The 280,756-nt window shown below is 42.8% G+C and overlaps 28 protein-coding genes, 2 long non-coding RNA genes and 2 other non-coding genes across 73 annotated transcripts in view; 15 read left to right on the top strand and 17 right to left on the bottom strand.

The window, feature by feature from the left end:
• LOC111068258 (afadin) overlaps positions 1 to 51,250 on the bottom strand; it is a 59,186-nt gene extending 7,936 nt beyond the window's left edge. For 2 of the 6 annotated variants that reach the window (XM_022357616.2, XM_022357617.2), the window contains exons 1-15: positions 50,640 to 51,239; positions 31,377 to 31,670; positions 31,206 to 31,314; positions 30,942 to 31,135; positions 30,361 to 30,879; positions 29,552 to 29,633; positions 9,173 to 9,525; positions 6,231 to 6,352; positions 4,915 to 4,969; positions 4,555 to 4,841; positions 3,984 to 4,193; positions 2,216 to 2,681; positions 1,606 to 2,130; positions 1,290 to 1,537; positions 1,106 to 1,224 (exon numbers count right to left, since the gene is read on the bottom strand). In XM_022357616.2, the coding sequence (XP_022213308.2) occupies positions 1,106 to 1,224; positions 1,290 to 1,537; positions 1,606 to 2,130; positions 2,216 to 2,681; positions 3,984 to 4,193; positions 4,555 to 4,841; positions 4,915 to 4,969; positions 6,231 to 6,352; positions 9,173 to 9,525; positions 29,552 to 29,633; positions 30,361 to 30,879; positions 30,942 to 31,135; positions 31,206 to 31,314; positions 31,377 to 31,481 (3,394 nt within the window). In that variant the 5' untranslated portion in view covers positions 31,482 to 31,670; positions 50,640 to 51,239. Of the gene's footprint in view, positions 793 to 1,105; positions 1,225 to 1,289; positions 1,538 to 1,605; positions 2,131 to 2,215; positions 2,682 to 3,983; positions 4,194 to 4,554; positions 4,842 to 4,914; positions 4,970 to 6,230; positions 6,353 to 6,555; positions 6,645 to 9,172; positions 9,526 to 24,272; positions 24,310 to 29,551; positions 29,634 to 30,360; positions 30,880 to 30,941; positions 31,136 to 31,205; positions 31,315 to 31,376; positions 31,671 to 50,639 lie in introns of those variants that run through there. The other 4 variants (XM_022357619.2, XM_022357618.2, XM_022357620.2 and 1 more) reach the window with 4 other exon arrangements.
• On the bottom strand, positions 20,658 to 20,787 carry LOC121404796. The gene has a single exon (XR_005968224.1). It is a non-coding gene; the product is annotated as a U4atac minor spliceosomal RNA (small nuclear RNA).
• A 3,013-nt stretch (positions 51,251 to 54,263) lies between the features above and the next one.
• On the top strand, positions 54,264 to 56,069 carry LOC111068316 (RAB6A-GEF complex partner protein 2). Its single transcript, XM_022357708.2, has 4 exons — positions 54,264 to 54,459; positions 54,525 to 54,739; positions 54,800 to 55,071; positions 55,131 to 56,069. The coding sequence occupies exons 1-4, from the start codon at positions 54,317 to 54,319 to the stop codon at positions 55,800 to 55,802; spliced, it is 1,302 nt and encodes a 433-aa protein (XP_022213400.2). The 5' UTR covers positions 54,264 to 54,316; the 3' UTR covers positions 55,803 to 56,069.
• Positions 56,070 to 56,835: 766 nt separating this feature from the next.
• Positions 56,836 to 58,122, top strand: LOC111068262 (vacuolar protein sorting-associated protein 37B). Its single transcript, XM_022357625.2, has one exon. It carries the CDS (start codon positions 56,911 to 56,913, stop codon positions 57,604 to 57,606), a length of 696 nt encoding a protein of 231 aa, XP_022213317.1. The 5' UTR covers positions 56,836 to 56,910; the 3' UTR covers positions 57,607 to 58,122.
• Positions 57,792 to 62,523, bottom strand: LOC111068261 (katanin p60 ATPase-containing subunit A-like 1). The gene is made up of 6 exons (XM_022357624.2): positions 62,380 to 62,523; positions 61,065 to 61,286; positions 60,362 to 60,992; positions 60,170 to 60,291; positions 59,040 to 59,599; positions 57,792 to 58,956 (listed from the first exon to the last, which is right to left on the bottom strand). The coding sequence occupies exons 1-6, from the start codon at positions 62,389 to 62,391 to the stop codon at positions 58,758 to 58,760; spliced, it is 1,746 nt and encodes a 581-aa protein (XP_022213316.2). The 5' UTR covers positions 62,392 to 62,523; the 3' UTR covers positions 57,792 to 58,757.
• Positions 62,524 to 62,736: 213 nt separating this feature from the next.
• On the top strand, positions 62,737 to 66,159 carry LOC111068260 (MMS19 nucleotide excision repair protein homolog). The gene is made up of 6 exons (XM_022357623.2): positions 62,737 to 62,942; positions 63,008 to 63,391; positions 63,458 to 63,807; positions 63,876 to 65,330; positions 65,386 to 65,808; positions 65,889 to 66,159. Exons 1-6 carry the CDS (start codon positions 62,858 to 62,860, stop codon positions 66,078 to 66,080), a joined length of 2,889 nt encoding a protein of 962 aa, XP_022213315.2. The 5' UTR covers positions 62,737 to 62,857; the 3' UTR covers positions 66,081 to 66,159.
• On the bottom strand, positions 66,153 to 67,025 carry LOC111068263 (MORN repeat-containing protein 4 homolog). The gene is made up of 3 exons (XM_022357626.2): positions 66,914 to 67,025; positions 66,531 to 66,843; positions 66,153 to 66,461 (listed from the first exon to the last, which is right to left on the bottom strand). The coding sequence occupies exons 1-3, from the start codon at positions 66,939 to 66,941 to the stop codon at positions 66,194 to 66,196; spliced, it is 609 nt and encodes a 202-aa protein (XP_022213318.1). The 5' UTR covers positions 66,942 to 67,025; the 3' UTR covers positions 66,153 to 66,193.
• Positions 67,026 to 67,972: 947 nt separating this feature from the next.
• LOC111068265 (putative cysteine proteinase CG12163) lies at positions 67,973 to 83,445 on the bottom strand. 2 transcript variants are annotated; one of them, XM_022357628.2, is made up of 6 exons: positions 83,289 to 83,445; positions 74,844 to 75,296; positions 69,760 to 69,890; positions 68,942 to 69,694; positions 68,678 to 68,859; positions 67,973 to 68,610 (listed from the first exon to the last, which is right to left on the bottom strand). In XM_022357628.2, the coding sequence occupies exons 1-6, from the start codon at positions 83,382 to 83,384 to the stop codon at positions 68,345 to 68,347; spliced, it is 1,881 nt and encodes a 626-aa protein (XP_022213320.1). In that variant the 5' UTR covers positions 83,385 to 83,445; the 3' UTR covers positions 67,973 to 68,344. The 2 variants fall into 2 exon arrangements, with proteins under 2 accessions (XP_022213320.1, XP_022213321.1); XM_022357629.2 differs by lacking the exon at positions 74,844 to 75,296.
• LOC111068266 lies at positions 70,039 to 70,641 on the bottom strand. Of its 2 annotated transcripts, none has more exons than XM_022357632.2 (2): positions 70,489 to 70,641; positions 70,039 to 70,430 (listed from the first exon to the last, which is right to left on the bottom strand). In XM_022357632.2, exon 2 carries the CDS (start codon positions 70,409 to 70,411, stop codon positions 70,157 to 70,159), a length of 255 nt encoding a protein of 84 aa, XP_022213324.1. In that variant the 5' UTR covers positions 70,412 to 70,430; positions 70,489 to 70,641; the 3' UTR covers positions 70,039 to 70,156. The 2 variants fall into 2 exon arrangements, with proteins under 2 accessions (XP_022213324.1, XP_022213323.1); XM_022357631.2 differs by having other exon boundaries at positions 70,039 to 70,427; positions 70,489 to 70,634.
• Positions 83,446 to 85,716: 2,271 nt separating the features above from the next.
• Positions 85,717 to 88,533, top strand: LOC111068274. 2 transcript variants are annotated; one of them, XM_022357648.2, is made up of 4 exons: positions 85,717 to 86,186; positions 86,277 to 86,509; positions 86,576 to 87,623; positions 87,689 to 88,533. In XM_022357648.2, exons 2-4 carry the CDS (start codon positions 86,278 to 86,280, stop codon positions 88,113 to 88,115), a joined length of 1,707 nt encoding a protein of 568 aa, XP_022213340.2. In that variant the 5' UTR covers positions 85,717 to 86,186; position 86,277; the 3' UTR covers positions 88,116 to 88,533. The 2 variants fall into 2 exon arrangements, with proteins under 2 accessions (XP_022213340.2, XP_022213339.2); XM_022357647.2 differs by having other exon boundaries at positions 85,717 to 86,509.
• On the bottom strand, positions 88,145 to 89,688 carry LOC111068276 (enolase-phosphatase E1). Its single transcript, XM_022357651.2, has 3 exons — positions 88,702 to 89,688; positions 88,389 to 88,645; positions 88,145 to 88,331 (listed from the first exon to the last, which is right to left on the bottom strand). The coding sequence occupies exons 1-3, from the start codon at positions 89,052 to 89,054 to the stop codon at positions 88,189 to 88,191; spliced, it is 753 nt and encodes a 250-aa protein (XP_022213343.2). The 5' UTR covers positions 89,055 to 89,688; the 3' UTR covers positions 88,145 to 88,188.
• Positions 89,227 to 99,371, top strand: LOC111068275 (egl nine homolog 1). Of its 2 annotated transcripts, none has more exons than XM_022357649.2 (5): positions 89,227 to 90,394; positions 97,515 to 97,800; positions 97,868 to 97,948; positions 98,018 to 98,157; positions 98,225 to 99,371. In XM_022357649.2, the coding sequence occupies exons 1-5, from the start codon at positions 89,865 to 89,867 to the stop codon at positions 98,676 to 98,678; spliced, it is 1,491 nt and encodes a 496-aa protein (XP_022213341.1). In that variant the 5' UTR covers positions 89,227 to 89,864; the 3' UTR covers positions 98,679 to 99,371. The 2 variants fall into 2 exon arrangements, with proteins under 2 accessions (XP_022213341.1, XP_022213342.1); XM_022357650.2 differs by lacking the exon at positions 89,227 to 90,394 and adding an exon at positions 96,134 to 96,332.
• LOC111068278 (probable mitochondrial import inner membrane translocase subunit Tim17 4) lies at positions 90,408 to 91,226 on the bottom strand. Its single transcript, XM_022357653.2, has one exon. It carries the CDS (start codon positions 91,166 to 91,168, stop codon positions 90,557 to 90,559), a length of 612 nt encoding a protein of 203 aa, XP_022213345.2. The 5' UTR covers positions 91,169 to 91,226; the 3' UTR covers positions 90,408 to 90,556.
• A 4,676-nt stretch (positions 99,372 to 104,047) lies between the features above and the next one.
• On the bottom strand, positions 104,048 to 190,886 carry LOC111068343 (TLD domain-containing protein 2). Of its 25 annotated transcripts, none has more exons than XM_022357756.2 (21): positions 162,042 to 162,330; positions 161,175 to 161,441; positions 149,521 to 149,872; positions 148,948 to 149,447; positions 137,161 to 137,232; positions 131,481 to 131,584; positions 129,567 to 129,863; positions 128,201 to 128,689; positions 128,020 to 128,126; positions 127,791 to 127,942; positions 126,343 to 126,949; positions 126,104 to 126,276; positions 125,712 to 125,843; positions 125,282 to 125,433; positions 125,056 to 125,218; positions 124,783 to 124,984; positions 124,175 to 124,264; positions 105,290 to 105,411; positions 104,969 to 105,128; positions 104,733 to 104,902; positions 104,048 to 104,665 (listed from the first exon to the last, which is right to left on the bottom strand). In XM_022357756.2, the coding sequence occupies exons 3-21, from the start codon at positions 149,779 to 149,781 to the stop codon at positions 104,530 to 104,532; spliced, it is 4,089 nt and encodes a 1,362-aa protein (XP_022213448.2). In that variant the 5' UTR covers positions 149,782 to 149,872; positions 161,175 to 161,441; positions 162,042 to 162,330; the 3' UTR covers positions 104,048 to 104,529. The 25 variants fall into 25 exon arrangements, with proteins under 25 accessions (XP_022213448.2, XP_022213450.2, XP_022213449.2 ...); XM_022357758.2 differs by having other exon boundaries at positions 126,343 to 126,925; XM_022357757.2 differs by having other exon boundaries at positions 162,166 to 162,330.
• On the bottom strand, positions 106,133 to 108,659 carry LOC111068345. Its single transcript, XM_022357783.2, has one exon. It carries the CDS (start codon positions 108,427 to 108,429, stop codon positions 106,549 to 106,551), a length of 1,881 nt encoding a protein of 626 aa, XP_022213475.2. The 5' UTR covers positions 108,430 to 108,659; the 3' UTR covers positions 106,133 to 106,548.
• On the bottom strand, positions 114,879 to 116,252 carry LOC121404780. The gene is made up of 2 exons (XR_005968209.1): positions 115,521 to 116,252; positions 114,879 to 115,455 (listed from the first exon to the last, which is right to left on the bottom strand). It is a non-coding gene; the product is annotated as an uncharacterized LOC121404780 (long non-coding RNA).
• On the top strand, positions 132,343 to 133,247 carry LOC111068349 (probable mitochondrial import inner membrane translocase subunit Tim17 1). Its single transcript, XM_022357787.2, has 3 exons — positions 132,343 to 132,751; positions 132,806 to 132,990; positions 133,054 to 133,247. The coding sequence occupies exons 1-3, from the start codon at positions 132,439 to 132,441 to the stop codon at positions 133,072 to 133,074; spliced, it is 519 nt and encodes a 172-aa protein (XP_022213479.1). The 5' UTR covers positions 132,343 to 132,438; the 3' UTR covers positions 133,075 to 133,247.
• Positions 190,887 to 195,776: 4,890 nt separating the features above from the next.
• LOC111068348 (stromal cell-derived factor 2) lies at positions 195,777 to 197,003 on the bottom strand. Its single transcript, XM_022357786.2, has 2 exons — positions 196,829 to 197,003; positions 195,777 to 196,705 (listed from the first exon to the last, which is right to left on the bottom strand). The coding sequence occupies exons 1-2, from the start codon at positions 196,887 to 196,889 to the stop codon at positions 196,116 to 196,118; spliced, it is 651 nt and encodes a 216-aa protein (XP_022213478.1). The 5' UTR covers positions 196,890 to 197,003; the 3' UTR covers positions 195,777 to 196,115.
• Positions 197,004 to 197,418: 415 nt separating this feature from the next.
• On the top strand, positions 197,419 to 198,884 carry LOC111068347 (uncharacterized protein CG1161). The gene is made up of 5 exons (XM_022357785.2): positions 197,419 to 197,574; positions 197,645 to 197,889; positions 197,956 to 198,064; positions 198,134 to 198,259; positions 198,548 to 198,884. The coding sequence occupies exons 1-5, from the start codon at positions 197,506 to 197,508 to the stop codon at positions 198,701 to 198,703; spliced, it is 705 nt and encodes a 234-aa protein (XP_022213477.1). The 5' UTR covers positions 197,419 to 197,505; the 3' UTR covers positions 198,704 to 198,884.
• Positions 198,885 to 198,886: 2 nt separating this feature from the next.
• Positions 198,887 to 200,006, bottom strand: LOC111068346 (proteasome subunit beta type-4). Its single transcript, XM_022357784.2, has 3 exons — positions 199,765 to 200,006; positions 199,185 to 199,686; positions 198,887 to 199,123 (listed from the first exon to the last, which is right to left on the bottom strand). The coding sequence occupies exons 1-3, from the start codon at positions 199,914 to 199,916 to the stop codon at positions 198,971 to 198,973; spliced, it is 807 nt and encodes a 268-aa protein (XP_022213476.1). The 5' UTR covers positions 199,917 to 200,006; the 3' UTR covers positions 198,887 to 198,970.
• A 510-nt stretch (positions 200,007 to 200,516) lies between these two features.
• LOC111068364 lies at positions 200,517 to 202,709 on the top strand. Of its 2 annotated transcripts, XM_022357807.2 has the most exons (6): positions 200,517 to 200,798; positions 200,858 to 201,072; positions 201,123 to 201,323; positions 201,504 to 201,776; positions 201,866 to 202,428; positions 202,497 to 202,709. In XM_022357807.2, exons 4-6 carry the CDS (start codon positions 201,611 to 201,613, stop codon positions 202,668 to 202,670), a joined length of 903 nt encoding a protein of 300 aa, XP_022213499.2. In that variant the 5' UTR covers positions 200,517 to 200,798; positions 200,858 to 201,072; positions 201,123 to 201,323; positions 201,504 to 201,610; the 3' UTR covers positions 202,671 to 202,709. The 2 variants fall into 2 exon arrangements, with proteins under 2 accessions (XP_022213499.2, XP_022213498.2); XM_022357806.2 differs by having other exon boundaries at positions 200,858 to 201,348.
• A 17-nt stretch (positions 202,710 to 202,726) lies between these two features.
• Positions 202,727 to 211,590, bottom strand: LOC111068363 (ceramide kinase). Of its 2 annotated transcripts, none has more exons than XM_022357804.2 (4): positions 211,124 to 211,590; positions 203,439 to 205,229; positions 203,178 to 203,383; positions 202,727 to 203,119 (listed from the first exon to the last, which is right to left on the bottom strand). In XM_022357804.2, the coding sequence occupies exons 2-4, from the start codon at positions 205,191 to 205,193 to the stop codon at positions 202,990 to 202,992; spliced, it is 2,091 nt and encodes a 696-aa protein (XP_022213496.2). In that variant the 5' UTR covers positions 205,194 to 205,229; positions 211,124 to 211,590; the 3' UTR covers positions 202,727 to 202,989. The 2 variants fall into 2 exon arrangements, with proteins under 2 accessions (XP_022213496.2, XP_022213497.2); XM_022357805.2 differs by lacking the exon at positions 211,124 to 211,590 and adding an exon at positions 207,436 to 207,656.
• Positions 211,591 to 214,797: 3,207 nt separating this feature from the next.
• Positions 214,798 to 216,260, top strand: LOC111068465 (altered inheritance of mitochondria protein 3). Of its 2 annotated transcripts, none has more exons than XM_022357951.2 (2): positions 214,798 to 214,908; positions 214,969 to 216,260. In XM_022357951.2, exons 1-2 carry the CDS (start codon positions 214,905 to 214,907, stop codon positions 216,030 to 216,032), a joined length of 1,068 nt encoding a protein of 355 aa, XP_022213643.1. In that variant the 5' UTR covers positions 214,798 to 214,904; the 3' UTR covers positions 216,033 to 216,260. The 2 variants fall into 2 exon arrangements, with proteins under 2 accessions (XP_022213643.1, XP_022213644.1); XM_022357952.2 differs by having other exon boundaries at positions 214,802 to 214,890.
• A 306-nt stretch (positions 216,261 to 216,566) lies between these two features.
• On the top strand, positions 216,567 to 218,624 carry LOC111068464. The gene is made up of 3 exons (XM_022357950.2): positions 216,567 to 216,721; positions 216,787 to 217,277; positions 217,339 to 218,624. Exons 2-3 carry the CDS (start codon positions 217,262 to 217,264, stop codon positions 218,622 to 218,624), a joined length of 1,302 nt encoding a protein of 433 aa, XP_022213642.2. The 5' UTR covers positions 216,567 to 216,721; positions 216,787 to 217,261.
• LOC111068470 (DNA-directed RNA polymerases I, II, and III subunit RPABC2) lies at positions 218,621 to 219,492 on the top strand. Its single transcript, XM_022357956.2, has 2 exons — positions 218,621 to 218,983; positions 219,059 to 219,492. The coding sequence occupies exons 1-2, from the start codon at positions 218,955 to 218,957 to the stop codon at positions 219,423 to 219,425; spliced, it is 396 nt and encodes a 131-aa protein (XP_022213648.1). The 5' UTR covers positions 218,621 to 218,954; the 3' UTR covers positions 219,426 to 219,492.
• LOC111068463 (protein downstream neighbor of son homolog) lies at positions 219,444 to 221,466 on the bottom strand. Its single transcript, XM_022357948.2, has 3 exons — positions 221,302 to 221,466; positions 221,073 to 221,233; positions 219,444 to 221,019 (listed from the first exon to the last, which is right to left on the bottom strand). Exons 1-3 carry the CDS (start codon positions 221,347 to 221,349, stop codon positions 219,519 to 219,521), a joined length of 1,710 nt encoding a protein of 569 aa, XP_022213640.2. The 5' UTR covers positions 221,350 to 221,466; the 3' UTR covers positions 219,444 to 219,518.
• A 243-nt stretch (positions 221,467 to 221,709) lies between these two features.
• On the top strand, positions 221,710 to 222,936 carry LOC111068466 (oocyte zinc finger protein XlCOF19). Its single transcript, XM_022357953.2, has 3 exons — positions 221,710 to 221,922; positions 221,995 to 222,611; positions 222,677 to 222,936. Exons 1-3 carry the CDS (start codon positions 221,797 to 221,799, stop codon positions 222,921 to 222,923), a joined length of 990 nt encoding a protein of 329 aa, XP_022213645.2. The 5' UTR covers positions 221,710 to 221,796; the 3' UTR covers positions 222,924 to 222,936.
• A 472-nt stretch (positions 222,937 to 223,408) lies between these two features.
• Positions 223,409 to 224,728, top strand: LOC111068469 (neuroendocrine protein 7B2). The gene is made up of 2 exons (XM_022357955.2): positions 223,409 to 223,605; positions 223,682 to 224,728. The coding sequence occupies exons 1-2, from the start codon at positions 223,578 to 223,580 to the stop codon at positions 224,473 to 224,475; spliced, it is 822 nt and encodes a 273-aa protein (XP_022213647.2). The 5' UTR covers positions 223,409 to 223,577; the 3' UTR covers positions 224,476 to 224,728.
• LOC111068462 (chitin synthase chs-2) lies at positions 224,719 to 240,480 on the bottom strand. 4 transcript variants are annotated; one of them, XM_022357946.2, is made up of 10 exons: positions 240,420 to 240,480; positions 232,224 to 232,490; positions 231,512 to 231,755; positions 229,933 to 231,433; positions 227,921 to 229,851; positions 227,582 to 227,758; positions 226,265 to 226,465; positions 225,839 to 226,204; positions 225,663 to 225,764; positions 224,719 to 225,602 (listed from the first exon to the last, which is right to left on the bottom strand). In XM_022357946.2, exons 2-10 carry the CDS (start codon positions 232,370 to 232,372, stop codon positions 225,411 to 225,413), a joined length of 4,863 nt encoding a protein of 1,620 aa, XP_022213638.2. In that variant the 5' UTR covers positions 232,373 to 232,490; positions 240,420 to 240,480; the 3' UTR covers positions 224,719 to 225,410. The 4 variants fall into 4 exon arrangements, with proteins under 4 accessions (XP_022213638.2, XP_022213635.2, XP_022213637.2 ...); XM_022357943.2 differs by having other exon boundaries at positions 240,378 to 240,472; XM_022357945.2 differs by lacking the exon at positions 227,582 to 227,758 and adding an exon at positions 227,301 to 227,477 and having other exon boundaries at positions 240,378 to 240,472.
• On the bottom strand, positions 233,356 to 234,573 carry LOC111068468. The gene has a single exon (XM_022357954.2). It carries the CDS (start codon positions 234,450 to 234,452, stop codon positions 233,511 to 233,513), a length of 942 nt encoding a protein of 313 aa, XP_022213646.1. The 5' UTR covers positions 234,453 to 234,573; the 3' UTR covers positions 233,356 to 233,510.
• Trnar-ucg lies at positions 235,198 to 235,270 on the top strand. The gene has a single exon. It is a non-coding gene; the product is annotated as a tRNA-Arg (tRNA).
• LOC111068471 lies at positions 239,127 to 240,046 on the top strand. Of its 3 annotated transcripts, none has more exons than XR_005968214.1 (3): positions 239,127 to 239,331; positions 239,394 to 239,727; positions 239,790 to 240,046. It is a non-coding gene; the product is annotated as an uncharacterized LOC111068471 (long non-coding RNA). The 3 variants fall into 3 exon arrangements; XR_005968213.1 differs by having other exon boundaries at positions 239,394 to 239,927; positions 239,990 to 240,046; XR_005968212.1 differs by having other exon boundaries at positions 239,394 to 240,046.
• Positions 240,481 to 280,756: the final 40,276 nt, after the last annotated feature.

Raw genomic sequence — 280,756 nt, 5'->3', positions numbered from 1 at the left:
GGGCTGCAGCTGCCCCTGCTCCTGCTCCCCCTTCTCCTCCACCTCCACCACCCCCGCCTGCTACTGGCTGCTCCAGATCGAAGCTGACTGTCTTTCGATAGCCGGCCACAGGAGTGCGCTTCACCATGAAGGAGGGGGATGGGGCGACGACAACGGCTGGGGTGCAAATGGGCGGGTGCATCTGCTGCTGCTGCTGCTGCTGCTGCTGCTCCTCTTCATCGTCAATGAAGGGTATATCATCCGAGTGGGCCATGGAGGCGATCCCGTCCTCGTTCAGCGGCTGATGGGCATCGCTGTAGGCGGCAAAGTGCCCAAACGACTCCTGGGAGGTGCATGACGCCTGGCACGGCTCCACCGGTGGTGGCGCCTCCTGCGGTGGCTCGTCCAGGTACTCCTCTATGAAGATCGAGGGCGGCGGTGTCCTGCGCAGCGGACGCATGGGACTAAAGTGTGCAGCAGCCGCCGCCGCCGAAGGGATCGGATGGTAGTAGCCCTGGTCGTTGGCCAGATACAAGCTGCTGGCGGATCGGGCAATCGGTCGGGTGTCCCTGTATCGCGGATCGATGTGCAGCTGGTGCCCCTGGGCGCACAGCTCCTCCTGCAGGCAGGAGGCGCTCAGTCGACGCACCGGCGGCGAGGAGGCGCGCATGCAGGCAAACGACTCGCGCCGACTCCGATTGAGGCTGTCGTCCGAGATGGAGTTGCTGTAGTAGCGGGCCTGCTGCTGGTACGAGGAGTGGCGCCGCTGCTGGTTCGGCTGCAGCTGCTGCAGGAAGTTGCTCGAGGAAGCTTCTATTCAGATTCAGATTCACATCAGAGTGAAGCAGCAGCATGGATTGGAGATTCGAGATTGGAGAGTCGAGATTGGGGGTTGGGTGGAAGGACCTTTGGTTACTTTTGTTAGCTTACACAACGGGGAGACTGGTGGACTGGAGAGTGTGGAATGTATCTTTGAGTGTGAGTATCTTTGAGTGAGTGTTCTTCTTAGCGTTCTACCCAACACCTGGAGTAGCTCTCTAATGTGTGTGTGTGAGTGTGTGAGTGTGAGTGTTTGTATCTATGTATGTAGGTGTAGGCTTCTCCTGGTGTGGAGTCTGCTACTCACCACGCTGGATGACGGGGCTGGGCTGCTGGAGCAGCGTCGCCAGTCCATGGTAGATGGCCCCCTGCTTGGCCACCTCCAGGCTGACCACCGGACCGGTCCTCACCAGATAATCGGCAGCCCTGCAACATTCAATACGCCATAAGCAAAGAAACTCAATCTCAGATGCATGCTCGGAGATCCCTACCTCTCTTGGGTGATTCCGATCAGACTCTGGCCGTCCACGCGCAGCAGCTGATCGCCCGCCTGCAGGCGGCCATCGGCATCCGCCGCTCCGCCGGGCACCACGCTCTTGATGTAGATCCCCAGACGCTCCTGGCCGGCGCCCTTGGCCGCCACAATGGACAGGCCCATGCCGTTGCTGTTCTTGTGGAGCTTGATGAGCTGCAGCTCGGGCTGCGGCAGCTTGTTGGACATGGCACTGGAGCTGCGAGCCTGCAAAATGGTTTCTCTCGTTAGAAAAGTATTCCAAAGGCTGCTGGGGCGCTGCCGTCCAGACTTACATTGAACTGATGCATGTAGACCGTCCAGAGGCCAATGGATGTGGGCTGGGCGGCCAGTCGGCACATGCCCTGCTGCTGGAGGGGATTGAGAAAGTCGACCAGGCCCGTGGGTATGCCCCGGACCACATCGCAGCTGAAGCCATCGTCGGGCAGGAGGAGGGCCAAGTGCAGCTCGGGCGACTCCTCGAGGCGCACCTCCCGTCCGTCGGCGCGGGTCAGCTCATCGGCCACGGACTCGGCCATGCGTATGGCCGTGTCCACCAGATTGCGCGGAATCTTCTCCAGCTGCAGCAGGGCGCCCATCTGCAGCGAGTTCAGCCGGAAGCAGGAGCAGGCCAACTGCTGGATCTCCTCCACCGAGGACTTGGGCGCCTGCAGGAACTGCGCGCACTGGTTGATCTTCGCCAGGTGGCAGTCGGCGGCCAGCTCCAGGCCCTGACGCTCCGCCCACAGCTCCAGCAGCTGCAGTCGCTCCGTCATCACCTTGCCCCAGTCGGCGGTGCACATGTGAGAGTTGGCCACGATCTGCCGGAGAAGAGAGGGAACAATGAGTACATCTGGAAGGGGCTCAGGTCTGGCACCACCCTGTTGGGGTGGTTACCACGCTCACCGTATTGAAACATATGACATTGATGTAGTGGAAGAGCTGCGAGAACAGCTGGATGGTCAGGGCCGCATTGACGCGACAGCGACGCAGCAGCGCCATGGCGGATCCCAGGACCGTGAGCACCAGGCCCGCCGCCGAATCGTGATCGATGTTCTCCGAGAGGAACTGATTCAGTGTCTGCGAGAGCTCCAGCCGGAAGCAGTTGACCAGATTGCGGAACGCCGTCTGCACTGCCTCCGCGAGCACCTCCTGGGCCTGGACACTGAACGCACTGATGTGCCGATCCGACTTGAGGAAGTGCAGGAACTCCGAGCTGTTGGCCATCCAAAAGGCCAGGATCCGCGGATCAGTGTACTGCTCCTGGACGACGCTGTACACCAGATTGGCCACATGGTGCAGGAACATCGTCAGCTTGTGGGCCCGCTCCGTGGGCTGCAGCTCTGGACGGTAGTGGGTGGAGGCGCGGTATCTGCAGCGGGAGAGAGAGAAATGTCATCGTCAATTAGCATTCATTAAAAACAAAAAAAAAGGAGAGAGACAGATCCACTAATTGGATGAGTAATTTTCAGGGCAGAGCCTTTGGGGCTATTGATTTTTACGCCTGTCAAATGTCGAAATTCCCTGTCAACCCTGCAGGTCCTGTAGGTCCTGCATGGCGAGCGACCTCCTCCTGCTGTCAGGACACATTAATATTAATAGCTCACAAATTGGGTCAGCACAATAGCCAAGATAAATCATCATAATTGATAATGAATTGTTGATACTGCTGCTGCCTCTGCCTCTGCTGCTGCTGCTGATAGTCCTGCTTCCACTGCTTCAGGGGGACTCCCATCCCATCCCACTCGCATGTGTGCGGCATGGCAAGTCTATCCACTTTATGCCCATACATTTATCAGATGGTGTTGCTTGTCTTTCCATCTATCTTTCCTTCCATCCGTCTTTCTGTCTGTCTGTCTGTGTGTCCGCCTGTGGGGGCTTGTTAAATGAAGCTTTGATTTTGAAATTGAAATATAAATGGATTCATTGAACGACCGATTGCTGTGTGACCCCCAAAAGAGGAGGTTGAAGGTTGCATGGAGAAGTGCAGCCAACCATCTATCTATCTATATATCTATCTATCTGTATAGTGCACATCCATGTGGGAGTATGGCAGGACAAATTGTTGTAAATTAATGATGAAATATTATTATTTGGGACACTCTGGTGCTGCATGCTGCCCTCTTTTCTATATAATTAATGAAAATGTTTTTGGCTGTATTTATAGATGAATAATTCTAATTTCTATTGATCCCCTTTCTTTGATCCCAAATGTGGATTAAATTAAATTAAACTTTGTTTTTTCTTTAAGCAATCCTTTCTCCTTTCAGTGACTAAGACATTCTTCTATAGTTCAGCGTTGCGCAGTCTTCTTGCATTTGGGAGCAGTCGAAACTCGTGAGAGCCCACAAATTATCCGCATCATGCACACGACTTGTATGTTGGTTTTTTTTCAATTCGCCAGCATTCTCTTTGCAGCAGTCGCTTGTGGGTGTCGAGCATAAATGTACCGCGTCATATGGGAGCAAATGAGAGCAAGGACGTGATATATTTGATGGAAATATATCTGCTCCCCCCTTCAAAAACTCTTTGAAATCATATTAATATCTCTTAAAAATATTTCTCCCATTTTTTAGTACATTAATACAACATTTAAAGCCAGGCAAAGCGCTGTTTCATCTTTCTTTGGAACCAATTCCCTCCCGGAATGATTCAGCACTGTCTCGTTACACACCTGGCACACAGGTACAGCGAATAGACAGGTGCCAGCTTAAAGTGCGGCACATTCACATCCAATTCGCTGATGATGTGACGCAAAAACAGCTCCTGATGCGTTTCGGGAAACTCCAAAACGGCTGGCAGAATGGGCTCCTGTCCTTGGGCATCGCCGGAGCCACTGCCACCGCCGCCGGCCAACAAACCAGAGCCTGGCATTTTGGGGGATCTGTTCAAGGGAAAGCAATTGTTAAGCAATTAGTAGAGAGCACAACGATACAGATACAGATACAAGATACAGACAGCTACAGCTAGAGAAATCAGTTAAAACATTGAGTGTAAAATGATTGCAGAGTGCAATAAAATATAAATAAATAAATTGCCATTTAAAGCGCACACAAAAAAACAACTTAAAATTCAATCAGACAGTGAATGAATAATATATAATGGTTTGTTATATATATATATATATATGTATGTGTGTTTGTGTGTGGGTGTGTGTGTGTAGGACTAATCCTGTAGGGAATTTTCTTATATAGAGAAAGATTCATTTATCATTCGTACAAATCGAAAAGTGAATGAGTTCTCACCTATCCTGACTGTTGGAACCACCGGATTTCATGCTTGAAATGGATTTGGTTTCATTCTCCAGATTACCTTCGAGACTCTGGCCATCGTAGTTGTTGCCACCCCCCAAAAGACCCGTGGCATTTACCGCCTGATCCTGTCCTGTGGCCTTGCTGTCTACTACATCGCCTCTCAGGGTACTGCTCAGAGGATGTTCACTGGCGTTGTTATTGTTGTTATTGGTATTGCTGTGATGGTATCCACTCGATTGATTCGATTGCTGATGCTGATCGTATTCGCTTTTGTGAGTCTATTAACGGCAGGTATTAAGAGAGGATTATTATAGGGGTTATCCCTTCGGGGATACGAGTGGAATTACTCACCGAACTCAAGGCACCGTCCTCATCATTCCAAGATCCTGGCGAAGTGGGTGACCGACTGTTGTTGTTGTTGTTTGAATCGTTTTGAGGATATGGGGTTTTTGTTTTCATTGTTTTTTGTTTTGTGGGTGTTTGTGCAAATTAATTTTGCATATTTGTTGTTTATTTGTTTGTTTTGTTTTTGTATGTGGTATGTGCATGAGATTAATGTTTTACACAAAAAACGAGTCACGTAACGAAACAGAAACAGAGAACAGAGCACAAAAAGCGTGTAAATAAACATAAAAAAAAAATACATGAATAAGAAATAAATAAATAAGCAAAATGAAAACAGCAATTGCATACGGATACGGAAATATATACATACATTATCCCTAAAGCTAAATTAAATTCTACACCAAAATATGTAAACGCGAATGCTACGCGTACGAATAGATCGGTTTGCTTTGGCTTCCTCTCTTTGGTCTGTTCATAAAGGGAATACGTAGTGAATACGACTCGTTGTACATATACAAGAGTGCTTCTGCCCCCCAGCCAGCTTCTGGTGCAGCTGCTGCACCAGCACGGCTGGGAGAGGAGTGGCTCTTGAGAATAGCCAATGTGGAAAATGGACTTTAAAATTCCTTTACACAGCAAACGAGAGTGTGAGAGAGACACATATGAGAGGCCCTTTTGCACGTTTCAAGTGTGTTGTTGGTGGGAATATATGGCATGGCATGGAATGATTATTTTTGTTGAGTTTTCAAGTAAATGAGTGGAAATTTCAGTTTTACAAACAATTATTATTGAATGAATTATTTCATTAAAAGTTGAATGAAGACAATAACTGTGCTAAAACTTGTGTAAGTTCTGAGTAATTTGGGTAGAAAACTATTCCCTAAGAATGGAACTTTTCAAAGAAAAATATCTTCCGGATAAGTGGAACCTTAGAGGCTCTGAAACTTTTTTCTACATACAATTTTTAGTTGAATCTTTAACAGTATATATTCTATAGCATTTTCATAGATCTCATGGGTTACCTAAAGGTATTCTCTTTAATTTGTAGTTTCCTCAAATTTCTTTATACAATCCTTAATTTAAAAACAAATAAATTAATCTTTAAATTTCGCTACTTGAAATATTCTCTACGCATTCTCTGATATCTTTAGCATGGAAATTCTTCTATCTGCAATCTTTTATCTATCTTCAACAAACACACGAAAAAACACAGAAGCACAGTAGCTCATCTGTTGACACAAGTTTATGGGGCAGATAAAGCGTAGTGTGGCGGATTCTTTTCTTAAAATATTAAACAGAATTAGCAGTCCGGTGGAACTCACCTTTCGTAGAGACAGGCCGAATCCAACTGGGATTGGGAGAGGGCCAGATTGTAGCGTCCATCCGTGGGGGAGTCGAGGAAGCGGTACGAGGCCACGCGTCCAAACATCACAACCGAACCGTTCTGTGGATGATATGCGACACAAACACACGTATGAATTAATTAATTATAGCACAGTATCAAATGAAGAAAGAGGAGGAGGAGGAGCAGCAGTTTAGTGCAGTGCCGTCCATCAGTGTGATGATGATGATGAGGGTTAACGTGTTGATAAACCATCAAGTGACTTAATAATTGTAATTAATTTAACCAATTATTTAAATATTTACACAGCCGAGGGAGCAGGGGGAAACGCGACACGAGAGACAGGCCAGGAGACAGGAGAGGACAGCAGATCAGATCAGAGTGGAGCACTGAAGCGGCTGACGGACTCTGGGGCACTGTGGCAGGGCAGCGGATTCGATTGGAACAATTTTGGGGCGTTGCAGAAATGTCATTGATGACGACGAGTCACACTCACATACACAGAGACAGAGACGCCCCTCTTTACGGGGGTCTCGGATTTATTTGTCTGCAACACATTTTCGTAGCAGACTTATTTATTCCACGTTGCTTTACTCCCATGCAAATCAAGAAAATACTCTGGTATCACTGTAGAATCATAAATATATTTAAATTGAAGTCAAAAGAGTTTTAAATTTGTAAAACTACAATTTAATGGGATAATTATGACACTCTTATTAGAGCAAAGAAGTTTGCAGCAGTCCGATAAAAAAAACTCTGTTCCTTTCTTCATATATTCAGAGAGTGTTGGAAGTGTTTCAGGGGTATCCACTAGTCGGAACTCATTCAATTTTTGTTTGTATGTGCGTCACTTTAATGCTGATTAGATGTTTTGTTAAATCTCTGCCACACGCACTCTCTCGATCTGTTGCATGGGCCAAGAGGGAGAGCTTTCCAATTTGCATTGTACTCGCATGTATTTATTTTTGGTTCAGGCTCATCGAACCGCAGCATAAACCCCAATTTCGCCAATTGACAAAAAAAATCAGAAAAATATAATCAGAGCAGAGAAAAAGATAGGGGCGGGGAGGGGAAGAGAAGAAAGGGGAGCAAACAAAGCCCGAATGACAGAATAAAAGTTAAACAAAAATAAAAGATTGCTCAGTGAATTACGCAAAATACTTATCTCGTTTTTCTCTCTGTCTCTCTCTCTCTCTCTCTCTCTCTTTCTCCTTGATAAGTCTCTAGAGACAGTTTGTGGGTAATGTCGAGAGCTTGAAGCTTATCCTCTGCTGCTCGTATTCTGAATTCTGGAGTCTCCCTGAGCTCTTTCTCTCTTTGTTTATTTGGTTTCAAATTTATCAAGCGGAAACTCAACTCGTAATAAAACCAACAAAAACAAAAGGAACAACAAAACTTGACATAACGCTGGCAAATGTTTGTTGCTTCTCGTTTGACTTTTCTCTGCCCTTTTTTTTTGCTAATGCGTGAGAACATCGAAAGCCGAGAGCCATTCATTTCATTCAGTTTTCCCCTCGAATTTTTGTTGTTTTTGCTTGTCGATTCGATTGGTTGTTTTCTTTGTGTTTGTGTTTCGTTTCGGTTGTGTGTGTGTGTTTATTTATTTGTCGAAAAAGTTGTCAAAACAAAAGATAAATCAGCGGCGGCAACTCAAAGCCTATTCGGTGGGACGTCGGTGGGGGATGTCTATGGCCCGCATACTCGTACGCTTCTATATACTCGATGTAGATGTGAATGGATGTTCATATAAAGTAGGAAGTAGGTGGGGAATTTTATGGCCTTTTCTGGTCAAAACTTAAAGCTGATAATGAACTTGAAATGGAAACGAATGCGGGCTGAGAATTGAATTGGTTTGGGGAATGTTTTACAAGGGATTAAGTAAGAGCTGATTGAATTTTCCAGACGTTGAATTTGGGTTTACTTTTAGTTTCACAGCAGTTTTGGTTTCCTTTATTATTTATTTCTATACTGTAAGTTGTTCTTAGGGTTCCGGTATGTAACCTGTGGAAGCGTTGGAATCGCGGCACACTTGTCTCGATACTAGCATACGCAATGCTCAATTTCTATGCACCGAAACTTGATCTGCGAAATGCGCATCCTAAAAGTACGCACTTGAAAGAGAATTTATCTAGCATTAAAGCCATTCGAAAGCCAGGTGTTCAAAGAGCCAAACGACAGGTTGTTAATTCTGGATATAATAATGATCATCCGTTCGCAATGTATTTCTTCTCCTTTATGATTATGAGTATTACGGCTTTGCTCGTATTTCTTAATGCGTGACTGACAGACATTGCAGAATCGAAGGAAGTAAATTCAGTGGGATGTAATCGTCTCAAGATATTTAATTCTTGTGCCACTCATTTTATAAGCAATCCTTTTCTATTTTTTTATAAAAATAATTCAATTCCCACTTTGCGTAGAATTTAAGCCCAAAAAAAGTAGCAGCGCTTCTGTCATCGCATCTAAGTGCCAGTTTTTCCAGTTCATTCCACAGTCAAAAGTTCTTAAGCCTCAGCGATTATTGCGCCCTTTCCCTGCCCCCAAGAGTCCCCGAAAATCGCCACAAACTCTAAGGGAAATGCCACGGCCAGGCAGAGAGGACAGAGTGTATACAGATTTTTCGAAATTTCAAGCAGTTTAAACTTTAAGCGGGTCAAGGTCATGTTGGTGGGTGGGGGGTGTATGGGAGCGTCGCCTGCTGAGTGGCAATAAATTTCATCAGTCAAATTAAGCATACGCCACGGTGTCCCCTTACGTTCCCCGTGCCACGAGCAGCAACGTGCCAGAATTTTAACTAATTAAAGCGAATTATTCGCAATTAGTTAATGGAAGACACATAATGGAGGAGGTGGGTGGGTGGGTGTGCGGTAGGGTAGGACATGGCATGGGAGGTATGGCAGGGGGCAAAAGGTCGCAACTTACATGCAAAATGGTCGGCTGACTGATGTGGTGGCCATTCACGAAGGTCAGAGCGTCCGTGTGCAGCGGTGTGACCGTGCAGACGCCCTCATGCAGCGAGATGAGGCAGTGCCTCGGCTGTATGGAGGGTCCGAAGAGCTGCAGGCAATTGGTGTTCGCGGAGCCCACCTCCACGGGATCGCTGCCCAGCTTGATGCGCCGCCCGCCATCGCCGCTGTGCGTCACCTCCACCAGGACGGGTCCCTCCCGATCTCCGGACATATGCGAGGCTCCATTGGCGGCACCGAGCGGCTTTTTCTTGCGCCTTCGCGGCTGGGAGTCTGCCGGTCGCCGACGCACATGGAACATGATGGAACCTGCAACAAATAAAGGTGAATATAAGATTAGAAATGCTATATAAGTTTATATTTGGTGGATTATTATAATACTCGTTGTTAGGTTCATGTTTTAGGCCTTAAAATATTCAAAATAAAAAAAAAAAAAAAAAACGCTGTCACACGCTTTTTCGAGCGGACTTTTGTCTTTTGTGTCTCGCTGTGATGTGCAGTTTAGGCGAAAATGAAAATCTCAGACCCACAAATGGATGGATGGATGGATGGCTGGCTGATTGGCATAACAGTGGCGGTACGAGACATTGAGTAAAGCTAAACAAAAGCGAGGCTCACGTATGCATATCCAACAGCACATGAGGGAACCATTCAGGCCACTTGGTAAAGGCAAAGGTAAATCATTAACAACTAAATTTAAATCTCTCTCCCAAGACTTTTCCTTGATTTATAACTAATATTTTCTCAGCTTTTCCTGAACATTTTCTGCATTTAAAGCTTCAGTTATCGTTAGCTCGGATTCAATGGAACACTTTTTTTTCCCCAAACAGCTTTCCAAAATACATATATAGAATTTCTCAAAGGTTTTTACGATACACGATATTTTCTAGAATATTTTCTAGAATATTTTCTGTACATTTGCATGCACAATAAATACATATACATGTGTACATGTTTTAAATTCCCTGTGTAAGCCCACACCCACACACCCTGCACACTATCGGCATCCGCCAGTGTAGCCGTGTCTGTCGCTCTCTCCTTTGCACCCCTCACATCTCTTATCTCTCTCTGGCAATCTCATCGCATCGCTTGGCATCGCTTCCCATCTCATCTCGTCCCAACGTATTCGATTCCATTTCATTCACCTCCCGCTTAAATAGGAGACAAAGAGCAAAATGGAAATTCCGAAAATGAAATCAAATTCTGGCTGCATCATCAATTTCAAATTCGATATTAGATGTTCATTTTTCCAGCAAAGCAAAGCAAAATAAAAACAATCGACTGGGTGAAGGAGAGAGCTCTGAAGAGCGAGGCGGATGCAGAGACTGGCACACTGAATGATAGAATTATTTGCCGAACACAGAGGCTGACTGACTGACTGACTGACTGACTGACTGACAGACAGTTCAGTGGCACAACATTCGGTGTCCGCTGCTCGATAGTTCTCTGATATCAAAATGTATATACAACATTTGCAGTTTTTGGTCGAATCGACAGCTGCAACAACAAACAAATAAATTTGTTGCACCCCACCACACCCCCTGTTTCTGTGCTCACAACACCCTCCATCCTACAGATTTGGTGGATTGTTACAGTCCGCGCAATAGCTATAGGGTTGTGGCAGTACCGTAGCAACAGGGGGGATTCTGACAAGCATTCCCCACATTTCTTGAATTACTACATTATAACATTAAAATTATTCATATTTCACAGAGTTTTTAGCTGTAAATGGGAGTAAGAATGAATGTTATATCTGTGTATTCCATAATGGATTTCAATTTATCATTCACCTTCAGAGCTTCAAACTTTGGAAACATCTTCTATGAACCGAACTGTACTGAATCCTCCCTCTAAGCCGAGCTGCCACTTTGCCACCTCTGTGGGTGTTGCTGCTGCTGCCGCTGCTGTGCACTGTACAGAATGCTTAACGAAGCATACAAAATGTGATGGCAGTTACAGCGGCACCACTACCCCCTACTCCCTCTAACAACTCCCTCTTTGCCTCCAGACTCTTCCATAGTTATGGGGCGGCAGTTGCAACAGCAGCGACAGCATCAGCATATCCGTAGACTCCAAGACCTCCAAAGTTGGCGTCTGCCGAATGCTTTTGGGCATTTCCTTGTACAAGCTAAATAAGCCATGACAGGGCCGTGCCAGTGGGGGGGTGTGTGTGTTTGGCTGTGGGGCGTGGTGGCATGTGCAACTTATTTAACAAGATGGCTGGAGATTTCTGGCGCACACCTCTGGGGGAATCTGGCAGCGCTTTCAATTTCCAAAAGCTTCCAAAAACTTAACAACAAATCGTATTTCCATTGTATATAGTACCTTTTTTGCGAAGCCTAAGGAACCACATTTGTAGAGGGCACAAGTATTTCTCTGTGTGTTTTGTGTGTGTGTGTGTGTGTGTGTGTGTGTGTGCTATTATTAATACATGTGGGCAAGCATTGCACACATGGCCGGCGGGGTACCGAGAGAACTTTCTCTAAGCGCACCAGAGAATAATCAAACTCAAAGCCAGGCAGGCAGAAAGCAAACCGAAAACTGAAAACAGAATAAAAAGGAGCCAAAACTTATGGGGGGAAAAAATCAACAAAAGATGTAGGAAAAAGTAACCAAAAGTTGGAAAAACGCAACATCAAAATCGGCAAGCAGCCAACAGAGCAAACAAAAAGCTAGAAAACTAACAAAAAGCCAACCAAAAAAGCTTATCAAACGAAGCCAGAAAAGTGGCGACTGAAAACACGGCGCGGTGCGTATACTTGATGGATGGTTGGATGGCTGTTGGGGGGGGGGGTACGAGTATGCTGTTCAAATGAATAATCCCCTTGTTTGTTGGACTGCAACTTGTTCGCAGGAACCAATCGAAACTTGTGGCAGGAAGCAGATGAAGTGGCAAAGTGGATTAGGGATTAAATGCGGGGATTAATTCCAAGGTAGGGCCAAAAGGGATTTCGTTTCTGTTTTAATTATAATATGGAAATTATTTAAAGGGTTTTACCAATCGGATGAAGCAGATTCTTTGCTTAGACCTAATCTAATTGAAACAGAGATTTACGGTCATGCTAAAGATATGCTCCTCTTTGTATAATTCCGAGAAGTTCTTTTAATTTTCTTACAGTTTTGCCCCACAAATTTCCCCTTTCTTACAATTAGATTGCCATTCATAGTTCCTTTATAACCTTTTGGTTTGGTTTTTACTCCCCTGACCTTTGCTCCAAGTAAAATGGGTTCCGTTTCCATCTTCGGTTTGGAGTTTCGACCTTTCCCCCCGCCCCACCCAACAATTTTCACTCCTTTCTCCTCCTGCTGTTTAATCAAGGAGTCTAACTGAATGGCAATTTATGGCCATAACATGACCGGCATTCAATTGTAAATCAATCAAGGAATGGACAACTTTGACAGAGTGCTCGACGGAGCAATTGGAGTGCCCCTCATTTGGCATGCAGAAGCACAGGAGACACTCGCACAAACCACACACACAGCACACAGCACACCACACGGCGTGGCAACGTGGCTCTCGAATTTAAGTAAACATTTTGTGTCCTTGGCAGCTGACATTTGGCGAACGGCAAACGGCGAGTGGAGGATGGTGGATGGAGGATGGCGGGGACATGGGGACATGGGGACATTGATAGAGTGCACTGCCGAACGGAAGGCAAGAAGAAAAATCGTTTTAATTGTTCCAACTTGGTCAAGAGCTTGGTCAGAAGCAGAGAACCAAAGACAGAACCACTGCCCGAGACAGAGAAGAGGTGTCACCATTCCAAGGTATATTAAATGGAAGGTAAGGTTAATCCTCCCTCTTCCTCTGTTTTGCCTTGTCCTTGTTTTGTCCTTTCCACTCTCCCTCGGTTAAGATTATGTTCTGTAAGGCATCTGCCTTACCTTCCATCAAATATACCTTGGCATCACCCATCAGCAGCACTCGTCAGCACAGCACAGCACAACACTGTTGTTGCTGTTGACACAAGAAAACGAACAAATTGCAAAAGGCATCAGACGTGGCAGACAGACAGAGATAGAGAGACGGCCAAAAGGACACAAGAAAGAAAACGAAAAAGGAAAGCTACCGAAAAGAAAATACGGGAAAGGGGAACATTGCATGGGTGGGTCTGAGGAGGGGACCGAGCCATGAAATTGATTCAACCAACAACAACAACAACGTGCCAGGAGGATCATGTGTATGATTGAGGGAGGCCTCCCTCCCACCTCTTTTCACTGGCCTTTTGTCTATGTTTCTGGGGGCTTTCTGCCCGTCTGCCCATCTGTCTGCCTGTGGGGCCCATGGTATGGACACGTGCATAAGTGCGAATAAATTGGCAACAGAGAGAGAGAAGCCAGACAGAGAGAGAGAGAGAAAGAGGTAGCCAGAGAGAAAGAAAAGAGAGAGCAAAACATAACCACAAACAAGCAGAGGATAATCGGATATTAGTACTATGGGATAGAGGATACCCCCTGATATTATGAGGCTCGAATGAATTCACATGGAAATATGTATCAAAAATAGATTCTTCATTCATGTCTTTAGCCGAGGAAAGCCTGTACTTTTCTTTGATGATCTTGGCTATAAAATCCATACCATACAAATTGTGAAGCCTACATATCCATACATATGTACATATATTTGTAAGGAGGCTTAGCTTCGTTTCAAAACAATTAAAATCATGGAAACCTACATAGAAAGTGGGTTTCTCCAGCTACAGTCATCGCTACAACGTGATCTGACAGACTGACAGATCTATAAATCCCGAACTCGTTATGGGTTCGGATCTGCCTCCCTCTGCCTGTTACAGGCATACATGAGCCCCGCCCCTTCGGCGCTACAATTACTGAGTACTGAGTACGAAACAACAATGCAACCACGAGCGACAAAATTGCATAACGAGTTGAGTGACTGAGAGGGAGAATCCAGGTGCAGGAAATGCAACCCGTCAGGGGTATGCCACACAGTCATGTGGCCTGGGATCCTGCGGACATTCCCACCGTTGTGTTCAATGTGTGTGTGTGGGTTTTTGCCATGGAAATGGCGACCAAGCGTTGGGCACATTAATTTTTATTAGCACTGCTTGTGCTCTAATGGCCAGAGCCATTCCAAAGGAGGGCCAAAGGAGCAGGCGAGTGGCAGAGTGGGAGAGTTTGGTCAGTGGACGGATGTTGGCTAGAATCGCATTTGCAAAGGCATAAATCAGAAAAAGGCACCGGTTCTCATACACTAACGAAAGGTCAAGCACAAGGACATTCTGTTGACAGGGCGGGGGTTAAGGAACAATCAAAAGATGTGGGATATTGTAAGAGAGCAAAGGTCAGGAAAGGTTAAGAACGGTTAAGATCTCATCTTTGTCTCTGTAGACAGTTATCCTCAGTTATCCTCCAGAGCCCGTACCAAATACTATTTGTATTCCAGACGACGTTCATCTGCGTCTGAATCTTCCAATCTATATGCTAATGTCAGTCGAGTATCTCAACAGAGAGAGAGTATTCAACGGACTCTCCAGCCCATCATCCATCCGTCCATCCAGAGAGTGTAATTTCATTATCCTGCTTTTAATTACCGGATGGACTGGCAGCGGAGGAAACTTTGGGGGCGCACCAGCAGCACATGCCAAAGGAGAGCTGCTCTCCACTTCACGAATTTAATTAAAAGTAATTTTAATTTGTTGGCAACACAAAACAAAAAATAGAAAGCGAATAACAAACTTTAGAAAACTCCGCTGTAAGCAAAAAAAAATATTGTTCGAGGGGCGCCTAATTGCCTGAGATTGATTTTAGCAGCTTGCTGCATCAGAGGGAAAATCAGAGGCAGGAAATGGAGAGGGAACAGAAGCAGGAGCAGGAGCAGGAGCAGTAGTCGAAGGAATAGCACCCTGTGCTCTCAAATTAGCCAAATTAGTCGTAAAAACGTGGCTTGGCTTCACTATGACTTGGGTGGGAAACCAAAGGAGCCCGCCCTCTCTATGCAGCCCAAGCACCCCACCCATCTAGCCACCGAGCAGAGAACTCCTCCAGCCACAGAAGCCACACCTCTTGCCAGCACACAGACTCCTTTTTCTGCTTTCGCTGGCAAGTGAGCTTTTCACGTGGCGCAAATTAAAACAATGAAAATTTAATGAGCCAAGTTTTCCCTTTTTGCACACACAACCACACACACATACTCACACACACATAAAGTTTTGCTTCCTTTCTCCGTTTGACCCAAAGGACTGGACGTGGAAGGTGGACAGGCAAAAGTTTAATCCTCGTGTAAGCCTCGGCAAACATTACATTAAATTATAGCATATATATACGAGTAAATTTCACTCAAGCGCCTGCCTGCCTTCACTTTGATTGCTCCATTAAGGATTCCGGTTAACTTTTAACTGGAATTTTCACTGGAAGGAAATTCGATTTAGTTTTCGTCGTCGTTGTTCGATTGGGCAGATTGAAAATTCAATCAATGTGTAACTTGACCACAAAATAAATTAAGTGCAATTGGAATTCGTGTGGATGGATATCTGGGATATATTATAAATCCACTCTTAAGTGGTTTCTTCTTTATGATACTATTTCATGGATACATAAATGGAAAGCAACAAAAGCAGTAAGTTTTCATGTCTCAGGGGCCGATAGAAGAGGCCCGCTACCGCTGTTGCATCTATTGTTCTTCCAAAACAATCCAAACACAATTCCGATTAGAATTCTTTCATGCAAAAACTTCTTTTATCGTTATATAGATATAGAGCTGCTCCATCTTCATAAATCTTCCTCTTTTTTAAAGGTTTAAACTCTCATCGTTTCATTTCTCACTTCCCATTCCATTATGCGAAACCCACAAGCGTATAAATCGCAATCGAAGCACAAAATCGAATTAACCAGCGACTGCTGCCCTATCCTTTGCAATCTCTCTCTCTCTCTCCCACCTCTCCACCAAAGGATCCTTTTCCACAGCTGGATAGCAGCAGGTTAGACTGGATAGCCACCATTCAAGTCAAGTGCTGCTGCCCCCAGGCGGCCATCAACATTTTTGCTAGACAATTTGGCAACAGGAACAATAAAAATATAATTGCCACACTCAACTCGAGATGGGAGGCTGGCTGCTGGCTGCTGGGTCCTAGAACCAAAAGCCGAATCAAAATAAAATTCCACCAAGAACAAAACAAAAAAGGAGCAAGCATGAAATCACATCTCTAAAGTGAAAGAAAGGAAACTGGATGTTGAGGTGGAGGTGGAGGTGGATGTGGAGGTGGAGGTGGATGTGGAGGTGGAGGAAAGGTATGAGCGGCAAAGCATGATTGGATTTTCTTTTGTGAGTGAGCGAGTGAGCGGCCTCCTGTGTTTTCTCTTGTCTCCGTTGATGGAATGACATTATTGTAGAAAAGGCGTATTCCAGGAAACACTTAAATAAGTCAAGTATGTTCAAATATTTTACGAATGGAGTGCCTTTTATTAAAGAAAACTGAAACTAAACTCTCCCTATTTCTCTTACAGAGTAGCTTAGCAGTATCGTGCGAGTTCTTTTGTCTGGTAGAAGCAAAAAAAAGCCACGAATATATCTGTAGGCTCGTAAGCTTATTCGCATTGGATTCTCTTCTACTGGCTGTCCTGTCTCCTTTATTTGGGTGTCCGTTATTCGTTTCCCTAGCCTATTCTATTGCTGTTGTTGTTGTTAGACAGCGTGTATTGAGAGACCCGCTCAGAGAGGATCGTAGCAGCGAGATGATAAGAGCCGACGTCGAACGAACACCTTTCGAACACTGAACTGTTTCGTAGATAAAATTCGACATAGATACTCGTATAAGGCTTCCTAAGTCTTAAATTTATTTATTCTTAGAGCTGAATCTGAATAGCTTCAGAAAAAGTTAAATGTATGCCAAAGGAAGCAGTGAAACTTCAATAATTATTAAAATGTCCATATTTCAATAGTCATTTCTAATATATTAGGCACTCAGTACAATACTCTCCCACTCTGCAACATAAAACGCTCATTGGAATGGATTTTTCGGGTTTGATTTAGAACTTAAATTAGTCAAACTTGGCCCCATAAAAAGAAGAGTATTTATCGCAACGAGAAATCAATGAAAATGTTAATCCTTTTCGGATATGAATCCCAAAATGCATTTTATCTGAAAACTCATCTCCTATCAATCTCGTGCCACGTGCTACATTCAAAAGTTGAATGGAGAGAATCTCCCTCATGCGTTTGACTAATTTTTGCTGATTTTTCGGGGCTTATGCGCTTTGCTTTGCCTCGCTTCGCTTCGATTTGTTGCCGTGCCTGTCATGTGCACCCATTGATGACGCCCAGACAAAAGCAGGACCCTGTGTCCGATTCAGGCATGTCCTTGTCCATGTCCTAACCACTCACAACCATGCCACAACAGACACACAGACACAGACATGAACATACACTCTCTACGCAAACAACAAAAAAAATACCATTTAGCTTTTGTAAATAACTCCTGAAATTTATCGATTTTTTTGCTGTTGTTTGTTTTGGAGGAGCTCTGTGGCAGTGGGGTCTCTTTCGAAGCAGGAATTGAGCAGTCCTCAAACTGTGGCTATGACGTGGGGAGAGATTACAAAAAAAATTACATTTTTATATGAGTTTTTCTTGGTGAATTAATGGCCCATCATCGCTCCTGGCGTGAGAGCTCTACTCCACTCTACTCTGCTCTGCAACCGCAATCTACCGCATTATGGGGCAAAAGGTGAAAGCCGGTAACGTGTGAAAATTCAATTTACGCTCCGGGAATGCGGCAACAAAGTTCGCGGATAAATTGAAATCCCAGCACATGCCAGAGACAACGTAAAAACTGAAATTAAATGGGAAAATGAACTCCAATCAATGGCGGTGGTGGTGGGGGGACAAAAGAAAAAGCTGACAATCCATGGCAGGCAAAAACGGAAAAAACGATAACTCGCTTTCCATGGAAAAAGGGAAAATTCACTTCAGGGAGCGGTAAAAACTTTTCGACACTTTCTGCCACCACAAACGCGACGCAAAAGCCACAAGAACCGGGGGGGCGAAATCGAGGGGGGAAAGTTAAGGATATTTTTTTTGATAATAATTTGTTAACCAACTAACAAACAAACCGTATGTACGGGACACGCGGAGAGGGTGCTTTTGGCGGGTGCGGGGGGCTGGCAGTTGCTTTGCCTGGGCGCCGGGCGCCGGGTGCCCACAACAATGCGTTGACAGCGCGCGAGGATAACTGAGGAGCGCACTGCGGAGCGTATGAGCAATAAGCAGCAAAGGCAATACCAAAGGCAGCGGCAGCGCCAGCGCCTGGGTCCTTCGCCGACTAGCTGGCTCTTCGACTGAGACTGAGTGCGTGAATGAATGAATGAATAGCACAAAAAAAAAACGAAATGAATATCACGAGAGTAATATAATTCGACTAGAGGATACCACGGATAATTAGATGTATTTGCGGGGCACTTAAATATAAAGGGAAAAGTGATTCAATTGGAATTCTGAAGGATTCAGAATCGAAGGAACTTCTTGTCAATATTCTCGCTTTAAAACTTAATGATTTTAATTTATAATTGTCGGCTCCACAGCGGTTTTAGCTTGCTTTTGTTCAAAGGCAGAGGACAACTGATCTGCCAGGGGATCAAATAAAACTCTTCAGCAGATTTGGTTACCCTTTCTCTTAAGTAATATAAATATAGATCTGGGCCTACTCTTCCATTGAATCTTCACGAACTGAGCATACCCTTCCAACCTGCAAGCACAGGGTTCGGGACAAACCAACAGAATACCATACAGAGCGCTCTGCACATAAAGCAAGCAGAGTAAATTATGACTGTGTGTGGGTGAGTGGTGTATGAAACAACATTTAGTTTACAATGTTTTCAATGGGTGTGCGCCATACACTCTGCCCTACACTACCCTACGCTGGTATTGCTGTATCCGTGAGCGTGTGTGTGTGTGTGTGTGTGTGTATAGGGTGCTATTATTGGTATGTGTGAGTGTGTGCTTAAGTGCGTTTGCTTTTGGCCCTTTTGCATGACACAGAGCAGCAGCAGCAGCAGCAGTAACTTTTGCTGCGAGAGAGAGGATACGGACACACAAACATCCGTCGGAATCGGGACACACACATTCAAATATTCCCCCAAACAAAAAAAAAATAGAGAGACGGCCATGGTGACCCATTGAATACGCTGTTGAGAAGCGGACAGGGGGCAACGCAAGAAGGGTTACATTCGGGTTTTGGTTTTGGTTTTGGCTTCGGTTTTTGCGTGCGATAAGCTTCGCTTCGAATGGCTGGAGCTTAAAAGCTTGTGGGCTGGGGAAAGGGGCGATGCGATGCGATTCGAGCGCACTGAGTCGTGGAAAATGTAAATTGCAAGTGTAATTGTAATTTATTTTATTTCAAAAGGCGACTGCACGCTACACAGGACTGAAAGGATATAGCTGCTATGAGTTCTACGAGTGCAGCCAAGAGGGATTTAATTTCTGTGCTTAGGACGGGGGATCGCTGAAAAGCGAAGTCTAATCGATAAATGCAGGGCCTAGATGTACCAAAAACTGTCGAAAACTACATAAAACTTAATAATAACCTGCTTATTGATCAAAATAATATGTTTATCGATAACAAATCGATAAAAAAAAATCGTTAATATATCGATAGCCAGTCTATAACTTTATATTGATTGCAATATCATTATATCATCATTTTGTCAACCCCAAAACAAAAACCAAATAATCGAAATTCCTGAAATTTATTGCTATAGAAATCAAAATCAAAATGTCACTTAAAACCCGAAAACAAACTTCTAAAATAAAAATCTACTTATCGATTACCTATAGATGATCGATACATATTAAATTTCTAATGCAAAATGCTCATAATGAGCCCTTAGCCGGTAAACCACAAATGCCTGTCAATCATTCCCGTGCCACAAATCCACTCCATCATCGAATCCCATCTTATCCCATTCCACCTCTCACTTCTGTTTGGAGTTCGCTCTCTGCTCATTGAGGCAATCAATATGCCCGACCTACCCATACCAGAGGAAAAACAAAAGTGAAAGACAAAGGATATGTCTGACTGTGTGTATCTGCATCTGTTGTGTGTGTGTGGGTGTGCGTGGGGGGATACACATAAAAACATGAGATATACTTGAAGCTACTTTTCGGCTAACGAGCATCGCACAGTCAACGTCTTTATTGTTGGCCAACTTGCATTTTCTTTCCCCCCACCCACTCACACCCGACTTTTTTGGGGGTTTGTTTCGGTTTGGCTTCCTTTTAAGATGGATGGAAGGAAGGATGCCAGGATGTGTGTGTGTGTGTGTTTGCTTGGGGGAAAAACCGTCAAACTAAATGCGCACTATCCCCAAGGATATTTAAGATGAACTTCAATCAGCTCTTAAGACTTGAAGATCCCCACCACACGAGTGGCTCGTACTTCCACTCTCGAATGTATTCAATATGCGGCTCCCTATAAAGTAAGGGAACCTTGGCCAAAAATTCCGAATATCAAACTCGAGTGAGTGGTGCGACAGACGGGAATAAATGTAATTGGTGTCAGCAGCAATGCCCTCACTATACGTTCATTGGACATTTCTGCTCCCCAAGACAAGGAAGTGCCGACTGCTGGGAATCTCGCGGAACCTCATGAGTTTGCAGCGCGAACCAGTTGGGAATTACAAGAGCTCGAAGCTTGCAAAAATAATTGCCGATCCGCGGAACAGGGATTGGGCGTGAGCTTTCCGATCCCAAACCTGTTGGGAGTTCTGCAGCACAGCAACCCCTATCATATCATATCTCTGAGGAGATTTATATGCAACAATTAATTTTGTTCGTGCAACCCTCCTCCCTTTGGCTGACCTCTGGCTACCCACTGGCCTGCCTTTCTCTGGATTGTGATGGATGGAAACGCAAAGACCGGCCCGGGAGCCACATTCAAATTAATATCCCAGTAATTTCCGTTCAGGCATCGTTTTAGGGATCCTAATCCGCTTCGACTCATAAATAAATAGGCAATTTCCTTGAGAGATTCCTTGCAATCAAGAGGAAAAAGAGAAAGCGAGAAACTAATATAATTCAATTTCGGATAGAAATGCGGAATATGGAATAGGGAAATGTATTCATCAAATGCTTCTGGAGGGACATCAGTTCTCTCTCAAGTTCTCTCACTTTCATTCGTCCCTTTTCTCTGCTGTGCATGCTGTGTGTAATGTGACATGTGTCTCTGTCGGTTGCTTGCTGACTGCCTTTTGTCTCTGGCATCTCTCTGGGAAATGGCTTACATTTCGGCCAGCAATTTCGGTTAGTCATCTTTTGGGACCATCTTCCTGACTAACTGCCGACTTGCGTGTGTCGTCGTCGTCGTCGTCGTCATCGTCGACGTCGACGTCTGGAGGGGCAAGTGTCGTCAATGTCTAAGGGGGCTCGGAGCAGGGCCACATCATGTAAATGATGATGATTACTGGAGGGGGCACTCGGCTCGTTGCCTGTTGATGATTGATTCTGTTGATCCGTATCCGGATTCGGATTTGGTTTTGCTTTTCGATTTTGATTTGTAAATGAAAAAAAATTACCCATCAGCGGGAGAGAAATCACGATAAATCTAGACAAGATATTTCGATAGATCAACGTAAGTATAACGATATGGAAAATAATCATTGTCTTCCACACTGCCAAGCAATACGACCTCTTAACAACTATAACTTAAATATCCACAGTTACCAGATAAATGCAATACCTTTTAAGTAATATTCTTTCAAAATTCTTAAAATTTTTAGATTTTTGATTTATTTTAACCAGCAAGAAAAAATCATTTGGGAAACATCAGCAGCCAGTAAATTGTTTCCATTGTACAAAGCTAGTCTTAAGCTTTTGAATATAAACAATTTCCACATAAATTCAGTAACTTTTCAGCAAGATTCTTTCGCTTTTCAAATGACATTTTCAACTTAAATTCCGCCGAAAAATACTGTGCAACAATAGCTGCCTTGTAAAACAAAACAAGAACAAAAAACGAATAAGCGAAGAAATTGTTAACCTAATTTCGTGTGACGTTTTTGGCCGAGTCTGAGCGCATTTTCAGCTGCCATCAGGAGGCCAACGGCCAGTGCCAAGGATGGCCTTCAGGCGTTCAAAATAAACTGCACTTCTCAACCTTCCCATCGAGATAAAGAGTGGGATAGAGGGCGAGGAGCGACACGAGTGTGTGACATGGACAAGTCTCGAGAGTTACAAGTTTTGCGAGAGTTTTCCCAGGAAAAATTCAGTCAGAAAATTATGCGCTGCATTTTACAAAAGTTTATGAGGCAGCAGCAGCAGCCGTCTCTGGTAGGAACGTGGCATGACAGGGAGGCGTGGCGTGGCAACATTATTTATGAGCTGCCACGTTCCGGTTGAATCGGGATGGGTTGGAGGGGCCCCGGGGACAAAGTCTACGCTGAAGCCTTTTGAGCTTCATTAGGCTTGACCTTTTTCACAGAGCAAGAGAGAGAGAAGAGAGCCAGCGGAGTGAAAGTCCTTCCCTGGTATTTCTTTTTCCCTTTTATTTCTTTATTTTCTTTATTCTTTTTATTGGTAAAACAAATGTAGCGTTAATTTTCACTTGTTCCGCACAGAAAAGAGAAGGACATGCTATCAGCCCGTGGGGGATATCCGATGCCCCTCTCTGAACATTACATTCATTCTCTGGATCCATTCGATAGTCTCCGAATGAATAAAAAGCGGATAACCCACGCTAATGACAGGTTACACATGATTATTCTTTTTATTATTTGTATTCTTTTGCCTTTGTCATTTGGGAACTGGTTCAGATGTCAAACAGATGTTCGATAATTGTTGACTTTTTTGGTTTCGGGGTTCAAATGTGTGTGTGTGTGTTGCTCTTGTCGAAATTTGATTAGTAATGTAATTACAGGCCATTTATAATTGTAGTGGGGCTGAACGCTATAGAGGACGATTAAAGAACGGAGAAAATAAGGGATTAAAGACGGTTTAGGGAGACCTTTGAATTGGATAACTCTTACATAAGGAAATGTATAAGGAAATACCTGAAGAGATCATAATTGTCTCGATTTTTATATTTATGCCTAAAATTATTCAATTAATTCGTACCGTCTTTAACAAGTTGTGAATGCCCAAATACTTAGATCACTTGTATAGTTTCGGACTGTATTTGGAAGAAATATGTATATAAAAGTGGGTACATGAGAGGATTCCATTGTAAACCTTCTTTATCCATAATTCTTTTAATATCCCTTCAATAAAGTATGAATGTCTACTTTAAATAACAGAAATACCATTGCTACCCCCTCCTCTCCAGCACTCCATAAAGAAAACAATCAACACATAAATATTTGTTTCCTTTAACACGCCATCTTTAAGTATAGATAAGATAGTAGCTATCAAGTAAATAATTACGACACTTAAGTCGCACAACAATGGAGCCACTTACCCTACAAATAGCCACCACTTTCCCTACAAAGACTTTCTGCAACCCTATATTAACTCCACATCATCCTTGACTTAGTCTTTCCACCTACTACCTTAATGTCCCAACACACACACCAATCCATCCGAAAAATCAACTTTCATTATCCCTAAGCACAAAAACCAATTTCCACTTCAATTTAGACAAAATATCACATCCACTGACCTCTGACCTCAGCCGCTTAATAACTTTCAATGACAATCAATAAAAGTTACAACACAAACATTTCAAAAATTTAACACCACACACCAAAAAAGTTCAAGGAGCAAACTTTTTTTCCATAGCATACTTTTTTGGATGCGATGGAAGTTTCGTGGTCTATGGAGAACGATGGGTGGGGGTACAGAGTATATCTCGGGGAAATACATAGGAAAACATCGGAAGCCATAGGAAGTTTTTGCTGGGAATATCTTTTGGTAAAAACTTTGAATGTTTGAGCTCTTTCAACGCACAGATTAAGAGCCTTTGTTGAAGCATTTCAGGGCGAACCCCAAAGGGATATCGAATGTCTCGAATTTAAGTGGATAGCAGTTCTTGGTCCATTGCTCATTAACACCAGGGAATGTTGCCTGGGCAAGGCATCCTCCCAATCCCATCCCCCCCTTTATGGGCACTTACGTCGTATGCCCCAATCCATCATTTTGCAGCCCTTCCTCCTGGATGTTGTGGCTGGTGGGGGATATTAGAGACCAATTTGTGACCAGCCCTCGGCCGAGTCGGCTAGAGAGCTCCCTGATGTTAGGAGCTCCGCGTCCGCCTCTCTTCAGGCGAAATGGAGATGTCGAGACGTAGCACCCTACATGACGGCCCGCGGACGAGAATCACTTTGCGATAAACGCCTGGCGCGACACGGCACAATACGGCACGTCACAAATTGAATTGAATTGGAACGACTTCTAATTTTGTCAATTTTGTGTATGCATCAAGCGCCGGGTGTCCCCTCAGAGGAGCGCCTAGCGGTAGATGAGTAGAAGCAACGGAGCTGGATCCCTCGCCAGACATCCATTCGTAACGTAAGGGTGCCAGCCAGGCAAAGGTTCCTCCAAAAAATAAAATAAAACTGTTGCCGTCGCAGCCGCCGCTGTCGTCGTCGTCGTCGTCGTCGTCGTTGCTGCCGGTAAACGTAGTGTTTCGGTTTGCTCACGTTGCCCGATGTTCGTGCTTTACCGTGACTCTACGGCCACGACGACATGCGCGCTGTCGGTGCTTTCCCGAGCAGCATTACTTCATGACTGAACATGTGTCCGGACTTGTCTGCTGGCGCTGCTGCTGCTGGCGCCGCTTCGGGAGCTTTGTGTCACGGCTTCGTGTGCGTGTGCTTGTGGGTGTGACTGTGACGGCAACGAAGTGCACGGCGTAGATAACAACGGGACAGACACTGGGATAGAGCGTGTGTGGGGCCCTGCTGCTGCTCCTCCTCTGAAACACTCGAGCCGGGCGGCACATCAACATCTAAGGATGCAGCAAACATTTTTGTGATATTGCTCAAACGTTCAAGTGACCAAATAAACGTGTGGGAGCTGCCACTCAGGTGAGGCATTTGAAAGAATGCCCATTAGCCCATGACAAGACGCACATGTACGAACGGGCCACGTTAGAGAAATTGGCGAAAGGCACAGAGCAACAGCGACAGCAGCGGCGAATGACACAAGGAAGACAGTGACAGGTGGTGGGCAGGGGAAGGGAGGGACACTCAGCGAGGCAGTCTCTTCTTAGAGAAGGACACGCCAGCACTAAACATTTGAGAAGCTTTTAAGCGAAATGTCTTATTGATGACCAACCGCTTGAAAGTAGGCAATAAATGTCGGCTTACGAGTATCTTTAACATCCTTTTCTAGAGATGATCTAAAAGAGTTCTGAAAGTCCTGACAAGACCAGACCACAACCAAAAAATGATCATTAAAGTGTATTTAGTTTTTTCTTACCTAATTTAAAAAATGAAAATTATAACAAATATATTTTAAATAATTTAAGATATAAAAAAATAAAATAATAAACAATTTCTCAATATTTGTAGCCCATATGTAATTCGATAATAACATCCGATGCCACATAAATGTCCTCCAAATATATCGAAATCTATCCCACTGTTCCCGCATAGAAACTCGACCAAAAATCCAACAGAAAATGAAATAAACCCGAAACCGAAACCCCAAAACCCCAACACCACCCAAAACACAAAAGAAAGAGCGAGCGGGATGGTGACAGCGCAGCCTGTCTCTCTGCGTTTTCAGTCTCTCTTAGTGAAGGCAATAAATATTGAAAATATATTAAGAGAATCAACTTAATGCCTGACTTTGCCGCCGAAAGAGAGCGACAGCAACAGCAACAACATAATCAAACGGGAACAAAGAAGAGCGAAAATAAACAAACATTGTGGGGTCTTCCGTCCCCCTAACCATCTCATAGATAATGCGGTGGGACAAACACGAAGAGTATTTCGTGTTTGGCAATCAGTCGCAGGTGTTTCGTAGAATTTAAGTGTGCCACGAGAGTTAAGCGGGTGGCGGGATTTACCTCCCACAGAGGGGGAGGCAGAGAGCCAAACGAGTACGTGGTATAGAATGTAGCTGAAGATATGTGCATATGTTTTTCCCTTTTCCACCTTTCTTAATTATTGGATAGGGATGGTTTTGGTATTTATGTAGATAATTGCCGTGTTTATTGCTGCGTGAAATATGAACCCCCTATATCATACAAATTATGGACAATACAATCCGACAAATCCATAGAGTCCAGAGCAAAGCTTTTACTATAATTAAATTAAGAATTCAATGGAGAAATTTCATGTGTGGAAATACTCAGAGTCCGCAGCAAGAAGCTCCCAATAGATATTCACCTTGGGCAATGTTTCTTTACAAGATTTCCCTGAGATTACGCGCGACTTCCTTCCGATAAGACAACTACTGAGATATGACCCACATTCTGACGGAACCCTCAAGAAATGTTGACCCACATTGATTGTCTGTGTTTGTGCCTCCCCTCAAAAATATGTCTAAATAAAACGCGTGGAAAACCAACAACGTTATTTTTTAAGTAAACATTTTGTTTGCCCAGAAAGAGAGTGCGAACGAAAGACACACAAAAGTAGGCAACACAAAAGCGTCAAGCAATTAGCAGCAGCAGAGCAGCAGCAGAACGCCAGCGGCTACGTAAACGTCAACAGACAACAACAAGCGAAGGCCATCGTTGGGATAACGAAGCTTTTGATACCCTTTAAGATTATTTGTTGATAAATAGATATATGATGGAGATATGCATATCATTTCTTCGATAATAATCTGCAGTGTTTCCCCACAAATATTTGTTTTTCAATTGATTTTTCCTGTGGGAACTATATGAGAAAGTGATCAGACGGTTGCGTCTTATACACTACTTCCAGTAAAAATAAGGCTATACGATAAGTTTGTGTTAAAAAAGGATTTGCAGAGATATAGAAGAACAAAAGGGGCCAATCGACAGTTGACTAGGTAGATAGGTTTATGCAAAAAATCATAATACCCTTTGCAAGCATATATATGGCAGCAACAATCGAAAACGACTATTTTACACCTTTGGAATGCCCTTTGGGCGCCACAGGGAGATGCCACAGAGAGAGGAGCGCGATGAGAAGGGATTGGTAAAGGCAGGAAGGGTGTATGCGATTGTAAAGAGGAGCCCCCAAAAGAGAGAGAGAGCCACACAGAGAGGCAACATGTGGCTGCTAAGTGGTCGTGAATGGGGAGACCCCCACCATCACATCATCCTCGTTCCCAAACAAACGGGAAAAAAGGACCTTTCCCCTATGTCATTATTGTGAGCGGCTCGAGGGCGGTGCGTCACTGCGGGGCGGCTTCCTGTGTGTCAGATGGCACCCTAACATTTCCGCCCAAAGTTGTATTTACATATAAAATATACGTGGTATATTTTTTGTGTGTGTTTTCCTTTATTCAAATGTCCTTCATGATCATCGTTTTAGTTTATTACTGTAAAGGTGCAAAGCGGGCCATAAAAAAAAGGGTATCTTGATGATTCTGAGGAGATTGCCAAAGAAGGAAGAGTGAGAACAGTAAGGAAAGAATGGAAATTAAAAGATAATTTTTTTTTCATGGGAACGAGTCCAGAATCCCGTCGGTGTAATGAAGATATTACATCCTAACATTTAATATTAAAATTGTAGCATCAGATGATAAATATACATATGTACATATATATAAACATATAATATATATATATATATTCCACAATTGCGATCGATCTGAAAAGCTATTTATCTGCAAATAAGAGCATCCACATTTCGTTCGTTCTTTGCATTTCCGTTTTTGTTTCTTTGAGTTTTGTGGGTGTGTGTGGCCCCTTTTTTCTCTCTTTCTCTTTTCTCTCCAATTCCCAATGGGACTTTTATATGTAAAGTATGTCATTTTGGCAAATTCATTTCATGTCTGTGCGCCAGGTGCTTGTTGGTGTGCTTGTGACTGTGTCTGTGTCTGCCTCTATGTGTGTTTTCCCGGGAATTTTCGGCCCGGAAACTTTTGTGTCTGCCATTTTTGTGGTATTGCTGCTGCCTTTTCCTGTTGATGTATCACCCACCACATCTACATATACCTATATTTCTAAATGCTGTTTCCTAAACATTAATTTTTATTGCTGCGCTTGCGCTTTAAAGTATTTAAATTTAGTTAAATTTTCTTTTTAAATTATAAATTATTTAAGTCTTAACGATATATATTATATAAAAGAGCCCACCAGCTCAACAAAATAATTAAATCAACTTATTTTGCAACTTTTAACCTATCATACACATAAATTTTCCTCAGGATGCAGTTTTAATATTCTTTTGACTATTTTTAGATTCGATTTAAAAAATCATAGGAAAAATGTATATTTATTATTAATATTTAATAATTCGATGACAGGTAAGAAATAAATTCACAAATTCCAAACGAATTTTTCTTTTGTTTATAAGAGTTTAGCTAAGCGCAGAGCAGCACTAAAAGCTCATTGATACGAAATTTAGTCCTTACAAAAAAAAGATTCATGTCCTGGCTAACAAGATTGTTGTATGTGCTAAGATGTGTGTTCTAAAATCAATTGGTTGCTGTCTATGAGGCTGCATACAATAGCTAAATTGAAACAAAAATTCGGAAAAATTCGAATGATTTCATTTTAGAAAAATTACGGAATTGTGGATATATGTTTAAGGCACTAGTGCATTAAATTATTATAGCACAGGGGCAGTAAAATAGCTCAATAAGGGAAGTTCATTGAAAATTCTGAAATATTTTGAACTCTTTACTGTCGAAAAAGCTTGAAGAACTGCATATTTTATTTAGATATTTATTTATTCAAACCAGAGTCAAGTGAATAGAGTGGAAGAAAAATATAATATAATATATAAAAATATAAATAAAAGCATTTTAGGCATCATTCAATAGACTGCTTTTAAATTAGTTGCAAACTCACGTAATTTCTCACAAAAATTATCTTTCATGTTGTCTTCAATATGTACAATTATTTTTTCAATAAATATTATTATTTGTATTCTGATGATTATTGTAATCAGAATAATACTATTATTCACTTGAATTGATTTAATATTCCCTGCAACAATATTCAATCTTCCTTTTAACAAGAAAAAAATCACGATACACCGCTTTGAAATGCCAGCAAGCAACTAAAGGACTTTCGCCCCAGTCAGGACCTCCCCTCAGAGAAGTTTTCTACTCGGAAAAATATGAAATAACAAAATAGCAACAGTCCGTTCGGCTGCTCCTGTTGATAGGCAGGTGGTGGCCGCCTTTAGTGGAGCATAATTATTGATAAAACAAGCCTAAGGATATTCGAAGGATATTTATGAATGAAGTGGAGCGAAATTGATTTTAAATGGCTTCGAATCAGGCAAAAATGAGAGCACTTACCTCGCGACGTTGGATGATTCATTAGTATCGATAGGGGGCACTCATCGTCGTCGAGTATGTACTCAGTTCCATCGCTGTTGACCTGTGGGAATGGCAAAAGGAAAGATTAAGATTATAGAACGAACATTTTCAGAGCCTTTTAGGTATACAGAACATTTTTTCCCTACAGAATACTTATATTCTATGAGTTTATTCTCGGAAAAAAAAGTATTCTATGCCAGAAACAATGCCATCTCTCATGTATAGCTTTAAGATTTCCAGTTCGTATGCCACTTATAGTAGGAAATACTTTTCTAAACATCGATTTCTGGTTTAACTTCCGATATCCTTTTTTATTCCATAATATAATACAACAAGTGTCGCTTGGACGACACCCAGCCGTAACTTGTTACGGATCCCAATGGGAAACTCAGAACACATCTCGTCCAAGCAGGGGGGAGGAGCTGCCGCATCAGGACGTATCACACGTGAAGTATGAATGCCAATAATCAAATTGATTGAAATAATGTTCAAATTTAACTTTAACAAGAGTTGTGGATACAACTTTCAGCTGATTTTCTGCGCATAAAACTTTGGCAAAATAGGAAATAAAAAATCTTTGAATAAACTTTACTATGCAGACAAACATAATGTCTGAAAGTGTAGGCATATCTTTACAAACAATCTTCGATTGCGGTGTCCTTTTTAAAGATTATGGTACTATTTGCAATTTCCTTTTTCGCTACATTTAAGCAGTATCAGACCCCCCCAAAACGTTTCCATCTATAACCCCGATTCACTCTCTACTCCTCTAAATCTTAAATCCGCACCTGAACCAAACAATAATGCAGTGGATCCGCCTTTTCCAGTCCGTATTTGGTGAGCATTTCCCTGACAACCGCCTGGGCGCAGTCGCGAATGGACAGCAGCAGCGTCTTGTAGGGCACATCCTGGCACAGGCTCTCGCCGTAGATTTTCAGTGTGCCTCCCGTGTCGGGTCCTCCGTCTCTGGATCGGAATTGCTGGAGTTTTTTCTCCAGTTTCTGCTGTCGCCTTCGCCGCATTACGGCCTCCGGATTTGAGATCGATCGCGTGAACGACGTTTCCGGCAGTTCCGTGTAGAGTTTCCCGGCCACAGCATCGCTGCCATCGGGCCCACTGCCACCCGCATTGCCATTCATGTGGGAGGAGTTGGAGCCCGATCCAATGCCGTTGCCCAGCCCCAGCTGGCTGCCATTTGCAGTGGGTGGATCGGAGCTGAGTTTGGCCATCTTTTCCTTCTTTTTCTGCTCCTTCTTTTCCCGTTTAGAGAGCTTCCTCTTGAAGTTCAGATCTGTTTGTTCGATGGGCTGTTGGGATGAGGACGATTAAAATGGGTTCTGCGTGGGGTTCCTGGCCATACAATACTCACTGTGGTCTTCTGGTCAATGTTCTTGAGCAGGAAGCGACCCTCCCGGTCGTCTATGTGCCAATTGAGTTGCACCAGAAGGGGCTTCTCATCGGCATTGAGGCGCCTCTCCTCTCCATTGGCATGCACCTCGTACAGGGCGTAATTGGGCACGGATAGCATTCGCATATCGGGACGGAACTTCTCAATCAGGGTGTCTATGGATCACAAAGATAACATGAACATTAGATAGAGTGACATCTTGGGGAGCTCTAAGCCATTGCCCACCTATGACATCTGTGACGGTGGCATCGGAGGCCACGCGTATGCATTTGGTGGCCACTTTCTGGCCGGCATCTTGAAAGTAAAACCGCATAACGCCATGGAAGAGCAGGTTCTATAAGGAAGGAAACACTCTTTAATATCAGTAATTATGGGGGGCATTGGCATATCCTATACCTCATCTGGCTCGGAGAGCGCAAACAGATCCAAGCGATTCGCATTCCACTGCTGTATGACTGAACGAACTGCCTCGCGATCCAACATCTTCTTGTCATGTGACATGCTGTACAGCAACTGTGTCGTGAGGTGTTTTCCAGGGATTCCGGGGAAGGGGGAGGATTATTTCTGGAGGAGGCCTCTCCTCCTAGTCTCAGTGCTTTGGGAGAGTTTACTGTACTGTTGTGACTCCAGTGTGACTCCGTTGTGGTGTTTCTTGGTTTTGTGTGTGTGTGGTGCAGCTCCGACGTCTATCTGTAAACAATAAAGCATACGTTCGGATAAATTTAGATCTTTTTGTAGGTTTACAACTCTTCCAAGGAAAGAGCATCGTAAACAGGAATGGAAATGCAAATGGCAAAAGGTGGCGCAGATGTTGCAAACATTTGAATTTCCATTGGGAAAAAAGTAAACAGAGAGAGGCAGAAACTGATGGAGGGGAGAGTGGGGAGTTCTTGTGAGTGTGGATGTAGGAAAGTATGAATGAACTTTAGGGGTTTCGTTTTCAATGAATGAGGAAGAGTTCAAATATTTATTAGAAATAACTCTACTTTTTGGCACTTTTAGATCTATTTTTGGTAGTCTATATATTCCTATTAGATCTCTGTTCCTGCCTTCAACTGCCAAGAATTCAGATATAATTTATGATTGCTTGATGAATGTCTGTAAACCAATTAAAAGTTCCATTACATGATCGTATCTGTGTGGAAACCCCTTTAGAACCCAGCGACCCTCAACAAATAACTTCATCAAAGCAGAAAATTTCATTCCATTTGTACAAATAACATCACAAGATGTTTTTTGGGGCGTGTATCCCCCTATCTCTGTAACAGAGTTCACAGCACAGCAACAAAAGTGTTGTCAAGAAGCGGAACTATGCCTGAACTGAATACTGTTCCAACCCTCTCTGTCTTTCAGTCTCTCGAGGCCTCTCTCCCTGACTCTTTTGAGTTCTATAAACTTTTGGTCTTCTATCTGTTGGTATTCTTTCGTCTTCTTCTTCTTCTCTTCTCAGTTCTCTTCTTCTTGTTTCTTCTTGTTATGTTTTTGTTTCGTTTCTTATGTAGTTTAATAACCGTCAACGGTTCCGCTTGGGGGAACACGTCGCTGTCTCTACATGCAATATAGGGAGGGGTTCGTTCGTTCTCGAGGGTTCAGCAGAGCAGAGTCGCGTCGCTGCCCTGAGGTTGGGGGAGTACAATAGTTGATGAGGAGAACACCATTTAAGTAAAGCTATTTTCACAATTTCCTCTTTATTGAGTTCGAGAAGACGACGGCGATGGCGATGGCATTTCTGCTGTCAGTGAATTGCATTTCAAACTTTTGATATTCGCTCTCTCTTTCTCTCTCTTTCATGGTTCAAGAGGTTACGTTTTTTTTGCGCGGGGGTTCGTGGACAATTCCTTGCTGCATTCAGGCGTAACCATAGAAAAGGGGTTTTATTCTGATGTTTTGGTATTTTTTTGGTTTTCAAAATTCCGTTTTTAATGGGTTTCTACGCGGGAACAGGTACATATTTTGATTAGGGGTTGATATATATATATGTAGCCCCTGGAATGTAATGATGGATGAAGGGTATCGAAATGTACAAACTGAACTTTTGTTTTTGTGGTGTGGAAATACTTATAGCAGTAGCTCTTCCACAGAATTTATTTCCGTCACAGATCTAATCCCTTAGCTATCTTCCCTCGAAATATACCATTTATCATCTCATTCCAAATCGCATTTTCCCATAGTCATTAAGAGCAATCAGATCCTCAAAAAATGTGACAAATTATACAAAATGATGGACAAATAATCCCTGGTTCCGTTCCGTGTGTTCCATGAGTAAACAGAAATATGTAAATTATACCTCCCGAAAAACAGGGACAGCAACAGGGATGGGGGGAACAACAGGCACAACCTCTGTAATTGCGGACAACATTATTAAAAAGACATAAAGGTGACATTTACACCAACAAAAGTGTTGCTCTGCTGCTGCGACTGCGACTGCGACTGCGCGCAGACAGCAGTCAGCCAGTCAGCAGTCAGCAGTCAGCCAGTGCTCCCAAAAGATCGCAAGCAGAGATAATGGAAACGAAATAAAACGAGCCGGAAAACCGCAACAAAAGAAAAATGTCGCTTGCTTCAGAGGGTTGGGGAGAGACGGGGAGATCACGAGAGCGACTGTAACAGAAGTACCGCAAGCCAGCGTGCATAAGCAGCAGCAGCAGCAGCAACAACAATGCCCTGTCCATTGAGGAGGAAGAGAGGTGAATGTACGAAGACGACAACAGAGTGGAGCGGAGAGGGATAAGGAGAGGAGAGAGAGAGAGCAAACATTTCGCATCAATTGGGCGTCGCAGCAGCGCAGTCAGAGCAAAGCTAATAAGAAAGGTGTATTTATTTAAGGTGCGGCATTTCCATTCCGTGCCTCTTCTGCTGCTGTCAGTAGAAGAAACCAAATCTGAGACTATCGTGTGAGCTATCATCTCTAATAATGCCTCACCCTGCCCAAATACCCCACTGGCATTTTGCATCAATTGGGCGTCATCGCTGCAGAAGCTCTCACCTCTCTCAATGGGGTCTGGGACATGTAAAATTGTTGCTGGCCTAGGCATAACTCACACTACTCACTCACTCCCCACTACCCACTTCGTCTCTTCCACTCTCTGCGTGTGTGTGTGCAGCTGTCGGCTTGGCACCTGCAGCGCGGCAATAGACTTCACCTCACATCGCTTAAGCGCCTCCCTCCCTCCCCTCTACACATCTCTCTGCAGCAAAACTTGTTGCTGCTTGCAGTTTGTGTTTTTGTTTTTGTTTGCTGTGTTGCTGCTGTGTTTAAGTGTTTTTTTTTCCTCTTATTTGAATTTTGTTTCGGGGTCAGTGGGTTTGTAAAACAAACGGAAACGGCCAGAGGCTGGCAAGTAGTGTTCAAATGGGGGGAAATGACTAATCTGCAGTTCCTCTTTGCGAGTAGCATCCAGTCTAGAGAGGAAGCGACTACCTGAATGGGAGCTGCTATCTGGGGGCCACGCCTAATTGAAAGTCAATGGAAAATACAGAAGATGGCCAGCGAGTAAGACAGTAAGTCAAGTGCCCCAAGAGAAGCAACGGTAAATTGGCGGATCAGAAAAGCTAAGACCTAAATAAATGACGAGACAGAAAAAAAAATTACTTATTGGAAAAGAGTGGGGAGTGGGGGGGAGACTAGCTTTAGCCATGACACGAACCTTCGGCTTTGCTTTGTTTAATTGAATTGTTCTCTCCCTCCGAACCATCACTCTCTTCCATTTCCACCCTTCGCCCTTTTGTCGCTCTTCTGTTTTGCTTTATGCACTGCTTCTCCTCTGCTTTTCTGCTGTTCTGCTTTGATCTTCTCTTCTGTGGCTTCTTCTTTAAGCTTTAAAGCCAGTGAGACTTTTTTTGCACAGGCAGCAAAATGCAGAAACTAATGCAACAAAACACGAAATTTAAATACACTACACAGAAACTAAAAAAGTTCATAGTAGATGGCCTTATAAATATTCTCTAAGTGGAACATAGATTTATGGTTTATTCTCCATTAGTTATGGTTAAAAAATGCTACCTTTGTGTGATTCATTATGTGATTCTCCATCCGCATGCCTGAAGTTAGATGCTTTACATACTCGTATATGTATGTACATGGGTAGTACCCTTTCCCTCTCTCTTTATCCCTGGACTCTACTCTCCTCACTCTGGTAGTTTTGCCTCATTTCTTTTCTGCCATAATCCAATTTTACAGTATTTTATTTCTGGCGACATTTCTCAGCGCTTCGGATGAAAAGTGCTTTGATATTTCTCGCATTTTTTCTCTTGTTTAGTCATGTAACTGTTGTTGGCGTTTTATTGTTAACACTTTTGCTGTGACTATGCGTTGTTGCTGCTCGCAAAATAAATATGAAAACAATTTTCCCTTTTGCGCCAAACGAAAACCGAAAACCAAAAACAATAAACCGGCATAAAGGCGGCGGCGGCATACCACTGTGGTTGTTGACTCTTTTTTGCTTTTGCTGTTTCTGTTATTGTTGTTGTTAAGGGTATTATTTGTTTAACACTTTTTTTGCGTTCGCCTTTGGGCTTGTTGACCGCCAACGGCTGTTGGTAAGGGATGGCGAGGGGAGATGAACGGACGGGGAAGAGCTCAAAGAAGTTTCAGTTCCACAGACAACAACGGAGTGGAAATACATACATACATATGAATCTACATACGCATGTGCACAGTGGGATCTCTGTGAGGATAACTCTTTGATTAAAATTTTGCGGAAATCCAAAATGTTGTATCACCATATTTCTGATTAATGAGAATATCTTTCTTTAAAAACGCCATAAAAAATATGTCTATGTGAAAAAATAAACTAACTTTTAAATATATTTGGCACACAAGGTTAGAATTGCAGTTTCATGGGGTTTTACTTAAGAAATCGTGCCACTATATCATGCAAGTGACATGGGAACAACTGATCTTAAACAGTTTCCAAACCATCAACTTCTCAAATTTGCATTTTTTACTGGTTGCTATACAAATTTAAATATTTAAGACTGTATTTTAATGTATTTGTAATAAAATTATTTCATTACTGGAAAAGTATTATTGTGGAAGAGTCATACAAATATTGGAAAAATCAATTGAAGATAATCAAGTCCGCAAATATATTTAAATATCTAGAAATCCATTTACTTTTTTGATAATTTGATGGAAATCGGTTGTATATTCAACCTTTACTGCTACTTTCTGATGTACGAAAAATCTCAGAAAAAGAAAGCTCTCACTAGGAAGTATTTGCTCAGGAATCTCTGAGACGGTTCTCATTGCATAGAGGACACTGTACCTTTACTCAGAGTACAGTGAGTCAAGTTTGTTGTCATTGTTGCTGTTTTTATTATTATTTTCTGTTGTGGCGCTGCTTTTTCGAACTGCCGGACGGGCACGCTTAATTGGTTACTGGAATTGGGTTGAGAGAGTAATTTTTAATGAGCCCTGAATAGGAGGTTCATAGATGACAGGTAGGTGGGTGGCTGGAAGAGTGAAAAGCGAAGAGTAAAGAGTAAAAAGTGAGGGGGGAGCCGGAGTCGAGTCAGTTGAGTCAGCGCGATGTACATATGTGAAATAAAAGAGCAGAAGACACAAATTCAAAGCAGAGGAAGTTCCGGCTGGAATTAGAAGTTCGCTGATGAGGGAACTGTGACTAATTTTTGGGATGTTGTGAAATTAATTTATGGAATTATTTCTAGTAAAATTTTGAAGTGAAATTACAGCCAAGCCATACTTTAATGGTGTAATATCCGGTTAAAACACAATTTGGAAAACATTTTCAAAGGTCAAGCAAAGATCAATAAGATACACATAGATGTACTCCACTTTCCAGTATTTCCCTAGCCCCTGAGACTCGTACGCAATTGATAATTTCATTTTAATTGAAAAACTCAGGTTAGGAGAGATTTTAAGGGGGTTTAGAACAAGATTTGGCAGTTAGTTTGGAGAGCCTTCACTGTACACTAAAGAGTATTTAATAATAAAAGTCATTCCATCAGCAGATTACCCGAAATTTCAGGGTTCCACGTTCTACACTTCTCCAAAGAGTTCCCATGATCAGTCCCCAAACAATATTCGAACACGCACACACACATCCACATCCACACAGAACCGCACAAAGATGTCAAGATAAAACGCAATCCAAAAGATTAGATCAAGTATTCCCATTGATCGTCTAAGAAAATCATGCAGAACAAAGACTCGAAGCAAAACTGTGAGCATACAAATGACAAATTAAGAATGAAAATAAATATAAATAAGAAATCGCGATAAAGGCAATGATACAGATACAGATACGGATACAGATAAGGCAATGGCCAGATAGAGCCATAAATATGTATAATCAGTCAATAACCTGTTGCCTGATAAAAGAAGAAGCCAGTCAGTGGGCCAGCCGAAGAAAAGCGTGGGACAAACGCACAGACATACGAGTATGTCCCACATCTCGTTAATTAACAAAATACACACCACAATTCCAGAGCTAATAGATACAACAAATACAATATCATCAATAGATACGAGAGGGGAGGGACAAAAAACTCCAACAAGTGAAAGTTGATTAATAGTTTCCGTTTATGGTGAAGAGCGTTTTTCTCTCGATCGTTTTTTTCTGCTTCTGTTTCTTTTAAATTTCTGTTTTCTGTCTCTCTAGGTACAAACATCATTGGCAAATATTTATACGTCTCGTAATTAGCACGCAACACAAAACCTCTCCCAACCATATAAAAATAAAAAAAAAACAATGAAAAGAAAAGAAAAGAGAAAAAATGCTATGGATCGTATGAGTAATGCATGCAAATGGCAATTCTTTTGGGGAAGAAGGGGGGTGCCTCTCCGCCCCTCGACCATATTTGTGCATTTTTGCATGCGCGCATAATTAAGTTATTCATTGTTTAATATTCATGAATATAATCGTATTTGTATGAGTAGTTATTTTATCCGTATACCCCGTACTCATAAGCAACGGAGCGTACTTTGATTTTCGTTAAATGTAGGTCATGGTTTGGGGTAATATTTAAAAATATATTTAAGTACTGTATACAATTTTGGTTTGGTTTTGTCATACCCGGTACTCGAAGAGTTTTGGGATACATTAGTTTTGTCGTCGAAATGGAAGTGAGTAACGCATATAGAAGATATATATATATTCCTTATCAGCATCCGAGTCGATACAGCCAATTTTTGTCTGGCCGTGACTGACTGAGTAATATTAAAAATTTTTTCGTATTTTTTTCAATCTGTATTTCATTCTATACAAATGCAAATGGTATCTTCAAGTCGAAACCCTGAAGCGTGTAAGTCGTTTGCTGCTGCTGTCTATTGCATAGCATATTCTCACAGTCTGCGACTGAGGCACACCCAGAGAGTAGCAGGGAGCAGCAGCAGACATCAGGGGTTCGGTGGTTCGGGGGTTCTTCTGCTACCCAAGATTTATGGGGAAATTAGCTAATCAAGTATGCATGGATCATCGTCGTGTGTGGGGTGCGCCATTGGGGCATGTGGCATGGGGCATAGGATGCTCAGGCATGCATAATTATGATTCAATATATTCTGATTGAAGCAACGAAAAAACACCAAGGCTAAGGCTCAGATTTAAGTGATATGTCTTTATATGGGGACTCTCTGTATTTCTCTCACTTTTTTTCTAACTCTGCCTCTCCCTTTCTGGGTTTATTTTTAAGACTTTTTCGTGATCGTCTCATAAAATTCGTATTAAATGAAGTGTTTACTTCCCCAACAGTCTATGAAAGTTTTTACGATTTTTTAACTTCTTCTTCTGCTGTTGTATTTGTTAATATAAACCATCGTGATGATAACATTTAACTCAACGCGATAGACACATGTATCGTTTAACCGTAAACGACTAATAGTAAATTATATTGATTGGCTTTAAAAAAAAAAACCTAAAAAAATGTTTAGACGATCAAAAATATTTCAATTCAATAATATTCAGTCAAGAATGTGAGTTTTTCAATTACTCATAAGCCCTTCAAATTCTCCTTCTAATCTGCGTGAAAAGTTTTTGAATTATGCATTGAAATCCAACAAATTTCCCTCGACTTTTCATGACATAATTAAGCCCCCCCATTCCAAAAAAGCCTCACTTCCAAGCCACCATTTTGGCCATAAATTTGGCTTTCTCTTGGCATAAATCGCTTACGCAACATTTGGCCACAAAACAAAACAAACAAAATAACACAAAAAACCGAAAAAATGTGTGCAGTAATATAGATTTTATGATTATTCCAAAAAATTGTGTACGTAAAAAAAAAAGAGATAAGCCGAAAAACAAAAGAGAAATCTCTGAGTTTTCTGTTTAATAAAAAAAAGTGTGAAATTTTTGGGAGAGGAAAGAGAAGCGCTTTTCACGTACATGCAAAAGCGATCGGTGTGAGAGACAAAGAGAGACTTCGAGACACAGCAGCCAGACCCGCAGAAGGGGACAAAATATAATTGCAACAAGAGGCACAAAACAGGCAGCAGAAACAGTTACTTAATGTTAACGTGGCTTAAACAAAGTGTTGTTGTTTGTTGTTGTGTGAAGTGTATTTTGCATATGTTGTTGAGCTTTTTCCAAGAGATTGTTGCGGCCAAGACGATGCTGGCGCTGCTGCTTCTGCGCCCTAATTAGGCCAGGAAGCAATTAACCGGTTAATAGACCTAACTGCCTGTCTGCCTGCCTGCGTTTTGTTTAATGCATTTGATACACACATACATACATACAGTGCGTTACAAAACTATAAGTACAGTCTTAGTTGAACAACTAAAATGGGCAATGGCATGAATAACCCAATAAAATCACATATTATTCATTGATTACTTGAATATCTCCATGAACATTCATATTTTTTTCTGATTTATGGTCGATTTTTATTAAAAATAAAACCATAAGAGTACTCTTTAGAATTTAACCTTTGAAGATCTGCAGACTTTAATAACTAGAAGAACGGTTTGAATGCTAGAAATTAGCTTGAAAAACAATCACAAATGAAGATAAATTTAATACGAAACGATAAAATGGAGTTAGCAACTAATTATGATACACATTACATTACAGATACTTCATACCTAAAATAACATATACATAAAATACTTCTACAAACTCCCAAAAATACGTTCATGTCTTAAAGTATTTCTATTCCTAAAAAATAATCCTTCCTCTAAAATAAACTACTAAAAAATATTCCTACATTCAAAATTACACTAAAAATGAATCCTGAACTTCTAAAAATTTAAATCCGTGCGCCCCAAAATACCACATTTCCCCGCATAAAGTTAAACTAATAGAAGATCACAGAATCATACTAACATTGTTCAAAAGATTTGATAAGTGATTTTCTCTACCTTTGAATCTCTAAATTTCTTCCACATTTTCCAAATTTCATAGCATACCGAAACGCACTGTATTTGTGAAGACAAGCCCAACCCCTTCTCAGGAAAAGAATTCCAGCATTGGGTGCATATTTAATGTGGGAAAAATTATGGCCAGGGCGGAACTTGTTGCTGCCTTTTGATGTTGCCACCAGAAGAGGCAGGCAGTGTAACAGTGGGCAACAGCAGTGGGCAGTGTGACAGTGCCATCAGCAATTGCTAAATGGTTATGTGCTTGCTTCTAATGTATCTGACAGATACAACAACAAAAGCAGAGAAAATGATCTCAGGGCGTGCTTCTTGGAAATGCGAAAAACTTTCACTCGCGCCCCGAAAACAACGCCCATAAAAGATATACAAACAGAGAGAGAGAGCCAAAGAAATAGAGAAAGAGAGTTGAAGATGGTGGGGGAGGGGGAGGGAAGACAGTGGACAGACACATTAAAAGAGTACAAAACGAAAAGGCAGCATGCGACACGACGACACAAGCGACACAATTGACAATTGGCAATAAAGTTTCAATTAACGTGAAAAAAAACGACGCGAAATCATAAAAGTGGATGTGGAAATTGAAATGGTAATGGAAAGCCAAGTGAAACTGCATTATGGAATGTCTCTTCAGTGGCATTCGACTTTTAATAGTGGGTCCGTGTCCGGACCTATAAAGTCTATGAAAAAGTCTATGAAAGATTCCTTGAAAAATTGTTCGTATCTTCATATGAATAGCGCTCTTTAATGATACGAATTTCGTTAGATTTCCATTTCGTTGTTTGGATATGAATGGATTTACAATTTCATTTCAATCGGATGGATGGAAGTCAAGTTACTTGAGTTGGGATCGTATTATGATAGGTTCAAACATTATTTTCAATGCAAGTGCGTTCCTTAGACGTTCGTCTCAAATGACTTGATTGGCGATCTACATACAAGCCGTTTCTTATTTCATATGTTTCCCGATTCCGGCTCGAATTTCATTTCATTCCTCTCTGAATAGTTGACTTATGAATTGCATTTGAAGAGAAAGAAGTGGAGTTTTTAAAGTAAGGATTTTAATTTGATTGATTTCTGAATAGTTTCCTGGGTTGGGATGATTAAATTATTGATTTCTGAATAGTTTTCGATACGAGAAGCATCATAAGTCAGCGCATTTTATGTTAATATGTTACCATTCAACAAGAAACATTTCAAATGAATAAGAAAGGGGGCTCTCTTAGTAAAAATTCACCCGAATATATCTTTATCATTTTAGATATCAGATTCCCCGCCATCGATTTCCGTGCACAAATATTTCATTCCTTCGCAAACATTATGACTGTTGCGGTGTAGCTGTGGCAGGTTACAGTCGTTGCAGTTGCAGCTGCAATTATGAATACTCGATCCACTGATATATTGAAATTTCCCAACAGTCTGGAGTTAATGAATTGCCGCATGCCGCATGCTGCATGCCACATGCAATTTGTTTGTTGGCAAATCAAAAAAAAAAAAAAAATTGGAGACAGACCACGGCGGCTTGTCATGTCACTCGCATCATAAGGCGGAAGATGGAAGATTGAAGGAGAAGCAATAGATTGGATTCCAAAACGGAACCGGTTGGATATCGCTGTGTGTCTCTTGTGGAATGTTGCATGGACTCAGAGATGACTGCCTCCTCTCCATTTTGTGTGTGTGTCTCCCTCCAATGTTCCAATGTTTAATTGAAATTCAATTATCAAAAAGTTTCTTTGGGGCGGACATCTAAACGGTTGAGAGGCAATTATTGAAAGTTTCTTTGACCTCTGACATTCGATTTGTTGCATGACTTCTTTGGGTTTCCCCAAAAAAAAATTGTTGCACAGCAATTAACATTTCAATTTGATTTAATGCCTGCCCCTGCCTATGTCTCTGCCTATGGTTCAAGGTTTTCTTCAATTACAATTCAGTTTTGATAGGGTCTCCGTCTCGCCTTCACTTTTGCAGACCAGACCCCCTCGCTGACCTTCTCTTGCCACAAAACTTTTAGATACTTTCGCTATGTGGCAATGGTTGAGTTTTCCCAAAACTAAACATAAACTAAAGCTTAAACCATCTGAGATATGTTTGTTTTTGATGGGGAATCGAATGGATTTTATGATTATTTAACCGAATCATTGGGAATAATGATTCTATGGGAAGATGCACGAATCATAGGATCATATTAAAAGGCAAATGTTTTAATAGCCAGAAAGCCAATTGCCAATGTGGGTGATTCCCCTCGCCCAGCGAATTCTCTCTCTTTCTCTCCTAGTGTAGCAATAAAGCAATAAATATAAATAATAATGCCTTGCCTTTCCCTTACAAGTTAAGGACTTATAGTTGCTAAAAAAGAATACAACTAATATCAGATTTCAACTTACTTACTCTAAAAGTAAGTCCAGAAATTGACTCCAACATATTTAAGATAAATTGTACTTTTTTTTATTTTTACTTTTACTTTACTAAAATATCAAATCTCTTCGTAATGAACTTTCAACATTTGTAGATACAATCTAGTGCATCATGTAGTGATCTATTATCGAATTGGACACGAATACACACAATTGTAATGTTCCAGTGGAATGCCCTCGAAAAACATTGAAATTCATGTCAACTTTTGAACATTATCCCCGAAATGATGCAATTTTCTATCTCTCATGGGAGAGGGGGGATAGAGGAGAGAAGCTGTTCGCATAAATTGAACAGCTGCTGGATAGGATCTAACATCTTCTGTAATTATGTATCTGAAGATTACTCTTAGGAGCAGCAGCAGCAGTCAGAGCCGCAGCAAAGCGTTAAATTTGCAGCTGTTAAAACAGGGCCCAAACGAGACTCGAGACCCAGAAACAAGGCCAAAAGATTGCGCCCCGAGCGTTAGGTGCAAAAATAACACACCACGAAAAACAAACAGCCAAAAGGTAATCATCCGACAGACAGACTAACAGACAGATAGAAGACTGACAGAAAGAGACACACATCTACACAGACATATGGTATGTACAGATGTATGTACTCGTACATAATAATTAGTTTCAATGAGACGGCAAGCACTTGAAGAAACCACCGAAAGAAAAAAAAGATAAAATTGCAGGCGGCAGGCAGTCCAGACAGATCCCGACAGTCAGAGAGGAGGACTCCAGAGGACATTAAGTATCTATTATGCATTCATTTGTGTGCCGCAATGAGACATCATTCACCGAGTCGTTGGCTCCGAAGTGAAATTGAAATTATGTCTCCTCGGAAGGAATTCTTGGGTAAATCCATGAAAACAAAAGGCGAACATCAACGAAACTTCAGCAAACAAAAGAACAATAACCAAAAATATGCACTGGTAGTGTCTAGACAAGGGTAATACCTATTGCTAATGGGAATATTTTTCACAGTCCGAATAAAAGGAGAAGTCAACTGAATATTAAGAAATTATATTATATATATTATAGAATAATGTTATACCAGTGCTTCCAAACCCCATTCTAGCCACCAAAATGTCAGTTTTTACTTCAATTATTTTTGGGAATGTATTTTAATGTATTCCTAGATTCAAAAACAAAGTTTTATAATTTAATCTTTGGGAAAAACTTCGCAGAATCCATTCTAAATATTAAAAAAATCTAAATAAAAGCAAATTATCGTTTAAATATTCTATAACATACCTTACCAATACAATCCTACATTAAAAAATCATATTTTTCATAAGGAATATGTTGCTAAGGAACCGCATTAGGTGCAATTAAGGAAATACCTCTGCTCTGAAATAATGTCTGCTACCTTAGGCTTATGCTTCTAACATTTCTACTAAAATATCTCCATTAATATATATATTCCTAGAGATTTTCTGCAATCCGTAGTCCATGTTTTTCCACTAATTATCTCGCATTTTCAATCCCCTTTTGGTTTACTTGCTTTCAAAAACCATAAAACACCACAAGTATCCTCCAGAAAAAAAAATGAAGTATCTATGCAATTCACAATCCCAACTTGTTGTCAAGCGCGCTTTTATGATTCAGTTGGGCATTCCAGTGTTTATGTTAGGGGTGGAAAAAAAAGTACAACCAGAGAAAACAGAAAACACAAACGCAACATGAACCGACACATTCCCATAGAAGACCCAGACAAAAGTCCGGGGCTTAGGACCACAGATCCACAGATCTGAGGGTTCTCCTGTGATCTCAGGTACAGGCGGCGGCCAAAATAAAACCTAAAATCAAGAGCATGCAAAGCAGGTATCAGAGGGCACACACGATTCGAAGAGAGTAAGGATCCGTAAAGGTATGCAACGACAGAGAGGGACATGAGAGAGAGAGAGAGGGATAGCACTGATGTGCACTGGCGCATAACGTGGTTGGAAAAACACACACACGAGAGTTTTCCCTTTCCCCCCTTATAAATGATACCAGCAATTGACAATTCCAGGGCACAATCACTCTATAGGCGGAGAGCGAGAGAGAGAGAGAGGGGTTCTCGATGATCAGTAAAAAGGTACAGTCATCATCCTAGACCCTGCGCCTGTGCTTGTGCCTCTCCTTCATTTCAAGCAGAAGAGAGACAGACTCGCTCCTTTTGTAGCACCTTTTACCTTTATTCTTGTCACACTTTTCTCCGTCCTGATTGTCCATCAATTGTGCATCAAAGGCCGCTACTCTGCATGTCAATCAGGAAAACCCTCCTCAGACAGGGTTCCGCCCCATTTCCATTTCCAAATCCCTATTTCCATGGCCCATGGCCCATCTTTTTAAAGGCCAGAGATGAAAAAGTCAACAAAGTTTTTGTATCTTTTTGTTCGAGTCAAGAGCGTCTGTCGCTGTAGAAAGATCTACTGTATTGTAGAACCCCTTTCGGATTTTTGTGTGGCAGGCATATCCATTAGATCGAACTGTCGATGGATGTGTAATGGGTGGCAAAAGGCGGGGAGAGGAGGGGAATGTTTTACAGCATTTTATTGATCATCGCTGAAGGATGGCACTATTTCTATGACGATGATCATGAGATTAGCTTCAAGCGAAGTGTCGTACAGGGTGTACGTGTACCATTCCCCTCTTGTTAATAGAGAATTTTGTTAAGAAAAAGATATCTCTGTCTCGCTGACAGATTTCCATTTGAAACGAAGGAAAAACTCATTTCGGTTGGGGTTTGTTCCATGATTCATTCGTCAGGCATTCTTCGAATGCAATTTGTGTACCCAAAACTTGAACAGAGTTATACATAGCTATACAATTTGTAGTGGGAACTAGTGAGAAATTTTATTTAAACACAAATAAATTCAATTTAAAGTGCTGAACATAAAATAAGCTCAAAGTTCTGTATGATTTTTTTTCTTTACCTTGCCAATACCATTTAAAATCACTCATTCAATCAATCGATCAATTAATTTAAAGGGAATTCCTGGCCCTTTCCTGTGCCACATTCCAACACACCATTCTACACACTTTTTTTAACTGCCTTTCAATGAAAGAAATCGCGACTCGCGAGAGTGTCTTCTGCAGCGGAGTTCCCCTGATTCCTGCTCTCATTCTGTCGGTTAACCAATTGTTAAATTCTCTTGTGTAATACGATCCGCGTGTGGAATGTGCGGTAAGGAATCTCGGGAATCTAGGGCTCTGGGAAATCTCTTGTAGGAAGGCCAGGGCGTGGCATTTGGCCAATAGGAGTGGAAACTCTCTCAGCAGATCCACAACTTTCTCACACACTCCCTCCACGCAGAGTACGAGGAGTATTTATTGAAAAATGCAAATAATGTGGAACAAAAACCAAGACACACCAAGACACAAGCACAAGGGATATATCTACATATGTGTATACACTGTATATGCTTAGATATATCCTCCACTCCACAGTCAAGTCTGATCATCGGTTTACGACAATAACTCACTCACTCACTCACTCGCAAAAAAACAAACAAAACAAAAAACAACAACAGCAGCAGCAGAAAAATCACGGTCAGGCCTCGTTGGAGAGATGTTTGGAAACGGGTTTGATTTCTTCAAGCGAATGGATTTGCGAAACGGGTTTCCTACACACACACACACACACACACACACTGTCCAAAGGGGCAACCTCCCCTTTACCCCATTGCCAGATGGGCGTGGCACTGACCGCACACACTCGATCGATCAGCACTGAATGTGCAATGAATTTTCAACAGTTTTTGAGACTTTACTTTTTGAGACTTTTGAGACTTTTACTTTACTTGGGATTTCTTATTCAGTTGCCATTTGGGAGAAAAGGTAAAGGTAAAACCAGACGAATCTTAAACCATTATTTTTTGAGATATATTAGATAAAATATATTGTGAGAAATAAGTTTAAACAAAAAAAACACCCCAGAGTTGTAAATTTCTGAAGATTGGCTTCAAGGAAAGAGATCAAATTGATTGATATTGATAATTATCTAACACTTTCAGTAATAATTTAGTTCAAATATAATTTTAAAAATATTACCTAATCTTTAATGAATTACAAAATCACAAAATAAAACATGAAACAAATTGAAAACAATAAAAACGGATATCCATAACTCACATGCGACTATGTATTTACACATTTTTTTATTTGTTTCAATCTAATTTTTATAGAGGATTTTACGAGTTCCCATGAATTGTGATATGCGCGCGGCATCCATACGATCTTTTGTTTGTGAGAGCACCCACCTTATAGACAGACAGACAGAGACAGCGACAAACAGCTGCACGAACAAAAGCTCCGATTTCCAGATAAAACTCTCCTCCCCAACTCGCCCCCCTGCCTTACCCAACCCATCCAAAAAATCTGTGGAATAATAAACTATATTTTGTGCAAAAAAAAAAACAAAAAAAAAAGCCAGATCGGAAACCAAAGCAAAAGCAAAGCCAAAGGCGAAACACACACAGATATTGGATTATTGCGGAATCGGTCGAAAGCAAAAGTAATGTAAACAAAAGGCGGTGCAGGGGGAGAGCGAGGGGCGTGCAGATGGGGGCAGGGCAGTCAGACGGAGGAGTGGCAGAACAAACAACAAAACCCAAAAATAAACATATATTTTTTTTTGCATTTAAGAACACAAGAACAGAACAGACCCAAAGAAGAGAGTTCTGGAGCTCTGTGAGTCTGAAATCTGAAAATCTGAAGGCGACTCCAATTACGCGCCAAACTGGGCAAAAAAGGAATTGCAAAATAGGCGAAAAAGTCCATAAGAGAGAGGCGCAATCACCAAAGCGGGTGCCAAGAGTGGAAGGGGATCGGTGCCCCATTCTGCAGTGGCGTTCAATTGCAGCTGTGCCCCACAAGAGCCGCAGCAGCACCAGGAACTGGGCATGCCAGCGGAACCTCTTACGAGGGGGGAAACGAGTCTCAAAATATGAACATTCCAAAGAGCTTCTGAAATATAAGAGGTGTTCCAGGGATCTACAGAAATGTAAGTCTATAGAAATAGAAGAGTTTCAAAATTCTACAGAAAATAGTGGGCTGGGACTGGGGATCCACAGAAAGTGTCAGGAAGGGGTTTGAAAAATGATCAGTGAAGGCAAAACCTCTGAAAAGAGTGAGTGCAAAACTACTATTATTATCACCAAAAAACAAAATTCTTCTTCTCCAATCAAGGAATCGTAAATTTGCTCAATAAGGTCGTCTGTCTTCACTTTCATATTTAGTTTATAGCAAACCTGATACTCGTATATTATCAGCTATTTATCAGTAATTATTACACTACTACCCCAACAGAACCAAACAGAAATCAAATTGAACGTAATCAAATGCTACGTAATATTCCTTAAGTTAAAAGTCTGAACAGTTCGGAACTGTTGATAAGCTGGAAAGGCGGCGATAAGTTGGCCAACCAGTTGGATAGATGTCACCATCCCCCCTTCCCCAATACAGCACTATTCAACAGTCATACGAATACTCGTACCACTCGTCTGATGTTGCAGCAATTCTACCGCTGCTGGGGATTGCGATTGCTCAACAAGTTATCTGAGGAGGAAGTGGACAATCATTCCGTTTGTAGTGTCTGAGTAAAAAGGTGTTTCCAAAGCAACCTGACAACCATTGTCTGGGGTCTGAAAATCTCCTACAATCGTTTTAAGCACAAATATTTACATTGAAAATTAAAGAAATCGTACAAAAATGTTGAATTTATTTGGAAACTAATTGAAGAAGAGCGCCTCTTTCCAGAGCCCCTTCTTCTGAGACGGAGCGTAATCTATTTATATTTACCCTCTTTGCAGATCCTTAAATTGTTCAAAATTTGTCTTTTATCAATGAGCAAATATTTTTTCATAGTCATAGAACCCCCCTGCCATTGTTTGAATGGAATCTAATATGAGCTCTATCGTGTCGTAATTGGATTATCTGGCACCTGCCTGTGTGGTAGGCCCACTCGCACACCTGCACACACGTGTATGTGGTCTCTCCCTCTCTCTCTATCTCTGTGTTTGTCTCTGTCGCTGAGTGTGTGTCCCAGTTTCTCTCTTTCTCTTCCCACTTGGGCGTCTGATCCGATCCGATCCGATTCGGCCTACATTCGCCTCTGCACTTGTCCGTCCGTCACTTGCTTTGGCTCTCGTCTTCTGTTTGGCTCTTTTTTCCACTTTATTTGTTGAACTTTTGATATTTGTTGTTCGGTTTATTTGTATCCCCTTCCCTTCCCTTCCCCAATTTTCTTATCACCTGCGGCTGTCAATGCAATTGCATTGTGTTTATTGTCATAGTTTTTTGGTTTATCTTGGACTTGTATTTTTTTGGGACACACATTGATAAGCTAAATGGAACGGAATGTGGAACGTGCTCATTGATAACGGGGCAAAAGGTAACATGTACTCACTCCCTCTCCTAGTACATACTTCCCCCACTCGCCCACTCCTCATTGTTCCTACGCATTCACTTCTCCGAGTACATACTATAAGAGAGAAGTCTCCATGAATTTGGTTTTTAACAGAAATACTCTAATACGTAGACTTTTCTATCCCACTTTACATGATCAAAATTGCTTCCTTCTCCAATTCATGGCCAAACTTCTGCTACGAATTACAATAATGCCCTGTAACAATCTCATGAGTCATGCAACAAAAGTACAAAGTTCAGCTATGAAAAATGCATAGCCATGCAGTAGCAAACAGCATACAAAAAAAAATGAGAGACGGAGAACGGGTCTGGGGGCAGGGAGCGCCAAAATAGAGCTGCAAACAAAAAGAGAATTGAGAATTGGCAAGAACCGCAAAACAGGCTTGTAATTGTAGTTGTTGCTGTTGCTGTTTTTGTTGTTGCTTTGTGGTAGGCAAGACAACAGTACAATGACCGAAACTTTTGCCATGCAAAATAAGTAAAAGAAGAAGGAGGCGAAATAGAAGTAGAAGAGGGAGGTAGCAAAGCCAGAACTCCGGCAAAAAAAAAAGCGTAGTAGAAAAACAATCGTGTAAAGAGCGCTTCTGCTGCTGCGCTGCAGCTACTTAAAAACCTGTTGGTCAAAGAGGAACAGCAACAGCCAAGCACAGCACTAAAAATTCCAATCTTCCAGTCTGCTCTCCACTGATGTTGCTGCTTTTTATCCACAGGTTTCCAGTGCTCTCGCAAGCAGAGGCTCTGTTCTCCTCCCTCCTTCACGCTCTCTCTCTCTCTCTCTCTCTCTCTCTCTCTCTCAACACCATCTCTGTGAAGCAGAGCTGTTCTCCTCCACTAAAACAGGTATAACTGTATGGCGCTGTTTCTGCGTGAGTTGGAGCGAGAGGGAGAGAGAACGCGCTTGAGTGAGTGTGGAGTAGAGTGGAGACTTTTTCGTATGATGCGAGGCAACATCTTCACGAAACAAACGATCAAAAAACAAAGGTAAAACTCTGATAACAAATGAAGGTGAGCAGCAAAATAAAAAATAACCGAAAGACAAGAAGAAGACGACGAGGAAGGAGGAGGGGAGTCCAGTAACAATGTTGGTCGCACCCTTTTCGGGGGCTTATGGAGAAGATCTGCTCTCTAAGCCACCATCCGCGTAGAGAAGCCACTGTGTCGTATTGGAGCGGGGGAGATTAAGCGTAGAGAATTACGTATCCTGTTACGTATTTAAAGGGGAGAGGGAAGGAGCTTCTGTTAGGAGGAGAGAGAAAGAGCTTCAAAAGCGGAAAGTACAAAAAAGAAAGAAGAGCGGGTGGAGCACGCGTGTATGTGTTTGTGTGTAGAACTGCAGACGCCGTTGGAATGTCGCTGCCGCTGCGCTGCTGGCTGTCTTTGTTGTTTTTGTTGCTAAGCCGGACATGGCAATTGTTTGTAGTCGGAGAGGGGGAGGAATGAGTCGAGTGGGGGAGGGCACTTATTTTGCAAACAATTAAGAGCAAAAGCTCATAATTAACTCAATTGCAATACCTTTTTCTGGCGTCTAGCCGCGTGAGTGTATTATATTCCAATTTTCCAGTGAAGTACGGGTGTAAAACAGCACTTTTTCACTACACTTTTCTCGCCTAATTAAATTAAGGCCTCAATTGTAGATTTGTTGCATTTGTATTTGTATTTTTGTTGTTGCACATTTCGCGACGCAACGGCATCGACGGCTGCGCAGTCCGCAGTTCGCGTCTACGTCGACAGCGGGCCAGCAAGACGACCGACGGCGTCGAACAAGCGCAACGCGCAAAGGAATGCGAAAAAAGTAAAATTGAAATTGCGCAAAAAATTCAAACGATAAATGGCAGGCGCGCACTGCCTTTTAATTTATGTTAACAAATGCAAAACAAAACAAAACTTGTGCATTTATATAGAATCACTTTTGCACTTGTTGCCGACGTTGATGCAATTTCCTGCCTTCTGGGGAAACTCGAACGAAATCTTCACAGCGAACAGTGAGCGACGAAAATATCAGTGGATATTTTGGTTTTTTGCGGAAAACATTAACAACGGACTTTTCTGAATTCAGAAAACAAACTCGACACAATCGTGTTGTTTCATGGTTCGCGGCGAAAAACTTGTGAGACCATTTATCCCGGATCGCGGGCACACTAATTCCAAAGTTTAACTAAATTTGCCCAAGCGCGTTTTCACATTTGCTCATTTTAGCGTTTGTTCACGAGTTACCCTTAACCCACTGAGCCTCACTTTATTTAATTCTCTATTTTCTCCAAAAACGAAATATACTCGTTTATCACCTAAACTGAGACAAAAGTCTTCAATTTTAATCATGTTCTTGGTAATTAAATTGACTCGTTTTTTATTTTATAAACATAAAATAAAGTCAACTAAAATGACAATTTTTACATCGTAACTTCACGGTAACTACACAGTTGCTACATATAAGCTAAATATTTGTGTAAATATTGACAGAGACATCTGGCGAGAAAATCTGTACTTTGTCCACAAGTTTCAGTTTCTTTTCAAAATGTTTTTGTTGTCGTTTGTTTGCGATTGATTCTGGATATTCATTAATTAAACTTGACTTTCCGTTTACCTAAAACAAGTTTAATCCATTCAAAATTAATTAAATTTCCATACATTGATCATCATACATTTTCCGGTGCGAAAATCCATTACTTGCGGAAATATTTTAATTCCAAATTATTGCATGTCATGTGGATATTGAAATCATGTTAAACCCTAAACAACAAACTATCTTCTTTAATTGTTTAACATTACATGCAGTGTGGAAAAGACTTTGGCTTCAATCAAAATATAAACGAGAAGGAACGTGTGAGTCTCTTCTCGGGACGCGACTCTACTTATACCCGTACTCAGTCAGTAAAAACATTTTTGAGCTTATGATTTTTTAGAATTTTAAAATTTAAAAAAAATGTACATTTTTTTGCTACATCTCTTATCTACATCTACATCTTATTTACATCTAGCATGTAGATTATAGATGTACCATTTATATTCTACATCTCCTCCGCTAGGGGTTGCTCGCGCACTGAACGCGGCAGAGTGTGGAAGCAACTGAAAATTAATTTCTTCATTCTGGCTACAATTATGATTCGATCTGATAGATATTTCGTCACTCTCTGTTGAAATTTTTATTCGCTGAATTCGCTTCAACCAATGAAAATTGGTTTAAAAAAACCTTCCGCTTGGTTGTGCACTATTTTTTTTCCAGCGTATAAATGTTTACTGGAAGGAAGGAAGAGGGGATATAATCAATTCTATGAGCTCTTTTTGTATTATGAGTATCTCTCATAACTCATCTATGCGAAAATTGTCACTAAATTTTAAATCCATCTCATTTCATTTTGCAGCTTATTCTTGCAGATACCAATCGGGATCGATACATATATAGAGGAATCTAATCTAGGTCAAAAGCATGTCAATACGAGTAAATTCATTGTTACTTAGAAACTAAACCAAAGCAGCTTAAGCTGCTGCACTCCAATTGGAGGAAAGGAGGAAAGGAAATTTCCCGCTGTGCAACGATGTGATGATGCCTGGTTCTTGTATGTGCGCTAAAGTTTAATGTGTTTCCACTTGGCGTCACAACTTTTTTTTTTTGTTGATATTTACTAACCTGATTAAATAGAGCGGGGCTAAGCTATTTTTTTCTCGGTTTCTGAGGTTCCAGTCCCACTCGACATAACAAATCAAGTGAAATATTTATTTTTCCATATATGTACATTTGAAAATGACCGCCAATCTCATTTAGCCGTAAAAATATCGATATTATTCGTACCCAAATCGTGGTGGTTTTTCAAAATTCGCTCTCAATTCGTGGTGGGTTTTTAAAATTTGCTTTCTTTTCAGTGGTGAAGAGAGCGTTTTTGCGGTGACTTTCCCCTCATTTTCGTGGTGTGAGAAACATGTTCTTAACGGGAACGCGTATGGAATGAAGATTCATTGTTGCGTCATTCCATACGCGTTCCCGTATGATACATTTGATTTGTATGGGAAAAATTTCAGCAACATGGGGAAATGAAGTAGCAGCATTGTTGTGCAACTTTGGCACGGAATGAGCAACAAGTCTGAATACCTTGGGAAAATAGATATTATGGACTTGAGATACTGTTTGTAATTTCAGGCTCCAATTAATGCCGAAACTAGCCAGTCTCTTTTGTAAAGACATAAAACGAAATTTTTTAGCTCACGGGTACCAATAATAGGTATCAGAACCGGGATAAATGTAAGTATATAAAACAAAACATATGCATTAATAGGTAAAAAACATGTCAATCTAGTATAAAATCATAAATAATGTTTCAATGGAGCTTGGAACAAAACATTTAACATCAATTAAAAGAAATAAGGTATACAAAAGTACATACGCATAAAAGAAACTTGGTTGACCAGCAACACTGACGTCACATTTTGTCAACATTTACGTTTTATGCTTTGGCCGCTTTTGTTTGAACCCTATTATCTAAACAATACAATGAAAAAGAGTTCTGAAAACTAGCCGATCCTGAACAAAATTGATGTATCTATCGGATAAAATGATTTGTTTAGGGCTGAGACGGCCAACTACCTGGTAATATTAAACTGAATATCAAAATTGACGAATTTCATATCACAAAATATCACGGCTTGGCAGCCCGCAGCAACTACGAATTGCAGGAGTCTGGTAGCGCCACAAAACGACGACACATTCGTTTTATGTTGTTTTTGTTTGAACCTTAATATGTAAATAATGCAATAAAAAGGACTTCTAAAAACTAGCCAATCCTAAACAAAATTCATTGAGGAATTGGATAAAATTATTTGTTTAGGGCTGAGAGTCCCAGCTAGCTAGTAATATTAAACGGAATATCAAAATCGAGAAATATCTACGTTGAATGTTTTGAAAAAACAATCGATACTATCGTGATAGCTCAAATAATTATTAAAAAACCATTGAAACCTTTTAGGAACTTGTCCATTGTAAAAATTAGATGCCACCTGTCGATGATTTGTTTACAAATGTGTCTTCGTATCTTATAGCAGACAATCCAAACATATTAAGAGCGCAACGACTGTAGCTCGATACTATCATGATAGTCTCAAAACCATCGATAGTAGAGGCTAGCAGAAAAATATCGATACTATCGATAGTGCCCTCGATGGTTTGACACCTCTACTAATCAAAACACAAATTGAAAATGATTGAAATTAAAGCCAAATTGGTGCGAGCCGACTCGGCCATTTATGCCACAGGTGAACGCGTCGAGTGTTTGATTGAATTCTCCCACAAAGTCTTTTCCGAGGAGCAGCCGCCGTCAAATAGGAATGCCAACGAAGCAGGGTACGAGTTTCAGCCAAAACAACGAGCTAGCTAAGTAAATAAAAGCTAATTTCCATATTGGACAGCCTGGAGAACCTCGCCTGGGCCTCGGCACAGCTCCACTGCTACCGCAAGACCAGCTATTCCACGCCCACAGCGGACAAGACGCAAGAGTTGACGGAGCTCATAGGAAGAACCGCGTTGGATGCGGTGACCCAGGCGCCCGGAGAGGTAATTGTGGCCACCAAACCGAAGATACTGTTCTGCGACCAAAAGCTGCAGCCCGGCGAGACCAAGATATGTGAGTAGGAGACTACCAGATCAAATAGAGTTCATCAATCCAATCATTTCCAATCTACAGATTTCTTCAATGAATTTGTGCCACGCGATGGTCCGCCCACATATCGTGGACACGACATCAGATACTTCTACAAGATCACCATAGCCACGCAGCGGGTCAAGTCCAAGGTTCAGACACTTACAGTGCCCATCCGCGTGCTTCCCATTCCCATTATAGCCCGGCCGGATGAGCTCCCGGTGACGGTCGAAACCAACGAGGAGCTGGCGCCGACCAATCCGTTCGTGGAGAAGCGTGAGATCAGCGAACTGGAGATATCCTGGCACCATCTAAAGGTGAGTAAAGCCCCACCCCTGTGACGATTTGTGGTGCCATTCATTGCACTCCCTTTTAGAATGTGACTGCACGTCGTGCTCCAAAGTTCTATCGCATTTCGAACAAACGTGGATTTGTTGGCCGCTTCTGCCTGTTCAAGCCCGCCTACAAGCTGGGCGAGGATATAGTGGGTAGCCTGGACTTTGATGGCTGCCAGGTGCGTTGCGTCCAGTTCTCGGTGAAGCTGCAGCAGCAGGAGCTTCCGATCCGCCCACAGACGCCACAAGTCCTGCAGTCGCAGTCGTCTGTCGGGGACGATGCCTCATCCATTCAATCCTTCGACCTGGCCAGCATAGCCAGCGGCGTGGCGGTAGACAGTATGCACAGATCGGTCACTTCGGGCAGTGCCCGGGAGGAGGCACCCGCGCCCACAGGCAAACTCTCGACCATCTCCACCACGCATCAGGTGTGCTATGCGACGCTACAGACGCAGGTGGTGGTGCCCATTCCCCTGCACGTGACGCCCACATTCCACACGGATCTCGTCGATGTCAAGTGGCGGCTGCATTTCGAATTTGTGACCAGCACGATGATGGATTTCGGTGGACCAAATCCGGAGTCTGGGGAGCTGAAGGCGCCCGCCGAGATGCCCGTGGAGACGATGGTGTGGAATCTACCGGTCACCATCTATGCGGCCAATCCGCTGCAGATCTATAACCCGAACCAGACATTCAATCTTTTAATTAAGTGATTGCCAAGCAAACTGTGGTATAAAACCGAAATATTTGAGTAATTTTTTAACTTTAATTAAAGGAAATAGGGTATACAAATTTGCATGCTACTGGTTGACAAGCAACAAGTCAAATAATGTTTCATTTCATTCCCACTTAGGTTCTTTTTTGTTAACCTTTTCTGTTTGAAAAAAATCAAATAAAAGGAGTCCTTTACATTAGGCAATCTTTCAGGAAATTATGTTTTTATAGCTGAGAGTCTGAGCTAGCTATTAAAATTGAAGCGAATTTCATGATCGGGGTTCAATGATTTTCGATCATGGACAGAGAGCGATCAGTAGGTATTTAAACTTACGCAAATTTATTTAAAAACACACAAAATATGTATATGAATTAACAGGTAAAAAACTTGTCAATCTAGGATAGAACTTTAATTTAATTAACTTTAACTTTATGTTTCAATGGAGCTTGGAACAACAAATTTAACATCAATGAAAGGAAATAAGGTACAAAAAAGTCCATACGCATAGAAGAAACTTGGTTGACCAGCAACAATGACGTTAAATGTAGTCAACATTTACGTTTTATGCTTTGGCCGTTTTTGTTTGAACCTTATTATGTAAACAATGCAATAAAAAGGATTTCTGAAAACTAGCCAATCTTGTAGAAAATTGAAGTATCAACCGGATAAAATTATTTGTTCAGAGCTGAGAGGGCTAACTTATCCCATTGTCGACCAGGGGGGTATTTAATATTTCCACGAAATTTATGTAACCTTAACATATTTTACGCATTACAGGTGAAAGATGTCGGTGGTTATTTTTGTTTTTTAAGAAGAGGAGGATGGAGCTACAAGAAGCCTTTAAAAACAGCATTATTATTCGCGGTTTAACAAGGGGTGCTACACTTTTTAAATAGAGGGGTGTTAAGTGGGTAAAGTCTCGTTTGATCGCCGGATTGCCCTGGATTTTTGTGGTATGGTATTTAAATGGTATTTCTCGAAACTGAAATGGTATTTAATGGTATTTATTTGTTGGTCGGATGGTATTTTTAATGTTATCGGCGCGGTCACACTAAAATAGAGTCGCAAATAAAAATTTTAACTTAATTTCCACTTAAATTGAAGTCATGTACCAGGAATATCTAAACCAACTGCAAACGTCCATCGCGCCGCTCACCTCGGACCAGCTGAAGGAACTGCTGAACAATGACGACAAACTGGACGAGAAGGTGGACGAGGTACTGCTGGCTTTGAAGGAACAAAAGAACAAAATTTTCGAAGACAATCGCAGCCGAGCGGAGGGAAACATCGAGAAGGAGCCACAGATCATCGAGCTGCGCGGCAAGCTGTCAGAATTGTCCGAGGAGGGACGCAACTGCTGCAGTGCCGTGCAGGAGAAGCTTACAGAGCTCAACAAAAAGACGGGTGGCGTGGGGCAGGAGACGGCTCTGGCGCTGCTGCAGACGGCCGCTTCCGAGAGCGAGGAGCAGACCGAGGGGATGGTCAAAAAGTTCAACGAAAACGAGCTGAATGTGGAGGCCTTCCTGGAGGAGTTTCTTGCCAGCCGCCGCACCATGCACTTGCGGCGCCTCAAAGCCGAGAAGATGCAGGATCTGATACGCAAGCAGCGACGCAGCACAGCCGCCGCCCATTTGCCAGCGTACGGAAATGTGCCGGCCAGCGGCTTCTATCCCTCGCCCGGTGGATCATCTATGCCCTATCCCCCGTCTGGTGGTATACCCTATCCCTCTGCTGGTAACTCGGCGCCGTATCCCATGATGGGCCCCCTAATGCCCATGCCGCCGCCGTCGAGGCCGTACTAGATGGGGTCGACGGGTCATACCCATAGACGAGTTACTGCCATAGTAGTAGTAGGTGTAGTAGTAGTAGCAGCAGAGGAGAGGATAGGTGGGCGGAGGGGCGACGCATGACGCATCGCATCCAGTAGTAGTGGAATTTTTACAACAGACAGTATGAAAGTATGAAATATTTAATAAACGACATCTCATCGAGTTAAAAACTGGTGTTTATTGTTTAAAATTTCAGAATAGAATCTTCACTTTAAGTACATATTGCTTCAGGTTCTTCCGCTGACGAATCGACAAATGGACAATGGGAACGTTTGTTTTGTTTTGTTTGTGTTTAATTAAATTAAATTACATTTTTTGAGTTGCTCTATAGATCTGATCTGACATCTGCCATGATCTGCCTGCACTGCACTAAACTATGATATATGTATAGTATGTAATGTAATGTAATGTATAAATTAAGCGAAAGTTAATATTAAATGTTAGACAGTGAACGATACGTTACGTTTGCTTTTCTTTGCTTGTTAAAAATACAACTTTTTGGATAAAAACAATTTATGGAGCATGATGGATGGGGGTGGGGGGGCCCAAGGCTAGGCGGCGTTTAAAGCGATTCCTTATCGTGTGTATATATATAGAGCATAGAGTGCTGATTGGGTAAACTATAAGTATAGGAAGGAAGGAGGATTGTGTGGTGCTTGTTGTGTGTGATTGTTGCGTGGGTTGTTATCTCTATCTATCTATAGAGTGGGTGTATGTGTGTGTGTGTATATATAGTATAAACATATTGCCTATCTTTCGATTTCAATTCGTTTCAATTTCAGATTTGCATTTCGTTTCATTGGGTTTTTCCTCTTAGAGAACGATTAGTCTTTTGTTTTGTAATTCCAACGGCTGCCGTTTCCATCGTATGTGTATATATATATGTAAATATTTAGTTCATATCGTATGTGTGTATATGCAAAATGTTATATATAAAATATGTTCAACTATTCCTCCGGGCGGATCGGATCGGTACGGTTCGGTTCGGTTAGGATCTCTTTTTAAAAGCTTAATAACTTAAGCGCCTATTGTTAGGGTATTCAAAAATATATTCGTACAATTGCCACAAATTGTAACGAGGCAGGGGGAGGGTGAGGGTAATGGTAATGGTAACGGTAACGCCATCATGATGAGCCAAACTCCTTCATCCACTTCTCGTACTTATCTAGATCCGCTCTGGACACGCTCTTGTTGCAGCGACTCATGGCCTCGTTGAAGTCCTTGTTGGACACGGGCAGGTCCACCTCTTCGGTGGCCAGCTGCCTGATCTGCTCGGGCGTCAGGCCAGCAATCTTCCGCCGCATGGACATCATGCTGGCCTCCCTACGAGAACAAACAAACGAGAGTTTAGAATCACACCACAGAGGCAGCAGTTTTCCCAGCCGTCAACGCGACAGTCAACCCACCTGCAAACATTGGTAATGTCCGCTCCGGAGTAGCCCTTTAGCTCGTTGGCCACGTAGGTGAGATCCACCGTATCGTCCACTTTCACCTCGCGCAGATTGATCTTGAGCAGCGCCTCGCGCCCCTCATCCGACGGCAGTGGTATGTAAATGCGCTTCTCAAGCCGCCTGCGCAGCGCCTCATCAATGTCCCAGGGAAAATTGGTGGCTGCCAGCACCATAACAACTTTGGCCTGCTCCTCGCCACCGCCCACGCCGTCCATCTGCACCAGCAGCTCCGATTTGACGCGTCGCGAGGCCTCGTGCTCCGTTTCCGACCCCCTGCGCGAGCACAGCGAGTCAATCTCATCGATGAAGATCGTGCTGGGCGCATAGAAGCGCGCCATTTCGAACAGTAGTCGCACCATCTTCTCCGATTCGCCGCGATACTTGGAGGTGAGCGTGGCAGAGCTGACATTGAAAAAGGTTGTTCCGCATTCGGTGGCCACTGCCTTGGCCAGCATCGTTTTTCCCGTGCCCGGTGGTCCGACCATCAGCACACCCTTCCATGGCCGTCGAATGCCCTGCAAGAGAAGAAGAATATGTTGGTAAGGGATCAATGATGGTATATCGGTAAAAATATAATTATATATATAGATAAATGATTTTATGCCTGTCAACGACATGAAAACGACATGAATAAAACCACTTGTTTGTGCCACTGAAATATGTAGATACATGTGTATATAGATATCAGACAACGAATCACTTCCTACACACCCACACACACACACTTGTAGATAAGATTGTGCCAACAAGCAAATGAATTCATAATAAATACAACTTTCTCAGCAAGTGCCATAGTATAACAATGATGGATCCTTCTTGAGGATTGAGAGTAACGCTGCCATAGATAGCCGCTACAAGGGCTAAACTCTTTCAGAATATCAATCTGCGGAACGCCTCACCTCACCTCACTTAATTACCATTTCATTACAACTAAGATCAGATGATCTTTGGGATCGTAAACATCTACTCTACAAACATTGTGGAACACGGATAGCGTTTATTGACCCAACACCGACCGCAGATAAGAACGACTTTGTGTAAAGTGATTCAGAGTTCCAGGGTAAACAAGAGAAGCGATGACGCACCTTGAAATAGTCTGGCATCAGCATGGGCAATACCACAGCCTCCTCCAGCAGCCGCTTGGCATCTTGCAGATCTGCAATGTCGCTCCATCGCACCTTGGGATCCCTTTGCAGTATATCACGCTCTGGAACAGACAATGGGCAATGGTTAGGAATAGACGGGCCATAATGGGGGGGGATGGAGATTAAACTAACCAAGAATGTCGACCAGCTCGGCTTCGATGTGATTGTTTGGCTGGAACTTGCGCTCCTCTTCGCCCGCCTGCGAGTCACCGCCTTCACCGTCGCCCGGTCCGCCGCCATTGCTGGCTGCCACGGAGTCCTCATCCTTGCTGTCGTTGTTGTTGGCATTGCGATCGTTGTTTGAGGTGGAAAGTTTGCGCCCCCCCGCCCGGCCATTGGAGGCACGTGCACTGTTCGATGTGGAGGCGGCGGCGGACGAGTTGCGGGCATTGCGCGCCGTGCTCGGGCCGTTTCGGTTCGTGCTCTGTGGGATTGTGCTGGGACGGTTGCTCTGCGGAGCGGTGCTGGTGGTGCGTCGACTGTTGGCAGCGGCTCGCCGGCCCACAACCTGTGTGGTGCTGGTCGAGGACGAGGGTGGGGGCTTGGGCGGACCCCAGACATCTGGATCCTTGGGTGGTGGTGTCCAAATATCTGGATCGGGCTTGAACCAGGCGGCGGGATCTTTGCTCACATTGCCCTCATCGCTTAGCTGGTGTCGCAGCTTGTGGGCAAATTTGGTGCTCTGCAAATCCAGTGATATGTCCTGCAGTGTGCGTTGTATGGCCTTGACTTTGGCATGCTCCTGGCTGATCTGCTGGTTGATCTGCAAGCAAAAGAAAGCTGTGAGTGGTGAAGGGTGGTGTGACAGAGGGCGGGTTGTAGTGTCCCCGTTTACCATGCTCCACTTGCCCTTCCGCATGGGATCCGCTGTGGCCTTGAGCTGGCGTGCCAGCAATCCCTGCAATCCCTCGTAGTAGATGCAGGCCGAGTCATAGTTACCCGTCAGCGCCATGTCCCTGGCTAATTTGGCATTCTCGCATATTTCTTCAAACGTAGTTTTGGCCATTACGGTCATTCCTACACAGTTGCTTGTCTTTTGCTTGCCACCTCGCAGTAGCTGCTCCGATTCGAACCGAACGGTACGGTGCGGTACGCAACAGAACAGGTTGTTGTCGTTGTAACCAAAAACGAAACAAAGATTAGTTCCAATTAAAGCATTCGAGTGCGTAGCATGAGTTTCTCTGCTTCTAATGCCCGTTGTTGCTCTTGTTGCTACGGAGTGTGCGGGAAGAGGTGATTGGGGGTGGGGGTGTTGGGTTTTCGACTGGTGTCAGTGAGTGCGAACAATAGAACGGAAGCGACTTTGGTGGCACTGCGTCACTCACACTCGCAGTCGTACTCGTACACACACACACACACACCAATGCCAGACAATCACACAGTCAAACACGGAGAGAGCCCGCCCCACCGTCGCCGCTGCCTTTGCCTTGCAAGTAAAAATGGAAAGTGAGCCGCGCAGCCAGAGAATACAATCTCAAATAAAAACTAAATAAAAGGAAGATACTCGGTACGAGTAGCAATGCCAACGACCGAAGTGCGTTGCTAATTATAAAGCACACAAACACACAAAATCGCCAATTGTCAACGGGCGTATGTGTATATATTTAAACACGCTCTCAATTCACATTCCCATTCTTCCACTTCCACTTCTACTACTTCCAAGGCGGGACGTGGGCCCCCGGCCGAAATGCCGATTGGAAAAATGTAATAAAATTATTATAAACCCGCATTGGAAGCAGCCATGGCCGCAGCAGCAGCGCCCGAATAAGGCGCTCGACCTTGTTGGCTCGCTTTTGAATGATTCTTTCAACTCAACGACATTCAAAACGTCGTAGCGTATGCAAAAAATAAAGAAAAAATGTTCAACGTTCACACACACATGCAAACGGCAGCGAAAAAGAAGGAAAAAAAACCCAGAGCAGAGCTCAAGTTTCAGCGGCGCGCACTCACACACACATGCAAATGAATGCGATTTAAATAGATTTCAAGTCAATTGCAGGGCTTTAAAGATTGCATTTTAGCGCTTTTGAATACAATTTTCAATTTATGCTCTCAGCTACGTGGGGGCGGGCGTTTGACGTTGACATTTCTCAGCAGCCGCTGGCTTTAACTTCAACACCGACATTTTGGCGGCGACTCGATGAACTTACGGTTATGGACATTAGTAAACTGGATTTGTTACACGGCGTTGAAAGCTTAAAGTTAAAAAGAAACTTATTTAGCTAATAATTAAAGGCGATGCGCTATCTAAAAAAAACTGCTGCTTGTGTTTGTTAATACTAGTGATGGGCAAGGGGCAAGATTGGTGATGTAAAATGACATCGACATATCGATGTATCGCGTACCAATTTACCCGCTTAACGCGCTCTTTAAGTGCAATATCACCATATTGCTCATGTATTTGCCCCTCCACTCAACAACTAATTGTTTAAATTAATATTTGTACAACATAATTTTATAAATAAATAGATTATATCGATATATGTATTAACGAAAACAAAAGAACAGCAGCCTGGCAACCCTGCGTCCATAGATAAGGTCGTCATCGGTTATCGCTTCTTAACAATTTGGCTTAACGTGCTTAGACATTTATTAAATTTAGCCCATCACGCAAGCGACGGCGCCAACATGACAACGCCCACGCGCGCCACCCTCGAGAAGGCTCTTAAAAGCGATGCGAAGCTCCAGAAGGAGGCCACACAAATCGCCAAGGGCAAGTGGGCAATTGTCATCTCCGGACGCATCTGTTCTCATCGGAGAGTTTCTTTGTTTTTCCAGATTTGGCCGCTGGCGTATATGACATATCGCAGCTGGCGGAGGAATTGGGCTTTGCCCTGTCCTCGCCAGACATGGAGCAGCGCGTGGCCGGCACCAATTTGTTGTCCGCGGTCCTGTGCGCCCTGCCAACGGACTTGCTCAATGCGGAGCAGCTGGAGTTCCTCACCACCTTCTACACGGACCGACTGCGGGATCACCACAACGTGATGCCAGCGATCATCGATGGTATTGATGCAATGGTTCACATGAAGGCTCTGCCAGCCGGTAATGTTCCACTGATCCTACAGGCCTTCTTCCAGTACACAACCTGCCAGTCGCAGACGCGCGGAGACCGCACCAAGTTGTTCAACATCTTCAAGTACCTGACGCTCACCTTCAAGGAGGGTATGGCACCACCTGATCTACCATCGATTTTCCCCCCGTTTTACACGCCTTTCTCTTGTTTGGCAGAACTCACGACGATGGCCGGGGACTTTGTGTACGGCCTGATCAACTCCATCGATGGGGAGCGCGATCCCCGCAATCTGGAGATCATCTTCAGCTTCATGCCCGAGTTCATGGCCAACTATCCGCTGCTGCACTTGGCCGAGGAAATGTTCGAGATCTTCGCCTGCTACTTCCCCATCGACTTCAATCCCAGCAAGCAGGACCCCACGGCCATCACACGCGACCAGTTGGCCGCCAAACTGACCAACTGTCTGGTCGCCAACGATGAGTTTGCCGAGTGGACGGTCGTGCTGGCCGTGGAGAAGCTAGAGAGCGAGCTGCTGGTGGCCAAACTGGACTCCATTGAGCTGCTGGCAAGCAAACGAAACGACCTCCATGCAACCTTCACAGCTGCTAATTTCTGCCCCCATTTGTATTCCAGCATCAAGCTGCCGTAAAGTTCCCTCCCTCTGTGCTGGAGGCGCACTTCGATCAGATCTGGCAGGCGCTCAAGACCGAAACCTTTCCCGGCGCCGACAACGAAGACATTCTGAAAGCCTCGCTGCAGGCCTTGGGTGCCCTGCTGGAGCGAGCCGCCCATGTGCCCAGCATTAGCCACAGCTATCAGACCTCTGTGCTGGGCGTGGTGTTGCCCCAGCTGAGCGACGTGAACCAGCGGCTCTTCCATCCGGCGACGGCCATTGCGCTGGTGTGCGTGGCCGGAGACGCCCCGTTCGCGGCCGACAAGATCCTGAACAGCTTCCTCCTCAAGCTGCAGGCGACGGATCTGAGTACGTCGCCCCCCGACCAGCGCATCAAGATATACCAGATTGTCGCCCAGGTGTACAAGTTGGCCGCCCTGCGCGAGTCCCTCCAGAAGCTGGACAGCACGATTTGCGTTCCCCTGCAGGACGATGTCATAGCAGCGCTGCGGCTCTGTGAGCGCGAGGACTTCGACGCCAAGCAAGAGGACCTGGAGCTGCAGAAGGCGGCCCTGTCTGTACTTAACGAGTGCGCCCCGGTGCTGAGTGAGGCACAGCGGGCGCTGGTGTACAAGGCGCTGGTGCAGCTAATCAGCCATCCGACCATCGACCTGGACTTCACCGTGCTCACGGTCGGCCTGGGCGCCCTTCAGCCGGTGGAGCTGCAGGCGAACTTCATCGACATTGGCATTCGGAACTTCGAGATCTTCTCGAACTTTATCAAGCGGAAGATATACAGCAACCTGCTGCCGCTGCTCCCCCAAATGGCATTTACCCAACGCATTTTGGATCTGGTCATGACGCAGATGTTCAAAGCCGGCAACCCGGAGCCCGTGCGGCTGTTGGCTCTGCAGGCGCTCAACACGCTGCTCACGCAGGAGGATCAGCGCTTCATTGTGGACCTGCAGCAGCAGTCGAATCTGCTGCACAAGCTCATCGAGCTGGCCCAGCAGACGAAGGACCTGACGCTGCAGTCCCTGGAGCAGATTGCTGGCGCCATGAGCCGCATCATTCAGCAGCTGCCGCTCTCCGAGCAGAGTGCCATCATCAACGAGTATCTGCCGGGGCTCCAGCTGCAGAAGTCGGCGGATCTGTACATCGCCAAGGGACTGCTGGGCTACCTGCACAAGGACATCAGTCTGGACGATCACTTCGAGCGGCTGCTGAGCGATCTCACCGAGCTCTCCCTGAACACCGACAACGAGCAGCTGCGCGTGATTGCCCACCACTTGCTCTGCAGTTTGGTGAACAAAATGGAAAACTCCCCGGCCAACCGGGGGAAGGTGAAGCAGATCACCGAGCAACTGAAGAAGGCCATCAAGTCGGGTGATGTGCGAGCTGTGGAGATCCTTGCCTGGGTGGCCAAGGGTCTGGTGGTGGCCGGTTTCGATGAGGCCGCCGATATTGTGGGAGATGTAAGTGCAAAGAGGAACCTTTAATCAACCAACAACTAATCCCCCCTCTTGTTAGCTGTCGGATCTGCTCAAGCATCCCACTCTGAGCACTGCCGCTGCCTTGGGCTTCGACATCATAGCAGCCGAATATCCCGAGCTGGATCTGCCGGTCGTCAAGTTCCTGTACAAGCAAAAGTTCTTCCACACCATCATGGGCAAAATGGGCAACAAGCTGGCCGACTACTGTGTGCACCATCTGAAGGCGTTTGTCTATGTGCTGAAGGCCACGCCGCAGCCGGTGATCAAGCTGAATATCGAGAAGCTGGGACCGCTGCTCTTCCGGAGCCTCGAGGAGCACAACGAGGCGCAGTCTTTGTGCATTGCGCTGGGCATCTGCGAGAGCTTTGTGCAGCAGCAGGATGCATATTTCCAGGCGCACTTGGGCCATCTCATACCCAGCTGCCTGGAGCTGTCCAAGTACAAGGCCCAGCATACGATGGTGAGTGATCCAACTGCCTGTCGACTTCAGTCTGGACTCAATCTGTCTGTGTGTGCTTTTGTTTACCCCAACCCCAACAGCAAGTGCGGATTGCGGCCCTCCAGCTGCTCTACGACATAACGAAGTATCCGACGTTCGCTCTGCTGCCCCACAAGGTGGACGTGACGCTGGCCCTGGCCGCCGCCCTAGACGATCCGAAGCGTCTGGTGAGGAACACGGCGGTGCAGGCCAGGAACGCCTGGTACCTGGTGGGAGCCGCCAGCGAAGATTAGCCAAGGAACGAACAAATTATTGTTAAATGTTTTAAATCAGAAAAAATTAGAAACCAGAGCACGCACAATCCATAGGATCTACACGAGTTTATTTCCCCATCTCGCAGGCTCTCTCAATATGGATGCTCGCACTGGGAGCGGGCCAGGAGGGCGCATTTCTGGGCCCGTTGCACCACCTCGGGGCAGCGTCGTCGCCGCATGAAGCGGCAGTCCTGGAAGAAGCCCTCGTTACGCGGAAATCCGTGCGTAAAGTCCTGAAAGGTCAGCAGTCCCAGTCCCCAGATCTTGCCGCCTCGGAACTCACCCTCGTACTTCATGCCATCGGCGCGCCAGAAGATGCCACTGCCATGGAACCAGCCCTGATGGAACTCGCCCTCATATCTGGGATGGGCGATGGGATTGCAGGTGTATCGTCGGGATTGGATTATTGATTCGATTCGAGGCACTCACTTGGCTCCATCGGGAAACCAGAGGCAGCCCACGCCCTGGCTGAGGCCCTCCTGGAACTGTCCATCGTAGCGCGTGCCGTCGGCAAACTGCAGATGGCCAACGCCATGCTTCTGGCCAAGCTGATTCCACTCCCCGATGTAGCGACTGGCATCCTCGTACCGCCAGCCGCCCACCTTCACGGCGCCCGCACTGTATTGACTCTGGCCCTGTCCCTGTCCCTGGCCATGTCCGTGTCCGTGTCCGTGCTGGCCCTGATGCTGGTGCTGCTGATGCTGGTTCTCGATGCGTGCCGTGGTCACGCCCACGCTGCTCACTAGAAGGGCAGTTGGGATGGGTTCTGGTACTCTACTGCCTAGTGGACGTCGCGTCCTTCGCTCACTTACTGTCATCGTCGTAGTCGTCCATGGCCATTGCTTCTACCACTGTCCACTCTCCACTTTCCACTGTTCGCGATGCTCGCCGAGCTGCTACTGAGCTTTGCCTGTTCCGCACCAAAAACCAGAGTCTTGTGTGGCTTCCATTGGGGCGCTGGCCCTGGTGGTCTAAATCTAATTAGCATATTGCACGGCTGCACAGTGGGTTGGCACTCTGCGAAATTTATTAGTTATTCAAATGCTCCTGCATCATCTCAAGAAAGAGAATTCTTTGCCACAAAAGTGTAACTGATGGTCTCTCCCAAACGTTGAGATCTTCTTCTATAGAGTGGAGGGCATTCACACAGGCTGAGATTCGATGTTTCATGCTCCATTTCATAGAATCCACAGGTGTCTATTTCTATCAGCTGTAATTTCTGTAGGTGATATCTCAAAGTCTCAAATAGCAGCGAGCGATTCTTCTCCGGAATGAGAATTTTCTTGGCCCACACTGTCCCTTTGTGTAAGAGTCTGCACAGATCGATCTGAGCCGCACGACGACTATCAAATTAAGAATGAGTAGCAAAGAACTCATGAGAAATCTCCATTCGGTGGCTACTTTTATCTTCTGGCTTGCAAAAAGTGCGGGCTAACGCATTACAATCTCATAGATCTCATCTCACATCTCCCGGAGGCTCTGTCCCCCGTGCAAGGGATGCAGTTGGATAGGTTCCATGAGTCTGTGTCGCATCCTGAGTCTATGTGGTGAAGGAACACGGTGGCCAGCTCCTCCCAGAGTGCCCATTGTGGATGATCAGCAGCGAAGTTTGAGCAGCAAAACAAATGGAAGTCCCCCCAAAGCTTACTTTACTCCCTTAAAGTTACCAAAGAAAGTTCTACATTTAATATTAAACAGAATCCCAGTATCTGTTCTCTGGTGATCTTTGACTTCCCATTAGTGCTTGCACCACTGTCCCACACAGCCAACTGTTGCGTGCACCAAGGCTGGACTGGCATCGATTAGGGGGCTATGCCCACCACTACCATTTATCCACCTGAGAGTGAGACATCTGATACTCCGATTGCTCGTACAATTTGTAGTTTAAATTTATTTCAATTATAAGCTGCGTTATGTGAGGCAGGGGATGCTGAATTTCTCGTGAGATTACAGATGCTCGAAATGGTTATACTGTTTACATGCATATTAAATGCGAGATGAAGCTCGTAAGCTAAACTATCTAGACGATTTCCTCGTCGCGTCCGGCGTGGCCTGGTCTGGTCTGGTCTGGTCTGTCGCTGAGCATTGATTGAAACGGAAAGTACACAAAGTAGAAGCTCCAATCCAAGATACACATCTGTCCTGCTTGAAATGGCTCGAATATTAACCTAGATATACATATAGTCACACATGACGGGGGAGGGGTGGTCGTGCTCGCCGTCGGTCGGGGCTTTAGCTTTGGCTTAGGCCAACACGGCGGAGGTGGCCATTTCGCTGACGCCGCAGGTGTTGTCGCCGCGATAGATGCGGTAGTAGCCCTGCTCGCCCCAACGCGGACCCCACGAGTTCTTCACGATCCAATAGGGCAGGGTCTTGTGGAAGTTGGGATAGTCGGAGACGCCATAGCCCACAATGAGCACGCCATGGTCGAGGTTCTTCTTGGAGCACAAGGCCTTCCAGGGATGGGAGACGCCGCCGCGATAGAACTGCATGGCATTGGCATTGAGGCCTGAAAACGGAAAGGGTACGTTCGGTTGATACGTTGGGTTGACGAACACCTCCATTCGATCACTCACCAATCGAGATGGGTCCGTGGGTGAGGAGCCATTCCTGCATGGCCGTTTCGTTGCCCTTGGGCAGATCCACAAATCCAGAGACCTGGACGTGGGAGAGCGTCCTGTTGAAGTGGCACTGCTTCTTCTTGGCCTCATAGGGATACTCGGCCTCGTACTCCAAGCCGCCAATGTCCTCAATCGCCCTAAAGAACACAGAATGAAGGCCAAGTGAGCATCATATACTCTTGTGTAAATCTGTTCCCCGATCCACCAGCCAGCACTTACTTGTAGGCATTGTCCATGAGTCCGCCATTGCAGGCACTGTCTGTGGTGTCACAGTCGAGGAGCTCCTGCTCGGAGAACTCCTTCAGCTCGCCCGTCTTCACGGCATACAGGCCCTCGATGTTGCCAGTCACACTGAAGGCCCAGCAGGAGCCGCAGGAGCCCTGATTCTTCACCTGGGTGACGGCGTTCTTCAGCCTCCAGTCGAACTCCTTGGGGAACTCCCCCTCGTAGGCCGGCACCACGGCTGGGGCCCCGCCAGAGGGCTTCTGCTCGTCGCGCTGCCACAGACCGGTGCGCTCCTTGTACTCCGTGCTGGTCATGTCCGCGAACTCCGTGATGCCGTACTTGGCGCTGCCCATCTCGTTGGCGTTCAGCTCCTCGATGGTCTTCAAATTCTGACGGAAGATGCGCAGCCTCATCTGGCGCTCAGCAGTGTTGTCGTAGCGACGCCCAAAGCGGATCTGGAACTTGTGGAACAGATGGTCCACCTTGTCCAGCGCATGGTGGCTGTGGCTGTGCTTCTTGTGCGTCTTCTTCTCGGCCCACTCCACGGAGCGGCTGTGACGGGCCTGCACCACCTTCTGGTTGCGGCACTTGAAGGTGATGTCGTGTCCGTGCTCCAGCCACGGCTGCGCCCAGATCTCGACGATGCAGCGGTGCTGCCCACCCGTGTTGCCGTCAATGAGGTCCGCATCGATGCGCGTCACAGTGCCCGACAAAACCTGACGCGAGGCCGTGTAGACTTTCACGATTCTGCAACAGATTCGACGGTGGATTTAGTTGCTTGCCCCCCAACCTACGACCTCAATGATTCTCACTTGTAGTGCGGTCCCTCGCCGGCCGTCAGCTTGTCCAGGGTGCGCTGCAGCTGAGCCTCCGCCTGCTTCGCGTCGAAGGGCTTGCTGCCACCCAGGGGCACATCATTCTGGCCGCGTTTGCTTCGCACGAGCTGAAAAGGGCGAAGCAAGAATATGGATTAATATTTGTGAGCTCTAACACCAGCATATACCTGATTCCCCCCTGGAAAAGGTCCCACCCAAGGGTCCAAGGGGACATACTCAACAGAAATGGAAGACAGGAACCCTTAAATGTCGCAATTTTTTCATTTTAAACCTGCCTTTTAATAACAATTAATTTCCGAAACATTTTCATTCAATTATAACACTTATATTTGATCTCAGTTACCGGGTGCTACTGATCGCGGGAGATATCAGATCAGAAGCCGCACTCAAAGGGCACTATGTAATCGTCCAGAATGCGCACTGTGCGCAGCTTTCCCTCGGTATCGACGCCCACTTGGCCCACCATCGCCTGGGAGGCAGCCTCTGCCTCGGGTTCATTGTCCTCCGTCGATGGTCCCTCCCGGCGACGCACCACCATCATGCCAGCGGCGGCCGCTGCCTCGTGGCGCAACCATCCGGCCATTATCCAAATCTGACGAATGCGTGCCATCAAGGGGGAAGGCTTCATCTTGCGTTATATTTTTCTGCTTTTAATGGATAAAGTATCTACAGCTAGGGGCTGGAGGAACTGCTTCCTATACGCACCGTTGATATATTTTGGTGTAAAGTATTTGCTAGTTTCTAGAACTCTTCCCGTGTCTAACGTTTCTATGTGACTGAATTTTGAATAGAGCCTCGTATGAAACTACACACAAGAGTGACTGATTTCTCATTCACTTCTGATGTTGTCTACGTTTCCAGGACTGGGGTTTACTGGGCATTTTTGTATGGGTTTGTGAAGAGTATGCTGTCAGAATGTGATCTAGTAGGTTACAGAAGATATACATCGATCCAATGACGTGCAGCTAAGACATTCCCTTGACAATTCCTCTATCGATTGCCCATGCCCATTCCTTATCCGAGGAAATTCATGCAGTGAGAGCGAGAGCTAGTTTGATTTGTTTGGTTACTCGATCTGGAGGCTGAAACTGTCGATTGCTTTGCAGTTATAAGTTGGCTAATCTGTAAGCTGATGGGCATCGCTTTGCCACGGTTCTTTGACTGATAGCCCGAAGACGTGTCTTGAGACGGGCTATTGCGTTATTTAGTCTTTTGCCTCAAGGCTAGAGCAGCTCCATGACGGAGGCTCATCGCTGCTCAGCCTGCCCAATTAAAGCACAAGAAACCAGTACGGATAACATTCATAGTTCTGCGGGGAATAGATTTATGCTGTCCATTGGGGCATGGCATCCATCATGCTGAATGAGCTAGAAAAACATCTAAAAGGCATCCAACAGATGCAAGTATAAGCAGCTAAAGAGCACGCCACCGTACTCGCTTGTATTAGACATATTGTTCCTTAGAGCTCGTTAATCCTCTTGCTAATTAACCGAAATAGACATTTGTACTTATCCGCTGCAAGGAGACTGACAGAGAGACAGAGAGACACACACAGCTGTCGCCACATCAATCCTGTGACTGATGAAGAATCCTTGATGGAGATGGAAGATGGAATGTGAATGGGAATGCGAACCAGAATGCGGAACCTGGCACATAAATTACATATAAATGCAAATGAAACAAAGACAAGTCGGAATTTACATTACCAAAATTGACAGAAAGACACACACGGAGGCACATACGACACACACGCATGCCGGAAAACTTGCACCAAAGAAAACCCTACCACCACCAGCCAAAAAGCCAGATCCCTCCCAGATCCCAACAACAACAACAGAGTGGAAGACACATGCGGCACGGCACATAAACCATTCAATGCCGAACACAAAACCAATTAAACCAAACATTTTGGCTGGAAATTCGTTTGCCTCTTGGCATCGATGATGGCGATGCTGATGCTGATGCTGTTCTGCTCCTGCTGCTGCTCCTTCCCTTGATGCCCCTGACGATGGGTTCGGGGTGCGGGATTTTGGGGTTCGGTTCTGCTGATGATTCTCGCTGTGCCGAAGAGGAGCCCCAAAATGTCTGATGATACTGCCGCTGCTCTGGCTCTGCTGCCTCTGCTGCCGTTGGCAGGTAACTGACAGGGCAGGAGGAGTAGAGTGGAAGTTGGACCGATGGCAGGGCATGAGAAGAGGAGTCGTTGGACCAGGACAGGTCACCTCCCAGCGGCAGATGGGCAGATGGGCAGATGGGACAAGCGACAACAATGCCGGCGAATGAAATGTAATGGCTCCGACGTGTGTATAATTAAAAATACAGCAGGGAGGAAGGAAAAAACAAGCGAAAGAGCAACGACGGAACAATGTTTCGATGGGATTGCCAGTACAGACAGACAGGCAGGCCTGTACAGGGCTCTACAGCCTGTCCGAACATGAATTCATTAAGCATCCCTCCCCTCACCACCCCCACCCATCCATAGATCCTACCACAACTGTCCCCATGTCCCCATTCCCCCAGTCGCTGTCGCTGTCGCAGTCCCTGGCTCAACCCCAACGCCACCGCTGAGCTGTTAATTCAAATGAGTATTTCAATAAGAATTATAACGTAAATGATGTTTCAACGAGCCCCGAGGGCGGCGCAACAGTGGGGCCAGATGGGTGCACCACCGTATCGTGCAGATGGGCGATGTGTGCAATGGCCCGTAAAATCCATTCGGTTGAAAGTACTCTCCGGTACGGAACGGTATGATACGTTGCATGTACATATGTACATATCGTACATACATATATCGTACATATATCGACACATATCGACAGTCAAGTGTGGAAACGATTCTACAGTTTCTGACAGTTGCCGCAAATCAGCGAAATCAATGGGAATGGGAATTGTTTTCGTTTTCCATTCATTTGTTCCATTTTATTGTATTTTGGAATCGCATTTAGATCTCTCTTGGGGCACTTAATTGAACAACAGATTTCGTGGAAATGATTAGGGAACTCATTCATTAAATCAGCACACATTATGGATACATATTTATATCTGCCTGCTCCATAGATACATATCTATTACTTACTACATATTATGTTGAATATTTTAGATGATTTAAAATAGGTTTTTTTGTGTACCATATTTAATCTTAAGTCTTCTGCTTTATTGTAAAGAAATCGGTTAGTTAGGCTGAGCATTTGAAGGCTGATTTCAGCTGTAATCACATAATTTAAATATTCATGCCCCATACTTTTCAATGGTATTAGTATTCTTGTTTCTAACGATCCCATAGGATTAAGATATCTTTTATTATATTCTAAAGAAAAACAATAGCTAAAAAGTGCTTTGGTTTTGTACTCAAAGAGAAATATCACCGTATATTGAACTCTGTAATAGAGGAGCTCTATAATTTCCTACGATCTCTGAGTAATTAAGAAGAAACTATAGCTTCGAAGTTTGATATCTCAGCTTTAATACCATCGTTAGCTCTACCAATCGTATTCTCTGCCATTTCATCAATATCTTAGTATCTCCCGATCTCTTGGGAGTATTTATTCCTCAAGTAAATGTTCCCTCTCCACTTTCCACTCTCCATCGATCTTTCTACCACTGTGCACTGTCTTCTGCGGCGGAGAGTCAACCGCTGTAAAAAGTAGAGCACAAGGATAATGAGAACACTTGCTTCGCACTCACGTGTTCAGTGTGTGTGTGTGTGGGTGTAGGTTTCTTCTCTCTCTCTCTCTCTCTCTCTCACGACACCACAGGCGCCGACACTTGCACACACACACACATACAGATACAGCAAACCACTTAACCTCTCATATATAACGGTACTTGCCAAGGGCCCCACCCCCCCAACTGCTAAGCTTCTCTCTCCCACTGCCACTGCCACTCCCCCTCCCACTCCCCCACGAGAAATATAGACAGGTGGATGGAAGATGCTCTCTCTTTCGCTCTCGCTCCCCTCCTGAGAGGCTGCCACCCACCTCCCTTCCCTCCAGGGTTTAAACAGATTGCGGCCGTAATTTGAAAGCGGAAACTCATTTGATTATTAAGGTGAAATAAGTGTTGTGGGGGGCAGAGGGGGATGCTCAACCCTACCCTACATCCTCCCAGCACCCTCCCTTCTACACCCCCTGGACATGAACATGGACAGCTGGTGGGGCAGGTGTGGCAGGCGTGTGTGCAAAAGGCAAAGCTTAAATAAATTCAATTAAATAACATTTTCTCTTTTTATTGTTCGTATTTGGGTTGAGTGTTTTGTATAAAGACTATTTATGTATGTATGTATGTGTGTGTGGGGGGAGAAAACAGAGAACGACAGAAGGATGCCTAGGGGAGGTGGTGGATGGTAGGGTGTTGTGTGGGCTGCATGTGTGTCAGTGTCTGTGTCTGTTTTGATGATAATATAATATTCATGATGCTGAAGATGGTATAATAGTGGTAGCCTCCTCCTCAATGGTCTCCTCCGCCTCCTCCTCCTGCCTGTGCTGCTCCTCTTGTTCCTGCTGTTCCTGCTGTTCCTGCTGCTGGCTGTCCTCCTTCTGCTGCTTCTGAATGGTCTTTTCAAAATTATACGCACCCACCGATAGGATATCGTCGAGCCAACGTTTCTCATTATCGTTGAGCTCACTGGTGGCAGGTGGCGTCGTTGTGCCATCCACCAGCACCTCCTCCTCCTCCTGCTGCTGCTGCTGCGCCGCCACTCCATCATTTGCCGCACTCCCGGGGGGAGTCTGTTCGGTGTTCGGTGTGGCTGCTGTTGTTGCTGCTGCCTCATCAATGCTAATTGCCGTTGTGGCCTCATTAGTGGGCCCCAGTAGGCCTGGTGGCGTTGGCTTCCAATCGGAGACTGTTATGGTGACCAAGAGAGCAGGAGCAGCAGGAGCAGGATCACCAGCCAGAGGCGAGGCAGAAGTGGGAGCAGCTGCAGGGCCGGCCCCAGATTTATTCAGGCTGACTTTTCGCTTCATTGGGCCCACGCCCGTGAGTATTTGGGCCTCCAGATTGGCCATTTCGGAGTCACTCAGCTCGTTCCGCTGCCCGCCATTGAAGATGCTGTTACTCACATATTTCTCATTCAGCAGCCGGGCCCGCTCCGCCGGATCCTCCGAGGAGAGGGAGTTCTCCGCCGAATCCGTGCAATTGGAGTTGACCAGCTCCCGGTGCTTGTCCCCCCACTGGGTGCGCAGCCAGGGCTTCTCGAGGATAACCAGGCGGCAGATGGTGTCCGCGTTCTCCGCCTTCGTGTCCACGGCATTCAGCAGGATCTCGTAGCGCACGCCGCTGGTGATCTCCCGAAAGGCGTCGACAATGTTGATGAAGTTCATTGAGAGCGGCAGGAAGCTCATGGCAATATTCTGCACGCCAATCAGATTGGGCGACAGATACTCCCGCTCCCCGGGATTCAGAACATGCACCAACTTGATCGGTGGCTCGCTCACGCCCTCCGCCTCTGTGGTTGTCTCTGTCGGTGGGGGGGATTCGGCGCCAGCTTCGGCTGCTGTGGCGGTTCCCTGGCTCTGATTTTGTATTTTTTGTGGAATGTTTGGTTGTTGGGTGTTGGGGGAGGGAAAGACAAAACAGAAAGCAAAACACATATAAGGATACACACAGAAAACAGAGAGAGAGAGAGAGATCTTTTTGGCCAGAAGCATGGATCATTCGGGGGGGTTAAAGTGTGTGGTGTGTATGTGTGTGTGGGATGGGATGGGGGTGAGGCAAGCCGTGTGGATGGTATGTGGTATGTGCTGTGCAGATAAGCTCTAAAATAAGATCTACAATAACGAAGAACCATTCAAATACCATTCTCTGGTCTATACAAGTATCCATTCACTTATGGGAAACTTGTGCAGCGTATTATGTAAATTTTCATTTAATTTCGTTCATTTGCAAGCTGCCGAACCATCACTTAATTCGATATCCGTTAAACACAAATTTAATCCAATAAAACCGCCTTTAAATAATCCCATTTGACCTGCTTTAGCATCCTGTCTAACACCCTGTGCCATCACCATTCCATTCCTTCACTGATTTAAAATTCAGAAAAGCCCACACAGAGGTGAGCCTCCCCATTTGTAGGCAGATTTAAGGTTAATTATAAATGACTGCACTGCAGAAACATTGTTAATCGCCTCTCCCCCCACACACCTGCTCTCTCTGCGCTCTCTGTGCTCTGTTTGTGTGGCCCAAGGGGCATAAGAGCCAGAGGCCTAACGCCTAATGAACTCGGCATAATTGCAGCTGCAATTGCGGTCAAATGCTGTGGCAACGGAATGGGGGGGACATCATCTGGCGTTGGCGATGGCGATGGTGACCAATCAACTCAATCACTGGCCCAACGCTTCACTGGGTCTTCGGTTAAGCCACAAAAACTAATTAACCGCCGCTCCCAAGTCCGAAACTGAATCGAATCGAATCCAATCGATGCGAACCGGTTCTCTGGGCTCTCACTGGGATGATGTCAAGCCAGAAATTCATCGATAAATGATGAGGCGGCGCACATGATGCAAAAAGCCGATGACAGCCAGAAATCGTACTCGCAGATGGATTGACTGACAGGGGGCGAACTCAACTGCAGACAGATTTTGCTGAATAATTTAAATATCGAAATCACAAAAAGGCTGCCAACTAAAGCTATAGCTGACGATGTGGATGCCACTACTGCAAGTTGCGAGTTGCAACTGCAGCTGCTGTTTCTGCTTGTGTTTCTCTCACAAAGCTGATGCATTGCCTTTGACAGTTCGGCGGATATAATTGATATTTCGACTGAAGGATACCCGCTAATCGGATATATATTCCATGAGAAAGAAGTAGGAGATCATATGGGTACAATTCAAGTGTCAGGATTTATCCAATCTGTAATCCATAATCTATAATCTAGAACCCAATTATATTATGCATTTATTTCCCTTCTCTGGCTGTAATTCTTACCCGATAAAGATGATTCTTTGTGTATTTATACCAGAGCTGTTGTACATTTTGCAAGAATGGAACCCCTGTAGTTTCCTAGATCAGAATATAAAAGAAAGAAGCCTTCTATTCCGTCACATATGAATATGTAGCTACAGCTCATCAATATAACCCATTTAATAGGTATTTAAACTGAAAAACTGAAGTAGAGAAGCAGAGAAGCACCACCAAACAGCAGACAGTAGACAGTAGACAGTAGAGAAACGGGCATCCTCTGCAGAGTGGAGGGGGGCCTGGCCATGAGTCTCACTGTCTTAACGTCTTGTTGACGTTTCGGTCGTTCATCCTCATTGCCGTTGACGCGGTGACAAAAAGCCGAAAAATGCATAAAAACTTTTGACAGCGGTTGTTGCGTCACTGCCTGCAGTCGACGTTGATGGCTGATGGCTGGTTGCTGGTTGCTGGTTGCTGCCACTGGATGATGTTGAATGCTTCTGCTTGATGCTCTGAAGCTGATTATGTTGAGTGGGTGGGTGGTGGTGGTGGTGGTGGTATTCGGAGATTCGTTCATGGTTTCGGTATTTCGGTCGTTCTGGGGGCCGTTGCCTTATTTTTCAATTAAACTTTATGGCATTTTAAGCAACAACAGCAACAGAAACAGCCAGAACTCATGCCATGCCCATGATGGGATTTTAAGTTCTTCAGGACTCGATTGCTTCGCTGCTGTTCGCTTCTGTTCGCTTCACTTCGCTTCGGTTTGGGTTAAGGCTTCACTCTGCCATCCAGTTATGCTCATGTTGATGTTCAGTTTAACCCCCCCACCCCCCACGTTTTGTTGTCCTGGCAACTTTAATGCAAAAGTGCAACCAATTTGATGCAATACCCATCCCACGCCATCCCCCATTTCCCATCGTTGCATCGTTTTAATACACTTCTCTCCTCGCCAGAGGAGGGGCCAGGGCCAGGGCATGCCATTAGAAATTGATACTATACTCCTTCTTCTGGGAATCTTCGGGTTATTAAGTCAGTAACTTGAGTTGCGGTGAGGTGAGGCGGCTGAAACGTGTTGATTATATTCAAACTTCTTAATGGAATACATTCTCCATGCCATGCCCTGTCTGTGGTAATTGCATAAGCAGCTTAAGCTTATTCCGAAGATTCTTTGCAGTTCAAGGCAAGTTATGAATTGCTTAGCTCACAGCTCTTGTGTCTGAAGGAGGCACATTTGAGGCACAATTCCAAATGAAATTCCCTTTCCATTTCGGTTACATTCATCATACATATAGCAATAACCAACGCAACGTTAATATTTTCATTTAATTCTGTTTGTTTTTAATCAAAATATTTCATATTCATTTGGTTGATTCGAGCTCTTAGTCAAACATTTCTGCCATTTTCTGCCCCAGAGAATGTTTCGGGGTTCAACAAAAATTTGCCAAAATATTTATTACATTTTGTGGTTAATACTCGTGTGGGAGTTACGAGCTTGTTTGCATTTGATGGGAGTTTAAATTAAAGAAAACCAACACCGATTTTGGTAATGGTAAAACCCCAAGAAGTCAATGATGATGGAGGTTGAGTTGATTTAATTTAGGGCATGCAAATATTTACTGAGAACTATCTGTAAATAATGGAAGGTTGGTCAAGTAAGACAGTTCCATTGGTGGGTCCCACTCCCTTGCTTGTTGTTTGACAGTTCTTTCAGACGGATTGGATCTCCACTTCTGGATTGACATGTGCTTTACAAGAGTGCTTTTCCCTTCATCTCTTTTTCCACTTTATGAATCCCCTTGTTTATGTTACTTTTCAACACTTATTCCCCCGCGGCCAATCGACAGCGTAATCCGCCAGATATCCATAATCCCCGCTTACATACATACATGCATAAATACATATGTAGTATGTGGATCCACTCTCCCCATTCATATGGTCAGTGTAAACACCGCCGGCTGTTGTTTGCCAGTGTAAACGCTCGCACACACACTCGCACGCTGCACCACAGCCGAAAAAATACACAAGTGGGAGAGAGTGAGCGCATTAAGCCGTACAGTACAGATTGCAGTGTTGGAAAACTTTAATTGAATCAACACAAACATCAACGAGCAGGCGTCGCGTCGCCGTTGCACCTCTGCCACTGCGCTGGCCCCAAACTGTGAAATTGGCAATTTGGCTTCTGTTGTTTTTAATTAAAGTTTAATTAAAGCGATTGGCAGGCAGGCAGTCAGCAACCAGGCAGACAGGCAGGGCAGACATCCTCATAGTGCAAATAAATGCAGCACCATTCAGCAGCCCGGCCAGGCCAGGCCAGCATCATCAAGAGACTGCGGTAATATTCTCTCTTTGGTGACTTAATGTTTTTTATGTTTTATTCTGTTTTCACGCAGCTCTTAATTAACATTTTGAAATCCACTTACGCATGACCTGCCCCCAGCCCCAACCCCAGGCACTCGGTCGCATCTCCCAGACTCAGCCACAGCCACAGGCCTCAGATATAAATTTATTCATTAGTGGAAAACCGGTATCATATCTGTCAGAGATAGTTTTAGTGTCTGTCTCCCCACATCAGAGTCTCTTGGCTGAGTCTCAATCTCAATCTGAATCTGAATCTGAGCTACGTTGTTGTGCAACACACACACACAAACACACAACACACTCGAGGCTCGGCTCCAAGGTCAAGATGCTTCCCTCCTTGGGCGTTTGATGAGGTGCGCACGTTTCAGGCGTGTTTTTTGTGTTAATAAAGACATTAACCTTGGGTTCTGGAGGGGCGGGGGGGGAGCGCGCTTTCTTTGGACACCTGCTGTGCAGGTGGGTTCTCATTTTAAAGTGAATTTTTTGTCTGACAAGGGTTTTTGCTTTGTGTCTTATGGTAGGGCATGGTTTATGGTTTATCATGTTGATTTCTTCATAAAAAACAGCTTAGGACCCGCTTGTCAGGTGGCTTTTTTCTAGTTTAACTTCATTTCCACTCTAGTTTCGTCTGCTTTGGGCCAAGTTTTAGCGGAGCTTTCAGACTTGTTCCCAATTTAATTTGCATAGAAATTTGATAACTTTTGGGCCTTCGTTTTTCATGTGGGAAGCACCTCACGCATCGTTGCCCACCCACTTTCAGATTCATTTACAACCTGCAGTTTATTTGCAGATTTGTGGCACTTCGTATTCATATTTCTGCAATTGAAATTCAGAAATTCCTCGCACGCTCATCGCCAACATCTTTGGAATGATATTGGCTTTGTTCCCCTCTCGCTCGATGTTATCGTAATATGTACCTGAAGTTGTGGGACACAGCAGGGGCTGCTGTTGCCATGACAATCTCCCCACAAAACCACTTGTACTCTATATACATACATACAATATCCTCCTCCACAACCTCTGGCTCATAGTTTTAACCTTATGCATTAGCCAAAGACCCCCATCCCCATCAGCCCCCATCTACCCATCTGCCTGCTTAAATTTCCAATCAGAGTATGGAGACACACGCACTCACAGCCAGATGAGGTCCCATATCTCGGCTGTCGGTTCTCCTCTCTCGATTGTCGGGGCCAAGCTCATTATAAACTTTACCTCCACTGCTCCCCTGGGTGCTAATTTGTGCTCTGTGGGGGGGCTCGCACTGTGGGGGGCTGGGGGTTGATTGGATCCGGGTGTCTTGGGTTGACTGGACCGTTTAGTGGGAGACGAGACGCAATGCCGTAATTTCCTTTAGCATTTCTATTAGGCGGCAAATCATGCACAAAATTATACAAAGGATATGGCCGGCAGTCAAATGGGATGAGGAGATATCTGTACCGATATCTATAGATGGATACGGCTGGACGATGGACTCCCACATAGACTGTTCAAGTCAGCAAAATCGTGGCACTAAATTTGCATAAATCCAAAATCCAAAAGAGACCGAAAGAAGCTTTCGCATTTAAAAATTGCCGACAATTTGCTGGCAAAGACATCGATGGATTCCGGCTCCTCCTTCGATTCCTCCTTTTGTTTTCTTTTCGTTGGTTTTCTGAATCATCCCATTTGATTTCCTAAATGACAGTCATAAACCGCCCCAAGACTCCATCTCCACACTCCACACTCCACTCCCATGACCATTTCCATTCCTTTGAGATATTTGTGAGACAATAGTGGCTCGTAATTTGGCAGCCAGTTTGGTGCGAATCTTCGCCGCTGACTTGACTGAATGAATATTTATACGAGTGTGTGCTATGCACATATATTATACTGTATTATATGTGCATATAACTAAGTATGTATCCCGTACACATACATATGTACATATGTATCCATCGTTGTTCGTAGTAGTTCCGCAATAATATTCATTTATGCAAATTTTTTTTTTGCCATGCATTCTTCCTAGTCTCTGGGGGGCTTTTAGTGTGCGTTCCAAACGTTTCTTTTTGTACCCTTTAATCCGAAAAGCAATAGGTGTATCTGTTGGATATCCAACAGGCGCTAAATCATCATGAGAAGTGCTCTTTGGCAACACATCAACGAACCAAGCTTGGCAGTCTACAGAACAAGTTCTGAACAGAAATATATATTTTTCCCTTTCAAGCTTAAGTATTACAAATGAAATATAGTTAGAGAACCTACAAGAGAATCTCTGGATATATGTATATATATATATATAAATATGCTTTTGGCCCTTCAACGGCAAAATATATCATGCCATTACTTTAACTGATTTATCATTAGTGGGCGCAAAATAAATACTTTTACACTAAGATTAGAACTATGATATTATTTCAAGGAATACCTTAAGTGACATATCGTTAACGTAAAAGAGTGTTCAATTCAGCCCATATATGGGTTTCATTCTTTAAAGCGATCCAAGTAATGGATACCTTGCAGGTCGCAACCATCCATTACTGCATTTTAACTAGATTTATTTAAACTTATTTTTATTTCCATTGAGGCATGCGTCAAATTAAAATTCTACATTTGGAATGCGCGTGGTAAATAATTCGAAATGCTCTCCATCCGCCCCTTGTCCTACGTCCCACACCCTCACTTTCCCACTTCCCCAGTGAGGGTGTCGGGGGTCCTCGGGCCACCCCTTCGTGGCCTCAACCACACGTTGAACCCTTTTTACGCTATATTTAATTATTTGCATATACAAATATTTTCGTATGATGAATGCTGTGTGATTTTTTTCTCAGTCGGTTTTTGCCCTGCTGCCGCCAGCCGGAAATTTAATTGATATTGATGACGTTGCTCGCAGCCTGTGCCTGGTGTCCAGCCGGCACCGCCAGAGTGCGGCAGGAGTCGGAGTAAGAGTGGAGGCCCATCAAGCCGTATTCCCCCAGTCATTAATCTAGCACATTACTTTGTGGAATTGGGGGTATCGGATCAGAAACAGAAATTTAATTTATTTAAATTGAAATCTGTTCCCTTCTCTGACTCATTGAAGAGTTCAATCATCGTTTGAAAATCTGTTCACGTTCAGTCGATGGTGTTTGTGTGTGTGTGCATACACATATAGACTCGTCGCATTGTATCTAAAGATTTCTGAGAATTATATTCGGATATATTTGTTTTAGTTGATATCATCAATTATGGAATCCATTTTGAGTTATTGTGTCACATCGGAGGATGCTCTTTCAAAGGTAATACAACGTACATATATGTACATGTATGTAGAATTATTAAACTCAATTTTAAGTTTAATATCAAACATCTATCTCACGTTATAGTGAATTCACGTGGAAAACAAGCCATTTGTTTAACTTAAAATATCCCCAACTCAGCAAAAAAGTTCTCAAGATGTATCCAGATATGAGATATAATGAAAACAACAAAATTTCCCTTGGGACAACACATTTTAGAGGCAAAAATTAAGTCGCAGTTTTGCCCCATGGAATCGCAAGTCGCCTGGAATCGAAAAATTCAGCGCACACAAAGGAATTCTAATCAGTCTCAAAAGTGTAAAAAAGAGCCCCGCCGATCAGGAATAAAATTATACGAAAATAGCGTCAGATCAAATGGGTTCTATCGGTCAAACTGATAAGCAAACAGCTGTCTGCCATGGATCTACCATAGAACAAACAGAGTCCAAAGCAGACGCTCGAAAGAAAGCCCCTTCCCGACTTGATAAGCGAACAAGAAAGAGACGAAAAGTGCCCGCTAATCAACGGTAATAACAAAGAGAGCAAATAATAGGCATGTGAATATGGCGCATATATGTGCAAGGTATAGTTGCTACAAGGTGAGCAATCTCGTCTAGTTATCTATTTCCGCAATCACTCTTTGTGTGCTATTGGCATGCACTTAAACAAAACAGTCACATTTGTGGGAACGGGCTCCTAGAAAGCATTACCTTATAATGGTACACCTTGCAAATGTATGTATGTATGTTTCTTTGTGTGGGGTATGTATTGCATATGTGTGTGTGTGGTAACAAAGCAAGCAGAGTGAACAATAACTGTAAATAGCTAATTTGTCTTAATATTAAACCGTTATGCCCGTCAATGTATCCCCCGTTAGAAGCTTTAGGCACTCGGGAAGAAGTTATTGACTTATATCGTTATTGGTCTTCACGAAAAGCGTTAAATGTCGCAATTTTCGCGCTGCTGAATCATAACAAAACACGCACACACACTCACCTCAGCAATCCCCTCCTCCTCGTCCATCAGCTCCACACCAGCTGCTTGGCTAAAGAGCAAAAAGAGCGCAACTGTTGCTGCGGCGTACAGCCTCATCTTGCTGCTGCTGTTGCTTTTAATTGTTTGGAAAAATGTTGATGATTTCGTCTTGGCACCTATGACGTTTGTGCAAAAGTTTCACACGTAATGCAGGTAAAATCGTATGTTGGCGGAAATACGCCGCTTCAAAATTGTTTTCTTTTTCCGCGAGCAACGAAACGAAAGTCGACGCGACCAAGCAAACGAACGGGAAAAATGTTTTTGAATTTGTTTTGTTTGCAAGGTATGAGGTGTGACGTATGACGTCACAAAATTCAGAGCTTTCAAGAAAAATACCCACCTCACCACATAACTCAGCGTGCGGGATTTTGTGCTTTCGCGCACACACGTCATGTTTAGTCCTCCCGGGCCAGGATGAGGTCCTTACGAGGCCCTTAAAAAAAGTTCGGCCGTTTTAATACTGGGGCCATACCTTGCCATGACCCAGTTGAAAGAGAGCACTCACCCCGCTCTCCCGACTCATTTTTGCGCTAGAGGTGTCAAACCATCGAGGGCACTATCGATAGTATCGATATTTTACTGCTAGCCTCTACTATCGACGGTTTTGCGACTATCATGATAGTATCGAGCTACAGTCGTTGCGCTTTTGATATGTTTGGATTGGCTGCTCTAAAATACGAAGACACATTTGTAAACAAATCGACAGGTGGCATCTAATACATTTGAATTCCATTTTCTTGTTTTACATGACATAGGCCGAATACCCATGCTGTTCAATGAAATAGCAGTGTTTTTTTAGAATATTGAAAAAAAAAAACAAGAAACTCAAATAAAAACATATATTTCATGTTCTTCATGTTTCTTGAGCTTTAATATTTAGTTTTTAATCAATTTGGTTTTCATTGCGAACTTACACCGGCCGAACATGGGTCATTAATCTCTTGCCAACGCCTCAATAGGATTTGAACCAACACTCCTTGAACCACTTGCTAAAACTTGGCTCTGGGTTCACGGATTTACAGTTGCAACAACGTATTTGGTATTCCAGCATAAGATTTCGATGAGGTTAATATCCAGTTGGACAGTTGGCCATGGCAAAATGTCGATCTTTCCGATAAAAATCAATTCCTAGCGAGCTTTTCTGGGTGTTTAAAGTCATTATCCGGTTAAAAGATCTTTTTAACAGAAATTTCCAACTGTGATATAAATTTTATATATTCTAAAATATACATACCAACATGTATGTTTCACTCAATACCATACTATACTCAAACGCCAGGCTAGAAAGTACTAGCTCATATGAGCTGGACCCCATAAGGCTCAGCCTAGCATGCCCAATGCTAATTTTTTCATGATTTTAAGAGGTAATCGGATTTCTATGTATGCCAAACCTAGAAGAATTCTTATAGTTAATTGGGTTGAATTCAATAGTGAGAGTGCATACAACTTAGTTTTCAATCCAATTCTACTTCCGGCCTTAAGTTTTTAGCCTAACTCTTAGGTATCCTCTTCTGGACCTGGATTATTATTATTCTGGATTATTCGATATCTGAATTGAGCTTACGGATGGTGGCTTATTTAAATTAATTTGCTTTGTTTTTTCATTTTAAAAAATTAATTTAATCCAGCACTGCTATTTCAATGAACAGCAGATAAAATGGGTTGTTGTCCAAAATCATGAAAAACAAGAAGATGGAACGAAAATGTAACGGGGTTTCTTCGAGTTTCTAATGCTAACATTCCAAGCTTTTCGTAATGATATCACTTGTTCAATTTGAAGGACAAGAAATATCTCAAAAAGAGTTTTGAAAGTAGTGGGGTGCGGCACTCCTATTTCATTGAACACAGCTGTACATAAATTTTGTTCAGGATCGGCTTGTTTTCAGAACTCTTTGTCATTGGATTGTTTACATAATAAGGCTCAAACAAAAACGGCCAAAGCATAAAACGTAAATGTTGACTAAATGTGTCGTCAGTGTTGCTGGTCAACCAAGTTTGTTCTATACGTATGGACTTTTGTATATAATAATTTCCTTTAATTGATGTTAAATTTGTTGTTCCAAGCTCCATTGAAACATTAATTATGTTTTTCTGTTCCTATCGTGGTCTTACCCGGCCATATTGGTACCCGCGAGCTGCAAAATCGTTAATACTTGGGGCGCAGCGACCCCGGCAGATTGTTGCTCATTCCGTGCCAAAGTTGCACCCCCATGTTGCTGAAATTAGTAACCAGTAAAAATCAACAACAAAAAAATTAATAATTAATAATTATTTGAGCCCGATACTATCACGATAGTATCGATTGTTTTTTTTTTCAAAACATTCAAAACTATCGATGGCTCAACTATCAATCGTTTTACAAACTGCTCCAAAACAGTGCTGAAACTTGAACCGAAACTCGAACCGAAACTTGGGGCTATTTGGATCCCAGCCAGCCATCGTGACCATCTCACCCTCAGAAATATACCGTCTCATGTTTGAAATATACCGTAAATACCGTAACCAGGACCAAACGCAGTTATGAGCTCAGACAAAAATTAAGTTGTTTCTCAAATACTTATATTGCTGATAAAAATTTTATAGAGGAATTGATTATGATCACGTTAAACTACTACAAAAAGGGCACAATTTTTACTTGATGATATCGATAGACTCGCTGGGCGGGAATTTCAAAGTTGAATAATAATTTGAAAATAACTCAAAACTTATGTGAAGTAAATGGATATAAAATATAGCTTTAACATTAAGTGGAACAACTAAGGCCACTCTGGCGACTGCGTAGACTGTGCGTCCCGACTGTGCGTGACCTGGCGAATGGATCGCCCAAAACGGAAATGCACAAAAACAAACGCCACGGAGGTAACCGCTGGCAACAATGCCACCAAACGGTCGTTCCACAATATTGATAAAGCGCCTTTGCCACTATTTTTCACACATTCCGTCCTCCAGCATGAGCACGCACTCGGGTCGAGCGTATCTTAATTCCTGTCTCAAAGTGCCCATAGATCCGTGCAACAACTGCCCGGCTCCGGTCTACAATCGTCCGAAGCTCTGTCTGGGCAAGAAGCAGGCGGGCAGGACGGGACGTGCCAAAAGCACTGCCTCTATGGAGGCGGAGACACCTGGATGGACCACCCAGACGGGGATCCGATCTCTGGCCAAGTTCTACGACAGTATACCTGGTGAGTGGTGGTTCTGAGAGGGTCGGGTCCCATTTGTGGTGACTTAACTCGCGAGTCCTCTTCCAGACTACTGTGATGTGAAGCACATGCACCAGGAGGAGTTCTACTCGACGCTGGAGAGCCTGCGCAGCACCAGCCGTGAGCTAAGAGCCCAGCCAGGGGCCGTGCAGGCGCCTGCGGAGCGTTGTGCCAGTGCCAGCAGCAGCTCCTTGGGAAAGTCAAAGAAACGCGCGGGCAAGGGGAAAAAGAAGAGACCTCCGCTGGTGCTGGATCCAGCTCCCGCCTCAGTGCCAGCCACGTCCACACCACTGAGAGCTACACCACATAGCGGCCATGCCATTCGCTGCTCCACGGCCGCAGTAGTCATCACTCCCGGCTCCAGTGGCCTGAGCGAGGAGTACGACAAGTGCCTGAGGGATCTGAGTCGCTTGAGAAGCTTCAAGGAGGACTACGCCGTGGAGGTGGCCGACTTCAAGCGTTCCCTGAAGAGCTTTGAAGAGGAATTCAAGCGGCCGAAGACCACCAGCAGCAGTGGCACACAGACGGCACACAAGCCGCATCCAACGGGTCCGCCTGGTGGCCACACGGCTGAGCGAGCCAAGTGTCGCCGGGAGATGCTGCGCCGATGCTTCAGCGTCAACGATCTGGGTGGGATTCCGCCGCACGCGAGTCTCACAGCACCCAAGGCTGGCCAGCCAAAGCTGAGCAAGTACTTCCTACAGAAGGCTGAGGACGAGGAGCTGCCCAAGATTCAGGTAGAGTCGCCATCCGTGTCTTCCAAGCGCAGCAGCAGTGCGTCCGTCTCTGGGCGAGGACGCGGTCGTCGTGGCAGGGGACGGAAGCCAAAGACTACAGCGATGCAACCAAAATCGGAGGACACCTCCGCCCGGCCGCCTTTAAGAATCTTCGAGCTGGAGGAGGATGTGCCAAAGCGGACGCCCAGCGTGTCCCCCCTGCATCCGGTGGCGCGTCCCAATCTGGCAGCCACTCTGCGTGCCGAAGTGTCCCGGAAGAAGGTCAAGGAGCTGAAGAACAACTGCACCTACCACGATCCCAGGCCCCAGTTCGATTGGGAGGTTCGCAAGACGCCCGCCTGGAAGTCCCTGTCGCTCAAGTGAGTATATAGGGTCCCACGAGGATCTCAAGGCTCGTTTAACCCTTTTCTTGTATGTCCCTCAGTGAATCACACAAAGCATTGCTGTCCATCCGACTGGCCACGCGAAAGGCGGAGCAGGCCCTGCAGGAGCGGCAGTACGATCTGCACATGACCATGATGCGGCAGCGGGTCAAGTCGGCCCCCCTGCTGCTGGAGGGACCCACGTTCTGGGGGCCGGAGGTGGGCAAGCTGAGCCACACGTGCCAGAGCGAGGGCAGGCGACACACGTGCGAGAGCAGCAAGCAGCGCAGAAAGAAGTCCAGCTGCCCGGCCGGCGAGGCGGACGCCAAGTTGCAGCAGCTGCGGAAGATCTACGGATCGGAGAAGTCCTGTTCGCGCCAGTCGCAGCGCAGCAAGCGCTCCGCCCGGCGGCATAGGGACCAGGAGACGGAGACACCCAGCCACGACAGCGGCGATGATTTGTGCAGCGTGGACCGCGCCTTCCTCTAGAGAATCACTTAATTCCGAAGCACCTAGTCACAATACATGAATGCATTTTTTGGATGATCCCATCGCCAGCTCTTTATTCGGGCAGTTGCAAGGTGTGGAGGGAGGAGAAGTCTGCAATAAGCTCGTGTCTGCTCTTCTGGTCATCGGTGAGGGGAGCGTTGCCTGGACGCTGGAGCACTATGGTCTGTAGCCCAGCGGATCGAGCAGCGGCAGCTTCTGCATGGGACAAAGCATTATTGGATGCAAATATTGCAGCAGCTATCCACCACCTACCTCCAGGAGTATCCGTGAGGAAGAGAATGTGACGCGGATCTTCCCCCAAAGTCTTGGCGATGTTTGCATACGATTGCGTCTCCTGTTTGTGGCCCACGTGGGTGTCAAAGTGTGCACTGAGATGGGTCAGCAGGTCCCCCACAACGCTGTGCTTGAAGATTAGCTTCTGGGCGGCCACACTGCCGCTGGAGTAGACGGCAATCCGCAGGCCCGCCTCACGCCAAGCCGCAAAGGCACCAGGCACGTCCGTGAAGACGCTGCGAAAGGGTGCACTCATAATTGGTTTATCGGGCAGTGGTTATCTAAGATTTACTGTCCCATGAGTTCGCCGCTTTCATAGCCCTGCTGCCAGATTAGGCCCTGGAGCGCTTTCAGCGCCGTCACCTTCAGATCTTTGTCAATCAGATAACGCACAAAGCCTGTGATTACCTGCACATCCACATCCGTTGGAGGAACACGCAAGGTGTATTCCGCAAATTGTGGAACCTGTTGCAGCTGTCGGACAATCTCTTTGATCTCGACACTGCTGTCCCAGGAGTCTTCGAGGAACTTTTCTACATTATTCTTGGCGTAGGGAAAGAGAATGTCGTGCACAAAGCCGATGGATGTGGTGGTTCCTTCTATGTCCACCAGTACCACCTTGGCAACACGCTCTGTCGACGGCATTACTATCCCAATTAATTAAAAATTTCAAAGAAATTAAAATGTCACAGCATCTGTTTATTGTTGATTAGTGATGACAATTCATGCAAATTTATTGCTATCGATTAGTTGCCGGCAAGTAGTGTTGCACAGTGCCAGCGTATCGTACGATCGCTGAAGCTGCTGCCTATCGTTGGCTATCGGTCCATGTCCATCGCTAGCTCGTAAAAAATAAATTTGTGGGCTAAAAAATTGTTAAATTTCGCTATTTTTCGCATAATCTGCGCTAAAAACCGATAAAGCAAGTCAAGGTTACACCTTCCAGAGCGCGGAGAGTGAAAGTGAGCTGGCGAAAAGCGCAAATAAAGAGAGAAAAGCCGATAAGAAGCAGAATCACAACCATCAGCTGCATTGTGTGTGCTGTGCGCTATTTTGTTGTAGTTTATTTGGCATATATTCGGGTGGGGTGGCCTACGTGATTAAAATACCCATAAAAAGGGGGCCAAGAGTGAAATGGTGCAGGGCACAGTTGGCTAACACGAGCCGCGGCCGTATTTTTGCAAAATAATTGATAGCGTTCGTCGGAAACGAAACAGCTGAAATCGCCAATAATCTGAGACGCAGCCCCGTTTCCGTGTGTGGGTGTTTTCCCCCATCTGTGTGTGTGATTTTGCTTCTCCGCGCTTGTGCTTGTGTGTGTGTGTGTGTGTGTGGAGGGGGCGAAGGTACAAATACACCCACCAACAAAACGCAGTCGCAATCGCAGCGGGCAGCGCGCTCTCAAGGTTAAAATCGGTCGACGGCGCCCATTGCCGCCGCCGCCGCAATGCTCTGATGATGAGCAGGGGACGCGCCAAGGACACAGGGAACAGGAACCGCAACCGCGACCGCGACATGGATACGCCGCGCTGCTCCATTTGCGGCACCACCCAGCAGCTGTTGCGCTGCGCCAAGTGCAAGGCCATCTACTACTGCTCGGCGGCGCACCAGCACATGGACTGGCCCAGTCATCGGCAGGACTGTCGCCTGTTGGCCCGCCAGAAGAACAACAACAAGATGCAGCAGATGCAACAGCTGCAGCAGGCCGTGGCAGCCACCACACTGGAGGGCAGTGGCGCTGGCGCCAATTGCTCCACGGCCCAAATGATGACGCCGGCCCACCAGGCCCAGAGCTGGCCGGCAGAGGTGGATAATCTGTTGAATCTCCTCGGGCAACCGGGACAGGGTGGCACACAACCATCGGGAGATGGCAGCCAGCGGCAGAGCCATCAGCACCATCATCATCATCATCACAACCACAGTGGGGAGAAGAGCTCCAGCTATCAGATCGGACTGGCAGACGCCAGCTTCATGGGATCGGGCAGGTGAGTCACAGAGTAAATGGCACCTCCGTTTAATGCACACCAAAAACATTCAACAGAGAGTGAGGATCCAGAACAGGGCTAACGCCGATACATGAACATAATTTGGATGCAACTGGACCAGAAATAGAAGACGACTCTAGGAATAGATGATTCACTTGATAGCTAGACAACGTTGGCCATCTTGACCAGATCCGACAACGAGTGGGGGGCAGTACCTATGTGGCCAGCCTGGTACGACCGACACTTGTCCAGCACTCGCTCAAACTCCAAGTCCATTTTGAGGTCGTTCTGGTCCCGGGCCTCGTCCCACTGGGGTCGCTGCTTGGCTGGGGCCTCTGCTGGAGCGATGGACTGATCTTCGGATGCATAGATTGTGGCCACTGCTGAGCTGGCTCCCTCGATCAGCGCCAGCACGAGACACCCGATTAATGCACTGTTTGCCATTTGCCGGACTCCCTGGCGGGCGGCGAGAATGCCACCCGTGGCAGCGCCGCTCACAATCGAGTTCCACGAGTCCTCACGCTGCCTGTAGTGGACCAGCGCACAGTCCACCGCGCTGAAGGTGGCACCCCAAACGGCAAAGCTGCCGGAAATCGCGGGGGTCTTCATCTTCACGGAATCCAATCCGCCGTAGATCCCGCGAAGCAATCCCGCGGGGGCATCCCTGAATCCCTTCATACTCTGGAACAGGGCCCCGCCAATGGTGCCCATCATGAAGGCACAGCCAGCGTCCTCCACAATCCGTATGGGACAGGGCTGACGAGTGTACTCCATCCTCTGGGCTGCTCCTAAATCGAAATTTCTCACTATCGGGACTTCTTTTTACTGTGGATCTGTTTGTATTTTTTGCTTCCTAACCGTATAACGTGTATTTTTTGAATGGCTTTTGGGGTTTACATTATTTTGAAGCTTGTGCTACTTTGCTTAAAATCGGTTTGGATCGAATCGGTTTGGATCAGCCCTATACACAGGGGTGTTTTCGTATAACTAGGGAGAGTCCTTTGGAGCATATCATTCATGATATAGATATAGCTTTAAAGAACAATATTCTGTATTCCGGAGTACTTTGACTTTTCCAAACTTTCATTTGCACTACTTATCTGACATATGCTCGTTGGATCTGGCACGGCTGATAGTCGAGTTATTGTTCCCTTTGATTAGATCCATTTCTCGAGTTGAAGCACACTCGAAATACTTTTTCGCAATTGACCAAAATCATCTTGCCACGAAGCTCAAGTGTGTGTGTGTGTTCGAAGGCAGATTAGTAGCCGCCGCGACTCGCGCCTCGCACCGTAACATGTGCATTCCTTCCCCACTTGCATATCGAGGCAATTACCGATAAGCGTTACGTGCGATGACTGATGAATGTTCCCCTGCGACTCCATCCGATCCCCCATATTCGCATTCCCCCCACCCACTTAACATTCTTTATTTGAACTCGAAATTTATGAATCTCCTGCCCCGTGTACATGTGTGCTGTTGCCCCTTCGAGGGAGATTAGATTGTCTCCGGGTTGCAGTGGTGAACGAGAAGAGCCCCCCTTCGGGAAGAGTGTTTACCTTTCGCATTACGTGCCCGGGAATCGAATGCATATGGCGGTTCAGTCGTCGCGATTCGATAACAACTGCAGGCAGGCTGCGGCTGCGGCTGCTGACTGCAGTCCCATTTCCCCTGACAGCGCTGACATTGTAATTATTCTGTTGCGCAGTTTGTCGGTACCAAAAATTGTTTATAATCACCTAGAAATACCCTCACTGAATTGGTCCTTACATTTTTGGATAGAGTTTGAGTTGCGATGGCACAGCCATATCCCATCTGGTTTTTTCTTTGAATACCAGCCTCCTCCTGACAATGAACAGTCAGAAATGTAATAAAACAATAACTATAATATTCCTGTTCTATTCGCATTCATTGAATATTGAATGATGCGAATGAGGCTGATTTGCTGCACAAATTTCCCACATTTGGTTATTAGATGAATATAGGATACAATTACCGATATTTGGGAGGAATATTGTACAGCTTGAAGATTAACAATCAGCTGTTTTTTTTATCAACATTATCTGTAACTACCTTGGAATGATGATGGTTGTTCTTCGTAAGGGTATCTACAGCGTAGGTCTCCGTAGCCCACCACTTTCTCTGTTGCTTTGTTCAGATTTGTTTTCATTTTACACACCAGAATAGAACCGGCATTAACAGACACAATAAATATGGTTTTTGCACACACTGTCTATGCGAGTATTGTGAGATTCTTTTGCAAACGTTGCTTGTTGCTGAATCATCGATACTTTTGCGCGTTCGTTCCTTTTGTTGTTATCGTTCGGGGCTTACCGAGTGGGTGCCTAAGTGGGTGGTCCGTTCCGTTTCGTACCGTCCGCCCATTCACTTGGGTGGTCGCCTCCGACTCTGCGTACGTGCCGCGCGTACGCAAGTCTTTCGTTCAAATGTTGTTATCATTTATCGTAGTACAATTTGCGTCTCGTTTGCTTTTATTTTTGTTTGTTTACTTGCTGCTGCTGCTGCTGCTCCCCACAGCTGATGGCGGTATCAGGATCGGGATCGGGACGAGCAACTGATGTTTTTCTTTATCAAACAATTAGCAGTGGCAGTGACATGATCTCATTGGGGGTTTGCACAAAATTCTACATTGTTTATTAATGTGTTAACAAAATGCTGAGACTGGGGGCCTTTTGCTCACGTCTGTGCGCCTGTCAAGCGACCGGGGTCTGGCACATTCCGGTCCGGGATTGGGAACGGGTTCGGGGTTCTTTCGGGTGGGGTGGGGCCAAGATAAACAAAGCATTGCGCAAAACATGCTAACCAGCGATCCACTTAAACCGCATCAAAGTCTCTGTCGGAATAGTCGGTTTGATCTAATTAAAAGGGATTAAAGATTGTGGAGTGCTGACTTTCCTCAGTGGGGAAACTAATTATAATCTTTATAGGCTTTAATAAAGGTTCTCTTAGCCGGTTGTATCCATCACTTTCCATTGGCGTTTGCAATCTCTTTCCATGAGTTCTGCGAGTTACCATCACCATCTGCCAGTAAATTAGACTTTGACATAATGAAAAGTCTGAGTAACCGATCGTTAACACATTATTTTCTTTAATTAAGTTTAGTTTAGCAACGCTTTTGACAGATACATACATACACATGTACATACATATGTAAATACATATGTATGTGTGTACATTAAATGCTTAGCTATTTTTGCATTTACTTAGTGAACAGCTTTCGGAACACGCTGTACAGATGGCACTACTCAAACCACTAATCGTAATATGCGAAATTTATAGAAATTGTTTATAGATTATAAATAATATACGATATAAAAGATTTTTCAGTTGAAATTATGACTTGGGGGAATGCATGGACTTATATTTGGGATCCGAGATCCGAGGAACAAGTTATTTAAACTAAGCATATTTCCAGGAAATTCTGGCAAAGTATCGGGCTATAGTATTATCGGAATTTTGCAAGAAACTTAAGAAAGAAACGGATACGTTGTGGATTCATGCGGAAATCTGCTTTGCACATTTTTCCTCTTCGAATTACAGAGGTTTTGAATTCGGAAATTAGCGTATTCCGTATAGCAATGGGCAGATGGTTTTCTGTTTTACTTACCTGTAAAATAAGTTGCTACTCCCATACGAGTTGCTCTTTTATACCTGTACATTGTAGATCCCTGGACTTAGGATGGGTTCACTAATTTCCATATGGGTCCTGTCATGTGAACCCACTTTACATCTAAAACGCTTACATCCCATCTAAAACGCTGCGGGCAATAATATACACAGTAGATACATGGATTGATAAGTTTCCATAGATCTCGAACCATCAACCCCATTCCCACAACAAATCAAACACCAGACGGAACAAAAACAGTTAGTGGTGTACTACGTAGACAGACGCACGTCATCAAGGTCGCCTCAGTGCGTATGGTATGCGTGTGCGCCGCCCGCCCGCACCCGACCCCTGGCGGCTGTTCTTCCTTCCGCCACCCGCCGAAACCGGTTTTGGGGAGGGTGGGAGGTAGACATGCGTGTGGTACACGTGCCAGCGCGCCAGTTGTCGCACGTAATACATCCCAAAACCGAAAAGGGCTTCAAGGGCTCACAAATCGATCATCACACTATGTACGCAGAGAGCGAGATAGAGAGGGCGTACCGTACACTCATTCCGCTGTGTGCTCTCCTCTCTGACTTTGAACTGGGCCGTTGACCTAATTTTGCAGAGAGCATTCATTCTCATGTTTTATGATGTTTCCCCATCCTCTTCCTATTCTTCATTTATTTGTTGTATTATTCTCGAAGCTTTATGTTTTGGCATATTCGCTTTGCTTGGCCAAACATATTTAAATATCTACCTCCCGCTCGTTCCTTCCCTCTGCTCAGCTGTGTCTCTTGCACTCCCTTTTGCTCCTTGGCGTCTCTCTCTCTAACGGTCGGGTATCTAACGCGTGTGCGTGTGAGTTTTCGTGACCGCTTGCGTGCCTCTGTGTATGTGTTGGTGTGCGCTGGGCTACGTGACGATTGTTGCGCTTGTCTTTTTCTGGCTTTGCCTTTTGCGTTTGCTTTGCTTTGTGGGTTGGTTTGCATTTGCTTCCAGTTTCGAGTGTGTTTGCTGTCTCTGCTGTGGGCGTTGCAAGCGCTTGAAGGGCAAACGGAAGGAAGCCCCAGACGTAACAGTCACTTATTTGATACTCTGATTTGATAACGAAACAAAACTGAGGTGCCGTGACCGGCAACTGTCATATTTCGCATCAGCAATTTTCCCCGTTTCATTCCCCTGTATGCCAAAGTTTGTTATCTGCTGCTGCTGCTGCCGCTGCCGCTGCTGCGGTCGCCGTTTTCATTTGTCAATTATTTACTCACACTCGACGAGCTTATCGCTTTACTCTAGTGGCGTTTCCCAGGCCCCCAAAGCTCTCCTTCTCTCACTATCATTCTGCTCCGCAGCTCATACTCTCCCCAAGCCCAAGGTATATGAATGTGGGGTGAGGCATTCCCTCTCTTCGCTTTTTGTTTGCTCACCAAAAAAATATAGAAATTCTGCTAGAGTTTTGGTTTTCTGAATATCTAGTAAAGGGCCAATCACAACTGATAGAAATTGAGAAGAAGGCGAAACTTATTTCAAACACCAATGATACCCAATACTTGGGCAACAATCTCAAGAGGCCCTTCTGGCATGGCTCACCCTCTATTAATATACTTTGGCAACCTGCACTATAAACTCGTGTCTCACTCTCGCCTACGCCTGAGCCAACGGGGGGCAACAGTAAATGCTGCTGCCACACCGCATTCGTCCAAAATCGTCGTCGAGAGCGGTTCGTGCTAGCGTTAATTAATGGAATTCTGAAGCTAGAACGATAAACAAACGTGACTAAGGAAGAAAGACAGAAACAAATGTTAATAAAAACAAACAGCTGCAAATACAGAAACACAAAAACAATAACAGCAACAGCAACAGCTGGCTGCAACAAATGCAATCTGCAATTATTCATACCTGTGCACTCACACCAAACCAAGGCCAACAAAAAGTATTAGCCTTAGTTGCCCTATACCAATACGATAAAACCGGCTCTCCCTCTCTCTCTCTCACACACGCGCGCCGCTCTCCGCCACCACTCTCTCAGGGCACATAAAACCCGCGAACAGTTGGAAACTTTCTTCATTTGTGCGTGAAAATTGTTGCTATAGAAGTCGCTCAGAGAGAACTCCACTCCTGCTAAGATAAACGATCTACCGTTAAAGAACATTCATCGGGCTAGTGTTAACAGAAGTTATTCAGAACAGTATCAAAATAAAGCTACGCTACGCTGAGTGATCCACGCAAAATGATAACCTCCACCACAACGGACTATCAGAACTTTTTCAAGCACTCGGCACATCCTGCCAATGCGGAACAATTCTTTCGGGAACTCCTGGATAAGCGGTAATTAAAATGGATACCATATGACACCAGTGATGGGAATTCTTTGGGGATTCCAAGTGAAAAGATATGGAGATGATGTTCAGGATCCTATATTAGGAAGATTAAGCGATCCCAAAAGAAAGCAGATTTGGGTAGAATAGCAATTAAAATTAAAAATAGCAAATTAATTACTTGTAGATCCTTCATGGGAATCTTAAATCATTCTTAGTGCTTATAAATGAATGCAACGGTTATGGGGCAATATTTATACGGAAGTATTTTCTTTTCTTGTACATTTCCCTTAAAATGTTTAGCAATTGTTTGGCAAATAATTTCAAGAGTGCAGTACATATTAATGCATACTCCAACTGATTTCTTCCCTCAAGTTTTGCACTGATTAACAGATTTCATCGGTTATGAATGCCAAAAATGAAACCGGTTAACGGCTTCTGTTTGTGATCTTCAATGCCGTTTCTCTCTCTCTCTGTCTTGTTGCTTAATCTAGGAATTTGTATCAAAAAACTTGATATTTATTTACAAACTTGTAGCATATGTGGTCTCGATCATCCGTGCAACACGTTTTAATAATTTTAATTTATTTCGGGTTTCAGACAGTTTTTACTTGTGTGAAATGTTTCATCTTTATTTTATTTATTTTCGTGTTGTTTTACGATATATGTAGGTTTGTATGTAGGTTTTGCGATTCCAGAAATTCGCAATCGTTCTGGCGGCGATCTGAATGGTGGATAGATGGCCTACGTGACTGCCAGAGAGATTTGTGAGGAAAATATTGGTTTTATGGAGGCATCGTAAAAAGTCGTAAAATACTGTGTATATTGTACATATATCATTATTATAGTTGTTCCCAAAGCAAATAAATAACGCTTAAATGCAATCAAACTTTTGCATATCGAAGCGTGAACCGTTCCCAGTATTTGGTCTATAAATAGATTGGAAATGCAATCGAGGCAGGTCTAGACAGTAGACCCGTAGAATGCCGCAAGGTGGGGTTTCCCCCAAGGTGACCTCACCCAGATAGGAATCTATAGATATATCTATCGATAGATAGAAAGAAAGAGGGCCTTGTAAGAGATCTTCCATATACACATACATATGTACATATCTTTGAAATTAAATGCAATTGCCTCGGATACTCATCAATGTTCTTTGTTCTTTATTCTTTGTCTTCCCTCCCTCCCACAGCGAACGACGCTATGAGGATCTGTGCCGGAACATCATCAACGACATGAACCAGTACGGCCTGTCCGTGGTGGATGACTTCCTGGGAATGGATACAGGCCTGAAGATCCTCAACGAAGTGCGGAGCATGTACAATGCGGGCGCCTTCCACGACGGACAGCTGGTGCACAACCAGAAGCCCGATGCCCCATCCTCGGCAGTGCGCGGCGACAAGATTCGAGGGGATAAGATCAAGTGGGTCGGCGGTAATGAGCCCGGTTGCAGCAACGTCTGGTATCTGACCAATCAGGTGAGTGTGTGATCTGCTCTGAAATCAAAGGATCTCTTACTAATTTATATCTTTCTATATTCACCAGATTGATTCTGTGGTATATCGCGTCAATACAATGAAGGACAATGGCATCCTGGGCAACTATCACATCAGGGAGCGCACGAGGGTAAGCATTTACTGCGGGAGTGGAATCCTCAAAAGAGATTAACTAATCGCATTGGTTGTCCCTCTTCAGGCAATGGTTGCGTGCTATCCCGGATCGGGCACACACTACGTCATGCATGTAGATAATCCCAACAAGGACGGTCGCGTCATTACAGCCATCTACTACCTGAATATCAACTGGGATGCGAGAGAAAGTGGTGGAATATTGCGGTAAGCTGATAGAGCTCTCTATCTCATTTGAATTTGGACAATTGAGTAATCCGTTGACTGGTTGTAGGATTCGACCCACGCCTGGAACCACTGTGGCAGACATTGAGCCCAAGTTCGACCGCCTGATCTTTTTCTGGTCGGACATACGGAACCCCCACGAAGTGCAGCCCGCCCATCGCACCCGCTATGCCATCACCGTCTGGTACTTTGATGCTAAGGAGCGCGAGGAGGCGCTCAATCGGGCCAAGCTGGAGAACAGCAGGACAAACAATGCCATCATCAGCAGTACGTCCCAGGGACATGCACTGTCCCAAGCACAGCAGGCCGAGCCCGATTCCACAACTACACCACCACCACCCGCCACAGTAGCCGCAGCAGTTACATCCGCGACAGCAGCATCCTCATCCTCATCGTCCGCACCTGCAGCCGTACTGCCCGCCAGTATGTCTACGGGCCCGGGGGCATTGAATGCGAATGTCTCGAGCAATTCCTGCGCCGCCAGCAGCGAGATATGCACGTAACACAGCTCCAGAAGCGTGGCGGAATCGGCGGGAAGGGAGGGCAACCAAAAAGTGTAAATTATTTCCAAAACACTCTGTAAAAAGCTAGTTAAAAACTATTTATGTACACAAGTCTGGAAGAGGGTCCGGCTCAGGACCACTCGAGTCAAGACCAGTTTGTAAAAGTGAATCAAAGCTCCTTTAGTCGTTAAGCCTTCTAGTTGTAGCCTCTAAGTCGTACGTTTAGTAAGCCTCACACATTAATCCCTAGCTAACTGCCTTGTCAGCGATCGAGTCGATCGATTTAGCATCTTTTTAATTCGTTACAAAATTTCGCAATAGCAAAATTGGGACTCATTTCATAGTTTTCTGGCTGCCAAAGTATTATATCTAAAGAGCAGTGCATCAACAATAACAATCGCAGTGAAACGCTACGCGACGCGACGCTCATCTTATCCTATCTCAAAATTGTGCCAGTAGTTTGTATGAACTGTGATTTCTGCTGGCATCCCACACCCCACACACTCACACACTCAATCTCTCGACTCTCATGCATCTAGTACTCGTAGTTAGAAATCTTTTTCATATCGTTAGGCGACAACAAAATCTGTTCTCTTGTTATATTCTAGAAGATAAATTATCCATATTTATGGCATATCTACATATGTACATATATGTATGTATATTTTTCTATTAAATGAAAGCCTGAGCAAATGCAAACGTGTCTCTAATTAATTTTATCCTATATTTTTGCCGTGGGTAGTTAATGTTTTGGAAAATGTGATATTTTATGATCACCTAAAATAAGTTGACCGTCTGTGAACTTAATTAACCCATTAATGGGTTTATGTTCAATACTAAGGTCGCGAGGCGTCTATTCAAGTGATAAACCTATTCAGGACAAAGTCAGTTGAAAACTAATTTAAGCCTGTGTCAAGTCGTTCGAGAATTAGATTAAGAATAATTGAAAGGGCAGACGGCTCAAGCCCAAATGCAAGTGAAGCTTAGAACGAAAGCAAAATATCGGGAGAGCGATCTTTGTAGGAGCCGTTTAGATTCTGGCGTAAGAAAACGAACAAAAGAAAGCGAGGGACTTTCTCACTATCGCGCCGTATCATTTATATTAGCATCTTTTCGATTTACTCTGCTGTTTCTTATCGATTTGTCTGCTAATGATATAAACCAACAGCAATGTGTTATGTATCAAGGAAAGATATCGTACTATTTATACGCTCCGCTCCTTTTCTGCTGATCATGATGGATGAATTTGTGCATCATGATCACCAATCATGTCCGTTCCACAAAACTATCGTAAGAAATCCATCACTGATCACCGATCAAGTTGTCCTGGAGTACAGAAGATTATTAAATGCTATAAATTCTAGATGTAGTAGGTATTATCGGCCTGCGTTGCCCGACAGTCTGTATCCTCATGATCCTGCGAAAGTAGGTCCTTCGCTGAGTTGGACCGAATCCTGCCAATTAGCCACGCAAACGAGCTCTTGCGTGATATAAAGTTTCCCAAATTGTGTAAAAAGATAATACGGTTCTTTTTGATATTTGAATATACACTTTATTTTTCAGAAAAAGTTGTTCATTTTCGTAATGACTTTACATTTACATATATGTATAGTATATATATTTATATATATTCTCCTGCCACTCTGCACATCATGTGTTCGTGTGTTTCATTTTTGGTTTTTTGCTGGAATGCCCAATAGTATTATAATACGATACAAGTTGCACACATGATTTAATCTGTTTTTGTTGTCTATATAATATTTAGAATAACCGAAGAACAACGACGAATGGACCATTTGCCATTCGAAAAACAAACAACCAAAGCACATTTTTTGTTTTCAACATTTACATCCATTAATATGTATCTGCGTTTCGTTACTGCGAATATGCTTAGTACTTGGACGTGGCCAAAATTCATCTAGATACTTGATTTGCTTTCCAAAAATATATATATGTATATTGTTGTAGGTAGATATAATATATATGTATCTCGTATATACACACACGGCTGACGACTGACTGATCTACTAATTGCTGATGCTTCTCTTCTCCTTGCTTCTCTTCTCTGCTCTGTAAGTACTCCATCTATGTATTTTCATTGCTTGCAAATCTGTTGGTAGAAAAATAAACACCACTACCATCTCAACTCTTTGTATCTCCATCTTAACTCTTGTATAGCCCCTTCTATGCTTGTCAAATTCTTCTATAGCTATATTTTATGTACCGTTCGTCATGGCATTGACAAAGTTGTGCTCTGTTCTAAGTGGATTTTTATACAATTTCGGTTTGGTTCGGTTCGTTTCGGTACGGTTCTATATTCTGCACTCGATAAAGCTGAAAATGAATACTGAAACTGTGGGGTTAGATCGATATGGGAGGTCCTTTCCTTCAGCTCCTTTTCAAGCAAGCCAACTAACAATTGCAAATGGAACAAATGCTCCCAAAATATTGGTATATATATATTTGTATCTGTTTATATGTAGTATGTATATCTGGCATCTCTATATATGTGTCCTGAATAATCTGCCTCATCGAATTGTGCGAGTTACATTTTTCATTAATTTTGTATTCGGTGCGTAACAACTAGAAACTCTTTTATTTTGCAAACTACTCAACTCTGGTTGGGGGCGGGCAAAGCACTGGACACTGAGCGGGAAAAGTACTCGCACACTAGGCTGGGATAATGCCGCACTAATTAGCTATGATATATTGTATATATTACACAAATACTAAGCACTTAATTGGAACGCACAACAAAAAACTGCAATGGGACAGAACAGAACCCATCCTCCCTATACATACACATGTACATATGTATCTATCATCCTGCACACATCCATCGATGATGTTAATAATTTGTTTTTTGGTTTTACAGATTTCATTTTCATTTTCATTTGGTATATGCACCAGTCTACAATTTAATTGACAGAAGTTACAATTTAAAAATATTTTCCTCTTACGCTTTGCTTTTGGTTTTACATTTTGTTTAATTTTCAACGCACAACAAAAATATCTACGAATTCAACAACATAGTTTCTCCACAGGCTACCGAAATGAATAATCCTATATGTATATACATATGTATATGCATATTTCTCAGTTATGTAATCCCCTACTATTTTTCCTTCTGTGTGTGGTGTGTTTGTGTGTGTGTGAGAGACATCAATACATATATGTAATTGACTTTCGGTCAACGAAACTAATCTTCGGTATACATTTAAGAGTAATATTTAATGACAGGCGGCCTCTCACTTCCTTTGTTCGGGGATCGATCTGTAGTTTATACGAGTATATTCTGTTAGTAAACGCATTTTGGTCTCAAGATTTTTGTTGTGTATTTCTGAAATGAAGTTCGCGCATAGTCAGAGTGAGGTTTAAGCTAATTCGAACGATTCTGAATCTCTCAGTTATGCTTATGGGATTATCATTATTATTTGTGTCACGCTCTGTAAACAAGCATTTCCAATTTCATGTAGATGTAGTCCTAAAAAGAAAGTCTTCCGTTTACACAATACAACAGGAATATCATTACATATATTCATTGGGGTTTCCGGATTCTCATGCGTGTTGAGGAGGATATAGTACATAAGAGCATACGTTTATCGTATCTGCGGTTAGGTTACATAAAAATTGTCCATCTGTCAAGATCGTTTAAATAGTATATAACATCTAAAAACATCTCCTTTGGCGTGAGTCTCCATAGTTCGTTTCACCATGTATCATATCGTACTAGCATATATATTATACATACATATCTTATTTTTGGGGGGTTGTAGGGAGGGCGGTGCGTGCAAAAAGTTTCAGCTAAATTTCTCTAAATTGTTTGCATGCTAAAGAGGATTAGTTCTCTGCTGGGATTATCGTTACAGTTGCTAGTTTCTAAATGTATCTCCATCTCTTGTCTTTGTTGTGTGCGTTGTTTCGAGAGTAAAAACTTCAACTCTAATGAAATGAAATATTCTTTCTACATATGTATGTATTTTTATCGCATACATTCTTTTTTTTTTCGAACTCTGTTCAGTGTAAAATATCAGCAATTTTGTTTCGTTTTTTTTGTTTCTCTCAAATATGTGTGTTTGCAGCGTTTCGTGTGTTCGAATATTTAGAATATGTTTTCTTTCTTCTTTCAGATTTTTCTTGTTCAGGGTAAGAAGGGAGTTTTCTTACAACATTTACAATACACATCGATTGGGGGTGTAGGGGTATAAGGGGACACTGTGGGGGCGCAAATACACTACAAAAATTACACTTACATTTATTCTAGATACGCTTCTACCATTGTACATTTACATATATGTATGTACATACATATGTATGTATGTATATTTTATCAGATGTGTATACATATATATTAATTCTTTTTTCCTTTTTGGTTTTGGTTTTGTTTAATTATAGTGAAATTGTATCTCAAAAGGGATATAAAGCCATTTAGGTTTGTTTTGTTGTTTCATCAGAAAAACCATTTCCATTCCATTTCCACACGGCAGCAACAATTCCTCCGGCTCATCCCACGATCCGGAGGATCCTGCGATATCCTGTGGGGGGCGGGGGAAGAAAAACTTACAACTACAAATCCTGCTTAAAATCAACGCGTGGTACGCCGCTCTTTACAAAAGATATAGCACATCTTTGAAGATATGGGGTGGCGAGGCGGGGGCACTGACAATTAAAAATTTCTCGGTTTTGGCCATGTTTTTGTTTGGTTTTTTTTGTTGTATAATATTGTGTATTTCATTCTGGTGTTGTTTCTGTTTGTTTGTTTTTTAGTATATAATTGCATAAAGTCAACATCATTAGCATTAAAACATAAACATAATTAAATATATATGTATAGTAGGTATGGTATATCGGATAAAACTAAAAAATAAAACTCTTTCGCTCTGCATTCAGTTTGCTGCTCAATTGCTCTTCCTTCCTCCTCTACATTTATTATAAAAGTCAAATTATTTAAAAGTTATCTTCTTCTCTTCTCCTCTCTTATTTTTTTCACTTGCAATCAGCATTTTGCACTAAAAATTATATCGACATTCTTTATTATTTCTCTCGTTCTCGCGTACTCTCTTTTCTTCATTCTTCTCTTTTTGCACAAAATGTTCTCGAAACGAATTAAAAAATTAAATTCAAAATGAAATCAATCCGAAGAAACATGACACGGCCTTGTGGTATGGTATGGTCTGTGCTTTTTGTTTCCTCTTACAATTTTTTAATGTTAATCATTTTTTCATAATTTGAACTTATATTAAATGTATCTGTGTGTGTGTATCAGTGTGCAGGGTGTGTGTCTGTGTATGTATGAATGTGGGGGCCTTGATGTGATTTTCAATTGTTTTTCATTTTCATTTCATTTCACTTTGCTTTAATTTTTCTAATTTTTCCAGCCGCGTGTCGCTTGTTTTTTTTTTTGCCTTCAAGGGAATTGGGTTTTGGGTTTTCTCATGCCTTGTTTAAATCTAACACATAATTTAGTTGCTTCTCGTTTAATAGTATATAATATAAAAACTAAATAATTAATACGTTCAAACGCATAGACCTAACTCCTCAACGAAAAACGCTTTCCGCTCAAGCTCCCCTGAAATTATCACAGGCTGTTTTTCCTGTAATCCTTTCCAGGGAGTTTGTGGATTGGGTTGGTTTTTTTTTTTTGGGGGAGGCTGTGTGGACTTTTCTTAGGGTTTTCTTAGACGCACACTAGCTTTTGACATCATTCTCAGGTTGTTGGATTATCTTTATCGTTTTTGTTTAGTACATATAATTAATTAAATAGGTAGGTAGGCGGATGGCGCCATAAATATGTGTGTGTGTGTTGTATGTGTTATGTGTTTGTTGGTTGCTGCTTTCAACAGAAATTCACTTAAACAAATGCCCAGCATTCGAGTGTTTTGATAACAAAGTCTTCTTGTGGCGCCAGTGGCTCATTGCCGTATGTGCTGCAATGCTGTGATCGTCCCTGATTGAGATCTCCATCAAGCCACAGACCAAAGCGACCACTGGAAAAGGAAGGACAGGATCATTATCACATCAAATGGACGGTGGCATGCACGGGGGTGTACTTACTCTCCGGCGCCAATCGACAGGCTCTCCATGTTGCCCTTGATAAAGTACATGTTCTCGCCAGTCCAATGGAATACCTTGAAGCTGGGATTGAACTTGTAGAGCAGGGACTCGCCGGTGCCATAGAAATGATCCGACACATGCAGCGAGCAGGAGGTCAGGGCACCAAATACCTATACAAAAAATACACAGGTTAAAATCACTCTCCATATAAAATCCAGTTAACATTATTGGCTTACATTATTATCTGTGTCCTCGATGACAATTAAAACTGGACTCTCCAGGCGCGCCATCTTGCGGTACAGGGAGTTGAGGGCGAAACCATGTTGCGATGTGCTGAAGATCAGGGACCAGGAGTAGCCCTCCGCACGAGCTGGCAGATGAGAGCAGAGCTTCTCGCTGTAAGGAAAGGTTCAACACATGAGTATAGGGTTCACTCAAAACAGATCGAGGAGTGTTCCATTCAAAAGGGGACTGCAGCAGTTGAAGACTTTTTACATTAATACGACTATAAATTTGGTACTTTGTACTTGTGTTCCCTCCATTAATCGACCACTTACCGATGCTCCTCGGTGAGGATCTCTGTCTTGCCAATCAGATCGGGAATGGGGAAGTCCAGGTCGAAGGAACCAGTCGCAAACAGTGAGGTCTTGCGATATTCATCTGTGCTCATGGACAGCACCTGGAGGAACGATGGATGATGGAGAAGAGTTCGGGATTAATAAGGATGCTTCAAGACTGCAACGTTAACCATAAAACAAAAGCTAATTGATAGGTATATCAATCACAAATCTAAATCAAAATACATATCCAACAAAATATATTGTTTCTCTTGTTGTTGTTTCGGGGAGGGATTTCTTTGCGTTTCGTTTGTTTGTTTGTTTGTGCTCAAAAGTGTTCACTGTATGCAGTGCGTACTGTAGTGTGTGTGTGTGTGTAGTGTGTTTGGGTTTGGAAATCAACTACAAATGAAAATCGCTCGCTTGGCATCGGCATCGGCACTAGCGGAGTGAACAAAAATTACACGAAAAATGTACACTTAGAGAGGCTGAAAGATGTCTATAATACAATGCTGAATGCAGAGGGATGCAGTAGTGACAAACGGCAACGGTGCAACGGAGTAGTGAAGCTTGGCCACAAGGCCCAGCCATTGATGGATCTTAAATAAAAACACAAACTCTGCGGAGAAAATAGCACATCCCATAGAGATATTATCCCCTTCAAATAGAATATTTATAAAGTACTGCAGACGTGTAGAATGTAGAATCCCTCACAGAAATATTGTCAAATATGGCAACTCTAAAAGTACAGCTTCGCTTGGTGAAATATGGCAACTCTACCATAGGAAACCCTGGAAACTCTGCCACAGTGAAAGTATTAGAACGGATCTTGATCCTCACAAATCGTTGCAAAACAGAAAGTATATGTATTTGGCTCTACTGTTGGCAACAAGTTGAACAGATACTAAAAGAGATGTGTCAACTGGGGGTTTAATGTTACGTGCTTCTTCGAAAGGGTGTTTTTAACAATAAATTTGGATGATGTACCCTCTCCCTAGTGACGAGAATACGCGGAAACTCTTGCATAATTTTGTGGACTAGTGTTGTAATTATTAACTGCTACGACTGTGTGCGGGGTGTGTTGTGTCTAGTGTTTTTTGTTTGCGGAGAGCGATGCTGTGGCATCTTCTTCCTGCTTCCTCTTTCGTGCCGGAGGACTTTGGTGGCTCTTGTACAACACTCTCTTGGAAATGCGACTGGCACGAGTACAGTTACTGCTTCTGGGACTGCTACTGGCTCTGGTATCGTCTCTCTCGTCCCTACCACTTATTGGCACGGCTGTGGCGGAACTCTACAACGGGCCCACCGAGGCGCTGGAATGCCGACTCCTTTACGTATTTCTCAGGCATTGGGATTTCCGACTCGGCGTCTTGGTTCTTGTCGTCGTTGTATTCCTTATTCGGGACGGGCTTCGCCTCATTGTGAGGGGACTTTGGCGATGGCTTTGCGGTGGAGTCCTGGCTGAATAGACTCCTGGACATGAGCGACACCTCGGGGACCCTCGGACGGGGAACGCTGGAATGCGCATTCACCGGGTGGCTCTCCTCCTGCGCCTGGTGGCGCCACATTTTGCCATGGCCGTAATTCACGGTCTGCTTGGCCGACGAGTATTTGGTCCTGCTAGTCGCACGGGGCGTGGGGCTCACATCTTTGGAGGGCCCTGCCGAAGCGGAGTCCTCCTGCTCGGCCTGGGGACGGCGCCAGAATAGCTGGGCGGGATAGTGGATGTCATCGAGGCGTCTCGGGACGGCGTTGAGACTCGTCGTCGAGGTGCCCTTCATCATGTTCCGGTCAGCGGACTCACGATCTGCCTCCGCTTGGACATAGCGCTTCTCCATGTCCGTCCAGTCGAAAGAATCTTCACACTCCTTCGCCCACGGATTTTCGTCGTCGCTTTCCGCCTCGCTAGGCGTCTGAATTTTCCGCGAGTCGGCCGTCCCGGACTTCTGCTGCTGCCACAGACGCGGCTCCATGCCCCCAAAGATCTTCTTCTGCAGGAAGTCGCGCTCCGTCTTGGGCTGGTCGTATCGCTGATACGTCACTAGTTTGGGTTCCTCGCGCTTCTTGGCCATAGGCTTGCGAGCGGCATCAGCAGCAGGCAGTGACACTGTAGGGGGGCGTTTGGGCGCTCCTCTGGCCAGGGACACGTCCATCAGTTCGAAGTCGTCCAACGAGTAGGAGGCGCGCGGCTGTGACTCGGTCATCCGCAAGCGCTGGTCGTGCTGCGAGGCCCTCGAGTTGCGACGCCTCGATGTGTACACGTAGCGCTGCATTGCAAGGGCCTTGCGGTCGCTGCTGCTGGAAGACGGCTTGGACTCGGCAGATTTCGGGGACTGCGACCTGTATTTCGGGGATCGGACGCGCTCCATCGGCTTCGGGATCCTGATCTGGCGACGTGGCGGCTTCACCTGCCTCGCTAGCGGTTCTTCCTCGACATCCTCTGCGCGGGCCACCTGCGGGGACTGCTGGACCATGACGCTTCCCGGGTGCTTCCAGCCCTGCAGCAGGTCCCTCTTCTGGTTCGGCTGACGGACGACGCAGATCCGCGATCGTACCGTCTCGGTGATGGGCATCAGTTCGTCCGAAATGGACTTGCTGATCTCCAGGGCCATCCGCACGCTCCGTCCCTCGCTCTGGGACAACGTTTGGACGTGGTTCTGCCGCTGGGCGGCCGATAGACGGGGCGTCCTCAGCTTGGCCTGGGACGAAACGTGCACAGGCACAGGCGGTTGTATGCGCTTCAGCGGGGCGGCCACCGTGCCCATGTTGCGCGTGGCGACGACACCGCAGTTCATGCTGCTCGGCTGTCGGGGCATGTTCACGATGAGCACATTGGTGGACGAGAATATCTTGTTGCCGCCGCAGAACACCGTCCCGGTCATTGTTCCTGTGGTCTGGACCTCGTACTTCAGCTGCCTGATCCGCCTGGGCTTCTCGCGGTTGCGATCGAGGACATCGATGCGCATCAGTTTGGGTGCCCCAAGACCGAGGGAACTGTGGACGCTGGCGCTGCCATGACCGCTGCCCTTGCCGTTGCCGTTGCACATGCCCTGCATTGTGGCGACAATGCCGCCGCTGGCCTTCGAGGCATTCGCCGTTCGGATGGCCAGCCGCGAGAGATTGATCTGGTGGCTCTTCATGCCGCACAGTGAGTCAGAGTCAGAGTCCGAGTGAGTCGTAAAGTGGGTCCAAGAGAGCGCGACACAGCGAGTGGGATTTTACACGAAGAATTTTGCACTTTTGGAATAGATTTAGATGGTTCGTGAAGTAATTCGGAGAGAAAGTAAAAAGCTAAACTGAAACGAAATTTCTAATGTGTTGGGAGGGATCTGTTCTCAACAAAAGGGAATAAAATACTGACTGGCAAAATATGGGAGCCCGAACTAGTCATATTTCTGATGTTCACTGAAGTTCCGAATCGTGGCTTACTGTTCAATCAACAAAAACAGAAACCAATCCCAATTCTCCCGCTCACCCTGAAAACTCTATGGAGACAATGCGATCGCAGTTTTCCGTGTAACCGCATGGTGGAGGAGGAGAGAACGTATCGATTGGCTGTCCAAAACTATACTGAGCCCCGAATCACATTATCTTCATTCTTCATTGGCTATTTGTGTCATTCAAAACTTTCAATTTCATTCGAATCTTATCCCGCAATCACAGCTATCAGCCATGAGGCATGGAAAGGTTTCCCTGCGTTTGTGAAATTCAGTTCTGGGACTACTCTGACTAATTCGATTGGGTTGTTAGGTGGGTGTTGGGTGCTCACCCACTTTATATAATTTTATTTAATTTCTTGTTGTTGTCATGTTTTATTCTGGCATTGACAGCGTGCGAATATTTCGCCATGTGACGTCAATGATTTTCATAGGAAATGTCATTCTCCATTCCTTCCTTGTGCTCGATCAGGGCAGGGCAGTAATTGCCAAAATAAACTGTGATTCGGATAAGTTTTGCATACATTTTAGGTATGGATATGGCTATGGGGATATGGGGATATGAATTTGCGATTATCCAAGTGCTAATCAAAGAAAAGGCAGAGAAACAGGTTTCTTGACTAAATAAAAACTAATCCAATGAGCAGACAACACCTACAAAACACCTGTACGTATGTACATATGTATCTGCAGGGTGCCCCCAGCTGTGGCGATAAGCAATCATTTATTTGGGAATTATTTGTCATTTATTGTAGGAATTACGATGCTCCAAACGTGATCAATCCATTAGCAAGTCTTCGAAGCACATCAAAAACAAAGCATATCCCCCTAATATAGCCCACAAATACTATATACAAATGTGTCAGGGAATGGGGAATGCGCAACGCAGTTAGGGGGGTCGGGTCGGATGGTTTGATTAGAGTTAAGATCCCAGAAAATGACTGATTGGCCAGGCGGCGCACTCGAGTTGAAGAACCCTTGAGCGGCAGTGTTTTGACTTTGACTTTCCATTTTGGTAGCATTAAGTGGCATTGTACGAGGATTGTTTGGCACTGGGCATCATAAATCAATTAGGAACGAGCCACAGAGTTGCATAAATGAGAGTCATGCAACGTGTGGCCTCGGTTGCAATTAGCCAGATATAAAAACTATGATAAAGAGTCACATATCGTATGATTCGTTTCGTGCTTCGGCAAAGCTCAATAGAAGGTCGAAAGTTCTCTAGACAGACAGACAGACAGACAGGCAGAGAGAGAGAGAGAGAGGGAGAGAGAGGGTGAAAAACCTTCTAAAATAGGTCACTCTAAAAATCATTCAGACATTCCAAATTATAAAAATATAAGTACTATATATACATATATCTCTATACATATATTGTAGAATAAATATTACGCAGATTTTAAACTGAATTGAGCCGTGACCGAACCACTCGAGGGAGTAGTAGCCACTGTTGGAGCGAAGGAGGAGGAGGGAGTGTGTGTCGGGGGGAGTACAATTAAAAAACAAAACGCAATTTCATCAGTGGACAAAAGTAAACAACAAACAATCAGCGAGAAATTCCAACGCACTCCACAAAACCCGAGATCAGATCTGAAACAGAATTCCAGAATCAGATTGGGAACAGATCCGCGAACAGAAGCCAAAGTCAATGACAGTTGTTTGTCTGGTCTGGTTGGGGTTTGTGTGCCCAGAGATCTGGTTGGTCTGGTGTGTCTGGCTGGGATGTCGTACGAGTATCACACCACACAGATATGATATGCATGTTTAAAGCACGATTTAGAGTTCGAGTCTGTGTTAATAGTTGCGCTTCCACTTTATGAGCATCAGATATATTATATTTATTCAGAAAAAAAAGAAACAGCTGGGAAATCACATGAGTCATGTGTTAAACCATAGTTTACCTCACGGCTGAGGCCATGATTGACGGGGACCATCAATTCGCACATTTTCATGTAGTTTTTAGCTACCGAGAGGGATTGTTCGAGATTGTTGTCACTTTCAATCAAAACGGAATATTTCACAGAAACGAGTACACGAGTGTATCTGCCACACGGGGCACGTGCTCGACACAGTGCTAGATCCTCTGCTTATCGTCTATTGAACTTTTCTTCTCTGCAAATCTGGGATATCTTGACTGGGAGGCTGAGATCTCAACCGTTTTCTCGATCCGATTCTAAACGCGCTCTGGAGTAACTTGTTTCGCGGTTAAAAGCCAAATGAATGTTGAATCACTTCAGTCGCTTTTATTGGCCCGTTCCACGCTCGAAAATATACTCAAAAGTGACTCTTGAGTCGCTTCCACTCACTTCTCTCTCGGTTGAGAGTTTGCACAGAGCAAAATAGAGAGAGAGAGACAATGGCAAGCAATGGAGAGAACAGCAAAGGCCAAGAGGAGGAGTGGCTCTGGGCTCTGTCTCTGTATGGAATAAAATATGGTAATAATAAAGCTGAAAAAGTGACAAATTGCTCACGTAGAATTCCCATACAATTCGCTCTCTGAAATGCACTCCCATTGTACATTTCTATATATCATTACCTACTTGTTTTGTACATACATATATATAGATCGAACAAATATCTAGCTGGTAAATTAACTAGAAAGTATGTCAAAATGCTTACAAAATTTATTGGGGGAGATAAATAATGGCTCAAAGTAGGAGAAACCTCTCAAATTTGAATTTAGTTGTATGAAATATTGGTAACACAGCTGTTTCTATAACAAAATAGATAGAAATATAGGAACACTTATTAACGATAAATGTATCGTCCTAACAGTTTATTAATTGATTTGACCAAAATCCGAGAGAAATAATAATTGGAGAATTTACTACAGATTTTTAGTGCAAAATTTACATTAAGAGTCCATCAAAATTCTTTAAAATTAGTATTCAAATAAATCTTTCCAGGAAATGGCTTGCAAGGGCAGAAACACGTTTCTTCCGCGTTTCAGTTAAAGATATTTACTCGATATTAGCCAGAAGATAGATTTCCCAGAGATACTTAATAATATATGAGTATTTGTTTACCTCTTCGAATTATACGTACATACATGTGTATATTCAAATGGAAGTTACTCAATTTTTGCCCGATAAGGTAGCTAAAATCGGTTAAGTTCTATATGGCGGCTATATTTTACCTGCAACCAATAAATATTTTACGACATCTTGCAGTCGTAGAACAATAAACTGTTTTCGTTCGGGTTTTGATTTGTACGATTATAAGATAAGAGGAAAATGCATAAATCTCAGAGGTGATTCCCCCTTCCAATAAATTCCTTCACGATTGAAGCAAATTCCATTTTAGGAATTTAAGAATAGAAATGGCAATATTTTTGCAAACAAAATTCGGCATTTGTTTTTCCTCTCACCGAACTTCTGATAAGATACTGAAGACAACGAGGCACGTATCTTTATTTATTAATAATTAATTTAGAGCACTTAATAATCGACTGGCAGGCCAAAGATTTCCGATTTTGATGCGAGAGATTTTAAATAAATTTGAAATGGGGCCATCGAAACTTGCGAAGGTGAGAGAACTGTCCTTGATTGAAAGATGATAAATGTATTTTAATAGATAGACACACTATTTCGGAGCTGCAATCGAGTGGGAGCCGCGTACTTTGTTTGTGGTTGGTGGCACGGCGGCGGCAAACATGTTCCGCAACGTTTCTGCATCAACTGGTTCCCGATGGCGGCTCAAACGAAGTCGTGTCGCAGGTCTGCTCCGGGCCAAAAAAGTTTTAAAGTAAAAAGCAGAAAGTTGAACAGAAAGAACCGGCCCCACAACGTTGCAAAGAGCAACGAAAACACACACAAAAAAGACAAAAAAGAGGGTGAAGAAACATAGAAAATCTGTAAAAGATATTCCGACAGTGGGATACCCCGCTGGATAACTAATTCTGGTTGTAAAACTTATTCGAATTGGTTGCTGTTTGTGTAAATAGTTAGTTTATATCTCGGTACCGAATATGAGTCCCCTATCTTGCCAACAATGGATACCAGGGCATCCAAAAAGTCTGTTCCGTAAAATTGTGTAGTTCTTCACGAATATGGGGTACAAAGCGGCAAAGAAGAATCGGAGAAGTGGCGAAAAAAGAGCCAAAGAAGAAACGAAAGAGAGTAAAAGAACCGCCGGCAAGCGATAAAACCGCTTACCCCGCAAAAACAAGTCTGAAAACCGGCAACTTTTTGCTGTAACTCGATAGCTCGCCCCTTTGGGGTTTTGGGGTTGGAGGCAAAAGAATGCGAAACCATTATTGCTCCATTGTATGCGGGTTAAGCGTTACTTTGGCGACTTTTCCATGAGAAAAGATAACAGAAAGAGGGCTTGGCTTGGCTTGGTACTCGTAATTAAGTTATGCATGGAGACGGAGATGGGAGGCATGGGGAAAGGTGTGAAGCCAAAGCAAAGTTGTGAGACAGAGCATACGAGTATTCGCATTCTAAACAGTCGTTCTTTGAAGACTCTTCTTTTCTAGGGTTCTAACCATTCTTCTCATAGAAATATTATATCTTTTGAGAGCCAGTTACGCCTGACTCGCACTCGTTCCTTCTAAGGGGTTGTCGTAGGGCTTAGATTTGTTGAGAAAGGTCTTTCCCATTATAATCTTATCGTTTTATAAGCTTTAAAGTGCTTAAGACTACCCCTTAAAGCTCTTTTTGTGAATCTTAAGTGGTTGAACCTATTTGTGTGCCGAGCAAAGCTTCTGTTCTTTAGATATTTCCTGTTTTGCCCACCATTTCTTATCACTTCTTACTTGCAATCATACTCTGGCATATACTATGTGCACATGCACATTTTCTGTATGTTTATCAGTTATTGTTTTCTATTGTTGTTCAAATGCATTAGGAGAACGGAGAACGTGAAGTACTTTTGTTGAGGTGCGCAGTTTCGTTATGTTTGTTGTGTACCCCGTCGTATGTACTACGGGTACGAGTATGTAGATATTTCTTGCATCACACTTTGTATTTACTATTGTTGTTCATCTGTCTATGCCTATGCAAATATTTAATTAGTTGCAAGTCTGACGTATCCAGGTTAACTTGGGTTAGTTGGGAGGTCAGGCCACATTGTTTGCCAGAGCTAAATGTGTGTTTCTTTCTAGAGAATTATCTAATGGGGTTTACTAAACATACATACATACATATGTAAGTACGAGTACTGGAGTGTAAACCCACTAACCCAAGGCAGAGCATTGACCCATGGCACTCCATGAATTTCCAAATCGAGACAGTTGACACGTTGAGACGAATGGGGTTCGTCTCAGGCCTTAGGTGTCAGGTGTCAGGTCTCAGATCTGAGGTATTCTCCTTCTGGTACGAGTGTAATGATGATTTCGCAATACCTACGACTGAGTGCTGCGAGTAGTGGCAAATCAGTTCAAGCAATTAACTTGTGTATGAAGAGGCAAAATCAAGTCATTTGTAATAGTTGAAACGTGTGCGATAATAATTCTCTACAATAGACGTAGAAGTAGCCACGTGTTCTCCGACAGCAATAACAGACGAGTGTTTGCACACTTTTCCACACAACAGCAAGGAGAACAGAATTTGGATATCCCGCTACCATACGGGAGATCGTACGAGTGTACACTAAGTACTTATGTTAAGGGAAGATCTCAAGATTCCTGCACTCTCCGAGACTCACCGTTTCATGCATTTCCCCGCTCTCATCGAGCAGTGCCTCCAGACTCTGATCATCTTTGGTGGGCGACAGGGGCGGTGTGGGCGAACGGTTCTTGTTCGCCAGCATTGAGCGAGGCAACAGATGCCGCCCATAGTGCAGGTACAGGTAGCGGCCCCACTTTCGACCGGCCAGCCCGCAAACGGCGGCCACAGCAAAGAGTACGACCACAAACCACATGTTGCTGAGAGGCAGCAAAAATACAACAACAAAACACACAACAAAAAGCGGTAAACAGCACAGCAAACAAAAACGGCAGTTAAGCAAAAGCTTAACACTGTCCAACTTTTACGGCTAGCAGTGTAGTGTGAGAGCTTTCCCGCTCAGCAGCATTGCTTTGGCTGTGTGCTTTGGCTCTCGCACCAGCACTGTTCTCTGCTCCGCTCCGCTCCACAGCTGGTTGGGGGGGGGGGGTCTGTCTTGTGACCCACGAGATTTGTGCTTTGCTTTTTTCTCTGTTCTTCTTCTTCTGTGTGTGTGTGTGTGTGTGTGTGTGGGTTTGCCGTTTTGTGCTTCTGTTGTTGCCACACGTTTTATCACGCTCTCTGCTTTGGTGCGCTTTTTGAATACGAATACTATATAGATTTTTCTATTGGTTTTCCTTTCGTTTCGTTGCACGTAAACAGCAAACAGTGCTCCGATTGTTTACACTGCTGCCGTCACACTCTCTATATTGCTTTCAAATCTTTTCAAATATTTGCTGTAAGAGCTTTGACGTTTATCGAACTTTTTGCCACTGCTGCTGCTGCTATTTTCAAACAAGTCGCTCGAGCGACTGGCATGACGAAACAGACCATAGAACCGAGCAGCGCGCACGAAAAGAAGTTGCCGAGAGAGTGATAGAGAGAGAGAGAAGTGCGTTCGCCGCCCACTCTCTCTTTGGCGCTCAGTCTCTTAGCTAAGCTTTTCTGGTAGGGGGCCGGACGCTCTCTTCGAATCGAGTTTGGAGCTCGAGCGAGCAACTTCTTTCGCCTGTCGGCAGACAACAGGTTTGTTGGCAGCATGTTGCACAGCAACAATGTTGCCGCAAATGAAGAGTTCTGTATTCTGCGGCGTATACGTAATTTTTATTTTTATGCGATAATTGATTTTCAATTGAAGCCACCACTCACTTGCGAGTATTTCCAGCCCAAACGACAAACCACTCACGTGCCAAAAAAAAAAAAAAGAAGAGTGCGGGGTCTGTTTTTGGTTGCATCTGCGTTCGGCCAAGGTTTAAGCCGACATTTTTGGGTTAATTTCGCGCAAACTGGTTTCTTCTCTGCTTCTCTGATTTTCTGCACCCAAAATAAACCCCAAGTATTTATCATAACGGCGCCACCACCACCTGACGATGACCATAGCTGATTCGCATTTGTGGGCGTGTTAAATTCCAGCGACAAAGCCACTCCACTTTTAATTTGTATTCCGATTAGATACGCAATGAAACTGGTTAAAATATGTTTTTCCTATCGAGTAAACAAGCCTCTAAATCGAAGTATTCGGAGTAGTGCACATGACGGCTGAGAAATGGCTCTTGTTTGTGGCAATTGGAACCGGAATCAGATCAGATCAGCTCAGCTCTCAAAACTCTGCTCCACTTTGAAATGCATGCATTTACGAGTTTGTTTCAGAAATCAATCAAATGCGAACCGGTTATGAAACGGCTAACACTGTCAGTCGACCAGTCGACTTGTTTCTTTGCTTACCGATACGAGATCATCTCAATCAGATCCCCAGTACCCCCATCTATCAGTGAGGGTTACATCACCTGAGCGAGAATTATTTATGATGGGGTTTGAAGGAAATCAATCTCCATCTACAATCTCAAATTCGTTGTATTCCAGAATCTAACATTACTGGAAATCTTCCATACCAGAGATTATCGTCTGGTATTTTGACCTCTTTACACATAATTCCAGGTCTTTGGGACAACCCCTCCACAAACGAACGGAAGGCAGGGCAGCCACATAATTCAATGAAATTGCCTCTGCACGCAATTATATTTTTTTGTTTTTTATTTTTTTGGCGACCCCAATGATGAAATGATCACGTGTACTGCTAACTTTTGATTTGTTTTTGTTTATGTGTGCACGATGTGTGGCCGGTCAGTCGTCCATATGTACATACGGTTGTATCTGTTTATTTCTGGACAGTCGCCAGGTACTCGAACGAGTATGTAGTGCTTAACGGGCATATTGTATTACCGAAAACATGTTCGCAATGCGACAACAATGGCTGGTGGATGCTGCTGGTAATGCAACAGCCAGCAGCAGGGTGATGTGTGATGGAGAGGATACGACGCAAAAGTCTCTGCCTAGGTGGAACAATTGGATTATTATTTAGCCAGGGCTAGAAAACGTCAACTGGATATTCATATTCTATCCTAAAGGTATAGGTGCCCCTCTATTGATTTCACGTGTATTCATCTGAAAGAACACCTTTTTAATTGATTCCACCTGATCTCTCCCACCACACTCTTTAAGCCACACCTCGATCAAATTAAATACGATATAGTGCCCATATAGTACATATTATACATATAGTGTGTAGTGTGCATAATGGCAGTCAACCATTTGAAATACGAAACGAAGCCGGATCCACAAAGCGCATACACAACACAACACAACAAAACAATCTCTTCACATTTGGCTGACTTCTTGCCTGAAACCGAGTCCCCCCCAGTCATTATTCCATTTAATTTAGCTTATTTTTTTTAGAGGTTTGTGTCCCGGCCAATGCATTTTCAATTTAATTACAATTAAATTTCAGTCAAAACAAAAACAATTAAAGAGAAGTGGCGCTCCGCCCCGCGAAAGGTGAATGAAATGTCAAATGTGTGGCATTCAATATCTCCAAAAATATTCACAGTGGAAGAGTTTTTAATGCAAATTGAAATGAGTCGGAAAACTGTCAAAAAACTAGAGGATAGAAAATTGAAAATTGGGAAAATATATATGTATATATTTATGGCCTTTATGGAAAATATATATTTATGGAAATCGGAAGACTTGTATTTCTGTGTCTTGTACGCCCTTGATTTCTCTTCTTTTCAATCAGATTTCTCCCAAAAGATGCCATACACTTGACTTGATTGAGAGTGAAAGATAAGAGGAGACGTGAAATAAGTGATTGAATTGATGGGAAAGATCTGTGAGAGGGGTTGACTGATAACTGGGTTATGTGGGCCACAAGTGCAGAAGTTTGAAGAACTCTCTTTCAGAGACAAACACTCAGGAGATCTATGGAAATATTCAGAGAGTGAAGTGCCATACGCGATAAGAGACAAACAAGCGGAAACGTTTTACTTTAATTTAAATTTAGATTTATTTTCCATACACGATCCATGGAAAAGTTTTCCCTTGAGCTAAATTTAATTTCACTTCAGGAAAATGATTCAGAGCCCAAGAAATCTTCGCCAAGAAGAGTCAGAGAACGTTTAAAGGTTTTGTACTTAAAATGATTGCTTGGCGACTAGCAATTTGGTGCAATTTTAAGCAATTTAACTAAGCATTTAAATGGACTATATATTATATTATATTATTCATAAGGGAAATTACGAGCACGCAGAGAAAGGAAAGGATCACAACGCGTTCATCATAGTTCCATTTTGATCTTAAGTAACAATCATAATGGATAATAGTATTGTTTATTATTTTCATGTTCGATCAATGATCGATGTTCGATGGCATCTCTATATACAGTATCTATATCTCAGCCATTAGAGTTCCATCTTCATCTTTAAGACCCACTCCAAAAGGGATCACAATGCAATCTAAATATATCTTTATGGAATCTATTTGATTCGATTCCCATCCTTATTGGAAAAACATTTACACGATCATTATTCGTGGTGGACATTTCGGGGCAGTAGACGAAATTCCAATGGGTCGTCTGTGGTGGGGTGGGGACTCCTTTATAAGGTGAGCGCTGTCCCAATGTTTATGGCCAAGGCATTGAACACTTTTGGCTTTCGGCTTGAGACGCGATCGGCTTACAAAATGCGATGCATTTTGAAATTCAAATTTTATTTAATCTTGATATCTTTTGGGCACTTTCATAAGACTTTCACCCCGAACAGAAATGGCGAGGAGACTAATATATTTTTGTGGTGTGGGATTTTGTGGTTTGTGTTTTCCTCATTTTCATATTTACCCTTTTCTTGATGTATTTAGCTATTTTTGAGATTTTCATGGCTTTGGCGCTCATTTTGGCAACGTTCTCTGCCAGCGGCAGCAGCGACTGCGGACGCAAAGATTTGCTTTTTCTCTTTGTCTTCGTTTATTTCCTTTCTTTTCTTTTGCCGCTTCGCTCAGGCGTTGCTAATTTTGGACACGCTTTTCGCTCTCTAGCAGTGCTGATGCGGAGGACCGAAGAACGAGGACCGAAGGTGTGGCGGAAAACCCAAATATATAATGTTTGCACAACTGCAAGATCTGCCAGATCTAATAATTTCTATAATTGGCGCAAAAGTCACATTTTTGGGAAACACTTTCTGAATCGGAGATCGCGGATCTAACGCGGAGAGAGTGACACAGAGGGAGAGAGGGAGAGACGTGACTGTGCGGCTTGAATGTTTTGCGAAAACTAAAACACAAAACATACATTCGAGCCGTCGTCGTCGTCGTCCCCACCAGCAGCGACAGCAGCCACAATAACAACACTAAAAACCATATCAGCAGCAACAAAACGTGGCTCAGCTGCTGCTGCGGCCAACGACGTTGCTGTTGCTGCTTCTCTGCTGCGGCTGCTGCTTTTGATAGCTCGTCTATGACGACACGACTGTGGGAGAGGCTGCGTGACTTGATTGAATATTGTAGGCCGTCAGTGTGGTGCAATGGCAATGGGGTTGCTGGCACAGTGCATGTCGAATTGGATTGACAGTGTCCGATCAATTCATTATCTTGTGCCATTCATTATCTTGTGCTATTAGACAGATGGGCTAATATTTTGGACCGATAGTGTTGATGCAACTACATTTTGGTACAAAATTGTTAGCTGCCAGTGAAGCAGGATAATTCTTTGCTATCACACTGCGCCGCTATCCACCTACTAATATTTACTAAAACTTCTGTTTAATGGACATGAAATTGGATCAATACTGCCGGATGCACCTAATATTTACCCCCACCAGTGTGTTTTATCGCTGTCTTTTGTTCTCTCTTCAGAGCTCCAACTCCGCCCTGACTATTTTCCAGACCACCAGTGTGTCTTTAATGCATTTAATAGGCTCTTTGGGCCTTACCAAACATTTCGATCACCAACCAGTGCGGTCTCCCCTCTCCTTTACTCTCTTTCCCTGGCCTTCCAATGTGACTGCATTCGATGAGGGGGCCTTCCATGCGACTCTCTCTTCAGTAAGTGCTTGCGGATTGTTTGTCTTTGCGGTTTTGATTTACAGCTATGCAAACATATTAAATGCCATGCTAATCAATTGACCAAACACAGTCTATATTTATTGCCCTTCTGTGCATGAGCGCCACTGTTCAACTTGGCCATTTTTAAATGAAGCATTTTTTTGTACATATGTACATATGTATATTTATATACATATTTACGTTCCAGGAAACGGAAAACCGCAATCTCTAGTAAGATTTTAATCAGTTTTTAGAAGTGGAATACTTTAATGGAAAATTCTTCATATCAATGAGATTTTAGCCCTATAAAAAAGTAAATTATTGCAGAAAATGATCAAACAATAGAACAATAGAGGAAAAATAGATCCATTTGAAGGATTATTCTCTAATCTGTGTAATACATATGTAAGTAAATAAACTTAGTATATAATATGAATAACTCGTTATGTATTCACATAAAATTACAATCCCTTGCCCCGAAAATACCTTGACTAATAACTTATGAAAAACACCTCAACATCTGTTAATTATGCATACTCGTACAAGGCCGCACCCCACACAACCCCGAACAGGCGTCACCACCTCTCATGAGTAAGGAATATGAGAGGGTCTTCAAGTATGTAATGCCATCGTATGAAAAACAAGCTCTTACCGCTCCCATTTCTTAAAGCCTCCACCAGCCTCCCTCCCTCCACATACCTACCTACCACATTAAGGCGCCGTTAAACAATTGTTTATGGGGTGATCCATTAACGAAATGCGCAATTAAATATGTATAAGAAATGCATTTAAAATTGAGCAGCGAAAACTCTTTCAAGTGAGAGAGTGATATTCGCATGCAAATTGACAAGACTGTTCTCTCAGCATCGATGTCTCTGCTTGTTTGCAAAAATTCATTGAAACCAATTGATCGGACAAGTACAATATCCAATACAATACAGATATACCCCTCTATATATGTATATACTAAACATATACATACATACATATATGAACAATTGGAAGCCAAAGTTGAGTATTGCTGGCGTCAGCGAATCATCAGTGTGGGGGGGTGGGGTTGTGAATTCGGGGACTACCGTTTCTCGTATGTGGCAGGGGCACTGTGTGCGGTGGGGCTTTCGATCCTGCGCAGCTAATTGATCATTTAGGCAACAACAACCGAAAAAAATGAATAGAAGCAAAGCTCTAAAATAAAGCGCATCATTTGGCTTTTACTCAGTTTATTCTGCTATTTTTGTACACCTACTCGCACTAGAACCGGATTTGGCTTACAAAATAAGAAAAATATGCGATGATAATGATGATGCTACCCCCAATCAACGGAGAAGCAACAAAAAACAGAGACACAAACTGGCTAAATGACAATCGCTATAAGCTGGATTTAAATTTGTATTTAATTTAAATTTAATTATAATATAGTTACGTTCGCAAGAGGGGGCTGGGCGGTTTCATTAGAGCCCAATTCGATTTCAATTAGAACAGGATTCGAATAGAAAGTGTACTTAAATTTAGTAGTTAACTGTATGCAAATAATTACTGCATAAATAAATACCCGCCTCGCACGAGTCGGATAAACAATTTATGTTCACGGCACGCGCGCTCTCTCTCTCTCTCTCTCTGGCATAAGTAGACCACAGTAAAAATAACGATCCGAAACAGGTTTGTGTATTATAATAATGATGCTCCTGATGTTGAAGTTGATGATGAGAGCACATCTCTGAACATCTTTTGCTTTAGTTATTCATTCATATGTCATTTTTTTCAAACAATGGTCCGCTTGGGTGACTGCTAAATAATAATTTCGTGTTCTGATTGGTGAAGAACTAGTTTGGGATGTTTCAAATTTCAACAGCTTTTGTGCAAACGGCATTCCTCTAGGCATCAGGGAATGCGCCCAAATACTCAGTGAAGAAATAATTCTGAAATATCTAGATCTCAAGATCTGACTGTATATATCAGGCATCATCTCTATCAAAAATCTATATTAATTAACCAATCATCTAGCAGCTGCTCGTTTAATCAACCGCCAACTGTTTGCTTGACAAATGAATAAGCGATATGCAAATATCGAATAACATTTAATGATGAAATAAAGGCCAGCATATCAATATCAGATCAATATCTGGCCCACTTGTGGGGCTATAATGCAGCTGAGAATTGTAATCCACATGCCGGCAATCTGTGTTCAAGCTACATATTACTTAATGTTTCACTCCCTAGATAATCCCAAAAATTTATTATTTATTTTCGGCACTCTTCAAAGATAAGCCCAGAAATTACGCAATTGCTGGGCAGTAATAGAGCTTTTGGTCGTTAACGGATCATCTAGTCGAACATCAATTAAACACAGATTGTTGGCTCCGTTCAGCGCATTGTTTGGGGCCTCTTTGAGGTCTCCATTTTGAAGATCTTTGCATTGCTTGGGGCTACGGAAGCAATCACCATACAAATATTGATGGCTGCTTCGTTGGATTCCGTTATGGAGAGAGATAACCTCTTTCGAGATTCTATTGATAGCTTTGTGCTCCCATAATATTATATACTGCTCACTCTTTTTTTTAATAGTTATAATTATAGATGTTTTGATGCGGCAGGCGGCTAATGAGGAAACAATTTGCTGATGCGCCGCTACATTGCCTGGGAGGCTGATAATGGGGCGAGGAGTGGGAGAATAATGCCTGAGCTTCAACCCGAACCGAACCGATAAGAACGAACCAGAAAACAGTAGCAGTAAATCAGTAACAGGAAAGTAATGGCATTGCTCAAGGTTCCCGCCCCCCTCAAGAGAATATCGACTCTATCTATAAGTTTTACCATCTCTATTGATCTTCTGATGGCTTTGCCAGACACAAATTACTCATCCATTGGTCGTGATGTTTCGTTTTGGATATGGCACGCTTATGGGAACGCGATGGGATGACATGAGAAAACGTGTCCACAAAGATTGCGCAAATAAATGCCATGCCGGACTCCTACCACTGAGTGATAACGCACAAAAGGCGCTAATTGTTGTAAAAATGTTTATAAATATAATGCTTGAGATCAAGAGCTGGCCTCCTAAAGTGCGAAAGCATTACGAAATGGAACTCGAATCCAAATCTACTCGTAATTAGCATATCAATTTGGGGCCTTTGTATTGCTAAACGAAGAATGTGGTTAAGAGAATATCAACTGGGGAGGCAACTGGAACTGGAGCTCCAGGGGAGGGGGTTGCTTGCTTGGAGGCAATGTTGGACTGTTGCCTGTGGTGGTATAGACTTAATAGTTCTGTATATATTACGCATGTAAATGGGTTACGTTGGCTGTTAGGCTAGGGGCTAGGTAATGCGGCGTGTGTGTCTGTTTCTGTTTCTGTTTTGTAATGATCGAGCCCAAAAGTGACACCTCACTGGGGTTTGAAGCCATCAAAGTGTCGGGGAGGTTCATGAACTCAATTTCAGTATCAAGTGATACGAGGTACGAGAATTTCATGATGAAGTGAACAAGATGGCAATTAAGCACTTTTATTATCTGGTTAGGGTTTAAAGCTTGAACTAATTGTTTAGTTTAGTTTAATTGTTTAAACTAAAACTAGTTCTCCAATTGATCTGGGAGTAGAACCGGTTCAACAATTAGTAACATTTCTCTTGGTATTATTGGTGTCCTTTTATTTCGCCCACATTTCATTTCAGGTTTCCTCAAACCCACATATTGTTGTCCTTAAATCGTTTTCATCAATTGATTTGTATACTATTTTTGAATGCAATGAAAATGTTTGAAATTTCGAGAACAGAGAGAATAAAATACGAGGCCAATCTTTCAAAGAAAACAAAAAACAAATGCGAAATTCGATACAGAATGATTTTGAAATGCTCGCTTGAGAGAGAGATAGGGATAGATGAGCCAATGTCTTATAAGATAAACAGTTATACAAAATACATAATACGTGGAATGGGATGATGGAACCAATGCTTGGGGAGTGTGGAAATTTGAAACTCTTGTGCCACAGTGCCACAAAACAAGTGCTGAAAAAAGAGTGGTGCCAAAGAAATGTTTGATCTACCGTTTTCTTTTCTAGATTTCGGTTGTTTTCCGGTGGGTTGGGTGGTAGGTGGGTGGTACAAAAACAGAACCAGATATACGAGTGCATAAAGTGCTTTGAAAACTACGAAAAATAAAAAACATAAACTAAAAAAACCAGCGAGCATATTGGAAAATCAACAATCAACAATAATATCCAACAGAAAAACAAAAACCATAAACTAAATCGAAAAATATGCAAAAATTCAAAATTTTCACAAAAGTTCCAAAAACGATTTTTCTTTTTGTTATTTTTTGTAGTATTTGTTTTGGTTTTGGTTTTAAGTTTAAGTTTTTGGTGCGGACAACACAGTAAGGTTTGGTTTTTTTTTAGGTGAAGAATTCGTATTAAAGGATTGATTTTTCCTAACCTCGCCGCCCAACATTTCCAAGTCATGCGATGCGGCATGGGAAGCCGTTTTAATGATCTTGTAGGTCTTGGCGAACGGTGCCTTTATAAGCTGTTTGTAGTTCAACAGAGGTTAAATAATATCATGTCATATATATTGTATGTAAAGTAATTGCACAGTAGTTTTCATTTCATAATAATAGAATGCAGTTTATAGTTTTGGGAGCCCATGGTGGTAGATGGTTTCGATTTCATTTAGATCAAATCAAAGGCAAGGCAAATCAATAAAGGAAAAAGAGACACGAAAAAGGAAGAAGAAAAACAAGAGAGAAAAGTAGAAGAAAACGCATGTACATACAATGCACGTGGGGGGAAAAAAATGTAAACAAGATTTGCAAGATTTATATTGTATGATTTATATACTATTATTATGTAGAAGAAGAAATTTGGCATAAAATTCATTGATTAATTCCTAACCTAAAGGGGCAGATATTTTATAGTTCTTTGAAAAATTAGAACGATTCGAGGGGAAGAACTCAGCGCATAGAGTGAAAGATACAAGAGGGAAGAGAGGTTCGTTCCTGGCCAGAGGCTTGGGCGGGGGAGTCTATAGATAAAAGGTGGACTTACCTCCCAGGACTCGCGGGTGAGGTCGCTGATCTCTTCGCCATCCTGGCTGCCGCCGCCGAGGCCAGCCTTGGTGGTGCCGCTCTTTGTCCACTCAGTGTCCTCCTGGATCAGCTCAAAGCCACGCGCCTTGATTTGCTCTTCGTCCAGCTCACCGTACAGGTGTTTCACCCAGGTGTTTATGAACCGATAGAGCTCATCAACGCTGAAAATGGAATGATATATCATCAGTAACACATTCTGAAGGGTGCATTCTCATAGTAGCTGCTAACATACCGATTTTTGGGCACACTGAACCAATACTCGGCGCGCAACTTGTTCTTGCCGTAGGACATGACAGAGGTTGGCAGCGGTATGGCCTTGCCAATGGGCTTGCCCATGCGCAGGCGCAAATACAAAGGTGGGTCAAGACAGGCTCTTGCCGGACGTGGGATGAGTTCTAAATGGAAATATACCAAGTGTGAGTGATCAAGTTTCATTGGAATAAAAGCCTTTCTCTTACTGTCCACACTGATAAATAGTTCGGGTTTGTCATCCATGGAGACCATGGAACGATAGTCCAGCTTGGGCGCCTGCTTGGCTTCCTTCAGTTTGGTGCTGGACGAGGTTCCCTCCGACGAATGCGGACGTATAAAGGTACCAATTGAGGAACGTCTATGGGAGGCAGCGATAGAACATAGAAATTAGTATAAATATAAGCCACAGACAATCGGAGAGTGATGGTACGATGATTCAAATTTACACTGGGAACTGATAAAATGCATTGATGATGAATCGAAACCAACAAAAAATCAAAAAAGGAGGCTGTGCTCATTGGAACAAAGAAGAATTTCTTTAGTTTCTCTTTTCTTAGGTGGAAACACTACAACATCAAAATTCAATAGCAACAACAACGACAACAACGACATCGGGGATCCAAAATCCTTCCTTACCCATAGGTCATATGACCCTCGGAATGTGTCGAATGCGGAGTCAATGGCGGCACTGGCGAGCCACCAGAGTCTTCGGACGGTGTTTTCGAAAACAGATTCCCGCCCAGCTCTGACACCAGAGTAATGGGCGAGCTGTACGTTGTGTGTGTGCGTGTGTATACAATTGTTGTGTGTTGAGTGTTGCATGAGTATGTCGGTATCGGTATGATATGTTGTGTGTGTTTCATTTTATATAGCAAAGCAGCCGATCCGCATAAAACGAAGGTAAGCATTTTGGTTTTTGTGAATTGTTCAGTTTTCAGTTTTCGAAACGAAATAAACAAAATTTGTTGGCACCAATTATAGTCAAGAGATCGATAGATGGTTGCAAATGTTAGCTGGGGAATGCGCACCTTGAGAATACTTTCGAAAAGACACTCTGATTGGAGTCGCCCGTGTTGGGCGCCGAATCAGTGTCCGCCGACTTGTTGAGGCTGCCGGTGCCGCTGCCAGGGGCTGGCACAGCTCCGCCTTCGCCGGTGAGGCCCTCGACCCACGTGAGGGGGTACGAGAGGCGCTTCAGCATCTATAAAGTTACAAATTCGAATTAGTATCAGTTGATCAGGTGATCGGTTAGCTGTCGAATCTCTACCTTGTTCTTCTTCTCCGACTGCTTGTCACTGGCCAAAGTGGCCGCCACCTGTGCCTGCACCTGGGCCTGCTGTGCGGCCTCATCGTCCACACTGAAGCTCACGCTGGAGGTCTTCTTGCGTGCCCCGCCAGCACCGGCACCAGCGTCTAGGCTCTGTCCCAGAATGGTGCTGCGTGGCGGCGACTCGCTGAAGTGCGTCGGCACAATGTTTTTCGGTGGTACCCAGTCCGAGCTGAGGACAATGTCAGCGTCGCTGTAAACGGTTTTCTTTGGTATCGGCTGTACGTTGGGCACGGGCTCCCTGATGTCGATGCCCGAGTCGTAGCACGACTGCTTCGACAGCTGCTCCAGGTGCTCCAGGTCAATGCCCGATGGTGGTGGCAGCATGCCGGCGCCTGGAAACTGTCCCCCAGACATAGCTGCTGCTGCTGCTCCAGAAGTAGTGCCGGCGGCAGATCCCCCTAGGGTTATGCTGCTGTGTGGTACACCGCTCACCGAGCTGGTAGCAGAGAGGGGATCCTGGCTGCGGGCACCGCTATCCACAGTGATGTTGGACTCGTTGTCGGCCTCGTCTTCCGATGATCTTCGGGAATTAGACAAACAATAGCTGAGTAATTTGTTCGTGCAGCGTGGATACACATACACACACAGAGATGTGGTTGGTGTTGTCGTGTGTGTGTGTGTAGATGTGAGTGTGTGGGTGTGTGCGGTGTGATGTTTCGTTTGTTGTGCAAAGCATTTGGATTGATAACGAAAATTGCGTATATGATTAGGTTTGAGGCGTGGCGTGGGTCGAAATATGAAAATAAAAACGCAAAAATACAAACAGAAAGTTATTAACAAGCATAAAAAAGCAACAAAAAAGGAGGCTTCTTTGGCAGGCCAAAGATTAGGCGGTGTCACTAAATGGTTTCTTATCTGAATAGAGTCTAGAATAAGGCGCACATCTAATTAAAAACCCAAATACGGTCAGTATTTAATCTAATTTCGGTATAAAATAATAGCAAGCACATTCTATTCTGAGGAAAGACATCTGATCGAATATTCCTATTAATTAGTGGACATTTTCTTATAAATATACCGGTCTATACCAGCCATTGAATATTGGTAATTGCTAAAAATAAAACATATCTCAGGTGTATTTACCATTATGGTAAAAGATTCTATGGCAATTCCCAAATAATTTGATTTGATTTAGACATAAACTATATTGAATATAGAGCACGGAACAGTATTTAAACGGACAAATGGATGTACAAAAACTCGACATCGGCTTCAACAGCGAATCTTCATTTGGCATGTGATATAGGAGACGTCACAGAAAGCATAACAAATATTATTTAAATAACAAAAAGGCTGTGTGCACAGTGCGGTGCAGTTGTTCACACAGTGAGAGTGGAACCGTGGAAGATGTGCAGGTGCAGAGGCACAGCTGAGCAAACACTAACCGGTCTTTGCTCGGAATAGCCCAGTGATGGTCCAACAGACTCTTGCGTCTCTCCTCCAGGGTGGTGCGAGTGTCTATCAGGGCCAGGCCAGTTTTCTTATCCTCATCCTCAGCGTCAGTCTTAGCGCTATCTTTGGCTTCCAACGAAGAGTCCTAAAGATTTGAATAGTTTAGAGGAATGTGTCATGGAAGTGGGAAGGACTGGGACTGGGAGAGGGAGAGGGACTCACCTCAATACGTTCACGCTCAAAGGCCTTGGGGAAGGCATCACCATCGCGTCCAGTGCTGGAGCAGAGTGACTCCTGGTCATCGGTAATCTCCAACGAACCAATTTCAGCTGAATATGGAAGATGCATGAAATTAGTTAGCTAAAACAAACAAACAAAATAATATTATATGGCCAGGACTCACCCTCCAAACGCTCTTTGCTGGCATCGGCATCGTCGCCCATCAGCGGCTGCTGCTCGGACAACTCCTTGGAGTCCTCCTCGACTAATACTGGTTTCGGATAATAGATCTCTGGCTTCTCCGCCTCGCAGCTGCCGGCAGCAACACTGGGACCGGCTCCACCCACCACACGCATGTGCGCAATGTCATGGAAAATGGCCGCATTCACCACCAGATCCATGGGAGCAATCACGCCGTAGCTCTCCGCCTGGTGTTCGATCACCAGCGGATCGCTGACATTCGGATCGAACATGACGGCATTGGGGGTGACCAGCAGGACGCCGCCCACAACGCCCTGGCCGTCGGTGATGTGACGGACGTTGATCTTGAGGAAGCGTTGCGTAATGACCGGATCATCGCTCTTGTTGGCCTCGTCCTCGGCCTGGCTGTTGCCGCCCACGCGCTCGATGTGGCCCGGCTTGGGGGATCCGGGGCGCAGACCCTCCAGTATGTCTGTAAGGAAGAACATTCAAGACTTGTGGTTAGACGGGGGGCTGCTTGCTTGGATGGGATTCGGTGCACAGGTGATTTTCGGTGGCCGCAGAACTACTGTGATTTTTATCAGCCGTCCGATAAGATAGTGCGATGGGCGTTGGGCGATGGCCTGTGGTTGTGCCTGTGCCTTGGGGCTCTGGGGCGAACAGTTGATATATGGGCTAGTTTAAAGTAAATCTCCCCAGCGCCTTGTGACGCCCACGCTCACTGCTGCGACACCCACGAACGTTCGATAAATTGCGCCACAAAATGAGCATTCGACGCGGGACCAGATTCCGGCGGTCGGTCGCCAGATTACGTGACCTCCGGGCAAGAGCCTGCTCACATGCACTTCCGCAACAGTCATTGTCAACCCAATAATTAGCACATTTTCCACCAATTTGATGTGACAACAATGGAAAATTCAAAACTGAAAGCAACAAGAACCTCCATTCCGCCAGAAGACCGCCGTGTGCATGCTGATGTCGCCGCTTGGGTAAGTACTCCGTCCTGCTGCACTTTACAACGTGGCTCTAATGGTCAGATTGTCGATTGTAATCTTTCAAGGGTGCGAAAAACCGAAAAATACTCGATCGTGTTCTTTCGTCAATAAAAAAAAAGACAACATTGAAAATGGGCAGTGTGACCAGCTGCAGCTAGTGGAGAAATGTGCCGAACATATGACTCGGAACAGTGCTACCCAGCAGGCGCCTTTTGGTGTCTTTTTTCAAATGTTGTTACACTTTTTGTTGTTGTTTTTTTGCATGCAAAGCAAAACAAAAAAATGCAGGCGGCAAAATGCTGACTTCACTATTCATCGCACCAATTGCACCATTTCCAGCGCGACCTCGCTTACCTCTTTCCCGGCTCTCGTCGCCAGACAGCTTGCGCTCAATGGGACTGGACTTGCCCGAGATGCTGCCCCCGCCGTCGGCCCCCTCGTTGGTGGAGCTGCTGGCTCCATCCTCATCTTTGGCACTCTTGTCGGGCACCAGCAGCTGCTGTCCCGGATAGATGAAGGAGCTGTTCAATCGGTTCAGGTGCGTCAGCTCCGATGGGGTCGTATCGAAGCGGGCCGCCACCGAGGTCAATGTGTCGCGATTGCCCACGGTATAGGAAATGGTGGGTATGGTGGGCAATGAAGACTTTTGCCCTGCGAAAAAGAAAAACAATGCAAATCATTAATAAAACGTGTATAAAAATGTGTAAATTCGGATTCGCGTTTGTTGTTTTGTGGCAGTTGGTTTACTTGGTGGAATGCTGATGATGGAGGGCTTCGGCTGCTGCTCAAACAGCTTAAATGCCGCGCTATCGGGCCGCAGGTGGGAATATACGACAGCGGAGGCTACGGTGGGCGGCGTTTGATGCCGGCACAGGTAGATAACGGCAAACTCATTGCTCGGCAGGTGCCAATATATTTCAACCATTTCCAGCATCGCCAATTGTAATTATTTGTCAACTTTTTGTACATCAATTCACACTTCCGTCCGTTTTTCCCGGCTTTCATATTTATTTGCTAGTGATGGGATTTCTGGCATTCCTGAGAGTCCTGTTGGCTGGCCACACTTAAAATTAAGCCCAGTGTGGGTGCATTTGGCGGCATTTTCAAACAGTATTGTTCTGTTTGTTTGTTAACTTTATATAAAAATGACTTTGGGGACGATCCAAGGTGGCAGGAATACGGACACACGGACACGGACTCTGGGGCTCTATGCGTACGCGTCCATTAACAAACCTAGACCAAAGAAAATATAAGTATTCTTATATTGTCTTTGCCTAGACCCTCCTCGAACCAAACGAAAAAGAAACTAACAAATGTTTAGGGACTACAAAGTTTCAGAAATATTTTCCCTGTGATACCATAAAGCTGATAAGGTGCTTGATTTATGTGCAGGTACTCCCCCATGTCCCCATGCCTAATGCGTATGAAATTTCCCTGCAAATGACTCACGTACAAGCGAAACAATTGATTTTGTTGGCCGGAAAATATTTGCCAAACAATAAGTTTGATAACAATTCCATATCTCAAGCGGCGTTTCTATATCAACTTTTACTTCGATTGCTGATAAGTTAAGGCGGCAGCAGATAAGGAATGTTGCAAAACGAATTATCTTGTTCGCCAATATTTCCTATGCTAAGTAGTTGAAGTCTCATTCGTATTAACACAATTGTTAGAGTACCCCTAATAGCACTTGAGCACCCCAAACAACTATCGGTAACACTGTCGCTGACCAGACGAAAATCAGCAAAAAGAAAAAATAAATATGCAAATGGAAGAAGCGGAAAATGTACACTTAACATTAACATTAACATTTAATTAACATTGGACTTTAACAGTATATCTGACAAAAGCTCGCCGCCATGAAAGTGGAAATTTGTCACTCTGACTAAAGCTGGCCGCCACGAAACTGGGTGTTTTGTCACCCGCTTGGTGCCATAAATAATATTATTGAATTTCAATCTATAAATTTGACACTTTTTCTGAATGAGAATGAAGTCTGAAATAAATATATAAGCCAATGTGCAATAAAGGTTCGCTATCCTGTCCGCTTCGTTCCTGCTGCTACAGCATCTAAGCTGTTCCCTCGCGCTATATATATATACATATATATATATACATTTATATATATATATATGTTAGTAGCAGACTCTTGAAATTTTTCTTGAGCGTTTGAACATTAAATTGGAAGAGCTCGACTTATTAATTAAAACAAAATCCAATTCCACAAAAAATCCTTTTAGTGTGAAATCCTTTTGTGGAAATACTCACTTGATAGCTTGTCCACACTCTCGAAACGCTGCTCCACCTTTGAGCGCAGCGAATCCAAGTCAAACGGAGCCGCCAGGCCATGATCCACGCTACGCGATTTGCTCCTGTAAATCGTCACGATGTTCAAGGAGTGAAAGATAGAGGAGAGAGAGGGGAGAGAGATAACGGTTATAGAATCGATTGGGGAACATTCATATCATAGTATTGTACGATCGCAACCGATTGGCGGCAATCTGTTGCGATCTTTATCACTTACAAATTTTTCAGCTCGCAATTGTGGCCATAACCGGCTAATAACAATTTATTTATTGGGTTCTCGTTTGGTTTTTAGCTGTAGTTTTTTTCCCCCCGCTTGTATTTGTTTTTTTGCGCTTTGCGCTTTTCGTATTACGTATTTTGTTATCGTTTTGTAAAGTTTATCTTGACAATCAGCCAGGTGCCCGAATAAGGCAAACGACGCATTTTTAAATGTTTTTTCCACAAACGATTTCTACTCGAATTCAGCCTTTAAATGCCTGGGGACGGGGACTGTCACGACTCTCGAGTAGATGCGGTTTGTCCTTAAAGTGTTTCTCTAAATGTGTGCTAGTTGATGGGAATCTCTCATGGAAAGGTACATACGAGTTGGTGGGGGATACGGGCTGCAGTGATTTAACTATTCGACCAAAGGCTATGTTTTGAGCTAAAGTCAAAAGTGAAGGGTAGTTAAATTCTATCGGGAAACCTCTCTGAAATTGATTGATTTGTTTCTAAGAGTACCTTTCGGAGTTAGTCCATTCCCGTTTCCATAGACCAAATATAGAAATCTCTACTGGGTGAGGGCCTTTCGCTTCTCTAGCGTTGCCCCACATAAAGTAGGTGATGCTCAAACAATCGTTACTTATCAGTCGAGTGACTCTCTCTATTTTAAATCGAAAAACGAAGTAGTAAACCGAATTAACGATAAAGATCCCTTAAAATGGAGCGTGAACCGTGCCCCTTTCGCCTGCTGGAGGACTGCGGCGGTGCCTTCGTCATGGGCGCCTTGGGCGGTGGGGCCTTCCAGGCCATCAAGGGGTTTCGCAATGCCCCCTCGGGCCTGAGTAATCGGCTGGCGGGTGGTATGGCCGCAGTACGCGCTCGTTCCGGCCTGGTGGGTGGCAACTTTGCTCTGTATGGCGCCATCTTTAGTAGCATTGATTGCGCTCTGGTCTACTGTCGCAAGCGGGAGGATGCCTGGAACTCGGTCACCAGTGGAGCGGCCACTGGCGGGATACTTGCGGCTAGACAAGGTATGGTTTTCCCTTAATATTCATAGGGGATTTTCTGATACCCTTTTTGGCAAGGTCTCAAGGGTATGATGAGCAGCGCTTTGATTTGTGGCGTTCTTATGGGCCTAATCGAGGGGACCAGCATTCTTATGGCCCACCAATCGGCGGACCAACTCCGCCAGTTCACGTCTCCGGATCGCACAAATGAAATTCCCCAGCAGAAGAAAAACTTTTCCAATTTGTACACTAATTTTACGGAGGTAGGTTCCTCCACTTCAGAGCAACATTTTATCTGCATATAATATCGTCCCACTTTATTTCAGGCCAATCCTTCGTCAATTTAGAATATATACATACATATATACGTATACACTTCTGCGTCATGAGTCGATCCCTCAGATCCTCGATCAATAGTTCGATGATTCTTGCATACAAATTTGTATTTTAGATTCTTTTGATTGCTCGTTTCCATTTCAATTAAAATTCATTTGTCGTGCATCGCAAGTCTTAGAATCTTTAATATATTTTTCGCTTCGTTTTTCGTTTTGTTTTCGTTTCTGTATTTGCTTCGCGCATGCCTCCGAGACATTTTTCTTTATATGTATATGGTCACAGACGATGGCTAGTGACGATATCGGAGGCGCGTGTGTGCTTCCTAGCTTCCATACTTGTAATTCCATAACGAACCGTACACTCCCCCAATCCCCTGCCTAGATCGTTCCCCCTTCCTCGCCGGCAGCAGTTATCTACAAACTTGGCAAAGTGAGAATTATTTGACTACCGTCCGCCTTTGATTTACGGGCCTCAGCCAAAGCTAAAGCCAATTTGCTTAGCTATTTCTGTACAATTCCTGGATAGATATAGATACGAGCAAGTACAGTGGAGTCAACGGCAGGGGAACATGTTATAGAAGGATCCATAGATATTTCCTCTGCCATCTTCAACGAAATGTCTGCCAAAGGAAGCGTATCGATTCCATTGCTGGAATATATTCTGAATCACTTTATAGTTCGTTTGTGTCATTTGATGATTGACAAAACTAATTTCCGTTGCCACATTCAAAGGAAATGCTCTCCCATGTGCAAGTTTTCCGTCTGCCAAAGTTGGTTGCGAGAAATTGAATCAATTGATTGACAGATGCTCCTCCGATGCAACATTGAATGGCAGACAACCAAGAGGAATATTTAAAAGGAATTCCTGTCGGTTTCTTTAAATGCTTGAGCGGCTTTCTTCCTCCAGAAATATTTAAAAATAATACAAAAATGCCATTTGCGCGTGTCCGCTCAGTGCGTTGCCAATTAGCGGGCAAACGGCGATAACCATTATTGAATATCAATGAAAATCAGATTAAAAATACCAGTGTATTCGTGGATCATATATGCCACGGCAACTGGCATCAGGCGGCGCATGCTTTTGCTTTTTGCTTTGCTTTTTTTTCAAAGATAAACAACAAATAATTGGGGAAATAATAAATAGTTATTAAACGAAAATTTGTCGCATTTCGTATTTGTTTTATTTAAGTTTAAAGAACATAAATAAAAATCCGTGGGGCCATCGAGGGGTGTGGACCTACAAAACAAAATAACTTTCTTCACAATCTTTCACGATCTTTCTCCTCAGTATTTCACTACAGTCCCCCTAGCCACCATCCTTTCCCGAATCATCCCATCTCTGAGGCCATCCCTAGGCCATCGGACCTTGCCGTGAAATTTCAAGTGAAAAACCTTTGGCAAAAACAAAGTCTAGCAGAAACAACTGTGTTTGATTTTGAAGTTGGCAACATTTGACGACGCAATGCGAGGCGATGCCTGGCGGGGCTCAAGTAATATTTATTCTGCTTTTCATGGAATTTAATTTATAATTTATTGAGTTCAGGCAGCAGTGGAGCGGAATCTCGTTTGCACAGTTGGTTTTGGCTCAAATGGAATGGAATTTCGCCTGTTGTTCCTCAAGTAAACATGAATAATTCCACGATATATGACATAAATATTATTTCTGTGGCAGGTTGTATTTATTTTTCGCATATTTCTGTCTTTGGTTGTCATGGGATCAGTAGGAGGAGGTCAACAGCAAGGCGCGGCAATATTATATTTAATTCAGAGAATCTTTGATAGAATTAGTTTCTCCTAAATGGTTCCTATCCTCCCATACATTTGCCATCAATTATTTGTGATTATTTTACACCCCATTTTACACAAAGTCAATGCCATTTCCTAGATCCCATGTAATACTCGTGCACCCAACAATTATCAGCAATAATAACCACAGCTAATCGGTAGATAGCCCAAACAACTTATTTACCTAACGACTAAAAGTTAGACACGCTTCCGCATAAACCCGTTGGTCACACTAAATATTTACTACAAAATATATACTCGAATAAAAGATGTAAAACTCGCTTGTGGGAATCTCTATCTCAGCCATAAAAAACACTCCGAGTGCAGCAGTACGAGTATTTTACAACCCAACGGGTTCCGCCTCGTAAATGGCAGTAGCTACAGTTTTGGGCATGTTGCAGAAGCACAAGTCATTGAGGGCACGATCCATCCATTGTTCCACTCATAGTTTTAGTTGCACATATACTCGTACATATCTTATCACTCCCATAGTGTTTGCTGTCGATAAGTTGGCCCTGGGCTGCGATCAGTGGCAGTGGCAGCCACAGTAGGAGCCATGCCGCCAAAGTTGTTGCCTTACTGACACCATTCCGCCCCTAGCCAAATGTCAACAACCCGTGAGGGCTTTGCCTCAAGTACTCGGTACTGTTTCGGTTACGGTTGAATACCCTTGAAGAAGGGTATTACGATTAAGCGAAGAAGGTTGCAACAGTGTGAGGGAGCCCTGAATATTCCATATAAGTATGTGTCCGCTCGTATGTTTCGATGGTAGCTCTTTTTAATGTCATATGTATCTGTATGGGAAGAACTTTAGCATCTTTCATGAAAATCAAAAATCGCTCTTCAAGTGTATCTATATCTTCTCCTAGCCGATCCCGAATTTTATTTATTGTTTTCATTGATTCATAGACAGTCCGAGTTCGAACTTAAGCCCATGACTCAGTGGGACTCGTACTTGTACGTAATCTGCGACGCACAAAAACATCAATTATTGTATTGAGTCTGAATGCAATTGTGAAATTGATAATGGAAGTACTTCTTTTACAGCTGATTCGGTTAATGATTTGTAATAAATACGCAAATGACTCATGTGAAATCGAGACTCGAGACTCTGCCCGCCTCCGCCTTGAGGTAGGTTTCTGATCTGTTTATTTGGCATTGACTTTGGTTCAAAGTCAGCGACAGCGTCAGTGTGGGGTACGAGTATGTCTATTGGAATGGAATGTACGTCGAAGCCAAGTTAGTCGTCAAATGGTCGCCTAATCATATCTTAACTTTTGTGAAATCTATATAGATTATGGAATTTGGTGGGGTTAAAGGTATAAGCTGTTGCTTTCTGGTTTTGAAATTGAATGTGGTATTTGAAATCTCTCCATTGGGGGGCATAACCGTAGTGTATATCCATTTAACTGCACTTTTTACCATCTTCATGATCGTAAATATCTCTATCCTTTTCTTTATGCGTTCTGCAGCATCACCCCTCGGTTTGCTTTACGTTTGTTATCTGTTATCCGCGTGTAATACGCTTTGGCTTGCAGTCACTTGGCTACGCTCTCATGTTCTACCTATTGAAATCGTCTACTCTACAAAATCATTGAATACCTTATCGGGGCACCGTTTTCACCCGTAAACACTAGCACCATCTACCTGGTCCCTTCTATCTTTCAACATCAATTAAATATCAGCAATTTATTTATACTTATACTCGCGTACGTCGTGGACGGGTCTTATAAATTATCAAAATTCGTTAATAAGACGACAGCAAACATTAAGATTATCTATAAATAATCTGACTCTGAGTGCAAGTGTAATTTGAACACTTGCCTCACTCTCTCACTCTATAAATTATCCATATCTGTCGTTCTTTCCGACTCGTTTATTTATTAAGGTAATATTTGGAGCATACTATATAATGTGTAGTATTTTATTCGATGGTAAATTGTTTAAATGCTCAACGGTTATGGCTCACAATTGGCTGAAAAGTTTGCTTCAAAAATATATGGTATACTTATTGATCAAATATATGTACATGTATAGAATATAGTGTGTGTGAGAGCATGCTATAAGTAAGAGTGCTATTAGGTCAGGCCATGCAACATTCAACAGAGATACAAAGATACATATTAAATATATATGTATTTATATAGGATAAATATTGTACATATGTCAGGCAGAGTTGCATTCAAGATTCAAGGGGTTTCCTCTATGGCGCTGCCTCATTTGCATTGGTTTATGTGTGTGCATATGTTTGGCTGTAGGGGGGCTGTGGGGGTGAATGTGTGTGTCTATGTGGAATTGTTAGTTGCAACTTACCTGCGAACGGGTATCGCCAAATTGTCAACACTGCGTGACAAACTGGAAACATCTTGACTAGCCCTACGTGACCTGGCACATCAGGAGCCAATTAAATGTGAAAATTGTGCCAAAAAGTAATACGGGAAATAATGGAAAAGAGAAGAAAAGAAAGGGGGGTGGAGAAAATCATAAAGTAAATTAAAAGATAATTACGAAATGGAAAAATCGAAATACAATCGTATGTATCTCTGGGTTTAACAAACGCCAGTTTATGGAATGCACACGTAGTAGAGGGACGGGACCCGCCACTAACCCACTCAAAACCGATTATCGGGGATCTCTTTCTACATAAGATGTATGTATGTAAGTCTGTGCCCCTTGTAGTACATATATTTAGTATTCGCGCACGTGGTCAAGTTGACTTTGAGAGCTAATAGAAATGTCACGTTCCTTTAGAAACGGAAGGTAAACAGCAGATTAGGGCAACGGAAATACAAATTAAAAATATATATAATTGGACATATGGATATATGCATATTATCTTAACTAATCGTCACCAATTATCTGTTAAGATAAGAGAGACCCAAACATCTTACTTTCAAATCAATTAAATTTAAAAAGAATTCTTTGGTAAAAATTTATTTTGCGTTATTACAATTGGAAATCACTTAGCCAATTTTGATTCTATCTATTAAATACCAATATATTTTATAGTCCTCCATCGATATAATATAAGAGGCACACAAAATCCCCTCAAGTATACACAAAATGCAGAATAGATTGCCCGAACATTAGATTGCATTTCTGATCAGAACCTTCCATTGGAACCGAAAACCATATGTTTGGCAGACACTTTATCTAAATTTGGGGCAATTTCAGGGGAGAGTCATATACGATATATCGCACGCACGAGACTATCATATAATCGTACTAGCACAAAAGTGTGTGTGTACCTGTGTGTAGAAGGTGTCGAAGAAATTTATAGAATGATATATGAGAGAGGTTTTGACGTTGTATATGGGTCAAGGGAATGGCGTGACTGATATTGTAAATTATTGCAGAGGATTTTTGGTTTGAGACATTTAATATGTGTGGGAAGAGGCGCTAAAGTTTGACTATATAGTCCAAACATATTTAGTTTTATGAATTTTATCGGAGTTAAAAGTGATGCAATATATTTTCTATTGCTTAATTATATTAATTTCTTTCACTTAATTGATGAAAATTCATTTTTGTTTTATAGCCATTTAATGAAAAATTAGCTTGTCAGCATCAAAAGTCTGTTTAATTAAAATAGATTTCTGAAATAGTCAGAAAGGCAATTAATTATAATGATGGATGTGTTATAAATATTAGTTATCCGTACTTTTTGATTCTAATTAATTGTTAATTGTTATGGAAGTATATCACTTGATTATATATAAAATTAATGATTCTAATTGATATATGTATTCCATTATTTTAAGTGGTTTTCCAATAATTTATTTGATTTTAAGTAGCTTGCTTGCAATGAAAGTTATTTGTCTGTTGTTTTGATTTTCACTGTGACTTTTTGTTGGATTCAGGTTTGACATTGACCCAAAAATGCCCGGAACGGCAAGTCAAAGCTCAATGAACAATCCAAAGAAGAAAGAAACGGAGAGACATAAAGAGATGGAGAGGGAGCAAGAGGTCGCGCTTGCCTACGTGCGTGGGATCATGCGTGTGGGATCATAATTCATGGATTGTAGTGTTCATAGCTTGTGCTTTATAGATGTGGAAGCTAAGCTTCTATTCTGAGATCATTTCTATTCCATAAATGTGGAATGAAAGTAAAGAATTTTTCATTTTAATCAATCTAAATTGTTATGGGAAAGTTTATTCTGAAAACAAATGTGTCCAAGATTGAATTAAACCTCAAATTGAGTCCGAATTGAGTCAGCTTCAGAGTGATTATTATTCGTCTTTCGTTCAGAAATAAAACAACCTTAAATGTAAATATACCCCATTTAACCCCATTCCAAAGCTAAACAGCCAAGTTCCTTTATCGCCGCCATGGGTCTGCGATATACATTTTGCATAGACATTTCCCAAAAGTCGGCTGACAAAAACGTTCAGCATCTAATCGTTGTTCGAGCTTATTTTTAGAGCTCCCCTCCCATAAAGATAAGAGTAAACGAATGCAGTGGGCAAATGACCAAATATTTGCTTCCCCGAGACCATAAAAAACCGAACGATATGTGTGGCAATCCGAAAAAAGTGTAGAGAATTTAGAACTTAAGTTGATTCTTCAGTAGTGGGCTTACCAATAATATTGCGAGGTAATTACAACGTTTTGCATGTTGTTTTTGTTGAAAACTTTAATTAATAAATTGTTTTTTCATTACTTTCATTACACAAGACTTCACCTGGAAGCAACACCCTTCATTAGATTTATTTCATACTGAAAGATACACTCAAATTAAATGCAATTTCTTGGATAACAAATCCCTATTATAGATAGCTCGAGGAGAAGGAAATTGATGCGTGTTTAGGCCGATCAATCATACGCCCTGTCAGCCCCCCTCTCCCATTCAGTGAGGATGGGTCGACAGATGAGGAATCGAAGTAAAACAAGCAGAAAGATAAACTCATTCGATTCCGACACTCTGTTGACTTTTAATGATTCAATTTGGCTGTCATTTGGCGGTAGTTTTCGTGTGGGAAATATTGATGACAAAATTAATTGACTTGTCAGAGTAGCCCCCACGGGTGGAGTAGCTTTGCCTCCCCCAGTAGCTGGTAGCGGGGAAATACAAACAAAACGAACCTCAAAGTCATTTCTTATCAAAAGAGGCGGAGAGAGATAGAGGGACAGAAAGACTGCAGCACTTGTCTCCCGTGGCATCACGTGCCTGCTTTTCGTACTCTAAAGATATTAATTCCGTCTTTGATTCCCTGACTTTTTGATAATATTATTATTTAAATTCAGTCTCTTCGCTTCTGTGCTTTTTTCCAACCTCATAATTAGAATTTTAATGCCGCATTGTTATCTTTTGTTTGCGTGGCCTTTCGCTTACTCAAAAAAGAGCAACAAAAAAGAAGCGAAAAAATGTGGGCAAAATGTTGTTTGTATTTGCTCGTCGCTGTGGCTATGGCTGTGGCTCCTGCTACCAACTTAACGACAAAAGAAAAGGGTTAATTGGATTTTTGGACACTTTTGCTAGAGAGCGAAATGTGTGCCATGCCACATAGACATTCGAGGGCAAACGGAGGTGATGTTTGCCTAAGGGGTAGGAGACGGAACATAAAGAACAGAGCCAAATATATGACAATTAGAAGAGCGCATCACACGAGTTGTTTCATCATCATCATCATCATCATCATATGTATCTATAACTATCTATATATACCAACCCATCTATCTTTCTATTCCGATATCTATGTATATTATTGTTATTTTTATTGTTTGTTTCCTATTACTCATCCATTCCCTTCATACCAATTTAACTTCTTTTGAAACCCCTTTAATCTTTCGTTCCATCTTCCTTCACTTTGTGTGCCCATTGATTCAACAAACATTCACCCAAATTATTCATCAAGCCCCCCTGGGGGCAGGGTCATTCATTATTCAACCTGCACTTGAAATTAATCCTACCCCAAAGACAACGCGAGAAAAATCAACAAAATGAAGCACAAATTTGGGTTAAGGTTAGAGAAAGAAAGAGGTAGCCCCCATCCATCCATTCGCACTACTTCTACCAGCTCTGCTGCTGCCTTGTGCTATCATTAGCATTATCTTGATACATATATCTTTGGTAAATATTTAAATTCTCTCTAACAACTCTCTTAGTCATGGAAAATGATGCACATCTATATATTTATTATAAATAAAATACAGCAATCTTTCGGAACAATTAATTGATTTTTCGTGTGACTTTTTGTAATGTCTCTTCAGGCCGTGAGATCCCAAATGAACATATGTCTGTATCAATCCCCTCCTCATCGGCAGGCCACAACTCGTTTGATCAAATTATAATTCATTTGTATCCGATATTTACATAAAATCTAGTTTGAGTTTGGAGATCTCTGTTTGCTATGGCATTTAGCAGATGGACTCTAATATGGTGTTTGGGGGATCGATCTGTGGAATCTCTGAGAGATTAGCAGCTTGTTGCTGGCTAAAGAAAATCTTTAGAATATCTTCTCGACAGACGAGCCCCTTTGATGGTTCCCTCGATAGAACAAAAGATTTTCAGCATTTCAAAGTGTTTTGTATTGTTTTGTTTTTTTCTGGCCTTCACGTTTGTAAATTCCATCAAGAAAGGAATAAAAACAACATTTGCGTATTTTGGAAACCAGTTTTTTTGTTGCCTAAAATTCAAAATATTTACACAAACTGAAACGGACAGGAGGGCGGCAGAGGAAAGGCGGCAACGAGTGTTATCTTTCATTTAAATTGAAACTTGCTTTACGTAAAATTAAGATAAGAACCCGCCCGTCTTATCAGGCAGTGGAAAACACCCGAACAAAAAGCAACAACACCGCAGAAACTAATTGAAATGAATGCAAATTTCATTAGGAAATCGAATTATTTGGAAGATATGGCAGATATGGCAGATACGTCAGGCTTATAGTGAGAGAAAAGTTCTTTGCAAATGAATATACAGGGAAATTAAGAGAGAAATTCTTTAAAAGATACTGAATTGTTACAGAACTTCAGTCGAAGAGAAACTAAGAAACTGTTCTATTTAAATCAATATCTTTCATTTCCAAATAATAATAATGGTAATTGGAACATAGTTTATTCCAGAGAGATTTATAGAAACAGCTCCAATTGCTTAGACAATCTTTTGTCTACATTTTCACCGTTATATTTAATTTCCGAACCACGAATATCACATTTTCTTTGTCTCTTTTATCTCCCATCCAAGAAATTGTCATTTAATTTGTTTAAAGACTTCATTTAACATTTAAACATTATAAATATATAATTCAATAAGCTGTAAGTGGCTCCTGCCACATTTTGTAATAAATATATGAGCAATTTGTATTTGTATTTGGAAATAAATTATGAATTATAATTAACACAGACACACACAAATGGGCACACACAGGAGGAACGTTTTTGTGGAATGGAATCCAGTTTTCAAAACACTTTCGATTTGCATAAAATTGTAATTTTTCGATCGACGGACAGTCTGAGAACGGGAGTGAACGGAACGGAACGGATCACAGAACGGAGAACAGATCAAATGTCTCGCTACGCGACAGTTCCATTTCCAACTGACAAAAATGATCCCATGGGTTCTGTAGAGCAGAAGTTCTCTGTGGTCCGGGGTTCTGTCATTTGTTAATGGCATATGGGGGATGTTATCATATTGGATATGGTTGTGTTTGTGTGTGCTCTGGCCCCTTGTGCTTATAAAGAGAGTATTCTGTTCGTGTGACATTAATTTATATACATATAAACAGATATATGTACATGTATATATATGTATATATTTATATATTTATTTATCAAATCAGCCAAGCGCAATAAAATGCCATTGTGGACTTTGTGCACACACGCACGTAATCATTCGGACTCGGAGACTGAAACTCAAGCGATCCCACACACATCTTCACTCCATTTACATTTCCATTTCAATTTCCATTTGGAACCCAAGCTCTTGGGATTTTGTGGAACCTGATGTTCTCTCATTCTCTTTCGAAAGACTGCAAAAATATCTGTTTTCGGGTTAACTCTTCCCCGATTTCTTATCTGCTGCGACATATTAATAAAGATTCGTATTTAGATATTCCTTAAAATATTTGCGTGGACATTAGAGTGGAAGAACAGTAGCTAAACAGTCTAAACGGTCTACAAAGACAAATAAAACATACTTTGATATGGGTATGGAAATAGATATGGGTATGCAGGTATAAATAATTGAGAAGGTAAAGAATGGATTACGCTTTGGAAGTTGACATGGAAACAGAACTATTTTTCTTTGCTTATTGTACTTCAAAGGCAGAATTGCATCCGATTAATGGATCTCCTGGAAGTAAGCGTTCACAAATATTTCTATAGTTCTCCAATTGTTTGTTTCCTAAAGAATGCCTTTGTTTAGTTTAAAAATAGATTATTGCTTTTGATAGTATGTACTGCGATACAGAGTCGAAGGGATAGCGAAAAGATCGAGTTAGGTTGATGACGAGAGCGAGAGAGCGACAGATAGAGAGAGAGATATCGAATGAAAGGGAAAGAAAGAAAGGCGTGAGATGAAATGACGAAAGAGCTGCTACATTGGCTGCTGCGGTGCGGGAGCATACAATGTGTATATGTTGATGACAATATGGGATTACAGTGGGCAGTACAAACGACGAACAATGATTAGGATTTACTCTTCTGCTGCACCACTGACTAATCTATATATTACTGTCTACCATTTGGCTGCGTAACCAAACACTTTTCTATACATCAATCTTTAAAATGTCAAAATGCCTGTTATCGATTGTAAACTTTTCATTCTTGTTGAATCTTCTATATAGATGAGATCTATTTGCATACAAATGTGGATTCCTTCCTAGATTTATCATTACATTTCGATTGTAAACTTTCTTTTTTGATCACCATAATAATCTCATCTAAGCTTGTAAATATATTTGCATAAATATATGTAAGTAACGCCATCAACTAATCGATGCACTGACGATCAATCATCCAATCAGGTAACCAGTCAGCTGTCTGTGCGAAAACATTCCATTATAAATATATTAGCTTGTTGCGAATATGCATGGATCTGCTGCCAGGGTGAAGAATTTGTCAAGCCCTGGCGGTAAGGGTAATCAATTTCTCTATAGTATAATACATTTCTCTACAATATATTTATACTAAAAAGGCACACCGCTGAATGATACTCGTATATAGGATTACATCAAGCGATAAACCTGTTCCCCCTTCCCATTTCCATTAGAGAATTGAACCACAGAAAAACAAACACATTGTATTTTGTAAATTGTAAACAAATAATATAGGAAAACCAGTCGAAACGTTAATACCCAGTAATCAAAACTGCGTTGTTTCTATTATTAATGGTGTTGGGAAGCCAGGTGTTCAAAGAGCCAAACAACAGGTACGATTCAAATGGTTTTGTTCATGGACCATGGAAAAGTGTTCTAGCAATCTACTTGATATGCTCAACATTTTAATATACCCTTATACTCTTTGAGTACTGGGTATAAATACTCCCAAAATATGGCCTATGGTTTGTGGCTCTAAAAAGTGAATTACGGCTCAATTGGCTGTTCGATTCGAATGGCCCATAAAGAGAGATAAATGCTGATACGAACACGAACCTCTACTCGTATTCCATGGGCTTCCACGGGCTTCAGCTTTAGTTCTTTGGCCACCCCAACTCATAAATCGTGCGATTATAGACCATTGGCGTCGTACAATAAAGAATACTTTCCAGCCATAATATTTTCCAAGTGCCAGTCACAAATTTTGTGCTCGAAAAAGAGGGAATTACGCTTAAGAGTGAGAGAGAGAGAGGAAAAGGGAGATATTGGCCGGCGACAGGTGAAGTACTGCTGCACATTTTACTGGAAAGTAAACTCAAAAGTCTTGAAGGGTTCCCCATACTACATATGTATGTATATATGTGTATGTATGTAGGTGCGTTTTCTTGTACAAATTATTGATAAGTATAAGTGTTTTAGCATTTTTTTATATTAAGACATTTTCAAGTGTGAAATTGACTTTGGCTGACTTTTTAAAGAGGATTTAATCTGTAAGAAATGAGTCATGTTTAACATGGATTCTCTTTTGATATTAAAACTATCTAAAAGAGGGCTGTGAATCACAGATTTGATATTGGCGTGATATTTGCCGTAAAATGATTCAGAAATAATCATAGATGTTGCAAGTACGTGTAGTCCTTACCATCTTCAATAAATCTGTTGTTCTTTCTATCATTATGGTAAATTTGTTCATTGTTCTGAATCTCTTTATTCTCTCTAGATAATCTTTCCTCTGATTGCTTCATTGATTGCTTAATATTCTCAAGTATAATGTCTCTGTCCTGACACTTGATTTGCCTTGAACCTATCAATATTATCTCCTCAATGTTTTTTTTGTTATCAAATATAATAAGTGTGAAAGTGTGGAAACTTAAGATTGATTCTTTCAAAATGTTTTTTTTTTTACTGAAGAGACTCTTTGAGCTTTAAACAAAGGAATAAACAATAAAAAAAACTCTTATCGGAAAAACGTCCCGCACACGCCATGTATATTGTTTTTGTACTGTTCTAGGGCATTCTCTTCGCTTGTGCGTTTCGAGTCGAGCATCTGTGTCGTGTGGGAGCAATGGGAGTCGTTGGATACAGATTAAAAGCCAGATTCTAGTTGTAAGAAATGTTTTATTAGAAATCAAGGACCAAACAAAATGTGCACACCTCAAAGATCCATTGATCTTCTATATCGTCTTGTATCTGTGACCTTTAGTCTCTCCTAAGTACTTACTAATGCACTCACTTTTCATTCCATTGCCTGAAAGAGTTTTACCCAAGTACTCTCCATATTTGTAACCTTATACTCGTGGACACACAGTATCTATTAGAGTCAAAAGCTCTCTGACTTCTCTGACGATTTATGATACACACATTGCATATAAGCTGCTTAAATATTTACTCAAATTGTTTTAGTATTTAAGCAACTACCGAGCACTGCAGTCAGCCAGACCCGCCCCCCTCCCTGCCACTGAGCATCTTTCATTAGGAAAACTAACAGACGGGCAGATAGAACACCTAGAGAAAGACAGAGTGCCGGCGATTGGGAGAAACAGAAGCTACAGCAACTCGTAAATTGGTATCCCCAAAAGCCATGTGCGGTGGAGACGACATGTCGCCAAACTGAGCAAACACTCACGTGAGATCCACAGACGAATGTGGAGATGCCGATGCTTTGGGGCTGTTGTCGCGGAGGGGCTATCTATTTGCTTGGGGGCCACAAAAGCTTAATTAACAATTTCAAGTGTGTCTGTTCGAGCTTTTGGGTTTTTTTATTTGTGCTGGAGATATATCCCCGAGCCGAGCATTCAAGCCATAAATGAACCAAAAAGAACCACAAGTCCATTGTTTGGTGTGTATTTTATTATTTATCCAATCGAATCGAATGATTTGAATATTATTTTGTAAGGCTTCAAAGTTTAAATCAATGGAGATTGAGAGGAGCTTCCAAGTTTAAGTCAATAGATCTTTAGAGGACCTTGAGATGTGACTTTGTAAAAGCAAAATCTTTATATATTTTATGGTAGATAAAAACCCAACCTGTTACTCCTAAGCCACACAGGGAAAGGGAGAAGACATTTTTAACACTTGACACTAAACTCTTTAATGTTGGGTTTTATTTCGGCTATTCTATATCCAGATGCGACAATATTGCTTCCAATGCATAACGATGCTTTATCATAAATGTTTTCCACTGGTCACTTCCACATCGCGTGCCAAGAAAACGTGATGATTTTCCCAGTTAAAGAAACATCAAACTACGAGTACCCGAATCAATATTGTACGTACTATTCGTAGACTTGCGTTTGGGGGCACACTTGGGGGCACCAACAAATAGTATCGTCAATTAGTGTTATTGTCGTTGTCGCTGTCGCTGTCGTTGGACAATTCCCAGATAGTTGTGTGTACAACGATCCATTAATTCGTTGCCACAACTTTAATTGACATTGAAAATTGTAAAGTGCGGCATGCGACAATACGAGTGGTCCAAAGATCTCTTACATAAAGAGGGGAATGAAACCTGATCAAGATATGTATGTATGTTTTCCAGATGATAATCTTTATCAATGAACTATCATCAATAACTAATTTGCATGGGCCTGTCGGAATGCAAAAGGTTTCATTGTATTTCTGTTTGTTTTAATTAAAAAATGGAACAAAGTTCATGCAACAATTTTCCATTTGCCTTTGGGGAAGGCGGGTTTTCAATTATAACTGTTCTCTTGATTATTAGCTCATGGAATATTTTTCCCTCTTTTCATGAAAACTCACTATTTGATGTTAAGCCACACTGGGAGAGTGACAGAGAGGGGGAGAGAGATGTGGGGGCAAGGAGGAGCAGAGAATTTCCCCATTGTTTCTCGTTTTTAATTAAGCGAGAAAACAGAAACACGCAGAAAACAAAACAATCAACAAATAAACAAGAAAATAATTATAAATGCAAAACAATATACGATATACATACTTAATCGAGAAATTGAAATCAAAAATCGAGACATGAGCAAACTGTGACATGAAAATACGATACGTACGAGATTTCCGAAAAAAGGAGAAATTATGGTAATTAAAAGTAAGATAAAAGGTTGTATTTGTTTTTTAAGGAAGCGCAAATTACGAGCGCACACACACAAAAGACAAATAAAACAAACAAACAAATAACTCAAAAGTAAAACAAAGAAAACATCATGCAGGATGCTGGAATGATCAGATATTGTTAGGAGAGAGAGAGAATCATATTATTTTTGTTGGATTGGATTGTTAATTGACTTTTGGGGCCCTGGGGGCTAGGATTTCGCGTATAGTTATTATAATAATAATATCTACTCGTCTAATGAGGCTTATTTCGTATGATACTCGTATGATAGACAATCTGCTAATGGCCTGCGTGGTATACCCCCGAAGGCTAAAAAGAGATCGAGCCACAGAGTCGGGGGCGTCGTCTGAGCCAATGACTTGGCAACGGGAGGTCGAGGTCGGGGTCACGTACGATACACGGTCAGTGAAGGTCAATCTATGGCAGAAGAGAGGAATAAACACTGGGAATACCATGAATCTTATTTTTGTTTAGCTACTGAAAGAATGCTAAATTCTATAGATATCTGTTGTATTTGTTTCCTTACTGCAAGTCTCCCACCTTTATTGTTTCCCCATCTCTCTCTCTTCCAGTGTGGCTTTGCAGTGAAAATCTTTGTAGGAAACACGTTTTCATTTGTATTATAAGTGACAAGTTTTACTTTAAAAGCTTTTTATGATAAAAGTCTTTAAAGCTGTTTACATTTTTCTTTCAGTCGATAAAAATCTTAAAATGTTTTCCTGGTTTCAGAATTTTCTTATCACAGATGAAATTTATGTATTACTCATTCAGAATGGAAGCAAAGTTTAGGGAAAATTGAAGGAAAGTGTGTGTTAGATAAGGTCTGAACCTAAAAAAAACTAATTTCGAAAACAGACATTTTTAAACCCCAAATAAATGTTTCCCATAATTGGCATTCCTCATAGAATGTCTCTTCCATGTAAAAAGGCTTTTCTAAAGAGTTTCAACTTTTTTAAAAGCAAAACATTATCTTTTTCTTTATTGTTAAACTTCCAAAATAAAAATTTCAGACCCACAGTCAATCAGTAATGGCCTAAAACTCGGGCATATTATACAGGTCGCGCGTAATGCGGCAGCGCCCCTCAGTCGTAACAAGTTTGGGCTACGGCTTAGGCCACTCAACCTTAACGGTCCTAATATGATGAATGGACCATTGCCAAGCTTTTGTAAAGAAATAAACCAGAAAAAAACCTCAACGATTCTCCTCACAGCAGGAACGATTCGATTGGGAATCGGATCCATTTGTAAGTTTCATTTGTAAGTATCTTTCGAATGAGTGTTTTGGGTGTGTTTCATGCCATCAAATTAATCACAAGTTTCGACATTTGTTAGTTAAACATTTGCATTCCCAAGGGACATTTGCTGGGGAAGGGGTTCTCTTTAATCGGATGCAGATTTTAATTGTTTAGTCACGTGGCAAGGCAAGGCATGGCGTTTGTTAAACACGAAGGAGAGATTCTCGCAGAGAGTCTCGGACGAACCTGTTTTTGAAATTATCTGGCACAAATATATTCCACCAGGAGTGTCGCTTCTCGCGCGGAAAGTACTCCCCATGCTCGCGGGGATCAATGATATCATCGTCCTCGTTCTCCTCCTCGTCATCGGCATGCCGGGCAACGCTACTATCGTTCGTGAGGTCGCTCTGGGACTCGCTGTAGGTCATGCCCGCCGTGGAGTCGAGACTCCGCTGATTTATGTACTCCATTTTCTTGCGCCGATGGCGATCAAGTTTCGTCTGCAGGGAGCTGCGACGACGACGCTGGGGCGCCGCCTCATAGGAGGAGTTAAGGCCCTGGAGCACAGGACGCGGCGTCTGGCTGCCATCCTCAAAATATGTCTGTTTGCCGGGGTCATTCGGGGAACTGGCGCGTATATTCTCCTCCGAGCTGTATACAGGGATCTCGGGACTGTTGGTGGGAGTGCCACTGCCGTCGCTCTTCTCGCTGCGCACAGCCGATTCATACGAGTCTTTGGTAGAGTTCTGCCAAGAAGAGAAGAAAATATTTGCGCTATAGATACTACAGATCTTAGGTCTTTGGGTAACAGATCCTTACCTTACTGCTATCGCGACGTAGAAAAGAGACTGCAATGGAGCTGCGTCTCTTTTGGCTTTTGTCCGATTTGAGGCCCGAGAAGAGGCCCAGCGCCAGGGAACTGCGTCGCGGCGGCTTTTGGGGCGGCAGTGGGGCTGTGATGTTCAGGCTGCTCTCATCGGCGGCATCGCCTTCGTGCTCGTCGATGTTCACCAGCGATGGTATCGAGGCGCTGGCCCAGTCTTTGCGCAGGCGATACTTTCCGTTATCGATGATGCTCATGTTGTGGCTATCAGATATCGGAAATCGGATATCGTCTATCGGTTCTGGTTTCACTCGCTTAATCGGGGGAGTGAGAGTTTACCGCTATGCGCTGCAAATATTGTTTATTATTCGATTAATTATCGATATATCTTTCTCTGCTAATTTCTGCGCTCCAATTGTTGTCTCTCTCTTTCTCTCTCTCTCTGTCTCTGTTGCTGCGGTTGCAAAACTTTTACTTTCAATGAACCCCATTGAACCGAACATTAGCGTGGTAATTAGCAGGCCGTTGTCGGTCGACTGGAACGACTGTAACGACTGTCGTTGTTGTTGTCATTGTCGGGGCGTTGACAACAAAAGGCAACCCACAGCGATATCTGCCTGGAAATATCTGGTCATAAGTGCAACGGTGGCGCACGAGAGTCTATCCATCAAATGGGGCTTACCACAGGGATCAGACAAGAAGGATCACAGAAGAGGGAAATCAGAGAAAAAGGGGATCAGACCTTGGGTTGCTTATGGGATCAGAAAGCGATCCATAAATACCTTACTGATCGAGAAGGGGGGACCACAAGAATTGATCTTTTATTGAACTTTGGAGGGGAATCTGCAGAGGAGAGCAAAAACATCCGAAACTTAGGTGTCAAAAACGAAGCAAACATTAAAACGAAACAGTTAAAACTGACTCGAAACGGAGGTAGGTAAGATCATGAGTGGAATTCTAAGCTCTCTAAAGAACTCATCACAAAAAACATATACAGAATAATTTGTTCGAATTCATCAAGGTTCATTGGTTCCTTGGTCTGTAGAGCTGCGAAAAACTACACTCGTTGTAGCGAGAATCCTCTCACTTTTATCCCCCCACTAAATATTACACCATATTACGCTTCAAATAATGATATATTAGCCACTCCATTAGCAGGGGAGCAGAGGAATGTACATAAGTGGGAGCCACTGCCACAGCCACAGCCAGAGCAAAAAAGTTAAAAAGTTAATTATGCAAATTAAATGAAAAACTTCATGACATCATAGTCGTACGCATACTCGTATGAGTCGTCGCTTTTTGCGGGGCCCATAACAATGGGAGATACAGAGATACAAAACACAACCTACGACAACAATCGACGCGACATACAGGGCCTGTAGGTAGAGAGGCAGGCAGGGCAGGGAAGGGTGTTGAGCCATGGCTTATTACAGAAACCAGCACGAAAGATTCAATGAACAACAAATGATGATTATACGATGACGATGACTGACTGAGAATCGCGGACTTTGCTGCGAAACTGAAAGTGCTTCCCGCCCTAGAACTTGGCTTACAAGTGTATCTCGTGGATATACTCTCGCACGAAATGTAGAGAACAATAGATACGACAGCGTCAAGTGATTTAAGGGGCGTCTCTACAGATGTTTGTACCCCTACACATACGTACGTACAGGAAGATACAGATACATCTCTAAACAGTTGTCAGATGCCACAATTTAACGCCAAATCAAACGCCACGCCACGCCACAGTCGTGTGTATAAATTTTCAATTCCCACGTTTTGTTCGGGAGATCTTTGAGATTAAAGCCAATTATACCCTTGAAGAGGCAGGGTATTAGAGGCTTTGCAGAGAGGTTTGCCAAGAGGTTTCGTTTTGAAATATTGTGCTGATATGAGTACTCTCTTAATGCTGGAGGTTCCAGCTCATAGATATTTCAAAGATATTCCAACAAAACTTCACAAACTATAGGTCTGTATCTCTATCTATGATTCTATGATACAAAAGGGGGAGATCCGTAAAGAAAGATTGAATTTTTGGGATATTCATAACTTTTCATTGAATGTATCATATAAATTGTATTTTCTGGAAGAATCTATCTTTTAGGGTAACCGACACTTCAATTCCAGAGTCTACTACTTTCCGTTTATGTAAATTGGTTGCCAAGTCCCACGTTTACCAGAGATCTTAGTGAGCGCATCTAAATTAATAGTTAATGCTGCTAAGGGATCGGGGAATCGAGGCAATCGAGTGAGCAGAAAGGTGGCTAATTGTCGGCTCAGGTCATTAGACCCCACACGACAACCGACAGCCGAGAACCGCGAGTCTCGTCGGGGCTCGTTGTGAATCGAGTGTCAAGATTTGTGGGACTTGTTTGTGGGGCTTGTCCATGCCTCAAGTATTGCCCCTAACTCAAATGATTAGATCCCCACTTAAGAGCCCATAAGTGGGGGGGTTTTACATGTGCATGTCCCTGGTATTATCTTTGGAGAAGCGTCAAAACACTTGAAAAAACTCACACCGAAGGCACTTCCAGGGAGGGGCCCTGGACATGGATCTAAATCTGATTCCACCATTCATGCATATAGGAAACAAGCAATTTGAATATGGTAGTAGCTAAGATGTCCCATAAAAAAGGTAACCTTGAAACTCAAAATTCATACAAAAAAAAAAATAACGACCGGTTGTGGTCGTGCTCCGGTCGTGCTCCGGTCGCTCCAAGCTGTTTACACTGTAAGCCGGAACGGAACGGAACGATGGACGGACGCTCTCATGAAGTGCAGTAAAAATGATAAAAGTTCACGCTTCACGTAATATAGAGGCGGCTCTGTCTCTGGGTCCAGCTCTTGGCCATCTCCATAATTCAAAGAGTCCGCATATTGATGGGGTCGTCAATCTACGATTGTGCAATTGTGCAATATCCCGCCGCATAAATGAATAAAACTCTCAATTTTGGGGGTGCCTCACTCCGCACTGTGTCAATGTCATGGCAATTCAAGCGGACAAAGCCAAACATTCGACTCTTTGGCCCACTATTCGTATTTCTGTTCACCCAGGAGGTTATTCATCTTTCTCTCTTTCGATCCGATCCCATTCGATTCGATTCCATTCCCATGGAAAATGTGTGGAAAATGGAAAATTTTCCAATGCAAAACTCACAAGAATGGAAAAATACAGCACGTGATAAGCAATTGTCGGCCTGATAAGGTCGCAATCGCAGTGCCAGTCCGCACGAGAGCTGTCGTTCGATGTTTTTTCTATGGGGATGGAGTAGGCGGAGTATTGAGAGGAGCAGATTTGTGTGTGGCCTATAAATACATCTTTGAAGGGGGTACGGTAGGCAGAGCAAGTCGTAGTAGTTCGACGTGAAGATACCCCTTTACTTGGAATTGATAGACAGAAATATATCTGGGGGTGAAGAAACATCCACCTACTCTGAAATTTTTAAGATAGTCTAACAATAGATCTATAAATATAACTTCCATATGTAAAGATCTATTTATTCTAGTATATAATTTTAAAATAGAAAAATACACCCCTTAAATTCGACAAGTAATGGGTGTCAAAACATCATTATGATGATCCACTGGAGGCACTGGAGCCACAGAATCTCTGCCTTGTGTTTCAGTTGCAGCTACAATTTGCAATGTATTGCAAGGTCCAATGAAAAAATCTACTGATAAACTGTGTGGATGGGGGAACGATGGTCATCGTTCATTAAATGTGAAAACTTTTCCACATTCCGATTAAAAACAAGCAAAAGGAGAGGCCGAAAAGGCGTATTTTAATATAGAGTCAAAGGACGGAAACAGAACATTCAATGGAGGGAACAATCAATGATGATTGCAGCGGAATTCTACACTTTGTGTGGCCTTCAAGCCAGCGGCAGTTAAAGTGTCGATTGGTTTTTGATTTATAGCCCACGTGAAGTGGTTAATCTTTCAGCTTTAAGTTTATGATCCCGGGGAAATCCTATAAACAGAATATACATAGCTGATAAGTAGAGAGGATCAGATACAAGAGTCGATTCAATCAGTGGATGTTAACCGATTATTTTTGGTTTAATCGAGTTTAATACAAACTAATTGATTCTGGTAAACAATACTCGATTATAGAATATAAATATCGTGCCCATAAGGGTAATATTTCTGTTTAGGATCGATTTAGAACATAATATTCGACTGCATAGCACAAAAATCGATCGTAAACTCATCGGGAATGTTCCACCACTCGAATATCAGCCACTTTAAGTGGGCTATAAACCCAAATTGTTAACGAAATTTAAGCCTACTTTCGTCCCGAGTGGGGGCAGCAGATCAGCCATTAAATCGCACTTTCGTTTTCCGAAAGAAGCTAACAAAAGCATACGCATGTATCTCACAGATACACACACACACACACACAACGCAGAGGCATGCAGTAGGTGCACACGTTATGGGGCCAAATGAAATGAAATGCGAACAGGCAGGGGAGAAGGAGAAGCAGAAGCAGAAGCAGAGACTAACATGCAACAGAAAACATGGATATAAATAAACGGGGAGCCACTCAGACAGACTGCCAGCCTCAACAATGGATACAGCAAAAAGATACAAATGTATCTACACACACAAGAGACACGATACCCGACAATTGGCGGATCGGATAAGTCGCGTGTGTGCAGTGCATGTGTAAACGATCTGCTGCTGACGTTGTGCTGAAGTTATTTGCAACATTATGTGGCATAAAGCGGCAAGCAAGAACTAGATGGAATAGTCACCCAGAAGTATCTCTAAATGTATGTATGTATGCATATTTTCATACGAATATATACTTTTGCCGCGCTTGATTCGGTTGAACTAACAATTAGCTAATAAATAGCCATTATAGCCATTCATTTTCGATGTCCCAAAAAAATCCTCCAAAGCGCCGAAGGGAGAGTTGACAACTCTCTATAAATAGATACTGTCTTGGGTTGTCAACTGTCACCCGAAATTAAGCCAAGAATTAATTGGATTTATGATCTGTTTTGTCCGGCAAAAGCAGCAAAGGCAAACCGCAATGAAAACCGATATGAAAACCGAAAAAACTGGTCGCTTTTGGAGTCGTTGAACTGTAAAGATACAAATGTATCTACATGTGTGCCGTACAGTGCTACCGTTTTTGCAGCGGGCGTTGTCATTAGCCAAAGTGTCAAGTGGTCGACAGCCAGAAAGACAGACAGCAGCAGAAAACACACCAACAACAACCAATTGACATTTACTACTGTTGGTGCTGGTGCTGTAGGTGCCGCAGCCAGTATTCAGTATCTGCAAGATACCAGATACTTCTGTTTTGTTTGGGCTAGCTGCTCGCATTTCCCTTTTCGGTATCCGCATCAACAATTGCATCAGCTTTCAGACTGCCACCGCCTGGTCGGTCGCCTGTTTAGGCCAAGTTCCACATGAGAGCTTTGGCTTTATTAATAGCCCCGACAGATACTTTGTGTCTAGAGTGCTCGCATTGCTCAGGTCGTGTTTGCTCATTCGATCATTAACTAACCTGTTTACACCTCAACGCACAGCGCCTGCTGCACACGAGGCTTGGGTGGGGCTCTGGGTCTCAGCTCGTGGGAGTGTTCAGAGGTGAGAAAAATAGAAGGTGGGACTATGAGGGGTTTCCTGGAAATACCCCATAAAAAGAGGCGTGTTATTCCTGCCACATATATCAATAGATATCCCACAAATGTATCCCCAACTTTCCCATTCGAAAGAATCTCCCATACACGAGTATCTGTGTCTATAAGATACGAAAGAAAGGCCACCTCTCGAGATAGGAGTTCCCAGAAATACAGGTAAGAGATATACTTCACTCCGCACCCAAAAAAATACAGAAACATTTGTAGAACCCCACAAAAAAGCAAACCAAACAAGTTCTTGGCCAAGAATTCAAAAAATCCATTCGATTGCCATCAAAAAGTCAGGCTGCTGTTCGACTATGCAAAACGTGTAATCGCGTATAAAAATATCAAAGATTCAAGATACATTTCAGGATATATATTTGCATTACAGTGCGCCAAAATAGAACTATAAATTTTAAAAATTATAGAACTTAACTTTGTTTTGTTATTGATTTGTAATGAATAACACTTTTATAAAAAAAAAAAAAAAAAAAAAAAAAAAGGGGAAAAGGAGAGGGGAAAAAAAAAAAAAAAAAAAAAAAAAAAAAAAAAAAAAAAAAAAAAAAAAAAAGAAGGGGGGGGGGGGGGGTGGGGGGGGGGGGGGGGGGTTGGGGGGTTGGGGGGGTGGGGGGGGGGGGGGGGGGGGGGGGGGGGGGGGGAAAAAAAAAAAAAAAAAAGAAAAAAAAAAAAAAAAAAATGAGGAGGGAGAAAAGAAAAAAAAAAAAGAGGGAAAAAAAAAAAACCCCCCCCCCCCGGCCAAAAAAAAAAAAAAAAAAAAAAGGAAAAGAGGGGGAGAAAAAAAAAAAAAAAAAAAAAAAAAAAAAAAAGGAAAAAAAGAAAAAAAGGAAAGAGGAAGGAGAAAAAAAAAAAAAAAAAAAAAAAAAAAAAAAAAAAAAAAAAAAATATTTTTTCCCCCCCCCCCCCCCCCCCCCAAACAAAAACCCCCCCCTTTCCCCCCCGGGGGGGGGGGGGGGGGGGGGGGGGGGGGGAAAAAAAAAAGGGGGGGGAAAAAAAAAAAAAAAAAAAAAAAAAAAAAAAAAAAAAAAAAAAAAAAAAAAAAAAAAAAAAAAAAAAAAAAAAAAAAAAAAAAAAAAAAAAAAAAAAAAAAAATTTTTTTTTTAAAAAAAAAAAAAAAAAAAAAAAAAAAAAAAAAAAAAAAAAAAGGAGAAGGGGTAAAAATAAAGGAGGAAGGGAAAAAGAAGAGTGGCCCCCCCAAAAGAACCCCCACCTTCCTTCTCGTTAAGTTTCATTTCAGCCATAATTCCGTAACGAAAACCTTTCCCTTTAAGAATTCAGCGAAAAGATCTAACTATGAAGGTCATACACTTTTGTAACGCACTGTTCTGGGTATTAATAAAAGAGCGAACAAATGGCGAGGCGATGGAAATCCCGCCTTAGAATCAAAAACACATGATACTCAAAAGCCGCTGACGACAGATTGAACGACAAACGAGAGGAGGGATTGACAGTGTGACGGATGGGGGAGGGACAAAAGTGTTGGGTTGGTTGAAAGGGGAGTGAGGAACGGGGAGCGTGAACGGTTAACAGAGAGCGGGTGGACGGCGGAATGACATAATCCATAACCGTGACACTTGAGTCGATTTCTGTTTGTCTGTGAACCTCAAAAGAATGCGGACGGGGTTGGGGGACATGGATATCGATATCTGTTTGTTTATGTATCCCCTGTAAAGGGGTATGTTGCCTATATTAAAATATATGCAGATCTGCATTCAGAATGAGGATCAAACAAGCCTGTTTTCCTCTTCCTCTTAAGGACTACGATGAAGAACAAAAGGAACTGATGCCAAAGATATGGAAGGGTTTCATTATCAAAATAAAGGTTACAAAAGGAGCATTCAATAGTCGGTACGTGGAAGACTGTTTTAGTGTTTTTCTTTGTATATTTTTCTCGCGTCCGCTCAATCGAATGAACAACTAAAGTTCTGTGGTTCTGTGGTTTCTTCGGTTCTCACAGATCTCACCGATCTCTGGCCTCTGTGGAGGATACTCATATTTGTAAGTAGAAACAAACATTTCTTACGAGTACGGAATGGCGGAAGTTGGTTGGTTTTTGCCATGCCTTTTGTTTGGAGTCGAAAACCAGTTCGGAATGTACCGCCTCCGATCTGCCGGCTAGGCTACACTCTCTCATATAACTACTCGGACATGTGCCGCCTGTCTCTGCCTCTGTCGTTCAATCAAACCCAATCAATCGTCAACTTTGTGGTTCCGCAATGTGTGAATGTGAATAGCTTTAGAAAAAACAATAAAGATACATAATAAACAAGTGCCTCGAAAAGCAAATACCAAAGACGGAACCAAATCACATGGGTGGGCCACTCCATAGAATTCTCGGGGAGGCTCCTCCGCTGGCGCTTCGAGAGACAAGTGGCAAGTGGCTGGGAGGGCAATCAATATGCAAAACGGAAACAGCAGGCACTTCCAATAAGCAACATTTACGAGTAGTCGATGATTTGAATCGGTTATGAACATTTATTAATGACTACAGCAGCAGGAGGAGGATGAGGAGGAGGAGCTGTGGGAGTCACAGGAGGAAACAATCTACTCGATCTACTTTATAGAATCAGATATGTTCATTTATGATTGATTTTGTGTGCCATAGAGGAAGTTTCAAGCGATCAATACGGATATGTAAATCAGTTTTAGTTCTAGTTTATTGATTAATGATGATAATCGTATTGAAAGCATTTGTGTCCGGCTTAAAAATTTTATTTATAGAGAAAATGTTCTCTTTTCCGTATAGAATATGCACTCAAAGGTGCGTTGCTCGAAAGCCAGGTGTTCAAATAGCCAAACGATAGGTAGGCTTCAACATTTGTTGTTCAATCTGGCAATAATGATTGATAGGTTTAATAATAGATAATATAATTCCTCGTATCATTTAAATTTTGATAAAAAAAAAGATTATTTTACTTTATTCAACAATAAGTTCCATACCCATAATACTCATCTTAAATAATTTTCTGCCTTTTCATATATAGTATAAGTTTTCAGCAATCGAAATTGCGAGTAATATTTCATTTATTAGGTAGATATTTCGAAAATCCAAGGCGTAAATTATTAGTAGGTGGAAAATCGCTCAATCTCAGCCCTAAGACCCAAAAATAAAATATATATAGAAAATTTATTGAGCATTGGCATTTATGGCAGCTGCATTTGGAATTATTTCTCATTTTGGCACACTTTAATAAATACTTTTATGGCTGCTCTTTAAGATTCATCGATTGCTGAGCGATCAACGACAATAAATCAAATAATTTTATAAATAAGTGAAGAATGAACACTCAGACATTCAGACAGACATCTCAAGTGGCTTTTGTGCTGTGATGTTTTTGGCATATAAATATGTATATTGTTTATTGCTGATGTACTTAAGCATATGTACATATGTATAGACTGGTGTATTTATTTGTGTAATTATGACATTTTTTTCACGCCAACTCAAGCAAACAAAACGGGCAGTAAGCCCTCTTTGTTTGGGCCACAAGTAAAAATTCAGTACACTGCGAGATATCACATAAATTAAACGCATAAAAAGACGAAAACACATCATAAAAAATATATATGTACATATATATATAATTTAATTATTGAGCAAGAAATATGTAAATATTCTCCAGTCCTGTGACAAGCCTCCTTTTGGGCAGTAATCAGCTGAATGATTCAGCGACAGAGACGCAGACTTTGCCACGTACTTCCTCATTGCCACAGATCGGGGCAGGGGGATATGGAAATGAGTGAACAATCAATAAGATACAAAACCAGATGCAACAGCTATGCGTAGATACGCTGTCAACATTTTTGCATTTCCGTATTTCCTTTATTTGTATTTTTCCATTGATTTGCATAGTCGATTGATCGCACTTTTGCATGGCCCACGCTTCAGGAATAAAAATATACTAAAGAAAATAAAATCTATAGAATTTTGCTGATAATTTTTATTATCACAAGAGGCTTTAAATTTATTCACATTTATTTATGCCGGGACGTCATGATAAATGGATTTGTCAAATGGAAATTATATCAACAGTAGCGCGATTCGACGCCAAAAAAAACTGAAAAGTTAATCCCGCGTTAATTATACTTATCAAAATGGTTGATTGAGTGTCTCAAACTACAAATATTTATAATTATTTTGAAAGGAGAATTAAAAAAAGAAAGAGAAGCAAATTTGCTGTGGAAATAGTTATTCTTAGCTGAACCCTACATTTTTCAATTGTTATAACATTAGAACGCAATATAACATTGCATTTATCGTTACTGAATATATTTTGTTCTAAATAATCTGTAGCGTAACAAAAAAGGGTCGATTTTTGTAACCATCTTTTTACCAATACATCCAATATTATACATCTTCTTTAAGTATTCTTCCAAGTATTATGTATGTCAAATTTGAACTTTAACAAATCTAATTTTAGTTTGTTTTTCTGCTGATCATTTTACGCATTTTTTATGTAGCTATTTTAAAAAAAACATAAACAGCAAGAGATGCCATTCAAAAGAGCCAAAGAGAGCAGAGAGCAAGAGATTATCTCAAAGAAAGAGATTATCTCACATCTCTTTCTCGGAAAAGCGGCACAACAGCCGCCCCACAGTCTAGAAGATCGTGAATCTCTGAAGATTATACCACACCCCCTCTCACAGTGGAATTCTTTTATTTGTTTTTCTTTATGCGAAATATTATAAATTTTGCAACTCTTGGCCTCCCTTCCGCCTCTACTTCCTACCACATCGAATTGTTTGTTTTCCTTTCCATTTGTGTGGCAACTTTTTGCAGGTCAATCCGTAAAGCCACATGAGATTTCGGAAGGGGGGAAAAACCAACTGTATTTATGGGGGCGCTCATTACTTTTTGTTTTTGGAACACCGTTGCCTTTGCCTTTTAATTCTCCACACAAATGGCATCGTAGGGCCATAGACGAAATCAGAAAATCAGAAATGAAAAAGACAAAAGACGAAGACGTCAGCGACAGACAGTGAAACTTGTGCCGGTTGAACTTTTTTTTTGATCGTTTGTAATTATTAGAGATGGGAGCGTGAAGCATAAAGAGTATACTTTGACCAAAGCACAGAATGTGTCAGATCGGACAGCAAACAAAGCTCCAACAAGCAGTCACGAAAAGTAGTTGAGTTGAAAATCTTCGACCCTGCCCATCTCTAGTAATAGTTACCGCCTTTTGCTACTTCTTCTCTTTCCTCTTTTGCCATTGTTTTTGCTGTTGTTTTATTGTGTTGATGACCTTAAATTAGGCGTAGGTCTTTGGTCGTATTCGTCATTGTTGGCCAAGTTTTTTGTGCTGGTCAGCTGTTTTTTGTTTCTTATTATTTGAGCTTCGTTGTTTGGCCTCACATTGTAATAAATTACCACAGAAAAAAACGTATATTACATGCTCATAAAAGGCGAAATAGCAGTAGAAGAATGGACGAGGATTGGCTTTGAATGTCATGACCTGCAGGCAAAACTGCTTAAGAATATAGTGTTATACAGTTAAACTCCACTAGCGAAGAATTTCTTAAGACAAAGAAGTGTCCATTGCCCGAAACGAATGGAAAAGCTTGAGCCTCACACAACTGATTATCTTTCGGGGTACATTTTAGAGAAGTTTCACTGTAATTCTGCCTAGTTTTTTCTCCTATAAAAGTGAATGTGAGCCAAATGCAGAAACCAAAGAACAAGAGAATCCAGAGGAACAGTGAGCTAGAGGAGAGGACCATTCCAACGGTGCCTTACCGTTCCGAAAAAAGATTCACAAAAGAAGGGAGGTTAGGCAAAGACACCGTAAAGCGCGCCTAATACAATCAAAAGAGAGAGAGAAAGAGCGACTAGACAAACGGAGAGAGGAACATACAGAGAGAGAGAGACAGAGATGGAGACTCGGCTCAGGTTTAATTTAACCCAGGCCTGCTCTCAAAATTGCAAGCGCAGTAATTAGCTTCCTTTTACTTCTTGCATCACACACACACACACACCGACAATTATTTAACCGTTGCTTTACCTTTTAATCGTTGTCTTTGGGTGTTTCAGCTTCGCTCTCTCCTCCTATTTATATGGGATTTATTAACTGATTTTCTTTGATTTTTTTAGTCACATTTCTCATCGAGATGAATTGCACTTTTTTGCACTTTCGTTGATTTTTGCACCGAACACACTCGCAAATAATGATTTAAACTATTTTCTCATGTATGTATTTATTTATGCTTTAGTTTAGCTCCTTCTTTGAACTCTTTGGGCATTTGACGAAGAGCAGATAAGTTGCTGGGTTCTGTGGATTTTTGGTTTTCATTGGGTTAGTATTATGTTTTTCTGATTTTGGGAGTTGCATTCAAACATTCACACCCACCCACTTTCTAAGAATTAAATTCAGGTAAAATATTTCCCTTTTTCCAGGGTTAACTGCAGACAAATTTCCCTTTTTATTGGTGCTAAATATCCCTTTCATTCAGTTTAAATGCACTTTTGAAATAAATTAAATAAGGCAGTTCTGATACGCCCAAAATTTGTTTAGCTTAGCGATTTGATTGAACACAATTTCCCTTTCTAAAAGTCTAGTACATATTTCTCTTTGATGCGCTCAGGGTTAAAGAACTTTGGATATCTTGAAAAGATTTCTCTTCAAATAAAATTTTGGTAATGAAATTGTTATAATTTTCTTTGGCTAAAGGTTCAAAGATGGAATGAAAATCCACAATTGCGAACACCATACAGCCAGTCAACGGTCAACGGACAGCGGGAAACGGACATGAACAACCAAGAAAATGAGCACAGACATCAACAGCAATTGTCATAATTTTCATGAGACCCACACACCGAGGAGACACTCACACAACTGTAATATATTTTTCAACAATAATTTAATTTTTACAATTTTTCTTCGTGACTTCTGCTTGCTGGCTGCACTTTTCATAAATTTTATTTTTATATTATTTAGCACAGATGCGCGCGCGTTTTTTGTCGCCCGCCTTCTTGGCTTTTTCTATTTCTTTTACTTTTTCTCCAATTTAACTGTTTTGTGGAGCGGAAGAGCTGTAAAAGACTCTGTTTCTGTTTCGGTTACTCTTTCGATTTCGTTTGGCGCCGACTCTCAATTGGGGTTTTGTTGCTTTTTATTTTGGGGGGGAGATCGGGAGCTACGGTGTTGCGTTCGTTGCAAATGAAAAACTTAAAATGATCGAACGAAAATTTCTACGGTGAGGAGTGTCTCAGAAAGTCGAGTCAGGCAGAGCGGCGTCGACGGTGACGGCGACTGCGACGACGGCCGAAAAAAGCAACAACGAAACGAATTAACCGATCGCTGCCGACGATGACGGCGACGACGACGCAGAGACTTGTGTAAATTATGCTATTAATTGCTCTCTCTCTCTCTCTCTCTTTCCGTCTTTGTTTTCGGCTTGCCTGCTCAAGTGAGGCATAAGTACAGGTGAGGCATTAGGAGAGAGCGCTCTCACCGTAATTGACAAAAATAATTGACACGCGCATCAAGGAATGGTTCACAAGAGAATCCAAAACCTCTAAAATATTTCAAAATACTACAAACAAAAAATAAAAGGGATCGAGAGGTGGATGTTCCCTAAGAAAATAAACAAGCCAAATAAAATATTGATAAGCCCCTATAATTAATACTAGCCGTCTGAATCGCACAGAAGGGCGCTAAATATGTACATATATAAAATATTTAATAGGCCACCACTCGCCTTACCTTGTTTCAATACACTTTGGACTGGCCTGGCTTTAACGCTCTCCCTCTCTCTCTCTCAACCGATCTCTCTCTCTCTCTCTCTTGTTGTCTCTCTTTGGGGACATGTGCTGCAATAAACATGTTTGTGTTGCTGCAGTTGGGGCCAGTTCACCAAGTTGGGGCTTTGGGTTTATTTCCGTCGCCGCTTTTCCATCGTTGTGTGCGTGTGTGTGTGTGTGCTTGGACACATGTTGCTGGCAACAAAGTTTTGATCAAAGCTCTCTTCTAAGGTGGCGTGACGGACGGGGCGCGCATGTGCAATGAACTTGTTTCGGCTCGCAATTGCGATACAATTGTTGCTGTTTCTTTAATACCCTTCATAGTGGGTAGTATGGTTTGCAGAAGAATCTCCGACCCCAGGAGATCAGGTCACTATATCATATAGCTATCTTAGGAATTAAATTATAGAAATGATCGAACTAATGGGTATCCAAAGCTTCGTTTCCCGAATGTTGCCTTTTTAATTTTGAATTTGTTTCTGTTTTTTGGAGGTTATTCAGTTGCGGCGACTTTGTAATTTCATTTAAATTACTCATACGCCATGTGACGCTGCCGTAACGCGCCGCTCTGTAATTATTTGATATTTGCTTTTGAGATCTGCGGCACTCTCTGCTTAACGGACAGCAGCATCAACAGCAGCAGGAATTCATTTCCTCAACTTTAATGTAGGTCATTGCTAAGGGGGTGAAAGTGCTGCAATTATAGATGCCCCCCTACCTTCCCTTCCCCGGTCCGTGTACCCTCTCCCAATAAGGAAATTATTGCCAAGGTCAGAGAGCTTTTGCCCAGAGAATTTACCGTAAGGTGAACTGCATTTCATCCTAAACGAAAGACAGAGATGGAGACAGAGATAGATAGATAGCTAGGGAGGGAGTGAATTTCCTATGCGACCTTGAGAACTCATGGGAATTCTCTTTCATTTAGCTCGTTGAACGGTTGATTCTGTTATACCTGTTAGTCTCAGGGCATTCGGGTATATTGTTTTTGTGAAGATGGATGTACTAGGCACGGAGGGAGACAATCTCTCGGAATGTCCGTGGAGAATATTCAATAGCCTGTTGCATTTACTATTTAAAGATATGAGGTTGGTTGGTATTTTGGTAGAACTCTTAATTCATGTATTTTCTACATATTTAACTAAAATCATCCTGAAATATTGCAAACAACTTGTTCCCTAAAAGACATTCTCTTTTCCAGTATGTACTACCATCGCTTTTTCTTTCACTTTGAGTATTTTCCGGATAGTTCTCGCTTAAGGGGTACCTCCAAAGTCAAAACATAGACTGGAGCATTCTTGTTGGGGTTCCTTTCCTTCTTTGCCTCCCATTTCAGGTCATTTAAAACGCATGACTTGGCTCGAATTGCAAATTATGCAAATTTCACAAACGAACTTTTGTACAAAAATCAGAAAAACTGCAACATCATTTTGTGGCCGACTGTTTCCCATCTCGCTCTTGCTCTCTATGTCTCTCTCTCTCTTTTGTGTATTTACAGTTTTTCGGACCATTCGGAACATTTTCAATAATTTCAATAGCCTTCAATATTATTACACAATCATAAATTGTCGGAGCGAAAATGTAAATGTTTTACGAATACGATACGCCTTGGGGGCTATAAAAAATGTGTAATCGCATGTGGTGCTATGGCTATGCCATGCCTATGGCTATAGCTATAGCTATGACTATATCTAACAGTTCGACTACGAGTTCGACTATGGGCAATGGTCAGTGAGATATATTTAAGCACTGCTTGTCTCGTACTCGTCTGTCAGGGTCTCATTCAGGTTTCAATGGGGAATACTCAACATAAATATTAGAAATGTACAAATGGAATGCAGTTTGGAAAAACCTATTTATCGAAGGATAATGATATACTTTTATATTCCCAATATATCGTGAATGCTCTATAGGTGGACAGGACTTTTAATGCAGACATTGTCATGGGAATCACCTCGAGTGACCGCCCAAGCTACATTTCGGGATGAAGGTAGATCAGCATTTACTTGAACTACTCACAAAAGGTTTACTACAGTTGAACAAAGGTTAATCAACCCGAATAAGACATCTAACGTACACCTGCCTCATTGCTTCCGTCTTTTATCTGAACTTCAAATGTTAATTAACTTTTTATAAACCATAAATTAATCAATTAAGGTATTGATTTTTGGGTTTGGCCAAAACAAAGGTAAGGTAAGCAAATTGTAGTTGCTTTAAGATTTGATTGAATAAAATTAAGAAGACAATATCAATGCCATTCACTCTATACATTTTTGTACTCTTTTGTTGATAGAAATAAGATGGTAAATGGCAAAAAGACACATCCTTACCGTAGAAATCAAGTCATCTTTTGTTTAAATAATAATACGAATTATTTATTATTTTGTACCTATCTTTTCACTTGTTTAGGACACTGGGATGCCTATTATATGGTATTCCATGACAATCATTACCATAACAAACTTATATTATCCTTTCCCGTCAAACTAAAAGCAAACTGCCCTTTCAAGCAGCTTCATTTAAATAACAAATGCAAGTTTCTTTACTCCCCCGAACCTATTTTCCAGGCAGGGTAACTGTCAAGAGTTTTTGGAGTCCAACGCCAGACCCCCCAACTCCTCTGCCTCTCCTGTGTTGGAGCTGTTGAATATGCAACAAAGATTTACTTTTTAATTTTTTGTTTTTCGTCAGTTTTCCACATTTTTTTTCGTCCGTCCCCCACTTGCTTTTTGTTGTCTTTCCTGCAGCATATGGCGGAAGGTACAACAGTGTTTCGACAGTGCAACTTTTTGTTGCAGCTGCTAAAAATAGCAAAAGGCGCAGCAGCAAGCAGCAGCGGCAGCAGCAGCACCAGAAACAGCATTGATTGCAAGTTGTTTGGTTTGGCAAATGACGACGACAAACACCGTGGTGGTGCCACAGAGTGTGGTCCAATAATGAAAACGGAGATGAAAAAAAAAAGGAAAACCGGCTTGACAGGAAAATACGAATTTTCGTTTAAAATGAGGAAAAAATTCAAACGATTTCGATGTGGAGGCTGGCTGGGAAGTTGGTAAAGGTATTTGTCTATTTTTGTTTGTGCGGGATTTAGTCGGAGTTGATCCGCGTCCTTCCCTTTCTTCCGAAACACTATTTCAGGTAGTATTTAAGTGGCTGTTTTGTAGCACCAAAAATGGGCAGTAAATTATTTTAAAATTGGGGCACAACTGTACAGAAGCGGAAATAAAAATCCTCCCTTTACTCGTTGAGAGACTGGGAGAGTGGCGACTGGTAACATGTCATATAGTATCGATCTCCGAACACCCATTCCATTCGGATGACCCATCTCTATGGATAATTGTTGTTTTTGTTTACTTTTCATTTGCGCCATTTAATTGAATTGCTGCATAAAAATGAATGAATTTCTATGACTGCACTAAATGATGCTCTGTCGCCGCCTTTGAATGTGATTTTTATTTGTTTATTGTCTTTGAACTGTGCTTTATTTTTTGTTTTCTCAATCAAAAGTCTCGCTTTTTGGTGCGCCATTTGAATTTTCATGTAAATAAATTTGCCATCAATTTTGCACAGAAATTGCAAAAACGTGCAACAATTTCGGGCGGGACTCTCGAATGCTCTCTGTATCCGAAATCCGAAATGGAAGTTGCACCCAACCCAAATGCGATTCGGAAAGAGTTTTTTTAATGGGATTTAAATTGCAAAGTGGATGAGGGAATAAATGGGAAGGTTGCTGAGAGTTTCCGCATGGCTTTTAAAGAGTCTTTTTATGGATGTATCTTAAAGATAAGTGTTGTAATTGGTACACAAACATTTTCAGCAATTGCTAGCAAGCATTTCAATTTGAATATAAAATTTCCTAGTTATATTTGAAAGTTTTTCCATGATTTAAGTAGTATTAAATTATCCTTAAATAGGTACTATACATTAAGAAATGAATAGAATAAATCTAATAGAAGAATCAAATGCATCATCAATCCCCTTATAGATCAGAAATTACCCCCGCTCAGATTTTACACATATTCTTCAGCTTTCGTCTCCTACAGAGTATTCCAAATCGATTGCCAGTTAAATCCCATTTTGGAATATATAATTTAATTCGATTCTGCTGTGTGTCAGCAAGATCGTTATTCAAATCAAAATATCTATCTGTCTGTATGGCTCCATTTGTTGTTCAATTTTTCAACACATTAATGGATTTGCTGTATTCGAAAAAGACTGTCAAAGGTTGCAGTCCGATAGATAAATTCAAGTTTTTAGAATTCAAAATGTCAAAAGGTAGGGACAAACGCACTGACAGTTGTCCCCGGGGGTACGGGGAAGTAGCGAGAGAGGTGCGTAAGGTGCGTGCCAAAACATTTGTCATTCGCACATTTAAATATTCATTCAATTTGTGGAGAGTTCTAATTCGAATTCGAATTCAATTCCAATTATGCATTCAATCAATTTGTTTCTCCATATAGAACAAACCCAAACTTCTATTTGATTTATAATTTATTTACATTTATTGTTTTTGTGTTATTTTATCAACATTTTGCTCACCGCATGGGGGCGCCATTAATTGGGGTCAATGTCAGTCAGGCTTTTCCCGCCTCCTCCTCCTTTTTATGGCAAAGGTAAACATTGCATTTGTTTTTATTTATGGTATGGAAAGGGGAACATAACATCAATTATAAATGGGATTCCAGCGAGCACGCAATCGAATTATTATAAATGGCCCATCAATGGAATCACAAGACTTAAAAGATGATGATGCATCACCCACTACCGAAAAGGCTGTCCGAAATACGAGTATATTGAACATTTCTTATAAAACTCAATTATAAAGTTGATATTTTGTCGATACTATTTGTGGATGGGGTGGAGACTCCTCTACGTTTTGGTTAAATTTTATCTTACTTTATTATTCGATAAGGTTGGCTGTTTTTGGAGCATTGATTAAAGACGAAGGCATGGGAATGGTTGCTGGTGAAAAAAATTTCGAGGAATCATTGAAAAGGAATTTGATTAGAAAAAGCAGTTTGAAATTATTATAAATGTACGCCTGCATTTTGAAAGCAAGTTGTGGTCAAAACGAAGTTGTTTCTGACCCTTAACGGTAGGTAAAATCAACCCTCCTCCCTTGACTACAAAACTTTCCATGGACGTATTTATTTCTAAGATTTTCCCCTATCTTCGGACACCTTTTCTGGAACCTTTCCAATTCAAAAGGCTCAACAGATGGCATACGTGATGCAAAGCCAGTGACAAGTGACAAACATACTCTCCCCGAATCGTTATATTTCCATTAGTTAACAAATATTTATGTGTACCGTCTACACATACGAGTACCTACATCAACCCTCGAATAAAGATCAAACACAGCTGAAATCTTGGATGTGCGAGGAAACTTTATGACATTCAAAGATTGAGGTTTTTGGGAAAATTTCCATTAAGCGAAAATGTAAATTTTACTGCGTTCTTTTTGTTCTTATCGGATCGGAGCGGATTTCTTTGCCTTTGAGTCGAGGCGGGGGCCGCAATAATTGCGGACAAATATCAGGTAGCTGATGGCGATAAGCAATGGGTTCTGTATTTATAATTAAATAAACTCTAAGTCGAAGGCAAATACGTATATGGAGAGTGAGAGATTAGCGAAACTGAAATTTGATCAGGTGTGCGCGAGGGAAAAGCCTTCACAAAATTAATGATAAAATGAATACGAATTTTTGACTGCCAAAATATTCATATTCCATGAATTTTAGATGAAATTTCTCTTCCGAAAAGTCTGTCTTTTGCCTGTCAATAAATCATTCCAGAGCCGGCCATAAAGTAATTGAGCTGTTTAGCCATTTATGGTGGCCTCTGATCTGGGGTTCACGTGTCACCACTCCCCTGGGTCGACTCACATCCTTGTCTAGCATCTAGCAACAGATCCCCGGCCAGTCCCAGTTCTCAGTTTGAATTCATCTGTTTAGGCCAATTTCCAAAGCAATAAATTTGTAAAGCAAATCATAATGTTGCAAGGACAACGAGCAAAACAAGATCCGAGACTATCGATAGCGCGTTGAACAATGTTCGCGTAATGTACAATAATAACAGATAATTATATTGATATATGTGCACAATCTCGAGTCGATTGAATGCCAAAATTGATTGGCATGGCGGGTCGCATCAGGTGGCATTGAACTACCCAAATGGAAAGGGTGTGAAAATCGATTAAATGTGGAGAGAATATGCATATTCCTTGGAGATTCCGGGATATGGTAATGGCAGAAATTTACAGAGCTTAAATAGAACTGCAACATAACCACATGCTCTTCGATTGAACTAGTTTTTGGTATTCCTCTTTGAAGCTCACTCTCAATTAGGTATTCCTCTCTGGCAAATCACTTTGTTTCCCATAAATATTTCCATTGAATTTAACAGCGCATTAAAGTCCCCAAAAATTGGCCACTTGCAACCCCAAGCAGAAACGTTTACTGCCACATACTACGAGTACACATATTCATGAAGAAAACACATATGGTGGAATTTACATACATATGTACATATATTTTCTGTATATATCTTTTGCTTAGATAACGAATTATAATTCGTCGCAATTTATGAAAAGAAATACGCGAAAATTGTTTACAAAGTGTCCGTCCATCCAAAACAATGGCATTGAATGTGGGGGAGAGGGAAACCATAACCGTACATCGGGATATATATTATAAAGATATGTCTGTCAGTGTTTTTCAAGTGCCAAAAGTTATACTACTGCACAGGTCATTGATTTATTAAGAAAACTGAAAGCGAAAGATAGGGAATTGTAAAATATTTCACATAGTTTTTGGTACCTGTTATACATATGTACATATGTACACCCATATATCGGGATATATATCTTATGTATATATAAATGGAACAACTATAATTAGCTGCCTTGTGTGTGTTTGTGACAATTGTTAGAAATTGTTCACGGCTCGTAAATAATGATGGAAATGCAGTAAAATAGTAATTAGAAGGTTGTAAATTTAGGTAGGATTCACACTTGGTAGGGGTGATTAGACTGCCACGAGCGTCACGCTACGAATGAGAGATAGAGCCATGGAAGCCAATTGATTTACAATGCAAAGCCTTAGAATGATAGTGGCATGGAGCAACCCCCCAGGGAAATGAATGAATTCTAAAAGATAGAACTACTAGATAGGTTCTGTACCCTTAAAAGATCGTCTGAAAGTAATATCTAATAGATATTATCTATCCATTCATTGTGTTAGAACCAGATTGGAATCTATGTAAATAACTAAGGAAGTGGAAGTCGCTTTAATATTTCATTTACTATTAATATTCTCTCCCAATGCCCCTCACTCGAGCAGTGATTACGCAACGCCATTTGCATGCTGAATTATTTCCAATTAATTGTGGCAATTAATTCATATTAAAAAGTTGAATTGCTCATACGCCGCGTGGGACACCGCCACAGAGCCACAGCCACATCCACAGAGCGGGTCGTGTAACGATTTGGCTTCTGTTTGATTTGGCTTCTGTTTTCGATTAAACGCAGTTTCATAATCGTTATGCAAACGATTGTGGGGGATAGTGAGGTGAGGGGCCAAAAGACAATGCAAAATGGCCACGCCCCAGGACAAACGAGATTCGAAGACAGGAGGTAGGTGGCAGCTGGCAGCTGGCAGCGACAGGCTGGCCACGACATCAATGACAACGACACGACAACGACATCGGCGACATAACACTAATGAAAATTTGTGAAAACAGCAGGACACAGAGCACCAGGAGGAAGAGGAGGCGCAGCAGCAGGAGGACAAGCAGAAGTTGCTGTAGGTGGACGTGGAGATGGAGGCTGAACTGGAGGAGGAGTTGCAGCGGACAACATTGACATTGCATTTAATCCTCGGCTGCAGAGATAACCGCAGCCAAGGCCCCAAAAACATGGAAAAGCAGAGAACGCCTATCGGATGAGCCCTGTGATGGGTGGCACTGTGGTTCAGGATATTCATTCTCTGGTAGGCATTTAAGATGCCACCAGTCGGAACGATCATATTTGTTTGAAAACTATAGCATAGCCAATCATAACACAACAAAATGTGATATCTTCTGCTTTTCAGATTTCAGCACACATCAAATCGAAGGCCCAAGACTTGTCTGGGCCGTCTTGTCTGTCATTGGCCACTACTCGTTAAATCGTGTCTGGCAGTGCTATATATAGAATGCTTTCCACATTCAGTCGGAACCCACTATGCAATCGATGCAAATTATGGCCAAAAACAATGCCAGAGAGCAGCAAAACGAATGGAAGCGGAATGTTAGTGTCATTTGTTGGATGTTGCTATTGTTGTTGCATGTTGTTTCGGTTTGGATTTCTGTTGCTGCTGCTGCTGCTGCGGCGGCTGTTGTCATAGTGCTGGCGTTGACAGCGTCACAGCTGCAAGTGAAAGTCAAACATGAAACGCTTTTAGACAGCCAAACACACATATAGAAACACACCAATACTGTCAAACATGAGCACATAATTTAAGAGACATTTAGAAGAGAGAGAGAGGTTGAGGGAGGAATGTGCCCCATTTCAGGGTCAACTGCTATTTACAGTCACTGTCAGTATAAGTTATACAGGACAGGACCGACGACTAGAGTAGAGCGTCCCCCCCCCCCCCCAAACACATCCATTACCATCAACAGCCCACACATTCCTTCACACATCCATTACCATGTCTTTATTATCGCTAACCCGCAAAAGCCGTCACACTTCCCACCATACAAAAATTTAATCGAGCTTGAGTCGTGCCCGACTTGTGGGAGCATCTCTTAGAGGCCGGGCTCTTCCCACTGTCTGGTCTGTGGGGTTCTTCTTTATGATATCATTTTATTATGATTGATTTTCGGTGCGAAACAAAAGCCACAAAATCCACATCGCTCCTGAAATTTCAATTAGCATTCCGAAGCCGGCTCAAAGATTGATTTTGTGTTTGGGCGTCGCTCCATGCGAATATTTGCCATGTGGCAGACTTGAAGATCTGTCTCATGATAGGGTCAAGGTTGCTCATCCACAGTTTCTACAGATATTCTCATTGAATTTGTTTAATGGTGAGCATGATTATATGTTTTTTGCACGAGATCATTGTGGTTGGGATGATGAGACTTCAGGGGCAAATTACGGGTAAGTATTTTCTGAAAAGATCTTTGCTGCGGCTCAAAGATCCACTTGATTGTATATTTTGAGTCATATTTGTACTCCTGGTATAGAAATTCATTGCACGAATGGATCATATATGTAGAAAAGTAGCCACAGGTGAGAAAATACCTTAAGAACTCTTCCAAAAGCTTTCTTTAAGGCAGTAAAATTAAGTTATTTCATATACAGATATCATCCTTTCTTTACTCCTCTACAATACTCTCCAGCTCGGCCAAGAAAACAAAGACGAAAACTGGTTTTCTGTTTGTGTCTTTTGTTGAAGAGCTCTAGTAGAGCTTCCAGCCTAAGCGAATATTAAGGAGGGCTCTCCCATCAGACAGCAATTCCCATTTATGTAACACGTTTATCCCTCAAAATGCGAAAAGTGCACAACGAATTTCGTAACTCAAGTGTCTGGCATGGGGTCTGGCCTGCGAATGGGGATTGTCGCTGTATGTGTCTGGGAATGGGAATGGGATTGAGACTGACTCTCTCGGTATGAAACAACAACGAAAACTGACCAAACAACAACTTGAACTGGCCTTAAAGAGCAAGAGGGCTAAGGAGACTAAGGAAACAGAAAAAAGCAGAAGAAACAGAGATACTGAGATACAGAGCTCTCCAACAACAGAAGGAGCGGTAGCACTGCCAAGGAGACGGCCTAAAGAGTGGCAAAAAGAGGGGCAGTGCTGTAAGGAAGAAGGCTTAAAACATCAGGTAGACAAAAGGCCGCAACGAAATCTGCGATCAAGGCCAACGGAAAAGGGTTTCAAGGTTATAAATTACCAGCCGCAGGGCGACAGTTGCGGCTTAAAGTGTTTTAAAGGAAGTGTCCCCAGCACACAGATGCAGCCCAATACACTACAAAAAAAGATATGCCTATAAATCTGAAACATGAAATTATTTGAGCAGTTTCAAAGCTGCCACAAGAACACACAAAAAATTGCATCGCAGACGCTTCTACAAGTGCTAGAACATACGCTCTCTCTTCCAGTGTGGCTTGGCAGCAATGGGCGGGCTTTTATAGGGAGTCAAAGAAACACTATGGATTTTTTCGAGTGTAGTTGCAGAACAAGTTTAAAACAGAGACAAAGGGTACAAAGAGAAAAGGAAAGAAAAGAAACAGGGAGAAGGAGGGGCAGTGAAAGAGTGAGAGACAAGTGAGAAGAGGAAAGGAGGGGAGCGACGACTGAGTAGAAGTGCAATCAACTCCCCTCCCGCTCTGTCGTTCTCTGGCCTCTCTGTTCTCTGAGCAAAAAAAACTTTGAAGGTCAGCAACGATAACTACCCCGAGCCCCGAGTAGAGTCTACTATATAAAAATTCTATATAATGAAAGTGACACAACGATGTGATGACGAGCGGGACGGCGACAGGGCTGGGGATGGCGATGGGGGAGGTCAAACCATGAAGTGAAAGTTTTATAGAACAAGAAATATTACGCATACGCCGTGTGGCAAATAACTCAACTCGAGTGAACTTTTACTTTAACTTGAATGATGGGGGAAAAAAAGCTACCTCAATGGGTGCCCCATACACTGAGAGAAAACGCAGTAGCCGTAATGTGAAGTATTTCTCGAATTTCAAAATATGATTCAATTTAAAATGGAGGAGAATCTCGGACTGGAAAATAAGAGCTATAGTTCTGGCATATTTTTGGATAGAAACCGAATCCCCTAGAAGACATCTCTTGGATTGTTGAATTCCAGCTCTCTTCTCCAAACTCCTTCCTTTTCTCTCAGTGTTTCTGCCTGCTAAATGAAATGTCCAAAAAGTTGGCCAAGCATTGGCTAAAAAAATTGCTGTTGTTGCCGCTGGAACCAGAACTTTTCAACTGGCTTTAGAGAAACTTTTTGATGGTGAAAACGTAGGGGGACAAGGTGGTTAACGTTGTATAGAAGTAGAGGATAACGTGAGGAGAGGTTAGTGGGTGGCAAAGGGGCATGTTTGATGACCTCAAGGCTTGTCGCACGTGCTTCAATTGTTTTGCAAATAAATAGCAAGCTTTCTTGTTGTTCACTTTTACTTCATGAAACAAAAGCATTTTTGGTTGGGGGCAGTTGGACGTTGGAAGATTGTGCACGAAAGTGAATTCCCCCTTTAATAGACTTTTGGTTACGACTAAGTTTCTGACCTTTCAATGATTACTAACTTTAACACACTGAAGGTAATACTCGTAAATTCATAGTTTTAGTACTTTAAACTTAATTGCGGACTTGTTTAAAGAAAATAAATAAAGTAATTTTTATAAAAAAGTACTCCAATTGTATTCCCGAATGCAGCTACTTTTGGCAGAATCCAATTAAGCTTTAAGCTAACGCATTTTAAGCCAATTTTCGAGTCAAAAAAACTTTCACAAATTCTATTCCTTTGCTGGAAATAATGTAATATTAATAATAATTAATTAATTAATAATTAATATTAATATAAATAATGCTACTAAAAATGCATGAAAATCACCCTTGGAATATTGCATTTCTTGCAAACAAATTTCAAGTGGAAAGTAATAACTTTCCTTCCGTTCCGCTTTAACTTAATTCAAAGAAAGGTGCATTGACTGCACATTATATCGTTCCCTTTTTGGGACACCTGTTCCCTCAACGCGTTTTTCTTATTATTTGTTTTAATTATGCAATGTTTCCCAACTCTTATTTTTTTTTTGTGTGGGACTAACGATTGGGTGCTCGTATTCCCGTCCCCTTTGGCAGCAGGGTGTTTGGGTTTGGGGAATTAAAATGTCAAATTCAATTGATTTATGGCCTGGTGATTCGTTTCGTCTGTTACCATTTAAATTGCAAAATTGCTTTGTTTGTACGTACGTAGATCTTGTTTTTGTGCGTTTTTCTCTGACGATTTCCCCATTTTCGAATTTATATTTTCCGGAATCTGTTAATGCGCAAACATCCCCAGACGTCAATCACCCTTTAGGGAACTGAGTAATATATTATATGATTGTTTTATTGCACATACATACATATGTCAGGTTTGTGTGAGTAATCAAAGAGATTGCTGTGGAAATGTGTTAGAATTTAAGTTCTCTTTAATTTTAGTCGGGATATGTTATGAATTTCATTGGATAACACAATTCAAGCTATAAATTGTTTCCCTTTAATGTTTTATTACATTTTTACATTTTTAGTAATCGCATGTGTTCATTCTAGAATTCATACAAATATACTTAAAGACTCCTTCCGTGGAGCCATTAAAGAGAAACACAAGGGCGCCCCAGGCGGCAGCAGCAGCGGCAGCTCCAACATTCATGCCGCCACCACCCCCGCTGACACCGATCTTCACTTCACAGATACGTCCGCTTAAACAATATAATAATTTCCCATATATGTACATACATAAGTATTATAAGAGAATTGTGTATACGCTATCACCACTTACCAATATTTGTACCTAAATTTGAGCTGGAAGTTTGTTTCGAGTTTAGTTTTGTACTTTTTATAAAGAGTGCTGTGCTTCAAAGTGCTTTAATTTTTTACCAGACTCTCAGAGGGGTTTTTGGATGTTTTCAAGTGTTAGCTGGCTCTACATGGTGCATTTAAAGGATATTCGTGTGGATTCTAACTAAATTCGAGTTCAAGTCTAAGAAGAAAAAGCTTCAAAATGCACTTCAAGATCTCAACCAAGATCTCATACGGGTACGAGTATATCTTGAACTACTGAAAAATGGAACTCTACAGAAAAAGAATGTTAACAAAATTTGTTGGGGGCTAGTTTGGTGGTAAAAAAGTGATATAAAAATTACAGAACAAAAGGTGTTTCAAGAAGCATTGACAGAACAAAAACAGGGGCTTAAACATCAGGACTTACTGCCAGGAGAAGCTGCCGGTGATGCCGTCTTTGAGGCGATCCCTCAGAGATCGCTGTCGACTGGGTGCCGAGCCGGTCAAGGGCGGCAGAATGGGATTCTCGCCATCCTCCAGGACCGTTGCTATGTTCGTGGCGGAGGTGGAGATGGGCGCGCCGGCATGCTCCATGATCGGTGGCTGTTGGTGGTGGTATTGATGGTTCGATTGCTGATGGTGTGGCGATCCCGGTGACCCGGTGGCCGGCGAGTCTCTGTTGTTCAGATGTCGTCGAAACGAGCCATGACGGGGCGAATTTTCGCGTGACATTTCGTTAGCAATTATTTCGTGATTGTGGTTATATTTTGATGATGTATTTCGTGGTTAATTGATCGATAGATTGATAGAAATTTGGCATAAAACAATTAGAAGCATAAAACGATTAGTTCAATTGGAGCCAATTGTTTGTAGTTTTGTATCTTTTTCTTTTGTTTTGGTTTTGGTTTACTTAGATTTTAAAGATGAATAAAACGAGCGAGCGATTTGAAGTTGCTTTTGATAATTGATTTTCTTTGGTTTCTGTTTAAAGTTTTGTTGCTTATAGGTGGTGGAGTTTATTTAGATATTAAATTGCACATAGAGCCAAAAATATCAAACGGTGTGTAAAAGTTGGCTATTCGGAGGGGTAAGGCATGTCACAAAAAGAAAGGAATATCAAAGAAAATGACAGTTGTAGAGAACGGTTATAGAAAAACGTATACGATCTGCAGTAGAAGAGTTTAAATTTAGAAAGAAACTATGGTAGCATAGCATTCGCGACACTTAGAGGCAAACATTTGTGGTGAAGGAAGGATTCATCCGGTCTATTGGGTGGGTCTTTGTTTTAAGCAATGGAAATGGTGCAGAGTATAAGCAGCGAGAATGTTGTGTATGATGTTATAGAAGAGTATTTGTTTGGATTGTAGAAGAGTTGTTTTGTAGTTGGATGATAAGTGTATATGTAGATGTAAAATTTGAAATTTTGTATTAGAAGTAGAGTTTTTTATATGTTTAGCTCCGAATATAATGATTATTACTTTCTTATATAAGAGCTGTAATGGAGTTGTACTAAAGCTGTTTTCATTTTAGTAGTAGCTTATTGATAACGGATTATGGTTTAATTTCAGGCACGCAAAATAGCATAATATTTGTATAAGACGCAAGAATAGCAAGGATATAAGAGATTGTACGTGTATAAGAGCAAAAATATACACAAGAAATGATTATTTAGATTATATAGAATCAGTGAAGTTATTAATAGAGCTGTATAAGAGTCGTATAAGAGTGGTATAGTTCGTGTATGAAATATGTATAAGAGCAATATTTGAATATTAAGCGTTCACAAGCAGCATGCCTAGTATAAGCCTCGTATAAGATTGTTTATTTTTTTAGGAATTTGGAAAAGTATTTTTGAAAATGTAAGAAATATGTGGAAAAGCAGTAAAATTTAGATGAAAGTTCGTTGTGTGTTTTTAGTCTGAACTTGAGGTTGAGAAAGGAAAAACGCACATTTCAGTTCGTGTCTCGTGGCGGATCTGGATCTGTACACAGAGACGGGTGTGTATAAGAGTTTATCCTTAGCGAATCCAATTGCGAACAGAAAATCGAGTAATTCGAGGCATAGTAGTAGTAGTGGCCTCACGATTGTGGGTTCGAATAGATATAGACAGTATTTACATATGTATATGTTGTTGGGGTGTGGTTTGAGACTGGATATAGACACGATATAGAGTCGAGTTAGGTTAGCTGTAGGTGGCATAGCAGGGCATAGCAGGATCAGCCGCAGTAGCAGTGGCTACAGTTGCAGTTGCACAAACGGAGGCACATACAGAGTACGATTGGGTGTTCATTATCACGAGTATCATTACGGGTTGGACAGCGATTAAACAGCAAATTGTGTGTGTACATTTAGGCAGACATCTATATATACATATATGTATGTACCATATATCGCATGGAGCAGGGGGGAGGGGAGCAAGGCAATCTATTGTATATTTCAGTATTTGTTTAATGTTTTTTTGTTAATTCTGTATTTGTTTGAGTGTTTGTTTTTCTTTTGCTGCTAAACTGTTGCGCAAATATTTGAAATATATCTACATATGTGGCTATAGGCAGACGATTATACGAATAAGTAATATATATAGTATACGGTTCTGGTTATGTGTCTGTTATGCGAGCATTGTTTTGCTTAATTAGCTTTAGGCTATTCATAATTTAATTAGCAATATGCATATTCTCTCTATTTGATATTTGTTCTGTGTATCTGTATCTGTGTCTGTTGAGTGCTGCAATTTGTTGTTAGTTTCGAGTACTTGGGACGCAGGGACCTCCAGGGGTCCCCCAATGTCTGGGGTGTGGAGCTTGGGGTCTGGTGTCTGTTGTGTTCAATTTTTGGGTTTGGTTTGGTTTTTGTTTGTGTGCGCTAGATAGTTATATTATTAGCTTTATCGTTAGTTTTATAAGTGGATTAGATATTGGTTATCTAGTGGGCAACGAACCTGCAATGAAAAAATAATCGAAAGGCTTTATTATTATTAGTGATTGATGATTTATACTGCTGCTATTTTAAGGATAAATTTCAAATTAGTTTCGCCCTTTGAACCCATCCAACCCACCCAACCCTCATTCAAGATTTCATAAGCCCAGATCTCATCCCAAATTAAATCATCCCCGAAATCCCCATACACCCAAAAACGTTCCAAACAAGAAGAACAACAATTGGATTAACAAACTGAAACTCAACTAAAAAACTTTCGGCAGGGATCTTAACTGCCTGCATAAACTGGATGACAAGAAGTTAGCCAACAGAGAACCGAAACAAAAACAAAATAAAAAATAAAAAGGAAAATTCCCTTAACAACTTTTTGGCCAACATTCAAAGCCAATTTGCAGGGCATTTTCCTTGTTTCCCCCGATGTTTGGATGCTATTTATGCCATGTTGTCGCTATTGTTATAAAGTGTGCAAAATGGCATGAAACTTCGGGTTTGGTTTGTCCTTGCTGTGAAGAGTGAAGAGGGGAGCGAGAGAAAAGGGCAGCCGTAGGGCGCGTGCAGCCAGCGAGACATGAATTTATAATAATCAAGAGATGAATGCAGATTTTACCCTAACTATAAAGAGGGTACCAGTACAGGTTATTGTACATACACATATGTAGATGAGAAAATGGGTTCAATAAATGGGAGAATCTTTTACAACTGGATTTGTGTCATTACTTTACTTTGGAAAATATTTAAATTAAATTTTCAATTTATTTGAAAGCCAAAATTTCATTCCTTTTGTTGGGGGGATTTTTTCTATTTTCTGTATGCATTTTATCTATTTCTAGACTATGTCTAGACCACCGAAAGGGTATTTCCTTTGTAAGGCATCCAGCCCCCAAACGATTTTCCATCATCATGCACTCTGCGTTGATTGCAAAATGGACGCACGTGCAGCCAGAGAACGGCAGGAAAATAAATCCAAGTCCCCGCAAGGACATGACAGCCATCAAAAAATAAGGATTACCATAGTCCTACCAACTGTTTGCTTGCTTGTCGATTGGCAGAATGCATTTGAAGTCATCAAATTCTGAAAACTAAACGCACTCAATGCCATTCAAAAATACAGAAAATGCTCATGCAAACCCACCCAAAGCCACGCCACGCCACACCACCCACTCAATGGCCGCCCGTTGATTTCCCCCATTTTCCGCTTACATTCCGAATGAATTGTAACAGGATATGTAATGCCAAAAAAGGAAAGAAAGCAAACGAAACCTTGAAGCACTCTGAAGCCTTGCTCTCTCTTCTTCTCTGGGCCATGGCCCATAGTAGGCTCAATGTCAAGTTGCATTAGAGTGTTTGGGCTCTCAAAATATTCAGAAGCCGCTAAATGAATTATGCATGCCACAGAGTGGCACGGTCCAAAGGGGCATGGCATTCGCATTATGCATTGGAAAATGCTAAACGGATTCATGGTGATGATGTTGATTGTGGGGCGTGAGTGGGCGCGGAAGTGGGCCCCGGGCCAAATAGTTGATATTTCGAAGGGCCAAACGTTGGCTCTACAAGGAGTCAAGAGGAGCTACAGTGATACATATATAGTGATGGTTCTTCTCTTGTTAAAAGTCCCTAAAAATTATATCTTCTTGAGTTCAGCACTCAGTCTATTCGAAAAGGGAATCTCTCCCTGCTTGGCATGCATTTTCCTCAATGAAATCTCAAGTATATCCCCCATACAGCTTAAACCCCTTTAACGGCCCATTCTTGTCTCAAAATCAATCCCTTCCAAGAGCATCCGTTCCATCCATAATGCGACCATTAACCCCACACCATACAGTTAGCCCCGCCCCGTTTTGATTGGCTGTACATATATCCAGTGGCAGCGCAAAAGTATGCTATAAATTTTGGAATCTGTTCAATGAGTTAATGGTCGGGGAACCATTACAGCACTCGTCGTTCTGCTCGCGTATCGTATCGGCAATTAATCTCAGTCACTGCAAATTACATTCGCATACGGCACTCGCATGCTCATTCAATTTTTAATTTACTGCGCGAAGGATCGCTGGATCCCTGGCTTGATGTGTGTCCTCTGCAGTGTAATTACGGCATCCAACGCCAGCGCTTCGGGGCAGGAGCTTGCGCTACCAAGGAGGAAAGGAATAGCACGGTACGGGAGAAAGAATGGAGCTGAGCAGAAAAGCAGCCGCGCATAAAGGATTTCAACTGTCTCAGACACTAACACGCCCTTGATGATTGTTATGCACATTGCGATGGGGTACTATGGTTTAGACGGGATGTTTGGATTAGCACATCCGATCCTGATATCGATCTGCAGTCTGCATTCTATGGCATTGATAGAAACTATCTACTTTATGTTTTTTTAAGATATTCGACCCAAACTCATCTGCCAATAGTTTTGTTTATCAATAGATCTTATATACTTATATCTGTAACAGGGTATCATATGCTTCGACTCTTAATTGTACGAATGTTTTGTCTTCCTTTTTCGTTATGAGTAGTTCTTCTTTTTCTTTCTGCCGGCGGAATGTCTGTTGCTTTACCCTTCGACGTAATGGGCCACCATTCACTCTCCTCTCCTCTTTTCTGCTCTTCTCTTTGCTGCTCTGCTCTTGCTTTTTCTGTTCTTTCTGTTTGCTTTTGTGCCCTACAATGTTGTTGCTGCTGCTGCTCTGCTGCTGGTGCATTCTGTTGGATGCTGTGGCAGAAGGAGGTGGGCCCCAGCAATGCCATAAAATGAGCAACGAGGCACATTTAATACTCGCACTTGAATCGCATTTTGCAAAGGCCGCACTGTGGTTGCGATGCAAGCGAAAAGTGTATGGCAAAGCGATAAAAGAGGGATTTATTTTGGCTATTTATTAACGATTTCATTACGTAAAGAAATTAAGAAGCGCAATTCTCTGGAAAAGCATCTCTTAAAAGGCAGTTTCCTCCTTCCTTCAGCTTGCCCGATCGTTCGCACGCGTCCTGTGGCTACAGAAGTTTTTTCTCTTCCAACTATATAGTAGTCCTTCACTATTAGTGGCCCACTGTGCCTGCCGGGCCGCCGCCTGGCTGCTGCCTTGTATGCCTTGGCTCTCTCTGTGCGGAAGTGAATGTGTAGCCGTGTGCGGCCATGGGCACGCGTGCCCCACTGCATGTGTGGTGGTGCGGGTTGAGTAATGACTGCCTTCAGACTTAGACAGAGAAAGAGAGAGAGAGAGACGGTGACAGAGCCGGAGCATTGGAAACGCGTTCCAATGTCCTTACACAGACAGTCCTTACGCTTGTTCGTTTCAGTTTTTGAAGGCTATGCACTTAGGCGAGGTCGTAAATATGCGACTCAAGTTATGCAAAATGTGTTGGCCAACTTAAAGCCCCTTGCAGGCTTTAATTGTGGCCAACACACACATGCACACATGCCCACATGCACAGATGCACTCTCGTGTGCTCATGGAGCGGACATTTGCATAGAGAACCGCGTACAGCTTCCGCATACGCATCCTTTGGCGCCCCGTTTGGACTTCCTGTTGGCTCTCTGGCTTTTGCATTCATTCATAATTGCAGGATGCATTTTGTTTTAGTTCTTTTCTCTCTTTTGGCCCGACCTTTTTCCCCCTTTTAACCCGCCCCTCCTGTGTCTCTGTGTTTCTCTTGCTGTTTCTCTCTCTTTCAGCTCTCTTTCAGTTTCTCCTGCTCTCTGTTTCTCTGTGGCTATGCAAACATCAAGGATATCCTTGAGTTGGCACCGAACAAATATTTGCCTTTTGCTCAGTTCGCTTTTAAAATATAGGGTACTCGCAGGAGTCTAGGGGTGCATTGTGTTTCGTGCGAGTGCTACGCGTATGTAACAGGTAGAAGGACTGTGAAGCGTCTAAGAGTTAACTCTTAGATCTCTGAAACAATTGGAAGGAGACAGAGATACACCATAAAACAGGTGAGTAAATACTCAAATGATCGAAACTCTAGTTTATAGTTAGTTTTCTCATGTTTCCCCTTGATAGGCCGGTAATTTATTGCCAGAGTACACATTTATTTGTGGTTTTATTCAATAAGTCCAACAAATGGATATCCCACGGTCGTATCCATTAGATTTCATAGTTTTTTTTCTGCGGTTTCCTTTCACCATTTCGCTTTTCGGCTTTAAGGGTGTTCCCAGCGCATACAAAAATATTCAACTCTCATTTGCCTTAATTGAGTTCCCTCCAACGCTGCAGCGCTGAAAGGGGGCGTGGAACTTAAACAAATTTAGTTACTCTTTGTCCTGCGTGTGGATGGAAGATTTGAGTGTATGTGTGTGTCCAGTAAATGCAAATTGCATTCGCATATTTTACACGCCCTTCGGGCGCCGCCAGGGCGCATACGTAATGGAATTGACAGCGCGGAAAATCGGAAATTCTAGCCAGAAACAGAGCCAGGCACAGCGAGCAGAGAAATGAAAAGATGGAGGGGTGTAGAGAGGGGAGGTGAGGTCGAGCAGCTGCATAAACTGAACCGTGTGCAGGACAGGACAGGACAGGACATGACTCTACTCTGCTCTGGTCTGGTTTCAGGCAAATGTAATTTATGCCTATAATAGAGTCGAGTCCCTTTCTCCTGCCATGTGGCTTTTGTTCTCACAGGGCTTTTATAGTCAGAGAGGAGGAGGTGGTAGCTGGAGGGAAATGACACATGGATATGGGCGATCAAGCAGCTAATGCCCTGGGATTGGCTTGAATGGGCCCAGACCAAAGTGGATTCGGAATACGTTTTAGGGCTTACTCGTAGGGAAGTTGGTTTCGCATTTTGAACTTACAGTTTAATTGGGATTCCACTTGGATGGGCACTCTTCTCTTTTTGCTATTCTATGGGAATTTCGTGCTTTTCTATTGGTCTTAAAACTATTACAGATCGAGAAATCGAGAAAATAAGAGAACAACTATGGGAAAAAGTTTCTTTATTAATGGAAGACTAACTATAAAAGCCGAACCTCCATTTAAAACCCGATTTTTTTCGCTACATATATAAAAATACCCCTAAGGACTTCTCTCTTCTCTGCTCCTTTCAGCAAATCATCAACTAAAAATTCCCCGCTGAACAAACCGAATAGACCTGCCATCCGGCACAAACATCCGCATAATTTTCATGTGGAACATGAACAACATTGCAGAAAGCACCAAAATATTTATACGGCTTCCGGCTGTAACTATATGCAAAGGGAATCCACAGAGAAAACGTAGCTCGGAGGTGTAGGTGCGGTGTATGACTGAGATATGACAGCAATTACATTGAAACGAGCGTCGAATGTTTTGGTTTTTTCGGTTTTCATGAAAAAATCAATTGGCTGGCGGCAGACTGAACGACAAAACAAAATCAAACCAATTAAGTTGTTACCACGAGAGAAAGAGCAAAGCAGAACGACTAAGAGAAAGAGCAAGAGAGAGAGAGAGAGAGAGAGAGAGAGAGAGGGAGATCAAAATATTTGGCAGTAAACTGGGTCAATAGCTAACCAGAGGATATACCGTCATGTTAAGGGGATTAGTAGCCAGGCAGCAGGCAATTTCTGTACACCGTTGCGTATGCGTAGCTTGCCCTGAGGCTTTAGCCTTCCAGTGTTCCTTATTCTAAGCGCTTTGGCTCATTATTTAACATTGCAACAAGGACCTCAATGCCTAGGGATCTACCTCGTCTAATGCCAAAGAGACAACCAACAATGAGACTACAGAATAATACGCAAGGCAGGTCCTGCCCCTGCTCGCCCTCTCCGGGAAACCACTTAATGAGAGGCCAGTCCTCAGAGTGTCTTCAGAAACTGAACAATAGAACTAATGCTTTGGCATTGAGCGACTTAGACCCGATGTTGACATGGCTCTCATTCCCCGCCCCACGAGCTTCGCAATTTTCATTTGCATTTCCATTTCTGCCATCTGCATCTTTGGGGGCTCTCTGTGTCAATTATTCCCCTGCATCCGTAATTGCAATTTGTACGCCCCAAAGGGGAAAGCGAGAGGACAGGTATTAGGCAATAACAAAAGCGCATTACAAGTGGCTTTAATGGCAGGCTAACTGCTGAAGCTCTTCCAGCCCCCTGCACATTACGTATACGCAGTGTTTGCCCTGGTATTTGCTTAGACAGCGCATGGGTTCGGTTCCGTACGGTTCGTTCGTATATATTCGTTAGTTAGTTATGCATTGAATGCTGAAGGAATTAGCCAGAGCTAACAGCAACTGCCAAGAGATGGCAAGGCAAAAGACAGGGGCAAAAGACAAGGCACACTGTGTAGAATTCTGGGGATGAAACATCTAACTTATTCATGACCAAATTCTGCTGAAATGTGAGCAGTATTGCGCTACAGCCAATTGACAAGTTTATCTTTGAAGAAGCCGGAGACATAATAAAAGGAATTGTGTCTGAAATAAATCAAGGTTGGAAAATGATTACAAATGATGTACAAATCCGGTTGTACATTTCAAATATTCTCTTTGAAAGTTATTCTTTGGAGCTGAAGTCTCACCGGTTTTTGAGTTCAAGCTGGAAACGTCTTAGATGTTATAGTAGATGAAAACCACTAAGAATATGTGTATATAATCGTTGAATCTGAATCCCAATTAGAGCCTCACAATTCCGCTTTAATTATTCGCTCTACCTAGACTGCGGCTCACACCCTACTATATCATGTTCGTGGCTCTGTCTGCGTGGAGTCACCAATTTATCAACGTTTTAATTAACGTACGCATAAAAATAATTTCCTGCAGGGACCATAAAATATTACGACAAGTGGGTGGCAGAGGGTGGAAGATAGGTAAAAATAGGTGCAAGTCTGTGAAAGTGGGTCTGAGTGGGTGAAAGTCAGGGGAAAGTGAGGAGTGGGTGGAGTGCTCATGGGTGCCAAGGCCAGGGCACGTGCCATGCAATTAAAATGAAAATGATGACAATTAAAAGCGCGATCTGTGAATGGGTTCAGCAATGGGTCAACGCAATTACACTTGAGTCCTTCCAAAAGTCCTCTAAAAGCCATAACAAAATCTAAGGAAGTATCCTATAATAGAGGATTCCTTCTTAAGGATACGATACCCTGTACGGGAGTGTTACATGTTGTTAACTCATTAGAAAAAGAACAGAAAGTCGTTTCAATGAATTCGTTGAGATATCTTAAAAGAAGATATATTTTTTGGCAACATATTGAACGGATTATACATATATGTAGATATATGTACATTCCTATAAATTTATAGAACTCAAACTATATATTAATGTTTCTTTATGGCTATGGATGCTGATCCAGAAACATGTATGTATGTATACATATTTCCTTTAGTTTAATATACTCGTATGTAGTTCAGGTTATTTCGCTGCTAATATACCCAATAAATACGCAATGGGTATGAAAAGTGACCCCAAAATGATAGCCTTAACAGGAGATGCCCCTCATACACTGCGCCCTGAATTAGGGGCCAAGAAGTGAAAGTCCTGCGGGCGCTGCGGTTTCCTCACTGTCTTCTTCGTAACTATTAAGCAATTTTGGAATTTCACAGAATTTATGCGCATTTTGCACGCGAATGAAAGATACAAAAGCACACACACACACGTATGTACACTCTCAAACACTCAGACAGCATAGACAGCACACACAGACCGCGCAGCACGCCCACGCAAAGCGTTTCCGCCTTGGAAAAAGTTTTGTTTTTTTTCTGTTTGGTTTTTCTTCTTTTTTAGTGAATGAACACATGGGCGCAGGCAGCGCTAACGGTAAAGCTGTGTACTCTCCCACGCTCTCAGTCTCTCTCTTTCTCTCTATAGCTGTCCACCCTCTTTCTCTCTCTTTCTCCATCTCTTTTCCACTTTTGTGTAGAATATGAAACATGTTTGAAAAAAACAAAACCTTGTCAAGGACAAAAGCACGCAACGCAGCCAGAAAACAGCTGAGCGGCCGATTTGTTGTTGCCTCGTATTGAGAGCGAGCCGAGCCTCTCTCTGGCATTCTCTGCCTCTCTGTTAGGCATTGCGCATGCTGTTAGCTTAACAGCTGTTATATGGACGTCTGTTAATGGAACTGCTGCTACTGTTAACAGAAGCATTGATTATTGCCTTTCATGGCCAAATAAGTACAGTGGAGCCCCTTCAAATATAATTGAACAGATGCTTTTTTTTAGTTTGCTTTCTACACATAGATTTAAATTTTATTATACTCTTTTCAGGCTATTAACTATGAAACAAGCAACAATACATGTGCATCGATACTGAGATATTGTAGATCCAAAAATATATTGAAAATAATTAGATATCCAAGCTAACTTCTATACCATAGCGTATCTACAATATTGTTGGTTCAGTATTACAGTAGGAATCGGAAGGGAAATATATGAATAATTGTGGGTTTCGGAAATAAAAATAAGTTCCGTTTGATTAAAAGAGGGTTGTTTGGATAGTTGACTTCTGCCCAAAAACCTTTTCTAGCTATTCCGAAAGAAACAAAACTCCCCATCCCTTTTACCCTATTTTTACTGTACCTTCTTTCCCCAAGCAAGCAAAGTTACGCATTATAATTATAATTGAAGTTTTGAGGAGGAAGCCCTGCCATGAAAAAGGAATCCCTGTACCAAGCCGGAACATATTTTCTCTACACATAATGTCAACAAACTTTTTATTAGCTTTGACATTTTGGCCAAGTTTAATGGCCAAAAGCCCGCCCCCTGCCGTACCAGCCATCCCTAGCCATGGCTCTTCCCCCGTTGCACACTCTAAGGCAAATTTTTCTGTGTATACTCGTACTCTTGCTGTTGGGTTTTCCCGTTTTACGAGTGTGTGTTGGCAACTTTTGGGTTCGACGGATTCCACGACGGATCAAACCTCAAGCGAATGGCAGAATGTCAGTGTCAGAGGAGCCCCAGGAAAGCGAATCAAATCAAGTCAAACGGCGCCTTGGGCTGGGGCCTCATTTGGGCCAACTATTGTTTTATTTGCTCACTGGCCATAAAAATGCAAAATTTAGAGGGTCGCAAACTTTAAGCCAAATGCTTCATTAAAAGTTATTTTAATTCAAGATTCTCAGACATCCTTCTTTCCACTAAATATCTTAGATAAATATAAGTATGTTGGCATGGTATACCATGGTTACCATCCAAACCCCAAATACAACTGCAATTTAAATCTTTGACTTTGCTTAGAAACATTATGCATATGTACAGATATATGTACATACGTACATATGTATGTATACTAGGCTGGGCAAAAAAAATTATTTTTTTTAATTCAAACGGGACACCCCCTAGTTTTTTTACCTTGGATTTAATAGTAATTTACATGCTTTTATTTTTTATTTTGAAAAAAACAAAATTAATTTGTTTGTCAAATTTTGGCCCTTCCTAATGTATATGTACATGTGCGCATATATATACTCGTTTATTGTGTGTGTATGTTGCATTGACAGCTAAAGGTAAAAGGGAGTTAAAAAAGACATTCGAGAATATTTAAATTTAAAAGCAAAAGCAATAGTAAAATTTAGAAGAAATAGTAAAAAGGGATGTATTTCAAAGAAATTCTTAAAATAAATAGAATGGAAATCCACCATTAAATAATGAGGAAAACTGATGACAGTTCCTGGTGTGGGAATTCTGGATAGCTAAATATGCATATGCATATTCGTATGCGTGTTGGCCTTAGAATTAATGCCTAGAATGCCTCAGAATAAAATTCATCAAAACCTAAACTTGTATCTGTAATTGATATCTCTGTCGTATGAGTCAATGATCCCTTAAAATATCCTTTTTCTATCCTTGGGAGCATCAACCCAGCATCTTTCCCAACAATAAATCAGTAATGCTATGGCAATGCAATGGCCGCAAGGAAATTCTTTTGACACTCGAAAGGAAAGTGCTACCAGCTTCGCCATTCAAACCCCTCATCATTCCTCAATACCGTCCACTGACTGATGATGGCTGACCAGCAAATGGCTAAAATACCTCAAGTCGAAATCCTGCAGCAGGGAAAGCGGCAACAAGAACAATGGAAAAAGGATGGGAGGGCAGTGGAGGGAAGCCAAAGCAGAGGAGAAGCAAAGAGGAGCAAAAACCAAAGGCAATAAACAAGAAAACAAATGAAATGGCGGGCAAACGCAGGCAGCGAAAATGTGTCCTGGAAATGACGGGGACTTTGTCTTCTCCGTGGGTGGTCAGGCACAGACGCACACATCCAAAGATACAAAGAAGAACACTTAGACACACAGATACACACGCATACAGATACAGAGATGAAGCAGCAGCAAGATACAATGCTCGTGTACGTATATCTAACAACAATGGCAACCGACAAAAAGAAGCGTGCAGCAGGAAAAGCGGGCCAGAAGTACATGCGTTTCCGAACACAAATACAAAAAAGAGCAAGGTGGCAGCAGTGGGAAACGGTATAGAGGGAAAGCAGAGAAAGTAGTGGGGAGAATGGGAGCTGGAGAAAATGAGAAACAATTCAAGTGAAGAAGAAGCAGCGACGGGACATCCAAGAAGAGCTCAAATTTGTAGCATAAATAAAAATAAAACACATCTGCTTTTCTAATCGAAATAAGAGAAATAAAAGCGATTTTGCCCACAGATAAGGCATTGACCAAAATTATAGAAAACAACGTATAGTCAAGATTTGCTCAAGAAGAAGATTAAACATGATTACATATTTGTATGTATCCGGTGTATATCAAATAAAAGTCTCACGCCCAAATGTTCTTCGCTTTCTTCCAGTCTCATTAACTTTTCCCCCTTTTAACCTCCGTATAACTCCGCTTCCACATTTAATTTCTGTCGCAAATCAATCTCTTACAATATTCATCCAACCTGATCCCAAAGTCAATTCGTTACAGTGACAGATGATAATCATTAGAGATGTCTGCGGGCACTGCTGGACCATGCCACAAATAAATTTGTCCCAAGACCAGAGAGAGCCCCTGGACTCCTCCACAAATCAATCAAACTCTTTGGGGATACAATTTCTTGCCTTTCAGACATAAGATATTCAAAGCGGATCCCCTCTAGTCACGATGATATTGCCCATTTCAGGTCAGAGGCCAGGGCACAAAAAGGTGGAAAGTGGAGACAGCAGAAGAGCAAGAAAGGAGAGGCCTAAAAAGTAGGGACAAAAAGTGGAAAAGACAGGAAAAAAATAAAAATAACGAGTCAACTGCGTGGGCGACGGCTCAAAGGAAAGAGCAATAAAGAGACAGGCAAAGAGGGAGTACGACAGAGAGAAGGAGAGATTGGGAGATTGAACATTAGAGATAAAAAGACGGAAAAAGAGAGTCTGTGTAAGAGAAGAAAAGAGAAATTAAGAAAACTTGAGGCAAAAAACAAAACACAAAAGGGCCAAGTGTGCGGTTATTAAATTTTGCAAGCAATTGACTTGACCAGAAGGCTGGGGTGGCAGAGTGCGGACCAGCACTGGAGGGCTGGGTAGACGAAGACGCGGACCCCACCAATAATCAATAAATGTGGTGGAAAATATAGCACGGTGGGAAATTGCTACACATGTTCCAGCTAATGGAGCAAAATAAAGTGAAATTGAAACCGAAACTGAAACTTAAAATGGAACAAGCAAACGTGCTGCCCGGGTTTCAATGTCAGTCACTCGTGAAAATTAATGGGCGAGGTCAGGCATGAACAATTTAGACTATGATACAAAATAATAATAAATAGACGGAAAATTTATAAGAAATCTTTTACTGACAACTGTCTTGTCAAAACCCATGTCTGAATCATGGATCTATCGAAGACAGACATTTAGTTTCTACGCTCAGGGCTCTTATTATTTGATGTGATTATTTTCCCGACTTACATTGCTTCGACTGGTTCTTCTTCGATTGTTTTCTGTGGATGTAAGATCTGTTGCTGGTAATCTTTATTCTTACACTGCTGCTTTTACTGCTTTCTGTCAATCGCTGCGTATGCGTAATATTTGTGAGTGGAAACTATCACTTAATTGACACCAAAAAACAGCTTTTCCTTTTGGAATGGAACCAAAAATTGACTAAGCCGCAATCGAAATTCATATATGTAAGTACATATGTTGGACGCAAAATCGGAAAGTTTCGGAATGTTGCTATTCTAAAAATGTGTTGCTTTTTCTGTTGCTGTTGTTTGTACCGTTAGTCGCGCACACACACACACACACACACACGCACACGCATGGAGGGGTACCACTCACACACTCACGCACACATTCAACGAGATTTATGTAACACACAGCTGAGCCGAAGAAAAAACTTTTACAAATTTTGCGAACAAAAATATTAAAACCGTTTGCTTGTTCACGTTTTTTTTTTTTATTTTGTTTTTGTTACTTTTCTATGCTTTTAAGGCAGCCATTTTGTTTTTTATCGGGTCTGTGTGGTGGGTGGCGGCGGGCGAAGGGGATAAAGGGTTTATGGGTCTTTTGTTTGTTTAGTTACTGTTTCTTCTTCTATTTTTTGTTGTGTATTTTTCTCTGTTTTGCTAGATGTTTGTTGGTCTTTTGTTCGGTTCGAGTTGCACGAATTTGGTTCTGTTTGCACAAACTTGCACGCTCTACGGTCCACGATATACTGTGCTAACGGTATTTACGTCGGAAAACCCAAAAGTCCGCACACGTACACAGACTAGACCGCAGAGAGGAGAGAGAGAGCAAGCCAAGAGAGCAAAGAACCAAAAGAAGGAGAACCAATTTACAGAGTTGACACAAGCATGCTCGCGCTCTCTCTCTCTCTCTCTCTCTCAGTCGTGCTGCCTCTGTCCCGCCTGTGGCTTTGATTTTAACAGTTAAGCATAGCAGGGCCCAGTTCTCGTAGTGTTAACTACTTACAGTTACAAAATTCTTTGGTTAGATCTGATTGCTAATGTCGGCCCATAAAGCCATAAAGACTGTAACATTATAATTAAAAATATCACATAGCACTATTGGCGTCGGTTTTCCCATTCAAATCTAGTCGGGTTTATTTCAAGAAACCAGGTTACCTTTTTCCTTCGAGATCATTTTGAAAATCTGTTTATAATGACCATTATAATGACTTGACCGTTGGGCTGTTAACTTGTATCTTGTTTCTGATCGCTTTTTTTGCGTTGGTAAAAAGCAATACTTTTAATAAATTATATAATAAATATATTTAAATAACTGATGTATTGCCTGTATCTGGTTAGTTTTGTTGGATCCTTTGCTTCCTATTTAACGAAACCGTTGCCTACTGTTCGGCATTGCTGTTATCTAACATCGTACTGTAAACTTCAAAAATTTCACTTTATTGTTGTTGGCTCTTTGTTGCTATTTGGCATCGAACTTTCACTATCACAATTCTATATGTAGGGAACTTTCGCGCTCTCTCTCTCTAGCTGACAGTTGAAATGCCTGCTTCAAGGTGTATTTGTGTAAGGTAAGGCATTTTCCGAAGAGCACTCCCAAGAAATATATTTGACTGCTTGCTTTCTTTGACTTGCAAACATTTTAAAAATAAATTAAAAATAAAATAAACTATTTAAAAATTGTAAATTTGGCTCACCTTATATGGATGTTGGCACCTTGGAATGCCTGCTGTCCCTGGCTCCCTGTCCTTCTGCTCTCTCTCCTACTCTCTGTGAACTTGCTGTTGTTGTTGGAGAGTGCGCAGTCTCCCAGCGAGAGAGAGCTGCTTTTGTAGTAGTTGCTGGATGCATGGTTGTTGCTTTTTTTTCCACTTGGGGGCTTGTTTTCGGTTTTCAATGTTAAGTGCGTAGAAGAAACTGTATGCAAAAGAGAGAGGGAGATACCGATAGAGAGTGAGAAAGCGCACCGATTGCGATAACGACAAGTGGAGACGACAACAGAAGGACAGTAGAGACGGAAAGACACACAGACAGACAGACAGGGACATAGAGGGGAGCGTCATGAACGGCGCGTGGAGTATTCCCTTGGCGTAGGGCGCTGCCAATGCAAAATTCTCCATGGTTCCGCCCACACAACCGAGTACTAGGTTGTGGGAAAAGGCAATGGCCACACATACAGGCACACATAGAAATGTACATGTTTAATACATATTTATACGAAGACAATCAGCGCCACGCAATTATTTATTAATTATACCGTACGATTTTGTGCACCGCGCGTTACAATGCTCACAATACAATTCATTTAGTTTGTGTTTCTTTCTATGATGCCACTCTTAAGGATGGGGAATGTTGACTTGGATGGTTGGTCAAAGGAATGATTGGGCAATGATTGTAGGAATACCCTGGACATTTTATATAAATTTCTGCTAAGATTTTTAAAATGATTTTATCAGTCAAAGAAAAATCAATAATAATTAAATAATTACCCCAAGGAAGCAAGCAAGTCTGAGGCATCAAATATTACCAATATATTTGCTGTTTCAAAAAATAATACACGCTTCCAATTAATTATAGAGCATCTAATGCACGTCTTTCTGTAATTCCATTTCTCCTTTCTTATCATGTTTCAGCTGTGGCTGTTGTTCTTCTCCTTCCCCTTCTTCTTTTTGTTTCCATTTGCCGTTAGGCTTCGTTGAAGTCTTTGTAAATTGCAAACAGCTGTTTGTTGCTGTTTCCCTCCTTCCCTTTTGCACTCATCCTTCGACTACGCAGGCATAGTACCAGTACCAGTACCCAATCCATTCATTCCATCTCGCTTTCACTCTAATGCGTGGGCTGCAGATTGAGTGACTGACTGGCAGACAGGCTGCCTGATACAACACTCACATCCAGGACAGAATACTACGTTCGGGAGGGGAGTGCAAGTGTTTGTGTGTGTTACGTAACTGTAACTGTTTATGATTGAATTTTTCGCTTCGTTTTAGCCATTAATTTTTGTGGCTGCCATGTTTCTTGCGTATTGTAGCGGGGCGCGTGGCATAGAATTGCGGCCACGTTAATTGAAAATGGCTGTTCTTGTTGCTGTTTGACTCTCCAGGACGCATAGCAGGGTCCTGGAAGGGTGTAGATGGGCAGGGGCATGGCCTTGTGGGGATATTGGGGTAAGGGTCGTGCCCTCCGAACATGAAGTGGGCCTCTTGTCGAACTGGGTTCCTGCAAACGGATTTTAATTGGCCTAGCACATATGTATAGGTGTTGGATCAAAGGGGAAACATGTACGCATATGTACATACATATATGTAAAATTTGTAAAATTTTTATACAATAATTGATGGAAAGTATTTCAATCTACAATCAGTTCCATCTCCTAGCCCAATATATTTCATATCTCATTAAAATTAGCGAATAAAAACAATCTTAAAACTAGAAAATAGTCAGCAAATTCTTAAAATTTGTTGTGGATATGAATGACAAATTACATTCTAAATATTTCATAGCTCAGGTTCGTGAAATATATTTTATATTATATTGATTGTGAGTATTTTAAAGTGAATTTTGAAAAGATTTTATATATCTCGTATTTCATTAAACAAGTTTTCAAGCACCTCCTGAAAGTATGCAGCAAATTTCATTCACGCGGCTTCTTCTTCTGCCAGCCACTCGTGCGTATACGCAACGTACACTCCACAGGAAGAGGAATGGTCTGGAAGAAATGGGGAAGGAGCAGGAAGCATTACACACACCATCAAGCAAGCAAGCAAACAAACAAACAAAAAAAAACAGGGAAACATTCAAACATTTTGTGTCAATCTGTCAGTCATTCAGTCACTCAAAGACCCCCTTTCGGTACCCCATTGCCCATTGCCGTGCCCGCTGATAAACAGGAATCGATAAAGAGGGGCTTACATGTACACACCTACCGCCTCGCATCACCCCAAAACCCACATCGCACTCCAAACCACACCCCAGTCCCCTTTCCGCGATGAGTTCTGCTTATCAACGTTCACATAGGAAATACAATACAAAAAGGGATACAATGAGACGGAGCAGGATGTGTCCTGGCTCAACAAAGGATAGTCATGGGTAGGGCAGGAACACAGATATACATACCTATATATATATACATATATGTATTTCTTATACAACACGCGTGTGTGTGAGCATTTAACGCGATAAACGTAAATCAATAAACGCACAGAACGGAAATTATCAACACCTGTAAAAGATAATTGACGCGAAATTAAATTATATGTTGCCACAGCATGTGGCAATAATGATGATTCCATTAAAACACAAACTCTGTACCCCCCACACCACCCCCATAAAAATCCACTCGACGGAGATAGTATCTGTCTTTGACAGTGCGTTACACAGGTGAATGAATGGTTATGGTTATACTTATGAAACTCTTTAAAGCCGCAATGGATTGGTTAATGTATTGGAAAGGGTTCATCTTTGAAGAGTTATTCTGAGAAATACCTGAAACTAGCCGATTCTTTGTACTGATTTAATAGAAATTATTATTAAATCTTTGGGGCGTACTTACATATCCGTAGTATATCCAAAATCATTTTTAAATAGATTACTTTAATTGATGGAGAAATCTGCTCTATATAAGCGTGAAATCGGAGAAACATTCAGGAAAAGATCTTTCGATCTTTCCCATACTTTCCAGAATGAGATATCCTAGGTATCCTTGTTACTGCCTTTTTATTTATGCAAAAATGGTTACAAGGACAACCCGATTATGAGAATCTATAAATGAATGTGTGGGTTGGGTTCTTTTGGGTTGGGTTCTGTTAACATTTGACCTTACTTAGCTCACTTAGCGCGTGGGGTGGTGGGTGGTGGAGCTGTGGCAGGATGAGCAGACAAAGCGTTGACAATGGCCCAAACAAAAGAAACAGAAAACAGACGAGCAGATAATGGACGTGGCGATAGTGGGGCGGAGCGGAGACCAATGGCAAAATGTATTTACATAGCTTATACAATGTATGGTTGGGATAAGCTCCATTGTTTTATGCATGCAAATAGAAACAATGCCGCGACGAAGAGACCAAGGAACGAAACATTCAGAGATGCTTCGCCCTCAGATTGTAGTTTCCATAGGTATTCAGCGACAGAGTTCCGTGGCAAAAGGATGCTCTGTCAGTTTTTGGGCATTCGTTGGACATTCAAACATAACTAGGTGTGCAGTTACAGTCTTTAGCCAGGATATGAATCTATGATGTGAGTCTACTTTGAATCGATTGATATTTGTGCGGAATCAATTAGGTTACGGGATAAATCAGTTATTTATCATGCTATTGAATCTTAGTGAATATGAATCGGGCTGAAATTTGTAGGACTCGAACTATAACTTATAAAATCTCAGAGCAAAGTTTTACATGATTAATCCATAAAACTTTGAGTTAGAATACAAGTCGGATTCCAGAATAAATAGAATCAATCAGTGTTGTGGTTTTTATGAATGAATATGATTAATTTGATTACAAATACTTTAATCCAATTACTTCATTTCATTCATTTAAGATCCAATTAAAACTCCACTTTGTAAAATAAATCATTTTAAGGATGGAAATCCAAAAACATTCAAAATCAAATTAATTTGAAATCACGTTCTTCATTTATTTTAACATATGTAGGTATGTATGAACCCAACAGAACTCATTCACATATAAAGTAAATCATCATCTTCCGTCCATTAATTTGATCCATTAATAAATTTACAAATAATCGTAATTGAAATATGAAATTGCTTCCCTTGATAGCATTTAAGTAAATTTAATTTGTTGGTTTTGTTGCTTGATTTGATGGTCTAATACAAATTGAACTCGTTTCGTTTTCGCGTTCGCTTCACATAAAAATTCCACTAAATTATAAATTAATGAACTAATAGTAGGATGCGGCGGCAATGGGGCAGTCACAGACATGGGATGAGACTACAGCTCTGTGTGAGCGTATTCCCCTTGCTCGTTTTCCTTATCCTTGGGTACAATAAACAGACCCTCCGCCGTGGTCCAGCGTGTGCCATGCTGCGGCCTGTGCAGACCTACGATCTCCATTTGGCCGGAGATGGGTCGCCCGTAGGATCGTCCCGATATGCCCAGGTACATGCCAGTGTCGATGTGCCTCAGCCGGATATGAGCATCGCGCATCCACTTATCATTCGTGCACACCACCTCCCAGTGGTCGCCGGTGTCCCCTACACCATCCGTGCCGTAGGCGGACACCTCCTGTTCGCCGGAAAGTGGCGACGAGAAGTGATGCGAATGCAGGTTCTTTTTTGTGGTCAAATGCTCCAGGCGTATGGTGTACCCACAGGCGATGGGCTCTCCCCGTTCGCACAGCTCATTTGACTGCGCCTTGATCATCCAATGGCTGTTGACATCCTCCTTTTGCTCCACCCCCGTCACCGACTGCTGTCCAGACCCAGAACCGTATTTCACGTCGTGTGAGTGCAGCCGGTAGGAGTAATCCGAGTTGAGGAGCTTTAGTATGGAGCCACACGTCACCACATTGGTTTGAGTGGCTATAGTTGCAGATGATTAAAAGATAATAGATCAATATTAGTTCTGCATTGTAAAAGGGGCGGCGTGGCCAATCACAGAAGACCACATAAACGCCGACTGTGCGGCTTCTTTCTAACACCTACCGGTGCCGCTGCTCAGGAAGCTAATCAGGCTCAGTACGGGTAGTAATAGCGTGTGCAGCATCCTTCTTCCTTGTCTTTGCTCTCTTACTGAGGTTGTATATATCTAAAGTTACAATTATTTGTACGAATTTTTAGTTGAACACGCAAACAAAGTTAGGGATGTTAGAAATATCGATATGTGAATATATCGATAGGCAAATTTCTAGCGATGGAATGTATACATCGGCTAACCTATTCCTATTTTCTTTTCCGATATTTATTAAAATATAATATTTTTAAAACATTATTTATTGTATAATATTTAATCATTTATTTCAGCCTTGGATTGAGCTCATCCAAAGAATACCAAGGTACTCAATACAAATAAATTTAATATGGATGCAGGGTAACTCTACGCTGCTCAATCGTCGGCAGAGAAAGAAGAGGGAAACGGAGGACTGAAGATCTGGATATATAATATTCTAAAAGGCTCAGGCTCCGCCCGACCAATGCTACTTATCATCTACAGATGCAGCGCGGCAAATTCTAATATCGTTTACAAAAATATCGATAGCCTACAAATAGAGTTTGGAAAAATATATATCGCTATATTAATATATCAATATCATCCCTAAACGCAATTTTTGCCATAAAAAACTGAATAAAAGTGAAGAAAAATTGAATTTAAACAAAAATTAATGGCACACAAGCGTTTGTTCATCTACGCTGTGTTACTGGCGATATGTTATTTAGTTGGCGTGACATGGGTGAGTGTCTAAAACCGGTTTATATAGCAAGAATCACATGACTTTCCACTAATTTTTTTCGTCAACAAAGGCTGAGAGTGCATCACAAACCCTGCCCAGCAGCAGTTCCAACGCCAGCCAAGGCGGTGCGTTGCCACCAGCGGGCGCAGCAGCGATAGCAGGAGTCGCAGTAGGAGCAGCAAGTGGTCCAACACCCAAGCAAACTGTTGTGACTCCTGCTCCCACGGCCGCAGCGCCACCGAAAGCAATTATCACGCCTGCTCCTGGGCATAGTTCTTCCAATACCAGCAGCACAACGAGCCCAGCAGCAGAATGGTAATTAGATCCCATTCTACCACACAATTTTCTTTGATTTTTAATCTCTTGTATTTATTTTTTCAGTGTCTGTGCTGGGGCTTTGCTTCCGCGTCTGGATGCCAATGGCAAGGAGCTGCCCATCTGCGCAGAGTGCAAGTGCTCCCATGTAGCGCGAAACACGACACTTATAAAGGTAGCATTTTCAAAACCCCAACCAACCCCCACACCCCTCTAATTTACTCACTCCGTTTCCCATCCACAGGTCGTTGTCATCATTGTGATTTGGATTATATCCATTTTAGTGATATATATGCTCTTCCTGATGTGCCTGGACCCATTGCTGAACAAGCGCGTAAAGGCCAACTACCAGGAGCACACCAATGAAGATGTACATAGCAAACATTCTAAGAAATATGCAGGCATACAGTATAGTCTACTAGTTACAGCCCCTGAGATTGATGATAATGATGATGAGGCTGAACTAGTTGGCAATAAAGAAGCACCACACATTTGAATAGATTTTAATTGCGAACCTTTTTTGTTTCATTTTTACGTTTATTTTTCTCTAACACCTCGCACCGATTCACGCCACAACTAACCCACAGACTGAGTTTTCTTTCAACCACAACCAACCCACAACTAATGCGAAAATCTTTCACCTTTTCTGTCCCAACAGGATGAGCCGACACCGCCCATACCCGCAGCCACTAACCAGGAGCTGAGCGCCAGAGCCAATGTCCTGAATCGCGTGGGCCACCAGCAGGACAAATGGAAGCGACAAGTGCGAGAGCAAAGACGCCATATCTACGACAGGCACACCATGCTAAATTAAACGGAGAACTGCAGATCAGCAGGGGATTGGATTGGTAGAGTAGATGGTGGATTAGCAGCGAAGGCGACTTAAGACATGTATTCCAAGCAGTAAACCTTATTGGCCACGGCAACTCATTAGTTTGATCAAAATTATCATGTTATTAGCCACAATTTATTTAAATATATTACATGTAATCAAAGCTTTGATTGGAAAAGTAATTTTTATTCATCGAAAGACCGCCACTAGCTTAAATTATACATTCTATCGGCTGAAGGAGTTGCACTCCTAGTATCCCTTGATGGTGGCGGCAAAGGACCAGTTCTCGCTGACTTTGCAGGGTCCATCGATGGTGGCGCCGCTGTTATTGCAGACGCCAACAGTGTACTGGGCCATGTTGCGGGTATCACGATAGTAGAGCACCTCCATGCATTTACGGATCTACAAAAACAAGGACAATTACAATCATGAAGTTCTTTAGGATATCCCGTATATGACGTACCAGTTCGGAGGCCTCTTCAGCTGTAAAGTCACGGTCGTTTGGCTTGCGTTCGCGCACTAGAGGCAGAGCCAAGTGGCGAGCGAATCCTGTGGCCACCACATAATCCTCATAGGCACGTCCACGCAAATCGACATTGGCCAAGAATGGGGTACCATCCTGCTCGATGCCACCCACAACCACGTCAATGTACAAGGGATTCATGCGCGAGCGACGGTTGTAGAGGACACGCGTCAGCCAGCTGGACAGTGCCTTGGGCTTCATGGTAATGCCATCCGCATGGCACTGATCCTCTATCATCTTCTGGTCAATGGTGCGCTTGATCGACTGTATATCGGCAAAGTCGCCACCGCCGCCCAAAATGATGTTATTGTTGATGGAAAAGACGCGATCAATGTTCTGGTAGCGTGCCAGAGAGCCGTACGAGACCAGTTTGTCGGCGGCAATCATGACGCCGCCATCGTAGCGTATACCCAGAACAGAGGAGCCTGTGGTAATGGAAGAGCTGAGCATGTGGGGAATCGGTATAAATAAGGTTAATATTAAGTGGACTCAATACATGTCGCTAATGCCGCCGCCTTACGTGCTGCGCTTCGTTCCGAAGGGGCCTGCAGTGGTCAACTCTTTTGGCAACTTCTGGGTCTGCTGCTGGCCGCCGGTAAAGTTGTAGAAGGCTCCGGGTGTCGGTCCATTCTGCCACAATGGCTGGGCCATGCTGTTGTAGTTGTTCAACATTTTAATTTACTCGTTTTTAATAACAATATATGAAAAGCAAATTTTTGTTGAATTGCCAGAATGACGGGCACAATTTTTAGTGTTGGAAAATACTCCAATTTGGAGCTATTTGACCCTAAAAAATATACCCAAATATACCTTCCCATGTTCATAATATACCGTAAATATACCAAAGACAAAAAAAGGCTTAGCCCACTTAACCCCCTTCTATTTAAACAGTAAAAACCCTGCAAATAAGCCGCGGAAAATAATACTGTTTGTATGTTCTTCTTCTAGATGGATCCTTCCTTTGATTAAAACCAAACAATTTTACCTTTAACGACGCATAATTAATGCACCTACGCACAAGAAATACAAAGACACCAGATAATATTGAAAACAATTAGAAAATAATATTCCACCAAAAATTATCATTCTTGCATTTGAAAGCTTTATATTTTCCAGACAGTAATTTAAAGCTACAAAGTATTCTTTTCCACTTTATTTATCAGATTTTCAGAATGACATTAAACCTCTGAAAAAAGCATAAAAAATATATATGTATATATTTTTTAGAGTAAAAATTTAGGAAAAAACCCGCTAGTTAGATAGACATGCACAAAATTCTCCCTGGTGAGGTTGAATTCACTGCCCTCATCAGTCTTATTAGTATTGCTTCCCCGTACCGCCCGACTAGGCATTACTTTCCTCTTCATCTTCAACTCTCTCTTTCTTTCTGCTGTGATCATGAAGCATTCGGAATAATTACAATACATTCTTCCATTTGTTTTCCTTTGACTCTTGTGCTATTAAGGTCAAAACTTTTTTAATGAATAATTTAATAGCCATCGCGGCTATTTGAGCCAATAAATCTGATCCACCCAGATATGGGTGCCAGTAATTGTGAGTAATTGCCATAGTCAGTTTGATTATTTATTTATGTTGAAATGTTTCGCTTACAGTTTATATAAATTAAGATATATCTAAACTATATGAAATGGAGTCTCTAAATTGTATTCAAATGAATGCTTAACTCTAATTGGGTCCTTCGAATGTTATGAGCCGTCGGAATGCCTTAGGTTCTGCATACATATACCCCTTGACTATTCAAGTATAAAAAGTAAAAATTGGTTGATATACCATTGTGCAAATCAACAGAACTATTTTACATAAAATGGTCTGTAGTCCATTGCGTTGTAACACACAATATGAACCATATTTCCGCAGAGAATTTATGACGTATGGTATGTACATACCAGTGCGGAGCTCATGGCCTGCAAATGTTCCATTTCGTGGGCACTGTGATCCTCTTCCAGTTGAAGAATGTCCTCTGTAGCCTCCTCATTTGTCCTCGCTCACTCATTTATACCTGCTTATTCGGACTAGTCGATGCTGACCAATGCTGCAATTCAAACGACCCTTAAACAGGTGAAACTAAAGTGACAGTTTATAGGTAGTTTTTCTCTCCTGTAATTCTTAATTATAATTTATTTGTTCGGTTTGTATTCCTAACACTCCCCCATGGTTTTCTGTAATATTTTAATTGTTACTATTATTCCATCTCTTATTCCCTATTCCTTCTGGCTGTTACATTCCCCGGTATATTAGCCCTTAAGTCTTCGAGTACCTGTTATATAAACGCGTTTCGCATTAAATGCCGCTCAGTTCAACTTTGCACTTCCACGTAGCCAGTCTGAGCGCAGAATATCTTCGAGATGTTGCTGAAATTCAATGAGGCTTTTGAAAAATATATAGCAACACTACCAATGCCAGATGTATTGGATTGCAAGGATAACGAAGAAATAGCCCAGAAAATATATCAAGCATTCCACGAGATAAACTCTATTTTCAAGGGCACGGTGTCCAATTTGGAGGGAAATTGTAAGTTTTGTTTATTTTCAATACGCATTTTCTGTACGTATGTATATTTACTTTATTTCATAATTTACATTTTTACACCTGTGCTATAGATATGGGTCAGTTTGGTGGTAATCCAGGAATTATCCTGAAAATGCCATTCAAGATTACTCCAAAGAGAGTAAACAAAACCAAAGACTTCACGGCCTACAAGCTGATGTCGGTTGTACAGCATCCGGCTGTGCAAAATGGATATGTTATTCCGAAGAGGATAACATCTCTGTTTGAAATGGATTTGCAAAGAGCTCTGGACAGCATTGGTCGGTTAAAACTCCAGAGTGGAGATACCTACACCCGGTTTAGAGTTCATTCGAGAACGGATGGGCACGGCATTTTAAGATTTGAGATTATTGCTTTTGGATCCAACTCTCGCAGCCAGTGCGAGCAACCACATTACTCATTTCCAGTCCGTGTTACATTTTTGAATTACCCAAACACTTACATGGGTCTTGGCTCGCAGTTTGTGATATTCGACGAGGCCGCTTTAGAGGGGCCCAGCCCCAACAGAAATATAGATAACTTGATCAGGTTCATGGCGCATTTAAATGTAGACAATTTCGAAATCGAAACATCTATAGATTCGGATTTAGAGCCCATTGGAGATAGAGCGATTGAGGCAAGTACTTATTATAAATATCCATTCAAGTGCCTTTGATTAACACTTCAATATTGCAATATTTTCAGGCTCTAAGGCGAGTAATGATTTCTCCCAATTACGAAGTCCGGTTCTACGTGTGGCTAAAGCTAACGGAATTCAAGAAGTTGGGCAGTGTGGACTATGACAAAATGGCCAAATGGCTTAATCTTGCCATAGATCCAACAACGCCAAGCTATTTATTATTATTTCTTAGAACATAAGCGAACAATTTAAATTTATTACAACACATTCTTTATTGCCAATATTTATATATATACATATATGTATATGTATATTTCAATGTATAATGCAGGCCTTTCCTTTGGGGAATGTTTCCGTTTGTTTGGTGCACCTTTCAGATGCCATAATACAGTCAAGAATATCAGTTACATGGTTTCCTTTGAGCTATGCTAAAACAACAATAATTGGGGGGATACCCACACGAATATGAATACGAACACCCTACACAAAACTACAAGCTACTTGTCACGGCCAAATGGTTTAGTTTAGGTTTAGATTAATTTATATTTAAAGCTTCTCCTAGTCCTTGCAACAGCAGTACACATTGTCGCTGGAGCTGGCTGGCGTTGAGGGGGCTGTGCCGCTCTTGAGCGGCTTGCTATAGGAATGGGGACCACGCATGAACACCTCTATAAGCTGGCAATGCGATCTGAAACGAAAGAGGATGATCATTAGCATTGGTTGGGGGCAAGCTCAAAAGGCAATACCTCATGGTTATGTCCAAATCGGTGACCACCTCGCCGTCACAGTTCCAGCTGGAATACTCAGAGGTGGAGCTGCTGCTGCTGCCGACCTCCGCCTGTGCTATGGGCTGGCAAGAGCCGGCAATGCTGTAGCTCTCATCACTGGCCGCTGCGAATGTCCTAAACTGGAACTTTCTTGTTCGATAGACCTCCACAAAGGGCAAATTGCGCTGTGAAGTACTTTGGTGTCAATTAAAATAAACCAGAAAGGACTCCAATACTTACAATATCTCCACTCCTGCCGGCTGTATTCAACAGAAATCTCACATTATTGAGCAGTGAGGTCTTCTTGACGAGAATCAGATCCAAGCAGCCATCGCCCAGATGACTATACCGGGAGATTCCGTTGGGACTGCGGGCGCAGGCACAGGTTATGTTGGCGCCGCAGATCATAAAGAAGTTGCCCTTTATGACCTTCCATTGCTCAGAGGCAAGACTCCTCATGGAGTGTACCGAGCCCACGGGCAGCTGGAGCTTGTCGGGCCGCGGCCTGGGTCTGAGCAGCGCCGCCTCGCTGGGCGTCAGATGCGACTCCTCTGGTTCAGCCTCCTCCAGTGCGGCGCTGCTTGCATTATCGACTTCTGAGTCTTCCTCGCGAACAAACAGGGATGAGCGTTGCTGCTCCTGCATGGAGCTGGCAAAGCTGCAGCGCTGGCAATTGGCATAGCAAATGGAGGGCACAGATTCGCCCAGAGAGCAAACACTGTCCGGACTCTGCGGGAGATGCTCCTCCAGCGGTGTGGGCTGCAGATCCGGCTCCTCCAGCAGCCGCAGCTCTGCGTCGTAGCCCCGATTGCTGATGAAGGCTTTGACGCCACTGTACTCGTACCTCTTGGGCCCCATCCAGCGGTAGTTCTCGCTCTGGGCAGCCACATCCCCCAGGTAGCCGTAGCTGAGGACGCTGGCGCAGAACCTAAGCAGCGACTGGCTGTTGCTCACGCTGCATACGTCCAGGCCGCGATGCTGCCCGAGGATCACGTGTATGGCCGCCGTTCGGACATCGGCCGTTCCATGCATGCTGTAGGCAATGGTGTCCGTGCTTCCCGCTGGGATTACACCCACTGGGATCTCCGGTCGCGGTATGTACGAGGGTCGCTGCTCGTCGAGGCCCAGCTCTCGCATGCGCCGGAAGAGCAGTCCGTTGATGACCTCCGCCACAGTGCCATCGCCGCCCACACAGCAGATGGCGTCGTAGCAGCTCAGGTCGTGGCTTAGCAGGATGTCCCTCACTTGATTCGCCCGCTGGGTGGTAATGCACGTGGCATCGATCCCCGCCAACTGGAATATGGGCCGCACATGGCGCTCGTATGTCTGCGAACCAGCCTTCCGGCCGCCATACGGGTTGATGAACACCAGCAGGCGGCGCACTCGCATTCGAGTGGGCGACGACTGGTGCAGACGGGCGTGCAGCTCCTGGTCCCACTGCCGCACAATGTACGGATCCGCATTGAAGAACGTGAGGCGTCGCAGCTCCCAGCGATTGCAGTCCGTTTGGGACTTGGTCAGGCGCTGGGCATAGTTGATGGTCAGGTACTGGGTTGTGGGCCTGGTGTCGGCCTCCCCTGGCGCATTGAATGCCTGCGGATTCGGCGGCTTGATGGAGGCTATCTTTGTGTCTCCCGCCCGCACACTGATCACATCCTCCAAATGGAGTATGTGGCTCTTGGGGCCATAGCCACGGTGTCCCTGTCCCTCTGGCGAAGGCGGATCATCGGGCAGCGGTGCCTTGATCTCCTGGCTGCTCCGCTTCGACTGCTTCACCTTCTGCATGCGCTCCCACACCAGCTGTTGGCCGTGCAGCAGCACTCGATAGGCCTTCTTCTTCAGCTGGAAGTTGTTCAGCAAAATGTCATGCGAAGGGGAAGGGTCTCCAGCCGCTGTTGCGGCGGCGGCGGTGGAGGAGGAGCAGGTCCCATAGTTGTTGGCGGAGCAGGGCGCGTAGGTGGCTGACCCCCCCTGTGACTGTTTGCTTTGCGTCATCTCTGCTCTCCGTCGATGGCTGTGGCTTTGTCGGCACTGCAAATGGCAGAGAGAGGAAAACAGGTTTCCATTAGAAGTAAATGTTACAAAGAGTGGACGGTGCAGAAGAGGGAGGGGCAGAGTGGGAGCTGGTGGGAGGTGAAGAAAAGGTGATTCGTCTCTGCCATCAATTTTTAATTACGGCGCGTAGTCTCCATTCTCTTTTTCGTGTTGTTTCTTCGACTCTTAATTAATGTAATAAGAGATGGGGGAAGAGGTGGTAAAAGCACACATAAAGAGTGGGGAGGGGGCAAAACAACTAAGAAGAGAAGCGATCCAGCAACTCAGTAAATTTTCCTCTTTTCCTTTTTGTTTTGTTTTCTGTGTGTGGCATTTCCCTCGAATCTTTTGCAGTCATTAGCATTTCCATGCTAATCAGTTTTTCAATTAAAACTCTTGTTGAAATCCCAACCCCATTCATTCGTTGAATGAAGGTTCTATTCGGTTCAATGCTCATAAACCCATGCCATATTTTGGCGTACATTTGTATAACAGCAGTCATTATATTTCAGTGTCCATCAAATGTGATTCATAATGATGATATTTATTATCGATAAGAGTGCAGACGGACATAGAAATGTGCGAATCAGAAATATAGAATATACTATATAGAAGAGTTCCATGTGCCTTTTCGCTTTTCGCTAATGAAGGCGTGTGAAATATAATCCTATCTATAAGATAGTAAGAGCTAACATTTCTGTTATATTTCGAATATGTTCCCAAATGTTTCCTTCACCATCTTACAACTTTTAGCTAAGCAAATGAAACCATTTTCCGCCACTTTCTTATTCAGACAAGTTTAAAAATAAATAAAATTCCCCCAAGGAAAATTCCTCCACTATGCCATCCATTATCATTGTAGCTATCAAATAAGTGCACTGTTTATTGGATTACTTGCAAATCGCCTTCATAAATATTTTACTTTTCGTTCCATTAATGCGAGTATATAGTCCGTAGTTGCCTTCGTCGCTTCAATGCTTATCAGAGGCACGAAAAGTTGCACATTCTGAGAACTTGTTCGCCCTCTTACCATATAACCTTACAGGCATGATTGTACAAATGATTGTAGGTACTATATATGCATATACTTATATGAGTATGTAAGTGCTGCTACACTTATATCGTGCTCATAGCGCACTGAACTCGAACGAACGTGTTGACGCGCTGGGAACTGCGCAAATGTGTAAAGAAAAACTGGTTTAAATTGTTGCTTGGCCAAGCAATCGAATGGGGAAGCAGAAAAGAAACAATGCAGGCGCAGAGTTGATTGAACTCTTTGGAAAAGGGAACTCATCAGAGTAAATAAAGAAAATTCACAAAATAAATTCAAGAATTAGGCGAAGAATCAAACAATTAAGCAAAGAATTACCTTTCAAAATTCACGGAAATTCGTAGAATGCTTTAAAATACATCCTATTACTCAAAGAAAAACCTAAATGCAATAAAAGTATTTCATAAAAATAATCTACATTCTATATTGCAGCATGTGCCACAACTAGAAAAGAACTCGATTTGTATTTTAATTTCAATGTTTTAAGCTACTCTACCATTCACTTCACGTTTGCTCCATAAATTTTATGATTTTTTCATTTACCAGCCATAAACGTTCATTGGATGTTTGGCACAAAAAGAGATCCAGAGAGTGACAAGCAGTGCAAATAAACTCTGGGATAAACATCTTTGAGAGTTCTTTTGAGTTACGCCTCCAAAAACAATGAATCTTTTTATTTTTTTTTCTCTCCACTTTTTTGAGATGAACAAACTGAATATTGTCATATGTATGTCTATGCAAATTTATTTTGGAGAGTGGAAAATATAATGCGAAATTGATATTTCGACTATAAAGATATCCAGTAATTAGATATATACTTAGGGGAATTATGTAAGGAATACTATCAGAATTTGGGAATAGATTTGATATTTTGGTAGATAATATCAATATGTACTATCGGTTTAATAGCAATAAATGTCCATAAAAAAGGGGGATATTGGTCTATTCTATATATATTTGTTTTGCTTGACTTTCAAATCAAGTGATATGCATGATCACAATTTTCAATTGGATATACATAGAGCCACAATATACCATATAGTAGTTTATGGTTTCTTCAACCTTCTTCCATTTGTTTACCCTTGTATAAACTCGTGTACGCCCCACATACCGTGTAGAAATATAATATATTCAACGTGTAGTTAGTCATACCTTCAAAAGCCACAAGGCGACTCTCTAGAGCTCCAGCACTTTGTTGCTGCTAATTAGACACCAGACATTTGAATACTTGAAGGCAGAACTACTGACTTTTCCACTTCAGCCCAGAGCACCGTTTCACGCGTCGTATGAGCAACGTTCAAGGTTAACCCCACTGAAAAGTGCGACAACCAGACGACGGACCGCACCGATCCACAGCACCCAAAAGCCGCAAAAAAACTAAGTTTTAGAATCAGTCAGCCACAGCCAATTCCATAGCAGCAGCCGCAGCAGCAGAGTGAGGAAGCTGCGTTCGGTCTCGAAAAGCAGTTTGAAAAACGAGTTCTCTCTCCTCTCCTATCCACTACTCAACTCTCCTCTCCACTCAGCTTCGATTGCGTGCAGCACTCGGCTTGACCTTCGCCTTGAATCGCTTTGTTGTTCAGATGGGAGTACAAAAAAAAAAACCGGGCGTATACGAAAGATCTCAACAGAAACTGCACTGAAACAGCTGCTGCCTACCATACATTTGCATCTGCAGCCAGTTTCGAGTTCTATTCGCAGTGGCATTTCCTGTCACTACTCGTACGATTAAATTTATATTCGATCTTGACATTCAGATGTTCATATTTTTATGGGGTATTTAACTGCAATTCAGCCATGAAGGGCGGACACTCCTAACTGCCACTCACATGGCAGTGCAAATAATTAAGCTCGCTTTTTAATGGCCGTTGTACAAATATAAAAAGTTTATTTTGGCAATGGGAATGTTCCATAATGAATTATAGCTAGATTTAAATGATGTACATAGTCCGCAAAAATAGGGATGGAGCATATAATAATAAACTTGATAAAAAGCTTACCAATCAATTCCGTGAATTGTTTTAAGTTTTATTCATATGGATTTTGTTATATTTGACTAAAATATGCTGGGAAAATATGATCCAGAATCTAGATTACTGCTTTGCAAAGAGTGAGGGAATTAGGAATTAAAAAGTGTCCAAGGAATTAGATGGAAGATAAAAAAGATTCAATACAGCTCTTACGATAGGTTTCTAAAATGCATTAATTGCATTGCATAAGCTGTAGGAGATGTTTATAGTCTCCATATGGGGATTTATCTCTGAAGAAACCTCATTAGAAATCTCATCTCACCATCAAAATCCCCTTCACTTTCTCGCTTTACCCAATTAAATGCAGAAAATGCAAGCATTTTCATCTTTAAGGCACAAAGCAGCGTTTGATGCCAAAAAGTAATTAATTTTTACAAATGAAATCCCTTATGTATAATGGGAATATGAACAAAACTTGATTATAAATAAACATGCGCACAAAATAAATGTTTGCTTTGCTCTCTGTCACTCTCTCTCTCTGTTTTCTACGTAAAAATCAATCATAAATAAGTGGGATGAGGGAACGGAAATATATACCTTCAATTGGGGCTAACAGAAACTGAAAGCAAGGCAAAAACAAGAGGCGTCCCCCTTAGGAAATGTGTAAACAAAATACACGAAAAGTAAATTAAGTAAAATATGTATGTGTGTATACTCGTGATATTACTGGACGGAAAGTGTGGGGGGTTCTGTTTTTGGGTTGAATGGGGGAACCCAAATAATGGAAATTGGGGATATATTCTAGATGTTTCATTTCGAAAATACACCTAATGACTGCTGTTAGTCGTATTTGTTATTTTCTAATGCCGCGAATATCTACAAAATGATGATAATGATGCTGTTAGCCCCTAATTAATGGTCACGCAAGCGATGCAATGATTAAGTGCCATACAAACTGTGCAATAGTTTATCAATTAGTCAAACCAAACGTTTCCATTAAGTACGAGAGGACTTTCCTTTGTACGAGTATAATCTACAAATAACCCGCAATTTATAATCTCTATTGTTCTGCATAGCAGTAGAGGGTTCGGGACTTATCGCTTAAGCAAAACAATAACATTTGAGTGCTATAGTACCCCATATACGACGTACATATACATACATAGTTACATATGTATGTATGTACAGTCGGGGTGATATCTTGGAGAAGTGTGACACGTCGTCGGCAGTACGAGAATACGAGTATGTACTATATATTTTGCGCTATTCGTATACTAAAGATAAGATATGACCGATGACATCTAGTAGTAATGGGGGGTTAGGGTACAACGTGCAGAAAAGGGGCATGATTTCTACAGATATTTGATATTCTCGATCTTTCACACAGAAAATCTTATGAATCGATAAAAATAGATTTATTTCTTTTGTAAATTTTTCCACCAGTAAAACTTCTTTAATTAGATTTCGAACACGTGTGTCCGACAAAGAGAGTTCCCAGTTGTTAATTTCACTAAATATTCACGCCAGTGACTCATGTTTTTGATGATAAGTGAACACATGATATCCATAAATATTTAATAACAATACGCTATAGCTTGTAAGGCCCTTTTGAGCGGAGTATCAGACCTCGTGGAATACGATAAATTACATTTCAATCTGTGTGCGCGTTCGCTGAGATTTCAGATTTTTCAGATTTCAGAGCGGAAATGTTGACTTCTCCCGCAGAGGAGCAGAAGGAGGAGTTTACCGATAAGAAGACACATTTATCAAATATAGAAAAAAAGTACCAATTCTCTGATAAGTAAAAAGAAACCACTTAAGACCAAAATAATTGAATTTAATATTATTTAATTTGTGAAAAAGGAAATTAAACTGCTTGCTAAATGAGAAAAAGTCGGTCTGGCTATCGCTGTGCTTGCTATTTTAATACCCCTCTAACATGTTTTTACTTAACCCTTCAATACTTAGTTATACAAACTTGACCTGCTTTATTGCTGTCGGTCATAGATCCAACCCACGTCTGACCTTTTCAGACACCACACACGCAATCCATAAAACAAATAAATAACAAACAGCACTAAGACCTCCCACTAAAATGTGTGAAGACATTAATCAGTGGGAAGCACTAGCCAGACAGCTAGAGAAACCAGCTGGCCAATGAAAATCGGAATAAAATGTATAAAAGAATCTCTTTACGGCTAAACAAAATGATTTGAAGAAAGGTAAATTGCAGTGAAATTTTACAAGAATTGAATAAGGTACAGTGGTAGCTCGCAAAAAATATCCACTAGGATAGACTTTCTAATGAAACTGAATTTATTATTTCAACTTGATTTTCATTTGGGTGGAATTTCAAGTCTGTGAAAGTTCGCCTCTTTTTGGTTACCACTGTACCAAGTGCAAGGTATGCATTTACAGTTGGACTTGCTCTGGCCACAGGCCAAATGGGTGCCGTTAGTGCACTCGCACTCGCCTAAAACAGCATGTGCGAGGGGGTATTGGAGATTATTAGACAGAGATGGAGATACATCAGATGGAGCTTCATCAGCTTCATCCCTTCTCTCCCCCGCCGGGCCCCGCTGAAATGTTCACATACACCGTTATCAGAATACAAGACAGCTGTGAGAACAACAGCAACAACTCAGCTGTAGCTTTTGCACGTGTGTGTGTGTGTGTGCTTGCGGAATTCCTGCGAGTGTGTGGGGAGAGAACTTGTATGTATGCATATGTGTGCCCGACTTGTTTGTCTGCCCATTATTTCAATAACTAACAATGTTTTATTGTTGTTGCAAGAGTATCCAATATCCAATTGGAATGCCGGTTGCTGATTCTAATTGACTAAATGAGTCAATGGTGAGGGGACAGCTTACCTATTATATAGGTATATCCGTATATCCATACAAGCAATGTACGTATGTAAGTGTTGAATGCAGTTACGTCGCGGTTGGGGAAATCAAGAAAATTCAATACATTGCACTTTCGCACACTCAAAAGACACTCAAACACAGACACATAAATACAAGACGTGAAAACTAACGACAATCATGACTTAAGTATTCGATTAAGTACTTTAGCTCTGTACAATTTGCAATAACAATTAACAAAGTTGCCGTTAGATATGCCCGATGGCAAGGGGAGATTGATTTACGCGTCTGCAGGAGGTAAGGGTTGTTTCCGCTCCACAAGAAATTTATATGGGATCTTCACAGTAAACAAACACTTTGAATACATAGAGCTACGCGTCCACTTTTATTAATAATTTACGCATCCGACATGTTTAAATGTTTTTTTTTTTGTCGCGCGACGCGATGCGACCGAAGCAGCGAACTTTTAAAATTTAATTGTTTTGTTCCAAAAAGGTTTTGAGCCCGATACTATCACGATAGTATCGATTGATTTTTCTTCAAGACATTCATCGTTGATATTCCTCGAATTTGATATTCCGTTTAATATTACTAGCTAGCTGGGACTCTCAGCTCTAAAAAAATAATTTTATCCGATAGATACATACATTTTTTACAAGATTGGTAAATTTTAAGAAGTCGTTTTTATTGGATTGTTTACATATTAAGGTTCAAACAACAACAACATAAGAAGAATGTGACGTCGTTTTGTGGCGTTGCCAGACTCGTGCAATTCGTAGTTGCTGCGGGCTGCCATACCATGATATTTTGTGATATGAAATTCGTCAATTTTGATATTCAGTTTAATATTACTAGATAGTTGGCCCTCTCAGCCCTAAACAAATAATTTTATCCGATAGATACATAAATTTTGTTCAGGATCGGCTAGTTTTCAGAACTCTTTTTCATTGAATTGTTTACATAATAAGGTTCAAACAAAAACGGCCAAAGCATAAAACGTAAATGTTGACTAAATGTGACGTCAGTGTTGCTGGTCAACCAAGTTTCTTCTATGCGTATGGACCTTTGTATACCTTATTTCTTTTAATTGGTGTTAAATGTTTTGTTCCAAGCTCCATTGAAACATTATTTATGATTTTATCCTAGATTGACATGTTTTTTACATATTAATGCACATGTTTGTGTGTTATAAATACATTTATCCCGGTTCTGATACCTATTATTGGTACACGCGAGCTGCAAAATTTCGTTAATATCTTTAAAACAGAGACCGGGTAGTTTCTGCATTAATTGGAGCCTAAGATTACAAACATTATCTCCACTCGATAATTTCCATTTTCCCAAGGTATGCAGATTGTTGTTCATCCCGTGCCAAAGTTGCACAGCAATGCTGCTAATTCATTTCCCATGCTGCTGAAAATTTTTCCCATACAAATCAAATGTATCTTACGGAACGTCATAACAATGGATCTAGTAATCTAGCCTAGTAATATTAATATTGAATATTGAAATTTTGGTACAGTTTCAGTGTTTATTGGTAAAAGGGAATTATTTTCATTTCAAGCCAATTAATTGAGGAGACAACCAACCCGTCGGAAAATGTCGCGTGCGTCGAAACTTGGCCGTAGACAGGATACCTTTTAGCCTGGATAATGTAAATAACTACAAGCTGGAGGGATTCGGAGAATTTCTTCCCTCCGCAGACTATTTTTACTATTATTTTAAGCTACTACTTGATTAAGTTTAACATGTATTTGATATTCAATTGTTTGGTTAAAAAAAAGAGCCAAACCAAGCCCATTAGGTATTAAAGTGGGATCTTGTTAAATTTGAGAGCCGTACGTTTCTATTTCTTGAATGTCAGATTCATTTAGCCATATAAATCCACGCCAGACCGACCCTGGGCCTCCACTTAGCCAGACGGCCTATCATCAATAATAAATATTGTCTTTTTGTACCCAAAAAATACTTTTCGATATAAAATCCGTTACAAAGGGTAACGGTTTTTAGTTTTATCGTATCTTTATGGCCGCAAAGTCGTCCTGGGGGAAGGGGGGCGAAATTTTGATCTCGCGCGGACCATAAAACAAGAAAAATTGGTTCCCAATAGCTTTTTCTTCACAAGTCGGCCGCGGCGGACGCACAAGACTATATCCCATTCCCAGTATATTTTTTGGAAATCACATCACTTTTACCCGCGGATAATAATGATTATTTATTTATTCGCTAATGGGTTGGCGGTCATTTTGAAAGTATAGTAAAAATACAAATATCCTGGGAGTGTGATCGAAACTGGTATTTATTCAGATTTTAGTTTAATGGGATATATATATGTATATAATCTATCTTGTGGTATATATATTAAAGTATATTTCAATAATAGGCTAAAAACCTATAATAATAGTATCTAAATCAGATAAAGCTCAGCTTCCAATTCTCATTTGATCGATTTTAAGAAGTATTTGGTCGATCAAAAGTCCCATATATGTATGTATATTTCTTTAGCAGCAGAGTGTGACCAGATGTGCATGCTCTACGGTTACACTGCTGTGGATTGTTTACTCATAAAACCTTTTAAAAAATTTTCTATGAAATCATCAATCATCATCATTGAGGTAGATGTACCTCAATCATATGCATATCTTCAGTTACAGCCTATGTATGGAGTAATAAATCCTATGAAGGGTCGTACAAATGTCTTTTCAGCCCATCAATTGTCTTGGATAACGAGTGAAATTCCGACTGAAATTTATAAAGTAGCGCAAAGTAGTAAACTCATGGCCTTTGCATTTTTTAAATGTTTTTTTTTACAGGAAATTTACAATACATTTGAGTACATATGAAAATGTTTTTACAACAACCTTATTTTTGTGCAAAGTACAAAAATCACTGTCGCACCGTTTTATCGGAAAAATATATACATATATTCAACATAGTCGAAATGTCACATTGAAATCCTGCCTCAATAACTCTAAACTATTCTTCTCAATAGTTTTCATATATTTTTATATATATTAGACTTATTTTAACACAACCTTTGGTTCGTATTAACAAGCTTTGCAATATTGTTCCTTTCTTTATTTTCTTGGTCTACTAGGAGCGCAGCACCAAGCTCTGCAGGACCAGGACCAATGAAGTTCCTCAATGATCAGCAGCCAGTCGTCATAGAGCTCCAGAAAGTTGGTCTCATTGGACTTCATTCGACCCAGGAAGGGACAGCTTTTGCGTGATTTTTTACGAGTCCCGGTAGCGTTACCTTCCTCGCTAACTCTTTTAGCATTCCATTCCTGATACACGCCGCCGCGACATGCATGTTCTGTTCGATGCACCTGAGACGTAGTTTCTTACAATATAAAATACGAGTAAAAGTGTCTAGCAAATAAATACTATTAAAAAGGAAACAATGTTTATTGGTGTTGGGCGTTGGGTTGCTAGCAGCCCATGGCTAGCAGAATATGAAGAAGCGAAAATGTCCCTGCATCAACCAGCACAACTTTTATCGCACCCATTGGTGACCAATCACGGGAGCAAGGATTCAGAAGAATCTGAATTTAGGAAAGCTAATTGTAAAAAAAAGCAAACAAAACGGGAACGTTTCAATTGTATTTACATACATACATATGTAAGCTATACAATATATTTTGTACGAAGAAATAATTGGAAAAAAGTGCCAAGTATTAAGTGTCTTCTTCATTGTGTTTTTGTTTTGGGCATACTCTCAACATTTGTTGTAGTTGTCAGATGTGTTCCATTTTGTTCCCTGCCTGTGTGAAGTAAGTGAGCCAAAATGAGTGAGTATTCATTTTATTTTCACTGTCCAGCCACATGTAACGTGTGGTTCGTGCTTGCAGCGACCCCTTGTGGCAAGTGCACCAACTGCCCGTGCGGTGTTAGTGGTAGCATAGCGCCAACAGCCACGCCACAGCAGGCTCGCTCCCAGCCACCGCCGTCCCCGCCGCCTCAACAGCAGCCACTGGAGGATCTCTCGTACATGCAGGCAGCTCCAGCACAACAGTACCAGCAACAACAGTACCAGCAGCAACAATACCAGCAGCAACAATACCAGCAACAGCAATACGAGCAGCCACTCTATCAATCAACATTGCTGCCTCAAGAGTCCGTCCAGCAGCAGGAAGTGAGATACCAACAGCCCCCGCCACCACTCCCAGCACCGCAAGGAACCTGTGGGGGCTACTGCGACAGGTACCCAGGCCAAGGACACCCTCCGGAGCAGTGTTCGATACAGCGATACCCCACAGCACAATCGCCGGGCTACCACCCGGATCAGTCATCCCTACACGGATACCCCCAGCCGCAGCCAGCAAGGCAAACATACCCAATGGCGCAGTCACCACAATACGCCGGGGGACAACAAACGCCCCCAGGACAAACGCCGCCGTACTCGCAGCCGCAGATGGCCTACGCGCAGGGGCCGCAGGGACAACAGCCGCCGGCGAATAGCGAAATTGAAGTGGCGAGCTGTGTGGCACCAACTTTGCAAGTTGAAAAGAGGAAGAGACCCAGTATGAGTTGCAGTTGCGTTAAAAACAGGACCCGCAACACGAATCTTGGGCCTGGTGGCAGGAAACGCGGTCTGGCTGAGCAGCCAGACCTGCCCATTGCGGATACCTACACGTGCACGCGTCCGCCACGACCCGCAGAAGTGGTGCCAGTTCAAAAGGAGCAGTTGCGATGCAACTGCCACGAGAAAAAGAGAACGGATTGTTTCTGTAAAGCGCCGGTAAAACCAAACGCGAAGCCGCAGAAGGATGCTCCACCACCTCCTCCGCCACCCACCCACGCTTTCGTGGGATGCGGTCAACCCTACCAGGGTCCAATGAACTACCAGGGCGCCGCAGCTAGTCGGAACAAATGCGGACACTGCTCCACAAAAAAGAAGTGCGCTATTCAGTGATCGATCCGATGGCAGGGGTCGGTCGATTCAACACACCGGGCATAGGAGGCATCGCCCTACCCACGAGAACACTCAGCCATGGGGGGCAATGGAACACGTTTCTAAATTTAAAGCCATCCAAATTATCATCAAAATTTTCAGGATTTCCTAAACCTTCCTCCAACAAAATGCGAACAATAAACCAAATGTTATAGCGATTGGGCAGGTAGCATGCGACGTGCAACAAAATACCCTCCAATTGTTGAATTTCTGTCGCTGGGGAACCTCTCGGCTAGCAAGAATGGAGGGGGTGAGGGGAATTATTTATTTAGTTTTATGCTACTTGCTGTGGAATAAGCAGCTCCTCATTGCTGCAGGTCCTGCAATTCTCCATTAGAAATGCATGAACTTCCGGGTAAAAACAAATGACACATGACCTATAGAAGTGGCGCCAAAATAAGTTTTAACTGGAGTTTAAAGCTCAAAATTATTATCAGAGCTGCATTACATCCTATTGGTTTCCTTATTTAGATAAAAGGAAAGCAAATGAAACGAAAAAAAGTACAAGCAAAGTGCCAAGTATCAGGTGTCATATTTAGGGAATATTTGTAAACAGTTTTAGTAGTTCTCAGAAGTGTTCTGTGGTGTTCTGTTGTGTTCCTTGCCCTTGCCTTGCATCTGACTGCAAGCGAGCTGAGCTGAAATGGGTAGTAAGTATTAATGCATTTGAATTGTCTTACCACATTTAATGTGTGCAGAACCCAAAACCAACAAGTGCAAGAAATGCCCCTGCGGTATGACCGGTAGCGTAACGATAATTACGAAAACTGGACAAACGGAACGAAAACATGCAGTGGTTAACACGACAGACCAACCGATGGCCAGGTGTCGGGTGTACCGCGGCCCCCCACCAGGACACCCGGGATACATGGAGAATGAAAACCTTGTGGATCCACGTGGAAACACTGCCAAAAACCCCTACCACTGCGGCCACTGCAATACAACATCAAAGAGCAAGTGCGTTGTTCAGTGAGTGATGGATGAAAAGTGATCCGCATCCTGCCCTGTCGTAACAGGCATAGCAGGCATAGCAGGCGGTGAAGGCAAACAAAACACACGAAAACACTCGGCCAAGGGGGGGCAATGGAACACTTTTGTAAATTCAAATTGTCATCCAAATTGTCAGTGTTCGCTCCTTCAATATCGCAGCTCTTTTATACCGTTCAATATGCAAAAACAATAAACCAAATATGCTACGGCTAATGGGCAAGTAGCATACAGCACCCAGCAAAATCCAGCCCAATCTCACTCCGATCTATACCGCTAGGGAACCGCGCTATCTGCCGTTTGGTGCGAGCCCATATGTACCGCGGCGGCCTTAGTCGCCAGCACCGCCGCCAGGATGGAGGTGCAGAATGCGGGAGCAGCAACTCCAGCCGTAGTCGCAGCCGTGATGTCTTTCACGGCAAGTGTTATCTTCAACGCACGAATATATGCTTCCTAAAAAATCCTTCCACCAATGACGGTACTTGCGGGTATCGTACGGTCCGACCCAAGCCCCCGCACTCGTGCGCACCACCGGAGGTTACGCCACCGGCAGTTACGACACCGGCAGTTACGACACCGGCAGTTCGGCCACAACCATGTCCATCTATTCCAAGGCCCTGCCCCCAGACTTTCGAGGATGATACTAGCTTCTGTCCCTCGGCGCTCCTGCCTTCAGCATCGGTTGCGTTCGGCGCCATGAATTGTGACATGCAATCGGCTCCGCTTGTTTATGCGCTTCCACAGTTCTTCTGCATTCCAGCGATGCCTTACTGTCCAGCAGCTCCGCAAGTTTGCCCCAGATCTCCAGAGCGATCCATTAACCATGGGCAGAGCTGCAGTTCCGACAACGACAATATCTACCTCATGCAATCGCCAACGCCTGCTCATAAGAACTCACAGATCTGCGGCAAGCAGTCGCCTCCAGGGTGCAGTCGACCGCAGCCGGATTCGAGGTGCCAGACAGCGATGAGGCCGCCAGCTACGAAACTCTGCTCGACCACAGGGGGAAGACCTCAGAGGCGATGCTTCAGCAATGGCCAAGGCGGCCAAGGCGGTGGCAGAAAATGTCACCCCAATGCGTATCCCGTGCCTATGTACCCCAGACAGATGGATTCCGACTTGGATCCGCTGGGTCCGAGGTGCGACTTTGGAGAAGCTCCGGAGGCAGCTCCAGCTCCAGCTTTCGGCTGCGATGCTTACCCTCCCTCTCCACAAAACGAGTCAATGAGATCGTTGCAGCCTGTAGCCCAGGGGATGGATCCAGTCGCCAACTTTGATCTTGATCGATTCGACAGGGATCTGGGCGAAGGCATCGGACGTCGGCGAAATGTCCACGTATGGACGTGCATCAATTATGACTACGAACCCAATCCGGGACATTGTGCGCAACGGTCGCAGCCACCTCCAGGTCAAAATATACCTTGTGCGGTGCAATTCCCACGCGGGTCAGATGAAACGGCCCAACCAAACGGTGTGTACATTCCCAATCATGCAGAACCAACAGCAGCTGCTGGCGTTAGACGTCGCCGAAATATCACTGTGCGCCGTTGTGCCGAAGACGAATGAAGAACAAGCAGAATCAGAAACTATTAAATGTCCGTTCCGTTGATAAAACGCAAATGCAACTCTGGTTTCAAAACAGAACCACAGTGTTACTCAGCACTGGATCGGTAGTGCTGTAAGGACGTCCACATAGAACGACAGCCACAAGATATGATTTTTCTCGGTATATTTACAGTATATTATGAAAATGAGAAGGATATTTGCGTATACTTTTGAGGGTCAGAAGGTATATTTTGTCGATAAATTCGTGGTCACACTGCATACAAGACGCGTGTAAAAACACGCCAAATAATTATTATTTTTATATTCACCGATTAATTAATTAACTAAACTATGGATGAGGAGGATTACGGCAATGATGAGTAAGTATCATTGGAGAGTTTCAAATATTCCACCAGGAATGGACACATGGTCAACATGGTCTCTGACTCTTACAGCGTTGGTGGAGACGATTTCGACGACGTTGACGAGGATGTCGACGAAGACATTAATCCGGAGGAGGAGGCGGATAACATCGAAATTATTGCGCCCGGCGGAACAGGGGGCGGAGGTGTGCCCAAGTCGAAGCGCATTACCACCAAATACATGACGAAATACGAGCGCGCCCGCGTCCTGGGCACACGGGCCTTGCAGATTGCAATGTGCGCACCCATCATGGTGGAGCTGGACGGCGAAACGGATCCCCTGCAGATCGCCATGAAGGAGCTGAAGCAGAAGAAGATACCCATCATCATACGGCGCTATCTGCCCGATCATTCGTACGAGGATTGGAGCATCGACGAGCTCATCATGGTGGACAACTAGAGCGGGGTACATACATACATAGCAATTAAAACTTTATTACATACAACAAATATACAACTTAAGACAAGCTGTGGGCCAACTGCCTCGAATTAATCAACTCCAAGCATAGCCCTCGCCCCGCTGATAGCAGACACGTTCCAGCAGGCCGACAGCATGCTGGCCAGTGCGACATATGGAGCCCACCACGGCTGGCAGGAGGCCGCACTCGGAGAGATTCTGCTCGCCAAACACCTGGTCGGCGGCGGCGGTACCTTCCGTGCCGTCTGGCTGAGGTACTTCTGCCGTTTCCAGCACTTTCTGCGAGGCCTTGCTGAAGGCCAAGGTATTGGTGCTGCTGGCCAGAGTGGAGCTGAACATCTGGCGCGTCTCGGAGAGCAGCTCCGCCACGCTGGGCAGAAATGTGGGCAGGATCAGGCCCTTGATGTCGGTGCTGAAGTAATCCACGCCATCGAGGCGAACCTTTTTGGAGCGCGGCACCAGGTGCTGCATGGTGGCCTTTGGGAAGGCAACTGGCGACAGCAGGGTGGGTGGCACTCCCGCCAGACGGCCCACATTGCTGATGGCGCTCTTGGCGTTCAGCAGATAGCTGAAGAAGCCCTGGCACTCCACTCCATCGATGAGCAGCAGCGAGTTGTCGCTGAAATCCTCTCGCATCTCGGCTGCCTGCTGTTTCCTGGCGTGGGAGGCCTGTATGCGTCGCAGTTCCCGCTCGTCGACGCCCAAGCTCTCCAGCCAGGCCTCATCATCGTCCTCGTCGTCTTCGCCAGTTGGAGGAGGCGGAGGCACAGATGTTTCGTCTGGTGCATCCATCGTAGAGCTGCTGGTGCTCTCCTCTGTGAAGCTGCCATCGCCACCGCCTGCTTCGCTCTTTAGGGGCATCGTAAACTCTATTCCCTCTTGGCGCAGGGCAACCCTCATGCCACGCGTCGAGGGTGTGACCAGGGCATGGCTCTCGGCGCGGCCGCCAATTCCCGCCGCCCGGAACAGCACCGTGAACGAGTTGGCGCACAAGTAAAAGTAGGGGCACTGGCGGGCACGCAGCAGCTGGAAGAGTCCGCGGAAACTGTAGTCCCACTCCTCGGCCAGCGCCTTCCGCTCGCGCTCGCCGACCGTCACGCCGATGTTCTCCTTGGAGTTGCGCGGGAAGAGCGTCAGCCAGGGCAGATGCGGGTGCTGCCAGTAGTAGGTGCACTGATTGAACCGCGTGGCATCCGAGATGTCCAGCGTGCTCTCAGATTGCTGGGTGTCGATGCAGCGCACGAAGCTGGTCAGTCCGCTGGCCAGCTGGGAGGTCTTCAACTGAACGGCCGGCAGTTCCGTCGGGCAGAAGAAGCGAGCGCGCGTCTTCAGGCACCAGTCCACAGGCAGATGCGCTGTGTGCTTCTGTTGGGCAGCCAGAGTGGCATCGTCCTCCTCCTCGGCGTATGGCTGTTGCAGCAGCTTGGCAAAGGCCTGGGCATCGAATTTCTGTAGCACAAGCTTGGCCGCCGGCGGACGGTTGGGCGTCTCACGGACGAAGCAGGACGAGGCCGTGACCACAGGCAGGTCCTGGACCTGGGAATCAACTCGCTGCTTCTTCGCATCTGCTGTGGATCTAAGAGAAGGAGCTCATAAGGCTTATACACTAGGGTACAAATGGACACTAACTTGGCAAAGGGATTCTTTCGTTTCTGCGCTAGTTTTGCCTCTAAAAGTTTGCTCTTATCAGTCTCATCCAATTGAAGTGTTGGCCTTTTGCAATTGTTGTTGTTGCTCACACGTGCTGCCAATTGTTTCTTCTTTTGTTTAAGCCGCTGGAGTTTGATAAACTGAAAAATTACAGGGGTTGTCATAATGTTTTAGTTTATATCAGCTGAATTTCTCACTCAATACTCACATCATCTGGCCGCGTCCATTTGGACGCGAGACTAGCCTCGCCGGACATGGTGAATGGTATGGGAAAGAAGTTAACGAATTGGGAATTAAACCAATAAAATATGAGATACTACAATTGTGTCTTGTCTCAATTCCCGCGCAAAATTCCACTTCCCCCTGAAAGAAACAAAAACAAATCAAGTCGCAAAAAACAGCTGACTGGGTGGTATCGATATATTTAACATCGATTGAGTACAATCGTATTCTTTGAATAAAACAATTAATAACCATATAAAGTCACCGATGCGGTTAAGTACCAGGAATATGTTTTATATATATTGCTTAAACTCATCTTAAATGGTTAAATACTTTATTATCATTATCTTGGTGAAACTATCTGTACGATAACCAGAACACGCCAACAGCGCTAAGGTTGCTCATCTCTAGTTCATCTATGGTCACATTCGTGTGAATTTTGTTTTTATTTTTGATTTAAATAAACAAACATTTAGGAGTCATGGATATCACACTGGTTTGCCGGATTTGCGCTAATAAAATAAAGGACAAGAAGCGCGAAAGACATGTGTTCAAGTACATGCGCGGAAAGCTGCTTTTCCAACTGAAAATGATAACTGGCGTCGAGGTAATCTCAATGGAAATTCTTAATTAAACGTGTGGCATGTACAGATAATGGTTATTCTTTGTTCCATTCCAGCTGTCTACCAATCAAGGCTTGCCGGAGTTTGTCTGCGAACGCTGCTTCTCCGAACTGGACCTGGCGGTGAAGTTTCGGGAGCGTTGCATCTTCTCCCAAAAGTACTTGCTGGATATGGTCAAGAAGTCCACTGAAGAGGACCGCAAAAAGTACGTGCCAACGGAACTGCATGAGCAATTGATTGACCCGGACCAACTGGAGCCAACCATTGACGATGATGAACTCTTCATGGGTTTTGACAGAGGCGATGACGAAGAGTTCACTTCCGAAGAGGACCCCCAGGCGGCGATGCTCGTCGCAGCGGAAGAGGCGCACAAGGCTGCGATAAAGGAGGAGCAGATGAGTCGCGCAGCAAAGCGACGCCGTAACTTCTTCATATGTGAACAATGCGGGCAGTTCTACGATGACGAGTACTCCTACAATGAGCATTTGGATGCGCACCAAGAACGCAAGGAAATGAAGATGTTCTTCCCATGTACCGAATGCCCCGAAACATTCACCAAAAAGACCGATTTGAAACAGCATAGGACGCGATGCCATATTGGCCAGCGCCATTTCAAGTGCTCGACTTGTGGTGAAGTGTTTGTTTCAATGGGCGCCAAGTTGCGACATGAAAAGTGAGACAAAAGACAATTAAAAGGAACAATTTCTGACATTGAGTAATCGTTATATTCTCCCTCAGAGCCCATGAGAATGAACGCCCTTATCCCTGTCTGCAGTGCGGAAAGATATTCACCAGTGTCTCGGACCTAAGTGATCATCATGCCGTCCACACGGCCACCAAGATGAAATTCAAATGTGAGCCATGCAGCAAGGACTTCATGACCAAACCGCTCCTGATGGCACACATCAAAACAAGGACTCACCATCGCGCCGTTAGACAAATTGAGGATGAAATTAATTTTATGCGTGACTTGGACAGTGAATAATCTTTCGAATCATTTGATTATGGATTTGGAAAAGCTGAGATCTTCCAGCATGATTTGTCATGGATGAATTATAGTTTATGTCTCTATTTTAAATTAACAGAACACTGCATATTCCTGAATAACATTCATTACTCCTATATTTTTATTTGAACATTTTTCCCCACTGGGAATCTCAAATTAGATATAGAATCGAAGTCATATATTTAAAATTTGTAATTTATTGAATTAAATTGATTTGCCACATAAATTCATACCTACATATGTATGTATGTATGTATGAATTCGCATAGTATATAATTTTCTAATCATTTGTAATACTTAAAATATTGTTGAACCAATTCTGAAGCATATCAACAAATGCCATTGTGGGATTTTAGGACTTTCCCAACCCGAAAGAGCTTTTATAGACCGCGCCTGCGCACTGTTTTCGCCATCTTATCAGCTTTGAATGATTTATAAAGGGGGCTGGGAATGCATTTTCTGTGTATTCTGAGTATTCAACTGGTAGTCAACACATCGCCAACCTCGGAGAGAACCATATAACATTGTTATACATACAGAAGATACCCGACCCGAGTGTTTCAAGCAGCTGGCGAACGGAAAAATCAATAAACTTACCAAACTTCTACGTGGACAGTGTTAATTTCAGTGCAAATGCGCAATATGTTGTCCCGGTCGCAATGTGAGTTCTTTGAAAATAGTGAAAAATATTTTACTTCAGCATAATCCAATCCATAATGACAATGGACTGTTTTCAGGTCTCAAAATGCTGATTTACATGCTGCTGCTGGTGTCGGGGGGCTCGCAGGTGCAGTCCTATGGCTCGAAGGATAATATTTTCGCTGATGTGCTGCTGACGGATCTGCTCAATCGCATGGACAACGACATGCAGGTGGGCTACTACGATGTGGACAACGATGGCGATATGGCAGCCGTCGCGCCCAAGGACAATGTGGACCTCGTCTCTCGATCGGAGTACTCCAGGCTGTGCGATGGCGGCAGCGACTGTGTGCTGCAGTCGGCAGTCAACTCGAATCCCTCGCTGCGGGATCACGAATTCCTGCAGCACAGCTCGCTGTGGGGTCACCAGTTCATCTCGGGCGGCATGGGCGAGGGGCCCAACCGCTTCAACAATATTGTGAAGAACGATGCTGGCCTGCCAGCCTACTGCAACCCACCCAATCCCTGCCCCGAGGGCTACGACGTGGACACCCAGGGAGGCAGCTGCCTTATGGACTTTGAGAACACGGCCATCTTCAGTCGCGAGTTCCAGGCTGCCCAGGACTGCACCTGCGACAACGAGCATATGTTCGACTGCTCGGAGCAGGACAGTGCCGATTCGGGCTCCGACAAGGGCGACCTCAACTCGGCCGTGGAGCAGTACATCCTCCAGATGGGCCAGGAGAACAGCCTCAACAATGTCAACGGCTTGATAAAGAAGACAGGCTATCCGGCCATGTCCGACCCACGCATGGACGCTGTCATGAATCCGTTCCTACAGGGCGATCGTCTGCCCATAGCCGCCAAGAAGGGCAACATGCTCTTCCACTAAGCGCTTGGTTGGGTGTTGTGCTGGGTCCTCGCGTTAACTCATACTACATCTACGAAGCATATTTAATTCGTTTTCGGTGTTTATAATTGGGTGTCTATGTACTACTACTACATATTAACTATCATAGTCGGTTATCAATGTTGTCCCGCTCCGTGGAGCTTCCAAGCAGAGTCTATAGAAATATTTACGGTCCCCCTACTACACCAGCAAATAAACTTATTCATATTAAACGAGGGCTCAAAGCCAGAAAAAACAGCAAGACTTTATGCAGGTAGATCATCCTGGGGGATCCATTCCATTCGATATTCTCATTTATTTGTCGCACGTACGTATCAAAAGTTGTACTCAATTATTAGACAAGAACTACTATTTGAGCATCAGTATTACATATATGGAATATACGAGTACGGGTACGAGTACGGGTACGGGTACGAGTACGGGTACGAGTGTGTATGTATAAATAGGTAATTTCACTGCTGCACTTTCGAATGAGCTCCGAGCGATGAGTATTTTGTGTCAGCATGCACTGGTAGTGGGATCGGCTCGGCGCATCCACACAGATTCACTTAAACATAACCTAACAAATGGTATATAGTATATAGTACATGGTATGAATGTTGTTGCCATTGTTGCGCAACACCACATCGGGCCACACACATCGTCACTGGCAGTGTGATTAGCTAAGCATTATGTTCGTTGTGTCGACAAGGCTCCAGCAATGTCCTATATCTCTCTCTATCTCTCTCTCTCTCTCTTCTCATGTCTCCTAATTACGAGTAGGTATGTACAACACAATATGTTCTTGACTATAGCTCTAGAGTCTAGATATAGGTATTATGTTTAGGTTTAGGTTTAGGTCTATGTTTAGGCAGTTTATGGAAAGAGGCGGAACAATTCGTTAACAAGATCTCTAGCTTACACATATAGTACGTAGTTTACAAGCGTCCCGTGGTGTTGCCGCCGCCGCCGCCGCCGCCGCTGGTGTTCTGGCCCCAGGACACCTGGGGATGCGGATTCGGATGGGGGTTGCGAGTGGTCAGACGCAGCGAGTTGCCATCGCCATCCTCATCGATGACATGCTCGTAGCCCTGATTGATAGTGCCCCCGCCATTGGAGCCGTAAATTTGCTATTTAATGCAATGGAATTAGATCAGTTTTAAAGGGAAATGGTTAGGATTATCCCCCACCTCTGGCGGTATTCCGTTCACATTGAACACATCTTTGATGCTAATGCCAGCATTTGAGACGCGTCCACTCCTCTGGTTGGGCAGACCTCCGTTGTTGTTAGCCTGGGGAATGTGCAAGAGCCGCTTTAAATATCTCTGTCTGTCTCCCCAAGAACCTTCCCCTCCTCGTTTCTTACCGGTGCCCCCGTGGTAATGCCGTACTCATTCTTCGCACCGAGTGTCTGCATGGCCGACTTGCGTCTTTCGGCCATCACTGAGTTCTTTCGCACCTCCAGGGCCCGAATGGTCTCAGCCCTCATGGTCAGGCGCCGCGTGAGAATGGGCGTGGCGGGATTATTCTCCGCATCGGCGGTGAGCTTGAGGAATCGTTTCTTAAATGCCACATCGAGGGTGCCGATCTGCCGACGCGGCTGTCGCGCCTTCTCCAGGTTCTGGATGGTCTTGCGGCGGGCTATACGATCGGGTCCAGAACCAGAGTCATTATCATAGTCCCCATCGATGCCCTGCAATCGCTGCAGATTCTTGACGATCTCCACGGCGTGCTGCAGGGAAATCCGAAAGAATTAGTGGATTGTGGCTTCAGATAGGAGTGTGGGACCCACCTTATCTATAAGCTGGTCCTGTGTGAGATCCTCCGATTTCTTTTTGCAAAAGTTGAGTTCGGTGGAGGCCAAGATGTGGGAGATGGTGCCAAAGCGATGGAACAACATGGCCGTGAATTGTATGACCAGAATGAGGGCAAAGAAGAACACAAAGACCAGACCTATGGGCTCCAGCTGCAGATACTCCTTGGAGATGTGAACCTGTGGGAAAGCATTTCTTCGAGTTAGTGGACTGCTCAGCAGAGTGCCATTTGGGTTAGTGACATTGAACAATTTGTTTGGTAGATTGGTTGATTGGTAGATTGGGCTCGGATAAATGGCTGAACATTATACCAATTTGTCGGTGATTGTGGCATGTTGAGGTGTGGTGTGATACCAAGTTATACGAGGTTATACGAGTATGTAGGAACAATGAAACATGCTTTAGTGGCTCCGCCAGCCATGGCTCTGGGCATGTGTACAATACAGATAAGATACAGATCTTGGATTATTCAGATATACCTTGAATACGAGTATATCGAGTACGAGTTTATGGCTTTCAGTTTACCGTGTTTCCTTTTTCTTTTCTGGGAGAGGGGGATAACTGTTAGAGACCATTTTGATGTGTGTTCAATGTGTGGTTGGTTGGTTGGTTGGTTGGTTGGTTGTCAGAGTTGTTTTTACATGATGCACGAGTATTTATTTGTAGGTATATTTCGTATGATTGTATGCCTGAACCATTGGGATGGGGTTCGTTCGACCAAGGGGGAGGAGTAACAAGAACAAGAACAAGAACAAGAACATCATTAGCTTTTGGGTTGGTTGGGGGCATGGAAGGTGATGTGGCATGTTGTGGTAAACATAGAGTGAGACAGAGAGTGGGGACAGGCGGGAAGTTAGAGGAGGAGTACAGAGAGAGACCCTTTTGAGACACACGCACCCACACACACACACAGAGTGGTTGAGTGGTTGAGTGGTTGAGTGGTTCAGTGGAACAGTGAGTCAGTGGTTAGATTGAACATCATACATATATGTGTAAGTAGGATTGTTTGTAAACCTCAGATGTCTCTTCGATATAGGTAATGTTCGTTTTGACGCCCAACGGCCAAACGATGTGCAATTTATCCTTGTTCAGTTGCAACAAGAACACAATCAACACGAACAAGGCGTTGGCCATGAAAAACGCAAACACCGACTTGTTCCGCAGCTCAATCAGATCGGAGGCAATGCGGGCCTTCAGACCGTTGATCACAAATTGCCAAAAGAAACAAAAAACAAAAGAACGAGAAGAACGAGAACGAGAGTTGTGTTAGTACGGCATGCAGTGGCTCATTTTACCTCCTGGGTGGACTCGTCGTAGGTGATGTTGGTGCGGACGCCAAAGGGCCACTTCACGTGGATGTTGTCCTTGTTGAGTTGCAGCAGGAACACGATCAGCACAAACAGCGCATTGATCATGAAGAAGGCAAACACCGACGAGTCGCGCAGCTCTTTCAGATCTTTTGCTATGCGGGCCTACAAGAATTGTTATGCGATGCGATTCGATTTGGTTCGGGGATCATTTTTCACTCAAAGAGAGGGGATAGATTCGGGGGACCGAAGCTTCACTTACCCTTGCAGAGTTTCACTCGGAAGAGTCATCTGCAAGGATACAAAGGGAGACTCTTCGTAACATACCTGCTCCACGGGATCATTGTCAATGGGATAGAGGTACTGATCGATGAGATCTTTCCAGAACTGAATTTCGGTGCTGGACAAGAAGTCGACTTCGCCCTTGCGCACATCGGGATCCTCGATCCAGTAGGGGTTCGTGAGGAAGTCGCGCTCCTGCTTGGGCTCCGCCGAAGTGTCCGAATCGGAGACGTCCGACTCGTCGCCAGACTTCTCCGCCACCGAAGTGAGCAGGTGGTGATCCTTGGAGCCGCTGGACGTGGTCCTGCGCCTGTTGTGGCGCGAGGCATGATGTCCATGCGGGTCGACGGCACTCTCGATGGTGTCCATGCGCTGCTTGATCGTGTCCAGGGACTCGGCAATGGTCGTCAGCTGCTGCTTCTCGTCGGAGGTCTTGCCGTGGGTGCAGAAGATGCAGCGGAAGAGTCCGGCGAGGGAGAACTCCACAGAGCCCTCCTCGTCGCCATTGTCGCCGATGCCGCTCTGCAGGAAGCTGAGCATGCTCTTCTGCTTGACCCGCTTCTTGGCCTCCTCGTTGGCCTTCTTCTCGGCCTCCAGCTCCTTCTTGGTCTTCTTGGCCACCACCTCGCGAGTGCCCCACGAGACGACATTCAGATTGATGATCGAGTAGAGGATGAGCAGCAGGTACATGGACGGAATGGACAGCAGGTAGATCAGGCCGCAGGTGATGCACCAGAACTCCTGCGGATGCAAACATGCGGCTATGAAGAACGAGCCCACCATCGATATCAAGAAGATGGCCGAGGGGGAGCCTATCCCGTCCTCGCCCAGCTGCAGGGCCGTGCCCACGATCACCGCCATCATAATGAGCGCATACGCCGTGGACAGCACCTGGGCCACGAACAACTGGATGTTGGACTTGCAGGTGAAGCAGATGAACATGAAGGCCAGAATCGGAACGATGTTGTAGTGGAAGGAGGTCCAGTTGTCGATGCGGAACGCCGCCACGAAGGCCCCCACCAACATGAGGAAGATGGTGCCGGGTCCCAGGATGGTGCCGCCCATCAACATCATCTGGTAGAAGATGTACAGCAGCGAGATGTTGTCGTTGATCTTGATGGTGCGCTTCGCGTCCGCCAGCAGGTCCATGATGTTGGCAATGGTCGAGGGCACCCAGCGACGTCGCTGGTTGTAGAACTCGTTGAAGCCCTCCGGACAGTGGGTGTAGGCGTCACTGGCAGCCGAGTACTCCACCCGATAGCCGCGCTGGAGCAGCAGGGTGCACAGCCAGCGATCCTCGCCCTGATCGTACTGCACGTAGTGCCGGGCCTCGTCCGACCGCGTCGTGTACTTCTTCATCACGTTGTCGTCCATCAGGGCCTTGCCGCGGAAGAGGGAGAAGCAGCCGGGGGAACAGAGCACACAGCCGATCATGTGCTCGGTGGCCTTCTGGAGCCAATGGCCGATCGCGTACTCGAACAGCTGGTACCACACCATGGGCCCAGAGCCCACCGGGTGGATGCGGCCACAGGCGGCGCCCAGATTCTTGTTCTTCTTCATCAGATCCACCAGCAGGGTGACCGCGTTCGGCTTGAAGTCAATGTCTCCGTCCAGGGTCAGCAGGTAGGTGTTCTCCGCAATGGCGTCCTTGCGATCCACCGATATGGGCAGCTCCATGAGGCGGTGTCCCAGCAGGTAGTACATGTACATGACCTGCGACCAGCGCTTGCGGTGCCGAATGCGGTCCTTGTCCTTCAGATGGGTAATGAACTTGGTCTTGCCGGGCAGTGTCCACACGAGGCGACCGCCGTACGGGGTGGGGTACTTCTTGGGCGGACGCAGCCGTATCGTGGTCTGATGTATGTCCGAGGCTGCCTCGTCCATGGTGGCGATCAGCAGCTTCACGAATCGGTTGCACTGGATGTCGTCGTCGCTGTGATCGGAGATCTCGAAGGCGTCGTCGAAGAAGATGTGAGCTGCAAGAAAGGGTTAGTCAAGGGTTAGTCTCCATCGGTGCGGGACTGAGATCTGAGATCTCAGACCGATTTCGGACTCACTCTCAAACTCGTAGTAGTCCGGGTCGAGAACTCGCAGATACTTCTGGGCCACACGGCGCGCGCACTGGTCCTCGTCCATCCGCATGATGCTCTTCAAGAACTCGATCATCTCGTCCCGGGTCTCGTGCCACATGGTGGCGCACGAGTAGATGCGGGTGATGTTGTCCGAGGACTTGATCGAGGGCTTGTTCGGGGCGGAGGAGCGGTCGGTGTGCACGGAGATGGTTTCGTAGTACTCGTCGCCCTTTTCCTTTTCGATCTCCGACAGATCCTCCGTTTTCACGTCCGCCTGGTCGTCGCGCCGCCGGTTGAGGGCCATCGACTGATCGATCAGCAGGGAGGAGTACATGGGTTTCACGAAGAGCTTCTCGGTGGTGGCCAGGCGCTCGCACTTGGGCGTCCAGATGTGCAGGGCTATCCAGGTCTGGCTGAGGAGCCACAGGATCCACGCCCAGGCCATTTGCTCCGTCACAAAGTTGTTGAAGCGGAAGTTCGAGGGACTCGTGAAGAACAAGTAGTCCGGTATGGTGTCGTGGAAGAAGCACGGATCGTCGATGCGGATGCCACAGACGGAAATGAGCAGGGAGACGGCCAGGGGCACGGTTAGGCTCACGGGGAAGGCATAGCTGAAGCCCTGGATGAGGATCTTGCACGCGAACTTGCCAAAGATGTAGCACAGATAGGCGCCAAAGATCTGCAGGAGCAGGACATAGACCACCGTATTGTAGGCGGCGTCCACCTCGACCGTGTCTATGTTGGCCGACTCCAGGGTATCGGGCAGGACTCCGCCCAGACCCGCTGGCAGCTCGTAGACAATGATCTTGTGCGGCCCGAAGGCGTCGCCGTACATGGCGAAGAGATTGCCGGGCTCCTCGCCCTGGGCCCAGTAGATGAGCAGGGTGAGGCAGAAGAAGAGCAGGATCTTCCAGATCGTCAGGAACATGTGACAGAAGTAGCGCGTGTAGCGCATCTCCTCCTTGATGCGCCCCAGGGCCCGCACCAGGCCCAGGGACGACTGCGGCGACACGTAGTTCTCCCACCAGCCGCACGAGATCATCACACAGGCCACCGGAATGACCCACAGCTCGCGGCGATTCTCCAGCAAGGGCCAGATGACGAGACCGGTCACCTGTGCCGCCACGGCCGCCAGATCTATGATGGCCTTGACGAACCGCTTGCCCTCCTTGGAGGTGCGCGAGAGCAGGCCAAAGATGCCCGGGATCACGCACAGGCAGTTGGTAAGCATCGCTCCCTGGATGGCGTCGATCTGGGGCAGCACCACGAACATCAGCAGCGCCGTCCCCATCGCATTGAAGCTCTCCATCAGCCAGACGAACAGAAAGTGCCCCGTCTTGGGCACCTTGAAGGTCTTGAAGAAACAGATGCGCGCGGAACGAATCAAGGCCCCGATCTCGGGCAGAGCATAGGCTATCATTATAGCCCAGATCCAGGCCACGCGCTCCTCCTCCGGCAGACGCACCACAAAGGTTTTGTCGCGTCCCTAGAGGGGGTAGGCGAAAGGGATGCATTAGCTGGGCATCGAAAGGGCCTTGGGATAGATGGGGGTAGACGGACATACCAAATCTTTGTTGCAGTACTCCATCTTCTTGTCCTTCCTCACTTGCGAGGTCATGAAGAGCATGGTGCCCTTGGCTATGACGCCTCCGGTTAAAACTATGATAAACGTAATTATATAGGCAAAGATCTTTAGGATCTTGATGGTTAGCTCCAGACACTCCTGATTCGCCGTCGATCCAGTTTCAATTTTGATCGGCGGATCCCGGAAGACATCCCAACCCTTTGTTTCTTGTATCGTGCGCTGGCTGAAAGGATTGAACATATGAACATATTGACAGATGGGAGATGACATGCTGAACAGCAGTTGGATCAGGGATTAAAGATCCCTGATTCTGCCAGAAGGATGGGAAGTTAACTCGACTCGATCTTCCCCTCCGCTTATTACGATGACCGCACACTGGGCTTTTCCGGGCTATACTCGTACGATCTTCACTTCCGGCATTTCATTGCCTCGACTCGACCCCGCCCAGCTCTGAAAGTGATGGTGAAACAAGAGCCAAGACACAGCCAGAGCCAGAGCCAGAGCTGGAGGGGCTAATTATGCTCCGAGTGCTGCTGGTGGTTGTTGGGGCCTGAGACACTTTAGTTCCGGCTGTCTCTTCGGCTGTGTGTTGCGTTGCTAGTTCCCCCCACCTCCACCTCCACCTAGCCAGCAATTTGCATACATTTTGGGGGAGAAGACCAAGACAAGACCAAGACAAGACAAGACCTACCTGCCGCCGTATATATCGTGTGTCAGTGGCGAGCTCTCGTCGTCGGTGAAGTTGTTGTCATCGCTATCGCCATGATCCCCGGGCGCCCCGGCAGCGGCCCCGACACCCGGACCTGGCGGTGCCATCGGACGATGCCGCATTGCAGACATCTCCCACGGTTGCTGCTAGCCCCGTGCCCCGTGCTGGCCCAATCTTGGAGTGCGAGTGGAGATGGCTCTGCAAATATGTGCGAGTCTGTACGAGAGCTGTGCTGTGCTGTGCTGTTGCCTGCAATGAGTCGGAGAGTGGAAAATAATTGAGCTGAGCCAAGTCGCTGATGTCGATGTCGTGGCTCGATAAGCCGGTTTTAATGGATATGCAATTTATGGCCATACAATGGCCTGTGGACTGTGGACTGTGGTCTCTGGCCACCCCAAGGACAAGCGTCCTTTGACCCAACCAGTCGGCATGCGGTACGGCATACCGGTTTAGGTCCGGCTTGAACCTTGAGAGCCTCTTTCAGCTGGAGTCCAGCTATTACACGACTCCAATTAGTGAGTCATCTGTTCAACAATTCAGACTCTTCTCCAGGCCAGTTCCGTCCAGTCCAGTTCAGAGTTTTCCCATCACAATTTCACTTTCACTTTGGTAATTTTAGCTTAAAGTTAATTTGGAAAAATGGTTTGGGGCTGCTACAGCTACAGCTACACACGTAAGCCTCATGCGCAACTTTACGCCGAGTCTTGGATTCGGCTCGGACACGCCTCAGTTGTTCCACATGTGGCACGGAACTCATGCTGCCTCTGGGGCTCTTTATTCGGTTTCTTGGAGTGTGTGTGTGTGTGTTTTTTTATGGTAATTAAGTACGATTGCTCGTCTGACTGCCAGTTGCAGCTTGCAAGCCCACCCCTGCTCTGCTGCTCGTATTGTTCTGTGCCAGGGAAGGCCTTGTGCCAGATTCTGGTCCGAGTGCAATATTTATGATTATGTGGCAAATTGAAGATGGTATTCCAATTGGTATTGGCATGGTATTGGGGCGATGCGATGCTGGTACGGACCTAACATCGGAAACTATCCAGAAGAAGGAACTTCCATTCAGGAATGAGATGAGATGAGATGAGATGAGATACACGTATCGACAATTTATTAATTCATTGAAGATCAATCACAAACACAGACTTGAACTATTTATTCTCCTCAATCAATTTTGATTACAAAGGTGCAGAACATTGCTTAAACTGGAACGTAAGACTGCCTTTGTAAGCAACACTTAAAGAAGATAACTGTCGGGGGCAGTCCCTACCCTACTCAATATACTGCTGTGGGAAAGTCATAGAATATGTCAGATGAATGTGCGGAGAGTTCCTTAGACTTGGCCCTATCCGTACGGGCCACTGAAGTGCTTGCTGGAGCGTTAGTTGGATCAGTTTTTGGAGCATCTACTGAAGAGGGTGGCAGAACGTTGGCTTCTGGACTTTCAGTTGGGTGGGCAAACCTCTGCCGGAGTTTCCTGGATATTTGCTCGGGAAGTATCGGACTTTTGCAGCCTTTGACCAGCTTTTCCATTAGCTTATTCGATAGCTCTATGGGTGTTACGATATTCTTGCAGATGATTGGTGGATTGGATGTGACTTTTGGTTGCGCTCCTCCTCGTTTTCTTGATTGGATTGGACGCTTGAGAAGCTTGGACATCCTACTAGTAGACGGTCCCGCATCGTCAGAGGAGTCTGAGGGTTTTTCGTCTGGAATTTGGTTCTTGTTGCTGGCTCGAGCTCCGATTTCCGTGGCGGAACTTTGCTGGGATCTGTGTCTGCTGTCCATGCTGAGTGTCACCACCAGATTGGATCGCTCGTGCCTGAATTTGCCTTTGAGTATATCCAGATCCTGCAACAGCAGCCGGTCGGCTGGCTGCAGCGACCTCTTGGAGGTTATTTCGCGCATGTCTCTGGTAATGGATACCTCGGCCATGAAAACCTTCACCAGCCGCTTCATGTGCGCATCGAACTGCCGATCGGTGAGCACTACCGCCTTGGACCTCGCCTCCACCGGGCGGAAGCGAGCACCCACCACGTCCTCTGGCTTTATCCGACTCTTGAGCGTCAGCGGCGGAAGCCGGACTCCGCCATCGCTCTCCAGGTCCCCACTACACACGTGTGCCACGTCGAAGCTCTTGGCAGCTGTTGCGGGAGATATCTTCACAATTTTCGGGTTCTTCAACATGGTATTTTTGTTCTTTGCGGAGATCTTCATAATTTGGCGGGGAGTAAACTTTTGGCAAACTTCAAGAAATTATTTTTTAGAGAGGGAAAAGCGTGAAATTTTGGAACCAGTAAAAACTGTTGGTTTGCTAGATCTAGAGTGTATTCGAGAGACTAACTTGACTCAGAAATAGTTGATTAACTTGGGAATTGTAAGCAGAATTTAGGGAGAATCGGGAGGGATGTGGCAAACATTAGACAAATCTCAAATAAAACAACAATTCCACCTTGGCAATTGGCTCGCGATATTACATTTCAAAGCCTTGCCATTATAAATGGATATGCAAAATTGGGTACAGCCGAAGGGAAAGTATAGAAAAAGAGGTGTAGAAGAAGGACAAAAGAAGGACGTAAAAGTATTCCACATAAATACGTACTGGAAGCCGAAACAGCTGAAATCAGATGGTCTGCAAAGAAGAACAGCTGACTGCTCGAGGGATGCTGTGGGGTCGGTCTGGTCTGCAACAGGCCGCCCAGTCAAGGATTCTGCGCAGAAGGAAGGATGAACCACCCCCAGTGGACGGCACTCGGTGTCATCCACCCTCAAGAAGCAACGCACAATCTGGGTGGGTGGCTCGGGAGTGGGTGCGGTGCGAGTGTGTGGGCTAGGGTGGTTCAGAGGCATGTGTGAGTGGGTGAGTGGGTGGGTGGGTGTTGATGCTTTCGTGGCAAAAGCGTAGAGGTGTGGCGCCCGTTTTGCGCTTTTTAGGGCAGGAACTAACGTGGCGTTACAACAGGACCGTGTGGCCTAAAGGATAAGGCGTCGGACTTCGAATCCGAAGATTGCAGGTTCGAGTCCTGTCACGGTCGTCTGCTCAACCTTTTTGTTGTGCGGCTTCCACTCACTCCACTCTGACTTTTACGCATTGGAATTTATGTCTGATTTGCTGCTTAAATTTTGATTTAATCACTGCCGTGGCATAATTTAGCATCTCGTTTGCTGGCAATTGGTAAATCATCTCCTCAACCTCGCTCCCCCTCCTCCTCCTCCTCCTTCGGCTTCAAATCAAAATCGAAACCCGTTTAGTCTGCGATGTTCGACTCTCGACTCTTTGGCAATACAAAAATGCGAAATCAATTTGATATGGGAAAAAACAGACACATATATACGAGTATATGCAATTGAGCAACCAACAGTCGGCAGACGCAGACGTCAGTCGGCAAAAAAAAAAACCGATTAAGTTGCCCCACTGCCAATGTGAATCCAACAGAAATCTTGACTTCTCCACACAGATGCCTCCCTTAAATGTCAAATGTCCACTAGAATGGTTCTCCTCCACTGGTCGAACTTGCATTTCTACACTGTTTTTCATTCTTCATCGTTGGATTTGTATTAGCCATAGAAGAAGCTGCGATTCGGTAGCTTATCTCGAGCCATACTCGAATGAGCACGGGGGACGGCTAAATACAGTTTCGAGTTATCACTTTTAAAAGACAAATGGCCACATTTAGCCTGAACCATATAATGAGACATTTATCTGAGTAGCTGAGTAGTGGAACACAACCAGAATTAATTGTTTAATTAATACATCAAAAGCGGATTTAGCGGAGATGTTAAATGTTGAACAAAGAACAGCAAAAACTCTGCGACATTCTAAATGACATTTAGAAACATTTCTTGAATGCAATTGAACTGGAAATTCGGTTAGCATTCCCATTCTCACCTAAATATCCATAAGATTCGTTTCATTTCCTTAAAGTTTTTAGTGGAAAACTTTCTTTGAAACAATTAATCCACTGTAAATCCATCAGTGGGAATATTTTGATTTCTGAATCTACACAAAGAACAGCTAGATGCCTCAAGAAAATAATAAACAGACATGAACTCTGATAACCCTTGGACAACCTCAACATGGAAACGACATGGTACTGTACTGGTATTCGTGGTACTTTTACCCACACACCAGGGGTACGTGTCTGCCATACCAAATATGACCTAAGCAGAGGAAAACTCAAGACTCGGACACACAAATAATTAAGTATTCATGTCAGTGCGATTAATGAAACACGAGGGCCAGAAAGATCGAGTCGAAAAAGGATTACACAGCCCACAATTAAAGCCAGAGAAACATACGAGTATATGAATTCTTGTAGATGTCTGATAGTGGGGTACATATTGTATATCGAACCGGTTGGACAGGAAGGCAAACGGGCAAACGCGCAAACTGGAGCGGGGGCCATGGACAGGGCGGGCCATGGATTGCGGCTCCATTGTGGGGCTACCCACAACAGACAATGGGGCACAGCTGCAGGCGTTTTGGCAATTTAATAATTTTCGTCTGTTGTAATCACATTAGCGCCTGTTTTGGGTGGAAGAGAGCGAGAGAGAGACGGGGAGAGAGGATTGTGTTTTGCAAAGTGAATGGCTATTGAAATAATGGACACATACCACAAGCCTAGCAGATACATACATAAGTATTCATAAATGTAGTATACATATGTACATACATATACTCCTATATCCGAATGAATGCTTTTTTTCGGTTTATTTTATGTTTGGGGCCAAGTCTCGTTACCCGCCAAAGAAGGCAAACAATTAAAACCCGCGCTCCACCAACAGACAGCAAGAAATAAAAAGTGAAAGTCCAGATACTTGTACAAATAAATGCTATAGAAAAAACTGTATACAATCTATGAGATACTTGGCCACAGATACAGATGCAGCCACAGCCACAGCTACAGGCCACAGCCACTGCTGTGTTGGGGCTGCAACTGGTGGCGCATAAATTGATTGCTACATTTAAGCCAACTAGTCAAAACGGGAACACGGCAATCGAATCGAATCGCATCGAACCGGCCCTGCCCTGCCCGGCCCGGTCCGGGCCACGCCAGGCAGCAGCTGCCGGACTGCTGTTTGGACAACCAGTTTTCGGTGGCCAACAGGAAAGGCAGTCGCCTCTTGGCCAAGCCAAGAAATATGCGCCAATAAGAGTAAAATTGTAGACTGCAATCGAAGCAAGCCGGAACGAACGACACTGGCGGTGACATGGCCAAGATGGGGAAGGCAGGGGGTGGGCAGGGGTTTGTTCCATGGGTGTGGGTTCAATGTGCAGTGGTCAGATCACTGGAATTGACCATTTAAGTTATTGATTTATGCATGCTACGGCTAGAGTGGCTGCGCTGCTGCCTGAAGGTTGTTCGCGATCTAAAAGCCAGGAATGCCACCTTGAGGGGATTGGCTCGCATGAATCAGAGGTACTTACTCGTATAGATCATTGGCTATACGAGCACTTCTGGAAATTAAGCTCAGTTAAGTTAAAGCAAAGCATGTGTTAAGGGATGATATATGTTTGATATATTCTATTTGTAACTACTTGCAACGCCGAATTGTTCAGTTTAAATGGCATATAAGACATATGAAAAATCGAATTGATACTTGATACGTGCAGACATTATCTATGGTTACCTATATATGTTATATAAATCAGGTTCTCTATAGGGAAGTTTCAATCCCCTTCATTTACTTTTAAATTTCCATTTAATGCTAATTAAACAAATATACAAAAGAATTCCAAACTTATAGACATTTAAACCAGCAAAAGGAAAATTGAGAATTGTTTGTAATATACATTCTGTATAAATAAAAGTAAAGCTGTCGTTAAGACGGAACTGTTATTGAGAAAGCTGCTGGATGGTGTTCCGCAGTAGCCCGCTATCCATGAACTGGTTTCCAATTGGTGTAAATTTTCTATCAAATTGAATACAATATGAACATAGAGTTTCAAAATGAGCTCAATGATGAATCATATAATAAAACGGGTCCAAAAGAACCCCTAAAAAGATATGGGACATTATTGTATCCCTCGCTAGTCATCGCAGAACCTACCTTACTCCTGGCTTCCCTTCTGCGCCATAAAAAAGACACTTTAACTTCTTGCCAACTCATTTTTTTAAAAGTTCCTTAAACTTGTTTTGTTTTTTCTGTTTTTTCTGTTGAGTATTTTACCGTTTTATCCGTGCAAATAATATAAAAAAACAACACAACCTTTCAAGCTGGAAGTGCGGCCAAATGATATGTGACTCACCAAAACATTTTTTGGGTACAACACAAGAGAGTCTTTTAACTTGCAATTTGTTGTTGGTTTTTAACCAATTAAAAGGCATTAAAATGCAAGAATTACAATACTATTTTCCGAGGGATTCATTTGGGAGACACACGCTCGAATGCGCGTATCCGTTGTGTGTGCATCTATAAATTGAATTCAAATTGATTCGATGTGATTTTGATTATGTGCAATGAGTCACAGTAGAGCTTAAGGTTTGGTTTTTACGTGATGCGTAACTCGAATCTCATCTTTCGTGCTTTTGACGGTTCATCTTGGGCTTTCGGGGTCTGAGAAAGATTTGATGACTAAATTGAAGGACTTATTCATGAATCCATCGATGAGTTGTCAAAATTAATTATTTAACATAGTTATCATAGGGAAAAATGATTTTGCCTTGATTTTGGGAAAAGGTGTTCCCCCAAAAACTTTAACATCAATTATGCTTCTTTTTAACGATGTTTGAGCACATTTTCTGAAGCTTGAAGTGAGAGAAAATAAATATTTGCTGTGGCTTTTGTTGGGCTGTGATCGAAGAGAGTAAACAGCAGATGAAGAAGCAAGAGATACAACAAAGAGAGACCGAGCCAGACCTCGAGACTGTGAGATGAAGGTGGAGGTGGAGGTGGAGGTGGAGGCGTGTCAACAAATGTGATTGAAAATGCCAAACAGATGATTTGGCAGCCATACGATTTGTGTATGTGTATGTGTCTGTATGTATGATCTGGAGAATATATTGGGATGAAAATAAGATTATTTCCTGAGAAAGAAGCACAGCGAAAAGCCCCCCAAAGTGTTAACCAGTCTCTGCTAAATGCCAAGAAAATGGTATGGTATGGTATGACTTGAGGTTCCGACTTGCCTTGCTAATTTAATTTTATAATTTATAGAACAAGTTGCTTGGATTTTGGGTGTGTTTTCGGATTCAGGGGAACGGGTTTTTCGCCATTGAGGGACTCTGGTCTCTGCGCAAACAACACAAGTCGTTTCCAAGTCTGAAATGCTAAATAGCCAGAGCCACACAGTCAGATGGGGTGCTCTCCGGCTGGAGGTTGGCTGCAACCTTATAAGAAAGCAAAAGTGTTGCCAAAGTCTTACAGAAAACCCGTTAGTACCCCTCCCTCCATCCGCCCGCTGTTGCCAAAGAAGAAAAAACAGAAGCAGCAGAAAAGAAAAGAAAAACATAAAACTGGCAAACGGAATAGAAATAGAAAGAGATTTGTGGTATGGCGCATAACTTTCACATGCCTTGGGTCTCTATAAGAAAATTGTACCGTTTGTTAAAGCTGCTGCTGACGACGACGACGACGACAACAACGATGGAGACGGCGATGACGATGAAATGGCACAAAAGAAAAGGCCAAGAGATCGTATGATGTTTGCTGCCCCAGTGGCTGTAGCGGCTGCTCTCACAGATAGCGAGAGTGAGTGAAATGTAGAAGTGAATGTTGTTTGATTTCTGTGATCTCTTTGATTTTGATTTCAGTTTAACTTTTGAAGAATAAAGGAAATCGCGCAATGGCTTTAGCCATTAGCTACACACACTTTTTGTATAGATTTTTCACTTGGTATAATTTCTGCTGCTTCACTCGAATGCGCCTGCGTGGCTCACTAATTTTCATAAATTTAGCTTCGTATTTGATTTCTTTTTCATTCATTTGATTTCTTCTCTTTTGCGCTTGGCTTTTTGGCTTACTTATAAGTATTAGCCGTGTGTTGGTTAGCCGTCGTTCGTACTCGTATATGTATATGGCTGCATAAAACGCTTTTAGCCAGATACCCACACGCACACACACACACACACCCACACACACACACAGTCTCAAACACACACACACACACACACAGAGAATACTACGCATGCGCGCACGTACCGTTTTGTAAGACGCAGACGTGATTATTATTTCTCTTTCTACCTTTTTTTTCCGTTTCGTTTCGATCCGCGACCAAGCTCTTTTCGGGTTCGTTGTCTTCGCCAAACTGAATTGAAGTCTTTCGTTTTTGCCCATTGGAAGTGGCCGTCGTCGCTGTCGCTGTCGCTTTGACTGGAAATGAATTTTTATGAGAGCCGTTTTTACTGGGACTGTTGCCTGGCTATTACTTGTTTTTGGCTGGTGCTGTGCAGCGTTTCGGTGAGTGGTAACGGTACGAGTAGGCTGGCTGGAAGTCCTCCAAAAAAACCTGTGCTTATAAGCGACTATCAAGATTTATATCTTAAAATCCTTCTACTATGAAATAAAGTAAAAGTTTTTATCCTCTCATGTATGATATGATATGTATGATAATTGATAAAATGTCTTTCATATAGGGAATACATTTGCCATATTGTATTCCACTACAATCCAAAGCTCCATCACTCTCCCACATTTGCCGTTACTCTCCAAAAAGTACCGCTTTAGGTTCTGTAGCCGTATCTCTCTCTCTCTCTCTCTCCCAATCCTTCATTCTCTCTTTTTCCATTGTGAATGTGTATGGGATTATAATTTGCATGCCTTTATTTCTTTCGTTTTTTGCGACAACTTTGGTCGAGGTCGTCTGGTTTCTTGTTTTATTTCTTACTTTTCTACAGCGCCGCTTTCTGTCGCGCCTTCGCTGCTCCAGTATTCCACTTGGAGAGCGGCGTTGCACTTGGAAGTCGCTGCCTGGAAAAGTTTAGAGAGCATGCGCAGCAGCGCCAAGCAAACAAGAGTAAAATAATTGTGGTAATGCTCTGGTAGAATGTAGTGTGTTAAGTGGAGTTCTACTCGATACTAAGAAACAACAAAAATAGGAATATAAAAGGTGTAATCAGTTAATTGAAATAAAATCGAATTACAGTTGAAAAGCTTCTAAAAGTAGGTACTATTTAAATAAATAAATTTGCGGGTTTATTTGAACTGAAAAATACTGAAAAAATATACGAAAATACTGATGAAGAATGTTTTGACATATAAGGTCGAATGGCAGCCCTCTGCGGCAGTCAAACTGACAGAGAAGAGAGCCGTATTCGATTGCCTGAATATATACCAGAATACATTTATCAGTGTCGAAAGTTCGCAGCGCTGCCAGATGTGGGGATGTCAAAAGTGGTATCGATCATATCGATTATTATTATTTAATTTGAAAAAAATGCGCCCAACATGAAATAAAAGTGACTTGTTGTATGGTAAAGTAAAAGAACAATGATACGAAATCAAATAAAACATCGAATAATTTTAGATGGAATATCTGGAAATGTTTATAAGGAATATTTGCTATATAATGCCATTTTAGCCAGTCGACTTTCGCCTCGAAAAGTTCATTTTCTGTCATAGTCCGGTCAAATATGAGGGATAAGATATATAGTTTAAGTTTATAAGATATAGTTAGCTCCACTAACTTTTTGAATCATTTGATGGCACAGACGCACAGATCGTGGTTCGTTGATCGTCGAACGTTTGTTCTACTTTGCAAGTTCGTGTCGTCACGTCCCACCTCCCGGCACCCAGGGCCCATTCCCCAATGGGAATTTTTTAGTAATACTTACACCCACTCGCATATCTCTGCGCACACCCCCAAAAAATTTCAAAAACAAACTTTAAAGTTTAAACACAAATTGTTCGGCAATTTATGAATACTCATTATTTTTTCAAACTTAACTATAATTTATTGTCTTCAAATACGTATTTTATTCAGAAATATTCAACCATGGGTTATATATTATTATACCCGTACTCAAAAAAGAGGTAAGGGGTATGTTAGACATGTGGTAAAAGTGGATGTGTGCAACGCAGAGAAGGAAACGTTTCCGACCCCATAAAGTATATATATTATTCTTGATCAGCATCAATAGCCGAGTCGATATAGCCATGTCTGTCTGTCTGTCTGTCCGTCTGTCCGTCTGTCTGTCTTGTTGAGCGCCTAGATCTCAGAGACTATAAGAGCTAGGGCAACCAAATTTGGTTTCCAGACTCATGTGATATCCCACTGCTACAAGTGTATTTCAAAATTTCGCCCCGCCCCCTTCCGCCCCCACAAAGATCGAAAATCTGTGGCAGGCACAATTTTAAAGATACGATAAAACTAAAAACGCAGTATCGTAGAGAAAAATACAAAATAATCAAACAAACATTATACTTTTAAGTTTTTATTTCAAATGAAAAAAACAAGGGAGCTGGCGTAAAAAAAAGGAGGGCCCCCAGATTGATCTCAAGACTCATATGGCGTCACTGCCATTTCAAATGACGGAATTTAAAAAAAACCAATTATATTACGTTACCCGTATTGTTGCCCTTATTTTGTTAATAAACACTCTAAAATTCTCAGCAATTACTCGCTAAAGCAAATATTTATGATGAAAATAAATTTAAAATTTTATGCGACAATTTTTAAAGAAATATTTTATTTATGTACAATAATGTGGTCTAGGGACTTTCCTTTTTTTTTTTTCTTAAACAAATCTTTTTTTCCACAGTTTTACAGTAAAAATTACATTTTAAAATTGTTTTGATTTTTTTTTTAATTTAGCTGGCATTAATTAAATATTTAACTGGTAAAAATTTAAGAAGAGCTTTTAATTTTTGTTGTTTTTTTCCCTATTAAATGTTGAAAAAATACCATATGAAAATTACAAAAATTTTACTTGAAAAACAGAAAAAAAAAATACTGCAAAAAAAAACGCCACAAAAAAAAAAAACGTTTAGCATTTTTTTTTGGTTATTTTGGGTTAAAAACTTGGCTAATATCCAATAACCGAACCCGTGCTTTCCCCCAACCGAAAGATACTAGATCAACCCAAAAGTATGCCATATATTTCAAACAAAATTCCATAGATTCTTAATAAATTTCAGCTTTTGTCAGTATGGCAAGCCGAATACTCAATATATACTCGATAGTCTGTAGTGCAAAGATATCGATCGTATCTCATAATTGTAGGCGCGAAGTTCAAATCGTGCTTTCTGTGTTGGCTACCAGAGCACTATGAGAAATTTGACCACTTTTTCTGGCCAAAATTAATATCTCAAGAACGGAGCAAGATATTTCGCTTATGTTTTTTGTCTCGGGTTGTCTCGGCGTGGCACCGCCCCTTTTTTAAAATTCATTTAAATTTTCTCATTTTTTTTAGAGTACTACTTTAACAAGTAACAACCATTTTGTGACAGTATTAGGTTATATATGTACAATTGTAAAAAAAAAAAAAAAAAAAAAAAAAAAAAAAAAAAAAAAAAAAAAGAAAAAAAAAAAAAAAAAAAAGAAAGAAGGGGGGGGAAAAAGAAAGGAAAAAAAAAAAAAAAAAGATAAAAAAATTTTTTTTTTTTTTTTTTTTTTAAAGTTTTTATAATTAAATTTGGAAAAAAAAAAAAGAAAAAGAAAAAAAAAAAAAAAAAAAAAAAAAAAAAAAAAAAAAAAAAAAAAAAAAAAAAAAAAAAAAAAAAAAAAAAAAAAAAAAAAAAAAAAAAAAAAAAAAAAAAAAAAAAAAAAAAAAGGAGGGGGAAAGGTTTAGGAGGGGAAAAAAAAAAAAAAGGAAGGAGGAAAAAAAAAAAGGGAAAAAAAAAAAAAAAAAAAAAAAAAAAAAAAAAAAAAAAAAAAAAAGAAAAAGAAAGGGGGAAAAAAAAAAAAAAAAAAAAAAAAAAAAAAAAAAAAAAAAAAAAAAAAAAAAAAAAAAAAAAAAAAAAAAAAAAAAAAAAAAAATGGGGGGGGGGGGGGGGGGGGGGGGGGGGGGAAAAAAGAAAAAAAAAAAAAAAAAAAAAAAAAAAAAAAATTAAAAAGGGGGGGGGGGGGGGGGGGGGGGGTGGAAAAAAGAAAATAAAAAAAAAAAAAGAAGAAAAAAAGGGGGGGGGGGGGGGGGGGGGGGGGGGGGGGGGGGGGGGGGAAGGAAAGGGGGAAAAAGGGGGGGGGGGGGGGGGGGGAAAAAAAAAAAAAAAAGTTGGGGAAAAAAAATAGAAAAGGGAGGAAAAAAAAAAAAAAAAAAAAAAAAGAGGTGGGAGGGAAAAAAAAAAATTAAAAAAAAAAAAAAAAAAAAAAAAAAAAGGGGGGGGAGGGGGGGGGGCTGGGGGGGGGGGGGCAAAAAAAAAAAGTTTTTTTTTTGGGGGGGGGGGGATTAATATGTGGGTTGGAGAAAAAAGGGGTAGGAAAAAAAATAAAAAAAAATAAAAATAAAAATAAAGTTAAAAAATTCATGTTAAAAGGATCTTTTAACAGGATATTGACTTAAAATACCGAGCTCGCTAGGATTGTTTTTACGGAAAAATCGATTGGCCGTGGCCAACTCCAAAAAAAAAAAAAATTTAAAAAAAATTTTATGGGGAAAAAAAAAAAAATTTGGGAAACCCCCAAATCCGTGAACCAGAGCCAAGTTTTAGCAAGTGGTCAAACAGGTTTAAGGAATGAAAACCATTGTAAAAACTACAAATTAAAGCCAAGAAACATGAGAACATCAGATATATGTTTTTATTTGCCCTTTTTTTTTTTTTTTTTTTTTAAAAAAAAAATACTATTTATGAAAGCATATTTGGGTATCGGCATATTAAAACAAGAAGATGGAATGCAAGTAAGGGGTTTTGATTGTAATTCCGGGCTTGAAGGTATACTGTTCATTTGGCGCCAAAGTTGGTGGGATATTGCACATGTTGTTGGACATGGGGGGGGGCCGCCTTTAAAAAAGAAAAACAGGTTTAAGGAAGAAAGTAATATAAAGCGCATTCATCTTGTAGCCCTGTAATAAAAGACAATTAATAATGTATTGTAAGAAATATATTTTCTCTTCATTTTCCAATTCAATATTGTATTGATGTTCTAAATCTAATTCATTAAAAGGGCTTTCATCCTCACGCTCCAAGGTGTTGCCCTTTGCATTATAAGGCAGTGTTGGCCGACCTACTGGCTTCTTGGTTTCCGGAAAATTGATAACAGTTTTGGAATTAAATTAGCATAAGAACTCTTCCACATTTGTGTCAAGCGGTAGCAAAATTTTGTACTCTCTTGGTCTGCAATATCGCTGTGCTGCACGAAATCCAGGCAACTTTGATAAAATTCAACACAGCATGCTCCTTTGCGGCTTTTCCCCTTGCTTCGTACCACTTGCCAAACAAAACCAAACAAATGAGTTTGCCAAAATAAGGTTATGTCCTAAAAATGAAAATTTCTCGCAAAATCGTAAAAAGTGTTATTTTTATTTGTATTCATTTGAACAAGGATTTAATACTCTACAACATAAAATACATCATGTATCAACACTGCTGGACTCATTTTAAATCCCTTTTGCAAGATGAGATTTCATCAAAAATATGCGATTACAAGGCTACTTACATTTTGGCTCTATTAAGGGGAGAACATTAGTTTTTCGAACATGAGACGTTCACAAACACATAATACAAACCACACTGATTGGAATTAATTTCAAAAATTTGAGTAATATTGTTCAGTCTTTGTTTTTTGACCACTTATAGGCTGTTTACATTGGGGCTGCGTCATGCTTCTTTGCGTCTTGCCGGAGACGCAGTTTTTTGGTTCCAGGGCCCGTGGTGGCAAGGCGGTCGCAGTGCGCTCGAGTTTGCCTTTGGCGCCACGCGCCCACCCCCGTGCCAGGCTAGGGCGGGCTGCTCCGGTCATATGTTTCACCCCCGCCTGCACGCTGGGCGAACCGGGGTTCATGGGCCCCACCACGCTTGCTTTCGCCATTCCTGACGCTGCCGTTTAAGGCCTGCCCCCCAAACCAAGACGCGCTCCGAAACGCCTCCCGCAGCCACGAGCGACGCGCCCAGGGGCTAAGTTAGCAAACAAAACTTAATGTTGCAGAAGCATGTGCTTTGCAAATGAAACAGCTGTGTCTATCAGCTGATTCCTTTGTTGTGGCACCCTCAATCAAGATTTCTGCTATGCAACACTAAAGATTAGAAGTATTGTGAATGCGTTGCACTAAGACTTGTTTTAACTTTCCGACTTTCAGAAAATTGGTTTTGGACAGAAAAAGGGTTTCAAATTTCCCATAGTGCAGAGGCGCATTCGTAATTAAAGCGTGCTTCTAATTCTGCTATTTGTGGGGCATTTCGGGGGCATCTATATTTCATATTGGGGTTAAAATAAAGATGATTTCTGATCGCCTGTTATCCCCAGGCTCAAATTAAAAAATATTTTGTTGAGAGAATATCCAGAGTAAAAGCCTAACAAGCTAAAAATACAGAATACAGATGAATTTGTTAGATATTGTCATTACATACTCTATTGTTCTTAACAAAGTAATCTGCCACAATATTCAATAGCAGGTGTCCTCTGCCTTTCGATTAACTTTGGCTCTTCATTATATGGGGGCCTGGGCATTGGCACTCTAGAGAGTAGCACGCTGTTTTTATTTATTTTTCTTAGGATTTCTGGGTCCTCTCTTGCATATTGAACTTGATCTTAAGATGTGGCTGATGCTACTTACTTAATTTATTTTCATGCCAATCTTTGCTTGTAAATATATCCATGTGCAAAGGTCGTAGTCTCCCTAGTTCCCTTAAGTGTTTTTAACTTTCGATAAAGTTACCTTTTTTTAATTCTTAATGATACATACGGGGAGTCTTTTAAGATTTTTATAATGATCAAATATTTTAGACAATTTTTCTATACCTGCAGTTTTTCCGTTGGAGACCACTTTAAAGAGGCGAAGGGATAATGGATAAGGCCGAGGATCAATGCTGCGTTATGTACAAATAATTCATGTACACTTGGAATATAATAATATAATATATATAGTGGAATATAATTGAGACAACATATTAACTACGACTAATACGTAGTGGCAACGAGCCACTACATCTGAGTAACAGTCGGACTGTGGTACTGCAATATCATCAGATTGATGAGTGTTCATCATCCCAGCGCTGAACTGCATTGATCAGAGTTCTCTACTTCATGTACTGATAGGGCGACAACAATATCGAGGAACACGGGCCGGTGGGGCCCTTTACCATCACTGCTGCCCGGAGAGTTTTCGCCTCAACCTGGATAGCCCACAATGTTTCATCTATGCTTAATGTCTCGGAAACTTTAGGTAGGATGGACGAAATAAATTTCAAATATACGAATAAATATAAAAATTAAACGAGAAGGAACGTGTGAGTCGCTTCTGGGGACGCGACTCTACTTATACCCGTACTCAGTCAGCATTTACATTTTTGAGCATATAATTATTTAGAATTAAAAAAGAAAAAAACATTTGACATTTTACATTTTTTTGCTACATCTGTTATCTACATCTACATATACTATGTATATTCTACATCTAACATGTATATTCTACATGTACCATTCATATTCTACATCTCCTCCGCTAGGGGTTGCTCGCGCACTGAACGCGGCAGAGTGTGCGAGCGAGAAGGAAAATGAGTTGCGTTGTCGTGGGCGGGAGGGGGGGGGGAAGCAACTGAAAATTAATTTCTTCATTCTGGCTATAATTATGATCCGATCTGATTCAGATTCGGCAGTCTGGTAGATATCGTCATTCTCCACGATACTGCGTTATTAGTTTTATCGTATCTTTAAAAATGTGCCTGCTACAGATTTTCGTCCTTTGTGGGGGCGGAAGGGGGCGGGGCGAAATTTTGAAATACACTTGTAGCAGTGGGAAACCAAATTTGGTTGCCCTAGCTCTTATAGTCTCTGAGATCTAGGCGCTCAACAAGACAGACAGACGGACAGACAGACAGACAGACATGGCTATATCGACTCGGCTATTGATGCTGATCAAGAATATATATACTTTATGGGGTCGGAAACGTTTCCTTCTCTGAGTTACACACATCCACTTTTACCACAAATCTTAATATACCCCTTAACTCTTTTTTGAGTACGGGTATAATGAGTAAATTTCGTGAAATTATGCTACTTAAGCTTATTATCTTATGTGCAAGATCTAATGTAAAACGAAACACTTTACGGATGTTTACGAATTATAATATTGATCGTTAGAAGATTTTTAAGTTGCCTAGCGACCATTTTACAATTAATCATTTATAATATTATTTATAAACTATTTAATCTCTATGTACTTACCATGTAAGTAAAAGATATAATTAAAACATTTTGAAAAATGTATGTATCCAATCATGGAAAATTTTTATTAATTTATAGAACAAATTAATTGGTTCACTAAAAGCCGCAATGCAAAAGCTCTTAAAATACATATATGTATGTGTAGACTGTGCATGCCAAAATTGTTATCATTCAATAATATTTACTCGGCCTCTGAGCAAAAATCTGGCTTTGAGCAATGGATCCGTTTAATGAACCGGATGCAGGATTACTCTTCTTGTTTTGCGAAAGTGGGTTCGTTTTTAATAGGATAAAAGATCATTGGTAGAGTCCAGAAAAATGTGTAACTGAAATTCGGACACCTTGAGGACCCCATACCAAAAGAAATCAAATAAATTGACAGTTAACCAATGTAATGTAACCAATATCATTTCCAAGAAAGCCCACCGCATCATTCATTATCCCCTTTTTGTTGGGTCTTTTGAGAACTTCTCAGGCATCTCTGTGGAACTGGGTCACACAAACACCTGTAAGAGCAAAACTCACACACCAATGCAAATATTATGAAATCCCCCACTGCCACGAAAGAAAGCAAGTTTAAAACCACAAACATGACTCCGTTCGTACCACTCCGCCACCACAACCCAAAAGCAAAACCAAAACCAAAACAACGACAACAACCATTTCTCCAGCAGATTCACTCTTGATGATTATACTGGTAAGCTTTTTTGTATGTTTCGGGGCACCCAGCGCCTCCACGAACAACCCATCCTCTGGCCGGCTGTTTTGCTTTCCTTTCATTATCGAGCGGCAAAATATTGGTTAAGCAAGCAAGCCAAAAGCAATGAAAACGAAAGAAACTACAATTCAGGGGCTGCGGCTGGCTCCACAGTAAACGGCGAAGATTGGATGCCCTAAGAAGCAACAGAACAATTCATTTAAGTTGGGAGACCCCGACAGCTCTACCTTAGGATAGAATGGTAAACTACAACTAGTTTATAAAGCGGTAATCAGCGAATAATTTGAATCTTAGGTATGTATGATTGTTTAAGTTCCAAAGCACTCAACAAAAGAAATGGACCTGTCTGCAAGAGAATTTCAACCGAAGTCCCAGCGTGACCAACAAATGACGAAGGCGATGCGCCAGCAGCATCTTCATCTCCTCGCTCACAAAAACAAAACAAAATAAAAAACCTCCATGAGATCATGATCAGAACCTTAACTTAAAGCTCATTACGATGCCTATCAAGTGGGAGACGGAGCAAAGACAAAAGTAGATGTTGGAGAAGAAGCGTGGGTACAGCGGGCGAAATAATGAAGCAGAATCGCCTGCATGACAATGATTATTCCGAGCCAACCGAAAATGAAATGAGCTGGAGGGAGCAGAAAGGGGACAGGCAAAGATCGAGAAAGGGACAGCACGACCAACCCGCAGCATTGGCCATCCCACTCTTGCTCCCACTCCCACTCGAGCTGAAGTTGGGAACCGCTGTCAGCTTTTTAAGAATATTTGGGCCAAAGCGCCAAACGTAAACAAAATAAAACGGGAAAACCCTCCACAGATGATGATGATGGTTACTTAACAATCTCGAACAATAAATGAGCTCCAAAAAATGCGTGTGTTTGCGAGTGTGAGTGATTTGGGTGGGTGTGGGTGCCCAGTGATCCAGTGTAAGTTTTTGTAGGTGTTATAAACTCATACATGTGTACATATGTACATATGTTTGTGCATATGTACAACATGAAGTGCGAGCAAAATGAAGGGGCATGCAGGTGCCTGGGGTACCTAAGGCACCGATTTGACTCATCCAAGGAAGATTCTAATTTTAATTCGGGAATGATTTTAACGTAGAAATCCACTTTAAAGATTTGTTTGCTTAAAAAACTCACTAAAATATGTATTTATATGTATGTATTGATTCTAATTAGGCCAGGAATAGTAGTTGACTATTCCCTTCTGTTCCACTTACGATGTAGGAGTATGCGTTTTGAGAATACCTCTAGAGTCTAGACTCTAGAGACCTTTCTCTATCATTTCTACGATAAGACCTCCCTCCCATATGATGTCATTTCAGAGGTGACCAGCTTCCATATACCCACACATCTGTACAATAGCATTTTTTGTGGGGGTTTCCTAAGCATAATTTATATTCTTGGGTATTGCCTCTGCTGCTTGCTGCGCTCTTTCGCCAGCAACTCGCACTCTCTTTGCCATAAGAAAGTCTCCTCTTTCTTTCATATCCGAACGCCCCAACGTCCCACCTGCCCATCTCCCTCGCTCTCATCTCGAGTTTGCCTTTCAAAGTTTTTGTCTTTGTCCCACTCTCTCAGACACAATTTGCAAATGAGTTTTTGGTTGATTCTTTTGGTTTTGGCTTTGGCTTCGGCTTTGGGTTAATTAGTGAGTATCTTTCCTCAGCACGCACAACAACAACAACAACACCAATAATGTTTAAGTATCTGTGTGTGAGTGTGCAAGAGTGAGTGTGTGTTGGTATGGGTAATGGCGGCGGCGCGGCATTGCTGGCTGTTCTTATTAGCGCTGTACGAAGTAGCTTTTAAGCTTAAGCTCCAAAAATCTGGGTCACTAATGTCGTTAAAGCTTACCTGTGTGTGTCTGTGTGTGTGTGAGAGAGTATCTGAGTGCGCAAATTAAATATTCACAGCGTTGGTTAAGCAAATAAAATCTCCATTCCATCCAAAGTTGCGGCTCTGTTGTCATACCATTCCAACCATGATGTTGGTGTTGTTGCATTTCCTTTTGGCCACTTTTGCTGCTGTTGACGGCTTTTTAGCCGTTTAACCTTAGCTGTAGCCTGAACAATCGCAGATTGTTCGGCGCATGAAAGTGAATCAGAATGTCTTAGTCGTCTGCTGCTGATGATAATGATTCTTTGCAAGGCAAATGAGATCAAAAGTGGGCTTAAGTCGCATCTCTTTAACCTGAATATGTCAACCGTGCTTATTCCGCTTCTTCTTTGCATTTTTTGGCAGAAGAAAAGGTAGCCACGCAGCGCATTCGAGGCTTTATGGCCAATATTTGTATACCCCTTTGTTAAGTTTATTGTAAACATTGTAAAGCGAAAGAATGATTTAAGCGGAAGATAAAGAGGAATGAGGTCTATAGGGTGGACATCGAGAATGATCTCTTAAGATTAGGCAACTGACGTGAAAGTCTTTCCCAAGACATTTCAATCTTCGCAACAAAGGAATATCATCAGATCATCAGATCAAGAATGCAAGAAATTATAGTTTAGTATTTGTATAATGGAACATCCTGATCAGATTGCTTCTTAGATCTATATATTTATTTGGATTTTTGATTTTACAATTTAAAATCTAGTTTTAGTATTATTTTAATTTCATATACATATGTGTGTATGTTTCTGCAAAGGTATTTCAAGTGTCCTGACGCTGCAAAATAATTCTGTAATATTTGTACGAACATACCAAAAATCTGCGTAAATTCTTTGTGTAAATCATTCATCCCGTTGGGCAAGTAAGTGCCGATTTGTGAAAAAATAATGATACAAGAAAACAAACTCATTCTGTTTGCCGTGGGCGTTCCTCGTTATGAGTTATACATATGAGATGGCCACACGGTACGAGTATTTCGGGTATAGATTCCGTCAGCCGTTGGCTATAAAGAGGTGTGCCCTGACCTAATTTTTGTTCTCCTCTCTCTGCCTGCTTTATTTATTCACGCATGAGCTCAGCGGTGGCCAGAAAAGATCCGGCGAAAGAGTTGGCCGTCTTTATAGTTCCAGTTCCAGGGGAATAGTAAAATCAGTTGAATTGAGAACCCTTTCCCTCGCAGGATGTCATTAGGCAAACATACATTTTTGCATCATTCGCAGGCCTGTACCCATGTATTGTATATGAAAGATATTGGTGGCAGACACACAATGTCAAAGGACGGAAAACGGTGAAATTTACAATTTTATGGCGGACTTTAAGTGGAAAACGGCCAACAGTCAGCGACAGCATCGGAGGCAGCGCACCGGAGGCACCGAAGGCACCATGAGGCAGCGGCGGCAGAAATTTTATGGCCATGACAAAAGACGGCCCGACGACAAATGTTGCATCCGCATTGCTATTGCTATTGCTGCCCCTGCCTGCCTCGGCCCAGACCCTGCTGCTGCTGCTGCTGCCTGGCTCTTTCTGTTTCAGTTGCTTACGTTTGGTCTTGCCCCTGAAGTGTCGTAAATCATGCGGCAATGTTTTGCATGTGACACAGACTCAGACACAGACCGGATCACGGAGCACGGAGCAGAGTGACAGAAGAAGATTGACCTAATTTTCTCAACTAATACACAGCGTGACGAATCTCTAGTTCTCCGGTTTGTCAGGGTGGAAACCCCTTTTGGAATACGTCAAAAAATAAATCCTGAGATCAATCTACCATCATCATTCACGAATGACCTTCAAGTGATGTAATATTTCCTTCAATCGGTGTAATATCCCCTCACAAAAGGGAATTTTGCAATTGTTATGTAATAGATGAGTGGGCTAGGGGCGTGACCATTATCCCTTTTGTCCAGTCACACGACTCAAGCACATGTGAGGAGGAGGCAGGACTGTGGCCACGTGGCCGGATAGCCTTCACTTAAATGGATATGAATGTTACATAACCTCCAGTCAGTGAATGAAAAAAGTCTCACTCGCTTGGACATCTGGAATGGGAATATTCTGTTCAGAAACGAAGGTATCGCCAGGGAGTTTTTAAAAATACTTTAGAAATGTAATATGAACGATTAGCAGGAATTATTTGGACCCAAGTACTTTCAGTAGTCAAGGCTCATACTTAAACAATGTTTCGGTTTACTTCCAAGGATATTCTACATGAAACCAAATCAAAAGACTTAGGCAACAAACGGAAGTGGGAAAGTAGCTGTAATTTCGATGTACCATGGAATGCAGAACAATACAGAAACAAAATACATCAATGAATCCTCAATTAAAATTGCATAAATATTTTGAGCCAAAACAGATATCTGTGCGAATCCGTACTTAGCATAATGAGTGCAATTATGATGGCCCCAAACGAGAGAGTTTTCAATGGCACAGACAGCAGAATGGAAAAAAAAACATACAAAATATCAAAGAAGAAAAACTGTTACTTTCACATCAACTAAAAGTCAAGATTACACGCGGTACGGAAGCTTCCACAGTAATAATAGAAGCGTAATAGTTGCTAATTTTGTGCATTGCTGGCCCCAAAAAAAGTCAACAAAAAGGGCTAATTACGAGCACACTTTCAGAGAAAAGCAGACGGAACGGGTGACTCGCAGACAAAGCAAAAGAATCACGTCGTTAGAGTATGTTTTTCCTGTTGTGGGCCCATTGAAATGGGTATCTTTTGGTGTGCACAAAAAGGTAAGCACTTAGATGAAAGTTGCTCAGGGAGCCCCAAAAATATTTTTGGGAAAAGAAAGAGAACTTGCAGTGGAGGTTAGACAGAAGACAGAAGAAAGGATCTCCTTTAAATTCAAGTTTATCTTAAAGTATTCTTTTACATTCCTAATTTTCATATTCTTACACTTTATTTTTGAATATTCTTTTCTTAAAAAATACATTCTTCCAAATCTGGTTTACGGGTATGTTCCCTTAACATCTGGTACATCAGATAGCATAATTAGAGAAGAAAAGCCAAATTATTATGCTTGGGGTTCCTCGCACCCGTGCATGACTGTTCCATAGCGCCGATTGTGGAGGCGTGGCGCTCCGGGAGAGGGAACTAGCAGTAGCAGTAGCAGTAGCGGGGCCAGGCGGGTGTATTACCGTAATTGAACCCGAGCTGAGGTTCGGCTTGAGGCCGGAGGAGGAACTCTGCGAGTACGAGTGTACATATCTTGGCTCAGGCCATGTGTCATGCTTATTAAACTTTTGGTTCTGTTCCAGAAACTATTTTGGACGGCCGCACTTTATGATTGGTAATTAAAAATAAATTTGGTTACTTTGGTTCGTATATTATTTTTACGAGTATTATTTTATTTTATTTTTTTGGTTTGAGCTGTCTGTAGCCTCTTTTTGGCTGTTCCAAGTTACGCTTGGCTCGTCTGGACTTGGCTTGCTCCCATTGAGGAGACACCAAACGGGTTGGTTGCCAAAGTGCGTAAGTTATGGCTAGGTGGGGGAGGGGCTGGGCTGGGCTGGGCTGGGGCTGGGGCCGTGCCACAGGCAGACACCCCAAAAGCCAACAAAACCACAAGCCAAATGTTGCACTACATTTTGTTTTCTAGCTGGCTAAAGTTGCTCCTGCACCCGGATTTCAAACCGGAGTCGGAGCTGGACTTGGAGTCGTCATCATCATCATCATCCAGCTACGACAGTTGCTAAACTTGTTGCACATGTTATTGAGTGGAAACTGAAGCCAAGTCGGAGTAGGAGCTGGAGCTGGAGCTCGATGGTGCTGTAGCTAACGAAGATGGGGTTGACTGGGGGCTGAGACTGAGGCTGTTCCTAGTTTTTTATATCAAAAACACTTAACAACTTGTAAAATTCTCCAACTTGGCTGTGCAGTTGACACACATCTGTCACAGGCTGCCAAGTGGGTCAGGTGGTGGTTCAGTTGGTGGAGAGTGGAGCACCACACCGCAGTGGACGGGGACGGGGACGGGGACGTGGACTGGGGAAGTAAAGTGAAGTGCGGTGGTGAAGTGGCGAAGTGGAGTGGAGTGGTGCGATCTTGTTAATCGTTTTTGATTGCCGCGTTGATGTACCACCACCTGAAGCACTACACTCCACTCCACTCCACTCCGCTCAAATGATGATTGTCGTTTAGCTGACTGCCGCAGCACAGATTCTTTGCTTTTTCCCCCCTGTACTGTTGCCTGATTGTTGGCTATTATTTGTTATAGTTGTAGTCGCTTTTCTTGTTGTATCTGTTGCCCGATTGTTGTTGTGGCGGCTACTTAGCAAACATCGCTTATTATATGCATTATTAGCTCAACTGGACGGAGTCTTGCCTGGACCGGAGTAGACTTTCAATAGTTGGCAGTGAACTACATCCCCAGGGAGGAGGGCAAGAGAGTTTGCTACTAAAGTTACGTTACAGATAGTATGGGGGGATGGGTAAGATACTGTACTTGCTCGACTTTCAAATAAATAATATAAATATAAATCTAAATAAATCTATTTAAAAGTTTATTGCACCAACCGATCTGCTGCCCCATCCCCCCACCCCACCCCTTTACAGAACGTGTACGAGTATTACGTGCCTCGGCAATTAGCATCGCATAAGAGCTGCCTGAATGAGAAGAATCGAAGGAATCCTAAAATTCTGTCACACACAATCTGCCTCTCCGCTTGCCCCTCCCCACGCCGTGCTCAGGTCATGCCCACTTTTAATATTCAATAAAGATTTAACGAGACATGTTTACCGCTTCTGCAGTCACAGAATGCATAAATAATTATAGAATTGAGCAACAATTTCAGCAAAGTCGTAAAAAGCGAACAAAAACGACCAGAAAAACAGCAGTTGAGATACGGCAATTAAATTCAATTTTGTGGCCAATGGAGAGACCAGGGAAATGACCATAAAGATGAGAAAGAGCAAAGACGGAGAGAGAGAGAGAGAGCGAAAGAAAGAGAATCGTGAAAGAGGGAAGGGAGTGCTGTACAAGGAACAGTTACGGACAAACATTGGGATAATAATTTTGTTTAAATTTAATTGTGAGTTATATTTGTACGGTAAATCACGTAGTCGTATGGGTTGGACTCGGAGTTGGATACGACTAAGAAAAGGGGTTGGGGTTGGAATGGAGTGGAGTGGAGTGGAGTGGAGTGCAGGGTCTGTGATGGAGGATAATAACAATGTACTGGTCATGGCCCAGGGGGAAGCCTAATTGGAAGCCAAATTGATATATTACTTTATATACGAGCATGTGCCTCGCTTTGTGGCAATTGAAGCATGAATATGCCAACCGAATGGAGGAGTAGATGGAGAAAAAAAGGGGAGAATAAAGTGTGGATAAAGAAAGAGACGAGACAAAAATCAGAATACCGGAATAACATTCGAACCTGCAAAGGTAACTGTCACTTTCGAATAGTTGAAGATGGAGAATGGGGAATTCGTTTCCCAATATATTGCTAATTTGTTTATTTATTTTGTTGTACCTTTGCAGAGGGTAGTATAAAATTTGCGAACCAATAAAGTCTGTGCCAGATTAATGGAACGAATCTGCCAGAATTTCGGGTGTAATAATATTGAACAGGTTCCTTTTGTCGATTTTCCGCATTCTACATACTGATGTCTTGCTTGTTATTCCTATTTTAGTGATACTCTTCACAAAACTCTGTCGTTAATTAATTTATTTGTTTATTGTTTTTCTATTTTTGTAAGTTGGATATTTTCCTATGCTAAAAGTAAATAAATGTATGACAATAAAACTCCTTAATGGATATAAATGGAAGCACAAAGAAAGCAATTCTTTGACCAAACTTAAATAGCTTAAGAAAATAACAAAAGCTAAAGCCAAAGCAAGAAGGGGGGGAAGAGATGGAACGATAGCAGAGGGGGACAAAAGAAGCAGGGTGGGCAACAGACAATAAGAAAGAAAGAAAGAATAAACGAAAGAGAGAAAGAAATGTGTGCAAAGGCAAAAAGTCGGTCATGAAATCGCAAGTGACCCACTTGGCAAACGAACGACGGCAAAAAAAGGCACACCACCAACACAAAAGAAGAAGCAGAAGAACACAGATGGATGGAGGGGAATAGGGGAAGAGCAGGAGGTACAAAAAAACGAAAGACTGAAGCAACAAACGCGAGGCAGACAAATATGACAAGCGACGCTAGAGCCAGCGATAGAGACGGCAAGACATGGAACGCGATGGATGGAGCTGGAAAGAGATGGTGATGGTCGGTGGCAGCGTAGCGAATCTAAAAGAGGACACCATAATTGGCAATGCACACAGAAAGAAAGAGAGAGCGAGCGATACAGACAGTACGAGAGGGAGAGAGAGAGACAGCAGAGGAGAGGCCAGAGCAAGTGGCAAACCTGCCATGAATGACTCGCCACAGCCACAGTAAGAGCCACAGTCAGAGCCACAGCCAGAGCCAGAGCCAGACCCAGAGCCGGACCTGTATGCGTCACTAAACTTGACCAAATTGTACAAGGAAGTCGGCAGACTCCGTCGCCACTTGCCACATGCCTCTGTCCCCGCCCAGCACACTCTCCACCCCTCCTCCCTCTTGTTATGTTAGCTAATGACATTTTGTGGGTCTCTTCATCGTCTCCGCGTGTATCTTTTTGTGTCTGTGTCTAGGTCTGGCCGAGCCGGACCGGGCCGCACCGGGCAGCAGGTTCAAGTCAAAGTGCGGGCGTCTTTTGATACTTTTTTCTCTTTTCGTTGTGATGGGAACATTTTTTCGGAGAGGAGTTTCCCGGCTTGCGGGAAGCAAGTGAAAGCAAAGGATGTGATTAGGGGGGGTTACTTCCAAGAATTCCTCATCAAGTGGCTGCCAGAGAAAGAGAGAGAGAGAGAGTAAATACTATACTGTGTTGTTTTGTGGGAGGAAATGATCTGAATAATCAATTGATATATAAGATACATACATATGTATATGTTACCATTTATTACATACATAAATATGTACATATATCCATACGCACAACCTGCTCTAAAGCTCAAACGGATATCTTCTGGGATAACTGCTTGTAACATAAATTGAAAATAAACAGAGATTGATATCTGAATATTGGGTGAAGGGAACAGCAGAACAAGTTATGTACAAATGCCTTTCACTCTACGGAGTGGAACAGAGTAGGGACTCACCTACTGGATTTAGTAAACGAGACCCAAGAGGGTAACTAGTACAGGAGATCAATCTATAATTGCGATGAAAACAATCCAGGCAAGATATTGTGGCAGGAATGATTTATTCCATAAATTCAGTTTACTATTTTTTCTTTTTTCAAAGGGAAACTGCATCCACAGATCTTCCGCTTATACATATGTGAATATTTTCATTTAAATTAGGGAACAAATTGTAAGCAAAATAAGTATTGAGTTTCACACTTCCGTTCATAGATCTAGATTCCTTAAATCACGAAAGCCTAACCATAGCTTTCAGGCAATCTCCACAGCAATCTCTCATATGCTTAACGTTGAACTATTTTTCGAACAATTTTCTTGATATTTCCTCCACTTGAAGCCAGGCTTCGTAGTGTGTGGGGCTCTAGACATGGCAGACAATCCACCGATAGCATAGCCCCATAATAGACTTGGCCTACATTCAAAACACTCAGACACTCAAGGCATTCTTTGAACACACTCACTCCGTCAGTCACTTTTACTCTCTGCTCATAAGCATAATCATGCTTACTCACGATAATCAGACTCTGTTTCTGTTTCTTGGCTGCGCAGCTCATTTCCATGCCAGCGGCAACGGCAACAACAACAGCCACAACAGCCACAACAGCCACGATAGTAACAATAACAATTATTATACCGACTTTAACTAGTTTCCACACTTGGCCTGGTCTACTCGCAGTCCAAGTCTGAGCGGCAGGCAACCCTCACAATTTTCCATTTCCATTTTCTTTTGCAAATGCGGTCGTCTTTTCATCGTCTCTCTCCCCCCCTCTCTCTCTCTCTTTCACCTGCCACAGCATAAATATATTTATGATTGAAAAAACATAAAGAAGTAAAAAGAAGGAAAAATAAAACCGATCTCAGATTGGGGGAGCTCTTATGGGGAGTTGCTTTCAGATGTGCCAATAATTTGGCTAATTAAAATTATTGCCCCAATGATCAGGGGTCCTTATGAGAAACAGTGGGGTAATTTGGTAAACATTCATATAAATACATAGACCATATATTTATTTAAGTGTCAATAAATTTGAAATAACTATCGGCATTAATAGTGTTCGAAGCCAGGTGTTGCTAGAGCCAAACGAGAGAGGTTCTTTAACTTGTTCTGTTCAGCTTAGCTATAAAAAGTGATTCCGATTTGTCCAGAAAAATATTAATGAATTTGACATTTTTTTTTGTGCAACTTCCGTAATGTGACAATATAACATGTACATATTCGTTATAATTCATACTACATAGTGGTTTTATTTATTTATTTTTTATTCCCCTATATATAGCTGGGGAGATTTAATTGAATCGCCCTGCACTGACTCATTGTAGAGGCCGAAACTATGGACAACACCTTGAGGAAGCAGGATGTGGATGTGCAACCAAATCGGTTCCACTGTACACTGCACACTGTACGCTGCACGCTGCAGCGGCGCTGCCACATGAAAGAGCCACGCACTTGCACTCACACACACACTCATACTCGAGAAAACACCCATACAAACACTCACCAGAAAGGCGGCTTAAAACGTTTTTCGAATATTTTGAATAACGGTTCATGGTGCATACCAAAATCAAATCAAGTGGAATCGCTGACCGGGTCTGGGCTGTGGGCTCGGTTTTTTTGTTTTGGTTTTAAGCCCATGCGGCGGGTACTATGATTTTGAGAAGATGCTTGCAACGAGTGGAATTAATCATCGCATATTCCTGTTCAACAAAAATGTCTGCTCGAAAGTAGATTTGATATTTAATATTTATATATATTTATTTTCTCATTAAGGTTAGTTCGCAAGTTTTAAAGCTGCGCCTTTTAATTCTTTCTGAATTTAGTCTATGAATCAGAACAGTATATCGGACATATGTATGTATGTAGCTGCCATTGGAATGAACGATCTCCAAGGGTATCAAAAGATTCGGTCCCGCAAGGTAAATAGTCTGTTGTGCTGCTTGGTGGTTTCAGGGATCAGGTGACTGGTCCCGCAGGTAAAGACTTGGGTGGGGCGGGCGAGGGGCGAAAACCCACGAAACGACAAAACGAGACGCATATGAAATTTGTTGTATTTTTTTTTTTTTTTGATTTTGTCGATGGCAACAAGTGCGTCCGACTGACCAAAAAGTTTACCGAAACCTGTTGGCCCATATCACGTACCTTCTGGTCCCGCAACTGCCTTTCCTCCTCCTCCTGGTAGGCCTTCTCCTCATTGGGGATCCACATAAAAAGTTGGGCCGCCGACACCGTCGCCGCCGCTGCTGCTTGGCGGAATTAATTATGTAGCCCAAAGCTGAATTATATGCGAAAGCAACTACGCTGACTGGCCCCCCTCTTGGCCCCCACCGCAATTTCTTCCACTCCCGTCTCCCTCCACCCCTCGTATAGTTGTTGTTGTCCCCCTTTTTTAAGTTTATCTTCCAAATGCGATGCGAAACTTGTTTGTGCATTTAATTTATGGGCGCGACGCGAAGAACAGAAGATACCCGGGTGAAGCGGTGGCTGATGAGAGGAGAGAAGAGAAGATGGAGAACGAGAAGGCGCGGATGAAGAAGGCAAACCCATTGCACTTGTCATGGGAGAGGGGAAGGTATAGGGTAAAGATCTTACGGACCTTACGCACTCCCAGCCTCTGGCAGCGCCTCGTATCACGAATACAAAACAAGAAAGAGTGGCCGCTGCCTTTGGCATCGGATACTTAAGATACCCTTACAAAGCCATCGCTTCTATGGCAGCTACATATACGATTAGTATGTATAATTGTTGCTTACTTGTAAGTTTTGAATTTCGATTTTTCTAGTGTGTTGTTTGAACTAATCGAGAAAGAAAATTGGATCAATAAATTATTTTATCTTTGCCGCAAGGTTTCAAATGAATATTGATATTGATTTTTATTTATTTCAATTAATTAACAATTATCTGCTAACTATGCACTATAATAGGTATATAAATACTCAAAGAAAAATATGATAGAGGAAGAATAGAAAGGTTTTACAAATTTGATAGGTTAAGGTGATGGTAAACGTTACGTACAATCATATCAAGGGATACTTCGGGGGATATGGTATTGTAATTATTGCAAAGAACACGGAAAGGTTCGTGCTGGGCGAAGTTAGATCTGCAGAGGGGTAAACGGATAGGCCGGAAAGTCCGGGTTGGTCTGGAATGAGCTGTAAAATCGATGTGTCCCAACAGATTTTAGGAGTCCAGAAGCCCGAGAATGAGCTTGTGAATGAATAAGACGCCATTGCGAATCCTGCGATGGTGTAAGGAGGGTAGGTCGAGTAGTTTTAGCCTAGATCGGTATGGGGGTAATCGTACTACAGAGTCTCAGTTCAGATACTGCTCGGGAAAATACATATATGTATGTATATTGAAATATGTATACACTTAATACGAGATAATAATCCGTCGTTGAATGCGTTGCAAGCATCTGGTCGAAGATCACATTCCCTCGCCGATAGAGTATAAAATCATTGTCAGACCGAAGCACGTGACCCAATTTGTGGTTTGCCGGTCTTATTGCCGGTTCGTACCGAGTGGCAAGCGGCAAGGGAGGGGGCAGGAGTGGTGCTGGAGTGGCAGGAGGGTTTTTTGGAGTCAGCCTGGGAATGGGGCAGGATAGGATGGCATCCTTTGTCCACATTGATTATGTTGCGCCTCTCATAATTGGGTTAATTTCGTGTGGCACAACCGGGCCGGCCAATTCGCTGCATTCTTCTTTACCATTTTACCATTTCACCATTTTCCTGTTTCGCTTCCCTTCCGCTGCCCCTCATATTTTTTTGGCCTGACAACTGCCTGACAGGCGTTAAATTTTGGCAAAAGATTTCTGCCGTGGCCGTGGTTAAAGGTGAACAGTGAAAAATTTGAGTCGAGTTCATCTTCTGCGGCTTCCTCTGCATCGCTGCCATAGCATTTGAGCTTGACAGCCATGACATATGCAACATAATGCACGAAATTAATGGGAATTCAAAATGATTTGAGGGGAGTAGTCGGGGGGACAGGTTGTTGCATACGGGAGGGAGACTGATGAAAGAAAAGCAATGCGAGGTGAAGCTTCAACATTTATTTCCCTGAGAAATCGCAGACTTGTCTGCGAAATCAAAAGACTTAAGCAACGAACTTGTTAGCAATTACTACAAATATGTTTAGAAACTATTTCCATGGAAGAATCTGTACAGACAGATTTGTGGCAGGATTTAGGAAAACTCAAAAATGTTTGGGCCTTAGGTCATAAGAGCTCTGGAAACACTTTATACATAATTCTTATGGTATTTCTATGATTCTAAAAATAAAGCTTTGGTAGTCAGGAATACGTGTAGGAATACAATCCAGTTGGAAATATCATATACCCGTCAGTACCGCTTAGATAGCTTGCCAAAAAATTACAGTAACAACAAAATAAACAGAAATGGGAAAACAATTAAGAGAATCAGTTAAAAATAAACTTTTGGATCCAGTTAAAGATTTTGTAGCGCTAAATTCTCTGCGAATAGTGGACATGGTCCTCCAGTTGGTAGAAGAGCCTTCTGGCAACATAGAGAGTGTAAGTCCGGCATCAAATTATTATATTTGGGCATCGAAGTTGGCTCTCTGTATGGATACGTGTGTATAATTTTTTGGTAAGGCTGACTCTGCTTTCTGTGGGTCGGTCGTTTGGTCCATTGGGTAGCTGACAAGATGGCTCACAAATGTTGTCAATCTGCAAGCTCCTATTCTTGGCAAAAAACTAATTTTTAATTTTCCGACTGCTCAAAGCTTACTTAAAGCGACAGAACCTCCTAAAACAAACACTTTATATATCTCTAGGGTTTTTGATTTGGAAATGTTTCCGCCTCTGGTCAAAAAATAACACATCTGACTTTTCCAGAGAACTAATTTCACCCGAATCGAGAGAAAGGAAAAGAAATTCCTTAATTTGAAATCAAGTGAGTTATGGATTACTTAGGATCCCAGTGCTGCTGCGCCGAATGCTATCCACCCATCAGGCTACCGCAGGAGCAGCAGCAGCTGCTGCAGAATTTCTTTTTCCATCGGAGTGTATCTGGCAGATACTTGTGCACCAGTAGAGTTTGGCCCGGGCCTCTTTCTGGTTCTTTCTGGTTAATGACAAACTGATTGCAAAGTGACACGGAAAGAGACACGACCGACACCCGCCGATATGCAAAAGAGCGCCAAATGAGAGCAGGCGATACCCGTATGCAATGGGAGCAGGCCGAAAGCAAGAGCCACAGGCAGACCCAGACCCAGAGACGGAGCCGGAGCCGGAGCCGGAGGTGAACCCAATCCCATCTCAAAGCGACTCCCTCCTGGGATCCGCTGCAAATTGATTAATTTGCCACGCTGGGGCTTGCCACAACGGGAATGGGAATGGGCACAGAAACCCCAACACAAAATAAGTAAACCCCACCAATCTGATGACAATTAAGCAGTTGAGCGGCTTAAACGGACCGCCTCGGGCCATCTCTTCCTCTGAGTGCACCCAAAAAATAAATGTTGCCGCCGCCGCTGCACAAAGTAGAGGAAAATTCAATTAAAAAACACAAGTCAACAGATATCAGTGGAGGGGAGTAGAGAAGAGAACGAGACCGAGACCGAGACCGATAGCCCCCCGCCGCACACAATGAGCAGCCCAGTCATTGAGATCGACGACTGGCTGCATCAGTGCCACAGTGCCACATGGTCCCGCTGCAGGTGCATGTGGCACTGCCAGCCCCATTTGTATCTGATAGATGCGAGAAAAGTGAAAAAAGTGCCGTTGTCGTTGTCGTTGTGGAGTGGGATGGGTTTGGGGTAGGGGTAGGGGTTGAGGTGCTCCTTAAGCTTCATGGCCATTAACCGTTAGACAAAATGCCGTGCTGCGCTTCTAACACTTTTTGGGGATTCTGTTTTGGCCGTTATGATTGCTGCATGGAGCTGTTCTTTAAGCTTGGCTGCCCTTTCCCGACCATACCAAGCGGCAAAGTTTATTCGCTGTATCTGGATCTGTGTCTGTGTCTCAGTCTTTACATGTAGCTGTAGCTGTAGCTGTGTGTGCATCTGCCTCTGCCTCCGCCTCCGTCTGGCTTGCAGTCTATCTTCGTGCCTCAGTTCACTGTCGAATGGCAATAAATTCCTGCCCCCAGGCCGCAATCAATGAGGAATCGCACAAACTCGTATGCTTGTCTGTTTGTTTTTCTCACTCACGCATCCAGCGTCTCAGTCTCAGTCTCAGTTTCATTGGCCGTAAACCAGCCAGATCGAGGAAATAAACGAATAAAACTTGTCCAGAAGTGGGTTCGCTGAAAACGATCTGGCCAAAACGTAAAAGTAGCAAGGGAGAAATGTTGGCCAAACATTTAAATTTAATAGAATTTAGCAAATGAATCTTAGCATTCCAGGGAAAAGTCTCAAGCGGATAAAATATATAATTAATAATATTTTAAGTTTATTTTTGCAATTTCAAAGAATTTCCCCAAATTGTTTCCTGGGGCTCGCCCTCAGCCAGAATGTCCCAGCTGTAAAATAGCTAAAAATGCGCAAAGTTCTTTCAACCTTTTGTGTGGTGCCACCATATATCTCTCCGTCTGTTTCTATCTCCATCTCTCTGTCTATCGCTTTCTGCCCACTCTTTCACCTTCTCAATGGAACTTCATTAGATGCAGCGAAAAGTTTGTCAAGAGCGAAGTCTGCCCCAGCCATGCCCATGACACTCCAATCCCAACCATGCCACCACTCGACTCCACTCCACTCCACTCGATCCGACTACACACACACACACACACACAGAGCCATGGAGGCAGACACAGTGTGGCAGGCTTTTGTCTGCCTGTCTATATACCCAGGCCATGCCATGCCTCCTTGCCCCCACATGCCTTGCCCCTTGCATTTTGGGGGCCATTGGCAATGTTAATGGTGTGCATTATTTTCATGTTTATTTATGTTGCTGGCACACACAACAACAACAACAACATCAGCAACTGCAACTGCAACTGCAACATGTGGCAAATGCAATTTGCATTTGCATCTCAATTGCATTTTGCATTGTCTGTTGTTTGTTTTGTGTTGTGTGTGTTGTGTGTGTGTCTGTATGTGTGTGTGTGTTGTTTGTTTGGTTGCTGGTACGAAAATACCCTTATGGCGGGTATTATGAGCTATCAGAGCTACAGCTACAGCTCCCATTAAGTCTTAAATTCTATTTGTAAACTTCCTCTGCTTCAATGACCGATTGGGTACAGTCTTGTTTTGTACTTCTCTCTTTATTGTGTATTAAACGATAAAAAAAACATATTATTTCTGAAGATAATTGTATTAATAATAATTATAATTATTATTACCGAATATAATCCGTCTAAAAATCGTTGTGACGATCCATCGGAAAGGGTATCAAATGATTCGTACCCCTGAAGCTGGAGTTCATTTCTTGTTTGTTGTTGCTGGTTGCCATTTGTTGGCTATCTCTTTCCACACACAGCTGCGTTTGCATTTGACGATGCGGATCCGGTTTTCGTTGACCCACTTCCGGTTGCCAGAGTTGCAGCCAGCGGCAGCAGTAGCAGCAGAGTTGCCACGGCTGCGTCTTGTCCTGACCTTTGCCACCCACTGCCCACCCACAAACGGATGCAGAGCAACGCCCACCCCAAGCGCCTCCCACACTTTGCACTACATTCATATTTCTCTCAGATCTACATACATATGTATTTCCCGCCAGATCCATTTCTTCTGTTTCCCTTCCTCTCTATCCCTTCCATCTATCTCCGTTGCTCTCACATGCGGCCATTTATTTAGCATTTTTATTGCTGCTCGTTTTGTTGTTCTCGTTCTGCCCTCGCGCTCTCCTTTTCTTTTATTGCTGTCTTTTGCGTGTTATTAGCGTTGATAGGCCTTCTATCTCTTTCTCTTTCTCTTCCACCATTTCCATCTCCCTCTGTTGAGGGTACATACACCCATGTGACGCCCGCACCTTGGCTTAAAAAAAAACGTTGCAGAAGAAGTGGCAGAAGAATAGGAAATTATGCATGCAAAATTTACATTATTACTATTGATGTTTGTTCGTGTCGTTTCTGTTGTTGCTGCTAGATATGATGCGAAATTTATGCAACGTTTGACATCAATTCAAAGTTTTAGTTAGTCCAAAACGAGCTGATAATTTTCGAAAATGTTTTTTTTTTTGGGACAAAAGGATGTGAGAGAGATCGAAATACATTCCATGAAAGATATTTTGGGCATGGAAAAAGAGAATGCAAAAATGTTTTATTTACTGACTAGAACCTGCTCCATATGAAGACAATAAATGACTTAAATAGACTTAAATATTTACATCGGATATTCTATTGGGATATTGATAACAAATTGAATTGATTCGCATTACGATGGAGCTTGAGATGCAGTGAAGGAAAGAGGTGTTTTGCTCTGTTCGATTACCCTTTACTGCTAAGATAATCTGTGAGAGAGAAATAGGGAGTACGCGAGGCACTGAGTCAGCTAGAAAAGTCATTCTGGCTATAAAGTAATGGGTACTGAATCTGGGAAAAGTAAATACACAAATGAATACACCAAAATAATATATACAAGAAATCTTTAATATATATGTGCAATGAACATATGTATAGAAAATGTTATGCCAGGTCTTTTATGTATAGCATTTCATTATTTATCCTAGAAGGTTGATCCACTTAATTTTCTGTTTCCGCACCAAATTTGTTTCAGTTTCGCCCAGCAAAACAAATGTCTTGGGACACAAACTTCACTGCGACCGAAAGCAAATATTGTGCTCTGTTTAGCTCAGCCACCCGCTAAGCCACTGCCACTGGGTCTGGGACTGGATGCGGCAGTACAACAGCGAACAGTTCAATTTGCAACACTTAATGGAAGATCGTACCTGTCCTCTGCCTACCTCTACCTCTACCTCTCCCACGCGGACCACCCAACGGGCACTTGTTCGCTCCTGTTCTTGCTCTTGTTCTGTTGAGTTTCTGTCACATTTGCAGCTCGTTTTGGATGGTTTTGGGCAAATAGAAAGGTGCGTCTGTCCGGGTTCCGTTGCAAATTGTTTTGACTTCTGCGCAATCCGTTGTTTGCACCTCAATTGACAGATCTTTCTGCGGTCAGAAGGAGGCAGGAGCGGTGGGCCACCGCCCGTCGAGGCTTACTGAGAAGATCTTCATTTTGTTTCGGCATAGTCTTACTTTTATAGCGAGTATTTCTTCTGTTTGGGGTTTGTCTAACCCAAATGTGTGTGGTGTGGCACGGTGTCGGGCCCTGCCCCTCACAAATGCACAAATCTTGTTCTGAGGGCCTGACCCCCATGTCAATATTTACACAATGTGCGGTTGTCTGGGTGTCTGTCTTTCTTCTTCTTTGACTTTTTCACCGTTGCCCCATTGACCCGACACCGAGGTGCCCCCATTGGAGTCTTGTGGCGTTTGCCTGGATCTGATTGCTTGCCTTTTGCCTTTATTTGCCTGGAACAAAACGGTTTGAGTGATGGCTTGACTTCGGAGGCACTTTCCTATATACTCGTAGAGTATACACTCTAATGCTCGTACCCCTGAATTGTTCGCTTGCCCTCTCTTTCTTTGGATGAAGTGTCACGCTGTCCAAGTTCAATTAGTTTTGTATGCGCTCTTCACAAGTTTTGCCGAACTTCTGCTGGTTTCTTGACTCTTTAATGCCGAGATTGATTCCCCATCTGTGTACTGTGTCCGCCAGATTGACATTTGACGTGCATAGAATTTGTCTAACTGTATTTTTCCCTTTGCCACGGCTCTGACGACCCGAAAAGCAAAGCCAGGCCAAGCCATCCCAAAAGCTTGCCTCTTGTCTCGGCATCTGCCTCTCTGTCTCGGTCTCCGTTTGCGTTTGCGTTGGGTCTCTGTTTGCCCGACCGTAAAAATTATTATTATTGATCTTGGAGTTGGAACCTGGAACCTGAAGCGGGTGGGGGCAATGGGCGAGTTCTTTATGGGAGAAGAAAATGGACAGTGGAGCTGGAATATTTATTGAAATTTATTTGGGTTTGTTGTGTGTCGTTCATTTGATTGATATTACAATTATTGCAAACTGTAAAGATGTCAGATTTCGTTGGTGACTTCTTATTTGTTAGTGTACTCAAGGGTAAAGATGAATGCTCTTTGCAGAAGGTTTTTATTCGTACTTCTACATGAAGTTCCTAACAAGAAAGGTTCATTGGCGTTCACAATCTATTCCATTCCCACAACTGACAAAATTCGTGGATATTTGCATACACGAATAGAATAAATAGAGTAAATGGCTATAATGTACCTGAGTACAAGTACGAACATATGTAACTTTGATAAAGTTTTCATCATATTTTGTACCATTCCCACTCTCGCCTGTCCGAAATCCACCTGAAATCTGAATGTCCAAACAAAAGACTCAGGCCACAAACTTGGCCATGAAACACTCCCTCAAAAGGGAGCCGCAAAGTAGGTGACAAAGTTCACGACAATCACAAGATAACGCCTTTTAATCACCCTCATGAGTCACGCACAGCGGAGAAAAACGAAAATATTTATGTGGAATGAAGCAAAAAAATGCCCCAACATGCAGATAAAATATTTTGCGAAATAAAAAACGCAAGTTAATTCCAGCGAAAAAAACTCAGCCACAAGAAGAGGGAGCAGCAGCAGCAGCCGATGAAAAACAAATCATGAGCCATAAACATGACCAACAAATCAGACGGACACGGCGGAGGCGACGGGGAAAGTGGCCAGTGACGCAGTTGCATTTGGTCAACACGATGATGAGGCGGCTCTTGTTTATGCTAATGCCAGTGCCAGTGCCAGTCAACACACTTGGGAATAAATAGAGAGAAAAGCTAGCTAGGAGCCGAAGATATAGATACCCTTGAAGCTACATCTATGGGTTCCATGGAATCAAATCTAGTAGTAAAGTTTGATTCACAGGCACAGGAGTATTTCCTACTAATTCACGTGTTGGATCCATCTACGATGTATCGTTGATATGGCGGATATCTGAATACTGATTAAGGGCGAAGACTTAACAAGGTAGAGAGAGCTTCCCTTTCTCGGCGTGTGGCAAAGTTATGAATGAAACCATGATAACCTCTCTCCGAGGGTATAACAATGCCAACAACAGCAGAAGAGTGACAAAAGTCGTGAGCAAAAACACAAAAAATCACACAAAGCCCGGCACTCCGCTGTGGCCAACCTGTGAGCCCCGCTCTGAGCTTTCATTTTCGCAGCGATACCGTTAGCTGCAACACCGACTGCAATAACAAAAGCAAAAACAGAAACAGAAACAGCAACAATACATATGCAGTGCAGCGAAAGAAGCAACAAAAAGCAACAACAACAACAATAGCAGCAGCAAGTGCAAAAGAGGAAATGCAACAACAAACACCAACAGCAGCAACAGCAGGCCGAAACCTTAGCAACATGTTGCTCGGCTGCCGGCAAACTGTAAATTGCTGCCAACATGTTTACAAGGCGGAATAACAGGAAAAAATGTTTAAATTTTTGTTAAGTAGGTCAAGTTGTATGCCAGCGAGAGAGCGGTGAGAGAGCAGCGTGAAAGATAGAGAGCGGAAGAGAGGAAGAGAGTCGTGTGGAACCAAAAGAGGAGCTTACAGTTCTGTACCAGCCGAGAGAGAGAGAATTAATAACTTTATTTTTGTCTTATATAAATACATATTCATACATATGTATGTATAGAAAATATAGCCAAGAAAATCATCTAAATTTCTTAACTTTATTTTAATTTCTTAAGTTTCAGCAGCATCAACAAACCTAACCCTGACTTTGAACTGCCTCTCAGAGTGACCTCGAGGGGGGGCCATGGCTCAACCAAAATGCTGCTCAACATGTTGCCAGCCAGACCAGCCGCCGCCGCTCGTTCACGCTCTTATGCTCTCCGCTCTCAGAGCGTGATTTTGGTAGCTGTGCTCTTCTAACGCTGTCGACGTCGACGTCGACGCTGAACTTCTTGGCTCGGAAATTTCTTTTAGTGCTGCGCCTGCGCACATTTCAGTTGGCTTTCTTCTACCGTTGACGTCTTCGGATTTGTGCGGATACCAGAGCGTTTTTTGCGTATTCACGTTTCGCGTGTCCGTGCCCGTGCTCGTGCCCCGGTTCGGTTTTGGATTTGGATTTGTGGACGTGGTCGTGGACCCCCCTTCATACAATCACACACAGCACACAGACAAACCCGTGAAGAAGCGGCCCAAAAATTGTGAAAATGGTTGACGAAAAGTCTAAGAAGAATTGTTCGAATACATTCCAAATAAAATGAAATATAGGAATAAGTGTTAAAGCGCCAAAAGTGTTCCAAAAACAGTGCAATAAAAACCACAACAACAGCAAAGGAAATACGCTTCTGAAAAAGTTAAAAATCAAAATAAAATCAATAACAAAAAATTGATAAATTATCTGCAATAATTACCAATACATATACACACATATATGCTCAATACTCAAAGAACGCTGTTGTAAATATTTTCACAAATATTGGAAAACTACAAAAACAGCATTGTCCCACTGTACATAAAACGAAACCTTAAAAACAAAAACAAAAACAAAGAAAATTCGAAAATTTATATAAATAAAACCACTATCCATATCGGGACTATCATTCAGCATTGCTGGGCTGCACTACAATATATCCACATATATCCCATAAATACTATAAACAATCTACCCGTACTACTCCCCGTTCATTCTTTTATGCATAATTTTATGTCTTCCTCCCATTGTTTTTGTGAGTATACAAAAATATTATTCTTTGATTTTTTCTTTTCTTTTATTTTCCATATCTTCCATATCTTGTATCTTCTGCATTTTGCATTTTGGTGTTGTTTAGTTGAATTTTATGATTTATTTTACTCTATTTTGGTGTATGGTCGTTTCCCTCAAAACTCAAAAAAATTAACCCAAGAATAACAAGAAACAACAATATACTAAAAGCAATCTCAATCTATGCCCCAAGGACTATACATATTTGATAAAAACGGATAATTTTAAAGACGAACTACCAACAAAGACACTCGAAATTCCAACAATAAATATTGATAAATTTTTTGAAAATTAGTCAAAATGTTTATTAGCTGAAGCTGCAATTTCGTAACAGTAAGTAATGAATGAACCTTCTACACCTTCCATACAACCAAATATCAACAGAAACAGCAACAGAAATTCCTCAAGTCAACGGCCTCGCCGTAAGAAGAATATTCTCATGTCTGGCTTATAAACAAATCAGGCAAAAGTCATTGACCGAATTCGTTTCCGATATGTTTGCATATTACTCACCTGTTATGAAATACAAATAGATCTGTATATATGTATGTGTGTGTGTATATGTTCTATGGCAGACGCATTGGGAATGCGGTGTTAGGGTTCTACTACTTATGACAATTGTGAAATTCACATGCCTCTAATGGGCAATGACAAGGCATCTTATGAGGGACTGCTAATTAGGACCTGGATCTATGTTTAGCTGAGAGACGAATTAGATAATGTTTTGATATTCCATTAAGACCAACTTCAATACTGAATATTCATTTGCTAGTATCTGTAAAGCAGTGCATTGGCCTAAGAAACAGTAGAGTATTAGGCTTCTTTATAAGTTCTGTCTGTGAGCTTTGAGTTCCTTCCGCACTTTCAAAAACAGAATATCATTAGTATCAATAGATATTAAATATCTCTAAAGGGCCCCTTTTAAAAGTTAATCGCTTAAACTTACAAGTAAAAAAATATAACATTTCCTACTACTGAAGAAACCTTTCTTTCCCAAAGTGTTACCAACCTCGTTAAAATCTACAGACTTTTCCCATCCCTCCATCCCCCGCACACCTGTTTGGGTAATCTTCCCACATGACGTATGCGCAATGTGCAGTTAAGAACCCCCCGAAAAGAGTCACAAATCCCACAACATACGATTCCAATTCCAAACCAATTAAGCGTCTTTAGGCGACCGACCCGACCCCAAAACGAACTTCCCGAACTGCATTCGGAAGTAAAAAGCAAAGCTCTCTCTGTTCTCTGTTCTCCGTTCTCCGTTCTCTCTGGTCTCTGTTTCTTTCTCTTCTTCGCAGTTTTACAGCTAGCACTTAAATTTTACTCATTTTTGGGAAGTTACGGGACGGTGGGGGAACAGCAGGGGGGCTACGGCTACTGTTGCCAGGCCGTTGGAGGAGCTAAAAATAAATCATAAAACCGTTTGTTTGTCTGACAAAAATGGTCTAAAATACAACAACAACAAAAGGAACAGCAACAGCAACCACGGAATGGCTATGCCAGGCCCCAAAAAAAAAAAGCTACAGCAACAACAGTAGCGGCTGTTTATACCGTTAGATGACGCAAAATTACGCTTACTCATTCAGCGAGCGGCAAGTTCCCCCCAAAAAAAAGCAAGAGAAGAAAGAAAGAGAGAGAGATAATGAGTAAGAGTAAGAGAGTAAGAGAATCGTTTTACAGCTGAAATAGGCACAAGAAAGAGTAGCAATATTTTCGAACCGATATTTTAAATACCCTGCCACTTCCATCGTATATTCTTATTAAGAAATATTTATTATTCGGGTTTTTATCATACATATGATCAATTATGCAGAACTCAAAAATACCTATCATATCACCGATTTTTATATAGCATCTGAAATGATCTTTAAATTGATCTCGGAAGAAAGCAATTATTTATTTGCAAACGTATGCCCATAGTCGTTTCACCTTCTGTGAGGGTATACCCACAGAAAGACCATCTAAGTATAACAACTCTTTCAGCTGTCTGGCATCGTCAATGAGCGTAACAAATTCGCTAAGCATTAAGTTGCATTTTGGGTTAAAGTGGTTTCTGTTCATTTTGTTGAATTCCTCATTTCTTTTTCTTTCTTATTTTCATCTTTCATTTTTAATTGAATCTCAAAAACGAGCTCCACAATCGGCTTCGATTCGATCTTTAATTAAGAGGTGTGCTGGGCGGGATATACTCATAGTAAGGGGTAGCAGGGGAGCTGGGGAGGTGAGGCATAACATATCAATTTCAAAAGAGATGAAAAAAAATGTGGTTCTTAGGCCAGACTCAGGCATGACTATTCAGATAATTATAGTATTCGATTCATAGATGCACTTATTAATTTTATTTTAAATTAGTTTTAAGTATCCTTATTTTCCCCTACCCTTGATATTTTGGGGAATAACAATTACATTTTATTCAAGATATTCGTTGACATATTGTGATACATTTTTCACGTTCCTTTAATTCTCTTCCTTGGTGTGATATTGGAAATATTTTATAACTTTGATTCCTTTGCATTAAGTATGAGGCTATTCTGGCTCGTTCCTTGGCAGAACTTATTTACTTCCATCGCCAAGAGATGATCATATAATCAGAAATATATTAATAAACGAACGCAAGCCACTATGGAATCTGCCTGGTTCGGACTCTTGTGTTTAATTTGAACATTTAGCTGCAAAAGCAAAACAAAACTCAGCTTAAAAATAAAATAAAATAAACTACGCAAATATTATTCACACAAATCCAACAGCTGGAAGAAAAAGTTCGCTGACCCGGGCAATGCTTTTTGGGACCTGCCAGACAAGTTGTCATAGTTTTTGTTGTATGAGCATTGTGGCTCTCGGATGACCACAAACAGCAACAACAAAAATAAACTAAAAAAAAAAAATAATAATAATAATAATAGAGTTTTGACACGCACACAGACACACACACAGAGAGAGACTCCAACGCGGGCGTCATTTAAATAACAACAAAAAACCAACTAAAAATAGTTAAGCATCATAAAAAAAATACACACAAATTTGCATAGTTGCTGTTGCTGCGGATGGGTCCACTAGGCAGATGCAGAGGCAGAGGCATATCCATAGTCATAGCTATAGCTATAGGGAGTGGAGTTCTCCCGTTCTGGCATGTACATACAGCCTCAGTCATAAAAATATAGCCAAGCCTTGCTCCCAGCCTCAGCCCCAGCCCCGGCTCTAGCTCCAGCTCCAGGTCGGGTTTATCGCTGGCTTGTCATCTCGCTTGTCGGACACATGTTGGCCACACAGAAAAGGGAGTGGAGTGTAGCCACTGCCGGCTAACGGGAGTTGTAGTCGCAACGGAGTCAAAGCCAAAGCCAAAGTCGAGAGGAGTCAAGTGTTGACCAGAGCAAATTGTTGTGGCCGAAGTTCATTCATGGCTCAAGCAACAGGCCCAGCCACAGCAGCGATAAAACTCCATTAACACACAACAGAAAACACAAGAGTTTACCAAACATTTAAAAACAGACATTAAAAGAGTAGTTACAAGACGAAAAAATTAGTGACGGAGGAGTCCTATTTTAAAGATCTGAAAAATAAGTGCTGCTGCACGCTTCACTATAATGAAAGCATTCTGTATATCTGTATATCTTTACTCTGCTTAACTTGGTCTCATTTCATGGTGTTATTTGTTTCAACTACACTAAGTGAAAGGGGGGGGGGGGGGGGGGGGGGGGTTTTTTTTAAAAAAAAAAAAAAAAAAAAAAAAAAAAAAAAAAAAAAAAAAAAAAAAATTTTTTTTTTTTAAAAAAAAAAAAAAAAAAGGGGGGGGGGGGGGGGGGGGGGGGGGGGGGGGGGGGGGGGGGGGGGGGGGGGGGGGGGGGGGGGGGGGGGGGGGGGGGGGGGGGGAAAAAAAAAAAAAGTGAAGGGGGGGGGGGGGGGGGGGGGGGGGGGGGGGGGGGGGGAAAGGGGGGGGGAAAAAAAAGGGGGGGGAAAAAAAAAAAAAAAAAAAAAAAAAAAAAAAGAAAGAAAGAGGGGGGGGGGAAGGGGGAAAAAAGGGAACCAAACATTCCTTTGTATGAATCAAATACGAGTATCTGATAAAGTCTCAGAAAGAACCTCCCCCCAGCTCACTTGGTCCTGCCATAGGTTCATTGTGATGCGAAGCAACCGTTGATTACCTAAACAATTTCGAAGAATAATTACTCTAAGAAGTACTGGAACCACTTGGTTGATATTTTCTTAAGAAGTTGCTCTCGAAATTGCCCTTATCCTTATGGGTGTAAATATTTGTTAAGTTTCTTATCTAAAGAAATATTTGTTGTGCATTGCTCCCGGGAACCGTAAACGTAACCTGTTGGATGTGCTTAAAAACATACCAAAAACATTCTGTTGAATTAATAAATCATCTAACAAATTTGATTTTTATAGCATTTTGATATTACGATAAAACAGGTCCCAAATGATTTAGAACAAAGTTTCCTGCACGCCACTCAAACCCATTCGATTCTGGACTCCATTCTTGTGTGTCTCCATCTGCTGCACTCCAATCTAGTGCACTCCTCCTGCCAGCAGCCAGCAGCCAGCAACCAGCAACCAGCAACCAGTTGCCAGTAACTGGTGCTAGACTAGTTAATTTAAAACCTAATTTACACCTTGAAGAGCATTATTCATGTGCCAGAGATAGCCAGCCCATCTAGCATTTACCAACTCATTTGATATACAACATGGCCATGGCGATGGCCAGCAGGCAGGCGAGGAGGTGAGGACGGGGCCTCCATCACGTACGCCCACCCATTTGCCAAAGTATTCAGTCTTCCTCTCAACATTGTTGTTCTTTTAGACCATTCCTGAGGCACACACATCCAGCCATATCCATCCCCACATATTATACGAGTGGGACCCCCACACGAACACACAAGCACCAGAGAAAACAAGATTCTGATGGCGTCTAGAGCATGGAGCTGCGGTCTACAGATGGGTTTGGCTCCGGCTCTAGCTCTGTCTCTGGGTTAGTTAGTCATTCAGAAGGTGAGCAGAAGAAGTCTATGCAACGATTCAGGCATAGCTCCACACGTGCCACATGTGCGGTCAAGTGCGCAGCTGCCAAGGAGATAAAGAACTGGAACCCCGAGCACGTTTCCCACTTTTCAGTTTCCAGTTTATGCCACTCTCTGAGCTTTTCTTGGTACAATACTCGTAAGTAGGAGTTCTATAGTATAGAGTCTATACCCTTTCTGACCAGCGGTGTATGTTACATTTGAGAAGTTTCCCATCGAATGGATCTCCTCGATTCCCTAATTCCCTGATAGCCCAGACAGATACTCCCCAGTCGGAGGTGAAATCCGCTTAGAATAGTTTTTAAGAGCCGCATCGAAAGAGTATGCATACGATCGGTGGGGAACCGATCCTCAGTCTTGCCACTTCTTGTCTCGTTCTTTTCATTGCCAGCAATTTGTTGCATCCACAACAGAGTGTGGCAGGGGGAAGAGAGGCAGTGGCAGTGGCAGCATCGCAGCAAAACCTTCAATGACTGATGGCGACCTCAATGCAAGCCACACGTTTCCGAGGCTTTTTTCGGCTTCTCGGTCTTGGTCAAAGTTTTGTTGTTGCTGTGGCACAGCCTTGTGGATGCTGTTGCTGGTGGTGCTGCTGGTGGTGCTGCTACGTGCGGTTTTTCCTCAGATGCTGCCTCGTCCAAGTGGAAATCATTGCGGTTGTAAATTTTGCAATCAAATAATTTTTCATTCGCTTTTTCCAGCCATCCGCCCCACGCTCCACTCCATCCTCTGCCTCCTCTTCAATACCAAGTCGACCTGATTTTTCTTTTCATTTTGGGTCTGCTCTGAGATCTGAGATCTTCTCCCCTGAGAAGAGGTGCTTTAAAGGAGGATGGTGCATAGGGGAGGAGCAGGAAAGTGTTTGCAGCTTGACTTTGGCCAAAACGTTTTGACCTTTGACGCTGCATCGTGTTCGAACATTTAAACGGAAGTTGATTGCCGCCAAAGGTTAAGCTCAATTTCCGTTCGAGTTCGAGCTGGAGTTGGAGTCGGAGTCGGGGTTTTCGTTCTCTCTTTTCGGCCAAGTTAAGAACTCAATTGCCACAAACAGCTGGTATTGTTGTAACCCTTGTAGCACTGTTGCTGTTGCCGTTGCTGATGTAGTTTAGAGTTCATTTCGTTGGTCAATTGCTCGGGTCAGACGTTTAGTTGCCTGTTAGATTGTTAAATAAGTTATTTTTGTTGTCTTCGCCAAGTTGTGGCCCTCTCAGATTGTTAGAAGAGCAATGCCATTGTTTGGGCCATTTTCACAAGATTTTGGGGAGGGAACGAAATGTTTTTTGGGCTACGCTACAGAAAGAAATGCTTGTGGAATTGTTATAAGGTTTCTTTTTGGTATATTTACTTTGTATGAATTATCATGAGCTATATGTACCTATATAGAATGAGGAAAATCGTTTCAAGATGATTCTTTATATGGATTTTGAGTTTCGACATCGGAAATAGTGAATCTGTATATGGAACATGTCTATATGAATATCTTTAAATGACCTGTGGCACTTACATTGGCTCAATATTTCAACCAAAACGGAAAACACATAGAGAAAAATATTCAACATTTTCATACTTTTAAGTTTTGTTTTGACACTTTTGAAGCCAGTATGAAGGAAAACCAGTGGACTCATTCTCTCAAACACACCCACACACAAATAGAGATTAGCTGAACACCCCTCCTTCTCTTTCCCCGCCAAAAGCTCTATCCCAGTGATATTAAACTCATTATCATCATTATCATTATAAGTCTCTTAATAATATTATTCCCAACAAATCTCTACAACTCTCTAACAATTATTCAACAATTTTTTACAACATTTCCAAAGATATCCCTGTGGACGGAAGTCCACGTTAGGAACATACCTACGAGTACTTAGACTTTGAACGTCTCTCGGAATCAGGTATTGCCTTACATCCGAATATCATATGCAATACATACATATGTACATATGCATATCAGGTATAATTCTGCTCAACCTCCTGTCCAATATATTACCCACTAAAAAGCTCAACAAACTCGGGAGGGGGAGGGTCATAAAATCAGTCGGCTGTCAAAAATTCGCACTAATTCGTGTTTGGAAACACCGTTAAAAGCGTTCACAGTGGGACAGACTCTCTGACATAGAAGTAATTATAATGGCCCACAGCCGATCGAGCTGCTGTCCGCTGACATTGTCGGTGGAATCTCTTGACCATTTACCATTTACAAGCTCAGCTCAGCTCGGCTTACAATGGAGGCCCATTGTGTGGCGCGCCCCCGCAATTTGTGCGAGTGTGAGTGGGTGTCCGTGTCTGTGTCTGTGTCGGTGTCGGTGTCCGTCTCCGTGTCCGCTGTGGGGCATTCAAATGCAAACGGGGCAACGGACCACCGTTACAATGTGGCTCATTAAAACCAAAATGTTCATGTAGCAGCCGCCAAACAATAAAACAGCTACACAGCAAACAGAAATGTGTAAAATCTGACGCGCAGTCAAACCATAACAATAGCAGAATCAGAATCAGAGTCGGAATGGGAGTTCGGAATGGGAGGCAGTTCAGAATGGGATTCAGACTCGGAAAGGAATGGGAATGAAAGAGCTGTGCTGTTTTTTGTTTGCCATAAAATATTTCACGCCAATTTCAATTCTCCGTAGAGGAGTGGAGCGGAGTGGAGTGCTCTAAAGACAGCATCAAAACGTCACTCAGACTTAAGGCGCCTCCAAAGCGGCGCGCCGCGGCGGGTAGAATTTTAAAATTCATTAAATCGAAAAGAGAACCAAAATAAAAACAACAAGAATAAATAGCTTCGAGACGAAGCTTTGGATACCCTAACAAATCGATCATTAAAATAAGATTTTAATTAAATTTAAACTCATATTATTTATTTTGGTTTTACTCTCTCGGTCCCGAGTCTGGAGAAGAATAAAGCTCTAAGCAATGGGAGCAGTTTATATATTAAGAATGAACATACATATATGTATAGCAGATATCGTCCGTTTAATTATACATATCTTCAAGGATCGGAACAACTTCCTTCTCAAACATGAAATACCCTCTGCAATACCCTCTGCAATACCCTCTAAAAACCATGAAACTGTGCCAAGCAATGAGCAAGAGCAAGAGACGTGAGTATAAGCATGAGCATGAGCATCCAAAAAGCCAGCAATTACACACAATGAAACATACGACGGGAGCACAGAGAGCAAGCCAAGCCGAGCCAAGAGAGAGATAGAGAGAGAGAGAGAGAATTAAAGCCGGGCCTGTATCACGGAAGTATGTCAGCAGGTCGTCTCTCTCTCTCTCTCTCTCTCTCTCGCTCGTCTCTCTGTTTCTTGGCTAACGGTTGTTTTTCCTCTGCTTGCTGCCACGCTTAGCTGCGCATGCCTAGCCGACTGCGCTGCGCTGCTTCGATGGCGCTGCTTCTTTCCGCATACTAAGCCTAGCTCTGGCAACATGTTGCTGGACCTAGAAATGTAATGTTGCTACGGCAACAACCTGTTGAAAGCGAAATTTTCTCTTTCGCCCAAAGCTGGACAATGTCTAGCTTTTGATTGCGGCTTCTTCTTTGGGGCACCCATACACATGCAATCGCACATACACACACACACACACGCACACGAACGAGCGCTTATACCAGGCCAAGCCTCAAAATCAAGTTAACTGTTAATGCACCAAAAGAGAGACAGAGAGAACAGAGCCAGCTTGCTTTACCGTTTCTTTCATTCCCCGTTTCGTTTCGTTTCTTTTCTTTTCGTTTTGTGTTTCCAAATGAACTTCTATAATTGTTGTTGGTGTGGGCTGCCTCCTCCTGCTCCTCCTCCTCCTCCTCCTCCTCCACCTCCTCTCCTTCTGCGTCGCGTCTCTTTTTTTGGGATCCACACCTGTACTTTCATTGTCGGGCTTTTTATATGATGTTGCTTTGGCTGTGGCTCTGGCTGTGGCTCTGCCTCTTGGGAGAACTTCCACTTGCTTGGCCCCCAATCAAGCGTGGTGCCCCATCGAAATACAAATAATCGAATACGATAACATATTCGTAGCCAAATGTGCTCTACCTCTCTCTCTCTCTCTCTCTCGCTCGCTCTTTCTGACCAATTTATATGCTAATTTTACTGATTATTAATGTTTTGACCCAAATTCCATTTGGAAATTATTATTGGCCGATTCTGGTATCGGTTTTAGTTTCTTCGTTTCGTTTCGTTTCGTCTCATTTCTATCCTCTTCTCTTTCTACTTGTTTATTTTATGGATATTATAGCTTATCGAATGTCTTAACTTAATCTATCGCTTCGTCTCCATCTCCGTCTGCGTCTGCGTCTGATGCTTAGGGCCAGGAACGGCCAGTGAGGAAGCCCCGTGGAACCCTTTTGTTTCTGGTCAAAAGGCGGCCCCGTCGTTCTTAGATTTTTGTTTAATATTTTCATATTAAAGAATCATTAGTGGGGGCTATCAGTGTGCTGGGATCGATGTTGCAGGTTGCCTGTCAGCAAGTGCAGGCATTGGGGAAAGATCATTAGGCAGGCGACGGGGGAAGATTTCTTCAAGGCGGAAGCATTTCTTGTAAGCTTAAATGGAATCCATGCTTAATCTATGGGAAGATGTACATATACCAGGAAGATTAAATACGAGTAGAAAATCCATTAAACTGCTATCAATGAGATATGAATGGGGTTTCACGTATCAGAGGGGGGGAGCCTACGTACTGCGATCTCCGCGATTTACTGTACTCTAGAGAAGTAGGGG

Source organism: Drosophila obscura, unplaced genomic scaffold (genome assembly GCF_018151105.1).
Source record: "Drosophila obscura isolate BZ-5 IFL unplaced genomic scaffold, ASM1815110v1 contig_4, whole genome shotgun sequence".
Lineage (NCBI taxonomy): Eukaryota > Metazoa > Arthropoda > Insecta > Diptera > Drosophilidae > Drosophila > Drosophila obscura.
This window is presented reverse-complemented; position numbering and strand designations above follow the sequence as displayed.

Coding starts and splice junctions, on each gene's coding strand:
- LOC111068346 (XM_022357784.2), bottom strand. CDS start 199,916: ATGTTGAACAACTACAACAGCATGGCCCAGCCATTGTGGCAGAATGGA. Junction 199,687..199,764: donor TTCGGAACGAAGCGCAGCAC/GTAAGGCGGCGG, acceptor CCACATGCTCAG/CTCTTCCATTACCACAGGCT. Junction 199,124..199,184: donor CTGAAGAGGCCTCCGAACTG/GTACGTCATATA, acceptor TTGTTTTTGTAG/ATCCGTAAATGCATGGAGGT.
- LOC111068349 (XM_022357787.2), top strand. CDS start 132,439: ATGGAGCGTGAACCGTGCCCCTTTCGCCTGCTGGAGGACTGCGGCGGT. Junction 132,752..132,805: donor GATACTTGCGGCTAGACAAG/GTATGGTTTTCC, acceptor CTTTTTGGCAAG/GTCTCAAGGGTATGATGAGC. Junction 132,991..133,053: donor TGTACACTAATTTTACGGAG/GTAGGTTCCTCC, acceptor ACTTTATTTCAG/GCCAATCCTTCGTCAATTTA.
- LOC111068470 (XM_022357956.2), top strand. CDS start 218,955: ATGGATGAGGAGGATTACGGCAATGATGA. Junction 218,984..219,058: donor GAGGATTACGGCAATGATGA/GTAAGTATCATT, acceptor TGACTCTTACAG/CGTTGGTGGAGACGATTTCG.
- LOC111068263 (XM_022357626.2), bottom strand. CDS start 66,941: ATGGCCATGGACGACTACGACGATGACA. Junction 66,844..66,913: donor GGACGACTACGACGATGACA/GTAAGTGAGCGA, acceptor CTGCCCTTCTAG/TGAGCAGCGTGGGCGTGACC. Junction 66,462..66,530: donor TGGTTTCCCGATGGAGCCAA/GTGAGTGCCTCG, acceptor CGCCCATCCCAG/ATATGAGGGCGAGTTCCATC.
- LOC111068274 (XM_022357647.2), top strand. CDS start 86,203: ATGCCACCAAACGGTCGTTCCACAATATTGATAAAGCGCCTTTGCCAC. Junction 86,510..86,575: donor GTTCTACGACAGTATACCTG/GTGAGTGGTGGT, acceptor GTCCTCTTCCAG/ACTACTGTGATGTGAAGCAC. Junction 87,624..87,688: donor TGGAAGTCCCTGTCGCTCAA/GTGAGTATATAG, acceptor TATGTCCCTCAG/TGAATCACACAAAGCATTGC.
- LOC111068316 (XM_022357708.2), top strand. CDS start 54,317: ATGATTGAAATTAAAGCCAAATTGGTGCGAGCCGACTCGGCCATTTAT. Junction 54,460..54,524: donor AGGAATGCCAACGAAGCAGG/GTACGAGTTTCA, acceptor CATATTGGACAG/CCTGGAGAACCTCGCCTGGG. Junction 54,740..54,799: donor GCCCGGCGAGACCAAGATAT/GTGAGTAGGAGA, acceptor TCCAATCTACAG/ATTTCTTCAATGAATTTGTG.
- LOC111068278 (XM_022357653.2), bottom strand. CDS start 91,168: ATGGAGTACACTCGTCAGCCCTGTCCCATACGGATTGTGGAGGACGCT.
- LOC111068466 (XM_022357953.2), top strand. CDS start 221,797: ATGGATATCACACTGGTTTGCCGGATTTGCGCTAATAAAATAAAGGAC. Junction 221,923..221,994: donor AAATGATAACTGGCGTCGAG/GTAATCTCAATG, acceptor GTTCCATTCCAG/CTGTCTACCAATCAAGGCTT. Junction 222,612..222,676: donor GCCAAGTTGCGACATGAAAA/GTGAGACAAAAG, acceptor ATTCTCCCTCAG/AGCCCATGAGAATGAACGCC.
- LOC111068469 (XM_022357955.2), top strand. CDS start 223,578: ATGCGCAATATGTTGTCCCGGTCGCAAT. Junction 223,606..223,681: donor TATGTTGTCCCGGTCGCAAT/GTGAGTTCTTTG, acceptor GACTGTTTTCAG/GTCTCAAAATGCTGATTTAC.
- LOC111068343 (XM_022357756.2), bottom strand. CDS start 149,781: ATGAGCATCATCGATAACGGAAAGTATCGCCTGCGCAAAGACTGGGCC. Junction 149,448..149,520: donor TACGTCGCGATAGCAGTAAG/GTAAGGATCTGT, acceptor TCTTCTTGGCAG/AACTCTACCAAAGACTCGTA. Junction 128,690..129,566: donor CGACGAGAGCCGGGAAAGAG/GTAAGCGAGGTC, acceptor TCTTCCTTACAG/ACATACTGGAGGGTCTGCGC.
- LOC111068463 (XM_022357948.2), bottom strand. CDS start 221,349: ATGTCCGGCGAGGCTAGTCTCGCGTCCAAATGGACGCGGCCAGATGAT. Junction 221,234..221,301: donor AATGGACGCGGCCAGATGAT/GTGAGTATTGAG, acceptor GTAATTTTTCAG/TTTATCAAACTCCAGCGGCT. Junction 221,020..221,072: donor CGAAAGAATCCCTTTGCCAA/GTTAGTGTCCAT, acceptor TCCTTCTCTTAG/ATCCACAGCAGATGCGAAGA.
- LOC111068364 (XM_022357807.2), top strand. CDS start 201,611: ATGTTGCTGAAATTCAATGAGGCTTTTGAAAAATATATAGCAACACTA. Junction 201,777..201,865: donor GTCCAATTTGGAGGGAAATT/GTAAGTTTTGTT, acceptor CCTGTGCTATAG/ATATGGGTCAGTTTGGTGGT. Junction 202,429..202,496: donor TTGGAGATAGAGCGATTGAG/GCAAGTACTTAT, acceptor CAATATTTTCAG/GCTCTAAGGCGAGTAATGAT.
- LOC111068261 (XM_022357624.2), bottom strand. Junction 60,993..61,064: donor GGAAGGGCAAGTGGAGCATG/GTAAACGGGGAC, acceptor TTTTGCTTGCAG/ATCAACCAGCAGATCAGCCA. Junction 60,292..60,361: donor CGAGCTGGTCGACATTCTTG/GTTAGTTTAATC, acceptor TGTCTGTTCCAG/AGCGTGATATACTGCAAAGG.
- LOC111068347 (XM_022357785.2), top strand. CDS start 197,506: ATGGCACACAAGCGTTTGTTCATCTACGCTGTGTTACTGGCGATATGT. Junction 197,890..197,955: donor ACGAGCCCAGCAGCAGAATG/GTAATTAGATCC, acceptor TTATTTTTTCAG/TGTCTGTGCTGGGGCTTTGC. Junction 198,260..198,547: donor AGGAGCACACCAATGAAGAT/GTACATAGCAAA, acceptor CTGTCCCAACAG/GATGAGCCGACACCGCCCAT.
- LOC111068363 (XM_022357804.2), bottom strand. CDS start 205,193: ATGACGCAAAGCAAACAGTCACAGGGGGGGTCAGCCACCTACGCGCCC. Junction 203,384..203,438: donor CCGGCAGGAGTGGAGATATT/GTAAGTATTGGA, acceptor AGTACTTCACAG/CGCAATTTGCCCTTTGTGGA. Junction 203,120..203,177: donor GATTTGGACATAACCATGAG/GTATTGCCTTTT, acceptor CTTTCGTTTCAG/ATCGCATTGCCAGCTTATAG.
- LOC111068345 (XM_022357783.2), bottom strand. CDS start 108,429: ATGAAGAGCCACCAGATCAATCTCTCGCGGCTGGCCATCCGAACGGCG.
- LOC111068265 (XM_022357628.2), bottom strand. CDS start 83,384: ATGAGGCTGTACGCCGCAGCAACAGTTGCGCTCTTTTTGCTCTTTAGC. Junction 68,860..68,941: donor CTCATGGACAATGCCTACAA/GTAAGTGCTGGC, acceptor TGTGTTCTTTAG/GGCGATTGAGGACATTGGCG. Junction 68,611..68,677: donor CCACGGACCCATCTCGATTG/GTGAGTGATCGA, acceptor TTCCGTTTTCAG/GCCTCAATGCCAATGCCATG.
- LOC111068275 (XM_022357649.2), top strand. CDS start 89,865: ATGATGAGCAGGGGACGCGCCAAGGACACAGGGAACAGGAACCGCAAC. Junction 97,801..97,867: donor TCTGGTATCTGACCAATCAG/GTGAGTGTGTGA, acceptor TATATTCACCAG/ATTGATTCTGTGGTATATCG. Junction 97,949..98,017: donor ACATCAGGGAGCGCACGAGG/GTAAGCATTTAC, acceptor GTCCCTCTTCAG/GCAATGGTTGCGTGCTATCC.
- LOC111068468 (XM_022357954.2), bottom strand. CDS start 234,452: ATGAAGATCTCCGCAAAGAACAAAAATACCATGTTGAAGAACCCGAAA.
- LOC111068348 (XM_022357786.2), bottom strand. CDS start 196,889: ATGCTGCACACGCTATTACTACCCGTACTGAGCCTGATTAGCTTCCTG. Junction 196,706..196,828: donor CTTCCTGAGCAGCGGCACCG/GTAGGTGTTAGA, acceptor CTGCAACTATAG/CCACTCAAACCAATGTGGTG.
- LOC111068262 (XM_022357625.2), top strand. CDS start 56,911: ATGTACCAGGAATATCTAAACCAACTGCAAACGTCCATCGCGCCGCTC.
- LOC111068260 (XM_022357623.2), top strand. CDS start 62,858: ATGACAACGCCCACGCGCGCCACCCTCGAGAAGGCTCTTAAAAGCGAT. Junction 63,808..63,875: donor TGGACTCCATTGAGCTGCTG/GCAAGCAAACGA, acceptor TTTGTATTCCAG/CATCAAGCTGCCGTAAAGTT. Junction 65,809..65,888: donor ACAAGGCCCAGCATACGATG/GTGAGTGATCCA, acceptor CAACCCCAACAG/CAAGTGCGGATTGCGGCCCT.
- LOC111068276 (XM_022357651.2), bottom strand. CDS start 89,054: ATGCCGTCGACAGAGCGTGTTGCCAAGGTGGTACTGGTGGACATAGAA. Junction 88,646..88,701: donor AGCGGCGAACTCATGGGACA/GTAAATCTTAGA, acceptor ACCCTTTCGCAG/CGTCTTCACGGACGTGCCTG. Junction 88,332..88,388: donor CCTCACGGATACTCCTGGAG/GTAGGTGGTGGA, acceptor TGTCCCATGCAG/AAGCTGCCGCTGCTCGATCC.
- LOC111068266 (XM_022357632.2), bottom strand. CDS start 70,411: ATGAAGCCTTCCCCCTTGATGGCACGCATTCGTCAGATTTGGATAATG.
- LOC111068462 (XM_022357946.2), bottom strand. CDS start 232,372: ATGTCTGCAATGCGGCATCGTCCGATGGCACCGCCAGGTCCGGGTGTC. Junction 231,434..231,511: donor AGTACTGCAACAAAGATTTG/GTATGTCCGTCT, acceptor TACCCCCTCTAG/GGACGCGACAAAACCTTTGT. Junction 226,466..227,581: donor ACGACGAGTCCACCCAGGAG/GTAAAATGAGCC, acceptor GCTTTCCCACAG/GTTCACATCTCCAAGGAGTA.